The 221424-nt window shown below is 43.0% G+C and overlaps 2 protein-coding genes and 5 long non-coding RNA genes across 14 annotated transcripts in view; 2 read left to right on the top strand and 5 right to left on the bottom strand.

Moving 5' to 3' along the window:
* Positions 1-56250: 56250 nt before the first annotated feature.
* On the bottom strand, positions 56251-57111 carry LOC147238771 (uncharacterized). Its single transcript, XR_015111886.1, has 3 exons — positions 57068-57111; positions 56657-56728; positions 56251-56529 (listed from the first exon to the last, which is right to left on the bottom strand). It is a non-coding gene; the product is annotated as an uncharacterized LOC147238771 (long non-coding RNA).
* A 1580-nt stretch (positions 57112-58691) lies between these two features.
* dthd1 (death domain containing 1) lies at positions 58692-68744 on the bottom strand. The gene is made up of 10 exons (XM_086197089.1): positions 68620-68744; positions 67445-67883; positions 66738-67068; positions 65687-65866; positions 65010-65278; positions 64455-64625; positions 61221-61510; positions 60144-60394; positions 60005-60062; positions 58692-59766 (listed from the first exon to the last, which is right to left on the bottom strand). Exons 1-10 carry the CDS (start codon positions 68672-68674, stop codon positions 59453-59455), a joined length of 2358 nt encoding a protein of 785 aa, XP_086053215.1. The 5' UTR covers positions 68675-68744; the 3' UTR covers positions 58692-59452.
* On the top strand, positions 61171-64369 carry LOC147238770 (uncharacterized). 3 transcript variants are annotated; one of them, XR_015111883.1, is made up of 6 exons: positions 61171-61939; positions 62659-62743; positions 62838-63006; positions 63085-63134; positions 63220-63573; positions 64101-64369. It is a non-coding gene; the product is annotated as an uncharacterized LOC147238770 (long non-coding RNA). The 3 variants fall into 3 exon arrangements; XR_015111884.1 differs by having other exon boundaries at positions 61171-61462; positions 63085-63573; XR_015111882.1 differs by having other exon boundaries at positions 63085-63573.
* An 87-nt stretch (positions 68745-68831) lies between the features above and the next one.
* LOC147238768 (uncharacterized) lies at positions 68832-84181 on the bottom strand. The gene is made up of 4 exons (XR_015111872.1): positions 82789-84181; positions 80697-80837; positions 75834-76515; positions 68832-68980 (listed from the first exon to the last, which is right to left on the bottom strand). It is a non-coding gene; the product is annotated as an uncharacterized LOC147238768 (long non-coding RNA).
* Positions 71196-198387, top strand: arap2 (ArfGAP with RhoGAP domain, ankyrin repeat and PH domain 2). 5 transcript variants are annotated; one of them, XM_086197870.1, is made up of 35 exons: positions 71199-71314; positions 71569-71659; positions 73318-73410; positions 75802-76685; positions 78168-78250; positions 81114-81190; positions 81463-81503; positions 82634-82987; positions 84706-84775; positions 95870-95990; positions 108296-108477; positions 117467-117573; positions 126755-126954; positions 131642-131727; positions 132987-133169; positions 137487-137661; positions 149575-149700; positions 156799-156943; positions 162532-162634; positions 163183-163381; positions 171217-171280; positions 171728-171891; positions 172898-173110; positions 173741-173846; positions 174894-175041; positions 177636-177713; positions 180938-181012; positions 181676-181793; positions 183878-183997; positions 186193-186326; positions 187254-187336; positions 190032-190067; positions 191904-191967; positions 193631-193756; positions 194586-198387. In XM_086197870.1, the coding sequence occupies exons 4-35, from the start codon at positions 75871-75873 to the stop codon at positions 194904-194906; spliced, it is 4917 nt and encodes a 1638-aa protein (XP_086053996.1). In that variant the 5' UTR covers positions 71199-71314; positions 71569-71659; positions 73318-73410; positions 75802-75870; the 3' UTR covers positions 194907-198387. The 5 variants fall into 5 exon arrangements, with proteins under 5 accessions (XP_086053995.1, XP_086053999.1, XP_086053996.1 ...); XM_086197871.1 differs by having other exon boundaries at positions 73310-73410; XM_086197872.1 differs by lacking the exon at positions 71569-71659 and having other exon boundaries at positions 71219-71314.
* LOC147238767 (uncharacterized) lies at positions 98294-169629 on the bottom strand. Its single transcript, XR_015111869.1, has 6 exons — positions 169534-169629; positions 108158-108461; positions 106143-106210; positions 105305-105358; positions 99556-101887; positions 98294-99468 (listed from the first exon to the last, which is right to left on the bottom strand). It is a non-coding gene; the product is annotated as an uncharacterized LOC147238767 (long non-coding RNA).
* Positions 198388-204383: 5996 nt separating the features above from the next.
* Positions 204384-221424, bottom strand: part of LOC147238765 (uncharacterized) — a 303515-nt gene continuing 286474 nt past the window's right edge. For both annotated transcript variants that reach the window (XR_015111870.1, XR_015111871.1), the window contains one exon: positions 204384-204522. This is a non-coding gene — a long non-coding RNA (uncharacterized LOC147238765). The remainder of the gene's footprint in view (positions 204523-221424) is intronic.

Genomic DNA, 221424 nt, shown 5'->3' with positions numbered 1-221424 from the left:
ACCTGCCAGCTAAGATAGCTAAGCAGGTTAGCTAACATTACAAAGGAGGTAGTTTACACTGATATTACTCGTAGTCCAGCTAATATGTATATCATAGCGGAGCAACAGATCTCAGCATCATGATTACTGGGATAGTTACTAATATTGCTCTAAAACCAAGGAAAAACAAAAACTTTGAGTAGCTAGCTGATAGTTTCTCCATTTCTTCATAACTTATATTTAGCACTTTTTACTTTGTACCTGCCTCCTGATAAACATACAAATACATTAGCCTGTTTATCAGTGTTAGCCAGCAAAGACACCTGCCTCCACCAGAAGGCAATGGAAAGACCGAAGGAAGGGAGATTACTTTTTGAGCCTTTGGAAACATTTCTGTCCATTTCCCAGAGGTATTTTTCATTTTTCTACAGTTTATCTATAAGAGACCGAAACACCCCAGGCAACTATACTATTCCCTCCATCTCCTTTCTGGGAGCAGTACCCATACCACATGCCCTTGTCGTCTCAGGGGGGATGTCGTCATTGGGTGTGGGGGGAAAAAAAACCTTGGCTCAGGGTGACCGTGTAGTGACTTGGGAATTGTGGGAATGTGTGTGAAAGATGAAAAGGAGGCATGAATCTAAGTGTGTGTGTGTGTGTGTGCATTTGCAGATGGCTTGCGGATCCTGCTATTGTTGGATTGTGATTTTCATAGCTAACGTTACAAGCACCAACTATGTTCCTCATGGGACGTAGCAATGCAGCAACATAGGTGGTTGACAAATGGCCAGAAATGTCAGTCCCCTAGTTGGGAAAAAACATGGTCTCATAAAAAGTGTCTTTTTATTGACTGAGTTTTATCTAATAACCATTTTCTTTAGCACTATTTTTACACCATATTATGTCACAACTCCTCCTTGTTTAATAGCTTAATTTGCTGCTATTATTTCACCTACCTGTCATCAGAGCTACTGATGTTTTACCTGCCTTCATCCATACAGATGTGGATAATTCCTGATGATGCCCTTAAGAGTTTGTAAATGGACATTTTTGTCAGCAGTCAGTTAAAAGGATTGTTCAATCTAAATATACGAAGAATGCAACGTGGGAGAAAATAGTTTATAAGCTGTAAGTACTGAGTGAAAGGCATATGTCTGCTTTTCAGAATGCATGCTTACTTTGCCATCGTCCAGAGAGCCAGAGAATTAGGTTGGTATCCTTCTTACAACTGTGATGCACAACCCTAGTTGCAGGAATGCACTTCCCTAAAAAGCATAAAGGTCAGAAAAACACTGTTGCAAGTTGGACGGGCTTGTTGGACACAACCTGCCCCCTACTGCAGACTTCCTTTTCGCAGTAATGATCATTGTAGAACCAGGGAATTGTGTGACCACTTAAAACCTACTCTCCATGGTACGATGAATGTAGTGAGGCATGAAGAGGTTGTGGTCATTTTAAATATTTTCTGTGAGTCCAGAAATGCCATGATAGCGCTCCTTTAGGAAGAGAAAAAAAAAAAAAAAAGAAGCAAAGCCTCATTTTGTAAATTATGTTTTTTGAAGCGTACATTACATTACATTACATACATTAAGATGGGGTTCAGCTTAGAAAAGCATTGGATATTTTATAGTCTCCAGGAAAAGAATTCAAGTCAAAGATGTGTGTAGGTGTCAACATATTATTGGTCTTTGTTGCAAGAGAGATTGGAGTGCGCTGTCATGGTGACTTCTGCTGAAACAGGGTGGCAGCGTCCCAGAAGTTCTGTCCTTGCGAATTGTGAACAAGGTGTGAGTGTGCAAGAAAAGTCTTTTAGAAAAGCTCTCAAATGAGAGATGAAAATGATAATCAAAGCTTGCAAGGAAACAAATGTCTCCTGGTAGGGCTATTACAAACCATGCTGAAAATTAATGGGAGGCAATCATGTTTGGCAATGGGCCTAACAACATCCATGACAATAACTAGCCTAATAATCCATGGCCTCTCAATGATCATTACATAATGACATGATATTACATTCTACAACGTGGAATTTCTTGTCAATTTCATTCTCAATTTGCGCAGTCAGATGGAAATGACGAAGCAGGAAATTGCAAGACACGGACGTACTTTTCACTGCAGCCAGCAACACCACGTCTCATATAAAATTAAAATAGAGCTGCGTTAGAATTTCTCCAAGCTAAATGTCAGCGGATTTTCCAGCTGCTGTCAGATATCGTCATTTTGAAAGACTGGCAGGTGCAGTCTGTAAGGCCCCGGCAAACTCCTCTGGTCGTTCCTGCGTATGTGCTTTTGGGAGACTGGACACAACTGCGATTGGAATGAAACTGGCTACAACTGATTCATGAAGATGCTGATGTATTAGGGCTTTGATTTGATTTCATTGTTATGGTTCTTTAGTCATGGGTTGTAGTCTGTTCTGGAGCCCTTGAAAGACATGAAAAACTGGAAAGACATGAATAGACATTTATTTGTGTGTGTGGGCATTGAAAAAAGTTGTGGCCACAAGATGGAACTTCCCTTCTCTTTAGTTACTACCTCTGTTATACACATTTGGAGACTGAAATAGGAAAAAACTGGATCCAGGTCAAGAGCTGGGACGTCGTTCATTCTGATGAAGGTATGCATTTTGGATGAGAAAGAAACGCTATTTGCTCGTTCCGTGGGCCGCACAGGAGAAAAGCGCAAGAGCACTGGAGACTTCTGCTGGCCGACCACGCAGACTTCCAGTCCGACATTCCGTTAACCTGAGTGGGAATAATCTCAAAGCTTTCCTCGACTTTCAGAATGTTACTGGACAACATGGATGAAATAATGAATGATTAGACAAGTCCGTTCGCAGTAGTTGCGGGGCTAAAAAAAAAACAAACAAAAACGTCTTACTTTTTTTTGCCATGAAAGTCTACAGGTAAACGCTTTGGGGCAGCTATGCATAGTGTTACCTATGCCACAGCTGTAATTACACAGTTTGACCAATATGGAAAATTGGCTCTGCATCTCCCATATCTAGGGCTGATTACATACACATGGACTGAACAGGGAGAAGATATTCTCCTAATTGCTGTGTCTTGCTCCAGCCTTGCAGGGACATAAGCAACCATATAGGCTTTGAATATCTGCCTGTGTAGTCCCCAACTCAATTTAAGTCGAGGGACCCTCTTAGGTAATCAACAATCTATAAAAATCCTGCCTTGTCCCTCCCCATACCTCAACACTCCCACCAAATCTGAGATAATTCCCATTTTCCCTAAATAGCCCTCTTTTCAAACGTGCATTGATGCATACAAAATGCTCGGAGAAAAAAAAAAGAATTCTTTGTGCTTATTCTCACAAATATCTTTACACACAGTTATGCTCGCACTCAGTCAGCAAAGTGCAGTCCTGCTGTGAGGCGTCCTGGAAATTGCCAGTGATTACAGCGGTTTCACAAAATTCAGTGAAGGGGAGAGAGGAGGGAAGAAACTGGGGGAGACAGAAGGGGAGAGCAATCAATACACCCTGAGCCAAGTGTCAAAGAAACTGACTTTCTAATCCATTTTTCTTCATCGTCTGTGGTTTGTGGTTTGATTGGGCAGGGCTGTGCCATGCGTGGGCGGAATCAAAGGTGTCTGTTGATGGATGATATTTCTAAGATACCTTTTTCAATTCTTCAGAATATTCCAGAAAGAGGAGATAGAGGGGAAAGTGATCAATAATCATTTAAGAGCCCATTTGCTTCCTCTCAAATGAATTGAACATGAACAGAAAGTATTGATTCTGATTGTTAAGGCGGGGGGTGTGCATTTTGCATGCTTAAGTGTAAGGACTTAAGAGCTCCGTGTTCTTGTCAGCTGGCAGCGCCCACAACCCCATTCCGAGAACTTCTCTTAAGTTCCTTTTTGTAACAAAGTTACAAAAATGTCTTCCAGCACCTAGTGCTTCATCATGAATGTCAAGCCTCGATATTGCCCTTCAGGGAGAAAAGCTAAACCAATGGTAAGAAATCACATCCTTGATTTGGCAGTAACACAGGACATAACCTTCAGGAAGAGTCGCGGTTCATGCCATAAACCGTGAAAACTTAGCCGTTGGGAGAGTATTTTGACCTCAGGCTTTGTTGATAGCTCTTTTCAACTCTGCATTTCAGATTCAGACGACTTAATTCGTCCTAAAAAAGGCAATTCAGTTTCTCGAGTCCACCAGAGCACAGACACAAACACAACACCAGCTTACAACAACAGTATGTTAGAGATAATTGGCCAATAGATGAGGAAAAGGTGCACAAGAGCAATTCAAGTTCAGTGCAGATAAGTAAATAAATACAAGACTACGAAAAAAAAATAGAAGAATCAGACAACAGCTCTCACAGAAGCTTTGTCACAAGAAAATGAACCTGAACAAATCAAGTTAGGATAAACCACACACACACACGTTCATTTAAAAGAAACATCATTTAAAAAACACCTTCTGTCGTTCAGTAGCCCGACATTGACTATCACGTGGATTAGTTTGTGAGCAACAAGTGTCATTCAGTTGATGATGTTTGAAAAATATTGCAACTGAAACTGGAATGGACCAACACACAGATTCAAATGACTGCGGCATGCATGTGCCTCACTTGGCCAAACATGCGTCCAAACATGTTCCACAGTCCTGGTACGGGACTTGACAGTCCCGTCGGAACAATCATGGCAGACAAAACTCAGGTGAAAACTGAACATTTCCAGAGAGCCGAGGACACAAACTCCACAGTGTCTCATCTTATTAAGTTCTTTTATAATCTTTGGATTTAAATTCGCCGTTCCAAAAAGGACACCACGTGAACTTGTTTGGTATGTGACAGAAAATACACGCTGGAAGAAAGTCCGTCTGCAAGGAGCTGTTACGGGACATACCGAACTGTTCTTCAACGAAAAGGAATATGAGCAAAAATTGACTAAGCAAGCTACATCTAAAAAAAAAAAAAAGCTGCATGCTGGGGGTGTTGAGGATGCTGCCAGATCCTGTGTTCCGTACCTAAAATGTATTCCTAATGCCAGAAATAGGTCTGGCGCACAGCAGATCCAGAACAAAATAAATGATCTCCAGAGGCCAAAAGGTTCCTCTTCAACCATTTCTCATGGACTCAAGAAAGGAAAATAGTGAAATCCTGCCAATGGCCCATGACAGTCTTCAGGACTTCCTTGTAATATTTTGCACCAAATTTACGTGTTTTTTTTTTTTTTTTTTTGGGTGATATCCTGCAAACATGTAACAGTTGACAGTGACGTGAGGAAATGAAATGCATACGTGTTTAGTCAAAATCGAATCAATTTTATTTACACCTTGGCAAGATGTGTTGTGCAGAAAGGACACCCAGAAGAACTGCAAACCTTTTCTTCATATCGATATAAAAACGAGACAGAGAGGCTGCCAGGCACAGGGAACTCCGTCAGTTTTAGGGGCTCGTCTCAAGGTTGTGAAGTCAGACTTGGCAAGTCACAGCCGGGCTTTCATAACACATTGTTGTTTATTGCTAAAACGGGAGGAAAAAGACAGCAAAAGACTGATGCTCGAGACAGACAACATGAAAACATAAAGCCTCCGGCCACACCAGCTCTAGGGCATAAAAATGAATCAAAGGCCATCATTCACCAACTTCATGGGGTCTTTATTTTTCCTGCTGTCTGCATATTTCTTCTTCTGCTTGTCCTTGTTGCACTGATTCATTTTTTCCCACTTTGCACCCACTGTCCCTGGTTTTCTCATGGGGTTGTTGTCCACTTCCTGACTTTATCTTTCTGCTCTGTTTGCACCAGATTTAGATATGGACTCGCACGTGGTGGTTAAAAGCTCCGACTCTCCGACTGTGTGTAGGTGTGTGTTCCCTAGAGCCCAGGCCCGGAGACAGGGTGGGGTTGAGCTGTCTGTAACTGACTATTGATCTGACACACACACACACACACACACACACACACACACACACACACACACACACACACACACACGTCCTGCTTTTGCTGAAGGGAGGCTGGCTGACCGCAGATCAGATGAGACACTGATTCAGCCTCCTTCTTAGATGAACACACCTTTGATTTTCTGCGCGCTACGTGCAGAGGGAGGCGTGTGTCGAAGATGATGTTTCAGGGACAGAGAGGGATAATGATGGCTGTTGGCTCTGTGTCCTAGAAGTGTGTGTGATTGTGCGTGTGTGTGTGTGTGTGTGGTGGGGTACCCAAATTAGATGCTCAGCTTGGACAAATATCAATCCGTTGACCTTTCTGTACCAAAAATGAGTCTATACAGCGATTCTGGCCAGACCACAAACCTGTTGTGGCCATGATGACATGGTCGATACACCCCCCCATATGGACAATACAGTCACAGTCAATTACAAAATCTGACGAATGAGAAGAAACTCAACATAAACGTGTATTTTCAAAATCCCGTTAGATAAAATCGCAGAGGTACAGCAAGGACACTGTTTCCTCAGGATAAATTCACAACACTGATCTCTCAAGATCAGGATCTTTCTGCTCGTCACGACTGCATACAGTCGAATCGACAGCGGTGAACGATGAGTTCAGAGCCGTTTGATGAGTGATGGAAACCCAGACAGCCAATTAAGACTCACCCAAATTTACAGGACGTCACTCTCGTTCAAAATGATGTACTAATTGATGATGTGGAGTCTCTCGGTCACTTGACTTGGAAGTTTTTGTAAAAAGAATAAAATGCAACAGAAAGGTGCGTGTCCTATTTTCCCTGTCTCGGACTGAAGACTGGCACTGATTTGAAGTCCATGGGATTACTGATATCAAAGCTATTAAAGAGAAACTGATGTGGCCTACATAAGCGTAGAAACACGAGACAATTATTTTCTCGGAAATGAAATACAATATTATTTTCCTAAATAGTCAAACTAATAAACCCTAAAGGGACTGGCAGAAAAATAGCTGTGTTATGGATGTTGTTAAAATTTACATTGAAACTTGAATCTCATTGGTTAGTTTATCATGTGTTCATTCACTCCAACTCCATTTTTCTTCAAATTAAATATCAAACTTTTTAATTGGCGTGATGTTTTAATCATGACGGGGTTTTTTTTTGTTTTGTTTTTTGCTGCAGTGATGCAATCACGTATCAGGATATTACAATAGAAGTGAGGAAAGAACTTAATTGTTTCCTCCGAGCACAAAATAATTATCTTGTTCTCTCATTAAATTATTCTTTTTTTTTTCCTCATTGAGAAAACATGCTTTTTGTGTTATTTGTTTTGTTGAGTAACGTCAGCTCAGAAGTGATATTAATCACAAGTATAATTCTAATCAACTGCAGGATAAAACACGAAGAGAGAGAAAATGAGAGAGGGCGAGGGAGAGGGGACATTGTCGTGTCATTTTGGAAAAGGCACTTCTCCTTTATCTTATGCTTGTTGTTTCTCTTTCCTCCCTCCTTCCTCCCATCGTGACCTTGGACCACCATCTTTCCACTCGACTTGCCAAATTATCAAACAACCCTCAACTCTTAATTGCACGCCGACGATACGGAGAGTCGAAACAGCAGCTGGCTAATGAATTCCAGCAGATATGCTGCATTAGAGTGAGAAAGAACTTCCCTTTTGTTGTTTTGGAATCTCGGTTTTTTATTTCTTGTTCCTTCCCCCACATAAAAAACAGCCGCGGACGCCGGGGTGATCGCGTTACAGGCTGTATGCACTGATTAGAGTCCAGAAATGAGAGCAAGACGACAAGGAGAGATAGTCCATCATTACATCACGAGTCCAATTGATTTGTGATCATCTTTAATATTTAACTTTGTTTTAAATGTAACAAACAAGTGGAACTGCCCATGTGAAATTTTTGCATTCTTTAAAAATTTCATTTAAGAGAACCGAAGAAAACATTCGTAACACTGGAGTTCACAAAATAGTCAGAATAGTTCATTAATTTTGTATTTCTGTGACGCCCAGAACAACTTTCAATCTATGAGCATGTCGTCTGATTCAGTCACGTGACACGATGCGTGATGGGTAAGAGATGAGAACATTTACATCAAACACCGTATTTCGCAACAGGAGAGGGTTTGCATTTCCGAACCTTGACTACATGTTTTTGCCTCCTAACCCGACTAAACATCAGCTGACTGAAACAAACTAAAACTTCACTTTCCAATTTCAAAAGGCTGTTGTCAGCAAATAAGGATAAAATGCCGTTTTCTAAAGTTCAAAAATGTTGATTGCTTTGTGACAATGTCTTTACAACCTATATATCATGTCAGCAAAACTTTAAAAACTGCACACAGTATAAATACTGCATCACACTGGATGGCCTACAAAAAACTGATTCCACGTGGCACCAACACTCTACTGGTCTCAAACTAAGACCAGCTTATCAGGGGCTTGCCATGACCTAAAACACCAACCGAAATTTTATGACTGCCATTAAAAAAAAACAAAAACACTGCGGTATCAGCCATGTAGCTAAAAAGACGTACCACACGTGCCGGATCTTTGGATGCAAATGTAGGATTTTAGGGCCAGAGACAACGCTTGGAAGGACACAAAAGCAAATGTAGTGAGCCATCACCGTGAAGTGAGAATGGCACGAATGTTGCTTAGAGACTTGATACTTACGAAGTGATGTAATATCATGGGGCTTCGCCGGTGGTAAAGTGGATGTTTGTATGGTAATTGAAGGCACTTCCTTAAGGCACTCCGGAGAAATCGTTTTCATATGACCTTCGACCCTTCACAACCTTTTCAGAGTAGTGGTTTGTGGCAAATCTGGAAATATTCCCTCAAAGTGTTCCTGAGATAGCTCATGAATGTGAGGTTCCAGAAACCTTTGCCCACCAAAACCTTTATGGTTCATCCTTGGGTCCCTGTGGACATTTGGGGTGAATTTGGAGACATTTTGTCAAGGCGTTCCAAAGATGTGTTGTTTTTCTGAGGTGATGGTGATCTTGCCTCTTGATCCTTGACCTTCCGAGATCTTTTTGACTCATCTCCCAGTGGACGTTGGTGGCAAATTTGGAAAAATTCCCTCAAGATGTTCCTGAAGTATTACACTAACAAGAATGGGACAGACTGTGAGGTGACAGATACCTTCACCCGTGCAAAATAATTAGTTAATTCGTTTGTGGAGAATTTAGAAAATTGCCTTAACAACATTGGGATGGTGGCGGCACAGTGGTGCTGTGGTTGGCACTGTCGCTTCACAGCAAGACGGTTCTGGGTTTGAGTCCAAAGACATGCAAATGGGACGAGGCTAATTGGATACTCTAAATTGACCGTAGGCGTGGCTGTGAGTGTGAATGGTGTCCGTCTATATGTGTTGGCCCTGCTGGGATAGGCTCCGGCTCCGGCTCCCCCCCCCCACGACCTTTAACAGGATAAGCAGTAGAACATGGATGGATGGACACTTGGATGGGCAAATGGCTGGACTGCCATAATACCTCAAGCTTTTGAGGCGTAGGAGCCATGGGCGTTTTAGCAGTTATTATATTTACCTGCTGTGAGACTTTGTCAGAGAAGAATTCAAGTTGCTTGATTACTTCCCTACTTGGTATCTCAAGTATTCCATGCATTTTCTTCCACTTATCCTGTTAAGGGTCGCAGGGGGCGAGCTGATAAATATCCCAACTGCTTCGGGCGAGAGGCGGGGTTCACCCTAGACAGGTCACCAGTCCATGGCAGGGCCAACACATAGAGACAGACAACCATTGGCTCTCCCAGCCACGCCTACGGTCAATTTAGAGTCTGGATTAACCTGGTCCCTCTTGATGTCTTTGGACTGTGGAGGAAGCTGGAGTACCAGAGAGAACCCACACAGGAACAGGGAGAACATGCAGACTCACACAGAAAGACCCTGTGATGGAGCCGGGACTCAAACCCAGAACCTTCTTGCTGTGAGGCCACAGTGCTGACCACTGCACCACCGTGCCTTCCCATATCTCAAATATTTTCTGTGCAAATACAATCACAGTACTTCAAGTCGTCATATCCTTTCCTGGGCATTTTCCATATGATTGTATGCTACCTCAGACACTATGGGGACTCAAAAGTATGGCCTGATGCATTTTGTGGCGTGCGGGGGGGGGGGGGTTTGATAGGTTTTGTGTGTGGATGCTAATGGTGAAGAGAGCTTGAAGTGCAGTGGCTGCCTCATACAATGATTTATTCAGATAACAGGGGCACTTGCATGACAGAGCTCCCATGTGACTCCTCATGATGGGCTCGTGTTGTGTATTTCCTACAACTATACCGAGCATATAAGTTCCTTACAGAATATTCCATTGATATTCCTGTTGACATGGAACAAAGTCCAACTAATGGCTGATGACACCTACCTGCAGTACATTCCTATGTTCTACATTTGATTCCTTCAACTGGAACCCTTCCGTGTGTTGGTATATTTTGAGTTATTGTCATTAATGACTGCTTAGCTAAAAGTATCATTTGCTGAGAACTGCGTTTGATTTCTGGGTGTCCCTGCAAAAATTCTGGTAGAAATCCATAATTAAGGTGTGCCAAAGTCTACCACACACCTCAGTAAGGATTTGAACACCCCACACCTTAAACTGATCATGACTTATGACGACCATGAGCTTATTCTTATTTTCAACTGAAAATGCTGTTTGCATGGCAGTCTTTTTCTATGAGTGTAAGAATTCTGCCCTCCCTGTAAATGTAGCCATTGATTGGGTGAAACGTGGATCAGCAAAGCTTTGGAGCCACTGGTGCTAAAAGAAGACATTTCCTGCACGCTTGCAGCTGTTGAAATTGCTCCGTCCTGCAGCTCTTCTGCTCTGCTTGTCTCTGCTGGTGTCTTCCGGGATTTTACTTCCCCTGCCTGCCTCTTGTGCTAGATGTTACTCTATTTTGCTGTAACTGCTCGCTCTCCTTAATTCCTCATCTTACTTCACTCCCTGACCGACAACCTCTCCTCCCTCACACGCACACACACACACACACGCAGTCTCTCGAGGTGAGTAAAGAGGCCGGCTGAGATAAAACACAATGTCAGACCATGCCTCAGCTCTCTCCACTGAGTGGGAAAATTGACTGGGATTGTCTGTGGCAGTCCCCACTCGCAGCAGTCTGTGGCCCGTGATGCTTAAAGTGCTGTGCTAATTAGTTTCCTCCTTCTCTCCATTAAAACACACACACACACACACACACACACACACACACACACACACACACACACACACACAGAGCAATCGTCTGCCTCTTTCTTTTGTGCTGCCTTTGCTATATCTATTATGTAACAGTGTGTGAAAAGTGCGGATGCACCTTCTCGGGGGTATTCTGTGTGTGGCTTTGCATGTCACACAAGCAATGTCTCTTTCTATATTTGCCTAAGCAGCATATAAAATCAGCGGTGTGGGCCGGGGATAACACAGCGGAATGGCTCAATTCCATCCATTTTCTATACCACTTATCCGTTAAAGGTGGCGGGGGTTGGGGCCTATCCCAGCTGACATCATAAGAGGCCGTAAGAGGCAGGGTTCACCCTGGACAGGTCACCAGTCCGTCGCAGAGCCATCAGGAGCAATTAGGGGTTCAGCATCTTGCTCAAAGACACTTGGACATGGTCACCGGGGGAAGTGAGGATCGAACCAGCGACCCTTTGGTTGCTAGACGACCGCTCTACCCCAAGAATGGCTAAATTCTCACCTATTTCATGATTGCTTCCTGTAAGCAGCATGAAGGAGGGAAGTTTTGTTTGACAGAGTTGAAAAGCAGCCAATCTCATATGATGGGGGGGGGGGGGGGGTCAATGTTTGTGCAAAGCCGAGAAATCCCCAAGAACAATCGTTCTCTCATTCTATCGATCCAAACCTCCAGAACGAAGATGTATACGCCAGAAGGTGGTTTAATTTTTCATTTTTTCCGTTTTTGAGTTTTCGCTGGATTGGTATCAAGCTGAAAAAACACCCAAAAAATTCAGCCACTCCTTGAGAACGCAACGTGCCAGAAGGCTCAATCAGAAAGTATCATCCGGAGATCGAGTAGAATGCGATTTTGACCAAAAATTGAACTTTTTTTTGAATGTTTTTCCTTGGTTAATATATTTTCAGTTGTACCTCAGTAACGGAACGTTGGAGAAGCCTACCATTCGGGTTATATCATCCTGACTCAGAGCAGAACCTGTGTGTAGAATTTTAAGCAAGTCCAATTTTGACCAAACACTCACCTAAGGGGATGAAATTCAACTCTCTCCTGCTGGTGCAAACTGAGCCATAACTGAGGACAGGAACCTTAGAGGGGGCAATTACTCGAACCGCATTGTCAACAACGCATATCGCCGTACATCGACTTCTGAGGGTCAGACTTTCTCCAACTTGTCTCAAAATTTAGCAAAGACATTCTTCTTCATCTCAGGACACTGTCCAAATATCACCCTCCTTGTTTCCTGTCCAGAGTTTTAATGTGATAGATGCAAATAGAAAAATTCAAATCGTTCAAGTATCAGAATTCTAGCACTTCTGCAAATGAGTGCAACTCTCCCCCAGATTTAATCACGCGCTTACAGACAGTTAACCAAGTTTAAACTGAGAATAATCCTTTAAGGTTCATAAGTCCTTTATGATTCTGTTATGACAGCACATCTAGTATTAGACAGGAAATAAGAATTTTTACAAGGTCTTGTAGATTATGCTACAGGGTTACAAAAGCAACCTACGATGGCTGGTACTGCTGCGGTTATGCACTGTTAACCCCGGTAAACACACGCCAAAGCATTTTTACTTTTGTAGTCACACCCAAATCTCCAAAGAGCAAGCTGACACATTTTCTTAACACCCCTCCCCCTCACCCCGCCTCCCTGTTTGCTGCACAGACACCAAAGCACTCTGCGTGAACAAGCAGATTGCTGCGAGAGCTAATGAATTGTGCTGTCAGAGAAGTAACAGATTTATTTACATCTAGAAATGGATATCTCTTCCAACCGATCCTGGAAAGCTGCGCTGGGGGAGATTCGCGCTCGATCGCTGCTAATGGGTCAGGAGCAAGGAATTAAAAAAGCAGCAGCTGGGAAATTTAGGAAACAGCAACACTACAAATGAGACAGAAAAAATAACTAGAGGGTGGAGTAGATGTAAGATCAGTTCTTCAGGAAGTGTTGCACCATATGTACACAGGCAGATAGCTAGAAAACATATCTGGCTTATTTAATTTATTTTAAAAATATGCATTGCACAAAACAACACCAATTGTCCACTGGATCTTTCTGGAAAACTGTGAAAGCCTTGACAGAACTGCAGCAGAGAGGAAGAGAGAACCACGGGCTTACATGAGACGCAGACAGATGAAGCGAGGGATGAAGGGGAGACAGGCGGCTGGTATCATCATCGGTTGGCTATGTTCAGCCCTGTCACAAGGGCTCATGTCACGCAAACAAATGCTCACAAACATAAATTCACACACACACACACACACACACACACACACACACACACACACACACACACAGTCCAGCTAGTTTTAAAGGGGGAAAGAAAAGGAATTTTCCACCATGTTAAATGGATCTGCTGCTACATTTTGGTAGCTCTTTCTCCGTCTATGCCACAAATCTCAATGAAAATCGGCCTCGTAGTTTTAAAAATAGTTACCAATAGCTTGCTAGTTCGCTAACAGACTGCTAACACACACGGCACCAAAAACAAAACCTTTTTTGCTTGTGGTAATAAGGACATGGAGTACTCCAATCTTTACGATGTCTAAGCGTTATGTAGATATGTTCCGAATTTAATCGTAATAGCTTCTTCTAGCAGCATGGAAACTTAGCTAGAAACCCACGGTTAGCATACTTAGCCAAATATACTAGAATTCCAACATGATATATATGGTTTCAAGTTTTAATCTAGAGGGAAACTCACTCATAGGTGATGATAGGGGCAAAAACAAACAAACAAACAAAATATTAACACTTCTACATTTGGCATATTGTTTGCAACCCTACAGAGATAGCAGGAGAGCTATTAATAGCCCCTTAGCTCATGTGTAGCCTGTTAGACTGTTGTTTTCTTGCACATGGCCATTCTCACAAAAAAGCCGGGGGAAAAATTAAAAGTACTTGAGGCAAACTGAACCAGAGAACCTCTGCAAAAACTAGTATTACTAGTGTTTTATGCGGAAATACTGTCAAAGTGTTGGTGCTCGGTAGCACCTAAACAGAAATGGCCACATGAGAATTGCTTTTGTATCGACATAATTTCTTATTTAATATTGGGTCGATTGTCACATCCCTGCATTCTGTCTCAGGGTGGTTGATTTCAGAGTTGTTCAGTGCCTAAAACACTTCACACTTTTATTGTTTTGAAGGCGCAACTCACTACTAACTGCCGTGCAATGTAGCGTGGTGAAAAATTAAATCCTTACAACACAGTGAGAACAGTGTCGAGGAGGGCAGGGAAGGACGAGCCCCCGGCAGCATGAGTGTGTGTCTGTGCAAGTGTGCGCTCTTCGATGTTATCAGTCATGTCGGCTGCCGGCCACAGATGAGGTCATTAGGCCCTTTAGCAAGGCAGATTCCGTCCCTCCTGTCCAGTTCTGTTAATGAATCTCCTCGGATGCCTCCGCGTTGTGGTCAGCTCCGTGAGTGTGAGCATGTGAATGCGTGCACGCGCATGTGCTTGTCTGTAATTGTGCGTCTGGGGAATCCCTCTCTTGTCTGTGCGGCTAATGTGTGTGTGTGTGTGTGTGTACTGTAGGGTTGTATTTATGAGGCGAGGACTTTGTCTGGTTGCATTTCCGTGAAGCAGCCTGGGGATTCAGTGCCGCCAACTCTGTCTCAGCATGGTGATTTGTGTTTGTGTAACCAGCGTGGAGTCTTGTATTGTTTGCAAATGGCATAAAACACTCAGTGGGCATCTCTGGAGAAAACATATTAGCATAGATTATTTATTGCTAGCTGCAGAGTTTGCATTCTTAATTTTCTCTTTCCCCGCCAGCCACTTTTTTTTTTTTTTTTTAAGTTTCAAGCATTCTTTACAATTGATCTGTCAACACCCCGAGTATATCCAGTACTATGAATGAGTAAACAGGAAATACATATCAAGAGGAAAATCAGATTCTAGTTTTAGATATTAAAAATCTGTTCAAGATTCAGTGGTTTTTCTCAGCCTTCCAACATTCATCATCATTTTATGAGCAGAAAAAAAAGCACTTTTCGTTATACGGGTTATATTGCAAACATGCGATTGTTTCTTTTTCTTTGCTGTATATCTCTAACCTCTAACTGACAGCATATTTAGCATATAGTGTTTATCTGATATCTTTATTGTCCTTATTTTGACTTTTTGTACCTGTACTTTTTGAACTGCTTTCCCATTCTGCATCTAAATACTGAGTTGTGTGTTCAAGGGAGTAAATGTTGGGATGGGTAAGCTTCCAGTCTCCGTTTCCTTCTGGAGTAGCGTTGACCAAATTATGTTTGAGTGTGCGTTTGTTGAATCCACACCAACAGTCCGTGTCAAGTGCAAAAGTGACAGTGCATCGTCCAAAAAAGCAAAGTTTTAAGTTGGCTGTGGTGTGACGATTAGTCATAGCTGTTGAAGTGGTTTTAAATGGTACTTCTGAAACTATTCGCTCACTTTTGTCATCCTTCAACTCCATGCAAACGTCTCAAGTTGCTATGTGGAGTGTAAACGATGAACGTAACAAGGAAGTCTCGCAGCGGCTAACGTACGCTAACGTTTCGATCCCTCTCTTTGTGACGTTTGTGCAAAGTTCATAAAATGAAGTACAAGATACAAGAAACACGGTACTGGATTGTCATTATACACATGTACAATGAAATGAAGCTGCACAGTTAGGGTACAAACTCATTGATAAAAGAATAAATGAGAATAGAGAGAATTGCATTGATTGACACGGTGGCATAAATATCTTTTTTTTACATTTCAAAACCCCTTTAATTGCCACACCAACACTGTAACAGCAAGTGTGCACAATTGATGACTTGAAAAAGAATTTACTGAAAAAGTAATTGTTTTAGAAATTATTGGTCATGAACTACTTAGTCTTTTACAAGCCACTCTAACTAATACTTAAAAAGAACCCTGTCTTTGGCTTAACAACACACATTTTGGCTAATGGCTAATAGCTGGTGTGGTCTTTTGTAGAGATTTAGAAGCACAATTGTTAATGTAACTCTTATCAAGCCATTGTGCTGACACACTGCAGGACTAACTCGCAGCTCTGGGTTTGGAGAATTAAAGATGAATTACCTCCTCAATAAGGACTAAGTGCTGTATCTGCCAAAGCTGTCGGGGCCCAGTGAATGAATTCCAATGATGAGGCAAGAGCAGAGGAAGAGAAAGAAAAAGGGAGGGATTGCTGATAAGTGGAACTAGATGGAGTGGGGGGTGGGGGTGTATAGAAAGTGACGGTGGAGTAAAACTATAGTTAAAAAAAACAAAAACAAAAGCTCCTTGCTAATATCGCCTCCTCTCACTTTTCTGAACCTTTCATCTTTCACAGCTCTCACACTTCCCCTCCCTCGTCTTCCCTCGGCTCTTCGCCTCCATTAGCACGTCGCTTTGCTCTCATTTCCCCGTTACAACTTGTTTAGACGAGTGAGTTTGTTGTCTGATCTTTTAAGAGTGGACGCAAACCAAAGCCGTCTTTTCCACCCGTACTTTTAAAACAAAACGCTCCTTCACTCTGAAGCAACAGAGGGAGCATTGAGACATCAGAAAGTCGATAAAAAAATGTGAGTGAGAAAAAGACGGGAACAAGAGTGTAGAAAGGAGTTTTATGTATTAAACTTGCCAGGAGGAAAGTGTGTGCGCGTGTGCACGCGTGTCTATCAACTGAATACAACCACAGGACATGTGTTCCTCAAAAGCTGTTTAAGACATTTGAATCTAATTATTCTTGCTGAAAATTAACACTCCATTCAAGTAGGTATACATGACACTTTAACCGTTAGCTTACAGTCATCAAATGTGTCCAGTAATCATTTATTAATGTACAACCAAGATGGATAAAAAAGGTTAATATTGGAATTTTAATACTTCCATTGCTGAATAAGCATAATTAACCATTTATTAAAGTAATAGTTTACCCAAAAAGTGCATTTTTCCTTTTCAAGTACTCACAAAAAGGTGTCTTCAGCTCAGAGGATATGTTTTATCAGCAATACAACACTTCTTTGAGACTCGAGAAAGCAGAAAGAGCCAGCCACGTATATTTAGCTTGAAGCCCAATGCTAACTGACAGCAAAACAAGAAAAACCTGCAACAAAATCGTCCAAAAATATCTAAACTACATTGTCTGTGTCTTCTTTCCTCCACATTTATAACTCTTAATAACTCTAACTCTAACTCTAACTCTTAATAATGTGTCCTTATTGTGATGCTTTTGCGATTATTCCAACTAAAATTGTCACGCAGCTGGAAAAAGAAGGAATTATGTCACAAATTACAGGCCTACTAGCTAGAAACTGAACACCGAAACATCTCCTGATTAACACTTTATTGCAGCGTGGCTGTGGCAGCTCGTCCCCTGGCAGAGGCACTCGAGGAAAACGCTAACCCCAAATGAGACGGTAATCCTTTGACACACAGAGCAGGAGAGCGGGAAATATATTAAGGCCGGGGGAGATGTGTGTGTTTGGGGGGTGTGAGGAGAGCAGCGGCTGACTGGCTGCACGGCGGCTCATTAAGCGTGGAGGGTGGCACATTTTTTTAATGGGGTGATGTTTAAAGCGGCACGCGTTTGGAAGCAAACATTAGCACACAATGACATGCGTGTTCAGATGATGCTTACTGCTCAAGTGTTGTAATGCTGCGTCTAATGAGGTGTACGCCTGTGTCGAATCTGGAGGAGGACGCAGGGAGGGAGGATGTATCCGGAATTACGAGGAGGAGGAGGTGGAGTTTGGACAGTTTGGCAGGAATCTCGTGTCAGGCTGTTGGTTGTTTACAAGCTGACGGCGGTTCAACGCTGGCGACCACCACCACCAGGAGTGGAGTCTCTTTTTATCGTCGCCATTTTTCTGCCTCAATGGATTTTCTGTTGAGCACTTTATGTAATACGTAACAGCTCAAGAGCGATTCTCACCTTCATTTGCAAATGAATGAAAAGTTCAGCGCCATGATTCATGTTTATTTGCGCTCCCTAGTCGGTTCTTGATTTGCAAACATCTTAATATAGCCAAAGGAGTGCTACATGATACAACAACAAATTCAAATTTGAGGATTAAGGATAAAAAAACAACAACTTGAATTTAAAGGGATAAATACACTCGGTGATGTTGCTGCATGTCTGTGTGAAGAAGCAACCTCGCCAGCTGGGATGACTTTATTGACTTCTACAGGTTCTAGTCCTGCTAAGCTTCAAGTGGCAATTAAAAAAAGAAGTTTTTTTCCAGATATATTCCGGCAGTAGATGCCTGTGGTACTACAGACACACAAAGCTGCCGCAAACTCATTGTATTTGTTTGTACTTCTCTTCCTTTGTCATAAAGTAACTACTCCCTCTTGACCTTTCCCGCTTGTCATACCGTTGTGATGAAACTAGCTGAGATTTGTTGACCAATGAAGCCAGAGCCAGTTTTCCTCGACTTCATCCAAGTTTTCTTCTAAAAGCTCCGGACAAACTTCTTTAACACCGAGGATCCATATTGTACTTCTATATCTGTAAATGTATTACATTTTACCATACATTGGTATAGAGCGAGACATCCATCCATCCATCGTCGTCTTCCGCTTATTCCTTACTAGTAAGGGTCGCGGGGGGGCTGGAGCCTATCCCAGCATCTACGGGCGAGAGGCGGGGTTCACCCTGGACAGGTCGAACAACCATTCACACTCACAGTCACACCTACGGTCAATTTAGAGTATCAATCAGCCTCGTCCCCTCTTGATGTCTTTGGACTGTGGGAGGAAGCTGGAGTACCAGAGAGAACCCACGCAGACGCGGGGAGAACATGGAGACTCCACACAGAAAGATCCCGCGCCCGAGCCGGGACTGGAACCTGGAACCTTCTTGCTGTGAGGCCACAGTGCTGACCACCGTGCAGCTCTTAGAGCGAGACAATAAAATACAAAATTTCACCTTTAAACAGCTGCTAGCATAGACAACACTGATACCGTTGTCATGTTTGGTTAAGCTATCAGAGACTTAACCTGCATTTTTTTTTTTTATTGACACGTTCTTTTGCCTTATCAGAGATTTAGAAAAGAAATGCGTGACCAACTGCGGACAATTTAGGGGACTGAACTTCAAAAAAGGATCCTTTATTGAGTGCTATAGGTTAAGAATGATAACCATCTAACCACCAGAGGTACTGATAAAAATGCTTTCTAAAATAAGTTAAATACAGTCAATTGCAAGACACTTACACAAGAAATTGCTTGAAAATAGGATTTACGGTTTAGGGTCAGGATTTGGCATTTAGTTTTCATGGTTAAGGAAAGCAAAGGGGCTAAGGAATGCAAGTGAAGGTCCTCACAAAGACATAAGTACAAGGTTTATCATGTTTTGGGAGGGGGGGGGGGTCATCTTTGTTCCACTAAGATGCACTTCTACTTGTAGTACTGCTTGCACGGTTAGAACTTCTCACACTCGTAGTTTGCACGTTTTTCCAAACACATGGAATTTATTACAGCACCAGTCTTTTTCCAAGTATGTTGGGAATAAAAGACCCCAGCAGCTGCAAAACAACGAGAAGGACGGACAAAGGTGAGCATGTGTGAAGCCCGGGCAGCCACGTCTTTTGTTTCTCTGCCAAATCGTCCCTGGAGGACCCTGAAGGTGACTTCCTGCCTAACCCCCCCCCCCCCCCCCCCCCACCTTTGTACAGGCTCTCTCTGGAGTACTAAACTTCCAAGGCATTCAAAGGTATTCTGTAAGACTTGGTTGACTACTTTTTTGCTGTACGCGGTCAATAAAACCACGCTAGCAAGAATCACCTGGTCCGAGTGCTTATGCATATTCTAACTTGCCGGGGAGCCTATGCAATAACAAGGGTATGTGTGTGTGTGTGTGTGTGTGTGTGTGTGTGTGTGTGGGGGGGGGGGGGGGGGGGCTATTGATTGTGTTTTTCCATTTTGGAGGGAACAAAAACCTGATTAATGACCACTCTTGCTGCTGCCCTATGGACTGAAATCAATCCATCTAAAGTTAATGTAATAGAAGATGATCAAGTTTGACCTCACGTAAGACGGATAAACTACTGACGAGCTCGGCACGATCTTGATGAATGCGCCGCATCGCGCTCTGTAAGCAGTTGTTCATGAAGCCTCGTCTCTGCACCTCAACGCTGATGATAAAAGATTCATTATGCAGATTTTCTGGCGATAAGCGAAAGCAGGGTTTGATGATATCAAGTAATGACTCATGGACCGTGTCCCAGTTCTGTATTCGCGACAGGAAACACGATGAACCATACATTCTTTCACACTTCTATACTGCTTTTGCAATTGAAGGCAACTTTGTGGACGTCAAAACCCCACTTACGCATGAGAAGGGGTCACGGCCATCGCATGTATTTCTGTGAGATTGGGTTGCTTGTCGTAATTTTGACACGTTATAAATCAAATTTGACAGAACTGAATCGTCTAAAGATGAAAAATAAAAGCTACACACATCCATGTGAACTCACTCATTTATCACCCTCTCAATAAACAAAAGCTGAGTCTGTCCCAGATTTTGTTGCATTTTGTTGTTTTCTTCCTTTTCTTTCTAAGGCTTATCGGTTTTATCGGGATTCCCACACAAGAACAAACTCAGCCTCGATGACAATTGACTTCTGACCTCTGCCGAGGAGGTCACGAGACGAGAATCTGATTTTCACCAAAAAAAGACCCCTTTAAAGTCGTTGTCAGGACAAAAATGGCATTGTTCCGCATTGAGTTGGACTGAGGTCTGGAGTTTCTAAGTGCCCATCTGTCAATGAGATTCCAACATCATACGGCTTTGGGGTAGGTAGTCACACTCCTGGCGCCTTCTACTTTTATCCGACTAGAGACAGTCTGGTTGTATACATCATCTTTTAATGTCTTAGGCTTCTAATCGGACCATAGCCAAAAAGTCTCGGTCAGAATATCCAGTACGACAAAGGAAAACCCCCAAAACTTCGCCCGTTGCCTCTGAGGTTTGCCCTAAACCAATGGATATGCTACTGTCAGGCTTCTCTCTCGCAAAAAAAAAAAAAAAAATCCTTTCTGCAGTGTCCGCTAGAAAAAAAAAAGAGAAGCTCATCCACAGGATTAATTTAAAGGTTGCCCGAGTGTTATGCCCGGCGAGATGCTTTGAATCACTCATCATCGACCCTGCCGCCGCTGCAGATTTATTTGAAGTTGCAGCGTGTCCATATTGTTCGAGGCTCGCACAGACAAAAACATGTCATCTTCAATCATGTTTCAATGATGGACTTTCCTGGACTGTGAGAGAGGCTCTTGTCAATATTATTCCCAATCATGGCAGAGCATTTATTTTCAGCGAGCTCTTATCTCTCCCTCCCTGTCAGATAATGACAGCACTGGAAACCAGTGACCTTCATCTAAACCCTTCACATTCAATGGTAGCTCAGTGTTTCCCTCTCTGTTTTATCACCGCTTCTTTACTTCCCACTCCGTGCTTTCCATCTCCAGATTTTTTTTAATTTTTTTTTGGTGACAATTCTCAAAGTCAAGCTTTAGATTAACTGCTTCCATTCATTAACAAATCCAATATTTTAAGCTGAGTGGATTCCCATTATTTTTCTCCCAGAGACTGAACTCTGTCATGCGTTCATTTAATTCCCCCATGTAAGAAATAATATCCTGCAGAGCCCAGCCAAGCCATTAAGGCTAGTTTTGCTGTGGCATGATAAGTGGATGTATAAGGAACAATGATTAAATGATCTCCGAAGCCTTCCTCCCACTTTCTCATTAAGGGTTTCCCCTCCTCCGATCCAATACAATCACACAGAGGACCTTTGGAGTAGAGACCGTGTTTGCTAAGAGAAGCAAGACACTGCAAAATTAATCGAACAAAACTGCCAAGGATTTCAGCGACCCTTCACAAACGGTCACGTTGAGATCTCCCTTTGTTCCCAGCCCCGTTTACTGCTCCAAGAGAGATGGTCGTCTAACTTTCAGGGTGGATTCTGTATTACTTCAGCCTGAAAGCTGGCCTTGGAGATGCTTGTCAAACCAACTGAACGACGTGCGTCAAATTCACTTCGAACCTCAGGACTTGAGATTCACTTGCCGATCTTTCCCGCTTCAAATGCATCAAATTCAAGGAAAAGATTTTCAATTGCTGCCTAAAATATCCCGCGAACTGAGAAGCGCCACTGAAATGAGGCAGTAAATGCTACTGCTTGTGGTCATTATGTTGCCGCTGATCGATGCCAAAGAAAGGATGACGTATCGGCCACGAGAACAGAATAGAATAGAATATCTTCAGTTACATTTGATTTGGGACATCATACACTTTTCTTCATTCCAGAAATTGGGACTGAAGGACAGTCCGAAAAGTGGTACGTGTGTTTATTTGATAATACTTTACGTCAAGACTTGCATTTACTGGGACTATTCAAACCAAGCAGATTGATCCTTATGATCGTGTGACTTACCAAAGGGAAAGACTAACAAAAAGAAATGACCTACCAGAATTAGTTTGGGAGGAAGACTCACTTGACTCAGTGATAATGAAAAGTTCTGTTTCCTTCGTCTGGCATCAATATTTGAGTCTAAAAACGCACATTTAGAAAAAAGTTTTTTTTGTTTGTTTTTTTTTAAATAAACACAACCAGGATATACAGGATATCAATAGCTCCTTCAGTTACTTGCTTTGCATATAAACCTGCAAAACTCAAATAACAAGCCGAAATATTACTCGGAGTACTCAAATACTAGAAATGACTACTTGTATCTCCAGAAAAGCTCAGCTCAGGGCTTCAGCTTTTAAATTATGTTTGGCACGCTATACAATGCTGCTGGTGTCTGCTAATGATTCGCTACGGCTGCCAACTTTAGTTCTGCGTGTCCCCAAGTCCCTCTGCTTCCTTGTGTGGTTATTAATTGTTATTAACCTTTCGCACAATTAAAATGCTCACTCCTACAAAGCTGGGGGCAAAGCCGACCCCGGGACGGGATCTCAGAGATGCTGATTCACTCCTCTAGGATTCAAAGCATCGCAGTCGGGGCTTTGTAACTCATTGATTTTTAAACTGCTATTTATTCCAATGACTCGCTCAATGATTTACATTATCTCCTCAATTAGCAAATGAGAGTGAGATCTGCTGCTTTGTCCCGTCACCCATCCTTTCCTGACTTGTGCAACGTGAGGCTACTGCCTTTTCTTTCTTTTTTTTAAACCCTCCTCATTTCAGTCATTTTGTTTTTTAATCACTTTCGATTAGATTTTTGCCTATTCGCTTGGATTGGATTTCAGAGGATCAGCAGAGTGGATTCTCTCCTCAATGGGATGCTCATACATCAATGTCAGACTGGCAGCCATTTTATCTCTGGCCCAGGAATGAAAAATAAATAATGAGTCGTCTGTTGGGGCCGATCCTGACTGAGGAGGAGAAATGTACTCATCAATAGGTCTTCCCTCACCACCAGGCAATGAAGTCTCAGTGGAGCGTTTCAGAAACATGGTCACCAAAATGAAACTGCTGGTTTTCTTTTTGGTACTCGTTGTCAAATAAATCACAATCCTTCGATCGCGCAACATCAAATTTGTGATCCACTTCTGTCTAAAGTAGCCGTTCGGTGTCTGTCAACTGACAACGTAACCTTGAAACATTTGTTTCACCGCACAAAATTTTGAGGCTTATGAAGACGTACGCTGGTGAAAATAACAGTGAAGGACGTATTTTACATTGCACGTGTGATGGAAAGGTCATCCTCTGAACTGAAGTAGTTGAGTGTATAAAAATGGGAAGCTTTCATTGTCTTTATGTTTGTGTTGTTTCCCAATTATGTTTTTAATTTTTTTTTTTTTTTTTTAGGACTCTTCCTTGGGTGGTGCGCGGTGGTAAGTTTAAAAAAAAAAACAACTTTCCCTTTTGTACCTTTGTAAAAACCTTAAAAAAAATATTCACATGATGTGCCAGCGGTTTGTTTCAGAGAGCCGTCTGAGGAGTGGCTGTGTTTCCATCACTTTTTTCCTTTGCGCGTTTTGAGATATCGCGTCGGGAGGAGAATGGAAATGCCAACATTTGAAAAGAATCCTCTAATTCACAATGAAGGTTTCACGCTCACTTGAGCTGCTGTTTTGACTCATATCAAAACGGAAAAATGCACAAATTGAGAGATGGAATTGGTTCTGCCAAAAAATCTCTGAAGGGGTGAACATAAGATTTGCCTTCCATTTCGATGAAAACATGTCTGGAAGGAAAAAAGGAAATAGGACAGGCATTCATAGAAGAGGCTGAGTCTTAGTGTTTTGACGCCAGGTACCAAGCCCCCACAAGCGGACTGGACCCTGAGTTTGCCACCCTTCAGTTGTGGATGCTGACTCCTCAACGCCGGCACATGCCGGTGCATGGCTCCCTTTCTATGCTCCAAGTGCTTGCACGAAAACCACAATTGGTGTATTTGCAGACCAATCAGAGGAACTTGGATCAGTCCAAAGAACTCTTGACAGTCAGGGAAGCTCCAAAATGTTCCAAGACATGCTTCACTCCTTCAATTCAAGCCGACACCAATGATACAGGTCGGGAAGTGGCACCACACGCCCCATAGTTAGTGGCGTAACCCCAGTGCAAAAACAGGCTGAAATAAAAGAGAGGCAGACGTGTCATCTGATGCAACAGAAGTCACTGTAGCAGTTCTGGGTACAGGATGTTTGCTTTTTAGTAGTAAGCACGAGGCGGTAGGCCAGCACTCACATCGGTGCTGGGTTTTCCACAGTATTCATTGTTAACATTATCAACGTGATTAAACCCAGGTGCATGGACACGACGTGATCATACCACCATTTCAGGAGTAGATAGTCCACAGAAGCTGTTTGATTGTCTATCTCGTGCAATTGATCAGATCAACCGATGGAGGTAGAGGCCGACGCCAGTTGCGAGAAGAGCGAAAACATTTTTTTTCCACAGAGAAAAATGCAGAAATGCTCAGAACGACTGAGTTTCAAACAGCTGACAAGATGGTTGTGTGATACCGTAAAAACCAGATTTCTCGCAAAGAAAGTGGACTATTTTTCTGCTTCAGAATTAAAAAAAAAAGAAAAAAAAGACTCAGTTTGTATCAGGTCAAGAAAATATGTCAAAGAGAAAGCTAATTTTGGATTCCCAGTGGAAGACAGCATTGACATCTAGAGCTAATGCTCATGTGTGCAGCCACCTCCTTACAGCAGGTGAAGCTGAGGTTGAGAACTCCCGCAGGGAGACGGAGACGATGATGCAGACGCTGCAAGCAAAAGTGACCTGAAGTGTTTGGACAACAAGTAGGCGAATGCAAAGACCTCAATGCCCCAAGTCTGGAGGGTGTTCAGTGTTTAGGGGAAGCAAAGTGCTTGTTTGGGCCTCAAATTTCAAAAGTCCGCACCCCTTTCTCAACAAATTTGGTGTGAGGGTGAGAGCCATTTCCCCAAATGCCAGCCACTCCAATTTGTGCTTGGGTTATGGTGGTGTTCTCACTTCTCACTGCATATCACTTTCAGAGTGATGCGAGTTGACGGCTGAGGAGAATGTGAGAGAAGGGGAGAAGACAGGTGTGAGGAGGACGGGGGAAGATGACACAGAGGAGACAGCCGTTTTCTGGATTATTCTCCATTTATGTCAGTTTTTGTGCCTCTGTCCCAGCAAAAGACGCAGGCTGGGGGCATTATCTTTTCAGGTTGTCCATCCACCCGTCCGTCTGTCTGTACATCCCATTTTTTGATTACGGGGATCTCTCTGAAACACCTTGAGGGGATTTGACTCAACTGTCCACTGGGTCTAAAGGATGACCTGAAAAGATTTTAGAGGTTAAAGGTCACCTCACGTGTGTGTGACATCTGTCCCAATGTCAGTAAAACAATGCCTTAGGGGAGTTGCTGGATAATTTGCTATGAAATCCCACCGGGACTCAAGGATGAACTGAAAAGATTTTGGTGGCCGAGGTCATCTCACAGAAAGACGCGCTCTCTAAAATGCCCTGACTTTGCCTTAAACGTCCACTGGGACTCAAGGATGACATGAGAAGATGTTGGACGTTTAAAGGTCAATGAGTGTTACTTGCTGATCAGTTTTACTTTTATCATAAAGAATTCCTCAAACTTTTTTTCTGTACTTTCCTTAAAGCCGGTTCCCACCTGAACCCTAACACACAGGGGAATAATAATCCCATAGTCACAGGGATATTTCTTGAGAATATTCAAAGCTTTGACTGGATCCCACGGCCCTCCGATGTGCCTGACTGCCTGTGAAGAGTCTGCTATCCTGGGGTTGAGGTTACACATCTCGGCCTTGTCATGAAAGATAACTGGACCCGTTCACTAATGAGCTGCTGGGCTCAGCCAACTACAACCGTCTCCTCCGCCGGCGGATGGGACGTCTTCACTCGCCTGCAGCTCGGGCGCTTATTATGCTCGGTTACTTGTAAGAATAGCCCGGCAATCACAAAGAGATGTCAAGCTTGGGCTCGGCAGAACTTTGGATACGTTATTAGCGCTGTTAAAGGCAGCCAGGCAGAATTCAGCTAGAAATCGAAGGTGGCAAAGTTGGATAAGAATTACAAAGCATGCGACTGTCCATCAAGCTAACTTACATTTCTTCGCTCGCAAATGGCCTCATTAGTTGTTGTTGGAGCTGCGAGCAGAAAATTGACTTTCAAGCATTCTCATAGACATTTATTGGCTTTTGTGTTTAGGTTTGAAAGAGGCCCAGAATTGATTATGCTAATGTTCTGAGTCATAGAGGGATTCATGCCTCTTTGGTGTCACTGTTCGTGTGTGTTAAGGATCAATTTACCTGCATGTTTCCATCTGTCTGACTTGTCAGGATTGATCTGTCAGTTTGATCCAAGCACTGCTTTGCGGGACATTAATTGTAATTCATGATTTGAAGACAGAGAAGACATTAATCGATTCTGGCGTGAAAATATTTTTAGCTGTGCCAGAGGCTTGGTTTTAAGGATGTGCAATGTATGTTGGTCCAAACCAAAAATATCTAAACAATTTCGTACGTGGAAAGAATGTTCTCCAAAGAACGGCAGTGCTGATTCAGCTGAGTCTTCATGTAAGGATTGACATTTTTCCAAATCTCGTCATTGGAACGTGTTTGTGGGTAAAATCTTAAATACAATATAAGCTGGTGTAGACTTTTATCTCATTATTGAATAAAATTAGGATCCATGTGTTTTCATAGCGTGAATAAAAGTTTCCAAACCATTTCTGACTCTGACTCCAAAAATGTGTTTGCCAGAGAAAGCTACTTATGATTATTTTTGAATTTTATTTGGTTTCTAGGGGTCCCAACGCTCTTGTGCTAGCATGGCTGCTAGTGTTTCTTCTTCTTTCAAGTACACTGACTGCAAAAACAGTCTACTATGAATATTGGAATAAAGTAAATATGTAATAATTACTTCTAACAGGACAAAATTTGCCCTAACGTGATCTATCTCATGTTTGCTTGTTAGCTGATAAAAAAAAAGGAGCAGCTGATGTTCTCCAGACTAGATGAGGGGATGTAGCGTGCGCCAAGGAGGGACTCATCAAATTTGGGGGTAAATCGGTTTCGCATAATGAAAAATTGCACTTTTTGGCATCGCGTTTGGTTGAGGTACTAATTGCAAAACATCAGGAAAATGCCACGTGACCTTGGCGGATGTATGCTTTGCCCAAGCGCCCTCCGGTCCTAGGATTGTCTCTGATATACAGTATTCAAGTCACTGCTCACACACCATTGGCAAACACACAAACAGGAAAAGGTAAAGGGCGCATATTTGTCCACCCCACTGGGCCGCCACCATCAATGTCATTAGTCATGTCAGTATGTTTCAGGTTGCTGCTGAGCGAATCTGCGAGTGAGTCATTGGCGCTGTCATTTGCCGTCCTTTTTGTCCCCTCGATGTTTGGCATGTATGTCAGGGATGACTCAAATAATTCCACAAGGGATGTCACACAGCATAGGGTACACACACAAACACGCATATGTAGAAAAAAACCATGACATCGCGGAAATTAAAATGCATTTTTCATCAAACTTATTTTTTTTCCCCATTACGTTTTGAAGCAGATTAGTTGTAGCACCACCTACGCAACAGGAAACGGCATGTTGTCGTTGTTGTTTTTTTACATTCTTGTTTTCTGTGTGACCAGATCATCTCAAATGTGGTCAGAGACACGTCAGGAAGTTGGTGATGAGTTACTGTGAAGACTGAGCTTTTTTTGTTTTGTTTTTTTGTTTTTTTTTAAAAAGGTGTTCCTGGGCAAATTTCGCCATGGGACACAAAACTGTCACAACTGGACTCGACATGGGCAGATCTCAGATTCTCGCCTTTCAAGACATGTACAAGCTGAATTTGAGTCATTGCACCACCTAGTGGTTCGAGGAAGTAAGTCTGGTGTAACAAACGTCACTCTGCCCGGCCATGACGGTGATGCGCAGCAACAGTACGCCTTCTCTAATATCAACAGGTTTCTCCACCCTGCCGCTCCAAGGACCGTCTACCCTGTGTAGTAAGACACCGCCGCTGGTCTCATTCATAACTTGGTCATAGATGTGTAAATAAATGTGTGGAGTTTTGTAAAAAAAAAACGTCAAACATGTAGTTACTCTTGTTACTGGACAATCTCATTCTTTTCTTAGACAATATAACCTGGACCTCAGCAGACGGCTGTAGACTTCAACCCTGAATTTGCTGAAACACAATTGCACAATTTGCACAAACAAAATTGCTACATTAGAGGAAGGAATATTCGATTATGGAAATAGGTCCGTCCAACGAATTCCTGAGATTAACGCTTATTAAACACGCATTCAATGCAATCTAACTGTCAGTGTTCCGTTCCTTGATAACAATATTACAAGGGCGATCATGGACCCATATAAAGGAGTTATTAGCTGTTCTCTTCACTCGGGTTGTTGTGTGTGTGTGTGTGTGTGTGTGTGCAAAGAAGCATCATGTTTGGAGCAGGAAAATTCTAATTGTGCTTCAACAAGATTGATTCAATCTGCCCTTTAGTTCGTGACATAACATTTAAATGGAACATTTAACTTCCCCTCTTCATGCACTCTCTATTGAGCGCGCGCACACACACACACACACACACACACACACCCTCCGTACAAACCCCAAGAGCAGCAGCTGGAACTTGTTAATTGCAAGCGCTAAATTCAAAAGTTATCATTATCATGGTTGGCAGAGGCATAAATATTAATACATCATGAAGGGCCATAAAGAAACCCGCTCGGCCTCATTTGGATCCATATATATGCAGCTGTTAGTGGGAGAAAGTGACAATCATTTATGGAAGGTGGGGGGGGGGGGGGGGGCTGCTGTAAAAAAGACAGGAAAAGACTCCCAAAAGAAGCTGAAGGAAGAGAGCTGTGAAGGAGGAGGATGCTGGAAAATGGAGCCAAAAGAATCATCGAGAGGCCAGAAATCAAAATGTCTGGTTCAAACATAAGAGGAGGGCGTTTGAGAGCGCGCGCGCGCACACACACACACACACACACACACACGTGCCTTGTTTCCTTTTTCTGCATAGACACCATCCACCCTCACATATACACCTAAGAACACACTTGACCCGTCCTTGGCACTCAGCTGGCCAGGCTGCGCCAGACGGTGGAAGTGCTGTTACGCTGCACTGCTGTGCTTGCTGTTCCACCCTCCATCCCGCCTGTTGGCTGCCCGCGACTGCTGAGAGCAGAGCGGAGATGGCAGGTGTTGACAGAGTTCCACCTGAAGGGATTTTATCACCGCTGCTCCCCAGCTGCTCAGCGTGCTGCTTAATCAACGCAGAGTCAAAGATAAAAAAAAAAAAAAGAAAAGAAAAGGGCGGCAGGGATGGAAAAATAATCAGCTTGAGTGTGTGTGACAACACCCTTCTTCAGAAAAAAGAACATAAATGGAAATATCAGTAAGCTTGTAAGTTGTCATGGAGAAATTCACAATCAAACATCTCAATAAAACACACTGGGAGGAGGGCAAAACTGCCAAGGAAATCTCAACCAAACTCAATGTGAAAAATGGCCGCTTTTTGTCATGTTGAATAGATCTGGCTTAAAATATTCTAAGTTCTCCCTTGGTCCGTGTTACACCCCTGCACCAAGTTTGGTGAAATCCAGTCTTGTACTCTTTTGTGCAATCCTGCTAACAGAGAGATGGAGGGAACCACACATGACCTCAAAGATGGAGATGAACAAGACTGCGAGGATGAAAACCTCTGCCAGTTACTTCTGCTTTTTCAGCTCTTCCCCAAAATTGAAGGGGTTTGCTCTCGGCCCACGTTACACCTCACCATCCAGTTTGGTGAGATTCAGCCGTGCAATCCTGCTAACAGACGGTCAAACGCACGCCGCTGACAACACTACTCACATTACTGGGGGTGACTAGCTTGCAAGAGCGCAGACCCCTGCTAATACCCGTGTTAAAAGAATGTCGTATTTTGCGATCTTAAACAGATGTGCTCCAGAATTGAGCATGTTCTGCCTTGGCTAACGTTACACCCCAAGGTCTGAGGAAATTCGGCAAAGCAGTTTTTGTGTAAATCGCACAAAAAAAGACAAAGGCGCACCCAAGAAAAATCCTCAGTGGAGGTGACCAGCTTACAAGAGCGCAGGCCTCTGCTGCGACCCATGAAGAAGCAGTTTGTTGCTTTGTCTACCAGACCTGCCTCAAAAATGTAATGAGTACTTCTTTGGCCCACGCTATACCAAGTTCCTCCTTCCCTCCTCCATAATATTTCATGAAAATAACATTTGTTTTTGTGCAGTCCGGCTCACACAGAGTCCAACTGACGCCACAGAACGCACAACGTCCTGTGGCGAGCTGTTCTCTAACAGCGGTCGGCACCTGACGGTAGGTTTTGCAACAACGCTAATTAGCCTGGCTGCAGTCGCTCGCTAAGTTAATAGTCAGCGGTCGAGTGGGAGGGTTGATTATTTTAGGGTTCCAGACAGGAGCCTGCTTCTTTGACATGTGAATAGACTGTGGGAAATGGAGACAAATTATTGCAGTATTATTGATTGACTGACCAAATGAGATGGGAAAGCAGACAGAGAAAAAGGGAGAGTGGGAGGCAGATAAAAAGAAAAAAATAAGAGTGAGAGGTGGAAGAAGGGAGGGGAAAGGAGGGCAGGGCCAGACAGAAAGGATGACTCCAGCTGTCTGAATCAGGGTCTATTTTGTCAGCACAACCTACTCGAAAGAAATATAAATGCTTTCCCATCTTCAACTTGTCACATCCGCTGAATCGATACTGCTCCAACAAACGACGACCAGTGTGCGTTGAATGTTGAGAAGGCAACACAACGAAGGCTGCGTTCCTCATGACAACCAGGGACTCGTGTCCTAGAGATTTACATTTATTTTTTTAATGATGGTAAGCTTGTTTTTTGATATTCTTACGATGACGTCATGTGACTGTTCTGAGGAAGACTGCATGAAGTTGGGCGGTCACAAAATGTTGAGGGTATAAAACCAAGTAACAAGCACGTCAGACTTGACGAGCCTGGTTTAGACTCGCGTATGCATTTGAACTTACGGGGTAAAAACGAGGCAAATCAGAAGACCGAGTTCCTGGTTCCCAGTTCCAATCGGAGCCGAGACTCGACTTCCTACACGAAAAGACGGCGATACCTGACAGAGTTTACAATTAAAAATGGTGGATCAATTGTGTGTAAGTACTTTGTTTTAATTGAATTTTTTTCCACTGTTACTTCATGAAACTAACATAAATACTGTGCAGGGTGTTGTTACTAACAGGTACTTTTTTCCTCTCGTGTACTACAACGAACATCCGTCTTCCAATGTTAAATGGGTCGAGCATTAGCAGGAATTAGCATCTCTGGTGTTTCATTGAAGTTTTCGAATCTTTTTTATGTCAACTTTCAAAAGTTATTTCAAAAGGGTAAAAAAAACAAAAAAAAACCAACACATTTTTCCTTTAAATAATTTTTTTCTTAGGTGTCAAACCAGAGACGGAGCCCTGCGATGAAGCTAATCTGCATGCTAACCTTCTTCATACGGCCATCAGTCTAATTGATTCCCTTGGCACCCTGCGCAGAGTCGCGCTGTTGCTCCTCACAGCGATACTTCTTCATCTTCTTCTCGTGCTTCCCTTTCTCTTCACCGCGGTGATTTATCCGTCCCTGCGTTAGCGGCGTCACCGCTTTCAAAGTCGCACACCCTCTCAATCAGTCACAGCGAGGTCCAAGGCTCTCCGCTGTCTGCCATGTTTTCTCTTCAGAAAGGCCTCGTGTGGGTGTGTATGTGAGAGAAAGTTGGATGAAAATATACGCCGCTACGAGGGCTATACTCTATGAGCGTGTGTGTGTGTGTGTGTGTGTGTGTGTGTGTGTTTGTAATGTCAGTGTGACTTGCTTCATTATTGGAGCAGTTTCTCTTTCCTTCCCTGTGTGGGCAGCTAGTTATAGCTAATGTGTTTAGCACTGCTTCCTACATCACGCAACCCAAATGCATGCTGGGATGTGGGCCCATGCATTCCCATGACAGCTAATTCCAAACACTATTGGAACACACTTAAACACACACTTTTTTTTCTTGAGGAAAAAAAAGTATTAACATGGCATTTATCTCCTAATTAGGCCTCACGGTGTGTGTGTGTGTGTGTGTGTGTGTGTGTGTGTGTGCATGTGTGTGTTCCATGCCGCTTCCGCTGCCAGCAACTCAAAAGGAATGAGCAATGAAAGAGGTGGCATGGGATTTTATAATTGACAAGCTGTCTAATTTATTCAGCCTTCCTGCATCTGCACGCCACCGTCATCACTGACGCATACAGCAAACACGCAAAAAAAATAAAAAAAATAAAAAATTGGATGATGGGAAAACGGCGCTGGAATTCTGCTGTATCATTTTATAAAAAGAGCCTAATGAGTGTGGCCCCGTCAACGCTGGGCTCCTGTCTTCTTTGCTCCTATTCCTAGAACAGATAAATGGGAGTCAAATCATCTGGAAGCGCCGGGGGGGCCAGAAAAAAGAAAAGAGAGAAAGAGAACGGAGCTAATTTAAGTTACCAGATGTGATTGAGTTCTATTGTGAGGGCTGAGGTTGGCTAATGGGCGAGAGCCAAAGGGAAAGCAGGAAGCATAAAAGAGAGGCGGAGGGGAAAGAAAGGAGGGCTTACTGGGGCAGAGCTGCTGAATTGGGCTTGATTACTTGGTAGTGTAGCCAAAATATCAGCTGTTATACACAGAAAAATGACACGCGCACTCTCACAAGGATATGTGTGCACGCTCACATGTGCATCACCCAGATAATCACACGTACTTTATGCCAGGCAACTGCATGGTTTCCCCTTGAAGTTGAATATCAATGCAGGGATACAAAGAGAACGTGTGTGCGCGACTCACCAGGGCTCTAAATTAGCTATCACTGCTCACCGGCACATCATGTGCCGAATGGAAATCCAAATTATTATTATTTTTATCCCCCGCCGATGAAGCTGTATCCTCCCTAATGATTACTCGCGTTGTTTGTTGAGATATTCTTAAGAGTCAAGGCACATTTAGCACTAAACGGATGATTTTATGTTAAATTAGAAAGCTCTCCTCGATGCATCGTCGTCTGTGCTCCACCGCGCTGTGTTGAATCATCCATCAGCAGTTCAGTGCTTTTGCTGACAGACTGTACGACACTTGGAGATTGAAGACCTCAACCAAATCCAATGTAAAAAAAAAAAAAAAAAAAAATTGCTTTTCAGAAAAACAAATGGATCCGTTTGAAAATATAATGGGTTCTTTGTTGGCCTGTGTCACATCTGCTCATCAAGTCTGGCCAAAATCGGCTTCATAATTTTTTGCGTAACCCTTGCGTAACAAAAACTCAAGCAACAAACAGCATGATGATGTAACCTCACTGATGGAGGGAACTCAAAAGCACTCGGAGGGTGCGTTTCTCCACTGCATGGACACCAATGTAGAGAACGTAGCGTTACAAAGGGGGTTTCAGATCCAGATTACAATCCACACTATCTTCACTATTAAAACGCACAGATTCCATTCAAATAAGCTCAAATTCTTCTGACATACCATCCATCCATCCATTTTCTACCTCTTATCCTGTTAACGGTGACGGGGGGGGTGGAGCCTATCCCAGCTGACTTAAGGTGAGAGGCGGCGTTCACCCTGGACAGGTCGCCAGTCCATGGCAGGGCCAACACGTAACGACAGACAACCATTGGCTCTCCCAGCCACGCCTACGGTCAATTTAGAGTCTGGATTAACCTGGTCCGAGCCGGGGCTCAAACCCACCACTGCACCACCGTGCTGCCCCGACATACCAACCAAGATATCAAAAAAGATATATATCAAGGTGATTTCTGGAAGCGGTGGCTCAAACATCGCTGAGGGAATTGGATGGAACTTCGTCCGTGACAAGTCCAGAAATACTGCTTCTCCAATATCCTACCAGACACTTACAACAGTCTTCAGGATCCAGAATCTACAGATTGATCCAGATTGCCTCTAAAAAAAATAACAGCATGTTCCTGATAACATTACCAACCTTTCCACCAAATTTCAGCAAAATCGGAATTAATTCCATCGAATGGGGGGACTTGGACTTTTTTTGTTGCTCGACTCTGAAACGTTTCATGATTCACACGGCTGCATTCAAGGTGAAAAGCTAAAAAAAAAAAAAAAAAAGTTTAAAAAATTCTCAATCTTGTTACACATTCTGGGTGCCAGAAAGCAGATCCAAAAAAAAAAGGGAGGCCTTGGAGGAAAAGTTCAAACCCTGTTGATCATATTTATATTCCTTTCTTGCATCTGACAGGTTTACATTTGATAGGACTTTGAGCAGAAATGAAAATCGTACGACTCAGGATAAAACATGAACATGACAGGCTTCCGGGGTGGAAGAGGTGTAATTTAGCTCAGCTGTCTTGATGGCGATGCTTTAACATGCACTGGCTGCATCGCCTTGATGACTGTAGGAATCAATCAGCAGTTCCCTGACATGGGAGCTTCAAACAGGAACCCAAACAGGCTGCTGCTAAATGAGGGACACGAGGAGCTCTAAAGGCTGCGTGTTGTTGATGAGCAGTTTGTGTGTGTGTGTGTGTGCGTGGGGGGGGGGGGGGGGGGTCACTCTCTCCGTCTTTTATGTGTCCAACAAAGCATCCTTTAATCACTTGGACTTTGAAGACTAGCCCCTAATGGCTCCCAAGTGTTCGTTGTGGCAGCCATCTTGACAATTTCCCTGTGTCTGGAATGAAAAGGGATACAATTTTAATAGGAATCCTGTGACTGAGACATCGCACATGCAGTGATGATGAAAAGATGCTTCGTGAAAGGGGAACAAAAAGGATGAGAGGAGCGGGTGGCATCTCTGGAGACAGACATCTTTGGCCTATTGCCTATACGTTCATTAGGGTTTCGTGTTGACGGTTGGCCTTTCCACACACCGTGTAAATTATAGATAATTAATATATTCATGAGCATGGTAGTTTCTTCTTCAAGCATGTGTCCTTGGCCACAGGCCTGGGTATTTAAGGGTTTCTATGCAGAAGTGAGGCGGTTCATGGACGGACTTCTTCTGGAATTTTTGGGATTATAGTCCCAAAAGCTTCTCTCTGGTACTCCAGCTTCCTCCCACAGTCCAAAAACATGCAATTGGGGACGAGGCTGATTGATACTCTAAATTGACCGTAGGTGTGACTGTGAGAGCCAATGGTTGTCTGTCTCTATGTGTTGGCCCTGGGATGGACTGGTGACCCGTCCAGGGTGAACCCCGCCTTTCACCTGAAAGCTGCTGGGATAGGCTCCACCCCCCATGACCCTTAACAGTAATAAGTGGAAGAAAATGGATGGAGTCCCAAATGCTCTTATTACTGCTGGGGCTGCAGTGCATTTCACATGCGATCAAGTTGGTACTTCAGACCTTGGCATTGTTTCATGCTTTTTGTGCTGTTTGACTTCAATGGCAATGTTGAGTGACTTGACATGGACTTAGGACTTAAAATAAAACACTGAACTACAGTAACAATGCTCAGTGCATGCGTCCGCCAAGGCAACATAAGCTCCGGGAACGACTCCTGATCCATACGCAAATCTAATCGATTGTTCCACAATCAAAAGTTCTTACCAAATCAACTTTTTAAACTAATCTGATGCCAAACCAGCACCGGTAATCACTTCACCTCCTTGGTGGCGGTCAATTTGGTCAACTATCTATCAGTGAGCTTTAAATATCTGACACCATATTGCATTTGTTTAAAAAACATGCAAAATGATATTTCTAGAACTTAAAATCCCAAATTTCAGACTTGCTTGAGACGTGCCAGTGTTGACTGTAAAGCCCTGGTCCCCTCTGTTCTTCCCGTTGACGCTCAGGGTCGCTACATCACTCACTACTGCCCTCTTCTGGTCCTCCTCAACCACCTGGTCAGATCAACATGTCCACGGTTAATCTATGGAGTGGCGTCCATGATACCTCCTATTCTTCTGCTGCCTGAGGTCATCACTTAGCAGCTGGTCCCGGGGGCCTCTCGGATGCACTATCCTGGATAGTGGTTGTGACACTCACTAACCTTTGACCTTTGCTGACTGTGCAGTTTTAGGTTGCGGAACCTCTGTGGATATCCGGATATCTACGGCTCCAATCTCCTCAGTTGGAGACTTTAGTCTTTCCACTGGTATCTGACCTGATTAGTTTATTTTGAACGTTGGTGCCAAAGAAGAAAACAGAAAAGTGTGGTTTTAGATGCTGACGTCCACAGAGGATGCAGATGACTTCATCTTCATCCAGCACACTGACATGAACTTTGTGACTAATGCAATTATTGTTGGATTCGTTCCATCAATGCCAGTTTGATTTCAACGCTGGCCTTCCAGCTGTGACGTCAAAGGTCTCCACTCCAGTAAAATGACTGAGGGTGCTGTCATACTGTCCTGGCTGTTACTTCCTGTTGGTGGAGCAGCTGGAGGGATTTGTCGCTGGATGACATCATCATGACATTCGGTTCGTCTGCTGTGGCGCAGAAGAACTGAGCTGTGCACATAAAAACAGTAAACTAATGGGAACAATTTTTATGGTGCAAGATGTCTTCCCTTAAAATTGGTAGTAGTCAACGCCTGTACTCTCTAGCGCCTCTATGCTTTACCCTTTGGTGTACTGTTCTTCATTTTCTTCATCATTTTAGGTCTTTACAAACTGCATTACCCATGAGCCCTACTACATCAATCAAAGCGGCATACTGCATGGTATCGTTGGACTTTTGGACAGGAAGAAAAGTTCAAGTGATCATCTTTTCTAGCGTTGTTCGCAGTAGGCCTTTTTGGCCAATGCTGCATCAACAAGCTCTCCTCTGCTGGTCGTGGTGCTCACGTTAGCTTCCTACTCCCAGTTTGGATTTAGTACTGGTTCTGGATGAGGCTTTGTTGCATCATTATCTGACTCACATAATGTTGTGGACTTAAAGGGCCGAACCAATGTTATTAGCATTAATGTCACATATTATGATACATACTTGAAAAAGAGACGGGAACTAAAAGTACCAAAGCACATTATAACCAGATATACTGTAGTATTACACCATTATATGTATAACAGTAGATTTAATCATTTATTGGTACATTTTAGTAAATTGTTGTCCATCTGAGTAAGTACATTTATTTTGTGGTAGTGAGCGATGTCTCTTCGTATCTTTTATTCATAATAAGCAGGTCGAGGCAGATGGCCGCCGATCCTGGTTTTGTTCATGGTTTCCTCCTGTTAAAGGGTGTTCTTCCTCACTGTTGTCTTTCAGGGAAATTGGATCTTAGTAAAGTTACTAAGAGCACGAAGAGCACGGGAAAAGTTCTCTAATTTGTATGGCCTCCAAATACGCGGGTTGGTGATATTTGCCAGGGCAGCATCTTTTCATTGCACTCCCTCTGTAGGAGGAGACCTTTATTTGAATGGAAGAACTCTCAGTTTGTGAATATGCATACATGCAAATGGCCACAAATACACACAGTGTACTGATCCATTTTTACCCCCCACCCCTCACCGGGCCAGCCTTCTCCCCTCCTTTGATAAACGTCACACTGCAGGGTGCGGCCTCTGACATGTGCCAGTCTGACTTGTTTACACTGGTTAATTGCTTAAAGGCACTTCCCCAAGATGCAGCGCCCCCATCGTGGCAGCAGGAGACTATGATTAGATGCTGCAGGAAAAAAACACACAGTTCAGAAGGGAAAACAAGACACTGCCGAGCTCACTAATTATGACTGTTTGTGAATTCAACCAGTGGACGTTCGCCCCTAAACCCCAGGCGTGCATGTGAGAGACATGCATCAACAGCTGGCATGCCCATGCACTTCTGTCATGCCAAACAAAGCTGAAAAAAAAACAAAAAAACCTTGTCCCATTTTTCAGAATAATCAAACCAATTGTTTCATGACTATCCTAGCAAGGGGAACAATATATTCTGGGGAGAATCCATCACTCAGTCGTGGTCTTGCTTGTTAGCATTCCCATTTTGCTAGCAACCTCTGGGGAATTACTTCCACTGTGAGCCTTGAGGCCGAGCTGTCATGACAAATAAAGCCTGACAAGGCCCCTGGGCTTAGTTAAAGTCACATTATTCACCCCAAATCATGCTCTGACGACGTTAAATGTCATTCATAACCCGGTGAGGAAAGGTAACAGTGCATCATAGCTTAAATGATTAATAAACAGCCACGGACGTAACCACAGCAGTGTTTGTTCGCGTGCATTGGATAAAAAGTCATGACAGATGCAAAAGGAGGGAATCTGAAAAACCAGGTTGCGATGTTAACGAAGGTCAGTGCTTGTGTTTTTCTGGCTGTAATATTTCACCGCACTGACTCTTATTGAATGTCTGACAAACTCAATTTCTACTCAGCTAATTTACAAAAGAATTGCTGCCCAGTACTTGTAATTACTTCTAAAACTGCTCCCCAGTCAATTTAATGTTTTCCAATCATGCAACTCGCAGCACAATGCTGTAGCAAATAGTGCAACGCCTCATTGACTCGTTGCTAATCTGCTCATATACCCTGCGATGCTACTGGCTGGACCATTTGTTCAACTGGAAGAATTAAGTTCCATAAGTGTGTGGGAGCTCATTTTTTCAGGGTTCTGCAATGTTAATTAGCATCCTGGGCTATTTGTGCTTGTGGCTAAAAGCTAGAGTAGTAGCCAAAAAAGGGTAGAAGTGTGACTAATTTTACCTGTGCTTAACAAATTTGTACCTTTCAATCACTCACAAAGAGACTTTTTCCCCTCCTGCATCACATCTTTGTGACTCCATAATGCATAAAGAGGCAGTCAAGTCTATTTAGCTTGAAGCTAATGCTGGCAGATGGCTAACAAAAGCAACACTGTCCAAAAACCTTTTGTCTGGAGCTCAAATAAAAAGCTTTGTGGGTGCCCGAGCATACATTTGGATAGAAGAAGATGTAAATTTTGCTGGATGATGCGTTTAAGAGTTTGTCAATGAACATCTTTGCTGCCATTAGCCTTTAGCTTCAGGGCTCCATAGAAGTGGCTCGCTTTTTCTGCATTCAGAGTCAAAAAAATGTTATAAAGAGATGAAAAAGGATCTCTATGAGATCAAGGTACCCATTGACGAGTACTTGAAATGAAACACTTCTTAGGCAAAGTATTACTTGAAGAATGTGAAACAAATAAGCTGATTAATTTCAGAGTAGGCTACACGATGAAGGAACAATGCAGCATTCTACATCCAATACTTTAGCTCGGTTTAATTTCTCCTTTGCTGTAGCACGATATTCTGGATGAATATGCAATATTTTTCACCACAAATATGCTTATGACTCCAAAGAAACTCCACGTTCACAGTATTATCTTTTTTCATGTGGACCCACTCGACACCGCCCCCCCCCCTCCCCAAATAGTCTCGTCTTTTTTTTTTTTTTTTTTTTAAAGTGTGGTTGTCATTAAAAATCCTAAATGATGTGCTAATCTGAGGGCTGCTGTGTGCAGGGATCGTCCACATTGAGATGCAAAGCTGTGATGGAAAGCGCCTATTTGCCTCTGTGGATGACGCCGGAGCTTTCCTGTTTGACACCGGCTTAACAACAACAATACCAAGATTTATTTTCTTGAGTAAAGCTTGAGGTCTCTCTTGCACTTGTTCTCTCTCTCTCTCTCTCTCTCTCTGTGTCTCTCTCTTGGTCACTCTCTCTCTCTCTGGCTGTGGTTTTAATATTTGACTAATTCCTGCACACTGGGAAGATAGGAAGAATTGCATGTTTTTGAAGTCCATCCCCCCCCCCCCCCAGTCCTTTTGATGCTACTGCGTTGTGTGTAAATTGGCCTTCATTTCAGCTGCACGGAAGAAAAAAAAAAATCTGCCACACATATGAAGTAAACGTCACCACGACGGCGGGTGAAATCTCATTGAAATGCATCCTTGTGGACTCATAAAACAGCACTTGGTGAGGAGGCAGTGCGGGCTTTCTCCAAGCTTTTAAGAATGGGCCGCCATCTCCTCTGTTTTGCCTGTGCAGAACTTAATCGAATTTGTCGAAGAAAACAACAGATGAAAGGTTGTCGGAGGCATTTCCTATCTGTGTGTGTGTCCTCTCTCTCTCTATATGTGTGTGAGCGTGCATCCCTATCAATCCGTCCAATCTGCTCGCCGACCGGTCTCTTGAGAATTGCTGTGGTAGCTCAATTAGCGAAGCAGACAGAAAATTACTGGGCTTCTTTCCTTCTTCGCACGTCCATTTGGTGTTGTTTTGCTCTCAGCGGGAGCCAAAAGCGTATCAAAGAAAAATCGCACATGTGTATCAGTCTCACATGTATAGAAAACACCCTCTTCTCTTTCATTCGCACCGACGTAACAAGACACACAGGCACAGAGCAGACCGTATCACCTTTTGGCCTCGGCCATCCACCCTACTATCCTCCATGTCTGCACAGGCTCAGCGACCTGTGAAGGTGAAAGCCAGAGGAGCCAATTAGACCACACAAAACCGTCTAAAGCTCCTTTTTTTTCCCCTTCTTCACATCTATCAAGTGTCTTCACAAAGCAACACATCCATAAGACCTCATCAATGAAACATTCAGGTGTATTTCAGGCAACTGCGTCCATGCAGGAATCGCCTTGTTTTCATGGTAACAACTCCTCCAGCTAACTTGACAACATTTCAACCCTGTAAACAGTGCGGGCTGGTGGTGTCAGTCCTGTGGAGACATGGGTGTAATTAGTCTGGGAACGTTAACACCTGCTCCACAGTTATTGCGTAACACGCTTCTGTTGTACTGACGAGTGTCAAAGTTGATCCAGGTCGTGTTTTTTCAATTAACCTTCCAGTTTGTTGAAAGTAGGACCTGAAATGTCTCCATTCTGTGGGAGAGCGGGGATAGACCAGGAGTTATTTATGGCCCCGAGTCAGTTTCATGATGTGGTGTACATGACACACACCCTGTATAACTCCCTCAAGCAACAGGCTAGCAGTACTGTGAAGTATTACTTTAAGAATACTTCAGATTTTTGATTTCTTGCATCATGCCAGAGAAGGAAATTGAAACTCGTGTCTGTATGGTAAATTGGCACCACCACCAGTAGCTGTTAGCTTAGCATAAAGGCAAGTCAGCTGTACAGCAGTCAGAGGTCAGCGCTAGCTCGTTTGTACAGGCTAGCTTAACTTTCAACTCGTCTTTCCTCAATGCCACAGTCTTGGGGAGTAACACACTTAGGCTCCAGGTACTTAACTAGCTTGTTGAATCCTTCAACCGCTTTCACAATGCTAGCAGATGATGAAAAGCCTACCAGTGTACGCTAACCAACGACCTTTAATCTAACATCTGAAAAACACGGGACTCGAGCAAATTCAGCCTCTATCATCTGTTTTGGGAAAAGGTAAGGAAAAGAGAAAAAAAAAAACCTAATTTGGATGAGTTGAGAATGGGAAGATGCGGGTACTAAAAATTCTACCGACTGTAGAGGCACTGTAGTTGGAGGCAGAATATTATGAATCAGGTTATGCTGGGCTAGGCTATGTAGGCTAATGCTAGGCGCAACAGATGCACTGTAGCAGTCGAGATAATAAGAACGCAGGCGAGTGGCATCTTATCTTCCTTTTCCTCTGCTGTCATTGACTGTTGATGGTATGCATTCACATCTGTGTGTATTTCCAGCTCTTCGCACATCAAACACATTTTATCTTATTTAATCAATGACTTTACAACTCCAGGCTGCCTGGTGTGTAAGGCGTGTTTGACTTGCAACTGCAGGGACACAAACACAGAATATATCCTTATTTAGTCCAAAATGTAAATAATTCTCTTTTGTCCTTGGGATATTGTGTTCCTCTGTTTAATGAATGCATGTATTCCACCTATTCAAAACATGGAATCATGGAAACATCTGACTCTTTTTTTTTTTTTTTAAAAAGGGAAAAAAAGAAGAGAAAAGAAAAGGTCACAGTTATTGCAAGAATATTGGGGAAAGGTCACTGGAGCATGTTAAATTTTGATTCCTATTTACGTTCATTCAATTCACATCATGTATAGATAGAGAAATGTTTATTTTGGTGTTGCTTCCTAATCATCAAATGCTTTAATCAGATTTGCATAGCAACCGTGCCTTGAGTGTATCCAAGCAATCACAAGTGGATAAAAACGAGGGGTAGTAGAAGAAGAAACACAACTTGACACGGGTGTGACGGCGACGCTGGGCCTGTTTTCTCTCGGTCAGTGCATTCCTCGCTCTGGGTCAGCCTATCTCTTACATGCTCACAGTTTAATGCCTGCTTGCATGAGCCTGCAGGCAGCTGCAAGCTGTGCGTTTGTGTGTTTGTGCTGGGTCTGAAGTTGAGATGTGGGGCGCATGATTTGCTGTTAACTGATTTAATCACGGGCGTAGCACTCCCGTATCTGCTCGCTCTCTCTCTCTCTCTCTCTCTCTCTCTCTCTCTCTCTCTCTCTCTCTCTCTCTCTCTCTCTCTAACAAACAAAAGAGATACCGTCCCCCTCACTCGCCCACTGCATCCAGCGATCAGAATAGGCGTAAATGTGCAGCTGTCACAAATAAGACAATCGGCTGGCATCCTTATGAAGTATCAGGTCAATCAAGCCCACTGTAGGCGAGGCGTGCGGCGGCCCCAAGGCTAAACGATGTAGTAATGAGCTCAATAAGCGCCTGTTAGCCTCAGGGACAGCTTACTAAATGAAAGAGGATATTGGGGAGATTGTTTAGTATTACCATCGTTTATCATCATCATCGCTTCCCGGTTAGCCGTAACAATATGGTGGTAGGTTATTGCGCTATCCCCACGGAAGCTCACCACTGATAAAGATATATGAGCTGATTGGAGGCGGAGAAAAAAACGTTATCAGTTATAGAAGTGACAGGATTTGGGAAAGAATCCAAGGGGGATCAGGAACAAAACAACAGTAGGGGGCCATGGAAGGGACAGGAAATGAGTGTCTGTTGTGGTTCTTTGCTGTGTGATGGCGGCGAGGGAGGCAGCAGTGTATCGATAAAGTATCTCACGAGGAAGCGTCATCAATATTTTCCGTCGCGCCCCTTTTTGTGATGTTTTGCTGGAGAACATCCCAGCTCAGTCACAGAAAATGGCCTCATGGTGACATCATTATGACTCTGAGTGATGTCACGGGAATGAGGGCACATGCTCGTTCTTCTGTGCTTTAAATAGTCCACTGTCTTCCTTATCTCCCCCCCACCCCTCCCCTCCCCTCTCCCTCTTTCCTCACCACCTCCCGTCATTCCCTCCTCTGCTCATTTGTCCCCTTTGCCTTCTATCCTCCACATTTTTCTTCCACTCGCTGGACAATACGGCTGCAGCTTATCTCCCTCCCACCCTCACCCCCATTTGCCTCCCTCTTCTCCTTTTCCTCCCACTCGTCTCCCTTCCTCCTGTCTTTTAATGGGGGGGGGGTGTGAGCTGTAAAGCGGGGGGTTCAGCGCGGCCACATCCCAAGCTCTTTGCTAGATTAATTTGCGGTGGCCTGCGCTGCACTGCTTACTGTATGCAGTGAAAGTCACTCAGGGATTAACAGCGAGCAGGAAGGAGCAGCCCCCACCCACTTGCTGCCTCGGCAGAAAAAGACCCCCCCCCCCCCCCACATCCCTCCCTCAAAAACCTAACCTCCATCTCCCTTTCCTCTCTCCCTCAAAACCACTTTCTCTGTCTGTTGTGCCTCCTTTCTCTCCATCCTGACCCCTCTGTCTTTCTCTCCTTCCTTCTCTCCATCCCATCAACCCCCTCTCTAGTTAATTACTGTAATGGGCTGGCCGTCCTTGGGGGGTAGTTGGAGGGCAGGGGGGGTGGGACCAGAGGAGTTGCTGTACCATACAGCTCTGTCATGCTTCTTGCCTCCAGTACATTCACAAATGCGCACATTGCAAAACGACTCAAATCATACGTAGCGCACACACACACACACACACACACACACACACTAGAGCGCAGCATTGGCGGGTGCATTTTCCCATCCAAAACCTGAATTGGGTCCAACAGATTAGTGACCAAGACCTACTCGGAACTGGCCGGTATTCAAATATTCACTAATATTCTTATGTGGTTTTAGGAGTTTTTATGCTTAGATGCTGACACACACACACACACACACACACACACACACACACACACACACACACATCATTTTGCAGGGCTATGGGATTTTTACATGTACTGCACTCAGGGGGTGTCAGAAATGAGAAAGCCTTATTTAACTCGCCCCAAACTGAACAGGATGTCTGATTATTTGTCTGAAACTGACCCAACCCTTACGATCATTTGTCCTACACTAACTCGGCGCGAAGAGGCACGAGCCAAAAGTTCATTTATCCAAACCAGACATGAGCCTGAGGATCATTTGTCTGTAAAAGAACTTAGAAACCGAATTCCTGCAAAATTGGTGTAGTTGCCTAGGGCGGACCAAGGAAGAACCCATTCAGTTTTGGGACAGATTGATTTAGCATAGTGAAAATTGGAATTTTTTTTTTTTTTTTTTTACATTGGGTTTGGTCGAGAGCAGCATTGTTGCCTCACAACAAGAAGGTTCTGGGTTTGAATCCACCGCTTCCTCCCACACACCAAGAAGATGCTTGTTAGGTTAGTTGGGAGGCTCCAAAATTGCTTGTAGGTGTGAATGTGAGTACTTGTCTGTCTCCATATGTGGCCCTGCGAATGACTGGCTACCTGTCCACAACGTACCCTGCCTCCCGCTGACGACGGCACCCCCTCCCCCCGAACTTGAAACAGAATAAGCGGTTTACAATGGATGTGCCGAAACCATCAGGTAGTCGGGGTCCAACACACTCACAGGAAATCTAATTCAAACAGTATCTCGCTGACGCACAAGACGGGGTGTCTAGCAAGAGTGATGAGCGGTACGATGTTACAGATACAGCAATGTACCCTAAGTGTCCATGTTTTGGGAACGCGGGGTTTTGTGTGGGAACTTATAGGCCCTGTTTTAAGGAGCCGTCAGCTGGAACACTTGAGCGGAAGCTGACAGCTGTTTGAGTGTTTGAATGCCACATGGTGCTGGCAGAACACACACAGACACACGCAAAAACTAGATATTTGCTGTACTGGTCCAATATGCACAAATGTAGGCCTACGCAGTCTTTCTGTGGTAACAGTATCTGCAAGTATATTGTTCAGTTATCAAACAAGATGAGGCACACACATTCGGAAGAGTAACTTCCAGTTTACCGATGAGCGAGCATACAGTATGTTTGGGCTTACAGGAGACACTAAGCAGACGTGACTTTCCTCAATCAAGCCAGTTAACTTGATCATCCGTCTGGTTGATTTCAGGAAGGAATCCCTTTAACCCTTTCACCGTCTGGGCTATTTATGGCTCTGCGGCTGGAAAACAGACTTAACAGTTACAGTATCTCCAATGTTATCGCCATCAGTTTGCTTGTTCACTCAAACAAATTATAGGGAGTTTTTTTTTTTTTTTTGGGTTATTGTTTCTTGGACTGACTCCAGCTGAGAGATACTTGGACAGCGACAGGGTATTTAAATGCAATATTCTGGGGTTATCGGGTGCAGTCACAAACCAAAGTGGGAACCTTTCCAAAGAAGGTCTCTTTGGAAAATCAGGAACTTGAAGCTCACAAAAAAGGATATGTCCTTAATTGCTCCTCGGTGGAAGCAAAGTTTTTTTTTACTCTGGTTCATGCCATGAAAAAGAAAAAGCAATGTAATGCCAAGCAGTAGAAGAACGCCAAAGAGAGCAAACTAATAGGAAACCGCTGAATTTTGTTTACTGTGTTAGCTGATAGCCGTGGCTAGCAGGAGAACCATCTCAGACTTTTGAGGGCATTCACACCAACTAGGAATTGGTCTGAGCACACGGAAGTGGGTTTATCTCCACTCAACTTGGCAGCATTTGCGGTGAAAAATCTGAAAGGCACTTGCTCCGAGAATCAAGATCTTTTTTTGTTGTGTTCGGTCGCATACTTTCATGTACAGTTCTCTTTTTTTTTTTTTTTCAATGTTAAATCAGCCCTAAAAAAAATATAAGCAGGTAACCACAACGACTCATGCCAGTTTCCTGTGAAAGTCTTTTGAAATCACCGCCCTGTAATATCAAGGCCACTGTCCTGACATGTCCCGTGTGCAAACGTGAGGTTAAATATGAACTAAACCTGCGGTTATGTCAAGAATTGATGGACAGCAAATGAATTGGCAACTACTTGAAAGGAAAGGACACAAAGGCCGGTTCTGTTGTCTTACAAGCTGCTTTGAGTTGCTATTCATGTCACAGTAAATTGCTCTGACTGTTGATCGGCAACAAATTGAAAACAAAGCGTTGGGAGACACCTTTCCGGACATTCAACAAGACTGCATAAATAACTGTTGATGTTTTGAGAAATGCGTCGTTACTAAATTATCGCACAGACACCCCAATTGCTGTCGAGCCGGATCCAGAAATAATCATTGATAATTGGTCTAATGTGGTTCAGTAACACCTGGCCCTTTATTTGCATACAAATGTGTTTATTTGCATATGATTTACATACAAATCCAATCACCCACAAAACCACACAGACTGTAAATAAGCCAGCAGTTTAGCGAGACGGCCGAGCCCTTGATTTACAGAATGGATCTGAACGTCAGCATTGACGAAACGTCGGCGGTGATGCTTTGATGTATAGGAAAAAAATTCGGATGGTCTGCGAAAAAAAAGTGTCACAGGTTGTTGTTTTTCTTTGCCGTTCACTTGCGTGTTTTCAACACCATCGTAGAATCAGAGATGCTTTAAGGAGCCGAGGCAGCCGTCAACAAAGTGCAAACCTTCATCAACGGCAGCCTGAACATTCGCGGGGACGAGCAACAACAATCTGCGGATGAAGACAAAACCGCGACAGGAACTCCAGGACACACCAGCGTCCAACGTCACCAGACGATCCTCGTCTCAGGACCGTCAAGGAAAGGGCAACAGACGCCGTCCAGAGAGCATTGACTAATCATCGACGAATCTCCTAGCAAATGTCAAGAGGCTGAGAAAAATCTGGCATCAGATGGAAAAAGACTTCAAAAGACCGAGAAACTCAGGAGGTCCTTTCTCAACCACCTTTACTCTCGAAGGGGTGTCAGTTTAAGTACGTCAATGAATAAATAATGTTTGTCTGTCCGTAAACAGGGTTTTTGACAGGGCGAAGGCACGAACCCTACGCCAGCCCTCTTCATCAGTCTTGCGGCCTTCGGACGGCCGATGGCGGCGATTTAGGAATCCCTTGAAACTTCAGGACCAACCACCCTTCTTTCCACCAAGAACTCTGGAGGAGCCTCGTGGACGGCCGATACCCCAGCAGTAGCCTGCCACCATCTATGTTTGCCGACCAACAAATTATGACCCCTCAATCAAAACTCGTAACGAGCCTGTTTTTAAAATGACAGCGGCACAAAGTACAGAGATTTGGGTTCAAATGTGAGATGTTTAAAAAAAGAAATAATGACGTGAAAAAAATATTTAAAAACACAATTCAACAGCAGAATATGGACTTTGTTACTTCCCATCTCTTGTATCATTTAGCGAAACCGTTGTTTGCGCGAGACACGCATTTGGTCTCACAAACGCACGCACACACACACACACACAGAAGCCAAATAAAAGCAGTGTCATGTTTTACAAATGAGCGTCAATTGTATTAAATTTTCACATCCTACCTCGTTCTTGCGTGGTTTTACAAGAGGGGTGTTTCTTTTGAGGGGAATTGAAGTTGAAGTTTGCATGATGCAAAACCAAATCCCAGCCTGTAACTGCTCTTCCCTGCAGGATTACTGGTGATGACTCAGGAAGTCCACGGTGATATGATTAGTTTCTTCTTAATTTCAAGCATCGCTGGGGGTGGGGTGGGGTGGGGTTGGGGGGGGGGGGGTCACATGATCTGCAGTCTCTGTATGTAAACAAATGCAGTCAAGATTCAATAACATGGCAAAACGGTAGCTTTGACCTTGAGATAACATACGCTTCCATACTGGTTTAAATGGACGGACACACACACACACACACACACACACACACACACAGACAAACCTAACCAGACAGGAGAGACCATGCAGCACTTTGGTGCCACAGCTCCTTTAGATGATTACGATGTGGATATTTACTGTTGTTCTCCTCGAATATGATTGCTGTGTGATCGCCCGCAGCTAGTAAGGTCTCAACTGTGGTATTTAGTTTCACAGACACGCACGCACGCACACACACACACACACACACACACACACACACACACACACTCTTCATGTCAGTTTAAAAGCATCAGACTGCATCAATTACCCCCAATGAAGGGAGCGTAGCCAACTACAACCAACATTAACATTACAGTTGAGCAAAAAGGGAAATGAGGCCCAACAATGACGGATAATTTTACCTCAGAAACATCTTTTTTAACTCTTGAACCATCATGGCTACATTTACAGACATCAATGTCAGGTTGCTCTATGAAAATAGAGGTGTAAATATTAATTTTGGACGATTTAGATGCTGCACATTTATGGCCAACAGGCTGAAGAGGAAGAAACTCGATACTCAACATATTTAAACCAGCAGTAGTTTAAAACAACTACCTCTCTACAGTTAAAAGAAATTAACTTACTGTTAGTTTTAATAAAATTACCAAGGTGTCAGCAGGGGTGGAAGTGAGCCGGAACAGGCCGGAATGCAGTTCCGGTAAAATATTCACGGCCGGAACAGAGTTCCGTTAAAAAAAAAGGAGGAGAAGGGAGCTGTCAAAATCCCATATTAAATAAAGAAAACGACATCTGAAGGCGGCTTCACACTGAACGTGGCAGACGCGGCGCACTGCGCGGGGTGGGGCGCAAGCACGCGCAGCGCTACCCAGTTGCTGGGCTTGGTTTGCGCTCATGTGACGTCACAGCGTTTTCAAAGCATTTCCAGCGGGGAGCGCGGGAAGGGTGGGGCTATGGGGGCTGCAGTTGTGTGGGGAATGGACACCCGAAAACTGTAATAAAAAAAATCACCCAAAGCCGATTAAAAACTGTAAAACTTTGGCAGCGGCGCGTGCGCTTTGTTTTGTAACGGCAAGACCTTTAAGCCACTTTCACCCCTGGGTGTCGGTGAAATATTTAATGGGCTTTACAGTTGCTAATGGTTGGGTTTTTGCTCGCCGCCTCCAGTTTCATGCTAAGCTAACGTACTGTGAAATTATGCCGTCCGTATTGACATTTAACATTGACTTAAGATAATCTACCTATAATTGTCTTATTTTTCTGTGGCCTATTTGTATCGCGATGCTTTCATCATGACTTCTATTATTCCTCGTTTATTTTTCCCTCCAACTCTTAACTGAAAGCAGAAAAAGTTTGAAATGTTTCCCTCCTACACACTGAAGTTTGAATCCATAGCGTCGACCTCCACAAAAGCCGATAACAAGCTCCACTATGGTCAAAATACTGCCTCGCCGTGAGTCTTTGCGGGTTGTTTCATCTCTCTTTGCAGCTGCTGTGCTGGCCAGCGAGAGGTCAGCCAGCCAGACAGGCTGTTGGCTTTCAGAAGACAGACTAACAAGATACTCATGTAATGTAAATGGATACATGAAACCGGTGCGCTCGACAGACTGGGCCCAGGATTTCAAATCGACCACTGCATGGTGTGAAAATATCATAAGCTGCGTAACATGCGAGTCAGCCAGAAAACCAAAGGCTCAAACCCATCAGATACAGACACTTCTGGTATGAATCCAAACATCCCAGCGTGGTATGAAACATATGGCCAGTACTGATTTTCTGATACACTGTTTCGATAAAGAGAAAGTCACATCCTCAGCCTCATTCTGTTCTTGCATTCAAAATAATGCATCATTGTCTTCATCTTTTAAGATTTTCACTCTCTTCTATATCGTAGTACTATCCTCACCTACTCAGTGGTAAAAATATTCGCAAATAGATTCAAAGTAAGTGTGGATATCTATACTGGATGTAAGGATGACCAAAAAAATCATAGCTAAAATTCAACAGAAGTATACATTTTCTATGTTAAATTGCACTTATATAATCCTAGTGTAAATATGATTTCTGGAAACCAAGAGTTTGTCCGTGTCATCCCTCTGCAGGCCAAGTGCGCAAAGGCTATTTACTGCCTGTTACCCACTGCTAGTGGTCTACTAGCTGCTAGGGTTTGTACTGGATGCTAGCTCTCTGCAAGTTGCTAGCTTTTTTACCTCAGCCACTTGTCTATTAGCCCCCAGCTCTGTACTGCATGCTAGCTCGCTACTCGACTCAGTCTCGCTGTCTCCTAAAAACTCTCCACAAGTTAGTAGGTGTTTACTTGCAGCTATCTGTCTACAAGCCACTAGCTCGGAACTGGATGCTACTTCTCTACAAGCTGTCTGCTAATAACTAGTTCTCTGAAAGTTGCGAGCTGTTTACTTACACTAGCTGTCTACTAGCGGCTAGCTCTGTACTGGATGCTACCTCTTAACAAGCAGTTAGCTGCCCACTGCTACTTCCTGCTAGCCCTCAATCGGCAAATGTGCGCCGTCTACTTGGGTTAAGCCGTGCACAAGCCGTTAGCGTTCAACTAGCCATTGTATACAAGAGGCTAGCTGTCATTAGCAGCTGTCTCCCAGCCATTAGCTCTTTATTGGATGCTAGATTTCTCTGCTAGCTGTCTGCACCAGAGCCCCAAATAGCACTAATTAGCTAGTAAGCTCTCGTTATATCGCTGTCTGCCCGTGTGCTCATGAGGCAATGTTCATCTTCCGCATTGCCAATGACTAGCACTCTAGCATAAAGTATAAAAACAAAGAAAATATTTCATGATAAACTCTTGTTCTATTTAATCGGTGACTCGCCCAACTAAAGAGTATTTAGTTGGCAAACTTTTTGATCCCCTTGATCACATCGACAAATATACCACAAATCCAATGATCAAGGAGATTATTTTTTTAATTTATCAAGGAGATTATTTTTTTAATAAATAAAAAAAAAAAATTTAAAAAAAGCACGGATTAGATAATGTGACCCAGCAGGTGGTGTTTGTGCGGAATAATGTCAGACCCAAACTCACGTGGCTGGCAGGCAAATTATTTCAAAGAAGAAAAAAAACAACAACAACAAAAAAGGTTGGAAAATCAAACTTTAGACTTTTAACTTTTAAGTCACGGTTTACTTCTGTGGAGGAAAAAACAACAACAAACCTGCCGTAATCATAAACACACACAAGTACAGAGATTAAAAAAAACAAAAAAACCTCAGTTATCAAATTGATGTGAAGTTAAATGTGGAAATACATAAGAAGAGAAATAGAAAAATCAAGGTGCTGCAGTGCCTGTTTTTTTGCTGTCAAGAGTGGGATACAGACGCTCGCAGGCAGTGTGTAGTGTTAGATTTGTGGTTTCCAGGCCATGTGAGTGTTATGTGTGTTTTGATGGCTACATATTGCTCTTGATGTGTGAAACCCAGATACCGCGGTAGACCGAGCAATTTTTAACCCTCTAACCCCGAAAGTGTTTGTGTTGTTTCTCTCCATGACTGTCCGCCGCATCGCAATCACAAACCCACACTCCACCGTTATCTCACCCTCTGCCTCCTCACGTTTCACCCGCCCTGTCACACTTTCTCATCCCCTCCATCTTGTTTATTCACCCCCCACCCCGTCACTCCTCCGACACCTTCTCACTCCCCCGCGGAGACCGACCTCCATTTCACACCGCCATCTCCACCTTTTTGCACCTTTGTTCTACCGTTCCGTCGCGAGGCATCTCACACAATCTTGGAGGATTTCTAAAGTAAACAAGTTATTATACCTGCTGGTCTCAGAGTTACCAAAGACACAACACAAAGAGTGACATTACTTGTTTGGGAAATGGTCAACAAGGACAAATAGATTTTGCTGGGAATTCATTTGTGTCCACTTTAAAATCATGGACCAAAATAAAAAGAATGTAAATTTAGACCTTTCATGCAGAAAAAAAAAAAAAAAAAAAGAAAAAGCACAAGGACACATCAGACAGAAATCTACACACTGTTGTAGCGTTTTCAAACACACAATCCTCTGCATCCTCACCCCAGTCTGGAATGGTAAGCAGAACTTCTTTTTTTCTGGCTCTCTTCCGAATAAAGACAAATTTTCTCTTGGTGTCCTGTCATGGCGTCTTTCTGCTACGGGACAATTAGCATCTTTTATTCTTTTGCTCCTAATGTCAAAATATGGAAGAATACTGCTTTTAATTAGGGTTTAAAAAAAAAAAAGAATCTGTTTTGAATGAATGAAATGTTTTTATGCAGAAACTCATTCTTCCACACACTACAGGGCGGTGCACCTCAAGGAACAAGGGTTTGACTTTAGCCATCAGGCGCTGCTTCCTTTCTGTAAGTCTAAACTGAGGGCTAAAACAGTCCAAACGCACGTTAAGAACACGTTTTGTGTCAGAACATTTCATGAATGAGGCTCATTTATGTCTTTTAAGTAGATCAGGACAGTCTGTTAGCATTAGCATCCATCTGAGCCCGCTACCATGTGTCCTTTTAGCTCTAGTTTTGTTTCTTCAACTTCAAGGAGGGAGATATTTGGCATTTTAATTACGAATCCCTTAAAAAGGTAACCTTGGTAGCATCGCCACAACCGTGAACTGTTTCGATGGGATCTGTTGGAGTGGACAGGAAGATTTCAGGCTTGAGAAAACAACGAAATCAGCTAAAAGATCCTGAAATGCGACTGAGGGCACCCCGAGAGATGGGAGATCATTCTCTGTGGCCTTGTCAGTGACACTGTGTTAATTCCCATCCGACCGTTTGGAGAAAATAATTCACGATGTTAAGCAGATTTAACCGTTTCTGAAATATGTATCCCTTGGTGTGTGTGTGTGTGTGTGTGTGTGTGCGTGCGCGCGGGGGGGCATGACTCTAAGACCACAGGTCCCAGTGCAGCTGTCCTGTTTGCCTCTGAAATAAAGGACAAATGAAGAGTTTGTCATGGACCGCTGAGCAGTCGACCTGCGAGATTTCCCTCTATTTCCCCCTTCTCTCCCTCTCTCACACACACACACACACACACAATAAAAGGGCTGGACTCAGGGCCTGGGATGTGAGTCAGAGAAGTACCCCAGAGAGTCGGTCCATCCTTGTTTTTGTATGAATGGCACACAGGAGCATGCTGTCTCCATTTTTCACTCATCACACAGAGTTCACCACCACACAGTGACCCCAGTCACTCACAGGACCTCAGGGTGCTCCAACACGAGAACGTTCTGGGGTACATTCTGCTACAGATCTGTCCATACGTGCAGCTTTTACTAAAGTCTCCGTAACTCATGTTCTTCTTTCGAGCTGCACTTCCTTTAAAATAAAAAGCCTCCATTGCACATTTGCAGTGCAAGAAAAATCATTTGAGGAATTGATTCATGAGGTAAAACGCACGCAACTGAGAGCGAATCCTCCCTAAAGCCTCAAGTAAAACCAAATTGTGCCAAATTTACATTTACTTTTTCCTTTGTACATATCAAAACACATGTAAAATGTTGGTTAATGAGCTTGAGGGGTGCTGTTGGGCCAGAGAGAAGAAACACAGAGGGAGATTCAACCAACTCACTCAAAGGCCGGTCCGGTGCTCTCAGCGAGAAGCGATTCCGTGGAGGAAAACGTCAGAAATGGGTCCAAAGTAGCTGCCACACACGCACGCGCTGACACAAGGTAAGAAACATAATTAAGGACAGTCATTTCAAGGGCCTCGTTAAGGAGCTGATCCACCGCAGGCTGGAGAAACGGGGTGTGGGTGTGGCAGGGATATCTGGTAAGTTAGGAGAGATTAATGTACCGTATTTATTATTTATAACACCCATAATTAAATGTGACAAAACTGCTAAATATTCAATGTAAAGAATTACATACAGTATATATCAAAACAAAAAGTGTCTTGTCCACAACTCTCCTATGGTTACAAACAAATTGGGATGGAAAGAATAAAGGGAGGGCTGGACACGAGCTAATTTAAATATAGCTATAAACACTGTTACCACTGCTGAGCTAGGCTAACACTCTGGAACGTTAGCTTCATCCTGAGGAGCAATAAGTCGCAGCTTTTGCGTTTTATATCAATATCAGCTTCTATTTTGAATGACTTTGGATTGATATCATTGTATTTCGCTGTTGAATACACATTTACATTTACAGGTTTAATTGTTTTTACTGGCAACACACGGTTCAAAAGTAAGAGAGAAGGTAAAAACTGCAAACATTTCAACTTTCTGTTTGACTAAATACGTCTGTTACTGTCTTTGTGTTCATATGTAACTGCAAATTTTGTTTTTTAATGTAAATAAACTTAATAAAGGTGCGTCTTTGGGTCAAAGGGCCTTTTTCTGGGTGTTTGTGTTGCAAGCCGTTAGCCGGGAGGCTAACATTAAATTAGCAACACAAACACTAGCTACACGACAAAAACAGCCTCCTAAATGTAAACTGTCAGGTATCATCTGACGTCGCAGTGACCTGAACTCGTGAGAACAACCTACTTGTAGAATGAAGAGACTCATTTAGGCTCAAAGGAAGAACTTTTCTCCTCCTTCACCACAGACGCCGAGTCACGTCAAACCTGCTTCAAACGGCGTCTCCTGACAGTTTCGACCTGACACGCTTCTCCTCTGAGAAACTTTGACATGACAAAAATTTGAAAGAACATCTTTTTGATCAGAAAGATGTTTTCTTTACGTGTTTATATATCTGTTCTGTTAACTTGTGCATGGTGAGCAAATAAGACTGATTTAGCTCAGATTCTCCCCAATATAATTCTCCTTTTAGAGAGACAAGATGTTTTCTGTGTATAAAATATGAGATGTGAGGCGAAAGTTTTCTCAAAACTCACTGAAGAACATCAAACACAATCTGCTTTTCTCCGCGGCATCTCAACATTCATTTTCATTTAAATTACCTTGATGCGATAGGCGTACAAGTGTGCACTAAATTAATGAAACCAGCCTTGAATCAAAAACATTCCAACTCAAAAACTTGCATAACTAATTTCTCCTTCCAATTTTTGTTTTGATTTGAAGGCTGCAAAAATGGAAGTGAAGCAGTTCTTGTCCAAGATGTTAGTGCGCTACGCTCCGCCAACTCTCGGGAGCAGCTGCGACAGAGCTTGTGTTCATCCGTGACCGCTCCTGCATCTCAATCACGTCTAAACTGCTTGTACCTTGACGTTTAAAAGTCTAGAAAAGCGGCGACTGCCTTAACAATACGGCGAGGACCCCTGTCAAGCAGAAAAGGTTAGAGTGCTCCAAAAACCCCAAAAAGAAAAGCAAAGAAAAAGGTGAGTGATGAAATGAATGACGAGGTTTTAATCAGAATCTTTTTTATGGCGGCGCTCTGGGAATTCTTCACTTCATCAACCCCATCAAAACACACACCCACACACACACTGGACGATGCGCAACCTCCCAGAGTGCCTTGCGGTGTGGCCTTTTCAATAATGTAGAGCGGGAGAAAGGGGTGATAATAGGAGAGAGGAAACGATCTCCTGGCACTGTGGGAGACCCCTCTGTGACATTTACCTCCACCGAAACCCTCAATATGTGTGTGTGTGTTTGATGGCCTGCTGCCAGACTAATGATACCCCCCCCTCTGGCGTGCGTGCGCACACACACACACACACACACACACACACACACACACACACACACACACACGGTACAAAACTGTCCTCGCTAGCAGCGTCGTTTGAAATCAAACCAAAGAGGAAGAAGAGGAGTGGTGGTTTCAAGATGGCCACATAAAAATGATCCACATCAGTAAAAGGAAGAGAAAGAGGTGATCAAATAAACGCTCCACCAGCCGATGACAGAAGAGCCATCATCCTGTTTAATCCATCACCTCCACCTGTTAGCATTTCATACTTCATTAAGCGTACCCACATTTGCAACACTGGGCGGTCTCCACGGGGAGTCCCCTACCCCCCACTTGGACACATGGCATCTATCATTACCCCCCTCCTGAATCAGCTCAGGGCCGGCAGAATGTCACACAGTCGGAGTTTGAGGCTCTGAAGGCAGATGAAGAAGAAAACCTCGGTGAATGTCATAGAGGAGACGGTACGCACAGCTGCCGGGATGATGGTAGCGCCGTGTGAACTTGAACTGGGAAGTAGACCGTTACGGGGATCCACTTACCAACAGCTCAACTGGTATTTCTCGGTAGAAGCTCTCATTTCAGCTTTTCGGGAATCAAAGGAGCTGGAATTCCTTGGAAAAAAAAGAGAGTTTCAAAGTGGAATTGAAAAAAAGTAATCGAAATGACTGCACAGAGAAACAGTCGGACACAAGCTGGTTTGTTTTTAGCCGTTAGAGACCCCTCATAGATCCTTGTGTACGGTATGAGTTGTAGGTCCGGAATAGACACATCTGTGGGCACGGAAGTGCTGTGCTATTTTATAACCTGCAGACTGATTTTACAGATTTGAGATTTGATAAGGATGGGTTAAAAAGAGTCAAAAATCGAAGCGAAACCTCTCGACCTATCGGTCAGTCTTGGTTCCTACTCTCACCTCAGGTCATAAACCAGAAGAACAAGATCGTACATACAAGCAGCAGAATAAGGTTTCCTCTGAAGGGGGGCTGGTGTCTTCGGATAGGATAAGGTGAGAAGTTTTGGTCATTCGTGAGCGAGTTGGAGTAGATTTGCTGCTCCTTGGCGTTAAAAGGATCAAGTTGAAGTGGTTCGGGCATCTGGTCAGAGTGCCACCTGGGCGGCTCCCTAGGGAGGATGTCAAGCTGCGAGGAGCCAGCAGGGCAGATTCAGGACCAGGTGGAGGGATAATACAGAGATACTTGCCTGGGAACACCTTGGGGTCCCCCAGCCAGAGCTCGTCCATGGGACTGGGCAAAGGGAAGTTCGAGATTCTCTGCTCGGGGTTCTTCCCCCCCAACCCAATCTCGGTGGTTGAAAATGGACGGTTGGATCAAAGTGACATGGGATTTGATATCAAAAACATTTGGAGATTTCATCTGGAGACCACAAAAATGTACCCTGAAAATACTCTGCAAGTACTGGAAATTGCCTTCAGAATCCTTGCTGTTTGGTTTTTGTTTTGCACTTTTGAAGACTTTTCATCTGACAATCGTAAACATTGAATTACAAAAGAAATATCTTCTGAGAGATGGAAAAAAAAAAAGTAACGAGGCTCCGACTATCTGTAACTTATCGTAGCTTTGCACAGAACTGGAAATAGCAACAGCAAATAACACAATCTGCCCACCAGCCACAGGTAAATAATTATAAATTTATCCCCCACACAGGATATATGTGAGATTTAATGCCTCAGGATTTGAAGCTCTTTTCCAAGGTTCCTATATCTTTTCAGCCCACAACCCACGAGCACTACTTGGGGACACCCTTGGAAATTATACACAGAAGGCCTTTAAGTTGGACTCTTTCCTGAACATAAAAACTTCTCAGTAACCCACAACCATTCTGGCCTTGAAGAACCCTGACAAGAAGGGTGACCAAATTTGCTGCTTTACTCACTTCCGTCAAGCTGACAGCCCCCATCCTCAGGCTCATTCTGCAGGGAAAACCACCGATAAGAGCGGACCGGGGCTACCTCGAGGGCCATGCCACAAAGACTACGGTCAAAGATGCTAACTCATAGCCACTGACTAACAGCCTGGAGCGTCAGAGACCTCAAGCCTCACAATTGCAATTAAATGGTTCTTGCGGTGGCAGGGGTCTTTCTCAGTACCTGGTGCCATGGTCAAGGATGAACTTAGAACCTCAGGAATCTATTCTCACTTGAATTTCACATTATGCTGGCATAATGTGTGATGGGGTTCCCCCAAGGAGAAACAGCTGTATTGATGAGGTGAAAACAAACAACAGACGGTTGAGTCACTAATGCCATCTAGTGGTCATACTAATTACGACAACTAGGGGGAAAAAAAAGGACAAGGGAGCTGGTTTTTTTCTCCATTTTTTTGGCCACCTCTGGTTTGAGACTGCTTTCCGACTGTGGCCAGGCTCCAGTCCAAACAGTTAAGCGTTCTCCATTAACATGAACTAAAGTGCTTACTTGAACCCAACCGCTGATATTTTCATAACCTGAACCAGACCATTTGACTTGAACCAGACCTCCGGGCCTGAAACGTCACTCATTTCCGACAATGACTTTCCGAGGTGGCGCAAACAAAATCTGCTTCTGTTGCTATCGTGTTGCCTTTTATTGAAAATACCATACAAAATGAATTAACAGAGAGTGTAAGACATGAGAATATGAGTTCAGTTTGTTCTGAGTTAATGCTGAAAGTGTACCCCAGCGTGCTGGGAAACTCCAGTCATGAACGGATGCTGCCTTGAAGACGAATCGGTGTCGAGGAGCTGAGAGGAGGTCACCGTTCGGTGTCAGTGAGCGTTTATGCAGAGACGAGACGGTTGACTGGTCATGTGTACCCGTCTTTGGAGACGGACTGTGACATCGAGTAAGAGAGTAAAGGCTCTGTCTGAGATCGACAGTGAAAAAAATAAGAGGTGAAAATAACCTGAAGGTGTGGTTTAAAACAATTCATGCACTTTCTGTGATTCAAATCAAGGTTGGCCTGTATATGCTGATGACTCTGTGCTTCTTCATTGACCCAGAATCTTAAGACCTACCGCAGATTACACAAAATGTGAGGTAATGGGTCAATTTCAAAGGGTTATGTGCGTTCACATCATTTCTTTTAGGTGTCTAAGTGTCTCACTGTGTCTTAATTACAAATGTGCACCTTTTTTATCAACCTTCAGACTCGCGGAAACAAATATTTCAAATAATTTCCAACTGGAAGGAATCCATGTTTGAACGAAAGCACAGACTGGAGTTGTACAACGCTGCTCCCTTGTGGGTGAAGCACAGCATTGTCAGAAACTCCTCAGAGATACTTTGACTGTCAGCACCAGTTAACAAAAAAACAAAAAACAGCGAGAGTTCGACTTCTTCATTGACATATCACTAAATCTGGTCTGGAGGTTGCAGCCTGACGCAGCAGCAGTTCTCTAGCCAGATCCGGCCTACCGATCTTGGCCAAGCAGTGGGCCAGCTGAGAGGCCTTAGGCTGGTGTTGAGAAGCAGGCAGCTCCCTCCTCCACATGGCCAGGATGTGGAAAGCCTGGGCAGAGGGACTGTCCCCAGCCCGGAGCTTCACCAGCTGGGTAGAGCTACGACGAAGACGCAGGGAGAGAGCCAGCAGGGCTATTTCCTCCTCCAAAAGCTCCCCAGCCAGCCAGAGAAGAAGAGAGTCGGACAGAGAATCTGATGCGGCGGTGAGAGAACAAAGGAAAGCTCATTTTCAAGTGTAAAATCATCTGATGGAGTTCGCTTTTTTTAATATCTAACAAGAGGTGGGTAAAAAAAAAAAAAAGCAGTAAAAATAACAAGACACAGAGAAAAGTATGTCATCAGAGTGAAAAAGAAGGTTGTTTTTTTTTTTTTGCAGTTTGCTCCGGTGTATTTCACCAAAGTTTGACGTCGAGGTCAGAGTAGAACTCACCTGTCTCCTCACATAACTTCACCCTCGCCATGATGGGTCGTTTAATGGTTCTCACCTTCTAAAACCAAAGTGAAATCATTGTAAACGGGAAATTTAAGGATGTAGAACTCTGTGAGAGACCTGGAAGTTTTCGCGGTACCTTGGGTAAAGTCAGAGACAGCTTACAGACAGGATCTCCCAGGCGCTTCGAGTCCGTCAGCACGGCTGCATCACCTCGCCACTCCACCTCATCCCGTGCGACCTTATAAAACACGGCCGTTCCCTTGTAGTGAGGCGAGCTGTAGTTGCCAAATGGGTCGACCTCAGTCAGTTGGACCAGGAGGTGATTCTTGCGCTGACTGTGGAAGGTGATGCGCTCCTGTAGGATGTCATGTTGGTTGTTTTGAGTTCCTGGTGCAAAAAAAAAGAAAAAGAATGTTTTATTTGTTGAACCTGATATTTAAGGGATGTTTTTATTTCCTGTGCGTTGACAAACGTACTTCAGAGTTTTTCCACAAAAGCACAAATCAAAAAACAAGCAAAAATGACAAGCAGAAGGAGAAGCAGAAGAAAACCCTGCTTTTCTACCTGGCAGGTGCTGCTGTTTGTGTTGCCGTGGTGAGCCAGCCAGCGCAGGCAGACGAACCCAATTAAGCTCATTTTTGGCAGTCGAAGAAATAAATACATTCATTTCGGTAAGTTGAGTTCCCTTTTGAAATGCATTCTCTCGGGAAAATAATACCACAGATTCTCTACTTCTGAAACCATGGCAACAATTTTATGTGTTTTACTGCTGTTGTTTGCAGGCTTCAACAGGAACCTGCTCGTCTTTGGCGCTGATACAACAGTCCTTTAGCCTCTTTCCCGCGTTATGAGGAGTTCACATTTAGCAGCAGCTTGTGCTCTTTCACATGGATGACGTGACCTGAATTATGGAATAGCACAATTGCACGGAAGGTATTTTGCCTTTAAGGCGACTGAAAGGTGAATATTTCCGCCTGCGTTGCAGCTCCAGAGAGTGAAAAGGTGATGGTAACACTCAAATAGACGAGACACGCTTGGGGTTCCTCGTGGATCAGCAGTCAAGATGCACATTTTCACCTTGTTTCCATCTACCTTTTCTTCCCGTCGCTTCTTGTTTTCACGCCTTTTCTTCAAATTTTGTATCCGGGACCTCTTGCAACAAATTTCTGCCTGCTTTTGTGCCTTGACATAGAACTTTTCTCCTCCCACCCACCCACGGAAGTGATGTTTCCAAAAAGTCGTAAGAGGAGCTGGTCTCCTTCCCTCACGGAGAACTCCGGCGATGTCTCTGCAGGTCCGTCGTAGCCTTGCGCCTGTAGTTTGGAGAGTTCCCAGCTGAGGTCCCTGCTGGGCAGCGCCGCCACCAGGACGACGTGAGGTTCGTTTCGTTTGCGCCGCAGGACGATGGTGACCGTGTGGCGGCAGACGGACTCCTCCAGCTCCTCCGCCAGGGAGGTGAGATAGCAGGGTTGCAGGGGGGAGAGGAGACGGAACACCAGCAGTCTGAGGAGAGATTAGAGGGGATAGAAGAGATGCTATCTTGACTCAGACATTATATACTCAAGACAGAATATCTGCATATATTATTCACCAGTGGAGCTCCTTTAGATAAGACATGAAGATGGAAATAATCCGCCCTTATTACCAGAGCATCATTCCTCATTCTTCAACAGGCGGTTAGATTAGAAAGTAAATCAAAGCAACAAGGTACTTATTTCATATATTATGCGGTGCTTGTGTTCTGACTCGGACTGGAATTCAAAGCATGTGGACCTCCTTCTTTATCCACGCCGCCTATGTCCTAAACCCTTTATGTAAAGAAAAGCTGGCTTTCAGCTTCCCCGTGTCATTTCATGTCCTGCTGGACACTGAACATGTTCAAATGAGGGCACGCCATCACAACTCTGGAGCGGAGGAGCGTCTGTGTACGAGGTGAGTAAACGGAACATGTTTCCTTGAACTCATTTGGGATGATCTTTGTTTTTAACTAAAATGAATGTCAAAAAGACACCGTTGCTAAGTACACTTGTGCTTTTCTACGCTGGCAGAAAAAAATACCCATGTTTCTGTAAAGCCCTTGTTACCTCTGTCAAGGAGGCTGAGTAGGTCTTTTGTTGTGAGCAGGATTATGCAAAAAAAAAAAAAAAAAGGAGCCGAGTCCACCGCCGTTGGTGTAGCAGCCTAGTTTGGACCAAGGAAGAACCTCTGACATTTTGAGGCTGATTGATTTTTAACATTGGGTTTGGTTGAGGGGCGGCACGGCGGTGCGGTGGTCAGCGCTGTTGCCTCACAGCAAGAAGGTTCTGGATTTGAATCCACTAGCCAATGACAGCTGGGATAAGCTCCGAGACCCCCCCCCCCCCCCCCCACACTGACCCTGAAACAGGATAAAACAGCTGACTTTGGATGGATGGATGAGTCTCCTTGGCAGAGTTATAAGTTCTCTGATTTCCTTCCAGTTGAGATTACTTCACTCTGAAGTTCAAATAATATACGTCAGCGAAACTGACTAGAATTAAGGTTTCATTGCCCCTTTATCTCATCGCAACGGTACTTAAGAGGAGCGACTCCGCCTCGGATTGCGTCACGATTTTCAACTGTAAATTAGAGATATTTACGAGATATACTTTTGTCTTTCCTTTCCATCGTAGCGTTTCCGAAGCTACAGTTGGTCCCGCAGCTTCTCACATCAAACATCTCCATGTTGAGATTTCCTCCAGATTTACCCGTCCAAAAGTAAGAGAACCGTTAAAAAAAACAAGTGCTGTTTTCTTAAAAATGCAAATCCTCATTTCCCACTCTTCTTTCTCTCCCGCCTCTTTGCAACCAGAGGGATTATTTCCCAGCTTCTGTATCTGGTGGGTGGGCTACTCATGACAGTCGCCGCTGGTAGTCAGTGCCTGGATGTAGCAGTGAGGGGGTGCCAGGACCCTGTAAACCTGCTATACCTGTCGCACACGCTGGTCAGGCTCCTGGGCCTCAGATACCATACACACATTGTGAGGAAAAATCAGAAAACACTGTTTAATTACACCAAAAACACGAGTGTGGGAATAACTGTTTTCGGATTCTTGCAGGTGAAGTCCGAGGCCAAACTAAAACGGAGAAGGCTCTACTTCACTTAGAGGTACGACAAAGAATCTGAATGCTTTCATGTTCACTTCCACCTCTCTGCATATCTGGTTTTGCTCACTGGGTTTTGTGTTTTTCAGCCTCTATGATTTAACAACATCTGTGCATGGATTTCACGATTTTCTGAGTTTGTTGTGGTTTTCCAAAGCCGCTGAGAGGCAAACGAGCCGGGTTTCCTCTCACTGCATTTCAGCGAAAAGGTGCACAATCAAATCAATTGTTTTGCCTCCATCCATCTGGGATGATCTGAGAGTATTTTCTCTCCTGCATTCACATGCAGGATTCATTACATCTTCCTTTGTGCTGAGAGCCGCCAGCCTGTTCTGATGTTGTGCGTAAGAGGCAGCGGCAACAAGCTGAAAGTCTACAATCCTTCAAATCCTCTTCAGTGGCTGGTCAACTTCAGCAGCAGGGCCCAGGGGCGAGGAGATGTGGTAGGAGAGAACTACATATGCTCCCCTAGAGTTAAAGTGCTTAGGATCTACCGCCATCTAGTGGTGAAATTGGAGATTGCACCCTTTCCACTTCCAAAAGAGAAACTATGGTAGATAGTGGGATCATTCACGACGCACAATCTCCCAAACTTGGCTTTTCAGACTTTTACAGAAAAACGTATTTATCGACCACTTGTTCAGAATCTGGAAAGAATAACTGACTCCCTTAATTGAGTTAATTGTATCCAACCACATCATGATGCTGATGAACCAGGGTTCAATTTATGCTCTGTCACATATATGTACAGATATTTAAGCTCTCAGCGCGTGGAACAAGTCCAAGCGCTGAAATGGAGCATGGTACTCTCCACGAGCTCGGAGAACGCACATCTAATAGGTTACTGCTTGTATAAATTCGAGCCCGACCTGAACTGAAAACCTCATTGAAAATCTTTAGCTTGACATGTACGGCACATCTAAAGTCTTCTCTGGATGCAAACCTGAACCTTTGCTTGTTTTCTCTTCAGATTCTGCTGCTAGCGAGAGGACAAACAAGGCAAATTAGCCGTGGATCGGAAAAAAGCGACTCAACAAATGGTAAACGGGAGCGTAAGCCGATTACGTGTTTGACCCTGGCGTTATCTACACTGTCTGTTGTCCTGCTTTGGATGTTTTTGCCTCATATTTCAGTTTGTGCTGTAATCTGTTTGGGATGGAAGCTGCAACAATACACACACCGAGTCCTGCGAGTACAAAAACATGACTCACGGGACTCTTTAAGCTTTCTGGGTGACAAATAAACCTCTCCTTCTCAGTTGTTGTCTCTTCCTCACATCGGCTACCACTTAGTACAAAAGAACAAAAATGGTTTGCTGGCAAACCTGTCAAAGTTCTCCATCAGCTCAAAAGACACCAGTCCATTCTGCTGGTTTCTGATGAGAACTTTCTCCAGGACACTCCACTCTTTGTCTCTTGAGCCCAAAACAATCAGCAGCTCACTGGACTTTTCTTTAGAGGGTTGCACTGAGGAGCCGAGCAACCTGACAGACACACTGCAAGACAAAAGAATCAGAAAATCACGTTTGTCAAGTTATACATGGCACTGATTCTTTCTCCTACGTGAGAGTTATGATAAAAAAACAATGAAGAAATCCATAAAAAGTATTTGATATGCAGTGTACCCACAGGGAGTGTTGGATTCTGGCATTACCACTTGTGCATAAATGTGTGAGAAGCATCTCTGCGATCGTCACTTGCAAAAAGTGAAAAAAAGACATTTGAATTTACTCAATAGGCTGAAACAGTCCTTATTTTTTGGGGGGGTTTTTGAACAAGAAAATACTGTAAACAAGTTTGGACTCTTTTCTGCAAACTGAAATGTGTTTTGTGACATGCTGTTGTGTATTTGACCGTCAGGGCCACCGTACTTTTCTCACCCCATTCGCTGGTAGGTAGATTGATCCCACGCTGGAAAGGCGCTGGCAGGAGGCCGTGTTTGGTGACGCTCTATCTCCTCTCCGTGTCCTCTTGCGTCCCTCCTCTTGTCAGGGTTCGGAGGGCATGGAAGGGTGATGGTTAGGGGTCTTCTTAGGGGTTGAGATGATGGATGCGTTAGGTAGAGCATCGGGCTTGTGGACACCACCCAGTGATATGCGTCGCTTTTGGACTTGATGGTGGCCAGTAGGACGGCGTCTAGCGGCTGGATCTGGTGCAGATGTGGAAGTCAGCAATGGTTAGGCGGCATTGTGGAGAGTTGATGTGAAGAAGCACTTTTAAATACTTTGGTTTTGCACACATGAAAGAGCAGTTGGCGTTTGACTTGTGATCAAGCAACAAACTGTTGTGGTGAAGCCAGTTTACAGAAAACCCGACTCAGAAATCAATTCCAGCATCGACTGCAGCTGCCGATGCTGCTCCCAAACATCTGGGAAAATGCAAGTCTGAATTTTAAGCAGCCCGTTTCTCTTCTTCTCTCTGTTTGCTTCTCTCTAGGCTTTTTCTTAGTTGTTGGAAACATTTTCCTTTTTTTGAAAATGCTCATCTCCAATTTACAGTGTTTCATCCCAAAACCTGCAATCGAAGGAATTTCAAACAACAAAATGAGATCTCTCACCATTGACTGTGCCATCACGGGAGCAGTGAAGGATCCTGGGAGGTAGTTAAGGCAGATGCGAGTGTCCATGGGGAGTTTGTGTGACACACCTCGTCTAGGAACGGTGTAATTTTCTCTTTTGAGACAGGAAACCACAGCAAACAAACCCAAGGAGTAGACCTTCGCCTCCGCAAATGTGCCCTGAGGCCAAAGAAAACGATTATGTGGACAATCATATCAGTCTCAGTCCCCAATCTCCATTACTATTGCCTTGATTGACATGTACAACACCCCAAAGATCACAAAAGGTGTACCACAAGGCACGATATTAATACTTGATCTGAGTTCATAAAGATATAAGAACATCCAGCTCGCATAAGATTTATTCATAAGCAGCTGACACAGTTAACCACCTACTGTGAAAAACCAAGTGATGACCTCCAAAAGGGCTGTTATTATTGTTCCAAAATTGATTTACAGACATCTTCAGAAATGATTCCCATGATGGCCAAGCTAGGTTTTCCTATCATTTTCAAGAATTACTTTCTTTTCCATCCATCCATCCATTTTATCCTGTTGAGGGTCGACCGGGGGTGTGTGTGTGTGGGGAGGGGGGGGCTGGAGCCTATCCCAGCAGCCTTCAGGCGAGGGGCGGGGTTCCACCCCCACCACCATGTCTTTGGACTGTGGAGGAAGCTGGAGTACCAGAGAGAACCCACACAGGAACAGGGAGAACATGCAGACTCACACAGAAAGATCCTGTGATGGAGCCAGGACTGGAACCCGGAACCTTCTTGCTGTGCGGCGACAGTGCTGACCACTGCACCACCGTGCCGCCCCATTTTTTTTTTGCAGTAAGAAAAAAGTGGACTCGTGGATATCAAGAAAATTTGAGGAAGATGTTTCTTTTTTCCTTCAACCCCTAAATACAGATCATCCTCATTTTGTCGTCAACTTGGTGGTTGTAACTGTAACTGCTCTCTCACTGAGACCACTGGAGCTCATAGGGTCGTAAAAGATGCTCATTTATAAATGGATACAACTTCTAATGACTTAAAGTTTTTGTCTTTACCCTCTGGCCCCCATAAGCGCCCTCTGTTGTCACAGGACTGATGTAGTTTGCCTTCCTCTCCCCATCCACTATCTTGACAGCAATGTTCCTGTAGTTGCCACGGTAACGTGCACAGTAAGGCACAACCACAGTCACGGGGAAGTGGATGCTGGCGCTGTCTTGAACCTTGACCCTGATTACTCTACTGACCAGCTCCTCAGAGCCGGTCACCATCAGGCAGCTCAAGCCGTCAGCCAGCTCGCACCTCAGGACTTCGGCAACACCCGCGGGTGCTCTGATGAAGCAGGCATCCGGTACGTCTGAGAGGTTTTCTTGCAGTTGACCAGCAAGCCTGGAGTGCATTTAAAACCAGACACAAAGTCAACAACAGCTTCAAATTTGCACGTCTGCATCATGACAATGTTCCTACAGCTTTATTCCTCTCCATTCTTCTTCCATGGGAACTGCTACAGCTCAGAAGCTCTTACTTGTCTGAAAATGCGTAGTACATCTGGTTACTGATACCCTGGTGGTCGGGTCAGAACAAAGTTGTTGGACCATGACCTCATCAAAAATTAACCAACCGCATCTTTGGATGCGCACCTAGACCGACTCCTCAACAAGGTTTTCACCTGAGCCAGAGGCATAGCGTAACTCCAAAAGCTCGGAGAGAAAACTGCGCTGTCTGAGGTTTGGTAACAGGAGATCGATCACTGGGGGAAACATACCCGACTGTGATCCAGTCGTCCCGTCTGTCCTTCTTCCTTTCTTCCAAAACAGCAAATTTCTCGGGGGAAACGCATCCTTTGTCATTCCCTTGACCTTCAATCTCTTGTCCTTGCACCGTCTCTGCTCCATCAGCGCAAACTAAACAGTCAGAGTCGGAGTCCGTCGCGTGGCTTCGACTATGTCCGTCTTCACCGTCCTCTTCAAGTGCTGGCTCAGGAGGATCACGGGAGTTCAGGTGACTGGTGACATCTCCTTCTTCTTGCACTGAGGTTTCTGGGTCTCCACTGGTTTTCTGAAGCGCCAGATTCTCTTCTGCGCTCAACTGGAGGATTTCAGCATCCAGCTTAGTTACGACCACGTTGAGTTTGCCCAAAATGTTCTCGATGTCCTCCTTAACGCTCAGAAACGTATTGACGAAACCAGAACTCTGGGATTGGTCTGAAAGGACATCGGTAGTTCTATTCCATATCACCACAATAAAAAAAATAACAATCTTATGCACTTAAAATACAGTTTTTGCTTATTTTTGAAATTTTACATATCAATGAACAACTTTATACGCTCATGCAGAGATATTTGCCTGAACAGACTTTAAAAAGAGAAAAGACGGGAATATTTTGGGAAAATGTACACATTCACTTGTTTACAGTTAGAACTTCAGCTCAACACCAGAACCGCTCATATGACACGATGGCAGTTAGCTTAGCATACAGACCGAACCCAGGTAAAGCGGCTAGCAGTCAATAAATCTTCCACCAAGCTATTTTTGTTTTTTTTAGGTCAACAAATAATCAGAGGAACTGGACGTTGCTCTTTTTTATCCCTCCAAATAACTAGAAAATGTAGAAGGCCAAGTCTGTCGCCTTCTGCTACCTTGTCGTGCAAAGAATTAACGAGACACACTTCAAAATACCTCTTGATGTCAATGTTTGTGTCCAGAAATGTCCTTTCACAGGACATGGTTTTAATTTTGTTGCCGATTTCCCACCTCAAATGACACTGCATTGAACTGCATCTCCATACATTTGAACCGATCTTACCACTCCAGTTTGGTCGCTCCTCTCATAAGAAGACAATTCAAGACAAAAAGGTGAACTTTTTAAATTTCAAATTAAAAACAGACACTTCAAATTCGAAAGAGAACACGCATGCAGTCTGACGTTGACCCCCCTACCTGTCGCTGATGGATGTTGCTGATGGTCGCCCCCTGGTGGAGTTTTGAGAAGCATGCAGGCACACTCTGCGAGAGCTTCTCTCCATGCAGAAACTCTGGCAGAATAAGAAACGCTCGTCTCCCTCAACACCCCCAGAGCTTTCTGCTCCCACTCTCCCTCCTCCCGTTCCTCATCATCCCTTCCTCCTCCTCCTCCTCCATCGCTACCTGGCTCCTCTCTTCTCTCACTCGCTCCTGCATCACGATGGTCTCTGCCGCGTCTCACAGCATCAAGCCCTCGAATAGCCCCCCTCAACATGTCGAGGAGACGGTCCTCCCTACTTTCTCGGTCATCCATCCCTTTACTCAGTTTATTGTCCTGCTGGAAAAAAAAAAGCAGCCAGATCAGGGTCAGACGAGTTGGTTTTCCACTAACTTTCAGTCCGTCTTGCACATGGTGAAAGAATTTCACTCCCCCATCAAAAAGTTGGTGAATAATGTCAGATATTCTCTACAAGCACATCGCGTCCCCTTCTCCACTGCGTCCTTGGCTTTGACCCTGTCCGTGTTCAGACTATCTTAGTTTACAGGAGCCAATGCTGTATTTATAAGGCTGCCAGCAGTAAAACATGTTGCCAAGGCGACCCCCCGGAGGCGTGGCTGGGAGGGACAAAAGAGTAGCCACAGAGAAAAAAGGAAATAAAAGATTCACGGAAGACAAAGTACTGTCCTGATGCCGTCCTGTCCCTGTCCTCTGGTCCCTGTCCTACTGCTCCCCAAGCCTGAATCCCTCAAGTACAAGAGGTGCTTGTTGATGAATGAAAAGGTATTGCCTTTAGAAATATGAAAGAAAGCAGTGATGTTACTTTGAAATGTTCCAATCCTGATGGCATGTAGCTACATGAACGCATTCAGGAACACACGAACCATGACATGGAAGCTCTGGCACGAAGGTAAAGTTACTGCGTTTTGCAGCTTATGAAAAACAACTAACTCCTCAGTACAATGTGCCTGTCAAATACAGGGGGCAAGAAAACTGAGGCGACGTTCATAGAAAATATCCAGGGCCACTTGATAGAGAAGCAGGTGAAAGGAGACGACACCGCCATGTTTTGCAGCGTATAAAAAAAAAATTAATTGGGCCCTGAAGAATGAACATGAAATATTGGCTCATGTTTCCTTTGCAGGACGACTGCTGGTACTGAGTTGGGATCTGGATGACTTGACGTGGAAGCTTTTGGAACAAACAAACAAGAAATTTTTTTACAGAATGTAAAAAAATGAAATGATTTTGTACCAGAATATTCATAACAAATAAGGGAGACAATAAAATATAATAAAAAGAGGTGTGGCCTGAATTTTAGACTAATGGCTGGTGCTGATTTTTTTGAGTCCCTTGGTGCCTTAACGTGGAAGGTATGATGTAATTATTTATCATAAAAGTAATACAAGACGTTTGTCCCATATTTGCCTCTGTCACCATCGTGTGGCTGACCCTTGGTACTGCAGCTGAGGTGATGTCTTTATTTCGGTGAGAAAGTGGACGAGTTTGTGGGAGAAGGAACACATAAATGATAGTGGGATATTTACAAAATATTGTTCTATCTTTTCATTGTGAGACTGACCAATCACAGCACGCCGCCATGCTGGTTAAGGTTTTACGTTTTGCTGTATGTCGTATCTGATTATTTTACTTAATTATTTGGAGAAAACATTTTATTTTTAATGTTTTTTTAATGATTAAAATATAACATGCAGTTGATTTTGACTTAAGTGGTGGTTTAAAAAAACCACGGTACTGTGTGTTTATGATGAATCGATATTTTTCCCTTCCTCACAATTACAATTGTTACATGATGATTAAAAAAGCACAAACAAAAAAAGAAAAGCAATTATTAACTGAACTAACGCGTGAATAAGTATGGAGGTTAAAAATGGACAAAAAATTGAAACAAACACTTGATATATTTGTATAATAGGAACATTTAAAAAGAAATTTACTTCAACGGGAAGATTGAATTGTGTCAGAAAAAAATATGTTTAATATTTGAAATGCTGGGATAAAAACAATCTTGAAATAACAGGTTGTTTGTTAGAAAAAGGGATGAATCAACCTCAAATAATTAAAAAGAAATAAAGTTATTACAAGGCCGTCCTCAACTTCTGCATCTTAATGTTTCGGTTTCTCCTGTGAATCCTGACAAATAACTGAGGAACCGGGTGTGTGCCAGGCTGCATTCCTGTCCCGAGGCCTCAGACTCAAGCTGGGACGTGCAAACTTTTCCAGGCAGAACAACTCACATCACCTCCACCCGTGCTGCTGCTCTCCTGTGGTTCTATCAGCTGCTTTTACTGTGTGTGTGTGTGTGTGTGTGTGTGTGTGTGTGTGTGTGTGTGTGTTGGATGATGGGGGGGACAAACTCCCACCAGCTTCAGACAATTGATCTGCTTGTTAATGCACCAACAACAAACAGCCTGCAGTATTCATGGGGGGGGCAACATTAGACTGGATGGTACTTGTACTTGGCAATGTGCTTGAATGGGCGTGGAGTTTCACCGACAGAATGAACACACACACACACACACACACACACACACGGAACCAGACTAAAGGCACGCTGAGCACTTCTGCGCGGAGCCTCAGCGGTCAAACTCAACCCCGCAAACGCGCGGCGGTGTGCGGATGATGCCCGCGATCCCTCCTCTGTCTTTACCGGTGAGTCCCGCAGCGTCACCGGCGCGTGAAACTGAAGGAGTCGGGGTTCCAGGTTGAAACCAAAGTGTTTTCTTGGTGTCGGGAGCGGAACGGTCCTCCACAGCGAGTCATTGAGACAAGTTTGAAAATGAAAGGCAGCCTCACACTGGTGGATCTTTTTTTCCACCACAAGAGTAAAAAAAAAAAAACACGTGGTACTTGTAGTAGTACAATGTACGTGGTATATTTGTGTATTTTCTCTCTAATTATTGAAGGTTGAAGTCAGCAAAGCCTGCATAAGTGCTCAGGTGTTTCTAACCAGGAAGGGGACTCGGACTTTGAACGAAATGTGATAGATGTGGAGAGGTATGTGGCTAGTGTGTGTGTGTGTGTGTGTGTGTGTGTGTGTGTGTGTGTGTAAGGGTGTGCATGCTATGACTCACCTCCTCTGCCCTAGTCTCCATGTGGTTTCACAGAAGCACAAACACTTGTCCTGAGCTGCCACTTTCAGTTTTGTAGTTTGTCAAAAATGAAACATTGACCAGGCAAATGTTTTATCGCTGCGTTCAGTCTTGTTACTTAAAGCGATTGTTCACCCCAAAATGATTGTCTTCATTCGTTACGCTCAATTAGATGTCTTTTATTCATGAAGTTTTCATTTTTTTTAAATTATATTTTTAAAATTTTTTTTAATATTCTGGGCTACTTTTAGGTGAATTCAGAACATGCTAGCTGCAGGCCTGTTGCTGGGAGCTAACGGAGACCGAAGATTAACAACAGCAAAAACCACAAAATCTGTTTATAAACTCTCCAACTCTCATCTAGTAGAATCCAAATTTTCTGCCTCCAGTTCTATGCTCAACACTTCAAAAAAATACTTTGATTTGAAGTACAAATATTGAATTAAAACAGTTCTGCTCTCCACTGTATGCAAAGTTAGCGTTGAGTTCTGATCTGCTACCCGGTGAGTGAAGCCAATATCCGTCATGTATTTTACAAAATGAATCATCCCATAAACTAATAATGTCAATGGAATTATGCTTCCTCTTTTTTTCTGAAGTAACTCATAAAAACAAAGCAATGAACAGCCTTTGCTTGGGAAAAAAAAAGAAGAAGTTTGATAACAGCTTCCCTGCTGTAGAGAGAAAAAAAATGACCCTCAGGGAACTTTTTCACCTTGTTGTTGGTCCAACTCATCAAAAAGACGCAGTACCAAGCTGTCTTAGTGTCATTGCACGGTAAAAAAAAACTTGGTTTACGATACACAGACTTTTTTCCAACATAAAGTTGTGGTTTAATGTATCAGACGGCAGCGCACGGCTCTGTACCTTTACAAAATATTTACTTTCAGGGTTTACTTGGCTGAGAAATCTATTTAAAGGGTGGTACATCATTGGAAATAATGTTTGGGAGTCTCTGTCCAATTGTCAGTAAATTGTGTGTATGCAGTATGCATTAGTTTGCCTGCAGTTGTGTCTTTGTCCGCGGACAGGCTCGTATATCTTCATGCCTGTACGGCCTGCAAAAGCTATTCATCTTCTGAAGTTCACCTTTTTTGCTTGCTGGTGTTGCTAAAGGCACTTCGTGGGCTGGTTGTAGCTGCGCATCTTAACCCCTCAAACTAGGCCTCCAATGTTTGCAGTGTGTGTGTGTGTGCGCATTCTAGTGTCTGAATAGATGTGTGTCAGTGGGTGGGTGCAGGCCAGGTCAGACATACTTGCAAGGTTTGGCTTGTGCCCATACTAGCTGGGAGCTTTTACAGGCCCCTGCATGCCAGCAGTAGCACACACCTGGGCTCATCTGGTATCCAGTCAGTTTTGTCAATGCACGCTCAATAAGGAAAGCAGCGTGTCTGCTTAAAAGAATAATTCAACCTTAATTTTTTTAAGGGCAAAAGTATATGTAAGGCCCAAACCAAAAGTAGTAGGAAAATGCTATTTGCTCTTCAAACACACACATGCTGCAAGAATGTGCTGTCATGAAAGCAGAAGTAAGACTTTTTTTGTGTCCTCTGAGTTCTGTAGGTGTGCCTCTCAAAAGCAGACGTGATGCGGGCTGAGTTGAAGTGTGGGTGTGAAAATAGGTTTTACTTTGAAGAGTCGGTGTGAGAGCATCAGGTAAGCTGGCCATCGACACCATTATTACTCGCTGCTTTGCATTTAGATGTAAAATGCAGATTTTTTAAACTCAGAAGTGCTACGTACCGGACCTGGTTGCACACCGATTGTGTGGTTTTTTTTTTCTTCCCTCAAATTATTTTTGCTATTTTATTGAAATTTCAAAACACTCAAGTCACCAAATGCCGCTGTGTGATTGTGGTTTTGTGTGTCCTCATAAGCGATTGCTGTTTCCTGGTGTTGCCTCCAGAAGTATTGCAAGTGAAGGTCTGATTATGCTGTTTGGCAAGTTTGTTCACTTGTTATTTTATGGAGTGGTGACATGCATCTTGATTTTTATTTATTTATTTTTTTCTAATGTAGCGTTTAAAAAAAAAAAAAGGTTCCGAGATGCATTTGTTTTCTCACAGATATTTTTGATAAGAGCAGTGACACCGCTCGTGTTTTTATGATGAGTATGAAGATACAGCAAGGGAGCGGTTTCTAAGATGTAAAAAAAAAGAAAAGAAAAAAAAGCGTCAACTGAAATACACCAGCAGTGCTAAACTCTAACAGCTAACGTAACTCGGTGGTTTTTAATGGTGAAATAACGAAATGTAAACGTGATGTGAGAATGTGCTCTGATGACTTCCTGGAGTGTGCCCAACTCACGGCGTGTTTTTTCCAAGGGTTGTGCAACGTACGTCACATTCATTTACCAGCTGTAGTACTACTGTTAGTTATGTAAACTGCTAATTTTGGAGGCGGGTTGCAAAGAAAGTACCCTGGCACTAAAGTATTTATTACTCTTTTAGTATCAGTTGCAGTGACTCTTACGTAATGAAAAAATAAGGTGTTTGCGGTCGAACAAATCTCTGATTAAAACGTCAAACCATTTTTTTTAATGCAAGTGTGAATAAAAAAAAAAGACATTTCTATCAATATCTCAGATAAGGAAATGTTCACAGTATCTTAAAGGTCACCGAGAATGAAAATCATCGTTTTGGTGTTTTTGGGGTTTCTTCAACGTCCCCCAGTTGTGGGGAACACACACGAAGTGTGAGGCAGTGTCATAACCTCTGTTTGAAGTATCTCCCCTTTTTTGAATCGCTGCGGGAAAATGGACCAATGCGATTTTGGCTGAAGTGTTACGTTACAGTTCAGTCAGTGCCCCCCCCCCCACGCTGAACCCACCCCTTTCACACACGTCCCTTCGACATATTTCGGGAGGGGGCGATTATGCGAACGAGCCGAGTGAGTGCAGCTCTCTCGTGTTGCTCGCTCGCGTGACACAAACTGGAGCCTGCAGCAGCAGCACTGATTGAACAGATTGATTGAATGAATGGCCTCGATAGAATTGAGACCTTTGCTTTATCTGCGCTGTCTGTCGCTAGCTGGCCTGGCCTGGCTTGAGGGGGAAGGAATCTCGCTACCAAGCTACCAAGGGGCCAGGCCACCAGGAAAACTCCCGGTTGTCCTGATGGCCACCCCACCACTGCATGTACGGCTGGATCCGCGAATGGGCCGTGGCTACTTGGTATCTTATCTTACCAATGTTGTTGTATGATATGGAATGTTGTCAATTGACGGTAGCAGTCACACTTAGCACCGGCGACAGTTAGCCGAGAAAGTGGGAGTACGTTCTTTTCAGTGACAGTGAGGGCAGCCAATCACCGAGTAGTCGTTAAATGAGGTTGCCAGATAAACCACGGCAACCGATCGCCGTCAACTCGTGCACTTGCATAAATAATGAGGTTGCCAGATAAGGTCAGAAACGACCCCAATAAGGACAAACGACACATTCTAAACCCAACATGGTAACATAGCGGTTTCAGAGAGCCTTTAGGAAGCTTCTGAGCCATCACAGACCCAACCATTTTTTGTGGGGTTACATATCACACCACAGAACAAGAATGAATACCCCGTTCAACCTCTCTATGGCACCTTTAAGTGTCTGTACTGATATACAGTCGTTGTGCACTGTAGTAAAATGATGGCTATAACACTGCACACTACTCATTTATTGCAGTGAATTCTCCCACACATAAAAATCTCTTTCATATCAGTTAAAGTTGAATGAAAAAAAGTGTTGAAATCCAAAATGCTTGAATTTCCATTGTTACTGTTGTTAAAAGCATAATAGCATTGTAATTCTGTTGTCACTGTGAACATATCGTACTTTTACCTCTCCAAATCAACAAACTTAGCGTACTGTTTTTTTTCCACTTCCGATCTGAATGCTAAGCTAGGAATAATGCTAACTAGTACTAAATACTCCCCTCTTTCATTTGCCTGAAGTGTTTCCATCTCAGATGAAATCAGCATCTACCTGTGCAGATTCTAAGCAAGAAAAAAACTGAACAATACCTATGGTTGTTTTAATTTCTGTCAAATCTGATTTTGTGTCAACAGTTAAAATCTGGATCAAATCTGCAGTTCCTTACATTCATCGTCGTCCTCCAGATGCGGCACTAGAGCATCATGTTGGAACCTCCAGACAGGAGCCAGGAGATCCAGGGTTGGCTGGACACCCTCCGCCTGTCCCAGTATACGTCGTGTTTCCAACAGAGGGGCTACCAAACTCTGGATGACTGCAAAGACCTCACGGATGAGCACCTCCTGGAGCTCCAAGTGTTACCAACAGGCCATCGCAGACGCATCCTCCGCAGTTTAGAAGCACTCGGGTTGAATAAACAGCAAGAGGAAGATGGAGAGGCAGGGGATAAAAGTGGGAGAGGCCAAAGGAGACCTGCGCTGTATCCAAGACATATTTTCCTGAAGGATAGAAAGAGGGGAACATCATGTCAACAGCCTCAACCAAAAGAAAGCACCGAGTATGATTTCACAGGGAGTCAGACTCTGCCTCCAGGAGCAGGCCTGGCAACTGAAACTCAGGACATAAGCCCACCACAACCGGCCGTGCGTACTTCCCTGAAAGTCCAAACATCAGTGGTTGAACATCCTTGCATCCCTGCCTCCATGTCTTCCTACAGCAGCAGAAGTAGCAGCAGCAGCGAGTCCTTCTCCATTTCTGAAATGCCCTCAGACTGGGAGATTTCCTTCGATGAGCCCTCGTTGTCCAGCACTGACTCTGTCCCCTGTTCTTCTGAAGATCCTCAACCAACCCTGAGTGAAGACCAAGGAGGTTTTCAGTGTGAGATGGTAGAAAACAGCATCTATGGAATACAAACAAGTGTTAAAGCACCTAAAGGTCCGCGACTAACGCGCTCCTACAGGCTTCGGCACCGGCCTGTTCCTGAAATACCAAATCAGACCCTGCTGCCACTCCAAGACAGGTACAACTGTTGTTGACTTTGTCAAGTGTCTGAATTTTCGTTCAAGATTAGTGTGGAAGACGTGGTGAGCACGATAATTTAAAGCACAAGGCAATTCACAGTAGTTCACACGTATTTACGCACAATGAAAAAATTCTTTCACATTAGGTTCATGTATTGGAAGCAGGAAGTGAAGGAAGTGAACTGAAAACGGTCAATGGTCTGTGGATTAGGTCCACAGGGAATTGAAATGGCCTGTGGTCACGTTGTGATACTGTTACGTAGAATTGTGTGACACTGAAATACACGTAAGACAACATAAAAACACACATAATGTACCATCATCTGTACAAGAGGGAGCTTGCAGACGGATAAGAGTGGCCCGAGAGTTGATCCCTGAGGAACTCCTCGTGTGATTTTTGTTTGTTCAGATGCATAATTGACCTAAAATAGTCCCTACACTGCAAAACCTCTGTCGCATAATATATTTGTCTAATTTCTGATCAAGTTGTCTCTTCACATTCTCATTTCTTTTGTGAAAAACAAACAAACAAGAAATGTAAATTTTGCTGATGTCAGATTATTTCATGAATTACAAGCAAAACGAACCCTGTTAAACTTGTTTGCCAGTTATAAGTGAGCTTGTGCGTCAGTTATTACACATCAATATTTCTTGATTAAATATTAGGTTGCCTTTATCAAGACCCTTTTTCTCACAAAGGTGGGAGGTGATTCTGTCTTTTACGAAGCATAATGAGATAACTAGAGATTAAACCAATATACTTTGTGAGATTTGACTTTTTGTGATGTGTCTTGGAAGAAGGGGAAACAGCTAACTTAGCCATTAGTAACAATTTTCACTTTTATAAAACTCAACAATTAGCATGTTCGATCTTGTTTATATGAACCGTACAGGTACGGTTATACATAACATCTATAAGTAAAGGCCCAAAACCCAATTTGTTTGCCACAACTGCTAGTAAGCCAACCGGGAAGTTGTGTTTTGAACAAGCAGGAAAGAACACGGGTTCTAAAAGGTACCCCTTTCCAATGCTCCTCCCCTGTGCTAAATAGCTTGTTATTTACCTCAGCTAAATTAAAGTAAATCTTCTTTCATGTCTTTCAGCAGTAAAGCTAATGCGCATATTCCACAAAATGTTCAGCATTCTTTGGAGGTAATGTTGTTGTTTGCTAGCATTAGCGCTATATTTCTGGTACCGACATGAATTAGTTTCAAAGTTCTCATAAAACATTCCAGTACTTTCTCTTTTTTTTTTTGTATTCAGGTATACACTGATAGAGACCCTGAGGCCTTTAATTTCATATTCAATATAACATTCCATGCGCTGAAATAACTTTGTTCATTTTTGAAACTTTTGAACAGTGAAACTAACTTTCCACTTCTCTATTCTGAAGACCCTTTTTGTACATGTGGTGTGTCACCTAGTTTTTCTACGTGCTGCGTTGGTGGCTCTAATCCACTGATTTCTCCTCCCTTCTCAGGAGTGCACCACCAGTGCAAACAACCAGCCCTGAACACCTAACCAGTTCCGAAGGTCCCACAGGTGCAAACGGCATACAGAAAGGTACACACAGTCTTTCAGCTGCATCTGCTTCATGTCTGCCATGAATATTTCATTTGGCAGTAGAGTCAGCGGTGCTGTTGTTTGCCCGGATGAAAGGCGGGAGAAGAGATGAGGGTGGTGCGTGGGTGGGGTAGGGGGTGTTCGGCGGCTGGGAAACGACGTTGCCCTCGTTTCAAGTGCACATCTCAGGGAATATGGTCTCTCACATCTTGTCCCTTAGCGAGACCCTGGTGTGTATTCCTGTTGCTCGGCTTTTACAGAAGTTTTTACGAGTTGTTTAACTTTGCTATCAACACGCAGTACAACCAATGCAGTCGTGTTGGAATTCATCCTTGTCCGTGCTGTATTTGTTGCACTTGCCCCACCTTCATGTCTCATTTGGACGATCTGACCTGAGCTGCTTTCTTTCTGTCTGCTCTCTTCAGTGTGTGCATGAGCACCTGTGGACAGTTTTTACTTCAACCGATTTTTGTCCGTTTGTCACGCATGAAATCCCCTCACTCTCCTTTTTTTTTTTTTAATTTTTTTGGCTTCCTTCCTCTTTTCTGCAGCTGTCTCTTGGTAGAACCTTGTTTTGCCAATGTTCCCTCTGTATGGAACAAGACAGGGACTAGAGAGAGGAAGGGAGGAAGGCGAGACAGTGAAGTAAGTTTGAAGGAAAGAACTGGAGATGGATGCAAAGACGGAGGAAGAGAGGGAGCCAAGCTGGTCCCTGAGCAGGGACCGAAGGAAGTCAGCTCGCAGGCTGAGTCTCCCCTCACAGCGAGCTCTAGTGAGGCCTGATTTGACACATCATTTTACCCTTTAAACTGTTTATTCTGAAATGAGATCCAAAACTTATGTGAGTCACAGAATCTCATTCAATCAAAACTTGCTGTGCAGAGCTGACAGAATTTTAATTTAACACTTTTGCTTCGGAAAAAAAAGCCTTTTTTTTTTTCTTTCCCCCTCGTGTCTGCCGATTTCTTTTTTTAGCAGCTCTGTGCCCACGCAGCAGAATTGGCATATTGTTAAAAAAAAAAAAAAAAATTAAAAAATCAGTCAAATATTCTAGGCAGTAACAGAGCTGTTTTCCTGTAACCCAATTTACTTCGTGTCATTTTTGAATTTGTTTCTGTGACCCTGCTGTGATAATGAGGTTAACGCAACTTCCCCCCCCCCTTTTTTTTTTTTTTTACTTTACACAAGAGATCGTTGGAGGGGAGACGAGTGGACTGACGATGATGATGTGATTTCACTTACGTCATACGTATCTCGTAACTTCACCCATGGGCTGACAAGACACAAACAAATCATGTCCACGAAACCAAAAGCGTATGCAGTTATGTTCCGCGGTGCAATAAAAGAAGGGGAAAACAGGTTTGACGGATTCAATTTTTTTCAGGGTCGATACCAATATAGATTTAGTAAGCTGGGAAGGCCGATAGTTCCGAGTTTCTTACCTTTGAAATTAATTTTCAGGGAATTTTTTTTTTTTTAAAGACTGCAGTCGATGTCAACTTCGAACAAACTGGTAAAAACAACAAACAACAGCAACCAAACCTGTGCATGATTAAGTCCGAAACTTTAGTCAGAACAACGTTTAACTGGTGTTTTGTTGTTTGTGGTTCTGGGTTGGAAAGAAAGAAAAAAAAATCAGCCGCTGCACAAAAAGAATGCAGATTCCGTCGAACTGATAACCAGACGCTGTCAACACGTAACTCGTGGGGTTTCAACACATTCGGTGCCGAAGCCATCAGAAGTGACAGCGGCAGTCAAATGAAGCTCACTCTTACTGGGTTTTTCTACAGGTCACAGTTCATCACCGCAGTCTCGTTGTGCTTTCGCTGAAGTCAATTCTTGACTGAATGACAGCTAAACTCAAACGTCTCTCAGCCGCTTTTCATTAATCAGCGTCGGAGAGACTCAGTAGAGTAATAACCACAAACTGACCTCCCGCACTTTAAAGAGGTGCAGGCTTCATTCAGAGGAAAATCAATCCCCACTACCTCAGAGCCCGTGGCTACATGGAGGTCTCCTCCCGGTCTGCTTGGGAGTAGATAAAGAAGTGGTGGAGAGTGGAGTGAGAGAAACAAAGGCAGAATGCAGCCGGGGGAGGGAACAATAGCGAGAATCAGACAGGAATTTAGTACAGTAGCGGCCTGAAGGTCAGCTGATGGATGATGATTGATGGTGGCCGCAACGATTGGCCAGCTCTTCAAGCCGAGCCGGCCGCTGCGTTGGAGTCTAGTCCATCATCAACTTACATGACCCCTCCACGAAGCTTACCAAGCCCAGAACATGCCCCTTCGTGCCCTCCTGTAATGAGAACGCTCGCGCATTCACGTCTTTATAGATCACATCTCGTCTGTCCTTTTATATTTGTCTGAAGGCACATTTATGCGTCGGGGTGTTTCAATCTTTCAGCGCTATTTTCTGTGTGTTTCTCTTTGAGTGTCTATATCACCCGGGGCGGCATCTTCTGGCCCTCACAATCCTCGGGAGAAGGCGGTGTCATTTTTCAATGTGACAGGCCTCGGCCCACGCTCGGTGGCCCCGGGTCTGCAGACAGATAGCGTCTTCTTCTTCTCTTCTTCTTCTTCTCCCTCTGCAGGAGAGAAAGGCAGAGGCAGAGAGAGAGAGAGAGAGAGAGAGAGAGCTGGATGAGGACGAAGCCAAAACTAAATCTAATTTGTTTGCTGTGCATGGATCAAGGGTTTGAGGCGTTGGTTCAGATCAATGCGTTGGTTTAATCAAAGTGCACTATAACATCTGAGTGACTACAAATATGAACTGGAACAATCTTATTAAGCCTCTTTCACTCGGCACATGTGGACAACTTTCAAAACCATGACAAAACCTGCCATTGTGTTGTCCCTTTTAGCTTCACTTCAAAGAACCCTGACGCCTATTGCTCCCTACGGAGAAATGTTCCTGTACAACAACCCTCAGAGCATTCCGGTAAGACAGCGTACAGTCCTGCTGGTGGACGGTGAGTAGCAGCTCAGCGAAGAGGAACAGACATTTGTCAGATCTTAAATGTGGTGTTGCAGACCAAACTTCCCTCTTGGTGTTAATGCGGTCGCCGTGGAGACACAGCAGAGCTGTTTCAGTTTGGCCCTGGAGGTTAATAGAAGTGTCGGCTGGGCCACCAGAGCTAACAGCTTAGTGCACGATAACAGCATCTGACAGAAATATGGACACGTTCATTTTGATGCTCGTCTCTTCCACAGAACCAAGAGGCGTTGGGGAAGGAAACGAAAAAACAGAAGAGGTATGTCATGGCGTTGTGGTTCACTTCTGGATGCTTCAACTCGACATGTTCAGAAGGAGAACTGGTTACTGCGGTAGAAAGGTGTCAAATGAGTTGGAGGAAGAGGACGAGGAAGTAAACAGCAGAGAGCACTTTCAGGCCTTTTAGCGCCCCAAACACCCATAACTCACCGTATCTTTACATTGCAATTTGTGATCGTTAACTCTACTTTTTGTGTCATTTCCAGCAGTTTGGTGACGATGATAGCAAAGTTCGACTCACACACGTCCCAAAAGTTAACGGAACCAGGGTGAAAATGTGTTATTGATGATAAAATGGTATCACATTTATTTAATAACCACAATCTTTCATGGTCATTTTTTTAAGGATTCCCAGAAATAGTTATGACCCCCCCACACACACACACACACACACACACACACAACTATTTTGTCAAATGCCTCCTCTGGCAGTAGTTGTACTTTGCTCGGTCCCGGTCTCTTGAACATGACATCTCACTAAAACCTCAAGACACTTTGTTTGGACTCAACGATGAAGCTTTAGATTCCTCTATACACCCTAATTATGACAAAAAGTCATTGGATAAAAGGTCTAATGATGACAGGGTGAGGTTCCATATCAAAAAGGTCAACGAAAGTCCCCCATATGACCACTTTTAATAAGACGTTGAAGAAAAAAACCCTTTCATTCAAACCCTGAGAATTCTGTACAATTCCCAGTATTTGTTGAGTCTTTACAAAAATGCATGTAGAAACCAGACCTGTCCTGGTTCTAGACTACACGGTCTCAACAAAAATGGTCTTTAACAAAAAATTGAGATGGAAATCCATTTTTTGGGGGTGGGTTCTTATTATAACATATTATTTTTGCAATATGTTGGAAGGGCTTTCGTTAAAAGGGCAGCTGTCTGTAAAGACAGAGGCGGGTTAACCAGCTGAGATTATTTGGTTTTCCTCCAGCTTTGTTCTTGTCAGTACAATTGTGACATCACCACTAGGTGTGGCGACAGGTGCGACAAGGCTCCGCCATGCAGTCATGCTGTCGGCATTTACATGAAAATGCAGTGAATCTGTACAATCTGGTATAAAGTTACTGTAAAGATTGAGACAATGTGATATGTATCCCCTCAGAAAAAAGACTCCCAAACAAAACAAAGCCAAGGAAAAAGACTCCCCCCCTGCCCCACCGGTCCCGGACCCCTACCAGGATGAGTACTCAACAGTGGACGACTGCGCTAGCATTTTGTTGAGACCGAGCTTCGACCAAAGTCTCCCACCTGACATACCTGCCGTCGGCGCTGGGGCCTCCGGTCCGGCCCCTCAGGACAGTTCCTTGATCATGGTGGAGTGTGACCTCTACTCGGTGGCTCTGGACCCTCAGGGTGGAAACGCGCTGCCTGACATTTCTCCATATGCCTGCTTTTATGGAGCTCCCAACACCATAGTCCTGAAAGTGGGTTGGCTGGACAAGCTGTCGCCTCAAGGGTAGGTTACTGGTCCCGTGTTTGTCCAATGTCTTGTCAAAAAAATAGAATTGCATTGAATATGAGACAGCAACACTTCGCAAGCATCTCAATGGAAGCTTGTTGCCAATTGTATTTTCTACACTATGTTGTTATTACAAATATAAAAGGTATTTGAGGTTTCTTTTCTTATCGTTCAAATATTCTCCAAGTGCTTTAAGAAATATGTACTTGGAATCAGAACTCAATTCAGTGTTTCTGTCTTATATTACGTATAATGACTAGGAATTAAGACACTTGGAAAGAGGCTGTTTTCCTTTCCAGTGGAGTCACAAACAGTAACTCACAAATCTCTGATGCTCAATCAGGAGATGAACGCCACCTCTTGGGCAAATGTTAACGTGAACTTTCATTGTTTCTTGTGGAAAAAACTAATCTAATACAAGTGTTGGTACTACCAACTGCACAAACGATTGGGTCGGAGCACAGTCTGCCGGACAAACTGTGGTATCGCGCCGTTCCAAAATGATCTTCTTAACGTAGGCACACGTTAGCCACATCCGTCTGGCTGCACTTTCATTTTCAGGTGTCACAGTTGTAAATCGTATTCATGACTCTGTCACAGCGCACTCTGCTGGAAGAACTACGTTACCACCGTTTAGAAATGATCCCAAGTATCTCCCAACATGGTTGAACATCCGCCTCATCACTACGGCAACACGCCAGATTTCTCAATTGTAGATTTGCGAATACCAACAGTCCTGCGAACAATCCTGGGAGTACCGTAAACAGTTGTTGACAGCCGGACAAACTAAGTTATGGCACCATTTTGAAATCACCCCAACAACAGCCTTCACGTCGGCAGGAAACCTCAGCAGGCTACTGCTTGACACTGCATAGAAGTTTTTGTGCTGCATGATACAATTAACAGTGATATATTTGGATATTTCTTTCATGGTACTCTATTAACTTATCGCACTGACCCATGTATCAAGATACTACCATGGTATTTTATATAGTGAGGTCCTTGCCAGTACCGCAAGAAACAATCAGCCATGAATAATTACCGGCTATGTAGATCAGGACAAGCTCCCTATCAATCTTTACCTCAACGCACCCAGTGTTCCACATACTGCTGCCTGTCACGTGGCAGGGAACCCAGCAGTCAACCACGACTTCTTTGCAAGCCCCTCGCATTCATTTCATCTTCTGTGTACCCCCCGCCGCCCCGTATGTCTTATATCTTTGATGATTATTTAAAACTGATAAACGGTATTAGATTCAGAAGCCTGGAGCAGATCTATTCATAATGCAAGGCGCCGTCTAAAAGAGAGGGAAGGATGTTCGGGGATAACCTTGCTGAGATGCACTGCGAGGAGATTGGCTTTCACTTAGTTTGGCTTTTCATGGCAAACCTGGCTTTCCTTTCCACCAACGCCGGGGCTATCAATCACTTACTTCCTTTATTCTCCTTCACTCGCTCAGGTTTGGAAACCTGCCCTTGGGCTGTTGAATATTCAAACTGAAAGTGGCCACATTTGTTTTGATTACGCTAACTGACAGCTGTTGATACGTCTCTTAGCGTTAATGAAAGAACGTCACTCTTGATGAAGTAAACCTGTTCTCAGCTTATTCAGTTAATGGCCTCAGTGGCTTATTTCAGTCAAACCTGACTTAGTTTGGTTAAACCAGCCAGATGGACTTACTTTTAAACTTTTTTTTTTTGTTTTTTTTTTGCAGAAATTGTGTCTTTCAAAGGCGTTGGGTGAGATTCGATGGCGAGAGTTTGGCCTACTACAACAACGACAAGGTAACCGACGCTCTTTGTGGTCAACACCCGTCTTCCCCTCCTGCTGACTGCCTCCACATGCGCGCCAGCAAAGTCATTCCTGTTATAGAAATGTGTAGCATTTGCAGCTGAGTCAAGTTTGCCCCTTTGCCCCCACCCCCCTTATTGTTATTGTTATCATCGTGATCATTAGCTCAGTGGGGTAAAAAATGAGGGCAAGGACAGAGTGACATTACGCCATGCGTGGCGTGCCAGCACTCTCTGTGCCCACCCAGGCGTACACTAAAGTACATTGATGTTGGCACCTGATCAGTTCCAGGAGAAAGAAGGGTTGGGGGGTGGAGGGGGTGGGGGAGTAAAGTAGCTCGTCTCTTTTTGCCTCCCTCAGCATTTCTCCCTCTCTTTGCCTTCCCTGTACCTTTCTTCCGTCTCCTTCTGTCTGACAGTTTGAAATTTCCCCTGCCTCATCATCAGAGCGAGGGATGGATGGAAGGGGGGTGGTTAAAGGAGGAGAAACTGATGAGGAGGCAAATAAAGATGCACTTGTGTAGTCTAGACGCTTGTGGAAGTTTTCACCCCTTTTGGGCAGAACATTTAAATAAATCTCCTGTGGAACTGCCACCTAAAGGTCACCTGAGGGATCAGAGAGGAAGATGAAATGACGGATACACGTCCTGATTGACTGCCACACCTGCCGCCTTTCAATCTGTTGTTCCGTCCCACACCCTTTTAACATCACTTTCATTTTCTCTTGCAACCTCAGCTGTCTCTTGAAAGTGGCTTTATCATAATCAGTCATGTCATAGTGAACAAACTGCTTATCATTCCAATTTTTTCCTTGACATCTGGTCTCTAGGTCACTTTTTGAAGTTCTCTGGCTTGTCCTGAATCGACTGCATTCTTACACGGTATGGGACCAAGTGGGCCAACCAAAAACTTGACCAGTTACTTCTGAACACTTTAGCACATCTGCTAATTTGTCCGGACTTATGCTTGGCTTCGCAAACCCTAAAGATTTCCTTTGCAAACAAACCTTTTATTTTGTTTTGTTTTTGTTTTTGTTTTTTAAAGTGCCTCGCAGTCTGAAAATACTTAAACGGGATATTTCTGAGACCATCTCCTAGCACCGGTCTTGGCTCAGTCTCACCTTGCCTTAGTCTGGGTCTTGGCTCGGTCTCGCCTTGCCTTAGTCTGGGTCTTGGCTCGGTCTCGCCTTGCCTTAGTCTGGGTCTTGGCTCGGTCTCGCCTTGCCTTAGTCTGGGTCTTGGCTCAGTCTCGCCTTGCCTTAGTCTGGGTCTTGGCTCGGTCTCGCCTTGCCTTAGTCTGGGTCTTGGCTCGGTCTCGCCCTGCCTTAGTCTGGGTCTTGGCTCGGTCTTTCCCTGCCTTAGTCTGGGTCTTAGCTCAGTCTCACCTTGCCTTAGTCTGGGTCTTAGCTCGGTCTCGCCCTGCCTTAGTCTGGGTCTTGGCTCAGTCTTTCCCTGCCTTCGTCTGGGTCTTGGCTCTGTCTCACCCTGCCTTCGTCTGGGTCTTGGCTCGGTCTTGCCCTGCCTTAGTCTGGGTCTTGCCCTGCTTTAGTCTGGGTCTTGGCTTGGTCTCGCCCTGCCTTAGTCTGGGTCTCGGCTTGGCCTCACCCTGCCTTGGTATGGGTCTTGGCTTGGTCTCGCCCTGCCTTAGTCTGGGTCTTGGCTCGGTCTTGCCCTGCCTTAGTCTGGGTCTCGGCTGCCTCACCCTGCCTTGGTCTGGGTCTTGGCTCAATCTTGCCCTGATGTTTGCACGTTCTGCTGCAAGCCACTACAATTAGCAACATGAAAAAAGCAGAAAATAAAGCAGCCTTTGAGTACAAGACATTGGTATACACACGTTTCAAAAACTACATAAACATTAATTCATGGTCAGATAAAATACGACAGAATGCTGTTATAAATGTATTGCATTTATCCGTCCAGCCCAAAGTGGAGGTGTAATTGTATTAAACAAACTCTGGGTTGCAGCAGACTGCAGGTTGACAACCACTGGTCTATAGGAAGTGGATTTATTTTCAACAATTATTCTAATTAAGAATATTGAGGTCTGAAATTAGTCAAAGTCAACATTAAAATCAAAGCACCAAATAAAACCATCAATTCTCTTCAAAGTGATTACCGACTGATTTTCTCCTAATTTTTCACGATATGTTCAATGACTCTAATTTTTTTGGGACGCGCTCGCAAACTTTGTGGGTTTTCGCTCTCAGCCCTCCAGGCGGATCACTGCGCGCTTCAGCTGTGTTCTCACGCTACGAAGAGGTGACATTGAGAAGAATCAATACACGCTTGATGATGACTGTGATGGATTCTTAACTTCTGAAAGTTTCATTCATTCCGTAGCAAATGAAAAGAACCAACTGTACGTTGGCAGAGTTTGCAAACACGCTCGTGCAACTCCAGCCTCCTGGGTTATAACCTCTCCTATACTTTCATGTTCTTGCTAATGACCGTTGGATAAATGCCGTAGTGAGAACAAATACACTTCTTTCTGTGTGTGTGTGCGTGTGCGTGTGTGTGTGTGTGTGTGTGTGTGTGCGTGTGTGTGTGTGTCTGAGCGGTGACCTCAGCACCCCCTCTCAGGGCCGGCTCAATTTCGCTGCAGCAGCATCGCACAACATCACAATCAATGATGTGCGACCTGTCTGATGCCTGCTCGTTAATCACATACTAATTACAGCCCGCCATGCCCGTTCATCTCCCTCTCCCTCTCTCTCTCTCTCTCCCTCCGTTTTCTCTTTCCATCGCCTTTTGTTGCTTTATTTATCAGGACACGCTCTGATGCCGGCGGTGCTGGAATCGGCAGGGAGGCCGGCGAGTCAGCGCTTTACACTCCGTGTCACTGTTGAACGTCAGATTTTGGAAAGATGAAAGTTTTCGAGGGAGAGAGAGAGAGGGAGAGAGAGGATTGTTGTTTACACTTTTTTCCTGCCAATGTGACTCTCTCTCCTCTGAGAAAAGCAGAGGGGGCTTCATCATGTTTCGGGTGAACGGAGAGGCCGAGTCCAATCTCTCTGTCATCCCTTGCCTTGTGCAGCCAGCTGAGGCTCGCCACCACCCTGCGTGCCACCCAGCGCCACCTCCACGGGGTGAACGCCAGGGTAGGAGAAGATTGTATGGGTAGACAGGAAGTCTCTCAGCGCTGCTTGATGTCAGAAATTGAAATATGAGTCGGAGGTTTGCTTCCTCTCACAGTGTGGAGGTGCACTTTTAAAGCTACAGACGACGAAAAATGACCCTACGACTCACGCAGCAAGACTTTCCCTCCTTTATAGTTCTGACATCAGACGCCCTAAAGGACCAGTGGCTTTTGATCAACTGAGTCAGGATTTGATCCATAAATTGTCAGAAATGAATAAAATGGCATGAAAAGTTTTGGTTCGACCAACTGTCTAAAGGCACGTACGCCGAGGGCAGCGTTCTTTAGAGGAACCTTTCTAACGCCGTTACCGTGAGAGCACCCCTTTGTTTTTGTGCTACAGCAAGAAAATGAAGCGTTGGTTTCTCTGGTAAACTGTTATCCCTAGAAAACAGGTGAAGTTACCTCAAGATAACTCAATAATGACCTCTCTATCTTGGTATAACTGCATTAAAAAAGCAGTTGTGACAAGCATGGCCATTCTTTGGTTCCGTATAAAACGCAGATGTTAAGTTTAAAGGTGATATTACAGGTCATTTTCACTTTTGAGTCATCGGTAACTAACGATTTACTCCATAGCAGTCATTTCTTTTTTCTGAATGGAAAAATTTGGGTGTTTTTGTTTGAATTTTGATCAAATACACCAGATTAAGATGATTCATTTCTTCGTATGTACTTAACTTTAGGCGTGGAAAAATTCTCTTTGGATGTCGGTCGCTGGTAGAGCGGTGAAAACAGCAAAATCAATGAATAATCTATAAATATAACAATTTATAGAACGTAAAAAACATAACTAGAATAAAAACTGAATTGTCCAAATATTGTCTGACAGCTGGATACTTAAACACTTGTACATACAACTGCACATCACTCTACGCAAATCAGGGTATATTTGAGGTTGTTTGTTTGATGGTTATTTAAAATTTAATAACCAAATGTTATGAAGTTGCATTTGTACTAACATATGTTAGAAAGTACGGCTCGGAGGTTGAGTGACCGTCTAGCAACCGAAGGGTCGCTGGTTTAATCCTCACTTCCCCCAGTGACCATGGCCCAGTGCCCTTGAGCAAGATACAGAACCCCTAGTTGCTCCTGATGGCCCTGTGACGGACTGGCGACCCGTCCAGGGTGAACCCCACCTCTCACCCGATGTCAGCTGGGATAGGCTCCACCCCCCACCACCACCACCCTGAACAGATAATCAGTATAGAAAATGGATGGATGGATGTTAGAATACAGTCAGAATCACTTGCCATCAAAACATCTTGACATTGCAAAGCAACGGATGTGCATATTTTTAGTTTTTGCATGAAAAAGACTCAAATAACTATCAAAATAGTTACAAATGACAGCAGATCCATGCAATATTCAAAGAAAATGCTCTGGGATTAATTAGTGGACAGGCAACGGGTGGTAAAAGTTGTGTAACGTGCACAACTTGGGCGTAAAGTAGAATGAAGGTAGTTTTCGCTGTCTGTCATGGTGTGGTCCTTCTTTTCTCCTCGTACACTAAAGTAAAAATACTTAGACACTGAAAGATTCCCATGCTTGTTCTCTTTCTCAAACTTTCAACATCCCAAAAACTCTTTTGTAGTTCGAAATCCTCTGGGATCTGTCAGCCCCAGACAGAACTAATCGCACTTAATCACAGTCGCAGCTTGAAGGTCTCTGGTGATGTCATCACCAGGGGTAGCGGAGGTGGCGTGGGAGAGTAGCGAGATCCTCGGTCTCACTTCTTCTCCCGCTGCCGCGTTGCATCCAATCCGTCTCATCAATCACCCCCTTTCGCCTGATTTCGTCAACACGGGGATTGGCTCAGGAGGACGATTCGGGCCTGAGATGTAGTCCTCCTGGTGCTGGTGCGGTGTCGTGTGTGTGTGTGTGTGTGTGTGTGTGTATATATATATATATATATATATATATATATATATATATACATATGTGTGTGTGTGTGCAAAAACAGTCCAAAGCCTTGCTTCAGGGTAGAGAGGCGAGGAAGTGAGGAGGATGGCAGGGAGGGATGAAGGGATGAGAGGACACGGGGAGGGTGGAGGCTGGATCGGGGGCCAAAGGGTAGATGAGGTTTTAGGATTGGGGATCAGTCTTTCAGTGTGTCAGCCTGATTGTCTGTCTGATGCCGCAAAGCTCTCGCTTGCCGAGCTTGAAAGCCCCTCCGCTCGCTCCCTCCTGTGTTCCCAAGACGCCTGTGCTGACACTTACTGTAACACCCCGGCTGTTTTTGATGTATAGCCTTTCATTTCTCCGATTCATGTTCGATGTTGTTATCTTAATACTTTTGATGCTTTCACACGTTTCAAATGTTTGTTTTCATTTGCGTGTCATACTTCTGACAAATATCTCGATTTTTCTTTTTTCTTTTTCTCCTTTCTTATTTTTTACCCCCCCCCCCTTCCAAAAGAAGCTATTCAAACAGAAAATAAATCTCTTGTGATTAAGCAGATTGGGTGTTCTCAGACTAATCCAAAGACCATCTCAGAGAGAGACATTTGAGAAAACACACACTTAAAATTCACCTCAGGGCCAATGCTCTGCTACATTCACGGTTTCTGCCAAAAAAAAAAAAAAAAGGAGGAGGAGCAGCTTGTCACTAAAATGAGAGGAGCTGGTCCGCCGTAAATGTCAGTTAAACTTAAAGTGGCAAAGGACTTTTATGTGTCATTATTAAATATATGTTGATGACACAGTGTAATGGCTTTGGAATGATAACACCAGTGGCGTTTTGGTTGGATCGAAGCCTGGCTTTTCACTTCTGTCTGCCACCACGCATCTGATTCTAATGTCTCAGTTTCTGTGCCGCGCCACAACCAAAACAATGAGGATTGAGTTTTCACCCATTAGCAACCACACACTTCTCAGGGTGAACACGCAGGAACTGGCCGGCGGTGAAACCTGAGTCATTCCGCCCGGCAAAAGAAAGTAACTTTGTCAGAGGGGGTAAAGAGACAGACTGAGAGAAGTCAAGCTCTTTCGGTTTCTAAACCGACTCTCTGGCGGTACGTGGCGACTGGTGCGGTTCCACTTGACTGGAGTCTCAAAAAGGTGTGGATAGATTTTGATTAAATTTGGTGAATGGTTGGACATCCAATTCTATTTTGGAATCGATTGGTATCCCTTCCCAGAAGCATGTGGGCAAGAATCTCTCTCCCTTATAAACCCTCTTTAGGTGGATGAATCAACTTTTTGTCTTGGTTTGCTCCGCCTCAACGCCAGCAAGTGAAGTTCTTGCACGTAAAATAACAACAGTCTCACTTGAACGCGCTTGCCTGGTGTTTCTGAAGGTTTTGTGTCCGGTGTTTTGCTGAAGAGCTCAGACGGAGACTGAAAGGGATTCGGTTGGTCTTTGCAAACACAACTGACACATCACTTTGAGTCAAGTTGTCCATCGCCACTTCAAGTGAGTCTGATCTGAAGTTGCCACATTCCAGTACCTTTCCTCACAGGCGCCAAACAAGCTGGGAACTTCCTGGGATGATTTTGAAAAGTTTTTGTTCACTCCTAAAATCCAAACTTCTCCGACTGCATTGCTGTGTTTGCAGTGATAATGTTACTCTACCCGATTTGCTGACAAAACTCCCCAATGCTTTGGCCAAATGGGCCGTGAGGCTATTTTACTTTAAAATAACAGCCCGACAAGTATTTTGATGGTACACTGGCTCGTGACAGGAGCAAAGACTGGCACCTCTTCGAATCCTGTGCTGCAACCTAGCAACTGCTGCTGCTTGGATTGATTGGGTTCAAACTCCCGGAAGATGCGCTTTACAGTAGGACGTCACTCACCGCTAAGCAAGGGCTCGAGATGAACTCAGAGAATAATCGGCCGACTCTGGAGTTCCTCTACAGAATCATCTGGGATAACCCATCGCCACATTTACTGTTAGGGTTGTCACTCATAAGTGGGTAAAGTCCCTAAACACCACACGCAAAACTTTTGCAGCAAACTCGAGACCGTAGTCAACAGTGGAGATTTCCCCGTGGAGTTGGTTTATAGTACAAACTTACAGCCAAAGGGGAGTGAAAATTGGATCGTCATAAGCACAAGCTATGCAAACAAGTACAATTTAACGACCTCATCAAGTGACGGCGAGTCAGTAGTGCATCTATTGCAGACATAAAGAATAAGTCCAGTTTTAGCTCGACTTAAGTCCAAAGGGATCAGGCTTCAGGCTTGAGTCCCTAAAGACTTGAGCCCTTGAAAGTAGAAGTCTCTCTGTAATATCATGAATTCATAAAAAAGGGAGACTCTTTAAACTTATTTAATTTGTTGGACCGATGAGTCATATATATATATATATGTATATATACACATATACATATATATATATATATATATTTAAAAAAACCCTTTTTCAAAAAAGGTCTCAGTTTTAGTCCTTCAGGTGAAACTAACAGTGTTCCATCTCATTGTTGCCCAGGAGCATTTTTCCAGGTGAGATTTCCACTCCAACCAGTTGGTGTCCTCATGCCTCCACAGAAAAAAATCTGATGCAATACAGGCACCTCAACTCCTCGCTGGTGCTCAAGACCCCCCCCCCCCCCCCCCCCACTTACCTGCCTCCCTTCCTTCTCCACATGGTGCCTCCATTATTGTATGCTTTAGCTCTGTTGCTTTGCCTTAATTGTTTCCTGAAGTTTACTGGCTTGTTTTTGAAAAGAAAAGAGACAACCGAGCGTTTTAGGGAACTCTAGAGAAACTGGGGGGGGGCGCCTTGTGAAAGATTGAAAGGGGATAACATGGGAGGTAGACTGGGGGGGTCAGGAGGACATCTTAGAAAGAGATAGTTAGGCCTCATTGCTTCCTTGGCAGTCTGTCCTCTAGAGATTTGTCCACAAATGTTGTGTGTGTGTGTTCGTGGCAGCGGTGTCTGCATCCACTGTCTTCCAGCTTGACCTCTTCTTTTCATCATCTGCTCGCCGCCCGTGTATTTACAGATGCACAACTCGTAATTAAAACAACTTCATGACCCCCAAACTAGAATTCAAACAATTAATTACTGTTACCGGGGTGTAATTATTACAGCCTCCAAGCTAATTCATCCACAGTTTCTCCTTTCCTCACCTTTCCTGTAACTTCTATCTAAATTTAGAGGGAGAAAAGAGGCAGATATTGGTGTGAAACTCCCGGGGAGAGAAATGTACCGGGTGGCCGTCTGTAATTAGGCTGAGCCACTCCTTGCCATTGTTAACATCCTGCTTTAATATGAGAAGGACCCCTCCGTGACCCTCTTAGGCATCTTCATTTCTACATGATGTCTCCTTTTCCCTCATGCACCTCCTCGTCTTTTCTTTCCTGCTCGTCGTCCTGCTCTGCTTCAGTCTTTTTCCGTTGTATCTCCCCTTTTCCATTTCCTCTCTCTCGGTCCTCTCCTTGGCCTTTCACACGAACCTAATTTCTTTTTCTTTTCTATTTCACGCTCCCTCCTTCCTTCCATCCATCCATCCATCCATCCATCCACCCCCCCCACCCCCCGTTCTCTCCCTGCTGACTGTGCCGGCTGGTATTTTTGGCTGTACGGTCTCCAGAAATATTCTTTTTGTGGATGGCAAGGTCACCGGCTTAATTAAGAATGGCGAGAGGGAGTCAGAAGTTCACCGTTTTTTTTTTTTTTTTTGTGTTTTACTCCACTCCTCCGTTCATCCCTCCTCTACTTTCATCCTCATTTCTTTCGCTCTTTGCAGGATGTGATTTGCAAAACAATCCATTGCGCACAGGACTGTAGAATACTCAGCCTATGGAGAGCTGGTTTCTCTCCATACTTTCAAAGATAATGACATTATCAGCATGAATAATGCAGTGTCTGCCAGCTCTTTTTTGGGGGGGTGGGGGGTTACAACCCAGTGATTTTCGTGCCACTACAGAATCATTATGTACTGTCCCTCAGTTCTCAGTTTTGCAAGAGCATTACAATGCGGGATGGTTTTTTTTTCTACTTTAAGGATGTTTGATTTGCTTCTCCAGAGGTGATAACATTAAGGTTTCTTCATCGTGCACCCTCTTTCTTTCTTTCTTTCTTTCTTTCTTTCACATTGACAATGACCCAGTACTTTAATTGCCATTGTCAAGGGAAACTCCAAAGAGGGTCACAAAGCCTCCAGTGCAACATCCTCCTTATTTGGATGCCTTCTCGAGAGCTGCCGTGGGAAAACAAGGGGGTAATAAAACAATGTGTACCGCCAAATCCCAATTTACCCAACAATCACTTCCTGTGCTTCATCCAAATTCCCAGTAAAGCATCTGTTTTTGAATATTTGAGAAGTTTGTTTATAGCTTGTAGATTTGTTTTACGGGGTTCTCCTTATACCCAGATGATTGCTTTTGTCATGGTCGTCGTCTTTCAAGGCGACGTGGGTTCACGTTCTGGACCATTTCCTCTCCTGTGAGAGTCACACACTGGAGTATCAAGCTCTGTGGGTCCCTTCCCTTCACTATTACCTGTTTAAAGTGGCAGAAGTCCGCATGATCCATGACTTTGATTCATCCAACTCCCGATTCATTTATAGTCTAAAATTGATCCCGTTGGCCTAATTAAAACAAGTGTTTCCAAACAAATGAATAAAGAGTAAAGAAATCACCTCACGTTTAGAATTTCTGTCTAAATTGCAGTGCAATTAATTCCCTGAACTGTTTTCTTCATTCATGGATTGTTTTTGCTGTTTCATTACCTGCCTGTAGTATTTAAAAAAAACAAAAACTAAACTAAAAAAAAAAAAAAAAAACCCCAAACATATCTGTCCTACTTTTTTGTGCCTGCTTGGCTCGGTTCACAAGTAAACAACACTGAAATTGAAATAGAGCTCAGAGTGGAATATTAATCCCGTGCACCTGTAGTAAGACGAGATGGGGGGTTTCTGGCTGGAAGGTTGGGTAGTAGCAGTACGATAACCGTGTCAGAAAGGATCACCGTTGAGCGGCAAGAAGTTGGTCGTTTTTGGATGAAGACAAGTATGCGTGAAAAGTTTGTACCTCCACATTTTCACATAATCGTCAAGTTGATTCCATTCCTTTGTATTACCCTCCTAACTGTAATGTCTCCAAAAACTGTAAGTTGTTGAGTTACTTAAATATAGTATATCCAAACCTTAGTTGCCAGTACTACACAGTAAGAAGTAGAAAGTTACTGTCTAATTTTTACATCAGTGCCTTTCAGCTTGAATTCTTCGTCATTTGCCACCAATCCTCAGATCCCTGATGCTTCACAGGACTGAAGTCACACCGTCACATGTTTCTTTTGTGGAGTTTTTCCCTGAGAAGATACCGGAGTGGTACGAGTATTGGCATTTTTGCATCACAGCAACAAACTCGAAAGCACAACTGCGCTTCACTCCAATAGTAATTATCTTTGCAGGGTAGAGCCATTCCACCTTTGTACAGTTGTTACGACTGAAATCTGATGCTGTTTTGTTTTTTTGGCCAAATTCTTCTGATTAAACCCCCTGAATTGTTTTGGAAGTACTCCAAAAGGTAGCGGCTAAAAAAAGGCAGGGAAAAAAAAAAAGCGCCTGGGTAATATACTCATCTTTATCCTGCAGCAGGTTTTGATTCAAATGCTTCTTGTCCGAGAGCTCTGTGCCATTTATCAAAGTTATTGCTTGAAAGGGAACAGGGAAGCAATTTCTGAAAATAAATTTGACACAGTATCGATGGGTTATGGCTCTAGTTTGATGAGGATGTCTGTCAGTGGTGTTTCAAATTGAATGCTATCCCAGCCAACGGAAATACAGCTCGGAATTACACGTCTATTGATCCAAACAATGCGCTGAAAAACAGTAATTGTGGCCCTACAGATGCAGATAATAGGAAAAGCAACAGCTCAATAACATTATTATAATATTGTGTGTCTGTCTGGCTGCATTTATATTGTTTAGAGTGTGTGTGTGTGTGTGTGTGTGTGTGTGTGTGTCAGCGCTCTTATCTGTCTGCTTTTCTTTGTTTAGGAGATGTACTCCAAAGGTATGATTCTGGTCAGCGCCATCAGACAGGTGCGAAGTTTGGGTGACAACAAGTTTGAAGTGGTCACCTCCCTTCGGACTTTCATATTCAGGGCTGAAAAAGAAGGTACAGTGCATCTGTTTCTGTTTTCTGTTTGTATCTCTACCTCATTCTGTCTTCTTTTCCTCCACCCCACCCTTTCTGTTTGTCTCTCTGCACTCTCTTGAAATGCCTCTGAGGTAATCTTTTGTCTCCCTTCTCTCTCTCTCTCTCTCTCTCTCATTGTTTCACAGACATTTCTGTCTCCACTGCTACTCCTAAAATGTGGTTTTTATTTTTAAATTATCTTCCCTTTTAATGGTATTATTACCTCTGCAGAGGGGATTAGTGGCATTTGTTTGTTTGACTTTCAGCATGATTGCACAAAAAATTTCGAGGTGGATAATCACCAAACTTGGCTGAGTGGTGCAGCATAATGACGTCGTACAGCAACAGAAGTTAAACCATTTGGGAAGCAACTGTATTGACTCGTTCCTTAAATTAGATGAGAAGTTTGACACCACAATCATGTCTGTACAGTTAATAAGAAGCTACTGCAGGTGAGACTCTTGCACGTAATCTCTGTTCGATCCAAGCTTTGTGCATTACGTACAGAGCTGGAAGGTGGCTTGGTCAGTATCAAGGTAATAACGTGTTTTTTTGAAAGGTATACTAGAATCTTTAGAAAGATATATTAGAATCTTTAGAAAGGTACACTGACATTAGAAAAAGGTATACAAGGAGCTATAGAAGGGTATACTAGAATCTGTAGAAAGGCATATTAGAATCTTTAGAAAGGTACACTGACATTAGAAAAAGCTATACAAGGAGCTATAGAAGGGTATACTAGAATCTGTAGAAAGGCATATTAGAATCTTTAGAAAGGTACACTGACATTAGAAAAAGCTATACAAGGAGCTATAGAAGGGTATACTAGAATCTGTAGAAAGGCATATTAGAATCTTTAGAAAGGTACACTGACATTAGAAAAAGCTATACAAGGAGCTATAGAAGGGTATACTAGAATCTGTAGAAAGGCATATTAGAATCTTTAGAAAGGTACACTGACATTAGAAAAAGGTATACAAGGAGCTATAGAAGGGTATACTAGAATCTTTAGAAAGATATTAGAATCTTTAGAAAGGTACACTGACATTAGAAAAAGGTATACAAGGAGCTATAGAAGGGTATACTGGAGTATTCCCAAAGGTATACTAGAATCTTTAGAAAGGTACACTGACATTAGAAAAAGGTATACAAGGAGCTATAGAAAGTTATACTGGAGTATTCCCAAAGGTATACTAGAATCTTTAGAAAGGTACACTGACATTAGAAAAAGGTATACAAGGAGCTATGGAAGGGTATACTGGAGTATTCCCAAAGGTATACTAGAATCTTTAGAAAGGTACACTGACATTAGAAAAAGGTATACAAGGAGCTATGGAAGGGTATACTGGAGTATTCCCAAAGGTATACTAGAATCTTTAGAAAGGTACACTGACATTAGAAAAAGGTATACAAGGAGCTATGGAAAGTTATACTGGAGTATTCCCAAAGGTATACTAGAATCTTTAGAAAGGTACACTGACATTAGAAAAAGGTATACAAGGAGCTATGGAAAGGTATACTGGAGTATTCCAAAGGTATACTAGAATCTTTAGAAAGGTGTAACAGGGTATTAAGGTAGGTAACAGAATGTATGATTTTCAATACCATCCAAAAATTCCATAAGGGGCAGCTAAGCGCTGAGAAGGGATGTATCCTGGGGGGCGGGGCTATGCGTGAGGTTTTTGACATGAATTGGACATAAGTGCACCAATCCAAACTGCTGGACTGAGCACAACCAATGTCCCCACTCACTGTGAGTCATATCAGTCACTTCTGCCTGGGAAGTGCTGTAATGTCCAGCGTTTTCCGAGCCAGAGACTGAGAGCAAGAATTGTTAATTTATCACGAATTTAGAGGGCGTATGCTCACTATGTTCAATGTTAGCATGAAGTCCTGTGAATGAGCCTCACTGCTCCGACAGGGCTATTGAGAGAGAGAAGCAGTTGGGTGTTCTGTCTGTAGTTCTGTCCAGTTCCTCGCTCTCACTCTCTCTCGACTATTAAATACGATTATACATGTAATCAGAAATATTTCCACATTTAACCTTACATTAAGATGACTTCTTCCAACTATCAAAGCAGTTTATTAGCCACGTGACGGCATTCAACTGCCAGCCTTCCACTACCCGCACATCATCTCCCTTCAGCCCACTGAAGTGATGGAATCCGCCACAGCAAGAGTCATCGGGTCACTGTTAAACCCAGCAAGACTTGTCTAAGTAGGCTAATTACATATTAGACACACAGCTTTATAGGCTAGAGAATGTCATACACGCTGCTCAGTTTTTATTATTTTTGCTCAAATATCATCTTGTACCATACACGCTGGTAAATTGTCAGGAAGATATTAAAAATCATACCACCAGAGCCCAACAGGAAGACAAACTTGCTCCATCTAAATCCGAAAAAATATAAAAACCCGAATATGACTTGTTTTTGTTGAGCATGTGTGGTTTCATTTTTTTTTTTTCGGGAATCTGTTTCTTGCTGAATATTTAACATTTTGTACCAACCTGCCTGTATTTTAACTAAACTCTCTGTTTACTCGTGACCCGTGCATTAGCCGCGGATGAAACTGGACAGAAGATTAAGAGCTGTGGGTCAAAAAGTGGCTTTGATTCATAAATCTACCTCTTTTTATATCGGCCTACAGTGATGCAATACATAAAAAATGAACCGACCTCAAATCTCCCAGGAACCATCCTTTTAATAGTCTTGTTCTCGCTTCCTCCAGCGTCTCTTCATCCCTCTGTCAGACAAAGTGGAGTAAGAGTTGTCTCTGCTTATCGTCTTTCCACTGGAAGCTTTGTCTGTGTCGGCCTTAATGAGAGGGGAAAGAGACACTTTCCGCTCGTTACCTCCTGCCTGCTTGATGGCAGTCTATTCAGCAGCTAAGGTCAAAACTGCTCATTCACTAATCGAGGGTTCACTTGTGAGGTCAGACGCAGGGCCGCCCTTTGATTCATTTGAATGACTGTGATCAGAGAAATTGAGTTTTGCTTGGTTATGGCGTTGAGGACCTTTGACTCACTGTACGATGCGGACATTTAGGAACATTAGGGAACAGAGAGATATTATCAACCAGATCATTGAGACCTCACGTTATTGACATCTTTTGAGCTAGGAGTAGAATTATCAATTTGTGACTTCATTTTCCCTGCTTGGCATGGCCGTCTAGCAACCGAAGGGTCGCTGGTTCGATCCTCGCTTCCCCCGGTGACCATGTCCAGGTGACCTTGAACAAGATACTGAACCCCTAATTGCTCCTGATGGCCCTGCGACGGACTGGCGACCCGTCCAGGGTGAACCCCGCCTCTCACCCAATGTCAGCAGGGATAGGCTCCACCCCCCAACAGATAAGTGGTATAGAAAATGGATGGACGGATTTCCTTGCTATTGGCTTCTTGTTTTCAAAGGTCCCTCTGGTGCTCAGCTGGACACATCTGACCAAGACATGCCTGTATGGAAAAATACTCTGTTATACATTACTCAGGTTTGATCAAAGTAAACACAAACAAGGCTTATACACATAAGTGTTAACTTACTTTTACTTAATCCTCTTCCGGCTGTACGCCTCAGCCAAGGAATGCCAATGCTGCCAGTTTGCTGCCCAGATTTTAGCAGCGACTTCGTTTTTTCATGACAGGGCTGCTGACTCTGCACAACCCTCCGTGTTTGGGAGGTGTTTTTGAGTTGATTTGCTCGTCCTCTCCCTCCAAACCTGAAGTCTTCCAGGTAATGGATGACTGACTCATACCGCATGAGACCAGACATGTTTTAGGTCGTGTACAAGCTGCCCTGGCGCGTCCAGCCCAACCTACTCCTGATAACATGTATGTGGTATTTTGCTACAAGGTTTCGGTGCAAAATTCCCAGTACTGGTAACACAGAGCAGGAACAGTGCAATTCAAATTAAAATAAACACTGAAGCTTCAAATAAACAAAAGCACAGGTGCAACTCCGGTTTGAGTAAACATTGAAGCGTCAAAGAACATGGAGTTTGAGTTTAAAGTCAACATTGAACGTTCAAATAAACAAAAGCACAGGTGCAACTTAGATTTAAGAAAACACTGAAGCTTCAGAGACACTTAGAACCTCATCCCCTGAATATACTGCAAATATTTTGTTTTTCAGTTGTTTATGTTTAGCCTCAGTTTTTGGGGGGGCTATTTTTGTTTTTTGCTTCTCAAATTTTGAAGTGTTTTCCAGATTAATTTCAATTTATTTTTACATTAGCTTCACAATTGGCGTCTTGAATAACAGATGCACCTTGGAAATCAACGTGGCTAGTGTTAGCCGCTCCCTTAGCATTAGCCAAAATATTCTGATCCTGCTGGAGTGATTTTGGTTGGGCTGAGGGGTTCAACCAAACCAGGTGAAGTCTGTAGCACCACAATGTTTCTGGAAAACAAAGTGAGCCAATTAAACAGAATGGATTTGTATCGCACTTTTCATACAGCAATGATGTAGCACAAAGTGCTTCACGTGGTTCAAGCTGAAAGATAAATCCCACCAAACCAAGAATAGACACACACAATGGAAATCAAAGCAAAAAGAAGGAATGTCAGTCCACCCGCATGGACAGAAGTCATCATTGAAATGCTAGAGGTGGGATTAAAATAGCCTGATATAACGATAATAATAATCAATGAAAGCACAGTAAACAACCACATCTACAAGTCAGTGCATAGTGCCGCATTTTACCTTCAGCAAAAAATTTCAGTTCTTGTAATCTGGCCATTTTGCATTTTCAATAAAAATTTCAATTAATTGTTAAAGCCCTAGTGCCAGTAGAGAGCTGAGAAGAAATGAGGGAGAAAGATGTGCAACAAAGGTAAACAGCCTGAAATTAACTTTGGAAGTTGGCGTTCCCGGTTTTAACACCTGTGCTCACATAACAGCGACAAGGCTGATTTACACCCAAATCAAAGGCCACAGCTCGTGTACTTTTCTGACTGTCTACTGCTCCAGAACTACCGCATATTGCGTGGTATTTTAAGTTTTTATTATGAAAAAAATAATAATGATTTGAATAAGGTTTCATGCATTTTCCGGTGAAATCTGGTTTATATGAAAGCCAACAACGCAAGCATGTGTGAACCCTCCTCTCCCTGTTGATTCAGTGCATCATCATATTGATGGCTGCCAGATTTTTTTTTCTTTTTTTCTTCCTGTCTGTTTATGAGTCGCGGGTCCTCAGCGGAATCATTTATCACGCTGCCTGCTAGCTGATCGTCATACGTCACACTCAGCCATCCTGACAAGAGCCTTTTGGAGATAGCCCCTGATCGCTTGGTTTTTTTTTTTGGTGGGGAGCCTCTCGCTGAGGTGGCTCTGCTGTCAGAAGAAAGGGTTGGGTGCTGAGATGGAGAGGGGAAAAGAGAAGGAGAAAACTTGGCCTCATCACCTCATGCATCTTTAAACAGCCCCACTCGCCTTGTAGCAGAGAGTCATCAATCTTTTGGGGAAACACATGAGAAGGAGGGAGACATGAGGAGACGGAGGGAAAGAGAAGGAGTAGGTTAGTGAAGTGGAGATAAGGAGCTGCTGGGCTGATGCGGTAGGGTGAGAGTGGGGAGAAATTGATGGTCAGAGGAGTGTGCAAGGGTGTTCAAGACATCTAGGAGGGTCATGTGAAGGGGGGCAACAAGGAGGAAATGAGAGAATAATAGGAATGGATAGAACGCGCGAGGCAACAGAGAGGTAAGGGCAGAGACAGCAGGGGGAGATGAAAAGGGCAGAACGAGGATGGAGTGAGGGGAAAAGAGGGGGGAGAAGTGAGTGAATAATTGAAGGCCACCGGAGAGAGTGTGCACACAGCTGTCGGTTGATTCTCCACTTGGTCCGCAGGTGGCCTCTTCCCTCAGGTACTGTCAGCTTGAGAGAGGAGAGATGGAAGGCAGGTAGGTGGGGAGGTAGAGAAGGAGGGAGGGAAGGAGGGCGAGAAGAAGAGTGAGCTCAGGGAGGGAATGATGGGAAGAGAAAAGTCACATGGCAACCTCGAGTCCGTCTGCCCCTATCAGCTTGGTCATTGCAACATTGAGCAACCAGGATATGGAAATAGAAATGATTGTTCAAACGCTACACAAAAGAAGTTGAGACGGAGGTGGATCAGGTGGGCATTCAGGGGCGAATGTAGGAATGCATTTTTTTGGTGAAATTCTACTGAATATACACCTACAAACACAAAATGATGCGTACAAACAGACTGAAACTACGTTCTGCCGGCAGAAGCACGGGTTGGTGCATTTCCTCCTCTAGCCTTCGTTGGGGGTGTGTAGGCGGATTTGTGAAAAACATAGGAGGAGCTGCAGGAGTACTAATTGAGTACAGAAACTTTTGGGGTGGAGGTGCTTGTTTGTTTCGCTGTGAAATTTCAATGCCTCAAAAAAAAAAAAAAGAAAGAAAGAAAAAAGAGGAAGAAAGGTGTAGATTATGAATCCCGAAACAGTAACAGTATTCAGCGCATGTAGTACCAGGTTAAAAGCTGTCAAAAAAGTGTAAAATATAATGTGGTTTGGGAGACTGGGAGATTCTGTTTGAATTGACTTAGAACTGAACATGATCTCAAACTGTGTTGGCCAAAATCAATCTGGTAGGTTGTGCGCGGAAGGTCTCGTTGGACTTGGGGTTGGGTATCCACGGATTCAAAATGTGTTCGTTTTGATTTAAATTTTGAAATATAATATTTTTTAAATACAAAGGACTTTGCAAAATTGGTCTCGGTCAGGTGCGGCACGGTGGTGCAGTGGTCAGCACTGCCGCGTCACAGCAAGGAGGTTCTGGGTTCAAGTCCCAGCTGGAGCACGAGGTCTTTCTGTGTGGAGTCTCCATGTTCTCCCTGTTCCTGCGTGGGTTCTCTCTGGTACTCTGGCTTCCTCCTACAGTCCAAAGACATCAAGAGGGGACGAGGCTGATTGATACTCTAAATTGACCGTAGGCGTGGCTGTGAGAGCCAGTGGTTGTCTGTCTCTATGTGTTGGCCCCCGCCCTTCCAGGGTGAACCCCGCCTCATGCCCGAAGGCTGCTGGGATAGGCTCCACCCCACCCGCGACCCTTAACAGGATAAGCAGTAAGAAATGAATGGTCCTGATCAAAGTTTAATAAGACACTTAGTTATAAGAGCTGTGATTGAGCAATACAAATAAATAATAGAAAAAATAATAATTTTGTCCTTTCTACGTGTTGCAACGATGTGCTTTGAAATAAGTCAAAGAACACGGCTACAGCCGGTACTTCTTCTTTTATTCCTGCGGTTGGAGACTGTGTGGGCGTGCTTTAAGATCCCGCTCGGGCAAAGAGTGGACCTGGCTCTCATCTCATCCACTTTCAATGTGGATAACCTGCCTTTCTCCCAGTCCCTCTCCCGATGTAAAGTGGAATCATCTTTCAAACACATGGCTACACTTATACATCCCTTAACAAGCCATGTGGCTGCTGGGCTTCACTGGCTGCCAGTAGCTGTATATTCTTTTTATATGCATGAAAAGGTGAGGGCATGATGGCACGCTGAGTAAAAAATACTTTTGGCAGGGCTGCTAGAGGATGCGGTGTGTGCAAACATTTACTCCAAACATATGCAAGACACATTCCGATGCACACATGCAGGCGTACTCTCTCAATCCACCCACTTCCTTCCCCGCTCCATCCTTCCCTGCTCAGAGTGACAGCTTGGGCAAAGACGGGAGCAGCAGTCGAAAGGAAGGCCCTGAATAAATGAACAGGCAAATAAGTGAGAGCAGGACAGGTAATGGAACTCAGAAACCAGGATGGGAACAGAACAGTAAAGCCCAGTGATGTAAAGAAGAGTCAATAATTGAGTAGGCCATTCATTATGGATGCCATCTCTTCGTGAATTCATAAGAATTTGGGATGTAGCCATGCCAGGAGGGCTTGAATTCCGGACCAAGCTCTGGATGTAGAATATCGGACTATGTAGCGATACTGAGAGATGTTAGTAGATACAAGGTTAAAGAGAGGCACGCATCTTCGTGTGATGCCGGAGGGTCAGGAGGTCAGTCAGGCAGCTAATTAAGGTCAGTTAAAGACAACGTCAGGTCGTCGGTGGCTGCAGAATGACTGACACTTCAAAGAGAACACCACACTCCCCCTCTGTCACTCAGCAGACGGCTGAGGACACAGCGGCAGGTCACTCTGACAGTAATGCAAGCTCAGCCGCCTCAGTCAAGCCAGGAAAAAGAGTTGGTCTTAAAATAGCACAGGTGCCATCATATCAGCAGTTTCACATAAATGTGAACAGATACTTCTACTTGCGTTCATGACAAGTTGGGAAATTTTCTCCAGTGATGACGAAGATACTTAGAGAGTTTCCTTTGAGCAAAGAGGTCCAATGGCAATATGACGGGATCTACCCCACCTGCTGCGATGTGGTGTCTTTTACTGTGCGTCGAACTGAAATTGTACTTTTCAAAGTTGGACTAACATACCTAGATCGGTATTAAGATTAAGATTAAACTTTGACCAAGACCATCCATCCATTTTCTACTCCTTATCCTGTTCGGGGTAGTGAGGGGTGGAGCCTATCAGTGACAAAATTCATGTTGCTGGGACGAGAGGCTGTCGAAGACACTGTGAAACTTGTGTGACCACTGCACCACCGTGCCTCCCCGGTTTTCTCCAGTTCATTTCAAATCGGCCCGGGTGTTCAACACATGCTCCGTAGTTCCCGCTGTAGTGTTTGTGTACCTCAACAGTACACAGTGAAGCTGGTACTACCATGGTCAGCAAAACTCATCATAAATATAACCTATTTTCTGTAAGCATCCTTCACGCCTGAAGATACACGCGCTAGCAAAGATGCCGTAGCCAAAGGGGCACTGGCGTCAGTCGCCAGCGCTTCTTTTGGGGTGTACTCACTGTACAGCTGTACCGCTAGCCACTCTCACCGAAGCGTTTTAGTCATGTTTTTCTGTTGTAATATTCCAATTTAAGTCTCCATTCGACAAGGACACTGCTTGGCAACTTTTTCAGTTATTTGACCCCCAAAATAGTTTGAGCTGCTTTGATTCACCAAAAGCAAAAGAGTGCGTAAACTTGCACATACGTACATGCAAAACTTGGTAGCCAAAAACTCGAGCAAATTTATCTCCTTTCTCTAAACCAATCAACTGTTGGTAAAATCAACGGTCTTTACTTTGAATGAAGGAGCAGGTAAACTTGCCGTTCTTCCTCGAAACAAATCTCACTGCAGGAATCCTCACTCCCATACTTTCATTAATTGATATTCACTAGCATGTAACTGTCAATATCGTAACAAATGATCAAACATGGTACCTTTGTATCCGTGTAAGACAGCGCTCAGCCCTGGCTGCGGTTCAGACCCTGGAACTGTGGAGAAGAGGAAGATTAGATTATGATGACACTTCAGCGAAACATTTCCTTGTAAAATGAGTGTGAGTTAACTAAACAAGTGCCACCCCCCCCCCCCCAAAAAAAACCCATTATATATTACTGCAGTAGATGTGTGTAACGTTGTGACTGTAGCTTTATTGTGATTTATAGTGGAGCGTGACTCTTTTTTTTTTTGCGAGCGTATTACTGAGTGTCGTCTTTACGGTGATGAATCCATTTGTGCGGAACAAACTTTCTTTTGCTTTTCTGAACCTGCAGTTTCATTCTCGCCAAAAAAAACCCCACAAAAAAACAACAAAAAAAAACAACCCTTTTTTTTCCCCCTCTAAGCTCAGTAATGATGTTTCAGTCATTTTATCCTTGATGCACTTCTGTGTTTGTAAGATAAGGTTTAAAGGGGGGAGGGACGGGGGGGGGGGGGGGAATCGGTAACACAAAAACCTGCAGATGGATAGAACATGATGACACTTATTCCATTTCTTAACCAGGCGAGTAATCATAACAAACATCTCTCTGGATAGTTAGAAATTCTTTTCATGTTGTGTGATTTCCCAAGGCCATCACCGTCTTCCGGCCTTCATTCGGAGTACGCCTGTATGGAGGGCTCTTTTCAGGATGTGAGGCTAATATCCACCATGGAAAACAAACAATGATGAGGAGCACGCCGTGGCGGCGGCGACTGTGTGATTGATGCCGGGGCGCAAGAGCGCGGTAAAGTTCTGCATACCTGACGTGCGTTTACATTTGTTAAGTTATTCACCATTCTATAGGTTTTGTTGGGTCGTATTCTCTCCGAGGCGTGTTAAAGCCAGACGTAGCTCCGGGAAGCTGAAAAAGAAGAAGAAAAAAAAAGAATCCATCAAGATCAGTAGAAAACCAGAAGAGTAAATTACTAGGAATTGGCATAATTTCCTCATGATTTCTCTCAGCCTGGATTATTTGTTTAAGAGGAAGATTGTGACCATGTGGACATACAGATGTCACGTTAAGTGCTGGGGGAGTATTCGTAAGACTCTCCATCTGTCCGCTACACTCACTAGTATCCGAAAATACATTTCCTGAGAAGGGACATGTCTTTTTTTCCAGGTTTTGTTCTGGCTCCATCGATGTGTCATATTCTATATTTCAGTAAGGCGTCTGCCATCCTGCCAGTTTTTGGAATAATGAGTTGAATCTTAATCCAAGTGCGTCTTCTCCTCCGAAACTTTTGTTCCTTTTCTTTTTGGATTTAAAAAAAAAAAAGGCAGTTTTTTTATGCTTCCTCTCATATTTGCAGCTCCCATCTCCTCTATTTGCTCTTTTTCTGCATCTATTATGTGTGTGTGTGTGTGTGTGTATAAAACACATATTGTGGTGGCATAAATCTGTTTACACATTCACATTATGGGGGCTCATCTTTCGTTTGGGGACAAAAAGCAAATCTCCACTACATAAATCATTTTAGCCTGGGTTTGAAATTAGCATGAGGCAAGCTGGGGTTAGCATAACTCTCCAGGTAAATGAAACGTCCTCTCAAGTGACGGAGGCTGTGTGTGCTTGTGTTTCCACTCTGCTAACTTTGATAGCACAATATCTTGGGCAGTGAGGGAATGGGAGGTTGACAACATGTATTCTTTTATATCGGCTTGAAAAAAAGTGGTTCTCAGGAGCCTTTTGAAGTTGTACTCAAACATAAACCTGGTAAGAATATGTTGCAAGCGCTACATTTGGACAAATTTATCTCTGCAGTTATGATTGGCTCATATATTATAAGTTATAAACCGACGCACGAATACATTTTAAAATGGTATTTTTCATCATTTGTAACTTCTACAAATTTTTGTAGGGGTCATGGGCTAATGCTAACGTTAGCTAACGCCAGCCTCAGTCTTCAAGTTGCTAAAGCTTCAGCTTGTACCGTTTCAATACATTTTCCCAAAGACTTATCATTGCTTTTGTATTGTGTTTTAGTTGTGTAAACTGAAACATGACAAATACACAACAAAAAGCATATCAGGTCGCCATTCTAACGTGCAGCATATTAAATTAATTCTGTTTTACCATTTTTGTCAGACCTGAATAACTGAAATGCCAGTAGGATATAGGCTACTGTTTTAACCAACTGATACAGCTAATGTTAGCAAGCTAGCTGTAAAATATGCTCGTCACAAAAACAAGTGGTCACTGGCTGAAAATCAAAGCTGGAAAAAAAAAAAGGCTGAATTTTGCATTAAAATGATTAATAAAAAATACAGTAAGTTAGCAAAACAACAAAAAGAGGTGTGTCCTTTACGTCTAATACAGCAGAGGTCACGACATGGGAACTGAAAAATGAATATTATTACTGACGGCTTTTAGGGCTTGTCGAGCATTTCGAAAATTCACATTTTGTGAAATATTTATCACATCAAATACCCAAACAGAAATAGACTGCTATGTGAAATGAACCAACACCTTTTTTGTGACTTCGCTGAGACCAATTAGCTGATTCACAGATTGGCTGCTGCTCCTAAGAAGTCATATTTTCTTTAAATATATATTTTAATGAAGTCTCGTCTATAACCCGAGTCACTCCATATTTTCTTTGAGGAGAAGCAGCTGTCTTTACTTTTTGGTTCTGGACTTTTTCAGCTTTGGAGAATTTTTACTTTTCCAGGGGCCAAGATAGTTTTCGCCAGTTGTGCGTCATCCTGCTCCAATACTTTTACTTCAATCCACCTGCACGTAGCGGAAGGTTAGCGGCCAATGACTCAGTCAAGACCAGTAAAGCGATGCAAAAATGATGAATCAACACACCATGTGATCTTCCTTTGTCTCTTTCCTCTTCATTATTTCCATCCCCCTTCCTTCCTCTCCTCCTCCTCACACTTCTCTTGTATCCACATGCACCATCTCTTCTCAGTTTCTGTTTCTCACTCATGCACATGTCCACAGGGGAGCGCCAGGAGTGGATGGAAACTCTTCAGACAGCCGCCTGCGGCTCCCAGAAGCTCTCCGGCAGCCTCCTCAACCGCTGCTCCACAAACAAGCGTGGCTTGCTTGAGCTCCGCGGTTACAAAGGCAGAGTGCTGGTGTCCCTGGCGGGGAGTAAAGTCAGGCTCTGCAAAACAGAACAGGTACTTTCAACACCGCCGGGACTTCCTCTCTACAGGATGACAGCTTCCTGTTTGAAAAAGGAAGATAATAATCACAGCCTGTTTGAAGCAGATGAGACAAAGACGGAGATGTTTGTGGAATGAGACGGAAGTGTTCATGAATATATAATGCATACGTATGGAAATGCTGCAAGATTAACTAAGATATATTGAGCTCCATGTTCGGTTGCTCGTAGGACGCAGCTTCGTTGACCAAAGTCCTGAGGCACTGAATATGTAGCTGATAGTGGCAGGAGGTGTAGATTTCACCTTTGTAACCACGCCGCAGCATCGACTCACTCGCCGTTTGTGTCTGCGCTGTAACTGAGCAACAGTTTGGAGCACACCATGTTTTCAAAAATGGTGTAAGCTGGATCCCTGTAGAGCCCTGCAGGGATAGCTTAATTTTGCAGTCTGCGCCAGAGGTTTGGTAGCTCCACCGGAAGGAAATGGGATTTTTCCATTGGATTACTGCTTAAAATAGGCTCTGTAGAAAACAACGAAATAATCCTAACAAATGAAAACCACCTTTGTGATTTTTGATGTGTAAACACATAATTAGAAGCCGGGAGCTAATGTTACGCTATGACGTCTCCGTATTAGCTTTGCACTCGCTTCCTTCGTTTTGTAGTCTTGTTAAGCCACTTATCAGCACCTGCTGTTTTTAAGACATATAACAACTTCAAAAATACAAGTGCAGATGTTTCTTCCTGTAGAAATAACATTAAGATATAACAAGCTCGTACGACTGACTGTATTTCAGGCAATTGACCGCAAAACCCATTAAAAAAAAATCAAACATTTAGTTTTGAAGTCTTTATTTAATTTTAAGACTCTTAAAAGCTTCGATATTTATGAGCATGTTAAAAAAATGATGCTGCTGTGAGCCACTGACTGTATTATTGACATGTAGAGAGGAAGGGGATTTTCAACAAGGTTCGCTTGCTCCTAATTTTAGCGTTCACCGCTACGCTGCTCTACTTGAGCTATCAGAACATGCTACATTATGCCAGCATGCATGCATCTGCACCTCATCCAAAGGGAGCGTCATGGAAACAGCATGCAACAGCGAGGCAGATGGGAAGGAGTAGCAAACAATGAGTCTATTCAACGGCAGCAGTTGCACCGAGTCCGTGAGGTTTCACAATATTCGCGAGACAAACAAATATTGTAGCATATTTCTCTGACAGAACGGCGGGGCAGCAGGGAGGCGTCGAGTTTCCTGACCTTTTTCTTTTACATTTGTTTCATTGCCAAAACTCACTTCTATCTTTGTATTTGTGCTATGCTGCTTTTTGCTTTCGGGTTGAACTCTTGGAGCTTCTCAGTTGCTGCTCCGGACTGCCTTTAAAACTGTAGTATCTAAAACTATATACTAAAAATATATGGCTTTATTCCAGTTTCCTCAGACATCAGCACTTCATGGTGTCATATTTATTGCCTTTTAAACTGGCACGATGTATACTTTTCGCAGTTAACAGGCATCTGATGTCTTTTAAAAGTTAGCCTGTGTTTGAGTTGCCAGGGTGATGGGTGATTGCACAGCTCTGCGTCTGAGGATCCTTTATGAAACTATAAAGGGTTCCTCCAGTGTTGTGGACTTTCGAGAGACTGTTTAAAAAAAGAAGTGCCCAAATCAAAGTAAGCAGAAAGAGATATTATGACGTTTAGCCTTGAGTATGAAGTCAGCCCGCGGCGATTAGCTTACCTTCCTACACAAACAGAAATGGAAAATCAACAAGTTGTCATTTTACAGGGATTCATTTTAATTCTTTAAATTTCTATTTGTGTAAATAGGTGTTTAAAAAAAAAAAAACACCAAACAACTCAGTTTATCTCCGCTGACTTTAGTTAAGCTCCGCTGTTTCTTCCTGTTATCAGACTCTATGTTAAGAGTAAAATGACAGTTTCTTGAAAAGTAACATCCTGAGAACCACAGTTGTGCTATTTCAGAATTGCTAAGTGAAGAGAAAAAAAAATGAAATCCAACTGCTTCATGAATTAATAAATTAGTAATGTGTATTTTTTCACCTTTTTAATCTGATCAGGGATGAAACAGCTGTTTCCTCTGCTATGCTAGCCCTATGCTAAACTAGAAAAGCTAAACTACGTCAAAAGCCTTCTGGGTGACGCACAAATAGGCATCTCCTGTTTTTTTCCAGGTATTTTAACAGTGTCGACTTGCATTTATGTACATGTTGTAAAATCTATGCCACAAGGAAAACAGGCTATTATGCTAACTGCTTTTCTTTTTGAGCCATGTGGTTCAATTAACAAGTTAGAAGGGAAAACCGGTGTTTTTTAAAGCAAACAAAGATTAGTTTAAATCAAGTGTTTTTTTATTTTAAATATGAATAAAAATGCCGGTCTCGTCCGTCCCAGAAATTTTCTGACTTTCAGCAAATTGAATTTGACACCCCTGACTTAGTGTGTACCCCCACAAGTGAGCTTATATCTCCACTTAGCTGTGAAATAAAGACGAGATAAGTTCTTTGCTGTGAAATAAAGAGGAGATAAGTTTTCACTTACACAGAGTTTCTCTTGAGTCTCTTATTTGATGTCAGTCTAATTAAGCTCTGATAGTCTCTCCTCACGTAGAGAGACTGTTCCTCCGCCTACTCCTGTCCCGGCAGCAAGATATCCTATCTGAGATGGAGAGATACCAGTGATACTATTTCTTAAAGTCCCTCACTCATATTTATGTGCATATTTGATAATCCTACAGGCATTCGATTCATTTCCATCCCTCCTCGTCTCTCATTTCGTTTTGCTCACTCTTGTAGTTTTGCTGTTTGCCTTTCATTATTTTCTTCATTAGCGTGAACAAACATCATTGCTGGAATTCTCTTTTGGGTATCACTCCATGTCAGCATATTTCCACTTCCTTGATCTGAGACGGCGGGAAGAAACGGAGGGAATGAGAGAATCAACGAGAGAACAAACTCATTGTATTATTTCAGCTTACATGCTAAATCCCTGGCATAAATGCAGCGGCGGCAGAGGCGTCAAAAAGGCAGGGAGACGGCAAGTGAAAGACAGAAGTGACAGAGGGAAAGAGAGAGAAGATGAGGTGAAAGGGATGGAGGGAGTGCTTTAGTAACAACGGTTGCATGTGAGGCGGTTTTGCAAGGAATAGAGAGAGTGATGAAGAGCTGGAGCGCAGGGAGGGAAGTAGACCGTCGCCCCGTTCGAGTTCAGCGGAGTGGAGTATTTAATCTAACATGATGAACGAGCTATTGGAAGCATCATCCTCCCAGCTCCTCCTTCACCTCCCTTACTCTACTCCATTTCTCATGGAGTGTAAGCCTGGTGATGGAGCTATGTTTAAGGTCATTTAAACACCAAGGTAAAGAAAGCCAGACGACGCACAAAGTATGTCACCCGCTGACTTCCTCCTGTGGGTTTCGCAGGCAGAAGGGTAGAAAAAGGGGTCTTATCTCATTCATTACAGATCAAGCCCTCTCATGTTTTCACTCAGGCAGCGTGATGGATCAAAATTTGTTGTGCCATCTTTTATGTTATCCAGGTGTCCGTTAGCTTAGCTGGCACCCGACAAGTCCAGGAATTCATTTAACGTCTGTCAAACCAAGAGGGGAGGTTTTGGGGTTTTCTCAGAAGTTGTAATAATGAGCCTAGATGACTCAGCAGTTTTTCTATACCGTTTATAAAAAAGTTAGATTTCATATGGGTATGTGAACGTTAGCTTGCTGGATAGCTGCCAAAACTCCTGTGAAATATCTACCTACGTAAAGTGATACTTCACCAAAAAAGGTATATATTATGCATTTCAAGTACTTACAAATATGTTTTTTTTTCCTCTCCTGCATTCCTTCAATATGATGCCAGAATACAGAAAGAACTAATTGTGTATATTGCTCTACAAGCTAACGGTGGCTAACAACCGCACCACAGCAAAAAACAACTGCAAAACTGTTTTTTTTTTTTTTTTAAATGGTTCCTCTAAAGTTTAGCCCATGCATGAAACAGATCCCTTTCTATCTTTTGGCCACTGTGAATATGTTGACTAAATTTGATAGTCAGTTTTCCTCTCTCATCTCAGGATACTTGATACTTGCTACACAAGTAAAAACTAATGGAATACTACCAATGCAAGGCAAAATGCATGTCAAAATAACATTTTAAATTAAATATTGCGGCTGCAGAAATGCTTACACATCATATTATTAGGATGAGAGACACCCCGCCCCCCCCCCCCAAATCACTCCACTATCATTGAAATTGGTTCAAAAATTCAATGAAATTAAGAATAATGATGTAAAAAATAACATTCCTCTCTCTCTGTCCATATATGTATATCTAAATAAGTCGAAATAATTGAATATTTTATTCAAAATCACATTCAATTCTTTAGAATGTAAACCTAAACAGTTAAAGGCCAAACAGTATTAACTTGAACTTCTGGTTCAGGCTGAGTACATTTACTCTGCTTCATTCTGTTTTTCATATTTCTGCATTTAACAGAGTCATTTGCCTTTTCCAGTCTGTGGCTCGTGGCTTTCCTCGTTCTCTCCATCTCAGAGTTTGATGATTAAAATAATCAAAAGTCTATTGTCTCCATTGAGTGCGTGTTCTTTTTAACGTACCTGCCTCGATGTGAGATGTTCTGAGGCTGCATGCTTTTAGAGCGGCTTAAGTGGCTGAGTGGACACAGAATTGGAGACAGAAGTAGAGGCGGCCTCTACTTGTCTGGCTTCTTTCAGAGAGGCACGGTGGTGTGGAGTGACTGACTCACACAATAAGAGCTTTGAAAGCTTTGAAAGAAATTATAATTGGATGCATGACTGGAATTTTTAGAGTAGTTCGCATTTACCAGGTTAAGGTTATGCGTTTCAGATGTGGGATTCATCTTTGTCGCTGTACCTTCTTGGTTAGAGCGTACAGTTTCTTTACTTTCAATTCTGGTAAACACGATGCGTCGTTGCTTCATGCGGAGACATAAAATCACGTGTGAATACACTGGCGTAAGGGTCTTCTCCCCTCTCTGTCTCTAAGCACCATTATGGCCACCTACCCCCTTGGTTGTTGTAATTGGGTGAGTTATTTTTACCTCTAATGCCTTCCCTTCCTGCATGCCTACATCTCTCCATCCACTCCTTGCCTCCATCCTTGGTGAATTAATTCAAGAGTGCAGGAGGCCACGGCACATATTGGGTAGGTAACGAGTGGTGAGGGCTGACCGGCCGCGAACACCCAGCGCTCTAATTGGCTGCCTGAGAGGGATGAGGGTCATTAGGTATAGGTGACTGCGTTGCCCTCTCGGCATGGTATTCACATACATTCAGACAGACGAGAACACTCGTGCATGTATTTGCACCTACAGATCCTCTTGTATCAACCTGTGTGAAGCAGAGCAAATTTTCAGGAATATGTGTCAACCATCTGTACCTCTGTGTCGGAATTAGCTGGCTGAACTGAAGAATTAGGCAGCGATGGATGAGGTTGGTTGAAACCTTGTAGCTCTCTCATTATATTCAGACTTGTACTGAATTTAAAAGAGCAGTTACTTTTATAATTGGCAGAGGCCTCGCATCAAAACTCAGATCTCTATCAAGACCTGGCCAATCAGCAAATCCACTAGTCCTGCTTCTTTAGCTTTGCCAACCCCTCGTCCTCTTCTGTCTCAAAACTGCTCAAAACCTAGAATTCAATCAAGTCCCAGCTCATCGATACTTTTAGCGCTTGCCTCTAATGCAGGGACGCGAAAGCAAAGACGATAGAGGACTAATGGAAAAAAAAAAAAAAAACAGGTAAGGAGACCATGTCATAATAATGTAACAGTAGTAGAAACAGGAAAGGAGCAAGAAGAAGTCTAAAAATACAGCCCACTCAAGAGACAGAGTGATGTTAGCTTAGCTGCTAACAACAAGCTAGCACACGAGTCGCTCGATTTCCGGTCAGAATTTTCCAAAGTCAAACTCTCCAAGCACAAATTGACAGCTTTTATTTTGGAGGCACGATCACTACGCCGTATTTCACGAGATAAATTCGGATCCTGATTTCGTTGACGACTCGTGTCAAAAGTTGGTCGACAAATCATCACGTCCGTACTCATAAGAATTCACGAGAGTGTCGCTCTACTTTTTTTTTTTTTTTTAAATCACAATTGTTCTTGGTTCTTGCCACTTTTTACAGTGTTGGTGGAGGGGAATAACTGCTTTTTCACCACTAAATTAGTCTGAAGTGGTGTAATTGGGGCTAATGTTGAAGATTTTGACCCCCATTTGAACCAGCCCACACAACACTGAAAGATCAGGTTGCAAATATGCAAATATTTAAGTGACCACCTCCTTGTGCTGCAATTTACTACACTGAGGACTTTCTTGCTAATTAGCTGATGAATTCTACGAGACACTCACACAGACACACACTTTCCACGCACAGAGGCACACACACTTGTTGCGCTACTAAGACACAAATTTCCAAAAAAAGGCAGCTCATCAACTAAGATGGTGTCGATTAATTCCCTTGCCTTTGTTTGTGTAATCAGTGTAAATTGTTTTGCGCTGAAGCACACATGCTTCATCGCGGGCACAGCATGGCAGCGTTTAGCGCTGGCTAAGGCAGTGTTTTGTCATTCTTTGGTGAGGCGGATTGGCCCACATCCTGTTTTATTCTGGCTTCATCTACACACACAAGCACATTTCTGTCAACTGACCTCCTCACCCGTCTCACCCACACTCAGTGAGGATTACCAAGACCTTCTTTCACCCTTTCCTCCCTCTTCCTTTGTATTTTTTCTCCCCCATCTTTTGACTCACGTTTTCTAGCTTTGTCTCCTCCTGATGGACTAAAGTGTGTGTTTTTCTACTGTAGCGCCTGTGTTGTTTCGCCTGATTTTGATGTTGTGCCTGTATGTGTGTGGGTGTAGGTGCACTTCTTCTGTCTTCCTGTCTGTTTTTCTGTCTCAGCTCAGAGCTCTAGGCTATAGAAAATGGTCTAAACGGCTGTGAGAGTTGAGGATGATGTGGGGGGTGGGGGGAGGGTGCAGAGTTACGGCGGAGCTTATGAAAACTGCGCCTTTGCACCTAACCCCTATTTCGGGAATGGGGCTCTGAAAACATTGAGGCTGAAAGCTTGGGTTGGTTTGGATTCCCCAGATGCACCTTTGCCTTTTTGCAGAGCGTTGCTGTTACACACAGGTACACACATACACACATTAACTATCCGCCCATCTCTCTTGAACACTTAGACACACATCATGAACAGACCCAGTTTGTGCGTCATTGGCGGGGAGAAAAAGCCAATGACGTATACGTTATTGGTCTGTCACAAACTATTTTCAGCAGGCCTTTCTACTTTTGCTTCCTTGTTTTAGGAAAGAATGTCTCCATCGTAAATGTAGGTCTCCTTTAGTGTTTGTTAGCTTTTATTAGACAAAATGACATTCAAACCCAGTGTGAGGAACAAGTAGGGACTTAATGAGGCACCCTAGTGATCCCATCTCAGCTTTATTGGCCAAGTTTAGACGCACTAAAACAAGGACAACTGGCCGGGAAATGGTAAACAAACGTATAAAACCACTATGGACAAATAAACACTAAATACATATTTATACAAGTTAGGGCTGGGAATTCCAGAGCAACTCATGGTTTCTTTAAAAAAAAAAAAAAAATGCCATTGTTTTTGACTGATACTTTGATATGATTCACAATATTTCAAGGAGTTACTGTGCTCATGACTCACATTTTATGAGAAAGGAATTTTGACATACATTTTGCCTTTAGCAAATGTTGCACCACCTACATATTAGATAAGTGGTTCCCAGGCAATCTTGGGCCCCAGTCTTGGGTCTGAGCCCCAACCCTGTAACCCTACATTTTAGGCATTAGGCGTCGGCACTGCATTAGGTCTTGCTGATATTTCAGTATTATTCTGATATGTTTCTCAGCCCTTATATCATACTGTCCACATTCACCGTGGTACCATGACACACTTGTTCTGCAAAAATACAGGGGCATCTCCAATACACCCCAATATTTGTACAACTGAAGATAAAATCAACAACAACAACCTACAAGTGCACTCCAAGTGCGTGTACCTTTGCCAAAGAGCCAGTGTGGGCACAGAAAATGAACGCGGTATCACTCACATTTACCGAGTCACAGAAAACAAGTCCAAAGTTGTTGTTTTTTCACGAATATTTATCACAAGAGCATGAGTACAGATCATAGTACTGTACATCATGCATACAGATGTGCCATAGGGCGGTGAACATTCAGCTGCTGACTAAAATATATGAAGGCAGTGCCCGAGCAAAAACACCATCTTTCATCTAAGTCATCCATTAGTTGTTGTTTTTTAGATATCCTGCAAACAACCTAGTTGGACAGTCAAATGATGTCTACTTCATTTGCAGCAGTGACACAGATTGAACTTAGCTTTTGTTATACGTCTACTGCGAATCATCGGGGTCCAGCACGTTAGCAACCCAGACGCCCTTCTCCGTATCTGCTTCTTCCAGCTCTTCCAGGGGGATCTCAGTGTTTCCAATCCAGTTGGGATATTTAATCCCACTTCTACCCTACGTCTCTTTTCAGTTGGCCAGGATACTCCCACAGGAAGAGGTTCAGGGGGTCTTTTAACTGGCTGAGTTTAATATAAAGAGGAGGTACTTTTTAATTGATTGGCTCTGTTAGCTTGCTGCAAATAATCCAGTCCAGATATCATGTAAAGAAAAATGCTGTTTGTGTGTCATTCTTTCATGCAGTAACTACAGGTAATGGATGTTGAGTAGGGAAGGTAAGATAGTTTTATTTGAGATGAATCTACTGTTTTTCTCTGTATAAGTGGCACTGGAATATCAGAACGAGAATATTAGCTCTTCAACTTGTTTCAGTCAAACAACATTCCGCACACTCAAAGACATTCTATTAATAATCCAGAGAAAAAGCTTGATAGCGCAACATTTTTCTCTGAAAAGAGGTTGTGAACATTATTTGTGTTTTTCCAGGACTATAAAGCGGGTCTGGCTATTTCTGAGGTGGAACTGACCGCTGCCAATATTAGAGACATGGACCGGCGGGGCTTTGAAGTCAGCACGCCCTTCAAGAACTTCTGGTACGTGTCACTCCAGTATAAACAGTATGTGAAAGCTTAGGATGCTGAGTTAACTGTGAAAGCAATCGAATTAAATTCACTTATAATTCTGCCTTCTTGTTGATATGTTTTGGTTGAATTGAAAAAATGGCGTTAACATAACACAGATAAGCAGAAGTCATTTTCCCACAACCATCAAGGTTGTTCGCCCAATGTTGCAGGCTCACCCGCACATCATTAGTCAACCTGCCCTCCCCACTCGCCAGCGAAACCCTAAAATGTCATCGCAACCCACAATTCATCAAGGCAGGTAAATGATACAGGAGTTCAATCCATCCATACATCCACTTTTCTACACCGCTTAGCTGTTAAGGGTCGCAGGGGGGGGAGGGGGGGGGGGGAGGGGGGGGGGGGCTGGAGCCTATCCCAGCTGACATTGGGCGAGAGTCAGGGTTTGCCCTGGACGGGTCTCCAGTCTGTCACAGGGCCATCAGGAGTAATTAGGGGCTCAGTACTTTGCTCGAGGAGACTTTAAAGTTAGGATCGAACCTTACGGTTGGCAGACGACCACACGACCCCCAAGCCATGCCGCTCCTTGATACTTGAGATTTTGTAAAAAAAAAAAAGAAAAAAGAAAAAGATGAATTCATAATCAAAACAGAGAGTGAAAAATTCATAGCTCCAATTAGCAACACCATCCACCAATATTGATCGAGCTTAGATGAAACATTTCTTGATTTGCAAGGCACAAGGGTCCAGCTTTGTCTTGGTTAGAGGGATAGGTTCCGTCAAGAGAGACGCACAGGTGTGAAATTAACAATGACCATGCAGTATAAAACTTGCGTTACCCAATTTCCGAGGTTGGGTGGCCCCTTGGGGACAGTGAAGGCCTGATACAACCTAGCAATATGGGTTTTCTCATGACCAAGCCCTTCGGAAAACAGTGGAGGTATGGCTTTCACCATAGAATACGGGATGGCTCGTTTTGGTACATCATAGCATCGCATGTCGAAAGGAGCCTGCTCCATTTCTTGCCCCGCCCATTGCGTCAACAGTATGCCCCGTAGGGTAGAAAATCCAGCAGCTGCCACAACTTCCAAGTTTTGTGAAAAAAAAAAATCCCTTTTGTGGTCACATTATTCAAACCAAATTGTCAGAATTTTATCTAATGAGACAAAAAAAAAAAAAAAAGACATTGTCTTTTCGCTTGCTAGCTCTTCATTTTCTTTCAAATCTCTTGCAGCATGCTGCTGTACATGTGAACACAGGCCTGTGGCCCCCCCCCCACCCCCAAAAAAATCATTAATTATCGATTATGTTTTTAATGAAATCTCCGCCTTCCAGTTTTGTCCAGGTATCTTCTCTTCTGTAAGCCTGTCAGGTGACTCCGGGTCCCTGAGGGCCTCCAATCAATGAGCGCGCTGCTTGTTTGTGCTGTAATGGCCCATTTAGAATACAACCGTCACAGCTGCTTGGACAAAGCACGGCTTGTTTGTTTGTTTGTGCGTTCATTCTCTCATCTCACTTTTTTTTTTACCCTCTTCCTTTTTTTCCTGGTGTAAAGAACCCGCCCCCCCCTTCAGTCTTCTACCTGTCTGTTATACGTCTGATCGATCTGTTTGTGTCAGCTCCCTTAATGGTCCCATCGTTTGGCAGTTTCGTTAATACGCTGGACATAATTGCCATTTTGTGTGGAACAAAAAAAAAAAAAGACAAAAAAAAAAGACGTGGAATTAAAATGAGCTGAGGTCTCCTGAATTGTTTTGATGAGGTGATTGCTGAAAGGGTTTCATTCTGTGCGTCTCTGTGTGGATCAAATCGATTGGTAGCCCTGGGAGTGTTCTCCTACCTGCTCAAGGTGGGGATTAGTGCGAAACTCATCTAATCACTTTAAGCTGTGGAGACTCACTTTGGCTTTTCCATTGTTTTGCTGCCATTAAATAGACAGGGTGTTCAGTCCGCTGTGGTAGATACAATAGCTGACTTTTATGAGTAGCGAGAATGACAATTAGGTAGAGGAGAGAGGAGATGGAGGCTGGCAAAGACACTCAAGTTTGGAGAAAACTTTGTGCTCTTGATCGGAAAGCACTCCTACCAAAGTAAATCTGTGGATAAATGCGTAGCTCAAGGGCATATCAGAGAAAATCTCTGTGTGGTTTAGTGCACGTTTGCGTGTTTTGTGTTCTCTGTGTTTACACCTTAGACTGAAATGATTCCCTAACGAAACCTGGATTAGCACAGGGGGCATTTTTGTGGAAGGACAGGTTGCTCTTAAGTTTTTCCTTTTTTTTTTTTTTTTTTATCCTGCAGTGCTTTGAGCTGTAAAAACATCACCATTACCTTCAAATCCATTGAGCTGCGGTGGCCACAAAAATCAAATTAAAAGTGTATGCGATACAACTAATAACAGCTTTTTTGAGAAAAATACCTTGACACTTTCCTTTAGACCTCTGAACAGCTTTAATTCAAACTGACCTTCCAAGAGAACCTCAGTATTTACTTCCAATACACTGTGTTGCATTTCACAAGGCTTACGTTAATGCTTAAATCAACTTTGTTTTGTACTTGGAGGACAATTTAACACATCCATTACATATCTTATCCCGTTTTAACCTAAAAGATGGCGTCAATATTAAGTCACTCTTTTGCTTTGAATTGGTCTCCTAAGGGAATAAATGGCATTTTTGCTAAATGCTACATTAGAATCATGCTTATTTTACACATTATTGGGGGGGATGTTAGCGCTGCATCTGGTCTGTTGAAAATGTCTTGCTGAGAGACCTGACAAATCATCATCGTGATATCGTCCTCTCGACAAAGTTTCTGGTGAAAGCTTTAATAGTCAGTCAGCCAGGCACCTTCTCGGATGACGTTATGGAATCAGATAGACGGCGTTTGTTGGACCACATATTGAGATCTTTAATGTGGTTAGTTCACTCGTGGTTGATGAACGAACAGCGCTAAGAAACAGCGTACTTAAATGGACTAAAACGCAACTTGACGGATGAATAACGACGGGCTGATTGTGATTCTCTCTGTCACAGTGACACGACAGATTCCCTGTATGCCTGAGCTTCTTCGTGATGTCAATAGATCAATGTCACATAAGACTGGAGCATTTTTTTATGATTCTTGGTAAGCAGTTGCTGGTGATGGCATCGTACTTTATGTCGTACGAAGTCACCGAACCTAAAACTTGTGTGCCATCCTTCAAGCTACTGAAAGGTGAGGTTTTGCATTCTCTAACTTCCCCACAAGGTGCCACTAGATAAACGCTGTCCAATCACTCTAAAAGCAAAAAATTCCATCCATCCATCCATTTTCCACCTCTTATCCTGTTAAGGGTCGTTTGGGGGTGGAGCCTATCCCAGCAGCCTTCAGGTGAGAGGCGGGGTTCACCCTGGACAGGTCACCAGTCCATGGCAGGGCCAACACATATAGACAGACAACCATTGGCTCTCCCAGCCACGCCTACAGTCAATTTAGAGTCTGGATTAACCTGGTCCCTCTTGATGTCTTTGGACTGTGGGAGGAAGCTGGAGTACCAGAGAGAACCCACACAGGAACAGGGAGAACATGGAGACTCACACAGAAAGACCCCATGCTGGAGCCGGGGCTCGAACCCAGAACCTTCTTGCTGAGTGCTAACCGCTGCACCACCGTGTCGCAAGCAAAAAGATACGGTAGTCAAATGTTGTTGTTTTTTTCTTTGTGCACCACTGTCTCTGGTAACTCTTTTTCTTTTTTCTTACCTCCCTTGTGCCAAACTGACATCCTGCACACAAAGTCCAATGTTAGGGATCCTAAACAAGAAAAACGCATTTTTTTTTATTTCACAAAACAAGAAAACAGCAGAAACAGAGATTCACTGTATAATTTTAAAACAATTTATTAATTTTGTTGTTAGGCCTATTATTTTTGTTTATTTATTATATCTGGTGGGCCAAATTAAACCTATCAGGCCTCCTTCGGGCAGCCCTGCACTTGATCCTATGCTGGTTCTTAAATACCAATTTATGCAGAATAAATCCTACTTAAGAACTGCATGATTAATTTAAATTTGTAGAGTATCTGGCACAAACCCTTACAAATCTTGCATGATTATGCTTGCGCTTTCACTTTGGCCTGAAGTAACTAATGTATTTTTGTTTGTCTTTTGAATTTAGTTTTTATGGTGATGGTGGTTTGATGACAGCCTTTTAAAACTGCACTTTGATCTGCTGGTTGCACAAACAAAAGCCGGTCTAACGGCCATTTTAATAATCCTCATATCCAACCACTTAGATCAGTAATAAGTGCTTCTAGGAAAAGGCGCTTTGTCAAGTCACCTGCATTTCAAATGTTTATTTTTTTCAATATATCTAATTTAATTGTATCACCACTTTCTATTATACTCACATTATGTATATTAGGTATGCATTCAAAAGAGCTCATTTATCATTCATGACGAAAAAAAATAGATTTCTCACTCGCCAGAACACGGCAGCCTTAAAAATCAAATATACTAAAGGATGCCAGTGGGAGTCAATTTTGGATTTAATGTGCTTGACTATAACTTCAAGCATTTTTTTTTTCCATTGACAAGACTTTGCACATCCAAAATGAAGTACCTGATTTAATTGTCATTTTACATTTATTATAAAATACATTTTCATGAGTGGGGACTGAAAATTGACCCTTGTGTCAGGGAGGAACCTTGAAGCTGATTTCAGGGGTGGAATAGTTGCAAGCCTGGATGGCCAAGGTCGCCGACTTCAATTAACTCTGAATGTTTGGGACACTTTGAGAACAATTCTGCAGAAAAAAAACTCTTCACACCTTGTGGAGTCAAGTGCTGGGAGAGATGATTGAAGGCTTGGGTTTGCAATTCACCTATTTCAACACTATCGGAGCACACATAATAAAGGTACAACAACAACAACACACCAACATAAGACTGCTGAATAAGCATGACTTAGGCATCGTTAGCTATTCATTCATGCTCATTGTCAACCTTATTGAATGTAGCTGTAACCCAAAGCCCATCCTCCCAAGTTGTTCTGCCCGTCTTTGCAGCGAAGTCAACATGAGAGCCATTGGTAAATGATTGGACGTATTACCTAACAGCTAGCGAAGCGTTAATTTGGGCACTCTGAAGGGGTCTCCATTGCCATTGCACTGAAAAGGGTGCATGTTAATAGCTCAGTCAAAATGAATTTTGAAAAAATGACAACTGTTTCTGTGACCCGATGAAGCCTCCTACTTTTTACTGCACTTCTTATGTGTCTGTACAGATTTACGTCTGTTTCGGCATCCTCTGCTTTCGCGACACCTTTTCCTCCAGATGACTTTATTGTTTTGCTCCGTGCTGTTTGTTGTCCTGCAGTTTATTTTGCAACCCAGCTTTCACACCATGTCTAAAGCTTCCCTGGGAACGTCTGCATACTCTGCCAATGCCTCGCTTTGTTCCTCAGTGGTTATGGAAGGTGTGTTTTAGCTTCGCAGACTATGAGAGCAGTCATCTCTTTAGATGGGCCCCGGGCAGACACCAGCGGACACAGAATGACTGAACTCAATCAGCCTATCGATCTCTGCCGGGGTGCTCGGGTGAGGCTAGGCTGGTGCACATCCTTTGCTCTAGGCAAAAGTGACCCCCAACCCCACCACCCCCATCCAAAACTTTCCTTCCCCCTCATCTTCTGTCTTACTTTACACCGGTCGCCAGGTTGCCATGGAGACCAGTGGCCCCATTTCTCCTTTCTAAGTAGTTCTTTCAGTCAAGCCAAGGCTATCTCCTCTTTCTCTTTCCTCTCTGTTATATATCTTTGTCCATCATCTCCGTGTCTGTCCGCCTTAAGCCGATTGCTTTTTTCATAGTGAATGTACATTTACATTTAAGTTACTCAACTCCTTCAAAACACGCACATTCTTGCATTTAAGGTATCTCCATAAGTGCTTGTTAAACAGTAAGAGACACATCCAGTTCCAAAAAAGATCCTTTCACTTAAACGATGAGTGAAACTTGGCTGGATTGAGAGACAGCGGCATGCAATTTGCGATTCGTCTCATACTCACACATACACCGTACTCTGCATGCACATAACTGCAACTGACAGGCACTCACTTTGGTTGAGGCATTTAGAGGCATGAAATATGCATATGTACACATTCTATTTATACTTTAAATTTCTTGAGTATTAATCGTACCATTTCTCTATTGTAAAAAGTTGAAAAAGTTCTACTTCTGCAACCTTGAATCAGTCAAATTAAGGCGTGCGGTGAGAGAAAGCAGATGTAACAGATGAAACATTGAACAAACAAGGACATGCAAGATCAACAGCACCTTCAATGCTTGTACAAAAGGGCAGCTGTCAAAACCCCAAAAGCTCGAAAAGCGAATGCTGAACCAAAACAAAAAAGTTCCTCTGGAAACAAAGCCAAGAATCCCATATGCTAACGCAAACACGTATTCAGAATGCTAAGACATGACCAATGCCAAACAGAAGCGCCAACTGTACGACCTTCGCCCAAAACGTCACAGTCAAAAGACGTCACTGTCACACATCCCATTTCTCACTTTCCTAAACCTAGTTGCACTGAGCTGGATCATCTTGTGCCAGATTCATTTAATTTATCTTCAGGTATACACCAGCTTCTTGCAGCTGCTCCTTCTTTGAGCAATATGAAACAGTCTTTTTCTTTTTTTTTTTCCTGTCAGTAGGGAAAACAGAAGTTTGGAAGAAGACATTCTTTTTCTTGCCGCAACACAGTTCACCCAAGATTAAAATTCAGTCGTTATCTATTCACCTTCATGCAGATGGAAGGTGGTGGAATTTTTTTTTTTTTTAGTCCGCAAAACAAGTTTGAAAGGTGTTGCCGTAATCACCCAAACTTTTGGAAGTGGATTGAAAAACTACATATCAAACAATAAAATGCGAAGAAAAACAAGTGTCCTGAAACCTTGACATGCCAAGTTGTTATGAAAAATTTCACTGACGTAATATGGCTAAAAAGACAGCGTTCTGGCTGGGAGCTACAGCCCACAGTGAACAATGAGGGAGGTTTTTCAAAAGACTCGTTGAGGCTTCAGGCAGTGGATGACTTTGAAATAACAATATTGATGCATTTTACAATTTTATAAGCAATTTTTAAAATTCTTGAATTGGTCTCTGATTGCTTTATTAGTTTGGGAGATTACTGCTCCACCTTTTCCTGTTAAAGTGCTTACTGGATTAAAAAAAAACAAAAAACCCTCCCCTTCCAGAAGCATAAGGACGAGTAAATAATGACTGAATTTGCATTTTAGGTTGAAATTCCCCTCTAAGTTCTGGAACCAATGGCAAAAAAAAAAAAAAAAAACGAACACATGAACAGTCCCCTGGAAACCTAGAACTGACTCACCTCAAAGGAATGCGGCCATTGCCATTAATTGCATTTGCTTTCCAACTTTAAATACGCCCGTAGTGAAAAGGGTCTGTTGATAAAAGCCCATAAACTTAACAGGGGGTGTCTTAACAAAATGGCTACCTTGAATAAGGAATTAAAATCCAAATGACACTTACCTGTTTAAAAGTACCTCTACAAAACTTCAGGCAGCGTTAAGTCCATAAAACCTGCTTCTAGGGAAGGCTAGAAAATTTCCAACAAACATACACCCACACAAGGTATGAAAATGCTCTACCTTAACAAGATAGGCCATCACATAATCCTACAAGAAGCCAGTTTGACAAAAGATTAAAGGACGAGCCCCCAATTTGTCACACCGAAGCTCGATTTAACCTCGCCGAAAAGTTTAGATAAGCCCTCATTTGTCACAACCTGACTCCCTGAATTGGCAGGAAGTCTGTGACAGAAGTTCTGCTCAAAACTGATGTTATGTATCAAAATGTAAATGAGCACAGTCAAACGCGGCGCATATCATCAGCTGTGAAAGCAGAGCATGGACGTTGAAGTAGGAGGTGTCAGAGTATCCTTAAGAAGCCTGATTGCTGAATTTTATGAAAAAGAGGATTCTGGTTTTAATAATTGAAGTTAAGGAACCCCGGCTGGAATCTCTCAAGCAGAAAGTCAATTTTTTTGATCATTAGGATTCTTATCAGCTTTTTACATGACTTCAGACCAGAGAAGGATCAGATCATGTACGGCATCCTGGTGTTTATTAAATCCACACAAGGTAGCCTCTATATTTTCAAAGGTTTCCAACATTCCAATTCTACAAATCCGTATTGTTTCTCTATTTAAGTTACAATAAATATGCAATGCCCCTAATTCAGGGTTAAGGGTTGGGTGGCTTTTTCTTCTTTTATGTAGGAAAATTTGCAGTGATCAAGTAACTACGGCACTGTCTTGTGGTCTAAAGATTTCTACGGTTGCCCTCAATGTTTCGCAATACCTTTGGCCATACAAGCAAATTTTATTCTACAGGCTATCTGCTCAATAAAGTTCACCTTTTTGATTTTTCACAAGTCAAAAGTTGAGGTTTCGAGTGAGCGGGGTAAGATTCTAAAAGATGACATGAAAACACAAGAAAGCACTGATCAGTGGGACAGAATTACGGCTGTGACATCATCGCATGTGACATTGTACCGCAGCTAAATGTCAACCCACGAAATCATGGGGTTTTGGTTGCCAGCGAAAGGTGACAAAGAGCCACATACTGAGAACTAAAAGCACTGTCCCGTCGAATACGCGGTGATATTCTTCTGTCACATTGAATATGACGTCTCAGCAGTTTGACGCAGTACTACTACAAGCCACGCTGAGCAGGTACTCTATGACTGAAGTACTGGCTGTGGAATTAAACATTTTACTGAAACTCAATTTGAATTTGGCAGAGTTCTGATGGAATAAGGCTGTTAGGATTTTTTTTTTTCAAATTCATATTGAAGCTTGTAATCTGAATAGTTCTTTGTTACCAATTCTCAACTTTCCTGAGTCTAATATAAAGATAATAAACTGATAATTGGCCTGCCTCACCACTTTATAGATATTAGTGGTGCAAGGTGAGACAGATTGATTTACCTGCCTGGTCCCCCCTTGCAATTTAACTGAATCTATTGCAATCACATATACACATATACCCAAATTAATCCAAATCCTGCACACCTCCATAACCCTGCCAAGCTGTACTATACTGTTTAATTGCTCCCTCAAATCAAATCAATAGTAGCGAGGCATTTGTTGTGGGGGTGAGGGGGCAAAATAAAAAATCAATTGTTTACAGCTTCACAGCTGAGTCAGAACAGGAGAAGGAGGAGTGGATTGAAGCGGTTCAAGAATCGATCGCCGAGACACTCTCCGACTATGAAGTGGCAGAGAAGATCTGGTTCAACGAGGCCAATAGGAGCTGTGCCGACTGTCGCGCCCCGCAGCCAGAGTGGGCGTCTGTCAATCTGGGTGTGGTCATCTGTAAGAAGTGTGCAGGTAAGGAGCGTACTGCTTCATTTTTGATTGCCTCTGATGAATCACAGACTGTACATTCCATCCATCCATAATTTTCGATACTGCTGATCCATTAAGGGTCACGGGGGGGGGGGGGGGGGGTGTAGCCTATCCCAGCTGACATTGGGTGAGAGGAGAGGCGGGGTTCACCCTGGATGGGTCACTCACCGGGTGAGAATAAGGTTCTGATGGTCAGCCGTGACTCACCACTACAGCCACACGACCAACCTCAACGCTGAGACCAGCAGCACCTCAAACATGAAATGTATACGACACTTCCTCATGCAGGGACCACGTTACAATAAAACCAGGAAACAAGAGATGGAGTTAAGCTAACTTGGTGACACAGAACAACATGACTGTTTGACTTAAGGTCAGAATTTTTCAGAATAAGGTTCTGATAGCCAGCCGTGACTGAACTATAACAATAAAAAGCACTGCTTCTTTTAATTTGAAGGCAAAAATCACTGCACTGTAAATGACCTTGTAGGCAGCTGCCCCAATTTCTTCCTTTACATTCATCATGATAGTGTGTCCTAATTCACTCGTTCAGTTAAGAAATTGCTAGATCCTGAAATAACAGCACACAGGAAAGGCTTTAACTGGCTGCTTCAACTAGCGTACACTAGAGGGCGCAACTCACCGTGTAGGAATGTGTACTACAGTGGATGTGGATGGGTATAAATATATGCAGTACTCATACGCATCGATATTTATGCATTATATCAATGTATCGATTTGTTTACTGTTTGGTTACAGCATCGATACCTATTGATTCACTGTTACAGTGTTGTGCAAAATGTCCAGGATCATTCAGTGACCTGGGTTACTTTTTATTTGTCGCCCGTCTGCGTGTGACCTCTGAATTTGTGGCTCAGTTGTGTCTTTGGACTAAGTCTTTGACTCTTATTCTCATTAATGAGTTGCTACCTTCAGATTTGAGTGTCATCAGTGGTGCTATTCTTAAATCAACACCTCTACAGCACACAACCAGGTACAAACACATTTGGCCTAATTTTGCAGGGAGGAATAGTGCAAGTAGTACCTGTCTTTGAGTCTGTTGGTGCCGATGACAACATTTGACGGCTGAGCTTGGAACGTCTCGTATTGGAAGACTGTATGAACACAGAGACCAGTGACGACCTCCAGTCGTGGAGAAGGTGTAAAATTATATTTATTGAGAGGAAGCTGGATGTGTCGTCAAGTCTGTGTGTGTGGACTCTGACCCAGAGGTTCTTCTGGAATATGATCTCAGGTGATAAGCCACTTATGGTAGTTGGTGTCTGGGCTCTCCTTAATCTATTTGGCAATGGTGGATGACTCGGATGAAATCACAACAAAGATTAGGCCACAGGTGAGAACTCGAGGGATCCCAAACTGCTTCTTGACCCCGTTAACATGATTAGAGGTAAGCAGCAGCCATGCTTGAGGCCAGGGGATGTGGTTGGTGTTTTGCTTTCGCGTGCTGCGATATATCGCCCCTTTATCTCTCTCTCTCTCTCTCTCTCTATTTCTCCAGGCCTTAGAGTCATAAGTTTTAATGTGATTCTTCACCTCACCTCTGCAAAGCCCATGTAATTGGTACGCATCAGATATCCAACATCCCTTTTCAAACACCCTTAAATGATTTCATTTGCTGGGGTGTTTAATATTACATTTTGTCGACACGCTTGGAGAGAGAGGGTGAATATCTTCAACGAGGAAGCTGTCCTCACAGTGTGCTCTCCTTTAAATTAGCTGGTGGTCCATTTGGAATACCAATGACTGCGCACGCTTATAATTAGCACTCTTATGTCATGGACAATAAAGAGAAATGCTGAACAAGAGGAAAAGGAAGGAAGTAATGAGAAGGCTAATGGTGGAAATGATCCCAGATTGGCTTTCCCCTTCTCGTATCAGGACAGGATGAATTTTAATAGTCTGTAGCTTCACTCTCTGATGTAGAGCAAGTGTCATAGCATGAATTTTTTTTTTGTCTTTGCACAGATTTGAAGGACTGCTGAGAGTTCATTATGCTCAACTTTTATTTTAAAAGATCATCGGTGTGTATTTCTACTATTAAAATAGGTAACATTCTCAAGAACAACCAGGGCGAAAATGTCAGGACGAACAATTCGGTTACTCTTCGAAGAAAATCGAGTTCAAATGGCTCAAAATGCCTTTGGATACATTTGAGTCATTGTTGTCTTTGAGGGTTTGCTCTCAATAAAATAGACCAACAGCCGCATCTTTGTTTGTGACTTTGCCATCTGCAACATGGAACCCAAAATACTTCAACAAAGTGCTTTCTCCAGTCAGCACAGCCCCGCTCGCTACGCTCCTCCATTTTCATCAGGAAATAGCACAACACCAGCTTTGTTTACACTTAGGTTAAAAGGTATACAACAGGTTAAGCTGGTCGTGAAGGTTCAGAGCGCCCTCTGCCGGGTAACAAGGCAAACTACTTCAAATTGTCTCCTGAGCCTACACGGACGGCAGCCCACATTTCGATATCAAACTTTTCATCCAACGTTCGAAAGACCATTCAAACTTGGAAATAAAAATCTCAACCCCATACATTTTTTGAAGTGTTGCTAAACTTTGTGGTTTTGCGTTGCCCCACTGTTGGCACGTGCATGACATCTTGACGCAAGTCAAAACCAATTCGTAAGGCAAATGGGCAATGTTTACATACAGGCAGCTGCCCACACGTGGATTTACAACGTAACTAAAACATTCTGATGAAATTTATTACAATTGTGCGCATCCCTTTCTTGTTTTCCTGATGCTTCCATACACCCCCAGCATTTCTGGGATTGATTTTGGGACAGACGACCACATATCGTTCTTTCTAGTGTCTCTTTGTCCTTTCGTCTCCACAGTCCAACACCACCCACCTGAGGATCTCTCCGCACGGATAGTTGCAATAAATTCTTAAAACCTGGATGCAACATGTCAGCTGGTAGCGTTCGTCATGGTAACCCAAGATGCAGTCGGCATTCCTCTGCTCATTTTAACTTGTTACTGAGTAAGGGTAAAAAGCCACACAGGGAAGGAGGGTCGTAGAAGTGTTCCATGAACTGGCGCCGTAGTCACTGGGAAAGTTTTTAATTGGGGCTCACATCCTTGGCAGTTTGGCTTTTTTCAGTGAAAGCTGCTGTGATAGGAATGCCCTTTTTGTTTTGTTTGGGTCGGACAGGAAAGATGAAGACATTTGAACAGGCTATTTATATGTGAAGATTTCACCGTGTTCCTGGCGGCATGGAAACTTTTTTCAGCTTCATTACCTTTACACAAGTGAAAATGGTCCTGGGTTTTCTGTTTGCCTCAGTGGATGGAGTGAGGCCACAGCACTGTAGCAGGCGCCCGCCTTGACGTATTCGTCATGAGAAAAAAATTCCAGAATCTTTGGCCTTGATTTGTCGATCTGGACTTGTTCATGTTCCAGAACAGCATGGGTCAGTGTTGTTTGGGCAGGAAACCAGTGACTGAAGCCTGACCATAGCAGAGATTAGTTTGGTACCTCAGACACAAAATAAGTCCAAGGAAGGGTTCTAAATTTCCAATTGTTTCTTCTTTGCATTGAGGAATCATCTTTTAAGAGATAATTCATCTAAGAATCAAGTTTTTCTCCACTCCTAGGTTGCAAGTTAGGTCGACTGGGGTTGGGCAATATGAATAACATCAAACATCATAACATTTTGGGCCAAATACTTCCAAACCAATATTGTGACAATGTTATAGGGATGGTTTGTGCGCTCACAAAATATCAGATTACGTTTTTGTCTATCATCCGTAATAAAATGACATCACTTTTACTGATAGAGCCTCTAAAACCAGGAAAAGACAACTTCTGTGAGATATTACGGTGCAATAATACCAAACTTCTTCAACAAAATTTACTCTCATATCATGATACCAAAATAATCTCTCTTCTTCAGCTACCATTCCTGGTTTTGGGGATTTCTGTTCTTCCCAGCATAGAAATGATTTCCATAACCAAACCACAATCGCTATTCATCAAAAAATTACTTTTTAGTAAGTTTCTATTTTTTTTTAAATTTCGATCTGTGTCACAACAGAACTCCAACGGCTCCTGGCCCTGCATTTTCCCTCACAGCTGCTCCACTTGCGCGTAGAGGGCCGTAATGAGATCATACCAAATCTAAATCTGAAATTTTTCGCCATTACACACAGGACAATAATTCAAATTCACACACGCAGCGTGTTCCTGTCTAATGTATTATTCATGTATGCTCTGTCTTTGGCCATAAGCAACCCCAGAAGCCTCTCGTTCACCCAAATAAACAGGCCGACCAACAAACACAATGAATTACTCATGATTCATTAGCAATTAATGGCCCTCATTCTGTGCTTTCATTTCCAATTAGGATCGCTGAGGGGACTAAATATGTCTGCTGTGAGTGAGAGAATGAGCTTGCAGTCATGCTCTGGTTCTCCATCTTGTAACTGCCTCTTTATAGTTTATTCCATCACTGACATTAGGGGTGTGTACGTGTACATACTGAGAAGATGTATCGGCATCGATGTACCCTGTGATTCTATTCTATTTTTCATGTTAGCTTTTCAGGAGCTAAAAGCTGCACCGTTCATTTTCATCTAATTCGTTTGTGTATTTGTAGGTGTTTCTCTTCTCTTATGTTGTCCACTGTGTCTTCCTGTGTGTCAGGACAACACCGCTCCCTCGGCCCAAGTATTTCTAAAGTGCGAAGCCTCAAGTTGGACAGCAGTATCTGGAGCAATGAGCTAGTCGAGGTATGTTAAGTCTTACCCACCTCCTCAGGACAATCACTTTTCCATTTTTAGCAAGCACCCAGAAGAAAATGTGACCTCACATAGTTTTTAACAAATCGTATTTTTCAGACATGCAAAATTAAAACCTTCATGTGCACAAGGTCGTGTCTTTTGTTACATGACACTATCATAGTAATTATGAGGACTGGGGTCAGATATATATATATATATATATATATATATATATATATATATATATATATATATATATATATATATATATATACAGTATACATATATTATGGATATTCCTCATCACCTTTTCTGTTTGCATTAGCTATTGAGCCAGGAGCTGAGACAACCTCTACAAATGGTTTACAGGTTGAAGAGTTCTGTTTTTAACAGGGCTGGGTAATATGTCAAAATATTTAATACTGATACCTTTGCGGATACTCTGACTTCCATAAAAGGTTGTTTTATTTTTTGGATAGACAATCAAACGCTATTTTAACAAGATGAAAATGACCTCTTATGTTGCATATTGTTTTCAGGTCCTTGAAATTTTCATGCGCTCTCAGCATACAAATAAAAACCAATTCCCCAAAAAATGTTGGCTGACATAATTTGTCAGTTTGATGTATCCGCATGTTGGTGTTTTTTCCACTGAAAGCAAGTTTTAGAACATTAAAAACTTCAATTTTAATAATTAGATGTTGAAACTTAGTATTTCATGGCAGGGCTTCTTTCGTAACTAAATAGTATTGAAGCAATTGGTTCAGTGTCGTAAAAGTACAATGGGGTGGTACCCAGGACAATCATAAAATAACTTTGTATGCTGATGATGCTCTAGTTATTCTAACAGCTCAGGCTCTCATCAGGGTTATTGATTGAAATGTTGTATTCATTATTTGCTTCAGAGATTGATTCAAACAAAAGCTCCTGAACAGTTGAGAGACTGCTGACATGCACTTCCTGTGTCTTGGTTAGGATGAGAAGTCCTGACAACATGAAGGTTTACTCAGATTACGATACACAAACGAAATGATTCCCATGTTGTTTTGGACTAGAGAGCTACTGCAGCTACCAGGTGCTCTTGTTGGCTCAGTGAAAAATGTCTTGGTTCTCCGTTTGGCTGAACAATGAATCATATTTCTCTAAATATAGATGGCATGATTCACAGTTGTTGTAAGTGTACAGAACATGAAATATCATTGCACCAAGCTGATCGCCATCAATGACCGATAGGAATATTTGTTCTCTATTGTTCCTTCATCCCTCAGCTCTTCCTGGAGGTAGGAAATAAGAACGTTAACAGTTTCTGGGTTGCGAATCTTCCCTTGGATGAAGAGCTCTACAGCGGGGCTTCAGCAGAGCAGCGGGCTACATTCGTTCGCAGAAAGTACAGGGAGAGGAAGTACCAGAAGGTCCTAGAGGGATTTAATCACTTGGAGCAGCTCAACCAGGTATGGATTTAATCACAAAAAGATGTTTGAGATGTGGAGGGGTTCCCCTTCAACAAACTTAGAATAAGGTGATTTAAATTCCTCGTATTTAAGTTGGAATATTATAACTAAAAGCAGTTTTAAAACATAACAATTTGTTGAATTTTATCCTTGGGAAATAAAAGGCAGGGCATCTTTTGATACTAGATAGTACTGAAGTGATTTTGTTCATTGCCATAAATGTATCAAGTTTTGATACCCAGGCCTAATCATGATATAAATTTGTATGCTGATGATGTGCTAGTGATGTTATCTAACAGCTCCAGTTCTTGATAGTATTGAGGTTATTTATATTTTTACTTTACACTTTGAAGACTTACCCCGTTTAGGATCTTTGACTTGTGCGTTTTCATTAAATGGTTGTTTGTTTATTTACGTGCTTTATCTACAATGGCTTCATCTAAATCTCAGAGACACATTCGATAAATACAGCAAGCCTGAAAGAACTCTGTAACCTTTGAAACGCTAAAACAGTGCTTTATGTCCAAAGACGGTTAAGGAGGCGTCTAATCAATCTCAAGCAGATTGGCGTTTAGTCAGTTTGTGGTATAGGGTAAATTGCTGCAGCAAACAAGTTCCTGGTTTTTTGGCTTCCTCTAAAAAGAAAGCCGCCAAACAACAAAGTTTCCACCTGAGTCAGCTTTTACACAGATCAGGCCCTTTGTATTGTTTTTTTTTTTTTTACTAGAAAAGGGGGGAGAGGGAGGTGGTGTGGGGGAGGGGGGAATGGAGTGAGAGAGGAAAGTAAGAAAGAGATATAGTGGCTAGCTAAGTGGAAAAATGGATTAGGATCCACAACAGAAACGCTTGGGTTGGTTTTATTGCGGCTTTGCTGGCTTTTGCGTGTGTGTGTGTGTGTGTGTGTGTGTGTATGAACATGTGTGCTGCTCTACTAGAGATGTGTGAATTTGCTGTTATAGCATCGGTTTTTGGCAGGGCGATGTAGAAAGGTGGTGTAACGGACATTGAGATGCACACAAAGTGCCTAAAAGGGTCTGACCGGTGAATCGGCCCGCATGAGACCAAGTGAGACGGAAGGAGAGAGAGTGGGAGGTGGATTTAGCTTCCTCTCTGTCTAGTCTGCCTTTAAAAATGGGCTCAACCAGGATCAATGTGTCACTGAGCTATTGTACAAAGTATGACTCGACATATTGTGAGCCAGAATAACACTCTTCTAAAGACTGCAATCATAAACACTGTAAAAATACACCAAAAAAAAATAATTCTAAACATTAAGTAAGCCTAAATTAATCAGACAAGTTGCTGAACTCACGCGTCGTATTTACTTACAGTAACAAAGCTCTGTAAAACCAATTCCCGTGGGGAAACTTCTCGAGAACAAAGACACTTTCTTCATTGACATTCATGCATTTTTGAAATGACATTTGAGCAGGTTTTTATGGATCCAGGGGTCGACACGTACGGTAAACAAGCGTTTAAAGTGCCAGCTGAAGTTAGGAAACAAAGATAAACATGTTGTGAAGGGAGTTTGTCTCCTAAATCAGAATTTCAGCTCTCGTTTCTTTCATTTCCCATGTCCCCCATTAGGAGAGCTCATATCCCAGTGACCTCCACAGAGTCTCCATAGGCCGTGTGACCTAGAGTGTGTCAAAGGACCTTCTTATATCATTACACACACATATGTGCACGCATACACACACATACACACACGAGCCCCTGGTGGCTACGGTAATTGCTATGACAGGGAAGGTCATTTCCAGAGATGATACGGAATAAGGCCAGGTTGTACGAGACGCTGTAATCTGACCCCGGGAAAGAAGAAAAGACATTGACTAAACAAATCTGCGCATTCCTCATAGTATCGCGGTGTATGCACAGGTCCTTTGGGTGGGCCAGTGTTTTAGTAGGACTTACTTTGCCTGAGTGTATATGCGCAGCCTCACTTTTCAGACAGATCTGGCATGTTTGTGGCCGATCGATGCGGTTTACTGACTCGGTCCAAGTCTGGATGAAAGGAAAGGTTGCTCGTTGAGATTCCGCTCTTTGCCACTCGACTCCTCTGTTGATCCACTTTGTTGCGGGTCATCGTGTACAATGTCACATCAATTGACTGGACTGATAGGAAGAGACAAGAGGGACGGGAGGAAATATTTTCCCCTGGTCAGACTCCATTGTTCTGTTTCTTTTATCTTTCTACTCAGGTGAAAACTTTTAAGAAATCACGTGTTCAGGGTCAGACACAATAAATGTGTGTGTGTGTGTGTGTGTGTGTGTGTGTGTGTGTGTGTGTGTGTGAGAAAAGTGTTCTGCTGCTGTTAAGGGAGAGATCAATATGGATTTACAGAAGGATGAAAGGCAAAGACGATAAAAGGCATCGCAAAGTCAGAAATTAAGGTCTTGGTGAAGATGACCGACATTTTTCTGCTTCAGAACGATTTCGCCTCATTACAAAAGCACAAGTTACTACAAAGTTACAAATAACAGATGTGAATGCAACCCTAATGCTACCAGCAGAGGGCGCTGATGCTCAGCAAAACTACGCAAGGCTACTTTGACACTGAGCAGATGTGACGCTGTGCAATCAAAGAGCAAGTTTGAAAACCGTCCATCCATCCATCCATCCATTTTCTACCTCTTATCCTGTTAAGGGTGGTGGGGGGTGGAGCCTATCCCAGCTGCCTTCGGGTGAGAGGCGGGGTTCACCTTGGACAGGTCACCAGTCCATGGCAGGACCAACACATAGAGACAGACAACCATTGGCTCTCCCAGCCACGCCTACGGTCAATTTAGAGTATCAATCAGCCTCGTCCCCTCTTGATGTCTTTGGACTGTGGGAGGAAGCTGGAGTACCAGAGAGAACCCACACAGGAACAGGGAGAACATGCAGACTCACACAGAAAGATCCTGTGATGGAGCCAGGACTCAAACCACAACCTTCTTGCCGGTAGGCCACAGTGCTGACCACTGCACCACCGCGCTGGCTCAAGTTTGAAATACGCACAAAGAAATAAAGCAGGACATCTCAAAAACTGACAGATGGATGTTGCCGGATGTTGATAGAAAGATGAATCAAGATTCCAAAGATAAACTGATTATCTTTTGGAAGCAAACTGGATCAAACGATAGAACCACGATCTTAAAGACTATTCGATGCCACTGGTAGGAAATGGCTCCAAGTGGGATTTTTTTCTGGATGTGTACAAGAAATTTTTTGATAAAAAGCCATGAAATGGTTGCAAAAACCAAAAACAAAACCCTTAAAACTCATTTTGATCTCATTCTGGATCCGTGACCCAGAAGACCTGATTTTGAAAGGAAGTTTGACATTCATTTAGAATTAAAAATTGAACTATATCAGTCAACTGTGCGGTCAGTAAAAGCGGTACAGAGCTGATACGTTTCTTTTTTATTTCGCACACTTTTTTTGGGAGTGACCTATGTATGAAAACTGCAGTCTTACGGTAACTGCTCTTGTTGTTATTCCCGTTTTGTGAGTAATTCTGTAGTTATAATTTTTGGAATTCAAATATATAAACATAACACAGACACACAACTGAGTATTTTCTAATAAAAACGTAGAACATTGAAACTCAAGCTTCTTCAAACGGGCGACTTGCAGCCTGAGCAGCGTACGGACCTGTTAATGCCTGTCCTTTCTTTAATTTGTCCTATTTGCTGTTGTATTTAGTGTCATTACTTTCCCGTACTGTGTATTTGTGGCACCTTTGGAGTGGAGAGCTCTTCAGCGTTCTCCACTGTTGTTGTTGTTCTCAGCTCATTGTTTTTCATGCCTTTACTCACACACCTCTCTTCTTGGGAATTGCTCGTTTCATTATATTTAATATGGCCCATTTGTCCTCTTCTTATTTGCTATATTCTCTTTTTTTTCCCTCTTCCCTCTCAGGGATTAGAGATTTAATGACTCACACAGGGAGTATTAAAGTTTGATCTTATTTTAACTTCTCTTTTGAGATCAGCAGCCAGAACTCAATTCTAAACTTTATATGTGATGCTGAAGTTTTATAGAGTCTTTGTCCTCTATCAAACTGGAACATAGGAAGGAAACACTGCGACAGGAAGTGAGCCCATACCAAGAGGGGTTTTTTGTCATTGTCTGGAACATTCTAAAGGTATTAATGTTAAAGCTTCTTAGAGGTGCAGTGAACCTATTGGTCTATCACTGAAGGATTTTGTCCACCATTTGCAAAAGAGTATTATCTTAAACATGCATTGTTGAGGAATTTTATAAATGGTGGCCTCCTCCAGAGGAAGGAAGCACTGAGAATCTCTTCATGTGTCTGTTCTCTGCGTGTGCAGGCGCTGTGTGCAGCTGTAGTGTTGCCCGATGTGCTGCAGACCATGGAGCTGGTGTTCAGCGGGGCAGATGTTATGTGTGCCACTGGGGATCCGACCTGCTCTACCCCGTACCTCTTAGCCCAGCGTGCGGGACAGAAGCTACAGATGGAGTTCCTCCACCAGAACAAACTATCTGGTAAATAACTTTTGCTGTACCTGTCAATCACACTCAGTTAACGAGGAGAAGATGGTCAGATTCTTTTTTTTAAACAATGCTTGTCTGCTTTCACACAAACGGGCGTGAGCAGTTTCAGCCGAAGCAAGGAAGAAGCCACAGGTTTGCTAAAAATGGCTGCAAGGACAGCTGAATTTTTAGAAGGAGTACCCTGCTAAACCAGAGGGCTGAGAGCTGAACACATGCTCACAAGAACACACACACACACACACACACGTCAAATATGACGTCAGCAAGGAAAATGCTAAATCTGCCCAATTAATTCAAAACTCCATTCAGAAAACAAGCATTTTAAAGGCCATTTGCCTTTTGTCCTGTGGACACGTCGAGGATGTCATGAAATCCTCATGGGGTCGTTATTTCGGCGTTATTTTTTCGACCTGACTTTTAAGATTCACTCTCATCAAATTTTCGTCGGAAGCTTCAGTCTAATTTGGCGGCAGTTTCTAGAGAAAGCTGCGTAACTGGTGGGGCAGTGTGCGCGTCATGGCCGCTGTTCCTCACAGTGATTCGTGTCAATTTCATGACTTCTACTGCATCTGGATGGCGTGACGCATCCAAACACTTATTAAAAACAAATTTTAAAACTCCTGCATCGTCCTTTAATGTTATCTTTTATCCTGTAATGAAAGAAAAAAAAGCTGGAGTTTTAGAAACTCCCCCGTGGACAGTGTCCACGCCAGGTGGGATGTTTGACCAGGTAGAGCGGCTATGAAACGGATTCGTGTTCTGTTCTCCAGGTCAGACACACCCACACCCACCTTAAAAAAAGGGTGTTTAAACAAGGTGTGCAGTTGGACTGTCACATTCACTGGCGCCACATACGCTCAGTCCTCGTCTTTGTACTTTAACAAGGCAATCATATTTAAAACTCACTCACCGCTGTGCTGCCACATTTATAAAAAGTCCAGTGGGAGGTTTTGCCATGAATAGGAAATGAAAGCAAGGAGGGAAAACAAAAAAACACACACAAATTTTAAGCCAGCAGGTTGAAAGTGAAATTCTCTGTTTATTTTTCTCTTTCTTTGTCTCTCTCTCTCTCTCACATTTCCCCCTTTGTATTACACACCTCGTGTTCCCGGCACTGGAGGCCCAGCGCAGATGTGCTGTGTTGAGCGGCTTCCTCGTGACGGGTGTGTTTTGTTTGTGTGGTTCCACATCGGGTTGATGATAAGAATGTATTAGATTAAAGGAGCGGGAGAGGCCGTTCGCCGGGGCCGGGGGGAGACTTTCTCAGGGACTGCGTTTTACATAATGCATGAGCTGCATCTGTGCACACTTGCTGCTACAGAGCCTGTTAGGGACTCCTAATTGCTAGCATGGGTCACCTGGTCACCATGGTGATGGCCATTACTCAGAGGTGTTCTAGAAGACACACATGCGGACTGACAGGCAGATTCACACGTTCGGTTATTGTCCGGCTGAATTATGTAGCCACAGGCCGTCTCTCCACGCTCGTTATGTGTCTGGAAGTTTTGCGGCTTCATCGTTAACAAATGGACAGGTATGGACATAACTAGACCAGCTCAACGTCCAACTGTACCGGCTAACGACTGCAGAAGGAGCCAAATGCCAGTGTGCAACACAAGTTGGGACAACAGGGCTGAGTGCATTTGTCTGTGGTCGGTTGTAAAAGAGCACAGGGGGTTAGCATAGAGTCAGACGCTGCTGAAACCAACAAACTACACCCTCCTCTGATTTTTCACCCTATGTGGCGAATGCGTGGAAAAAAAAAATCAGACATTCTACAGTGGATTTCTAAGTCACCACATGATAAGCATGCTTGCATAACTCACAAGCTAACATAAACTACCGGTTCAGTTCCTTTCACGTTTTTGTTCCATGCGCAGAGTCCACATGACTGGATAGTGAAAAACATGCAAAACTGGCCTCTCACACAGGGCTAACAGGCTATCCCGTTAGCCCGCAAGCTACCAGGTGGCTTTTCCATCCATCAAGACATGCAGTTCTCTCAGTAAAAGAGCTGGGGACATCTGCACATTACACAGATTGATGGACACCAGACAAAATGATGAAGAGATGAGATATTAGTCTTGACATCCAGAAATACCAGTCCCCTATGTTCCCAGGACTTGCTGTCATATGTGGGTAAGGACCTACCTCAAAATGATCCTTTTTTTAAATCTGAAAATGCCCACAATCTCATTTTCTAAATGCTTTTTCTCAGGTATTTATTGTTGCTAGGTCGCAAAAAACTCCATTGTTCACCAAAATAAAAATTTTGACTAAATAGTTCTTTTAGAAATAAAATACGCCCCTCCTGAGGCTGGCAACTGTAGTGAGGTTTTGGCACCAGTGGTACGTCACAAGCTGTCTTGGTCGTAGCCCCGCCCACTCTCCCAAAGACCAACATGCTTCCTCTGTCATATGCTGCATTGTTGTCTTAACTTTTTCACCTGATCACAAGAAGATTCACCCCCCCCCCCCCATACAGGCGCCCCAACCGACCAGAGGGGGTGCTCGACCCTCATCTGGTTTCCCACCTGCAGATGCGACCGGAGCAAGCTACGGCCACACAAGGAACCAAACCTGACCCGCAGTGTTTGTGGGAAACACAACAAATCACCACACTACTTGAATGGACAAGGCTCTACCTCGGCAATCCGGACCCACCAGTACTCTTCGGTCTGCTGATAATAAACCCAACTGCCACAATTTTCTCATCAAAAATGTAATTTATCTACCTGTCATGCGTGGATGCTGCAGAAATCAGAATCACTGTGTATAATATCAACATTCAATCAGATGATACGGGTTGTGCAGTGTTTGCTGACAGGTGCTAAGCTCTATAAAATAAAATCAGGCCGCAGACGAACAGAGTCTCATTGCCTTCAAGTCAGACTGAACAATGATTTTCATCCTCTGTGAACAGGTAATGTTTTCTTTCACCCTCAAGAAGTCCCATCAACATGCAGAGCCATTAAAGGGCCTTGCTCTGATCTAAAGTGTAGGTTATGCCTCAGAGCGTACTGTGAAATGTACTGGTGTACTGAGGGATAATACGGGTATTCTAATTCAAATCTCCATCCACAACAATACAGGTGACAAAATACAAATATATTCATGAATGCGATGTGATTCTGTGCCAAGGCATCCCACATGATTCACTTTAAACTGACCAAAAAAGGCCAAACAACTTTTCAGCTCCTGCGGTGTCAAAATATATGCGCATATCTGAAAGTGTCATTTATGAGCCTAAACTGAACCAACAGTCTATTATCTTCTGCTGGAAAGATTTCAGGCCTGACCTAAAATTCCCTTTCTGACATTTCCCTGCCGCTGGACAGTTGTGGCAGCATTTGTTTTTTAATTTTTGTACTCCCACGAGTTTGCAGAAATACTGTTTGATTAAAACTGAACTTGTCGTGAACAGCGATGTGTTTGGCAAGAAGCTGAGAAGAATCCAATGCCCGGATGACTCCATCCCTACTGTGTGGTAGACAGAGGCCAGAATAAAAAGGCAGGCACACAGCATCCAACACTGAGTCGTCCCCGAGCTTTGGAGATCTCAGCTGCACTTGGAGTGAAATAATGGTTGCACAAATGCACAGTCAGTTTGTTTCCAGCGGTTCCTGCCTTCATGGTCTTACCTGTGGTGACTGGGTTGTTGTTTTTCCCTTTCTTCCTCTTAATCTTTTTTAAGTATTCAGCCTAAAGCAGGAACTATATTGACAAATTTGTCCCCAAATCCGCAATTCCCACAGTGGAATATTGGTTTACACCAATTGTCGGAACAATTCCGAACAAAAATTGGAGCAGTTCAAAGTGGGCAAGCGTCCCTTCACAGTGTGAATCGCGCTCCCAAAAAACAAAAATAGGAAAACCCTCCCTTGGATACAGTGTATCAAAACAAAGCTGTCACTGCTTCTCCCAAGAACCGCCTCGCTGTCCCTTCCCTCCATGGCGGCTCATTTGTAGCTCCGCTTTAGGACTCTCCGCATGGCAGAGCATCGCCACTTCATTAGCTCTTCCTCTCTGTGTATCAAGCACGCAGGCCTCAATGGACCTTGTTCTTACGCCCACACCTGCTCGCCCCAAAGCACCTTGGGATACTGCAGGAGCATGTACATTTGCATATTCCCATCCCAGATTAAAAAAAAAAAGCCAAGGGCCGCTCATGGAGGCAGTGTCTCTTCGCATTTACGAAACCCTCGAGGGCGGCTTCAATGATGGCTCTATCCCTTATAGTCAAAAGGCTTCCACTGTGGTGGTTTCTTTTTTATTTTTAGGTTCCTCTATCATTTTTATGTGCTGTGCTTTATTCCCACATGTTACACTCAGGAGGCAACCATACAGCATATAAATAAAGATGAACTATCAAAAAATATGAATATAGAACACATTCTTTTCTTCAAGTTCTCTTCTCATCACCGGACTGGAAAAAAAACAAAAACCACCCCCCCCCCCCCCCCCAAAAGTTCCAGAAAAACTTTTTTGGATCACAGAAAAATTAAAAAAAAAACAAAAACAAAATTCTTTCCCCTCGGTTCTGTGTCAACATGCAGCAAACAGGCAATGTCATAGAAAAATATTTTTGGCAGTGTTTGAAGTGTATTTAAAAAAAAAAAGAAGAAAACACAATGCTGCCAAAGTTGATTTTCTTCAAGATGATCTGTTCTGGCACAGCAAATGTGTAATCGTGTCTTGGCTGTCAGCTGCCAGTCACAATATCAGAAATGTGACTATGATGATGGATATGATACCAGACACCAAATACTACGGATATTGTACTTGGATCTGTGTTGACACCACTTGGGAGACTGAACGGCGATTGTAGACATCAGGCTCTTCTCATTCACCCGTCATCCTTTACCAAAAGTGAAGTGCTTTCATTTGTTTATAACACACTTAAATATGAGCCAGGAGTGAGACGTAGGGACATTTTTCAGGCGTCTCTCTAGTGACAAAACTGGGTGATTTGCCGAGGCATTGGGACGTTCGCAACTGGCTTTAGGGCGGTAAAACTTTGTGTTTTTTAGCAAGATGTTGGCACATCACAACCGGCTTTCTGGCAACAAAACCGCTTGTCTTTGGTCGTTAAGACTTCGGGATATTTGCAGCCATCTTCACTGTGGAAAATAAAGGGTTTTTAAGTGAGATAGCCGGACGTTTGCAGCCGTCTCTCTGCCGACAAAACTGGTTGCTTTGAGCAACTTGTCAGGACTTTTAGAGCCAGTTTTCTGACAAAAAAAACAGGTACTTTTAGAAAGATATCGGGACGTTTCGAACCGTTTTTAACTGTGCACGTATTTTTCTTATTATCCCAGACTACGATCTCTTAGTCTCAAGTTCTCAATTTTGTACAGAACCCAATCAGTAAACCCAGCATTGCCACAACTATCTAAATATTGCATTCTCCTCTGATAATAAAACACATGGGCAGAATTGTTCTCAAGTTTCTTGCAGCAGGGGTTTGCACAGCCTCTGATCACCCGTGTTGCTGAACATGCTGTCGGATTAGGCACAAAAGAAATTGTGCCTCACTTCTCACAAGATATCACGCAAATAATTTCCCTGCAGGTTTACATACTGATTAGCACTATGATTAGCGGTTTGTATCCCAACGTACTTGATGATGCTTTGTGGGGTAAGTGGAAGACACAGTGGAGTTTATTATCGCCCAAAAGAATCCTTTCCTCTGGCTGGTGAGTGTGTGTGCTCATGTTTCCGGTCCTTGTCCAAGCAGAAAGACAAGTTGCTAATTGGATCTTAAATGCTGCAGGTGCAGGACATTAGCAGCCGAGTGCTGCTTGTCTCCTGGCCTCTCTGCCAATTTACCGCCACGCTCTTGTTTGGGTGTATCAGTTAAACCAAAGTACACAGCTGACAGTCCGTTCTTCATGTTCCTACGGGCGAATGCAGGGACGCTACTCAGGTTCACCTGGAAACTTGAAGGTGTTCTTGAACATGAAAAAATAAAATGGAGGAAGGTGGTAAATTTTCTTCAGGCACTCTTAAGGCAGAGCAAGGATGGATGTATCAAAAGGCCTTTTTGCACGGGCGCACTGGTTAAAATTCAGACTGGTGTCGACCTCGCGGTGTCTTCATCAGGAGGGAAGTATTGAGGCGATAGACTTGAAGTGTATTTGAAACGGGTAAAATGCTGAGTTGGCGATCTAACACGGCAGTGAGGCATTAAGGACAGTTGGAATCAATCTGCCTCCAGAACGGTCAGTTTTGAAGGCCCCACTGATGTATCCTCAGTGTTGCCTTTTACCTATTAAACTGTGTCACATCTCTCTGAGCCATGGAAGACAAAGACAGCGTACTGAACTCTGAGAACTCAGAATTCGTATACAGATGGCAAGTTTTGTGGGCTTTTGTACTCTTATTTTCAAACGTTACAAAGGAATTTACTTTTTATTAACATATAACCTTGTTCTTTAAACTAGAAGACAGGGAAAAAATTGTGTTTGTCTGCTAGGCCTCATTGGTATCGAGTGAGCGGTAGCTAGCCAATGCTGGCTGTGCGTGCTAACGTGCCAATGCCGGACAGTATCGAAATAATTCACATTAGTGGTATATTTGTGCTCTTCACAGGGGTTTGAACGGAACAGTTGAGCTTGTGTGCTTTTTCTAAATGAATTTTCTCCAAATATGGAGAATAGTGAGGTGGCAAGTGACAAGTAACACAAAGTCGTATGCTAGTGCTAATTACTCCCTTCAACCATATACAAAGACTTCCTTAAATGTTGCATGGTGTCTTCCTGACTTCCTGCTAGCTATTTCCTCTAGTAGCTAACCTGTAAACGGAGCAATGTCAATATGTAATTTGGATTTTTTTTTGGGGGGGGTGGTCTTCTCCATCAAGGAGGCCATTACGCTGTACAAACCAAGCGAAACAGCAAAGCCTCACACTGTTGACATCATTCCGCTTAAGTGACACACCACCGATTTGCAGGCAGAGACGTTTTATTGCTGCCGCAGTAGCATCCATGACGGCTGGAATCTCTGTATCTCCCAGCACATTAAAAATTTATCCAGCAGGCTTTCTGTGTGGATATGAAAAGATGAACAGCACACACACACACAGACACACACACACACACACACACACACACACACACACACACTGTATGTATACACACACATATTTACACAAGCACTGAATCAGAATCCCTGTTTTATCATCTAGTTTCTTCAGTGAATTTTTTGTTTTTAACATTCTGGGTAACGGGTATACAAACATGATGGTCCATTACTTAGTTTTAAATAAATTGTATATAAAAAAAAGAAAGCTAAAATTCCATGATATGCAAGACATCCATTAAGGTGCAGAATTTAGAAAGACTTGTAATAACTTGATGGCTGGAAAAAACAAAAAGGATTTTGATTTTCAACACGTTTGCTGTTTGCTGCGTCTGCTGTTGCTTCGGCCCGGTGGGAACTGTTAGCGAGGGGCTGCTTAAATGCCACCAGGAGCTGCCTTGACCCCGACTTTTCTTTATTTGTACCGATGACACTCACTCTCGCGTGACACCGTCTCAAACAAATATGCGAGTTTGACATCAGCTGATCGAAACGACCGTCCGGTGTTTATTAGCCCACGTCTGATCCGCTCGTCTTTGTTCCCAAAGAGCAGCCTTTAATGATACGAGAGGATCTTCAAGCTTGGCTACACCCCTCGTTTTAACGGTTGGAGGGTCAAGAGGTTACAAAGCTGCTGAGAGTTTGGCTGAATTTAAAGCTTTCTCCCTTGTGGGTCTGTGTGGGGATGTTTACTTTTTGAAGAGCTAGCAGCTAAAAAGGGTGTCTTACGGCTGTGTGAATGTGTGTGTGTGTGTATATATATATATATATATATATATATATATATATATGTGTGTGTGTGTGTGTGTGTGTGTGTGTGTGTGTATATATATTTGTGCAAATGTAGTCTTCTGCCATCTTATTTTTATCATTAGTCGACTAGCCAATGTATCTTTGGTTTGCATATGCTCAAGTAGCCAATTATGGTCGCATTTATAATATGTGGTAGAATTTCCTGTGTGTGTGTGTGTGTGTGTGTGTGTGTGTGTGTGTGTGTGTGTGTGTGTGTGTGTGTGTGCGTGCAAGCGAGCGAGAGCCTCTGATTACCCCACTGTCCACTGCTCGTTGGGTACCACTTTGTGACCATTGCCGTGGGCGACCAGATGGCTAATTGAGCACTCTGTCATGTCACCTCCCTTCACTGGGGACGGAGCCAATCAGCGCAGGCCAGACTTCTCAACTGCCGCCCCCACAGACATCACAGTCCCATCTTAACAGAGTCCAGCTTTAGGAGCCCGGAGGGAGACGGCTCAAAGAGAGAGCCTTGTCACAACTGATACAGCTTCAAGCCACTGGCTTATTTACATTCCCTCGATCTGACTGGCTGGAAAATGGTGTGTGTTTGTGACGCTTCTATTTGGCACTCACGTTCGCCGGTCATAACTAGATAACAGATGCCGCATGCTAACATCACTCAGGCTTTATGATGCCCTCTTCCCGCATCCTTGGGACCAAATCAAAAACACAGCTGAACTTGTGAGAAATCACGACTAGGGTGCACACCAGACACTGTGTTGTAATGTGATTGTAACATGCAACAGGCTAGACAGCTAATGGACCAGCTAATGGGCCACAGGCATTATGTGTTTGGGTTGTCCGTCTTCTTAGTCCGATGTCTCTGGGTTGCCTTCTGGGTGCGTTTTCTTCAAATTTGACAAAAATAACATTCACTGGGACTCAATAATGGACTGAAAAATGTTTTGGGCGTCAAAGGTCAAGGTCATTGTTCTCTCATGTTAAATATTGGTCCCTAAAACACCACCTGAAATCTCAGGACCATACTGGGACAAATTTCTGAAAATTTGGCAGAAATGTCCAATGGGACCCGGGGATGAACTGAAAAGCATTTTGGTGGTCAAAGGTCACTGTGACAAGCGCACATTCCACCATGTTGTGTGTCTTGTTTATGTACATCTTGCCGGTTGAGATCAAATGGTAAATGGACTCAATTTTATATCGCGCTTTTCTACCTTAGCGGCACTCAAAGCGCTTTACAGTGTCATCTCATTCACCCGTTCACACACACACTCACACACTGATGGTGGAGGCTGCCATGCAAGGCGCCAACCAACTCATCAGGAGCAATTATGGGTTCAGTATCTTGCTCAAGGACACTTTGACATGGTCATAGGGGTCGGGGATCGAACCAGCGACCCTTTGGTTGCTAGAAGGCCACTCTACCCCTGAGGAAAAGAGACGCAACTCCTAAGACGTCTCATTCACATCAAACCAAAGATGCACTGGCACGCTGATGGTGGCAGTGCCTTGCTCAACGGCGAGCTTGAAAAAACAAACAAACAAACAATAAAACAAGGATCTGTTGCCAACCTTGGCTTCTGCAGTGGCACAGACAAGGAGCTAATTCATGGAAAGAGCTGGAAGTTGGGGATACACCGACATTGGCGATTTTGTTGTTCGGAGGGCTTGGTGACGCCGCTAACTGGTGCGTCGTTTCCTGATTGGCTGAAGACGGAACTACCTCGTTATTTTTTAAAAGTACACTCAGGGATTTTGATGGGTTCCTTTGAGGTTTCAGGAATCAAACAACTTTCAAAAATCAGCAGCTTTGTCTGCAACAGTCTTTGATTTGAACTGGCCTCCGTAGCCCTGATTTAGTTTTTTGGAAGTTCACCTTAGTCTGACTGATACAAGAGACACCTGAGGAAAAGTCAACATCAGGTAGTTTTAAGACTCAAACTAACACTTATATAATCTGAAAGATTGTCTTATGTACATATGAAAACAACTCCTAAGTAATTATGCACTGGAACAGTGATAATAAGCTGTCTTATTAAATTAACTGATTGTTTCTCTCAGTGGAACGACATGATACGTGGCCTTGTGATGAAGCATCGGTGGTGTCAAGAAAGTCTGGAAATGTGGCTTCAATTAAAACGGGGGTTTCAATTAAATTTATTTTACCTTGCTTGATGAGGGAGCTGGAGTTAGAAGACGATAACATCTCTTAGATATTGCTAAAGCTCCGGGAGAAAATAGAACCCCAGAATTGAAGCTAATTGAATTTGAAAATGATAAGGTTGAACGTGGGGAGCCAGAGAGAAAAGATGAGTCGAGGGAGTTTGGAAGAAAAAGGGGAAAAGGCTTCTAATTTACATGGACAAAGAGGATTTTCAACACATGCAGGACATGGACTTTTGTGCCTTAATATGCTCAAAGAACTTTTTATCTTTGACTTTGCAAGCTAATCATTGTGTGACAGTCAGACCTAAAACTAAAAAATAGCAGTTTGTTTACACTTTTTGATGCCGCAAGTGGAAAACCAGATAAGCCAGCATTGTTTCGTGTAGGGAAATTGTTTCCCGGCGGAGGTCACGTGGAATGCAGGTTGAGTCGGCAGCTGATGGGGCTTCAGTATTGCGCTAAGGGACACTTCAGCAATGTGGAAGCTGGAAGGACATCCTATCTTGTAAGGGATTTTACGAGGTGAAGAAGATCATGATAGAAAGGCAGAATTGTATCCGGGATTAGCATTATCTTAATCTGGAAACAGTTCTACATTCCAAATCCAAGCTATTTAAGTAAAAATACAGGATTTAAGTCATGATTGACATGTGATGGAAGTCACGAGATAACATCTCGATAATATGCTGCAGTAATACAGGCTTAATGCTTTGTCCCGTCGGGTGAATAAGGGCACTGAATACTTGATGTAAAGCTGGTTACAGATTAAGATTCTTAAAAATGATGAGCGGTGCGTAGGATCTGGAATGCGGTTTTGTCCCTGCATGATCCCAAATGTTTCCAACAATGTTTAAACCAAGACAAAGCTGTGATTTAGTCAAGGCAACTGTTTTGTTCCAATGAATATTATTATTTTTGAAGCAATTTCAATCACGATTTCAATTGAAACGATTATTCATAGGTACTTCAGGTTATATTTTGACCAGGAGTGGAAACGCGCTGTAAACACAAAACCATTTCACTTTACCATTTCAGTTGTTATGTCAAAATTGTGAACGAAAATTAGCACCTTACGTCCAGATGATTAGCATCAACATTAGCATTCATTTCTAGCCATGTTTCTGTCCATTATTTAATTTAAATTCATGTTTGTTTTCTCCCCCTTAAATCATGTCAAATATCTGATTCTTGGCCTACAAAGGGCTAAAAGTCATTTGGGGCATTGCCGTACAATAACTTACTTGTTTAAAAAAAAAAGGCTGTCTAAAATAATGATTCGTTCGACTGCATTTAATTTATAAAGGAAAGTTATCTCAGGGTTCTTTTCATATCAAGCAGGCACTTTACAAACTTACAGAGACTCAACAATTCCACTGTGAGCAAACATTTGGTGACAAGGAAAATCTCCTTTAGAAATAAACCTTGAGAACCAGACTGAGGAAGGGCGGCCATCTGCCTCGAGCAGCTGTTCAAATGAGATGGCCTTGAATCAAAGCGGTATGTTTGAGGCCATAAATCCAAAGCTATGAGTGGAAAGTCACTTTAAAGACAAACATAAGAACAATCCCTGCATGAGAACAATGCTGCGTTCCTTTAATTCATAAACAGTGATACCTTTAGTTTGATCACAAAAGACTGAATCATTACCGTACTATTACAACTTTCCAATATAAAAAATATAACTTAGGCCATCAAGAATGCTGTTTTGAAGGTATATAGTTCTGCAATTTAACATAATTTAATTCACTAAAGGTCAAGAACAATGATAATGAAATTGCAAATGGGTGGAAATGAGGTGGTTATAGAGAAAGCTCAGTGAACCAGTAGAATGATGCGCCACTATCATAAAATTCACGTGGGAAAACTTTCCCCTTGCTCAGCGACTGTCTTTACCCCTCACAGATTTCCCCCTTCTAGAGCCGTGGTCGGAGAACACCTCCCCATCTGACGCCTCACTCTTCATGGATGGCTTCCTCTATATCTCCGCCGGACATGCCAAGACGATGCTGGACCGCCGCGGAAGAGACGGTGAGTGTACATGCCATTTTGCAAACACCCGACAAGCCCCATCAATCCATTTCCAAGCAATTTAAACTGCATGTTTGTCAGAGGTCTGCTTCAGTTAAGCACTGATCGATCAATCAGTGTCAGCCTGTCAGCTGTCAAACTGCCAATCGTTTAATCCCTCCTCCAAACACTCCAGCCAAAACGATCAATGGATCTGTCTTTCAAATGCATCGGCCCTCTGGGGAATTTTTGTCAGAGGGAAGTATGTTACCAGCAGTGATGCTCAACGGAAGCGCCGGGAAAATTAGAAGCGGTAGAAGAAAATTAAAATTATTTTGGTACATCTACCTGAGTAATGCCACCTCCAAAACTCGTCTTTTGTCTTTCAAAGCAATAAAACTTTTATCCATACTCAATTTCACAAGCAAACTCCTCAGCTGCTGCTGCTGCACCTCCTTGCTCCGGAGTGGTCCCACCTCTCCAAACAGCTGGAGTGTTGGTGGGGCCCATGGGTAATTAGGAGAAGGAGCTGGCTTTGGATTCTACCCCCAGGGAAGAGGGTTACTGGGAAGGTGGACGAGTTGGATGGGGGATAGGGGAGAAATGGGAGAAAGATTGCAAGAGGGTGGGGGGTGACAGCTTGCAACTACCTGACACTTGAATCAGCCGTGCTTCCTACATCATTACCTCATACATCGCTCTCATTGGTGCTTGTACATGCAGGCTAAAGAAAAGGGCTGAGGTTTGGGAAATCGCCCCTTTAGAGGAGCTGCCAGGGACCGTCTTCACGCCTCAGCGCCGGTGACAGTTGTGGGCCAGAGGCATTGTGTTTCCACGTGTTCGTCCATCCATACATCCGTCCCACCCATTCCAGTAAATGCGATATCTCAGGACTGCCTAGAGGGAATCGTCAAATTTGGCACAGCTGTCCTCTGAGACTCATGGAGGAACTGAAAAGATTTTGCTGGTCAAAGGTCATGGCATGGTCACGATGGCCTCATATGAATGAGATATCTCACCCAATCTTGTTAAAGCTGTATCTCCAGAATTCCTGACGGGAGTTTCCTCAATGAAACACTGAAAAGATTTTGGGAGTCAAAGGGCAAGGTCCTTATCACCTCATATAAATGCGATATTTCTCTCATTCTTGTCAACATATCATTGGAACGCCATGAGGGAACAGACTTGGTAGCACTAGAAACAGGCAGTGTATAAACGGGGAGAGAAAAAAGAGCTGAGAAGTAGAAAGAACAAGACAAAAACAAAGGAGATTTCCTACCATTGCAGTGGCTTGCCTCGTTGAACCTTTTGTAAGGTTTTCTAGTTCACGTTAGTTACGGTTGTGTATTTTAAACCACCAGACCATTCTAAAGCTGTCTCAACACGGATAAGTGTTCATAATATTTCGACCGATGAATACCTTGTTATTTCATCTATTATGCAAAGCTGTACAACTTTGGCACATGTGCTTTAATGGCGCTTTAACTGCAGCTGCAGCTCTTGAAAAATTCAGAGGGGTTGGGTTGAAAACTCAATGCATTCCAACTTCTTCAATCACGAGGAAGCGCTGTCAGGACTTAAGGAGGGGGATGAGGTATTTTTGAATGTACTCCAGGATGCCTTTCGCTCCCAGGCTAATGGTTTGATGGTCTATAGATACACCAGAGCTCTTAATAATTCATAGGCTGTGCTCAGGGCTTAATAAAAGCACTGTGCCACAGCGTCCTAAACTTCTTTTTTCCATGTCTGTAGACAACTCCAATAGGCTTTTGTGTTCCCACTGATGGGAACTGCATTCGGGATACGACATAAATTAATTTGGCAAGCAATTTTGGTAATGGCCTTGACAGAGGTGGCACAGGGGAGCCTCACGCCGGTCCACCGTGATGAAACAAAACACTGTGCTGCTTAGCATTTAGCACCAGTGTGTTCATTCATAATGCCGTAGGGTATACAGATTAGAAAAACAATCTTCCTTGTTGCTTTGTTTGTGCTAAAATCACGCTTGAACTGGTTTATTCTCCTGCAACTTTATTTCCTGTTCGCTGTTCTGCGGGCTGTCCTCCATATCCGCTTTCCACAGTTGATTAAATGAAGCCCCGACACAGAGTGAAGAGTGTGCTTTGTGTGCATTTCTGTGTGGTACCCTTGACGGGAAAAAGAGGCAGTTACTGTCCGAAATGGTGAGTGGCAGCGGGGAAGTGGCAGCCCTGGCTGCCGATTAGTTTGGTCCTTTTCTCATCAGCAGCCTGCAACAGTAACTCATGACCACCACAGAGAGAAGAGGCAGAGAATTATGTATTGAATTTGAACAATTCAATTACTTGCAGCTGCAAAGCCATACTCGATAATAAAGCCTGTAAAATTGCTAATGTTTGGATTTTTTTTTTTTTTTACACAGGCAGTTTTACAGTATTCCATCTTAATCTAGCTTGCCTTTTCCAGTTTCATAGAATAGTGTCTCTTCTTGCCTAAATGTAGTTCTGCAGCCAGAAATACATGACAGATAGTGTTTTTTTTTCTTTATCTATGTCATATCTGTCCATCCGTCCCTGTAATGAAGCACGCTGTAAGTCTGGAACAGGCAGATCGTTCAAATGCCTTCTCGACTTCTATTTCCAGCCCCCCTCCCTGACAGGCTGTCCAGTGGACGTCTTCATCACTGATATTTAGTCTGATGGCAAGATAGGCAGGAGATTGGCAAAGATATGGGAGCACGAGGGAGGAAAAGAGGGTGATTCAGCGGATTTTTAGATGTGAGGTTAGAGGAGACTTTGGGTAAATTAGTACATTTAGTGAAAAGTATAACTACATTCAGTGGATGAACAATTAGAAGGTTTAAACTGACATATTGATGACTTAATCAGTCTAATCATCCTCCTCATCTTGCATACTTAAGCATTTATCGAACTTCACAAATTGCTCAAGTGAGAGAAGAGAGAAATGCAGTGGGAGCAATCTCGCTGTACGAGCTAATTGGCCCCATTTTAGCTGGTGGCTTCCGCTAGCGTTGTCTCTGGTGGCTGGTTGCGGACTCCTGCGGCGAACAGCTGGGCCACGGGGCCATTGCTGCGTGTGGGGAACAGCTGGCAATGGACGCAGCTGCTTGATTGTAAATCAGGCACTATTGTTCCCCCTATTGTCCCACTGTAGAAGCTAGTGGTATCCCACGCGCTACGCAAATGCTAAAGCACCAACAGAGAGATGGAGAGGGATTCTTTTGAATGGGTTTTTGATAAAAGCCTGTTTTCTGCTGGGATAGCTTAAAAGGGATCCAAAGGAATTCACTGACATAGGAAGTAAGTTGTGCCACAGATTCCAGTGTAGCTGAATAATAGTCACAATCTCTTTCGGCTTTTTGCAGATATTTCCTGCCTGGGCTTCAACTTTCAGGCCTTCTTGCAAAATATGAAACGTGTGCAAGTGTGCGCCTCTGTTTTCTACATTATCATCTGTATTCATTTGTACTTCAAACTCAAAGGAGATCACATCTGTCAGAAATTTGTGGTCTTTCTACACTTATTGGCATTTTAATCTATATTCTCCCTTTAACTTTTTTTTTTTGGGGGGGGGGTTTCCTGCACTTGTTAAGCCTCATTTAGAGAAGCGTTTTATCATTAGAATAGTTAGAAACTAATACATCAGGCATTTAACCCATTTATTGCTACTTGATATCTCAAACCAATGCCACAGTGTGGTGCAGAAGTCAGTTGTACACCCCAGAAATACATTAGCATTACCGTTAGTTTTAGCATTAGTCTCAAAATCTTTCGATATTCTGAAAGTCTAGGTATGAAAAGAAAATATATTTTAATGTTTTGTTGTTCATCATAAATTACAAAGTGTTGTGAAATGTTGAGCGTTGCATGTTACATCTAACACCGAAAACAGAAGGAGCGTGAAGCTTAGTAGCCTACCGATAGCTTTGTATTTCTAGCATTTGCACTTCTGCTATTAAAATCATGTAAGTGGTGTTTATATGTGAAGATTATCTTACAAAGAAAAAAAAAACAAGCGTATGTCTATGTAATGTTTGTTAACCACAGATTTAATAAATCAATAAGCCAATGTAAATAATCTATTGGCCTTTCATTGAGGGAAACGATAGCAACGCTAACGTTTGGGTCAGCTGATAAATGCAAATCTTACCTGCGGTCGAGAGTTTGCTTCTCTTTTGTTTTAAAGTTTTTCTCCCCACAATGCTTTCATCAGATCATCGTTAAATGATTGTTACATTCAAACTTCCTCTCAAATGTGAAGCGAATAAGTGGAAGCACGGCTAATGTTGTGTCTTTGTTAGCGTAATAGCGAGTATCGCTGCTCCAAAATACATAATAATTATAAACCATGTGGAAAACTTATTTCAATACAGCTGCTCTGTTCGTTTCATGTATAAATTTCACAAAGACCGACTTGTCGTTTAAGCCACGTGTGTCAAATTTACCGTCGACATCAGCAGTTCCGTCTCAGCCCGATTTGCGCCACGACGCACAGATTGGAAATTATAGCTCGAGACAACACCCATTCATACTTAGCGTTGCACCCATTCATCCATAGCGTCAACCCCTGAAAAGCATTTGCATCAAACGGGAAACATTATTAAGCAAAATGTCCCAATACTGACATGACAGCTGTCTTGCAGCGCATGATAGCAGTTGGGAAGTCAAGTGTACCTCTTAAGATGATGATTGGGTGCAGATATTACAAATGGCTGTTCGGTTATTACTCGATTAGAGGAAAGACAGGAGGGAAGGAGGCACATTTACAGCAAAACAAGCACTTAGCTATCCTGCTGGTGGGAAATGATGGGCATGGCATTTTCTGCCAAACCTTTGCAATCCGGGAACACATTTGCACGGCGGTGAGATGCGTTAAAATCTTTCCCTGTCGCCAAGACAACAGTGCGTCCTGTCAGATAGATTGGACTGGTAATGACTTTAAATACCAGAATTTGTCTCCACACACACTTTGTCTCTTTCTCTCTGACACACACACACACACAAATGTATAAACCACGTTTCCAGGTAGAGATGATGATTCTTCAGCTGCTGGAATAATTTTTTTTTGAAGGGTCAGAAGTACAAAATGTTTTAAATGCCACACGGAGATATTTAGTCATGCTGCAGGTTTAAAGCTCTGCAGAATCGCGTCCAACTTGTTTATTTTGACACAGAAAAGGAAAAAAAAAAGACAAAGTCAGGACGAGCCATGCAAAGAAAGAGAGGGAGAGGGAGAGAGAGAGGCAGTGCAAGGGTGAATAGCTTTCCTGTGCTCCTTTTTTCTTTTAAAAAGCCAGTTGTAGACACTTCCTTTTCTTTATTGGAACTATATCTGTTCCTTCAGAAACATCACACACAGTTGGCAGAGGAATGCACAATTAGCATATTCATGAGATGAATACAGTGGAAACTTTGGAGTCGCAAGTGACAGTTGGGGGGGGGGATTGTGTGTGTGTGTGTGTGTGTGTGTGTGTGTGTTTGTTGCGGAACAAAAAAAGCAGATGGCACAGTGACTTTGAAAAATCCAAAATTAGGTATGTTTTCATGAACTTCATGCTCATTGGCTATGTAAATCGCACAGTCAGACAGTCATGAAAGGCGTGTTTTCCAGCTTTTCCACTGAGAGCATGTTTGTTGATTGAAATCTGTTCGCTACTCTGCGTCTCAGCTCTCATTTCTGTGAGCGTCTTTTCTCGCCCTCACAAACTCAGTATGATGTCCTCCTAACAAGGATGAAAACCCGAGGATGGTCTTTGAAGCCATTCTAGTTCAGGTGTGATCCTCTTCAGATTTACTTTAGGTAAAAAAAAAAAAAAACAACATAGAAGAAGAACCATGAGCCAGAGAGGGCATGTGACACGGCGGCATCTGTACACATCCATCCAAGTGGGAACGTGTGAAGGAAACTTGTGTGTTATCTCCACGTTTTTAAACGATTCTTTAGCAGCGCTGTCTTAGCTTGTTGAGAGTCATTAGCTGTGTTTAATAGAGTTGGAGTGATGCTAATTGTTCACGAACAAATCACTACATTGCAGGCTCTAATTAATCTCTCTTTCTGACTCCACATCAATACACCATTTTGTTGAAGTTTATCAGTAAGAAAGTACTTCTAACAGCATATTTGGGAGTAGTACTTAAATACGGGTTATGCAGATTCCATCAAATACAACTGAAGTGTGAAATTAATTGGCAATTACATGTTTTGGCTTACCAATCTGATTTGTAGTTTCAGCTATTAGCTAATATTAGCTTAGCAAACTTGAGATAAATTTTGCTTTGTGTCTGACTTTGCTGTGCCAATTTGACTACTTGTGCAATGGTTAGCTACGTAGCATGTAGCATGTGCGATGTCAAATACAGGTTATGTCTGTGTAACAATTAGCTTTTGGTATTAGCTAATACTTAGATATTAGTTCACAAATTTACTCGTTAAATTGCACAATCCATCAAAGTAACACGCTAGCAATTACAGGCATGTGATATACTTCATATTTTAAATTGTATAGTGATATTTCTTCTTATATTTTGTGGTAACGATAGAGGTGTTGATACGACGGGAAAAGCCTGACACCATAAACTCAATTCCAATCCAGTTAGCTAAGAAATGCACCAAAAAATTATTCACAAATCAAAATTCTTGTGAAAATACAAACATGAATAAAGACAATTAAAACAACATAACAGTGAGATATTATTAGATGACAATGTCCTTGGGCTTGTATCTAACTTTCCCTTCCATTTGCAGTCTGTATGTTAAGCTAACGGCTGCTATATGAAGCATAGCATTTTAGCCTTGCGATAACTAATAAATTCTTAACTCGCCTTGTCAAAAGAAAGTACATTTTCAATTCCAGGCTAATGTTAACAGGCTGTATTTAAAAAAAAAAAAATGGTCATGTGGTGTACCACCATCCAAAACAGAAACTTTTAGATTTTGTGGAAGACGTGTTAAACAAAGACAATTTAATTAAACTTGTTTTTTTTACAGTGTTTGCTACAGAGTTTTCTTTGAATACTGTTTGTTTTCATTGTACGAATGAAGGAAATAAAAGATACAAAAAATATGCCTCTATGTCAAGTTTTACTAAGCATGAGTATCTAACTCTCCCCCCCCCCCCAGATATTGCACGTCGTTGGTGCACACTGGAGGGCGGCTTCTTGAGCTACTACGAGAGCGAGCGAAGCGCGTCGTCCATCGGCAGGGTGAACGTCACCGAAGTGGTCAGCCTGGCGATAAACAACACGGAGACCATGACTGTTGCAGGGTATGAACACACACAACTGCACATGTGCAACATTTTCCCATCAGTTTCACACCGACGTTACCATTACACGTGTACTCAACAGCATGACAAAGCAAAATATGTGCTGACTCATATGATTATATATATATATATATATATATATATATATATATACACACACACATATATACACACAGACACACACACCGTGTACAGCAGACATTTAACTGATTTATTTGACTACAGTACAATTTACTGCGCATGCAAATCATAATCGACACGCCTTCAAACTCAATTATGCGCAAAAACCACACACGTTTTCACACTTGAACTCAACTTTTGTGTTGCTGCTCATCCTCATCATGTGTCTCGTCAGCATAATCTTAACATTATTCAATTTAACATGACCTATCATGGCTTTACGAGGGCTATATTTCCTGTTTACTTTGGCAGAGATGCAGGCGCCGCTTTAACTGCCCCCCCTGCCTTCGTTCACTTTACTGAGCCTCCACCCCTCCCCCCATCAGATTATGATTCAAATAAAAAGTTGCTCCGACAACAAACTTTTAATTATTTCTCCAGGAAGTGAAACACAAAGAGGAGAGAAATATCTGGATTTGTTCACCCTCTCGTCAACCCCACTGGGTGGCACTGTATGTGTGTGTGTGTGTGTGTGTGTGCGTGTGTGCATCATCCCAAGCGAGCAGTGTACTAATGGTTTATGATTAAAGTGTAAGTCGGGTCCTTAATGACACTAGCAGATGCTATGAAAGGGGAACAGTGCTTTTATTTGTTATTTATAAAGCTATTAGAAACACATCTGGAGTTGGACACAAACTCATGACAGTGATAATCTGTGTGTGTGTGTGTGTGTGTGTTAGCGTGTGTGTGTGTGTGTGTTAGCGTGTGTGTGTGTGTTAGCGTGCGCGTGTGTGCATGCGTGCGTACAAACTCTCTAAAAGTCACATGTGCCATTTCCAGCTAGTTACAGGTCACGGCGTCACCCCCGGAAAGGCTATTATTTCTCTTCCCTTAATACTCCGCCATCATAATGTGGCCATATGCTTCACTACATTAAGCTTAGCCTCACTCCTTCTCACTTAAGCAACTTTCACAGTTCCCAGCATGCCAAGAGAGCAGGGACGTCTCACCTCTTCGCTGTCTGCCGGTCATGAATATTAACGTATGCAGATGACACACTCCCAGCAGCAGCCTATCGGTGCGCTACAGGAGGCCGTAGGTGTCGTTTCCATTAAACACAGCACTTTTTTGGGGGAGTGGGGTGGGCGGGGTGGGTAATTTCACCGTAGCAGAGGACATCCAGAATTGTAAAACCCCGGCACATCGGTAAAGTTGTATGAATATTACACTTCTAAGGAACTGATGCAAAAGGGGAGGATGTTGGCTGGAGATAAAGTTGAGGTCTTCTTCTTCTTCTTTTTTTTCACCCCAGTCTGTTCCAACAAAAGTAATTCAAGTCACTTGTGACCTTCAGACTCGGCTAAAAAATCCTTGGTAACCAACCTTTCTGCTCCCCTCGCTGTTCTTTTTTAGCTGCTTTTTGCACCATTTCACTCTCTTTGTCACTCTCTTTCTCGTTGCCTTTCTCACAGACACCAACAAAAAAAAAAAAAAGAGTTTTACAAGGGCTTACTTCGCTAGCAAGATGCGTTATATATAAATGTATGTGTATTTATATGAGGGTTGGAGAATTAAGGCTTTCTCAGGGCAAAGAAAAAATACGAATAAAAGGCAGATATAGATAACTATATATGCTTCTACAGCAGATTCCTCCACATGAAAACACTTTTAATCTCTGCTAAAGTTGAACCACCAACAAGAACTACTTTTTCTCTAAAAACAAAATGCAAATATGTGTGTGAACTTTTGTACTGTATGTATGAAGTGAAAATCAAATTTAAATATAGTCCTAAAAAAAAACAACCTCATCTGGCACAGTAAATCCCTGCTTGTGATTCAGTTCGTCGCTAATCTGTTGACGTGTTTCAAAAGTATATTCCAATCATTTTAATTAAAAGTGAGTTGTTGTGGTTCTACATGACTAATAAAGTTGTGAAAAATGAGGTGTGTTGACTTAATGTGGAGGTAATGTGCACAGCTAGTTTTGATATGATATGATATGACTCAAAAAGGTCTGGATGGATTTTTAATAAGTTATCAGGAAGCTAACGGTATTTTTATGTTTTGTTTTATGGGTTAAGATGTGTCAGTAAATGTCATATTTCTGAATTTTCTTTTCAACGGTGATTGCTAACAAGTGGCTGGTTGCCGTGAAGAGTAAACATATTCAACACAGCTCAAAAAGCACAAAGCTAGTTGTGGAAACATTCAAATCGTAGCACGTTAGCTTCGTGCTGCTAATGGTTGCGTTTAAGCTAAAAAAAAAAAAAAAAAAGGTTCAAAAAGTTAAAACTTTTCTATGCCATTGATCTTATTTTCTACGACAAGCCAAAGTAAAACTACTGCTGGCTTTTGTTGAGGTAAACCAAGGTGATACATAAAAACAAAACTAGCTTCGCCACTCGATTGTGCCATCCTGAAACGAGGAACAGAAAGTAGGTTTTATTGTACTTTACTTGTTTTAAAGTATTTTGGATGTCCTTAGGAAGTGTGTTTACTTTTGTTTATTGTAATTTAGGGAAATTTTGTACACACCTGCCAAAATTAACCAGGGTGTCTAAACAGGGGCCTCAAGAGGAACGTCTATTATTGTGCACTGTCCTTGTAACTTCACTTCGTTGATTCTTCTTCACCTTTTCCTGCCAAACGAAGGATTTCTAGGTTGTTGTTTTACACGACGATTAACAAGTCAAATGACAGAAAGTCAGTCAAATACAAGCGCTGTCTCTGTTACCAGGCACCCAGCAAGTGTGTGCAATCATTCCTCCCGCGCTTGAAAACATAATAGAAGAGAGAGAAAGTATGTAAGGCTGGACGACAATGTCTATTGATGAGGAGGAGGAGAGAATCTATAGCAAGGGTGGCTGTATGTCTGTCTCTTATCTCACGCTTCTCTGTGCATCATTTTTCCATCACCTCTCTGTCCCGCTCTCTTATTTTTCCGTGACGCATCCCATCCCCCTGTCTTTTCTCATGCTTTACGATACCGTTCGGCCAAAAAACGCCGCTGTATCCCCCTGCTACTTCCACCCTCGCTCTCCCTCTGGGACCCCCTCTAACAAGCACCTGCACACCTGCCGCGGAGGATGAGGAGGGGGTAGGGTCGCGCTGGGTCACGCAAACAACCGTGTCTCGCCTGTTCCCCTGACGCACGTGAGAGGAGAGCGACTCAGCGCTGCCGTGACCCCCCGTGACACACCACCTTAAACACCCATCGCTGGAGCATTTAGAGCCTCCCTCGCTGTAGCGCGCCGATGGAAAGGGAACTACCGCTTGGCAGTTAACCATTAAGATAGTGATACTCTGACCTCTGTACCTTAGCAGCGAGAGAGCGAGGGAGAGAGAAGCAGGGTGGAAGCTCACAAGACAGAATGAGGAAGACCAACAAAGATTAATAGCCGCCTTTTTGCTTGCGACAGCTCTGGGTTTCGTGTGTGTGTGTGCGTGTGTGTGTGTGTGTGTGCGTGTGTGTGCGTGTGCGTGTGTGTTTGAATGAAAGATCCCAGCGTTTTCCTAAATGCACCAGCGACAGTGCACTGCTGCAGAAATGCTGCTCTGACCAGCTTAGGGCCTTGAGTGGAATATCGTTATATTACCTCCACCAGGGAGGTCATGTTTTTGATGGCGTTTGCTCATATTTGTGCAGGATTACGCACAAAACAAAAAGGCTGATTAGTGCCAAACTTGGCAAAGGGGTATAGCATGGGCCACAGAAGAATCCGTTCCATTTTGGGTCAGATTAGTCAGAGCGCCACCCGGTGTCAATGGGAAACTAATGTTTTTGTTTTGTTTTTTCTTCATATTTTGTTCCACTCCTCCCAGCCAGTGAACCAGATCTCTCTCTTTGGTTGGTGATGGTTGACTGCTTGTGACTAACAGTAAAATTCTATTGAAACAAATTTTGTAACCATTTCTGAACATAAACGGTGGGACTATGTAGGACAGTGAATGTGTCATCTTCGCCGCTAGTTAGCGAGCTAATTGGCTACCTAGCCAGCTAGCTTTGAAGTTGTATCCCTTTAGAAATGGACTTGCCAAGGCCCAAGGAACCAGTGTTACTTGCAGGGGCATGAAAGACAAATACATTTACCAGGCAGATCAGCGTCAACCTGAGTTGCCTTATGGGAAATGTTGGATGTCTGAGCTCGTCCCTTACATGGGCCAATCATCTGAATAGATCTTGGTCTGTCAGTTTATATTTTGACATTCTTTCTTAATCTGACTCATGTTGGCCTCTCAGTTTTAATGAAGTTGCGCCCCTTCGAAAGTGATACCGATACTCTTTACTGTGAGTACTGATGTAATACTGTTCAATTCAAAAGTACATTTTGCTTTTGTCGACCTGTCCAGGGTGAACCCCGCCTCTCACCCCAAAGCCGCTGGGATAGGCTTCAGCCCCCCGCGACCCTGAACAGGATAAGCGGGAGAAAATGGATGGATGGATTTTGCTTTTGTTTTGAAAATTGACACAAACATTGGTGCTAGTGACGAACGTAAAATTTTGTTGTGACTGAGGGGAAAACGTTACTATTTCTGAAGAACATGAGACTTTTCGGGGCTTGTAATGTGTAATGTTAGCCAGCAAGTTAGCAGGCTAATTAGCTCGCTTTAATTTAGTTTTATCCAGTAACAAATAATTCCTCTTTACTGTGTTATTCGATTCAACACTGTTCAATTCAGTTTGGACATATGTGAGAACTTATTAAACGGTGTTACCATGGCGAAGCAGCCATATTGAGTTTTTCCAAACATAGAACGCAAAGTTGTCACATCTGGACACCACATGTTCAGATCTTTTTCCTATGTTTCATGAGAGTCCCAGCTCAAAGCTGAATTGAAGTCATAGTCATAGCACCGCCTACTGGTTAGAGAAGGTAAACCTTTTTAATATCGTGAGAAACTGCTTCTTTCTTTTTTTTAAACAGTTTTTTTACATGGCCTTTGTACCACTTCAGTCATAGCATAACGTTAGCTTTGTACGTTAGCAATTGTAAAGATTGCATTTAAAAGAATCGTACACATGGTGTCAAGATTATCTTACAAAACATACAGGGCCTCATAGACAGACTGATCCTTGGGGTTTCCATTCAAATCTGTTTCGGTACAGCGAGGGGGTCCCATCCAGTGGTTTATTCTGAATGGGGTGGACCAGCTCTCTGTCAACATTAATTAATCTGTGCTTTAAAATTTGCTGACTTGACCCCTGAGCTGCAGGGATAAAATTGGATGAGGAAAGTGAAAGAGCAGCACTTAATTAAAAACAAAAACAAAAACAAAAAACAAACAGCAATGCCATCATACTTGCATCTTCCATATTTAAGAGGATACATTCGTGATGACATGCCATTTTTGACGAAGATATGCTGTTTTTTCTTATTCTGTGTGCAAATGTGCATATTTTGCTTGTTTCCTGTGAAGACATTTTTTTTTTTCAAACCAGTCCTACTGAGCTGCGTGTCTCCTAGCAGGGCTGTGTTTACCGTCGAGTTGTACCTGCACACCGAGCGAGTCCTGATTGTCGGCGCTGAGACACAGGAAACGCAGCATGACTGGATCCAGGCGCTAACAAAGGTGACACACTTTGCAAACAAAAAAAAACATTCTTTCTTTTCTTTTTTCTTTTTTTTAATTCTCTCTGAAGGAAAAAAAAAAACTTGAAATTACAAAGCCTGAATTTGCGTGAATATGCCCAGCAGCTGCAGCAGATCCATTCACCACTGTTTGTTACCTTCCACCAGAGACACTGTCCTCAGTGAACCTCACGCTGCCTGCCTCCTGTCAATATGACAAGTGGTCTAGCTGCCTCTCCCCTCACATGTTGACAGGATCCCTTTGTAAATGTGCCCACTTTTCCCTTTTTATCTCCGTAAACTCGGTGAACGCAGTCAGAGCTGGTGGGAGGAACAGCTGCGCTCGTCTATATGTCTCTCCGTCTGTATAGTGCTGGCCTTTACACCTTTTTATTTCAGTTTGAATCACAGATCAATGCAGAGCAGAGAGGGAAATATACTTAAATAATTCAGCCACAAACTGAGCAAAGAGATATTTTGTGTGTGTGTGTGTACTTGGAGGTGATGTACCAAAGTTTGCACATTTAAAAAGCTTTCTTTGACTCGCAGTGCTTCGTCCCCGCCAAAGTGGAGGCGCTAGTGCAGAGGGACAGCGAGCTGATTGGCAGACTCCTGTACAAAGAAGGCCACGACCTGTACCACTGGAGGACAGGCTGGTTCATGCTGGAAGGTTCTGTCCTGCACTTCAGCTCCGGAGAAGAGGAGGGAGAGGAGGAAGTCTTGCACCTCAAACAACTACAGGAGCTCAGTAAGATTGTGATCCAGAGGCAAAATTGGCCTTGTTCTTGGTCTCCATATTTCTCAGCGCCCAGCAGTAAAGCTGTCACTTAAAAGGTATAGTATGTGACTTCTGTTTCTCCCTTCTGGAGTTCAGAGTAATCACAATGACACGGGTGCTGACTGGTGCACACGTTAATTTCCCATGCCACAACTGACACTCTGTTACTGTGCAACCGTGCTAATAAGGGCAAAGAAAGGGGGAAATAAGTCAAACGTGTAGCTATTTTCTCAGTATCCTTTTTAAAAGCACTGGTTTGCTAACTGGCTTGCATTACACATTCATAGACCTGGAAAAACCCATTGTCTGCGTTCAGAAATAGTAAAAAAAAAAAAAAAAAGCATTTCTGTATTTAAAACTTTTTTTTTCTATTTGTTGCTAAGTCCATCCTGAATTGAACATCAACGCACGTGTTAAAGAGGCAACATTTTTTAAGGGGCACAACCTCTTTAAAGCTAGTCAGCTAGCTCTGTAAATAGCCTGCTAACATTTCACATTCACAGCCCTCCAGCACATTTCCACAGTTAAACAAAATGTCACTGTTGGTCACGAGCAACAATTTAAATCTCTCTTTTTTTTCTTCTTTTTTTTTTAAACCAAAAATTTAACGCAAAAGCAGCATTTACTTCACATCCACATCAAGTGCTACCGGAAAAAAAAAAAAAATTGTTTTAAAATTTTGCTGTTTCACTGTAAATTGAAAGTCCGTTAATACACACAGTGAAGAGGCATCAATTTTTAAAGGGGTTGACCTCCATTCAAGCAAGCTAACTTGCTTGCTAACTAGCCAGCTAACTAGCTTGCTAACATTTCACTTAGCCACGGAACGTCACCATGGTTTGCATTTTGAAACAGAGGAAATTTTACGGCGAATTACGAGCATCAATTTGCATGTCAGTTTTGACAAACGCTAAATATTCAATGGAAACATACAGCATGACATCATCACACACAGTGAACGGGGATCATATATGAAATCTGGGAGGCCAACATGAGATTAATTCAGAGAATGATAAACAAATAAAATTAAAAGAGCCAGATCTTCAGTTTCCTGTGTTTGACAAGTTAAGAAACTACATTTCCAAAAATGAAAATCATGTCATTGAACCCCGTCTGCCTGGTCATACCTCTTTCAGCCCCCCCCCTCCCCCCCCCCCCCAGCCAGGAACCCTGCTTCCTAACGCCTTTATAACTCCTTTCACATCATCACGGCTGTTTTCTCTGACTCAACTTATTTTTTGTGTTCATACATTCACTACAGCTTTTTCCCAAATTGCCACCAGTAAGGTTGGCAAATACTCCCTTGCCAAACATCTTAAGTGGAGCTTTTAATAGGCAATAAATTAGATCTTTATAACCCCACAGACCAAAATGACCTAATCCGCTTATGGTTAAAGAGTGTAAGTGGTCAACAGCAGTGACTCTCTGATGACTCTGCTAAAATTTCTGGCTTTTTACAATTTGCTGATGTTTATGAAAACCTGGCTCAGCAGCACATTTAGCCACTCGGGGCTCTCATATCAACATAAAAGTTGTGCTATCTTATTTTAACTTTTGAACCGAGGCCATCAGAACAACATCAGTTCGGTCCCACAGCTGGGAAGAACCTCTTTTGCTGCGCTCTACTTTGGGAACTGCAAGGCCTACGGGTACAACCAGAACTACACTGTTCCACCAAACATTTCATGGTCCCAGTCTAGAATTCCCACTTGCCTCTAGACCTTGTCCATCAACCCAACCAATTCTGTTGCATCAAGTCTTGACCCGCATCAAAAACCCTTTCAGACTCTACCCACGTCAGTTTGCCTACCACCACTAAAGGTCGAGGACCAACCCGAAACAAACCAGCATCAACAATTCCCTTGATACCCTGACCCCAGACTAACCAACAGACCTCCTCTACCCTCAGATCCAGTCCCCCTTAAAGCAAGCGTCTGAGGGCCCTCCCCTGCTCCCTCTTTACCAAACCACCGTCTTGTTGTCATGATACATTTTCTTGATGAAAACAGTTGTCGGAATTTGCGAGAACGGGAGGAAATGGAAACATATTATGATCAGGTAATTGTTGACGGGCTTTGTAGACTGTTCAGGTTCCCCCAAGTGTTCAAATATGGCAGTTGCTTGCTTTGTCATTCCACAACTCTGGATTCTTCACTGTCTGTTGTGTAACCACGGTTCAGCGGCGTAAATCTTGCCTACGTCTCCTTGAAACTGGCAACAAGGAGTTATTTTTCTAGCACAGTCAGCAGAGAGAAGCTGCCATTTGGGTGAGGGGTTTGAAGGCTCATGAGTTCACATATTCTTGGCAGATAATAAAGATTTTCGGATATTTCAATTGATTGAGCCTGTGTGATGTGTGAACAAAAAAAGATGAGCGGAAATCAATTGATCTTTTTAATCCATTTACAGCTCGACATGAATCTAATTGTGCAAAGTGCCGCCCTGACTTCTCACCTGGGGCGGGAGGGGGAACAGCACCGGCGCTCATTTTTATTCCCGGCTTTCTCCAACCATATTTGTCACAGCCAGGGAGCAGTTAGTGCCAGGAGGGACTGTGTTTTGTCGGGGGGATGGTAGATTGTGGCGCATTGAAAGGATCCATTTAGGAATCACAGCCTGTGACATGGGATTAACTGTTATTTTCTCTACAGTGACACCACCTCGTGAAAGATGCCCCTGGGTAGCAGCGAGGGATTAAATAAATACACGTTTCAATTAAAATCACTACATGCTTCAAATATGCAGCACATCAAACTGCGTCACTACAAGTGTGATGCCGTCTGTTCTTGGTTATTTGACCTCGGGCTTTCAGATCATTTTCACTTCTCAAGAGGATTTTCTTACAATAAATTGAAGGCTTTTACTCGTTTTTATCCTTGATTGCTTTGTTAGTCATTTGTCCTTTTTATCCCTACTTTTTTTCCCACTGTCCTCATCCTTCAAAATCAATTTTTATCGCTTTTTCAGTATTTCTCTTTCTAACTTTTTTTTCCTTTTTTAAAGAGCTATTGAGTGTGCTGCTCCTTGAGACTAATGATTCAAAACCTCAGGCGGGAAACCCCCACGTCGACTGAGATTCTTCAATTTGAGCTCAGACCACCCAACATTTACTTGTTTAAGTTTGGCCGAAGAATAAGTTCATGTACAGGATGTTGCACGACTGCTGTTCATGTATACTTTAAGAATCTTTTAGGCAAGAACATATGTGTCTTTGGTGTTTGATGTGGCGACTTTAATCTTCCAACGATTCGATGGCATCATGTGAAACTGCTGTGGACTGTGAAAGCTAGCCTTTCATGGCTGCTGGCGAGTGCCAGGGTATGCCATGATATCTCTGCAGCATCTCATATGTAACTACAACAGAGACACAATCCTACTTGATCGTGGCTTTTCTTGGTGGTGGACCGTGAGCAACGACCACCTGGGTTCAGACATTCGACAGGCAGCAAGGCTCAGCAAGCAAGGGAAGTGCTAGGCATGCTAGCTGCAGTTTGCGCAGCCACGTCACCAAAACACCCAGGAGTTCACCGCCGGTTCAGACATGTGTGTTGTGGATAAACGTGAGCCAATGTGTGGTTTGTTTTCAGGGAAACCAAAAGGGGCAAGCGCTCCCTGCTAGCATGCCACATCTTTGCTGTAACTATGACCATCAATAACAGAATAGTTTCTTTTAATTTCATTATGAACTGCCATTTTCGAAGTGGAAAGTTGGAACCAGAGAAAAGATGCATGATTCATATTAAATGTTATCCTCATTCAGAGGGAGGCAGAGCAGACAGACAGAGGGAGAGAGAGAGAGAGAGAGAGAGAGAGCGCTAAGGGGAAGTCATCTCTGAAAAAGCCCTAAAAATGTATATATTCAAAAAAGCATATCACAGAAGTGTGCTACATCTAAAACCGGCTTCCTGCGGGCTCAGTTGTGTGCTTGAGAGAGGATTGATCTCTTTGTGATGCCTCGTGTCAAGATGTCTGACGCGCCAAAAGTAAAATGAGGCGGAAATGACAGATGCAGTTGGATAATCATTAACCTGTCACAGCGCACAAATCAGCCTTCCCACCCAGAACATTCTGAAATGAAAGGTTTTCAAACAAGATAAGCACAATAACTTTGAACTCTTTCACTGCAATTTCCTCAGTGGAGTTCTCTTAAGGCAGAAGATAAATGGTTGGTGGTGGTGGGGTGTTAATCCCATTGCTCTGCTCAATCATCTAAAAAATGATGATAGGCATCAGCATAAGACTGCAGTCCAGCATATTTAGTAGTCCAACTTCACCGGGTCAATACTGAGGTTCCTTTCAAAAGCAAAATTTGATTTTTTTCTTATTTTAAGATTACAGCAAACGCTTGCTCCGTATTCAGCTGGAATTTAGTATCAACAGTGATCCAATATACACAAATATTTCCCGACTGTAATAGTCTGCAGCTGCACTGTAAATACTTCAAGCAAGAGTGGAGTTCTCAAAAGCCCCGAATCTCTTAGGTTTCTAAAATAACTTCAACTTTGTGTCATTTCCCCTCTCTCTCTGACTGTGGCGAGCACAGCAAATCACGTTGGTTGTGCAGGCTCAGTGGGCCTGTGAAAAAAGGAAATCACAGCACAGCGAGCCAGCAGACGACTTTTACTCAGGTAGAGGCTGAGAGAGAGGGAGAGAGAGAGAGAGGTGGAGGAAACAAGAGGAAACAGGACAAGGAGGAGGAGAGACGATGAGGCGAGTGAGGAACGCAAGAAAGGAGAGAAGAAAAATACAATGAGGAGCAGGAGAAGATGAAATGAGATGTGAAAATGGATCGTGTTGTGAAGAAGGGAGTAAAGAAGCAGATGTAAAAGATAAAAGGTAAAATAAAAAGATCAAATACGATGCATTTAATCTTTTTTTGCATCTCCAGTTAAGTCTTCAGACGGCACCCAGGTAGTGCAGTGGTCTATTGCCTGCCAGCACAGGGGTTCCCTGCGCCACCTTGGGCTTGGCTGTGCGTACAGATGAGGGGACGTGTTCTGGTTGCTCTACTAGGCCTTATATGGTTGGTCAGGATGCCTGATTGGAGGTGAACTGGGGGGAAGAGCTTGATGCTCCCCCACACTACATTTCACCGCTGAAAATACGGGAGCATGTAGCAGACTGCAGTGCTACCCAGAGCGGCATTTTATCCTCAAGTTCTAAAAGAACTTTGCTTGTCCGTTCCAGAGACAGGTTTCATGGAGGTGACACTAAATATGGACTTCAACCACCAAAATCTTTACGGTTCATCCTCAAGTCCCAGTGGACATTCGTGACAACTTTGGTGAACTTCCAAGTTGTTTGCTTTTGGCCAACAAAATGTTTTCACTCCATCCATTTGAACCAAAGTTGAAGAAATTCCTTTGAAGGCATTCCTGAGCAATCAGGTTAATGAGAATGTGTTGTATTGACAACTCAAACACATCGGCCTTTGGCTTCCACCGGTGCAACGGGATGAAAAGAGGACGTGGATCACAGTCTGTCAGTATGTAAGAAAGAAGAAGCAACATTTCTGAAACCTTGCAAGAGTTATTTAGAAACCCAGTTCACCTGTCAGAAGCATGGACAGGTTTATTTTTTGGTTGGTTCAATGTCCAATTCAGTGCGGATCTCTCACAAAGGTTTCTTTGTATTTCATATAATGTGACACACAAATACTGCCTGGATCTTTCATCTAAATGGAACTTTCCGTTGATAGTGTATATATATACACCAGTACAAGACAGAGAAGTATGTGTATTGTGATCAATCAGCCATAACGGCGACTTTGTACAAAGCTCGATTTCCTTCTAAAAGGTGCACTTTAAAACATAAATAACATGAGACATTTGAGCAGATCTTCAGGAAATATTTGGCTTTTAGTGCCACGTTAACTGCAAATTCTTAGTAAATCTACCCCTTAATACCCCCACTGCAAATGTGAACCCTAAATCCCAAATTTTCAGAAGTCAAAAGCAAAGAAATCTTTTCCACAAGGTGCCCCGGCGAAACGAGGCCGTAGGCTTATTTTCTTATCACACAAACATATTAAGTAATACAAATTTCCTGCTGCGATGTAAGATGGACAAAAGAAGATTGCTTCATGCTTGTTCAAACAACAATGACAAGTGTTTTGCATTTACCTGATAACAGCGCTAATAAACCTCTCTCAAGTCAGTATCAATCTCTGAAGTTCCCTCTTTTCTTCTCCTTGTTGTTGGAATCAGAATGAAATACTTGGCCTTGAAAATCTGCCAAAAGGAAATAAAAGCAGAGGCAATTTGTTAGCAGAGACGTGTGGGGATTAATTGTTTTAGCTGTTTTAGTTCAACAAAGGAAATGAGTTGATAGACCAAAAAGCTGTAATATTTTTACCAGAATTATTTCACACTCAAGGTTTGTGCCAACATTGATTTCAATTAAATGGAGAGGATACGCAGTTTGTGGTAGTATCAGATAGAGGAAATATAAATAGTTGTTATTTTGTGTTTATTATGGAATTAGCCATTGACAATATACTGCAAAGGAAATAGAAATCCTGTCCACAAACAGCATTTCTGGGACTTCAATCCAAATTCACTTGTTGTGTGTGTTGATGCACAATCCATGGGAAGTTTTTTGGAGGTACTCATTTGATCAGAATACCGTGGTGAAGGCAACTTCAGACCTCCATCCCTCCATTTTAGCCCACTTATCCCGTTAAGGGCTGCACCCTTGGGTGAGAGGCGGGGTTCACCCTGGACGGGTCACCAGTCCATCACAGGGCCAACACATATAGACAGACAACCATTGGCTCTCCCAGCCACGCCTACGGTCAGTTTAGAGTCTGCATTAACCTGGTCCCCTCTTGATGTCTTTGGACGGTGGGAGGAAGCTGGAGTACCAGAGAGAACCCACACAGGAACAGGGAGAACATGCAGACTCCATACAGAAAGACCCTGTGATGGAGCCGGGGCTCGAACCCTGAACCTTCTTGCTGTGAGGCCACAGTGCTGACCACTGCACCACCGTGCCGCCCAAATTCAGACCTACTCCTGTTAAATAGGTTGACTAGGGACCATCAATTCCTGAAGAAGCAAGTGCTTATTTAGGTTATGTCCATGCCTTTTTGGTTTGTTTGTTTCTGTTATGGTATGATCCAGTATTGGAGCACAACTTGACAACAAAAGTGTCTTGTTGCTAGATTTGTCACTACAGTGTCTTGCATCCTCTTTGTACTTTTTCTGTCGTCTTTGATCGCCGCCGTGATCCAAGCAGCTGTTTGAACCCACGGCAGTTTATTTCTATTTCAAAACATCGATTTATACAGATGAAAAGTGAAGAAAGGCTGATTTTCTTGCAGCATGTGAAATACAAACTATTCGGTCGCATTAGGACTGACTTTGTGTAAAGCTTGATCACCATTGACACCGGCGTTTATGCCCCACTTCCCTTACTTTTCAGTGGGAGAATGACGGAAAAAGAATCTAACATTGCCCATTACAACAAGGAGATGCTATGCAGTTGGCATAAGTGCCTTCTTAGCAAGTTTGAACACATCTCAGGCATGAATGTGTGTTGTGCAATGTAATAAGCACCACGATTGACTTGAAATCTTCATGTCTACATAAAAGAAAGCCTTCCTGCTACGGGTAATGAATGCAATGACTGTTCGTGGCTTCTAGGTGCTTGTATTTTTGACAGACATGGAACAAGTGTACATGCCAAAACTAAATGCAACACTTTGTACAAGCAGGCTGCTCTTTGAATGTTCTCCAAGCTGCATTTTCCAACTATTTTCTACCTTTTACCACCCCCCAACGCCCCCCCCCCCCCCCCCCCCCCAGCTGTCACGACTCATACTGAGGGCGAGGACAAGATCCAAGTCCTGCTGATGGTGGAGAGTGGAAGGTACGTCTGCTATTCTCTGAAAAAAAAAAAAAAAAAAGGTGTGCTAATTGGTAATATATTTGTGGTACAGCAACACCATGCATTATTCAGAGCTGTTAGCTTTGATTCTGCCTTGTTAGTCCGAGTGCACTTTGAACGCACCACTGTAACAATCCAAGGTAATTAAGGCTTCAGTAGACTGCCTGCCTCGGTTAGAGAGCAGAGGTGAGACGGCACCTCACCGCCCCTCACAAACACTTTTAGTTTTTGAGTAAACCAAGAAGACTTTGTGCGTTAGTTTGCATATTTTGAATTAAACCTCCTGGGAAGTTGTTTATAGATGTGTGGAAGTGCCTTTGGATCTTGTTTACTTTATGTCTCAGCTTTGCTTTTTCAAATACTGTCAGCTTATTGGAAATTATATCACACCGTGCTTCATTAATAATTACTCTCTCTTTTTTGATCTAGAACAGTTTACATCCACGGCTTTACCATGACAGACTTCACGCTGTGGCATTCGGCCATCACGCTGGCGGCCGGCACTGATGGGAATGCGCTCAGCGACCAGCAGCTGACTAAAAATGGCGTCCCGATCATAATCGACAGCTGCATTGCTTTTGTCACCCAGTACGGTGAGTAACGATGTATGTAGGTGGAGAAAGTTTTGACAAAATCATTTCAGGATAAACCATTTTCATTTATTTTCCCTTGAGTAGATGATTCATCCAGTGTGCTGTGTCGTGATGAGAATGTCATGCTTTCGAATATTGTCCAGCATAATGTTGTGACTTTATCCCAGAACTCTTTTTGTGTGTGTGTGTGTGTGTGTGTGTGTGTGTGTGTGTGGGGGGGGGGGGTATTATTAAAAACAAAACTAAACTTTTTAGTGCAGATACTGCAGGTTCCCCCAAAGTTTATGTCTTGTTCCCTTTTTCAACAAAAATTGCATGGTACATTCAAACAGTGGTGTGTGCAGGATGTATTTCTAGGAAATGCTCCTTCAGTTAGTGGCTCCCAATGCCACCATCAATAAAGACGGACACAGACTCTACTTGATGAGGGACCAGTCAATGTTCATATGGGTAAAAGTCCCAAAACTGTCAGTCTGCTATGGTAAAACAACTGCAGTGGTAACGATTTGGCCAGTCGCCAGGGATGAAGTTCAGTCCTTGTCCGAGGAATGAGTATTTTAACCCATTGTTCAACATCCCATTCCCTCCTCCCTCAGACTCCTGCATTTCAGAGCCTTTACACGTCTTAAAAAAAGGATGGTGGCTAACGAGGGGCTAAAGGAAACAATAAACGTCATAATGCCAAAAGCAAAACATGCTAGTTGTGGTGATGTTGAAGATATGCCTCGTCATCTTGTAATTTGTTAGCTTGTGTTAACAAAGGTGAACCTATTGTGAGCTTTGTATTTCAATCAATTGCATTCAAACTTAAAATATCACAAAAGAGGTCATTTGTGATGATCATCCTGCTCAACAAAACATTTCGGTTTCGGACGTTAATTCGACAAATATTCTGCAGTAACAAATGAAATGTAAAATCCCACTAGTCTCTGGTCCAGGGAACCCACGATGATGCTAACCTCCAGGTTGGCTTGCAAAAATACATTGTCACTACTATCGCGCCTAGGTTTGTGCCAGGAGGGGGTCTACCAACGGCCTGGCGATCCTTCTCGAGTGTCCCTCCTCTTGGAGGAGTTCACTAACGATGCCCGTAACGTCAAGCTGAGAAAGAAGGAGCACCGCCTGGAAGATGTGACGGGCACCCTGATGAGCTTCTTATCCCAGGCTGAAGATGCACTGCTGACCAAGGAGCTCTACCCATACTGGGTGTCAGTACTGGGTACGTGATGTGACTGGTGGAAGTGCTGCCATGACATAACACTAACAATAAACAGGCTGCAGCATTTTACAATAACAGTGCATTCATTAACATTAATTAATGTGGTAATAATCATTAACTATCTATTGATAAACATTCAACCACCATGACTTTCAATCATTAGTGTTTTTTTTAGTTTTTACCATTGTTCAGCTTACAAAGATCGTACGTTAACTCAGCAACAAGCCATTACGAATGGTTAATTAACACATAATATGCATTAAATACAGCAATTAATGTTGAAATTTACATTTTGATTCTTTTTTTTTTGTTAATGCTGTTTTATGAACCTACTTATGCACAACAGGTAATTGAGCGCGTTATACAAGCGTTACTTTGTTTTAACTCGCCTTTTATTCATTTCTCTATAACCCCTTCTGACACGTATTCCATAAGACACACTTCATAAGTGCATCACAGTGCTAAATAACCATGTAATGATGCATTATGTGACCTTAATTAACAATTAAACCCTCGGTAAACGCTAATAGGAGACACAGTGACAGCTACTCAAGGCTTAATTATGTACTCCAACTTTAAGAACAACAGTACTTTTAGCCTCAAATTCCAGGTATTTCTGTGGTTTCGTAGATGAGAAGGACGAGAGCCAGAGAGTGAAAAAGTATTCCACTTTCATCGAGAGTTTGCCAAAGACAAACAGGTCGACCCTAAATGCTCTCCTCCAACATCTTTTCAGGTACACACACACACACACACACACACACACACACACAGTGCTTGTTCCAGTTCCTGTCATTTCTTGTATCGCTGGCTTTACTTAGTACGTAGTAATTAGTTATTAGCTATCCTGGCATTTGCTTCATTAGCCGGCCATTTTATGTCAGTCTAACAAATACGCAGCAATAACTTTTCTTCACCCTCTTGTTGGAATATGCAGTACATTCCACATGAAGTAATTATTTTAGTAATTAGAAAGAAGTTTCTTCTGTTTATCTCCCAGTTTTGTTATTTTTTTTGCGTCGAAAGTGTGCAAAAAAAATGGGGGCTCAAAATTTAGATTTTTTTGCTTTTATTCTTTAAAATGTATATTTTTTAGTTACTTTTTCTGCGGTGGATCTGAAGAGTACACGGTTTATTTTGAGGTTGCTGGTTGATATAATTGTGTTGGTTTTAATTTGTGCTCTATATTGTGTTACATGAATCAATAAATTTACTGTAAAATGAAAACGTTAGCATCGTTGCGCTAGTTCTGACATACCCCGGGAGTTCTGGGTCTTTTTGTTTTTCCTCCTAGAATATCTCTTAATTCATCTGTTCTATTCTCAATTCTGGATGTTTTACTTTTGATTTGAGAAGTAATTCAGCTCCCGCTGTTTGTAATGATTCAATAACACACACACACGTGCGCACACACACAAAGCCAGAGACTAAAGCTCGTTGTACTGCTCTGATAGCGTCCTCCAGCTACCTCACATTGGAAACCCTTCAGTTTTGTACAAACGCTTTTCCTGTCTTGATGTCACCGATGCTCACAGTCCCTCAAAAGCCTGTGGTGAATAGTTGTGAAATACCTGCATTATGTTAATGATAGGTTGTTTACAGACGCCTTAATTGGACTGAGACCTCGCATTTCTTTGTTTGTATCTGTGTGTGCACAGTAGGCGTCAGAGTGCTATTGATGGGGAGATGGGTACTATTTTGTGTTGTCTGCTTTGAATGCTTTAGATCGTGTGCAGGAACAAATGGCTCTTAACACACGTCTGTCTCTGTTCCTGCACCACAGGATCCAACAGTGTTCCCACCTCAACCAGATGCCAAGTGAGAAACTGGCCTCTGTTTTCTCTTCCTGTCTGTTCCAGACTCAGGGCCAGACCCCGCAGGAGATCAGCGTCGTCCATGACCTCATCAACAACTACATCGCTCTCTTTAACGTGAGTCAAAGTGGTCCGTTTTGCCATTTGCTGGCGTGAATCGTGGAGACAATGAGGGAATAAAGAAAGATGAAATGGTTCTATGATGCGGTTAAAGGTCACCTGGAACTAAAGCTAGAGCTAAAGATGAAAAATCAAGACAATAATACTTCATGACAAAGTTAACTAGTGGAGTGAAACTTCCAAACTAGATTTGTTTGCTCTAGGAATGGAACTGAGGAAGGTTCTTTGGAGAACTGCATATATTGAATGTTTTAATCCATCCATCCATTTTCTACCTCCTATCCTGTTAAGGGTCATGGGGTGGGGTGGGGGGTGGAGCCTATCCCAGCAGCCTTCAGGTGAGAGGCGGGGTTCCTCCTGGACAGGTCACCAGTCCATGGCAGGGCCAACACATAGAGACAGACAACCATTGTCTCTCCCAGCCACGCCTACGGTCAGTTTAGAGTCTGCATTAACCTGGTCCCCTCTTGATGTCTTTGGACTGTGGAGGAAGCTGGAGTACCAGAGAGAACCCAGCAGGAACAGGGAGAACATGGAGACTCCACACAGAAAGATCCCGTGCTCCAGCCGGGGCTCGAACCCTGAACCTTCTTGCTGTGAGGCAACAGTGCTGACCACTGCACCACCGTGCAGCCCGTGCTCTTTTTTAAGCAAGAATGTTCTTAAAATTTTACATGATAATCTTCACAAATGGTCAGAACTTGACACCACATCATTCTTTTTTTTTTTTTGGGCCACTCATTTGTCCTTTTGTCTTTTTTAACGGCAGGTTCCCCCACCGTTCTTAATCTAACATTTTACGCCCGTAGTTTTGTGGCAGCATTTAATCAAAAGTTTTTTTTCAACATTATTAAAGCATTATGTCATTCTTTCAACTCTTTGACTCAACATTTTAAGGCGTCCAGAGCTTGGGCACAGGTGGCCTTTTGGCTAACATTCTTACAACGCTGGCCAATGTTACCTATAAGCGCTTATGATTTCATGAATAAAACATTTCACTCTCAAAGTAGAGTACTTTAAAGATGTTCCATTCCTTCCGTAATGGAGTAGTATTCCTGCAACTGTTTGACTAAGTGTTTTATTTGGCGGGATGTCCAGAGCTGTGACACATGTAGCATTCCGGCTACCATTCCCAGAACATTTGCTAACTTTACATCCAATTTGGAATGACTTCTGAATAGAAAAGTGAAGTTTAAAAAACAAAACAAAAACAAAACAAAACAAAAAAAACACTTCAAAGATTTCAATTCAAATGATGTCCTGATTAGGTTGAATGTTAAATAGGACAAAATGTTTTAAAAGGATACCCTCTTTTCTTTTTATTATTATTGAACCACGTGCCTCGTGGTGGAACAGCCCCACAATGCTGCAGTTTTGTTTGGTCTTATGAAGAATTTTACTGCATAGAAACATCGTTTGAACCAATAAACATTCTTGACACGAGATTAAACCTTTTTCTTAAAAACATTCCCGAGAACGTTTAAAATTTGACGTATGGTGTCGGTTTCACGAATACCAAGATTCTGCAGGATGTCTCGTTGCTTCTCGATCATGCATATTGATATTACAGACTGTATTGACTACATCGTGCTCATTGTACACATTCATATAGATTGCAGTCATTATTCTGCACTTGTCGATGTTTCTTGTCCTTTGGAACATGACTTACTTTCTGTCAGTAAGCCTGCAAATCACTGCTATCGCTGCCAAATTCATGAAGGAAAGTGTAGTAAATGCATTCTCATAGTTAGCCCACTGGCTCAATCATCAGCAAAACATTCAGCTGTTTCCATGTTGCATATCGAAACCACGCTGCAGGCATAACTTTATTTACACTTCAACCATCTGGGAAGGAGAACTATTGTTGCCAAATCGCCACAATAGGCTTGACTTTGCTGATGTGCAGATGAGCAGGGAGACCTACTACCTTTGGAGAGCTGCCTGGCTTACGGGATAGGACTGCTAATTCCCAGCGGAACGCCTGGATCCCTCTTGTTCTGATGTTAAAGGAGGAGCATTCACTCCAAATCGGTTTGGGACGGCGTCATTCGCATGACAAATAGCCATTAAACTCCACCAATCATGAGCCCAGTAGCAGTGAATGCACACACTGTGACACGAAGCGAGTCGCTAATTCAAGTGGCAGCTCTGTGCTGGATGCTGTTGACGGGGCCCATTATCAGGCCTAAACACACACGCAATGAGTTGTTTTTTTCTCTTCCTGCAATCTTCTAAGCCAGTCATACAAAGTAAATTGTTCTCTGAAAATGATAATGATGTATAAAAAAAGGAAGAAAACTGTAATTTCCCACCCGTAACCCAAACACTCACTTTCCTTGGCAACTTTCTTTTTCAAAAATTAGTTGTCGAAGTGTTTTCGCTGAATGACCCAGTTTGCTTATGACACCTTTTTTCTTGGTTTCATCTCATCAGCTGCGGTTTATATTTAAGCAGTGAAATTAATAATATAATTCAGAAGTGTTTCAAGATGACATCAATCATCTTACTTGTGTTTATCACAAGGTGCCGTTTACTTGAAAAGTTTCCCTTGAAGACGCTTGATGTGTGTATTATGTGCGCGTTTCCAACAGGTCAACGAAGACCAGGTGCAACAGATGGAGAGAGAGAATAGTTTCATCACGCGCTGGAACGACAAAAAGGACACCACAGTAAGTCAATCTGCAGAACCCAAATGGAAATCGCCGATGGGGGTGTTGTGTTTGTTTGTGTATCGATTTGCCCGCGCACGTCAGGGTCTCTCGAATCAAGGTTTCATTTGTACAGGTTTTCCTGTTTTTTGTTTTTTTTTCCTGGCAAAAAAATGAGGTAGGGGGAAGTGGATAAGGGGAACATGGAGGAGGCAGGAGCATGAGGAAGAAAGGGCTTTGTTCCTGTTAACCTTTGTGACAGGTACTTTATGCCTGGATGCCTCAGCCGGGGAAAATATTTGGTTCAGATAACTGGGGGGGGGGGGGGGGGGGGGGGAATTAAATCAAATGCCGCTGCTGATGTTGAATTCTGAACTACAGTAGTGCCCCTCCTGCTCTTTGTACTTCACCTGTAGGTTTTAAGAAGGTATGTGCTGCTGTGGGGCATAGGGGTCACTAAGTGGAAAGCCAGTGCTGTCAGGAGTTAAACATTTGGACAGCATTGTGGCTGCGGACATGAACTTTGTGCGTTACTTAGAAATGGAACGGCAGAAAAATCGGATATTTATATCATTAAGGACAAGCATTCAGAGTTATTACGAATCAGCGTGGATATGATCTCTGAAATGCGATGATCATTTCATGGATGATTGAAAGAAAAATTGTGCGCTGCTCTAACACATTAAAATGCGTCATGCATCATTCTCCACTTTTTTTTCTTGTTCAGTCAGGACCACTTCTGTCAAAGAGAAAAGTTTATTGCCGTTGCAGAACAAATAATTTCGAGGCATGGCTCTTGGTGCGCACACAGGGAAGCCAAAGGCTGGGAGAGAAAGGAAGCCAAAGGCTGGAAGGAAAGGAAAACAAATGAAGGGAGAGCAGGAAAGCCGAGGCAGGGAGATTCAGATTCAGATTCAGAAAACTTTACTGCTGTGGGAGGCAATGAGAGCAGAGAGCGGTACAGTTGTTTGGTACAGGAAGAGCAGGAAAGCCAAGGCAGCGAGAGCCTGGAAAGCTATACAAGGGAGACCAGGAAAGCCAAATAAGGGAGAGCAGGAAAGCCAAATAAGGGAGAGCAGGAAAGCCGAGGCAGGAGCCGAGGCAGGGAGAGCAGGAAATTCAAAGCAAAGCAGGGAGAGCCTGGAAAGCCAAAGGCAAAAAAAAAAAAAAAAGGTATGAAAATCAATTTAGGGAGAGCAGGAAATAATCCAAGGCATGGGGAGCCCAGAAAGCCTCAAGCAAAAAGGACAGGAAAACCAAGAAAGGGAGAGCAGGAAAACAAAGTAAGAGATAACGAAAAATCCAAGGCAGGGAGAGCAGCAGCAGCAGCAAAGGATTCCGGAGAGATGAACAAAAATGACAACAGAAGTGTAATTAAAACAGTTACAGCACACAAAGGGAGTTGGGGTGGAGGTAAATACGCCTTTGCAAACAAGTGCATGGAAGGAGAAGCCAGCTTAGATTATCTGCTGATAGGTTGGTTATAGCTGTTAATGGTGATTAAGCCTTGCCTCATAGCTGCCTGAACAAACTCCACCCTCAATTTTTGCCAGTGGAATCTGTCCGTTTTTTTTCTCACTGCAGACGTATACCAGTATGGCTTTTTGCTATAAACAAAATTCAATAAAATTGCATTTTCTTAGAACCTCCCCCGCCGTTCGTTCAATCACACACACAGTTGGATGACTGTGAAAACAAGCCATTAACATTCAGTTTGTAGATTTGTGTCTCTTCAAGATGAGTCACTAGTCAAACACAAGAATGCCAGAGCCATTTCTTCCCAAAAATTATGCCACTGTCACAAGTACGAAAAATGAAACTATTTGATGTCTGGGTTAGCAATTTTATTCATGCTACAGGGGCTTGGTGAAGCTGTGTGTCAGACTGCTAACATGCTGAATTAGCATGCAATGTGCTTGTGTTAGCATATGTTGCATATGTTAATTGGCACTGGTAGAGTGGTAGAGATGAACCACTGCTGCCTTTTTCCTCGATGGGCATAAATCAATGGAGTGAGAAATATTAGATTGAAGCTTGAAAGACAAACATATTGGGGCTGCGAGCTTTTTAAAACAGATTGAGGATAAAGCAGTTGAGATGACATGTTGCAAAATAGAGATTAAAGTGCAGGTAGAAGTTACGGTGTAGCATGCAGCCATGTTGAACAACCAGCTTTGGAAGGACGATGTTTGACACTGACAGAAAGCTTGAGCCTTAAAGGTTTTGATCTTGTGTTACCTTGTAAAGACAGAATGACAAGAGAACCTGCCCGCTGGAAACTCGGAGTACGGTTAGTAAATGGGAGTTTCAGTCAATATCGACTCCATCACATTTCCCCATCAGCTATAAACACATTAAACACAGCCTTCTGTTGCTTTTCCACGGCAACTTGTCAACATTTTTATTTTCCCGGTTGTGATTTCATTGGGAAGATGCAATGTATGTCCAGTGCACTTTGTCTTCCTCCTTTTAACAACAGGGTTAGAAGAAGACAAAGTGTACCGAACAAACCAAGATGGCCCTTTTTCTGTGTGTGACATTTTCGCAATTACAGCTTTCGCTCCATCAGCTTGAATGACTGTAATTTTAGAGCCAGGTACGTCAGAAAGGGCCTCCTCCCCCCACCTATCAGGTGATAGTTCTCCCAGCTCAAACTAATAATGGACCTAAAGTTCACCTGCACTTGAAAATTACAAAGGAAAAGTAACTGCAATTTCAAGATCGCGAGGGGAAAAGAAACCTTCTCCATGCCCACAGAGTTGTTCATTTTCTAAAGATGGATTACCACAACCCTTGTACTGCCAGAAACCTGACTTTGTTCCCTTGAATATGACTCTGCCTTTTATAAAACACCATGCATTCAGTTTCTTAAAACGAAAGCTCCGGCGTTTTCAGAAATGTTATCTCGTGCGTGGACTCAGCGCTTCAACCTGGGTGGTGTTTAGGTGACACCACCCTTCCGTCTTCACCAGGTCCTCTCTTTATTCGGACAGATTTTGCATTCATCAGTGGCTCGGAGGCTTAGTTGACCTCCAGCTGCACAAATGACCTTTGGTTCCCACAAATTCTCAAACAGATTCTCTCACTTTTTTTCTTCCATTTGGATTCATGCCACACTGAATATGGAATTTAGACGAAAAGCCAATTAATCTGGCAGCATTGTTTTGTAATTGAGCTGATATCTCAGTCTTGCTTTATGTGTGCGTGTGTGTTTTCTTTCTCTCTCTCCCTCTCCCCCTAACCAGTTCTCCCCAGCTGGGGACTTGATCTTCGAAGTGTACCTGGAAAAGAGAGAGCCTGAGAACTGCTGTTTAATCAAGGTATATACAGTGTGGGTCTCCTATGTCCTGAGGTGGGAGTGAGAGTTGCCGTGTGGGGGGTGGGGGGTTGAAGGCAGGTGAAGCAGGGAGAAGAATGTGGGTGCATAGAATTAGAGGTGGAGAGGTTGATAGAAGAAGGCCAAGACATTTGTGCCTTAACCTGATGGGATTCGCGCCACTGAAATAAATCAAAAGCCAACTAATCAAAGAAACGTCTGATTTAATAGTGTGAGTAATTGTGTTTTATACTCACACAGGCCGTTACAGGTTACAAACTCCTTTCCCAGGTCGGAGGTAGTGGTAGAACGGGGATGGGGTTAAAGCGGAATGCGCAATTCGACTCTAATACTCCACGTTCTCTGAGGAATGAGGTAGCACATATGCTGCGTTCAATCCTGTCCAGGTGCAGGTAATAACTTGACAAAGAAGCAAGTCTTTGATCAGAGTACATGGCTGGGAGTCAGTTATCTGTACAATACATTTTACATGTTGAATATTGAGCGCCTCTTCAAAGCCAGAAATGGTTGAAAGCAGACGTATTGATCCAGAGCTCAGCTTCTGAGGCGAGCTTTTATATGCAGTATGTGCTTACACCGTTCGATTGTTTCATCTTCATTTGTTTACCGGGGCATTTATTCATCTGTTTGTTGTTGTTTGCGGTAGGTCTCACCCAGCATGAGGTCTACAGAACTTGCAGAAATTGCGCTGAAAATGCGAAACGTGGCCTTAAACTCTGATGACTTCTGGACCACGTTTGAAGTCATAGAGAACGGAGAGCTTGGTAAGCTGGATTTTCCTTTCACTTCCTGATGCTCTTTTGAAATCACGAAATAAATCTTTGTTTCTTTCACAGGCATTCCTGTCAAACTGAATAATTAGTTTTACTTGTTTCTGCCTCTGAAGACTATCAAAATTAATCAATCGGTGTTTGGTTTCACTGCCAGTCGAAGGCTGGCCCCGTGTACTAGCAGATGACCCCAGCCTCGTGTACCCGTGTCCCTGTGCTTGGCTGTATATATATATATATATATATATATATATATATATATATATATATATATATATACTGTACATATATATATATATATCGTACTTTTACATGAATATGCAGTTGCGTGTCCTTAGATGACCATCAGAACAGGCTAATGGCAGTCCTCTGACTATGCTGGGCCAAGCCCAGTTGAAAATGCGCGTTCCTAACCTCATACCTGAGGTGAGATTTTCGGTAGCTTCAGCTCAGGCCCGTAGAGATAAACGCAGAGATTTGCTTAGGAAGGATCGTACGCCAGTTTCCTGTCTTACATTCATTTGATAAATAAAAAACGTTGTCCTGTACGTTTTTTTTTTTTTTTGGAGCCCTCGAGCTAGCTAACATTGCCACTAGCTTGAAAAGCGCTCTTGCTATCTTTTTTTTCTCACATACTGGTTTACCGATGGCCATTCATTTCAGTGAATTTGTAATCCGACACTTCCAGCTGTTTTAGCTGTACGATCGTAACTGAACACAACTGCTTTTTCTACACTGGTTGAAATATTTACTTTTTTTGGGGGGGGGAAGAAATGTGGGCTTTACCATCAGTTTCAACCTTAGGGGTTAACTGAGATGATGTCACACTGTTGTCAGAGCCTCCATTTTCACATCGCTGGCAGTATAGCTAATAAGTGATCACCTTTCATGCAGGGGACATACGGATGACGCCTTATCTCATCTAAGCTTCTGATGATTGGAAGCTAACTGTCTAATGAATCGAAGCCTGTGAACATGGAAACGCTGCTAAATCAGCCGAGCGTCGTCACTTTGATGATATGTACATTAATTAGACTTTTTTCCCCCCAACCTTACACGTCATAAATTACCTTTGTCTTCCTTGCATGCTCGACCTAGGGAGTTGACCCACTTCATCGCGCATTAATATTCATTGATGGCACCTCACCCCCTCATTTGATCATGCCACGGGAAACGGTGAGCCAGTCAAAGTTGTCGCGAAGTTGCTTAGCTGGCGGTCCCCTTGCACTTTTCATCAGTTCACTGAGAGTTTACCGCCGCACTCTTATGTTTGTTTTTCTCCTCACAAAGTTACAGAGGACACATCGCCCTTTTCTAAAAATGAAGGTGTGTTGAATACTGAATATATTTGCTGACGGTTCACTGTGTGTTTTCCATGCCGAGACAATGTGTCTGTGGAGGAGTAAACAGTCAAGCTATTTTGAAGGTGCTAGCGTGACAGGTTTTACTCATAAAACCCTAAAAATAAAAAAAAAAGGGGGGAGGGAAAGTGTGTTAATTAGCCATTTTGGAGGATAGCTACAGATAAACACTGTTATCGAGGACAATGGGCAGAAAAAGGGGAGCTAATATTTGTCGGGAAATGAGGAACTAATTCCGTGGTCTGGGTCTGCAGAGATTCCAGAGAGGAGATAAACCCACTGTTATGAATAAGTTATGCTATTGTGGCTCTTTTTACCTCCTTCGGTTATGAATAACTGGGGAGTGTAGAGATGGAGGCATCAGAGCAGGGTCTGTGGTACACAAATTATCTAGTTTTTGTAGCTGATAGCATGTACCCTGTTCACCAATTAGGAAAAGATAATAGGTCTATTTCGTGCATGAGTGTGTTTTTATAATCATGTCCTGATATGCTGGAGATAATAGAACTACCCTGTGATGAAAACGGGGAGAACAACAGCATAATTTTGTTATGTCCTTAATTAGAATTAGTTATGGATTTTATATGTTGTGAGCGGTTCATGCATTTATAATTCATGGATGACAGGAAGAGAAAATGGCTTTGCTGGTGGCGTCTCTCTCACAGATTGTACCTGCTGATCTCTGATCCTCTGTTGTTGTTTGTTTTTTTCGAACAGAGCGACCGCTGCACCACAGTGAGAAGATTCTGGAGCAGGTGCTGGAGTGGAGCTCGCTGGACTGCCCTAGTTCTGCTTTTCTTGTCATAAAGAAGTTTGCAGAGGCCAAAAGAGAGAAAGGTATAATAAACAAACAGCGGCAGAATTTTAATTATTCCATATTTTTCGACATACTTTTATTTAAACCGCTGACAGTTTGGCTGCAATTTACTTAAATAATCAGCCGCTTTCATTTTCAGTGGTTTATTTTCTGTGCCTAATTAGAGGGCGAGGGGCAATGCGCGATTGGTACATCCAGCCATTCTTGCTAACGTCACAAAGATGAACTCAAAAGATACTGGTGGTCAAAGGTCAAGGTCACTGCCTACTATCCTTCAACAATGCTTTCAGCAAACTGCATTCCATTGGCACAAACATCCGCCGCAAATAAGAACTTCTCTCAGTGAGGATATCAATTATGTTTGGGTGGGGAAATAAGTAACAGCAATGCAGTCAACTTGATGGCCGACTTCAAAAAACAAACAAAAACAAGTTGGAAAACCTGTTCTCAAACTGAATTCCTGGACGAATACAGGTAAGGATATTAACTTCACGTAGCCTGCTTACATAACAGGCTTTTCAGTACATTGTAAATACTTCTCTTTAAATAGTTTATTACTTATTTCATCTATCACATGACAGAAAGTGCCCAGGCTCAACTTGGTAGCGCTTGAAGAGATTTCAAAGGTCTCTCAAACCCCTCCGATGGCACAGGTCAGGAACGGCTGCTGTATATCTTAGCCCACAACTCACAGCTGTGTTGCTAACCACGCTAATTTACTGAGGGACTCCAAGTATTCACTAGTTTCCGTTAATTACTGCTGAATTTATGGGCAATTTCTCCAATTTTATATACTTTTTCTCAATTTTTGTACTTTGTCATTTATCCCTTTATTTCCTGCTGCCCTTCGCCCCCCCGGCAGCCTGAAGTCATCTCACCTCTTCAAAGGTGATAGCTTGCTGACTTGGACATCTTGCAGGCTGCTGTCAGAATCTTGTCTTGTGAGCGTGCTGTAGCTTTGGGCCAGCCAACACTCTTCCTTTCCTCCACTTTCCAAGAGCTTTTTGATGGTGGAGGAAAGGATGAGTCTTCCCTGCACCTTGACTTGCTGGAAAGGAAATATCCACACTTTGAAGGCCGATAATGGTCCGTCTTCTTTGTTAATGGCTTTTTTTATGGACATAATGATATAATATACGACTGCCTGTGGTGATAAATTGTCCAAATAATGTTTCAGAGGGTGTAGTAACAGTCTGTTGGATCCCTGCTTTTAGACAGACTGAAGGCTCGTAAGTCATCTAGAAAAGCGCGCTACAGTTTTCACCAACTTCGACTAACCTGCGATGAAAATACTCCAACGCCCTATAAGATGGATGAGGGATCAAACATTCTCAGACTTCAGTCATTGCCTCAAGTTACGTCACTTAAGGCCCTGTATCTGACTTTGTTCCCACTGAAGCCGTGAAAGGGTTTATTTTCCCACAAAAACAAAATTGATTTTCACACCACACTGGAATAAATGGAGAACAGCAACTAGGAACCTAAAATGCATCCAGTAATATAATCACTGTTTCACACTCTCAGAAGTTGACAGGAAAAACAAAGACTTCATTGTCCTGCATTGCTGTGTCAAAAGTGATCACGTGTCACCAAAACGATTCATATCCTGACAATTTTTGGGTGGGAAAATGATTAACAATCGCAAACCAGCTACAGCTCACTCACTAAAAGTGATTACAAGATTTTAGGAGCAATTTTAAGAAAAACATTGTGCCCATATATTATTTTGGCCCAAAATATAGTGAAATTTTGAGTGAGTGAACGGTAACGTAGCAAATCTTGAACTCGCATTCCTGACTTTCTGTTTCAGCTTCACGGACATTTCCCAATTTTTTTGTCTTCGTCTCGGCACAGCAAGCGGCACAGCCTATGCTAGCGTGCGCGAACCATTTATAGCTTGGCCACTTGGGCGTGGATTGGCAAGACCACTTGTCTTCTTCTACATGGTTGCATAACGTTGCCTACACCGCCGCGCTCTCTTACAGCTTATTTATTCAAAAACGTTTGATTGAAACTCACCTAATTGGTATTTCTTTTATTGCAACATTTCCAAAGTTTGCTTGACAATTAAATAGAAACTTGGCAACTGCACATTTGCTTAGTTAATTAAAAAAAACCCTTGCTAATCAATTTAGCATGTGTAATAGAATTCTGTATCATTTCTTGGGTGGTTGAAGGGGTTGCTTTTAATCAACTTGTTCCTTTTTGACGGCAGACCAAAGGCAGCGTGTAAAAGGTGACTATCTGAAGTTCACTGATGGATGCAGCAAACTGCTGTCAGGGCACAAATTCCACGACAAATATGTTGTACTCAGCGCGGAGAAGCTGCTGCTCTACAGAGATATCAAAGTAAGTACAATTTCATTTTCTGCCTAATCTACAGCCACATCTCCAGTAAACACACGCCATGGTGGGTTTTTCTTTTTTCATTCAAACAAAGTGTTGGATGAGCAGAGTTCTTTGTATCGCCAGGGAGTTTAAAGGATTATGGACCTGCTTCAGAAAACCAGAATGTGTTAGAAATGTGAGGCTGCAACTAACGCCGCCCAAACTCTCATCTCCCTGGGGACATGTCCGTCTCAGGGTTCTTAATTTCAAAATTAAGGAGGAAAATAAAACATGGCAATGGACTTCCCACTGCCTTCCAAAAGAGGAAGAATACTGTGTGTCTCAGTAAGGACCAGCAGGTCCCCGGAGGGCTTTTCTTAGCACATTTCTGCAGTTGAAACATGGGATTTGTAAAGGGGTGCGAAGACGTGTTAATAATTGATGAAGGTGCAGTAATTCTGGCACTGTGGGGGAGGGAAAATGGTGAAGGATGATTGTACGTTGAGCAGCGCTTCCACTGAATTCTTTTTTTTTTTAAATAGCAAGTTGCAAAAGAATGTGGCTAATTGCTGTGTAAATGCATAGGAAATTAGATGTGTTGGTGAAATATAATTGATATCCTTCAGCATCAACAATTACTGCCCTGTCTGTATTTAGCGTAGATTTCAGGGAATGAATCAGAGAGCTGGTGGCGGGTTGTGATGTGTAGGTGTCAGGCAAACTAGAACTCTAGATTTTATTCGCTTTGTACTTCTCTGCTCTTTGTTGCTTGGTGGAAGAGATTTTCTGGTAATGATTCAAAGTGATTGTCATGTTGTGATCCTTTGAAAAGGCACAGGTTGTTGGCATTTTTATTTATTAATCTAGTTTTTTGTTTATTTATGTTTATCTCTTCTATTCATTCATTCATTTTATGATCTAAAACATGCATCTCAATGTGTTTCGCAGAGCACTAAAGCAGAGAAAATGATCCAGCTCAAGTCGGTGAAATGTTATTTGGGCCTGAAGAAAAAGCTCAAGCCTCCAACCAGGTGGAACACACTCACATGCACTCTCTGAAGGACTGTTAATATGCACATGAATTTATATTTGCGATGTTTGCATTGCTGAACGTGTTGAAAATGAAAAGGTATTAAGACCTGATGATCTTTTAGACACATTTGGAGCAAGTTTGTAAGCTACAAAAGAAGCTAAGAAGCTAGATCTTTGAGTTATTGAAGGCTTTTATGTAAAAAAACAACAACAACAACAAAAGCAAACTATTGTATGATCAAAATTCTTTTTCCTCTCAACATTTAACATGGCAATACACAAGTTTTTAGCTTTGATTATAATTTATGGCGCCACTAAAACGGGAGGAGGGTGGCTTTTTTTCTCTCCCTATGAGCAGTACAGCTCCTTAGCTAACTTTCCCAGAGGAATTAGCAGCGATGCGGATGAACTACCACAAAAATTAAGGAGTCATGTTGTTGGAAGGGGACAAGTGAGATAAATGGAAGACAAGGCAAAACAATAATGAATATTGGGCAGAGATTCACTAAAATGAGAGCAGTGCAGAAGTTAGGAGGTTCCGAAATATAAATTCTGTTAGCATAATTTCTGCAAGATCAGGAAGTAACAAAAACCTGCTTATATCTTTATACAACTGGGTTTTTACTGCCTTATTCAGGGTACTGATATCAAGGTTTCATCGAAAACTTGGTTATTTATGGTTTGTTAGCACAGTGAATACGTCTTTTCTGTACATTAAATTTTCCCTTTATATTTCTTGTGCTGTAGGCTGTTTGTTTCCCTATTGCCCTAAAAGTTTTGTGACTTGTGACCTCATTTGATTTTTCATTGCAGTGAAATTTGATTAAATTAATACTTCTTAACAAAAACAAATCAATCCCTGCATGTGGGAAGAGCAAATATAACTGCTGCTGTATTTAATGATCTTCTATTATTAAAATTTATGACACATTCTAGCTGTTCTTGTTGGTCAAAGGAGGAGGACATTTTTAGGGACTCAAAACCTATATTTCACATTACCCAATTAGTGTGTAATTCCTCATAATTTTCCCCATGTCGGAAATTGGAGTCTGGGGAAGCGTGAAAAAGCAGCCAGTGATTGTCTGCATTACGCAGACCTTCAGGGGAGAAGAAACTGGATGAGAGAGAAAGAAAAAGGGACAGAAGGAAGGACTGATTCGGCGTGGTATCATCGCTATACTGTTGAGTGGGCTGTTGGAGAGGTGATGTGGTGAATAAAGAAATAAAGACGGAGTGCCGAGGAGAACAGAGAGCGTCATGGTGAGAGGGTTAGGAGTGGCAGTGCTCCAGTAGCTCATTAGGCAGAGGTCTATCTGTGAGCGGCTGACTGCAGGGTTGGATCAGCTGCCTTAACTCACAGGAGTGGTGCTCCAGGCTGCCGGCTCGCTTTCTCTAGCCCCTCTTTGGCTTTGCCCCACCACCCCCACCCCACTTCTCTGTGCCTGTGCAGCCGCAGCTGTGAAGGGTTTCAGGAAAGGTTTATCCTCCAGAAAGGTGGACTTTTCACCTCATACTGCCTCTGTGCAGGTTAATTCATGCTCATATGCAGCAGCGTAGCGTACCGAACACTTATCTGAAGGTGGGAAGAGGGTCACGTTAGTTGTTCTTTACTGTCATCCAATTAAAGGTGAGTTAGGCAAGATTTAATTATCAAAATAACCTTTGTTGAACAATTTGTGGATTTGCACTATCTCAAATATTCGAAACGATGTTCAAATCCATAAAAACATGCAGCGCTACACATTAATTCAATTCAACGAATAACGTTGGCTACAGTAGCTAACGTTGGCAATAAAGTTAATGTTATATCATTGAACAATGCTTATAAGTCTTCAACAGTTATGACTGAAGTACAGAGCAGAGGTACAAACTGACAGCTGAAGCTGAACCAAAAATAAAGATGTTTCCTTGTAAATTAATTTAATTACCCAAGAGTTTATACAAGTTCAGCTGTTGATCAGTAAAAAGAATGACAGAAAACAACCCTTTTGGTAACGGTGTCATGTAAACACACTTAAGACTTAAGCTTTTCTGGATTGTTTCAATAACTCTCATAATTTCAGTCTATTTTTAATAAGTCTATGGGGGGAGGGGGGCGCGACACATGTTTTGACAGCATCATTTTGTGCTCCAGCTTACATTATTAGGGCCTGAGCCTGAAGGTACTTCAGGCGAAGACCTTATTATTTCTCACGACTTTTTAAAACTTTTAAACACCAAAACTTTAAAAAGTAGACAATCTTGACCTGGATCATCAATACCATTCATGTCTTTATGTGATGTAATCTAATTTACATGATAGAGTTTTACAATTGTTGTTCGTTATTACTTTTATTTAATGTCCTGTAGACCGGGAATGTGTGTGTGTGTGTGTGTGTGTGTGTGGGGGGGGGGGGGGGGGGGTCTCTCTCCATGCATACACATGTGGGCCAGAGCTGCACTGATGACTTAATCAATTCCACTGTTTAGCAGCTGAGAATTCGTACTCCGCTTTTTTCTCTCTCTGCATTTTAATGAAAAGTTTTTAACCTGCCCTGTCTCTTCAGAGTCAGTGTGCCTCACCAGGTTTAAAAACAAACTTTTTTTTTTCATTTTGTGATGTTAAAATACATTAGAAATCTTCCTGTGCTTTTGTTTTAGGCGTTTTGCAGGGTTGTTGAAACTAAATGTAACGGTGTCTTGTTTTGTCAACAGCTGGGGCTTTACAGTCTACAATGATAAACAGCAATGGTGAGTATCATCAATCATCAGTTCTCCTCCTCAGTATCTGATGATTGTAACATTCGCTACGCTAACTACCTTTGACACACTATGAAGTTAAAGCAATAATTCAAATTAAGTGTGGGGAAACAAAATGAGTGGAAAAACCCTAGAGTTTTCAATATGTACCCGGCACACCAACTACCAGATGGATCATTACCAGGAAATATTTGATTTATAGCTACCAAAAAAAGAAAAGAAATTATAACTAAAAAGGAAAATGTCAAAAATGTAAGAAAAAAAGTACATATTTTTCACACTGTAAGCATTACAATTATATTTTTGTCCTAATGCTGAGTAAAAACATTTTTGACTTTGAATTTTATTATTGTTGATGTCAACACACAATATCAAAATATTTGACGTTAGCTAGCTAGATTGTTGTTGTCAACACACAATATCAAAATATTTGACGTTAGCTAGCTAGATTGTTGATGTCAACACACAATATCAGAAATATTTGACGTTAGCTAGCTAGACTGTTGATGTCAACACACAATATCAAAATATTTGACGTTAGCTAGCTAGATTATTGATGTCAACACACAATATCAAAAATATTTGATGTTAGCTAGATGTATCGTTGATGTCAACACACAATATCAAAATATTTGACGTTAGCTAGATGTATCGTTGATGTCAACACACAATATCAAAATATTTGACGTTAGCTAGTTAGATTGTTGACGTCAACACACAATATCAAAATATTTGACATTAGCTAGCTAGACTGTTGATGTCAACACACAATATCAAAATATTTGACGTTAGCTAGCTAGATTATTGATGTCAACACACAATATCAAAATATTTGACGTTAGCTAGCTAGACTGTTGATGTCAACACACAATATCAAAATATTTGACGTTAGCTAGCTAGACTGTTGATGTCAACACACAATATCAAAATATTTGACGTTAGCTAGCTAGATTATTGATGTCAACACACAATATCAAAATATTTGACGTTAGCTAGCTAGATTGTTGATGTCAACACACAATATCAAAATTATTTGTCATTAGCTAGCAAGCTGGTTGAATTTATGTCATCATACGTACAATATCAAAACGAAAGCTTCTCCCTGCTAGAATCAGAAAGCTTCCTCACCGACAGTTACCGGGAAAGCCCGCTGCACACAAAATGTCCAAAAGAGTCAAGGGCAGTTAACATTTTCCTGGTGACAACCTGCTTCTTCAATCAGAGACGTTGCTGATACGCTTCAGGATCCTGGGTAGTGTAGTGCTCCTTCATACAGGTTGAGTTTGGTGTCCGACGAACTTGAGGAGCATCATTTCATAGTCTAGCTAGTGGCAAGTCGTCCTTTGATGGTTCTGACATTATGGCTCAATATTTCAATCCTCTATGGAAAATACATGCAGCTCTCATAGGGGAACTTAACTGCTGCTCACGGACCGCCACTACAACAGCAATCTCATCTTTTGGAAGTATTGCCATGTACTTTATTTCTTTAAGCAGCCAAACCACCACAATGTTTCAGTCTTCATCACCTTTACAAGATGACAGGTGCTTTCAAAGTGCTACATTAATGCAGTACTGTATGTAATCACATTAGTGGAACCTGACAGGTATTATTTAAAGCATCACGCTGGAGTGTTACGGATGACTGCAGCAAACAGATCCAGACTAATCATGTGTAATGGCAGCCAGCCCACCTCCCTACACTGAGCTTACATTGATCCGTCCCCTCAGAGGAAACTGCTGTGACTCAACAGTCACCCGGTTAAAAGTAGTTGGAAAAACACAGAGTTGGAAATGACTCATGTGACCAGGCTTTTCCCTCCACAGGCATTTCTGCTGTGAGGAGAGGGATGTCCAGGTCGGCTGGGTGACAGATATCATCAGGATGAAGGTAAGATGACAGCCATGTTGGAGCAAAAGTGCGAGTATTACTAATGCAAAAGCTCCATATAATTTAATGAATAGAAGAAAATGTCATTTCTCTTTTTACTGCGCTACAAATATTGCATCCCCCCCCCCTTCCGTATTTGGATGAAAAACACACTCGATTATGGTCAGAATATATCATCTTTTACAATCCCAGAACAAGGAGATATGATCATATAAATCATACTTCCTCCAATCATCCATTTCCATTGCACCGTTAGTCAGATGAAATACATAAACAGGGAAAGAAGCGTAAAGTTTTCGAGGTCACTCAGCAATAACATAAATCACTTTATGTGGAAAAGCTGTGAGAATAAGGTCAAGGCGACTGTAACAATCACATTGTGGTACTTAGCCCCCAGATACGGCTAAGTGTTGTCGCTGTCAGCCGCTGACACAGCACATATGACATAAATAATGCAAGGCGAAGAAAAACACAGGCAGAACAGCTACAGATGTGGCATATTTTTGTGTTTTTCTCCACTCGGCTGCTTTCATCCGAGCCAATCTCATTAGATTGAGAACACGCATGTGTCCGTTCAAGCACGTGACGGCGACATTCATCTAAAGGATCCGGGTGAGATCTCTATTGTATGCTCGGCACATTTCATTAGGCCTCTGCTCGGCTTTATGGGAACTCGTCGAACGCGGGGTTGTTTATCACAGGTGCTTTCCTGTAAAAGCCTTTGAGTGCCTTAGTTTGGGTTTGCAAGTAAAAAGGGCAACACTGTCAGGAGGAGACTGATCTAAAGGGGAATCCAATTTTTGTCTGTTTCAAAGTGTTTATTTCAGCAGGCTCTTCGGAGAAGCTCTTAGCCCGGCAACGACTAAATCTATAGCGGCAGAGCGGGAGCCGGCTAAAAATATTAGGATTCTCTTCCCAAATCCGCTAAATATCAGGATTGTCAGCTTCCAAGACAGCGGCTTGTGGGAAGGACGTGAGGCCTGATGGGAAGGGCAGAGAGAAAGTGTGGATGCGAAAGTAGACAGCGAGCACTTCAGTGGTCTTGATTTCCTTTCTCTTTCCTGTTAGTGAGCATTGTGCTCTGACAGTTTCCATAGCAACTGGCCTTGGAGGACCTCATTTTGAAGCAAGGTGGAACGGTTGGGTGGCAGGGTGTTGGGAGGGACTAGGAGTAAAGGTCCAAGGACGGGTCCTATCAGTGATGAAAAAAAGATTTGTTAAAGAGCGAGTACTTTAAAGGTCTGAGGGTCACAGGGATGTAGAAAGTTTAGTCAAGACTGGAAAATAGTCTAAGTGCCTCGATCAATGGCCATCATTCGAACTTCCCTCATTTCTAAAAAAAACCAACAACCACCACAAACCGCAACACAGACCCATCCATACATCGATCCCCTGCATTTATCTCTACAGCCATAATTGATCCATTGAGCACTTGCTTATTTATATATTTGATATTAAGTGCATTTTTTGTAATTATCTGAAGTCATCCCTGCGATACTGTGTTAAAGAGAATGGCATGAACCAATGGATGACCCCAAAAAACATCATGTCCACGCCCCGTGGTTTTTGCCAGTGCAAAAGCATGAAAATAAATGCTACGAGGCAGCGTGAGCTAATTTTGAATGATCTCCTACTTTTTTTGCCGTCTCCTGGGTGTCTCCAGTACGGCTCGGACCTCTGCTCAGTGACTGTGAACCCAAATGAAGCTGCAGTTCAACCCTCCGCCAGACAGGGCGCTGTGACTGAGCGCAGGATTCCTCCATCGCAAAATCACAAAGCCAGCAAACAGGTGAGAAACCAGTGACTGAATGCATTCCAAACAAGCTTCTGTCCCTTGAAAAAAGAACCAATTCTGGGGAGGCTTCCTTTTGAAGGAGCTTTTTTCTTCGCACAGGAACTTAAGCATATATAATGAAACCATGCAAAACTGCATCTTCATATCATGGATATTTTCTCAGTTAACATGTGAGGAGCTTGAAAAAAGAACTTTTTGCAGGCATTTCTTCACCCTTTCATCTCTTTAATTATAGCAACATAAAATGTTCAGGGAAGAAAACACACTTGAGCTCTTTTAGAAGCTGCAACAGTTCTACATCCCCTCCGGAAAAAGTAAGGTCTTTGAGATGCTATTACTTGTTGACCAACTACCTCTCCCGCATGACCCCAAATGTACTTTTGGAGGTTTTTTTGGGGGGAATTACAAGGAAACATCTGTTTCTGTCCGATATTAAATTTGTGCCATTGTGCCACCAACTAATCCTGTGACATTGACACCCAAAGTTGGCTGAATTGGTATAACTGCCCTGAGCCGAACCCAAAAAAGGTTTTGGCTGTAGAAGGTGACACCTAAAATGGATGCAACATTGATTTGGTTGCAATTTTTAAGAGAATTCAACGCCGTTTTTCAGTCCTGAGAATTTCATGTTGCCATCTCATTTACTTGTGTCTTCCTGAGGGCTCAAAAAGGCCAGAAAAATAAAGTGAACTAAAAGCCATGGTAAGACTGTGACTTGAATGCCCCTTATTATAATATGGCCTTTCCCCTTTGGCCCCTCGGTTGGTAGCTGCATTGAAAATCTCTCTCAATACTCATCATCTGTTGCTGTTTTTGCTCTTAGATAATAGACAAAAGGATTTCTCTTGGTCCCCACCACCTCAAGTCCACCACCCTGGCCAATGGCCCGAGGCGCGACAACATGCTCAGGGCTCCAGAAGTCTGCCAAAAAAGAACATCCGTGGACATTTGCCAGCCTCCACGCCTCCTATCTCCATCACCGTCCAGAAAAATGGCCTGGCCTCCTGCTCCTCCTCAGAGTGGCTATAAGACCGCCAGCAGGAGGCCCATCGTATGTGCGGAGAGTAGAATACCTCCCAACCTGCTAAGCGAACTTAACTCAGTGCTGAATAAAACCGGCCGAGCTGCCAACGTTAATGACTGACAGAGGGAGAGGAAGAGGACAGAGTGAGGTAGATGGATGAGTCAATAAAGATTACAGCGCTGAAAGGAGAGGGAAAGACTGACGGAGGCAGCAGTGCAATGCAGACGGAGACAAAGAAAGTAACTTTCATGAGGGGCGATCATAGCCCGTGGACTTCTTTTGAACTCGGATATATAAAGAGACGCTGATGCACAAGGGGATGTGGAAAACAGGTGCGAGAGACATCGAAGGTCATGCAGACCTCAGCTGAACATGGCACCGTACAAAGCACTACAATGCTTGATTTATATGCAGCTCGTCTAAACCCACTGAATCTTCTAAAATACATGGTCAGCTGTCAGAGTTCCCAGAAATGTTTCAAACTGCACACTTTTATGTTTCCAGGTACTTTCAAAAGGTTTGAATTCCAAAGGTAAAGACCCTTTTAGAATTTCCATCCATCCATTTTCTATACCGCTTATCTGTCAAAGGTCGCCGGGGGGGGGGCTGTCTCAGCTGGGCGAGAGGCAGGTTCACCCTGGACGGGTCACCAGTGCAGGGCCATCAGGGGACATAAGGGGCTCAATGTCCTGGTCAAGGATACTTGGACATGGTCACCGGGGGAAGTGAGGAATGAACCAGTGACCCTTCGGTTGCTAGACGACCACTCTACCTCTAAACCATGCTGCCCCTTCCTTTTAAGACTTCAGTGCCTTAATTTGATTTCTAGTGCTGTAACGTGCAGTAGAGCACTCCTTAGATGACAGATTTCTGCCGTCTAACCCGGAAGCTAGCGTACGTTAGCAGTGCCATGGGTTCCCTCAACCAAAACCTGATGATTTTTTTTTAACATTGGATTTTGTTTCATTGCCAAGTCTGAGCTCTGTGGTAAATGAAAGTTAATGAGACTTGACCTTATACAGACCTGCACTCTTATCCACACGATTATCATAAGTGTACATACACTTACTAGCAACAAAAAGCTAACGTTATGCTATGCATGTACTTTTTTTTTCTACCACAATTAGCTTTGGACTTCTCCTGTTTTCAGCATGTTCTATATCCATTTTTGCAACATTAAAGTATTGACCACTGCTGTATTTACTCGGGGATTTTACTCCGTAGCAGAAAAGCGTAAAATATTTTAAGCTATTCTGCCCGACTGACCTTTAGACGATTAACTGAAAACCCATTAAAAAAAAAAAAAAACAACCTCTGAGACGAGGGAACCAGATGCTAACTTACCTCCAGGTTTTAGGACTCATTGCTGCACCTCTTTATTATTCCACATATTAATCGCTCTGATTCTGTCTTTTAATGCTACAGATACTTATGTTTAAAAAAAACAACAACTCAAAAGTTGTTTTACCCTCTAATAGTGACTGGTGGAGGTAGATAATTTCATGTGTGATAATTTATTTGAAATTGTATATATTTTTGATAACCTTTAACTGTAGAGCTTCTTGCATTTTTTTTTTTAAAACCTTATTATTCTGTGGCTTACTTTTGCACTGGCTTTAATTAAATGTACGTGATGTAATTTTTGATTGTTAAATGATATATTTGATATACTGTATGAGGATATCAATTAAAAATACTTCAAGGTGTTTGGTTTAGTGCAAGAGACTATAGTATGTGCTAGATCTAAAAAACAAAACATTCCTGGTATTGCTGTACAAAGTCATTGCACACAGATAAAACTCAAGACATTGAATATGTCAGGACACTTGAAACATGAAAAAGTGGAGGTAGGAGGTTCATGCGTGCTCATCGTTAAAATACACATCGCATATTCTGCTTTTCTCTCATACATACTTGCGGATTTTTTTTTTAAAATGCGGACAGATGAAATTGAGCAGTACCACCAGGGGGCAGTGTGCTAACGTATCCAGACACCTCCTGGCGGAACTTGTGAAAGGGGAGGTTCTACACTTCAAAAATCTCAAAAACAGACTTTAACTCCGAGCTGCCCTCCAGTGGAAGCACTGCATTGTTACGTCGTCTGAAATAGGAACTTCCATTTGTGTCGGTGAGCGTAGCATAAAGCCAGTTTGATTGACGCTTGCTGGGCAAAATTATGCATCAATATTTTAACAATTACCAACTGCAAAAAGAACCCGTGTTCAATACCACAGTTGTATTTTGAAAACAGTTCTATTCATCACAGTCCCCGCCTCCTAAGAGCTGCCTTTATTTGGCTCTGAGCTATGAAACTAACCTGGACAATTAATCCAGTCACATAAACACATCTGCTATGCATTTATTAAGCTGTAATTGAGTTCAGGTCAACACTACTGTAGAAATCAATAATGAAGGCATTATTGAATGAATACCAGAAATGAAAACTCTTGCATGGACATTACATGATAGTTTATTGACAATCACCACCGTCATGCCCTCTTTTATTATGCGTCATGATTGGATTCTTTTTTCGATTGCTGACAGCTCTTTATCTTTTCATTTCTATTTAAATATTACACACAGGCTTATAATATATTTAAATATTATACAATACAGTCCTAAAGGGGTTTCCACCAGGAAAATCTGCTTACTAAATATTGAATCTATTTCCTTAGCTGGAAAAAAAAACAGACCTGGAGACTATTGTAGCAACTACCTTTTCTATATAAAGATATCTTTGTTTTATACGTCTCTCTCATCAAACTTGGCATTATTTCTCAAGTGAAATATAAGAATAAACTCCCAGACTGAAATGACGCGCTCTTGTTGAATAATGTATAGTGGCCTGAAAATGCACACGTCGGCAATTGTCACCAAGGTTCCTGCATGAAAAATTCATATTAACATTTTATTTTCATTATGCCTCATACGCCAGATGCTTGTCCTTTGTCTCGCGTCCTTAAATTCTAATCAGAGAGCTGCCACGTTTGTGCACTCCTGGTCGGCGCATTTCTTATTAGAGCTTTGTTTGCACTCTGCAAGTGTGTTTTTTCTTCTCTGGCGCGTATTAATTATATAACTATGCTTGTGTTGAAATGAAGGCGTTATTGGCCTTTTGAGAGAAAATATCAGTCCAGGGCGCCTTGCTTCAGTTGGCAGCAGATCATACAATATAGTCTCTTGATTGCGCATTAAATGCATATTTCCTATGAAGATGACAATTACATTATGCACAAAACCACCTTTTCATGTCTCACGAGCACAATGTTATACAGCCGCTGTGAGTATTTACCTTTGCTAACCTTGGTGTCTGACTAACCCACCATTTGTTCCATCCCTCTGAGGACTACAGCACCCCAAGGTCACTATATGATGTAAGAGAGTTCGGGGAAAAGGCCCTCCAAAGTCATGAACATTATGTGCTGACATTGAGCGTGCGACTCCGCCGAGTGTCGCAGCCGTCCAGGTATCATATGTCATATTCTGACTCCTCGTCTAGCAATGAATAAATAATTATCCATCGATAAAATAAGGTCATAACTCTCAGGAAGTGGGCACTTCTTCACATTCACACAGAGACTACAAAACCCAGGCATCTAATGACTTGCAATATTATAAATGAAACTGCAAATGCTTCAAGTCCAGGAAGGTGTATCAAGAGTGTCTTAACTGCTGTATTGTTGTAGATTTCCCAGGGAAACAAGATGGAAAGGCGGGAAATAAATTTGGGAAAGAATTTGCCTGAAAAGCTAAAAAGTGGGCCTGTGTAGCGTGTGGTACAACACCTCGGGTGAGGACGAGTACAGGGGTTCTCCTTAGCCCAAGGCCGGTATGTGTTGGCTGCTAGTTGCTAGCTAGCTAGCTAGCTATTTCGTGGGTTGTTGTTTCACATAGGGAGGTGGAATTACAAAATGGCAGCACCCAAAAGCAGAAAGACAGGCAACTCCGACAGTCGTAATCATCAGTTGGCAAGCCAACTACCCGGAGCGTTGTTCTGCTGAGCTCCACGACAAGTTCGCAAGCTAAAATAGGCCTGTGTTAGCCCGCAGACGCACATACCCCAGAAAAGTTGATTATCAGATGAATGTGTTGATATTAGGGCTTGAAAAGGGTTGGTTTTTGCTCAGGTCAGTTAAATTTGCATTGAGTCAGCACTGTACACCACTGGACTCCACACCCCTGGCGGAGGAGGAAACGCTAGCAAGAAGGCTAAAACACATGGCGACTAGCTTTAGCGCATCTCTTGAGATGTCAGGGGAGTCCACACCGAGCAGCACTGAACGCTGGCTTTTGTTTTACAGAAAGACCAAATCATTGGGATCTTGATATGAACTGATTTTTTTTGTGTGACTTTTTTTTTTTTTTTGCACATTTCCTTGTAGAGAACCTGAACTAAAAGGCTTTTTTAAAAAAAAAAAACTTCAACTTGACTTTAACACATTAAAGTCAAGTCTGATCATCTAAACACGACTGAATTCAGTGCAGATTTGACAGTCACTGCAGTGACATAAAAAGAAGTTCTTTATAGACAGACAGATAAAGAGAGAGAGAGAGAGAGAGAATTTTGCAATCAAGAATTGGGAGTATTTTCATTTTGAAGTATCGGTGCTTTTTTTAAGAGTAGGACAAACGTATGTCATGCAGGCAGTGGTGTACAGTGGTGTACCTGAGCTGTAGTATTCACACAGGCGGTGATGACAGTGAGACAAGGGGGGGGGGGGGGGGCAGATTAGAGAGAGAAATGGAGCAAACTGGAGAAAGAAAAAAAAAAAAGGACAAATAATTTCAAAAGAACAGAGTCTTGCAATACGACGTGACGCGCCTCTCAATTAAACCCGGAGATGGAGTTTAAAAAAAAAAAGGCAAAGGATGTTGGATTTCCACGCTGCAGTTTTGAAATGTGGAGGTTATTGATCCAGTCTCGGCCTTGTGGAAGTGTCCACGGAGGCGATCTCTCTCGCCCTCTTTGCTTTGTCTCCATGAATAACATCAGCATCAAGGGCAGGAATGAAAGAGAAGATGAGTGACAGGTCTCAACGTGGCTAACGCCTGGAAGAGTCGGGTCCGCTGAGAAATCTCAAACAGGCGTGCAATTAAAAGATATATATCCCGCGCAGTTGTATTTCTTACCCGTGTTTTGTGTTTGGTTTTTTTTTTTCAGCGAGCAAAAACAATTAAGATACCATATTGACTTAAACACAGCAGATGTCTGTGGGGAAAAAATGAAGCAATCGTCTTCGCTTTATCCCAAAAAGACATGTAAATCACGGGCGCGGTACTGCTAACGCTGACACACTGCAGCTGTATAACATGCACATCCCGCCGTGGCCCTTGTGATTTACATTTCCAGAAAGGGTAAGCCTTATATTAATGGAGCCGTCCATTTTAGTAGCTATAAATAGCTCACTGCACGCAGTCGTCCCACTGCTGGCTGCCTTTTTTTTTTTTTTTTTTAACGCTGATCCGCACATTCTGCCCTCTAATCTAGATTCTATTAATGTCTTGGGTGATATTTACGACACATGGACCCTTTTAGCCTGACACGGCTGTAAAGTATATGTTCAAACCGGCCAAGCTTTATCTAATTAAAAGCCTCTGCAATTGCAATTCAACTGGGATTGAGTCTTTAAAATCTCTATCAGGCCCCCCCACCCCTCCCGCCTTGCTGGCTGAGGGAGGGAGCGAGTCACTGCAGAGCTAATAAAGAAGGGGACCGTTAGACATTCCAATTAAACATGCAGGGAAATACACATGTAGATCATATTTTCCCAGTAATGGAATTACAGCAAGATGCCAGATGGAGAAACCCAGTATTTTTGGGGGGGGTGGGGGGGTCTTAATCTAACAGTCACAAGCATTTGTTTTGATTATGACTGCCGTTATTCAGGTAATTTTCAGCTGACTTAACACTGAATGAATCTGAGTGCAGTGAGGTGGGATTTTTACCCAGCTTCAACAGCTCAGACAGGTCTGGTACGCGGGTGTCCGAGGTTCTCGCGGTCCACAAGCCCAACCAGCCGTTTCCATGGAGATTCTGCTTTTTGAACCGCCTGGGGGACCATGTCGTCCCTGCCTCTTCTCATGTGATGGACACTCAGCTGACAAAAGGTGTCCTGGAAGTTTGTGGCTTCACGGAGAAGGACACTCCAGCTTCTTAATGTCTTCCCTTAAGGACCTTTTGGATCACCAACCGAGTACCGACGTGGTCGATCAGGACGGTCGTCATCTTCGGTGGTAGAGTACGAAGGGGCACCGTCTCCGAAGGATGCGGGTACTTGATGAATACTCATAGCTCAGTTTTCTCAGTAGGGTTACTTTGAAATCAGAAGGAAAAACTTCTTATCTTACCTGCGACAGACGAACGCAGCATCACTTATCATCCAAAACGTTGGTCTGCATGACAGGGAAATGTGGTTCCTTTCTGAGTGAGACCGGAAGCTTCTGGGAGCCACTCGTAGCTGCTCCACTTGACTACGGGCTGTGAGGGTCATTCCTACGCTTGCATTACGCCTGGGTAAACGAGCCCGCCGCGTTTCAGACTTTGAGCGTCCTCGTTGACTTTCTTTGCAGCAAGAGTTTCTTGCTATCTTCCCGGTTCTGGTGCGGGAAGCGCCTTTGAGCTTAGCTTTGACTCACTGGCTACTGTCAACAAATACAGGACCATCCCCTTTGGGTTGATTAGGAAAAATTGGAATTTCAGGCAAAGGTTGGTTCTGGAGCTCATTTTCTGAATTCTGAAACTAACTTTCGTGATGTCATCAGGGTTACCTTGATCATTTGAACCCGAAGAGTCCAAACCTGAACGCATCTTTAATTATTATATCAGAAAAAATTGAAAAAGGGAAAAAAAAATCCCCTCACTTATTTTGCTTCTTTCAAAAAGGGTAAATGCACAAAATGTGAGATAGAAAGGCCTTTTTTTGTAATAAGCTCTGGTGCTGTAAACCTTCAGCAACCCCGACTCCTTCTTTGTCTTCGTCTCCAGACAGCGAGCTGCCATGAAAGAACAATTGCCAACTTGTCCAACTGAAAGTAATTCCTCAAGAACTCTCGCCAGTAGATGGATTCAAACGGCCAAGACGACCTCTTCTTCCTCTACTGTGTTATCGCCATCTTCTGATGGGAGCATACATTGCATAGCCTTCTTTCTTCACTCCAAAACTAAAAAGTTTTTGACACTTTTCTACCAAAGTTCCCTGAAAATAGTTGGACTTGATCATAAGAGGGAGAAGTGAGACTCTATAGAATTGCATTATCGGAAGTGTAGCATCCAGTTTTAATGGATCGTGTCTCAGTTGAGGGACCATCAGTGAGAGTATCTCATGCTGCCGTATTGACCGTCCTTTTTTTTTTTTTTTTAAAACCTTCCTCTTTTGCAAGTCCCCTAACTTTAGAAGTCCAATACTAAACCTCAGGAGTTAAAGAGGGAAATAAAGTTTAATCTCCACACATAGCTGCCTCTCCTCTGCCTGTGTGGTGGGCTGCCGAATATGGGAGAATGATTCTAATATCGATACAACCACAGTTGGCACTTTCAAACAACCAGAGGCTGACAAACTGCATATGAGCTCGTCTGGGGACTCGGCGAGGAGTTCAGGTGATGGTTGGAGTCAGCCATGGAGAGGGGAAGGAGCTGTAAACTGATCAGGGAGGACCTGCGGACCCTGTGGTCATTTCCATTTAGTAATCCACTCCAAAGGTGGAATGAGAAGCGAGGCCCTGAGCCGACCCCTGCATACTGCTGTCCAATGGGCAGCTGCATTTCATTGCCGGGGGAGCGAGCGCAGGAATAGGCAGATGTAAGCAGAAGATGAACAAGGTAGAAGGAAATGAAAATGTGACTAATAGATACAGCAAAACTGCACAGCCTTGCAGTTAGCATCAGTAAAGAAAGTGAATTAGCGAAGAGGATAATGCAGACCAAGCTTTCTTGTATTGGCTGTTTACGTTGGGGACCTTGACCAACCTAGTGAGCTCCAGAGTAACCAGCCACACATCAGGCAGTCAGCAATTTTACCCTGCACCATTATGCCCCACAGCTACTAAAACTACACCTCCCAAGGACACCGCTATGGATTGATTTGAATTGAGGAGACTAGCATCATTTGTTGCCTTATTCTGACTCCATTATTTATTTATCCCTCCCTCTAATCTGGGATTCCAGCCCCTCCACAGTCACCTTCATCTTCAGATTGTTTGGTCTAAATTATGTTATCAACAGCGGTGGGCACCGAAGTGGCAAACTTAAAGGAATTTAAACATTTGCTTGTTAAAGATGCATAGAGCAGCAGAGGCGCCGTCCTCTGAAGTTTAGTTGTCCTTGTGTGTTTGGTATCTTTCGCGTTTGACACTCCAAACCCTCATTCACACGGTAAATACGTCTCATTATATTTTCATAAGTGCTGACGGTGAGTCAACATGAACCCTGCTCGTCATCAAATAGCTGTCGCTGAGCTAGATTTTGTTTCATATTAATTTCTTTATTTCTTTGCAAATTTATGCGTTCAATATCAAAGAGGCCCTTTTGTGCCCCTTTTACAGCTAAATATTTTCTTTTAAGCTTGTTGAATCACAAGACCACACATCAAAATGATTTTCTCATTTAACAGTATGTTAGTAAGTACATCAGAAGTATATGTGTACAAATACTGAAAAAGTGAATCTGGGCTCTTGAATTGTCCTTTAGGTGCATTTGTTACTGTCATTGAATGTTTGATGTTAAATTAGCTTCCACTTTGTGCTCTGCCAAGCACCACACCGGCGCTAGACAAAGTTAAGCTAACACTGTATGCTACATTTAACAAGACAGTCAGTGATATGATATGCGAGGCGTCAGACAGACATTGTTAGCTAACACTTTATGATACACTTAGCGAACGTTTTCTGTCTTGTGCTTAAACCGTATGATATGCTTTATAAGAGAGAGCTAACGTTAGCTAGCACTGTATGATACGCAAAGCACCAGACAGACATGTTGGCCAAAAGCATACACCATGTGTAGTACCAGATAAAGTTGGCTACCACTGTATGCTACACTAAAAACCAGACAAAGTTTGCAATTACTTGACACACTCAGCCCTGGACAAAGTTAAGCTTACACTGTATGCTTTGCTGAGCACCAGGCACCAGGCAAAGTTAGCTAACACTTTAAGTTACACAACACAAGACAAAAAAAAAATGTGATCTAACACAGTATGCTTTGTTTTGCACCAGAAGAGTTAGCTAACATTGTAGCTACAACTAGCACCAGACAGACACCAGACAAACAAAGTTGGATGACGTTAGCTGGTGAACATGGTGGCGCATTTTACAGCTAAAGACGTTAGACTGAGGAAATGGTGACTAGACTCACTGTCTTATGTACACCTTTTCCTGCTAATGCTATAAGTAAATACTTGCATATCATGATTTATCTTTGTCATAATAGTGTCTGCCTCTCGCTACTCTTCTACGCTTCAAATTACAACAACGAATGTGCAGGGAAAAAATGTAGGCAAAGAGTAGGGTTGTTCAGGAGAGCACTGGGAGGGACTCCCAACCCTGTTTCTACTAAGTACCAGTTTTAAAACATGATCACAAAAATTAACTTACCCATGAACTTGACACGCCGAACATGTTTGCATTAGCATTCATTCTGAGTTGTGTGTTAGGCCCCTTGAAATGTAATTATCCAACCCCGTTTAGTTCTGGTCCTGACGATTGGACTCTTTGTAGATGCTTCAAAAGGAAACACGATCTATGAAGAGTGAACCAAAATATTCAACTTTAAAGGTGGGGAAAAAAACAAAACAAAACAGATGTGCTGTTGCATTCCCTGGAAAGAAAGATGGAGAACTCGATAACTCATAACCCCTTTTCAATTTACACTGCATTGATTGTTGGTGGAAAAAAATAGTATTTTTTTGCAAGTTTATGCTTCAGTTTTTATGCAATAATAACCTTAAAAATGATTCGTCTGGCACATTTTTCTTCAGAGAAAAAAAATGGGACAATGTGAATGAACATTAACAGATTTAAAACCAGACCACACCATCTGTTCACTATTGCCTCATTTTTTTTAACATCCCCTTTTTTCATTTAGAATAGCATTTCCTGATATACAACAAGGGGGGAAACTACATTACTTTGTTCTGTTCATTGTTGAGCGAATACAGCTTTGTTTAATACTTTGAACAACTTTGTTTTCACTGTGTTTTTGTAGCGATTTGTTCACGAAGTAGCTCGGCTCAAAGCTATTCTCTGACTAATGTGTCTATAAGTCTGAAGGTGCAATTAGCCGGAGGATGAAACAATCACAGAATCCCATCTCATAATTGATATTAAGCCCGTCTATATGCAAATGATTGAAAAAGATCCAATCTCCCATTTTATTTGATAAGGCTTTGAACTCCATCATAACACACACACACACTCACACTCACACACACACACACACACACACACACCTCTAAGGATCTTCTCTGAGCCCGGCTGGTCTCTTTTTTTCCCCTCCCTGATGGCGAGATAATGACCCCCATTGGTATGTGAGATTTGTGATTAGCAGAGCAACAACAATGACTGCTAATTACCACCTGAAAGACAAAGCTGCGCTGATAGAAGTTTCTTTCAGCCCCACGGTGCTGCACAACAGTGTGCGCAAGCACCTGTGAGTGTGTGTGCATGTGTGTTTGTGTTACTTTGTTTACTTGCATGTGGTTGATTTCCCACTAGAGGATATAAAAGAGATAGACCAAGGGTGAGGGGCAAGTAGTCTAGCGAGACGTAGTTAGAGAGAGAAAGAAGGGACAGGTGGAGAGAAAAGCAGCGTTGATAGACTCGTTCTGGCTTCATAGACGTCAACTTTCTGTTTTTCAGCACACAGCAGACCCATTAAGCGGAAAGACACCTTCCTGGACTTGTCCGACGAGGGGAGATCTCTATTACAGGTCTGTGTTTGGCCAAATAAAGCACACCTGAGTTTACAGCATAACAAGGTAACACTACAGTAAAAGGTGTTGAAGAGTTAATAGGAAGGGTCAGAAAAGGTCTTTGAATTGACCGTCATTTGCACTCCAGCATATCACGTTGTTCCTTCTACGTCCACCTTTGCATCTCATGCGCTGATGAGATTTGTTGGCTACGAAGTATCTTACCCCCCCCCCCCCCAACTAGGGTTGGTCTGTGGCCTCTGGCGAAATGTGTTGCAATGAATATTTGATTCCCCTTGATTACCTATTGGTTTGGTTCAATATGGCATGCATAATGAAGCACAACACAGCTGCATCAAAAATGCAGCTTGACAGCTCGCCTGCTCATGGACCTTCAATTCTTCTTCAAGAATGGCGACAGAGTGAACTCCCTTTCAATGTAACTTTCCATCTTTGCCTCCACCGCTGCACCTTCAGCTCAGTCTCACTTATTTAATCGATTGTCCATTTTCATTTTCAAGGTACAAGCAAGTATCTGATGTTGATGCCTTGGAGGGAAATGGATTAGCAGCTGGAAAATGGCTATGGACAGAGCCACTACCCAACATGTGTCCATGTCATTGGACCACCAAATTGATTCCTTCCTGCTATTGTGCGAGTTTGCTTTTTTGGTTCCTGGTGCTTGTGGCTAAAGCTGATGACACCCCAGCACTTAAGGCAGATCGAGACATGGTAGTAGAGCAGTAGTAGACGTTGCACGCACTGAATGATGTAGCGGGGCAAGGGGGAAGCATTGGGATGGAAGGACTGCTTCCTTTCACCCAAGAAAGAAGAACTCAGCAATTATGTAATCTTCTGTTAAGGGTGACTCAGACAAGGTGTTCCGCGCTGTGTCCAAGCAGGGTTCGGCTAGTGTGATGACAATGTGGCACGGTACGCTTCTTTGGAAGAGGTTACGGGGGCACAGGCACACACCCAACACACCCAGCCGTAAGTACAGTGAGTGAATTCAGGTAGTTGCAGCATACGAGTGATGTTACAGCCCGATTAGGGCATAAGAACACGTTTGATATGCTGCTTGTCTTTTGCCCAACAGGGACGTTTGACAGAGGTCTCTTGGAAGCTGCTTCAACACTTTCTATGAAGAAAACCAACGTAACTAATCAGAAATTCAGACGAAGGAATGGCCTGCAGAGTCATCCATGACCGGCCGGAGCACTGGCAGCTTTGAAGTCTAGACAGGAGGGAGTCAAGTCAAGTGTGACTGTCGCTGTTCCTGCCGGCCATGCACCTGATCATGAAGATGAAAGAGGGCAGTACGCTCCAGGACAATGAAGCTACTCGTCAAGGCAGTCTTAACGGGGAGCTACGAAGACTAAGCAAATGTGCAGACCTTCACGGACGGCTGCCGTGCGCTTAAAATACACTGTCTGCAACGCAGGGTTTTGAGCCGCAACGATGGCTCTGTTTGTTCCACCCGCCTTACATCACAAATGGAGCCAGTTCTATGGAGGTTCCGTTGCTATAAAAGGAGGGTCATTTCGTGGTAGTTTAAGTGGAAAACAAAGACCTCCCGCAAAAGAGATACATCCCAGGTGAAGACATTTGTCTCAAGCAACAAACCTGGTCAGTGTAGCTGTTGTACTGCTCAGGGACCTACAATATTTCTGCCCCCATTTTGATGTCAAAACAAAGTACAAAGCGAGTTGCGGTTACATTGAAGTCATGCAGATGTTGTGTCATTCCTTCGTGGCATACCATTTCCTTGTACTTCTTAAACCTGCATGTGCGCTTCACGAATCAGAAACTCTATCTTCATTAGTCAAGAGTGTCGTCTTATAAACATTTGGTTGTCACACAGCTTATTTTTTGTCAAGATATCAAAACGCCCCCGAAAAAAGCTTTTGGCTGAGGGACCTATTGGCAATGCTAACTTCAATGTTGGCCAACAAGAAATACATCATCCTTGCAGCACACTACTACAATAACAATAATTACTAGCTAAAATGCTACATAAAATCACTCTGACAGATCGCCTGTCGTACTTGTGACTCAGGTCAAGTCATGTGACGGATTTCTGCCCCTGTCCAGCAAGCTAATTAGCATTGGATACTGCACTTATCTGGCTTCCCTCACCTTCGCAACATGAAAGTTTTGCATTGTTTTTCTTATAACGCCTCTAATCGAATGTTTCCTTCCAGCTGTCCTTGGATTAATCCATTTTCTCTCTTCCTCTCTAACAAGCCTCTTTTCTGCTTAATTAACATTAGTCAGGGCTTGTTTGTGCAAGCATGCTATTCAGGTCATGAATAAACTAGGGACTGGAAATGGTTTCTTTTGCATTCTGAAACCTCTCTAGTTCCTCCGTATTCACCCTGGCTTATCGAGCATGTTGTCGGCATGTGTGTGTGTGTGTGGTTTCCTAATGAATAGAGGAATGCTAATGGTGGTAAAACAGTGATTTCTCCAGCTGATTGGGTGTAATAGATGGTACTCAGAGCTCCTTCATAATTGATGAGGATGTCTTGTGGATGTCCCACTGCTGTAGCACAGCGATGGTGCTGTGCGTGCATGTGTATGCCAGTGTGAGTGTGTGTAAGAGTGTGTGCGAGGAAGCGCAGTGTTTTGGGTGGGGCCCGAGACTCCAGAGAAGTGTGCTGGTGTTATTTCTGCAGTAGCTCCTGTCAATTCCTATTAACAGAGGCATGCTCGGCTGTCTCCGTAATGTATGCGGATTGTGGGGAAGAATGGTGTCAGATTCCCTTATTAAATTGAAAGAAAACAAAACCATAATCTAATTGTTTGCAAAAGGAGAATGAGATGATTAAATATAATTGTTTTTCATCTCTCGCAATAGAAGGAACAATAGAAGGAGACAAGATGAAAGGGGGACGGTGGGGCACATCACAGTGCAGGAACCTTTATGAAATTTTTAGGCTTTTCCTTCTAAGTTAGTGAGCCATTAGGAGCAAGGTGACTATGGAGGTAAACAAAAACACAGGCATACTGCAGTATTTATGAAACCTGCATGAGGACATACAGACAAGGGCATTTTATAGGTCTCTCACATTTCTACATACGCTTCATTGCTAGTGCTAGCTAACACAGCTACAGAGAAAAAAGAAGTGCAAGGAGATGTGAGGGGAGAAAAATTTGTTGCTTGTCTTCATTGAACATTTTAAGATGCTAAAATGAGGAGCTGACCGCATCATCTGTTGTGAAAGCCCACCTGTTTCCATGTCTTTGTGAGCTCCTCTGAATGTGAGAGTGGATAAAAAAAGAAGAAGCAACAATTGCCTCATCGCTGCGGCGCACCTGTAAGGTCCTGGAGAGCTAACGCGTGAACCTGCAGATTACCTCGAGGCCCCGCGGGCTCTCCCGTCACTCCTACACAAACTCCTGCTGTTAAACACATCTCACTCACTAGTTCTTTTTTTTTTATTTCCACGCTTTCTGTCCTGTTGTCAGGCTTTCATTTTGCATCATCTGACTCCCAGCGGCAGCTTCCTGCTCTCTTCTCACTCCATCTTTTTTCTGCTACTCTGTTTCCCTCTCGCTGTTTCCCAGGCACCATGCCAACCTGATGCTCCACTCCATCTCCTGGCAGGTAGAAAGATGGATTTGAATGGGCAGATATTGGTTAAAAATAGAGAAAAATACCACACAGATGCACTGTAACAGAGCAATAAATACTTTAAATGTTGACTACTTTTGACATTTGAGTGAAATACTTTTACGGGGAGTTAGCAGAGATGATTGCTACCACTTTTATATGATGCTAGCGAAGCAAAACAAGAGGAAACAGCTATCTTAGTGCTGTGTCAACGTAATACAATCCACCTTCTACCATATCCAAAGCAAATATTAGTTTTCATTTGTTTAATATCAACAAAAATTGGTGGAATTAAAAGGGTTTTATTCTGCTTTTTTTCATGGCTGTATCCATAATGACGTACTGTAGCAACTTGTCACCGTGGGACTAGCTAGCTGGTACTCCTGGAGAACACTGAACCCATTCTTAAAGGCCACTTTTGTTTTTGTAGTGTTCTATTTGAGACAACTACAGTAAGTAAGCCTGGAGCTAACAATGTTAGCATGCTAACATTGTTAGCATGCTAACATTGTTAAAAGCGTCATTGCTGAGTGTAGGGGAAAACACAAGCTGACACTGCTGGCGAACAAAGTCTGTTAAATTTTTCATAAACGCTACGTGTTAAGAATTTAATCATTGTGAATTAAATCAATATGTCATTTTGAGAACAAGTCAAATTGTCAAATATAAATATGGTGTTTCAAGATTAAAACCAAGCACTTCTGTTCGTATTTATGACTGCGTAGACAAAACAGTGGAAGCAAAGTTAGTGAAGTACTTCGGTTCGAATTCGGTTTAGTAATAAAGAAATACTTTCTTTCACAGTGCAAAAACATAAGTATCCAGTAGGACTTGGAAAGGAGTGAACATTATGTGTTCAGAATAGAAACGCACATTTGAAAATAATATTTCTGCTTTAATCTAAAACATGTCATCTTTAATCTCAGCATTTTTCATTTTTTTCTTACTTAATTCTCAATATGCAAAATAAAACAGGGAATCATCACCCCCCTTTCTTTTCGACCTGCCTTGCCATGATCTGCTTCTGTTGATAACAAAGCATTAAAGTATTGCTAAATACATTTATTTTGCAAACCGAGTCCGGCCAAGTGGTATCCCCTCTTTTCTGCCATCATGCTAACTGCTGGCAGTAGCTTTTTATTTAATGGAAAAAGCTGAGTGTGGTATCAATCATCTTTTCCAACTTATTTCCCCAGAATGTCAAACTAGTTCTTTAATATGTGGTTATGTTACTTTTGAGTATTAATTAAAGGCTAAATTGGAGAACACAGCTGTAGCCTCCAGTTAAAAGGAGGAGGTGAATTCATTTATGAAATTCGACCGAAAAAAAAAAAAAAAAAAAAAAAACACGCACTGGAGGAAATACTGTATAAGTTCAATATAAGAACGGGAGGAGATCAGAATGTTACTTCACTGGAAATCTACTAGAGTTGTAATTTGTCAGCGGGATGATATGCTAGTCGAGTCGTGAGGATTTACTGGAAAATGGTGAAAGAGAGGTAAGACTTGCATGAAAAAGAAGTGATAAGATCAAAAAAGGAAAGTTTGAGCAATGATAAGAAATTGGAGTCGGAATAGCAAATAAAGCAACTTTTTACTTTTTCTGACAACACCGTTCTGGGTCCTGACTTCCAGACGGATATCAAATTTGTTCCAGAATGGTGAAATGCCTTCATGATCCACTACCTCTCCTCAAATTGAATCTGGCCTTCGCTCCTTCCTCTGCTGATAATAAGCGAGGAGAAATGTCTCAGGTTTTAAATTATAGAGATATAAATGTACACATTTACATCTGGGACACACACATTGGAATCGCAGACGAAACACATGTTTCATGAAACGCTTGATCTGATCTATGGAGAATAACGTCTCCCTCAGCTTCCATATAATCAGCAAAACTGCAGAGTGAATTCACACCTTCTCCGGCATTCCACATCGCAGTATTTCTCTTACATCCTAATGAGTGTAGTGGGGACTCATTTATAAATGCATTCTGACACAAATTTATGCCTCCCATCAATCCGAGCCAATGCTGTGATCCAAGAAAAATGATCTCGATGCCAGAATCTTTGAATTACACCGATTTTCTCTGATAAATTACCAGTTCTGTCCAAGAGAGGAGAAATGCTATTATACTTTATGTATTCCTTCTTTAAAACAGTTAAATTACAGAATTATTAAATACATGCAGATTAACCGTACCACACAGATAGAAAAGTAGATAAACTCTGCCGTCAGCAGGCCAATAAAGTAATAATAGTCTCTATGTTTCTAACTAGTTCTTTATGATATGTTGACGAAGAGCAAATGCATCAGCATTCAAAACAGTCCAAAAATGAGTCCTCCAACAAACCCTGGTTCCTCCTACTGACAATGACTTTGACAACCAAAATCTTTCCAGTTCATCCATGAGTCCCAGTGGACATTTGTGCCAAATTTGGAGAAATTCCCTCAAGGCATTATAGAGATATCTCATTCCTGTAAGGTGACAGTGACCTTTAACTACCAAAATCCTTGCAGTCCATCCATAAGTTCCAGTGGAATGAGATGGGACAGAGTCTCCGTCCAGAGGACATCTAGACTCCTCCAATAAACCCCAGTCTCTCCCATCCACACTGATCTTGACCTTTGTCCACCACAACACTTTACAGTTCATCCTCGAGTCCTCGTGGACATAAGGACCAAATTTGAAGAAATTCCGTCGAGGCTTTACAGAGATTCCTCATTCATGTGAGGCGATGTAACCTTGGACCACGAAAAGAGTGTGAGTGGACATTAAAAAAGGAAGATCCTGATAGATTGCATGAGCTAAAATGGTACAGATGGATGGACACCCCAGACATCCACTGGGACTTGAGGGTGATTTTGTCAGTCGAAAGTCAAAGGTCAAGCTTATTGTTATTGGGCAAACAAGGTTTCTGGCTAGCAACAGTATGAAAGTGATGACATTATGTCCAAAAGGTCAAAGTCAGGATGAGCGTTGCTACTTCAAAGACATCTCCCAACCCTGAAAAATCCATGATGTCGTCAGAATGACAACTTCAGTACACATTTTGACTTTCTTTGATCTTTATCAATACGAAAACAAACCAACCCGAGGGGAAAATGCTTCAAGTTGTACGAAAGTTGTGAAAACGCCTGGGGACAAAGTGGCAGATGTATTTGTTCATGTGAGGCCCAGTCGGAGTGTGACAGTGTAAGATTCAGTGGGGGATGTGGCCTGTTTCTGTCCGTCCACAGTTGGGCTGTTTGCTGTACAGTGCCGCTACGGCCGATCATGTGGAACCCTGACTGGAGCGACGGACGTGTTGTGTGGACTGTCATCTAAGATGTGGGCAGAACACTGAGGAGTCACAGATCACTACTCCTCTGGAGAGATGGAGTTTGTGTGTGTGGGTGAGGGAAGGGGAGGAAAGTAAAAAGATGGTTCTCACCCACTCTTGTTATAGCAGTTATAACCTTGGACCACAGGGATCGGGTCATAGAAATTCAAGTTCTAATTAATAGTGGAAGGATAGCAGATGGGGACATGAGAACATATTTTAAAAAAAAGGACAAGTATGAAGGCTATATTCTTTATCAGAATAGGAATGGCAAAGTTACGGTGCGCTGTCAGCTTAATGTGAATCTCAGAGTTTGCTCTGATTATGGCCTTCAATCATAGACTTTTCAATAGTGTTGCAGTCCAGACCACCTCAATGGGGACCAAGACAAGACCAAGCCGTTCAGAGGTCGAGATCAAGACAAGACTGAGACCAAAGCAGGGCGAGACCAATTCAAGACTACGACCCAGGCAGGGCAAGACTGAGGCAAGGTCTGAGTCAGGGTCCCTTTGTAGTATTTACAGCCTGTGGAGTGTTTTGTTTCTGTTGGTTTGCATGTGAAATCTTTATGGTTTGTGTAGCCAAATGTAATCAGCTTCTTCCACCGACGATTGGGTGTGAAAGGGGGTGAGGAGGGAGGGTTGTTTTGGGGGGTTGGGCAGCCGTTAAACGCAAAGATTCTAGTCATGTTCAAAAGTATCTTGTCAAGTCCTTGAATGTATTTGAAGCTGGCGTTTTCATATCCTGTCAAGTAATGCAAAGGCAAATTAGCAATATAGCTGCAGCTGACACAATCTCCAGTCTGCTGGCTCAAAGACCATGAAAACTACAAGTATAAACACAGCCAATTCCAAGAAGAGACTCAGACCTGTGAAAAGTGACCAGTCATGACTTTTTAATGTTCATTTCATTATAAACCTTGGTTTGAAAGCAGAGGGTTCGAAGCGAAGTAAAATCTGGTCAACTGGACGTAAGTTTATCTTGAAGACGTTTCACCTCTCATCCGAGAGGCTTCTTCAGTTCTAGTGAAGAGTGTGGAAACTCCAGCTTATAAACCTATGTGGGAGTGGTCAGTGCTATTGTGGTGGAAACGACCCTCCCGAGACTCACCTGGCCTCTCCAAACGACAGTCGTTGTGCGGTGTCAGGGAGTTTCAGGGGTGGTCGTTGGGGGGTTTCACCGACCACTCAGATGCTAATGGGCTGTGCTGGCATCAGCCGTTCCACATGGGTCTTTCAGCTGAACTCTTTGGGGAAGCTTTGAAAGGACTTGGTTGTAAATAGGTGAAAGGAAATGTCGCAGTCCACCTCCTCTGTTCAAAGATGGTTTCTCTATCCTGACGTGGATGGCTTCTTTAACTCCTCTTTCAAACCATCTGTCCTCTCTGTCGAGAATTTGGACATGGTCGTCCTGGAAGGAGTGGCTTTCCTCCTTGAGGTGGAGGAAAACCGCTGAGTCCTGTCCTCCAGAGTTGGCTCTTCTATGTTGGGCCATGCGCTTGTTGAGGGGCTGTTTGGTTTCCCCTATGTAGAGATCCGTGCAGGCCTCACTGCATCTGACAGCGTATACCAGATTGCTTTTCTGGCTGTGAGGGGTGGGATCTTTGGGGTGAACCAGTCTTTGTCTCAGAGTGTTGTCTGGTTTAAAAGACACAGGGATGCGGTGCTTATTATAGATTCTCCTTAATTTCTCAGAAACCCCTGCCACATAGGGGATCACTATGTTTTTTCTCCTGCCTTCTTCATCTTCCCTCCTCCTGGAGCTCTCCTCCTTTCTGGACCTGGAAGAGGATTTTACAAAGGTCCAGTCTGGGAAGCCACAAGTTTTAAGTGCTCTTTTCAGATGCTGCTGTTCTTTTTTCCGGCCTTGGACGCTGGTGGGGATGGTCTCCGCTCGGTGTTGCAGCGTCCTGATGACACCTAACTTGTGTTCCAGAGGATGGTGAGAGTCAAAAAGCAAGTATTGGTCAGTGTGGGTGGGTTTCCTGTACACATCCACCCTCAGGCTCCTGTCCTCTTGAATGTAGACGTCACAGTCCAAAAAGGGCAGATGGTTGTCTTTCACATCCTCTCTGGTGAACTTGATGTTGACGTCTACCGAGTTGATGTGTGCTGTAAACGGTTGTACCTCCTGAATCTTGATCTTCACCCAGGTGTCATCAACGTATCGGAACCAGTGGGTGGGGGAGGGTCCACTGAAGGAAGTCAGGGCCCTCTGTTCCACCTCTTCCATGTATAGGTTGGCCACGATAGGAGATACGGGAGAACCCATGGCACAGCCGTGTTTTTGCCTGAAAAACTTCCCTCTGTACTGGAAGTAGGTTGTGTTCAGGCAAAGGTCCAGAAGTTGGCAGATTTGGTCCGGATTGAGGTTGGTCCTGTTGCTGAGGGTGTTGTCCAGCTGTAGGCGTTTCTTCACTGTTTCTACAGCCTCCACGGTAGGGACGCAGGTGAACAAGGAGGTCACATCGTAGGACACCATGGTCTCATCTGGGTCCAGCTTGAGTTCTCTAACCTTGTTCACGAAGTCCATGGAATTCTGGACGTGGTGGGGGGTTTTCCCTACCAAGGGGGCTAAGATGGTGGCGACGTGTTTGGCGATGTTGTACGTCACGGAGTTTATGCTGCTGACAATGGGTCGGAGCGGGGCACCTTCCTTGTGGATTTTGGGGAGGCCGTAAATCCGTGGAACTGCGTCTCCGGGGTACAGGCGGTGATACTCCAAGCGGTTGATGATTTCCCCCTTTTTGCAGCTTCTGTAGGTGTTCCACCACTTTCTTCTTGTAGCTGCTGGTGGGGTCGCGTTTTAAGGTCTCATATGTGTGAATGTCACTGAGAAGAGAACTGATCTTGTTCTGGTAGTCAGTTGTGTCAAGGACCACCGTGCATCTTCCTTTGTCAGCCGGAAGGATGGTGATGTTCTCATCTTTGCTCAGTGCATTCAAGGCCTTCCTTTCCTGGACCGAGAGGTTGGCAGAGGGGACCTTCGCTTCGGAGAGGGCCGCTGTGACCTTGAGTCGTAGTTCATCTGCTTCTGTGGTGGAGAGGTTGTTCTTCTTGATGGCGGATTCTGTGGCAGTGATGAGGTCCACAGTCGGGAGATGTTTCGGGGTGACAGCAAAGTTCATTCCTTTGGCAAGGACGCGTTTCTCAGGACTGGTGAGCTCCCTGTTGGATAAGTTCCTTATCCACCTGTCCTGTGAGTCCGCTGGGGTTGGGCCTTCTGCTTCTCGTTCCCGGTCGAGGCGAGACTGGAGGCGAGCGAATTTCCTTTTTTGCCTCTCCTTGCTCTTCTGATGTTGAGATAGTTGGGCTGTCCCAACGAAGGAGGTGACTTTGTCCAAGATGGCGGGTGGCAAAAAAGGCGTTAACTCTTGATTAAGGTGATCTAGCTTGCTCTTTAGTCCCTCGATGGTGAAATGGACCTGTCTCACTCTCTCGTTGAGAAGCTGATTTTGGGCCCGTTCCAAAATCTTGCTGGCCCTGTGGCCCCTCACGGTGGATCCTAGTAGTAGGCTAGTGGGAATGAGGTTGTGTTGGCGGCATCGGAGGTTGAAACGTAGATGGTTCCTGTAGTCTGCGATTTTCCTTGCAGTCCTTTCGCATTCCCGCACCACACTAAGGATGTCCTTCCCATAGTGTTCGGCAAGATGTCTGTGTAGGTTCTCATTCATCCAGGTCATCGTAGATCGAAGCGAAGTAAAATCTGGTCAACTGGACGTAAGTTTATCTTGAAGACGTTTCACCTCTCATCCGAGAGGCTTCTTCAGTTCTAGTGAAGAGTGTGGAAACTCCAGCTTATAAACCTATGTGGGAGTGGTCAGTGCTATTGTGGTGGAAACGACCCTCCCGAGACTCACCTGGCCTCTCCAAACGACAGTCGTTGTGCGGTGTCAGGGAGTTTCAGGGGTGGTCGTTGGGGGGTTTCACCGACCACCACACACTTCTCGACAGAGAGGACAGATGGTTTGAAAGAGGAGTTAAAGAAGCCATCCACGTCAGGATAGAGAAACCATCTTTGAACAGAGGAGGTGGACTGCGACATTTCCTTTCACCTATTTACAACCAAGTCCTTTCAAAGCTTCCCCAAAGAGTTCAGCTGAAAGACCCATGTGGAACGGCTGATGCCAGCACAGCCCATTAGCATCTGAGTGGTCGGTGAAACCCCCCAACGACCACCCCTGAAACTCCCTGACACCGCACAACGACTGTCGTTTGGAGAGGCCAGGTGAGTCTCGGGAGGGTCGTTTCCACCACAATAGCACTGACCACTCCCACATAGGTTTATAAGCTGGAGTTTCCACACTCTTCACTAGAACTGAAGAAGCCTCTCGGATGAGAGGTGAAACGTCTTCAAGATAAACTTACGTCCAGTTGACCAGATTTTACTTCGCTTCGATCTACGATGACCTGGATGAATGAGAACCTACACAGACAAGCAGAGGGTTGTAATGAGAGACAGATGGATATCTTTACTCAACCTGCTCAAAGAGAGAGAGAGAGGGGGGGGGGGGACAGGAGGCCCTGTTCTTATGACATGAACAATGAAACTACCAAAATATGTACCATATTTTCCGGAGTATAAGTCGCACTTTTTTACATAGGTTGGCTGGTCCTGCGACTTATACTCCAGAGTGACCTAAATATGGGTGAAAAAATAAAATAAAATCACAGACAGCCATGAGGGGGCGCTCTAGAGTTACGCGCCGATATCTCCTACTCTGTAACAATTTAAAATTAAAACAAATAAAATAAACATTAGCTTACCGATCGCCACTAAACAAAAATGCCGCCAAAAAGAAACTCATATTCCGCGGACTTCAAGCTGCAAGTTGTGAGATTTGCAGCTGAAAACAGCAATCGAGCAGCAGACAGGAAGTTCGGAGTAAGTGAGAAGCTTGTTAGGGACTGGAGAAGTTCAACGGCTTTAGCGATGTGGAGTGATTGCGAGCTCTTATCAATGTAAAAGCACAGTAGTTGTTTTGTTCTTTATGCTCTACCTGTTTATTACCGTATGTTCGTGCGGACACTTTTTCCGTTCATGTTTATTTTTCGTTTCGCTGAATGTTGTTTATGTTGGCATATCTTACAGCCATTCAGCCTGTTCTCTGTTATTTTATTAATGTTAACCTCCCTTCCAAGGTGAAATGTCTATTTTTGATGTATTTTGTAAAATAAATAACCCGCAAAAAATGCGACTTAAACTCCAGTGCGACTTATGTGTGTTTTTGTGACTTGTAGTCCGGAAAATACGGTAACTTGTTTGGCTGATTGGTTGAGAACAAGGGGAAGTTGTTCCGGTATGGTCTTGGAAGTTACAGAAATCAGTTCATAAAGGGAAAGCCACTGGGTTACTTCAGGTACCAGCTCACACAGAGTCATGGATAGAGTTTGCTTTTAATTTTGTCAAGGCATGTCAATAAAGAGGAACTGGTTTCAACCCAGACATGGGTATTCCTCAGGGCATGGTACGGGAAATAAAAAGATTAGTCTGACCACTGCCAATCCTGACCTTCCCTGGGTTCCAGCCTCAGAGCGGGTTTGTGCATCAGTATCACCTACCGACCTTTGTCGTCTTCCTTCACAATGTGACCTGGTCCACTAAAGTCACATGACTGGCCTCGTGGATTCTGAAAATACCCCCATTTTACAGAATCTCTCCCATCTTTTGAGCATATTCGACAATTTTTGCTCAATGTTTTGGTTTTCTGGCCTGCAAACCTTCATTTCTAACCACAGTTATCACCGTCACCACCTCGAAGAATCATATGTAGAAAGAAGTTAGCAAGTCCTGAAGCACTTGGAGTATTTAGCAGCTCAATTATAAATGTGAAATTGCCTTTTACCTCATTTTTAGGGGCATTGTTTTTAATTTTTATACTATCTGTCAGCCTCCGTGACAGGATATGTCATAGATTTACAATCTGACTGCTGCCAGGCAAATCACCTGAGTTACGGGTTAAGATTAATGATTGGTTTCCATTCAGCCTGCCAATCTACATTTGCAGGTCTGACTGTGTGGATTTCTGTGCTGCTCCGGGCCAGTTTCTATTGTATTTTATTTACTAATTTTTCCTACTTTCATTCAACAGGACCCAGAATGAAAAACCAGTACATTTAAGTGGTGTTTTTTGGATCTAAATAATTATCACTTTACCCGTCTGGCTGATAATTTATGTTTTTTTTTCTTTCTTTTTTTAGCATCAACAAGTCACCATTAGCAGTGCGCAGCATATCATCTGCAACTGGAGGCATGAAAAGGATTTTTCCAACCGTCTCAAATGTCCATCAGTATGTCACGCACGCAAATGGAAACACGCACGTTGACAATAAAGACCAGCCGGTGATGGGTTTTACATCACTGAGAACACGAGATATGACTAATCACAATTATACGCAAGTAGTCTATTCCAGACCGAGCGGGCCTGCATATCGCCGCATAATCAGGGAGGAAGGAGAGAGCGGGAGAAACTCCTGTCACCAGATATTCGGGTGGAACCTAATATTTGCATAACTGTGTGTCAGATAAGGGGGGGGGCATTATAGCGTGGCACAGCCATAACCAGAGGGCATACAGACAGCAAGGCATTCTGGGGGTTTGACGGGGAATAGTGTATGCGGTGATTCCATTAAAGATGGAGAGGAGATGCAGAGGATTGAGAAGTTGTAGCGAGGGAAAGTGTGTCAAGACTTTTCATGCAGAAACATTGAAAGTATCTGGTTTTACATACAGTGAATAATGAGTACTTTATGACATCAGTTCTGCCTGGCGTGGTGGAAAACACCCAACGACGACACAGTGGAGTATGCATACAGTTGATAGCATTGTATAAAACTTTCCCAGCCTTTTAATCATAATCCCCTTAACTCATTGCCATTATGTTTGTCGAGTCTTTTAATGCTGAAAAGCTGATCTGCACTTTAAATCCCACATTTTCTTCTTTTTTTGTCAAGTTCTGCAGCAACTCGTAGGTCTCTGTCACACCAAATGCGCGTCCCAGAGAATTATCAACACAGGCAGCTTTGGGCATGTCACCTCCTCTCTCAGTATGCAGCCACATGACTCTGTCTAGACAATGGCAGACAGGCAGCTGCCTCCGAGCGCACATATGCAGACTCCCACTGCAAAGGGATTCTGTCCCTTTCATCTAGACAAGTTGCTATGGAGGGAGGGAAGCTAATAGATGGATGTGCCCGGCTTATCAATCAAAACTTGAGGTTATGGGAAATCAATGAGCGCTGGCAAAATAAAAGAGGAGGAATGTGACACATAAATCTAAGCAGATTCGGACTTCGCTCTCACTCAGGGGGACGACTGCATGTTGACCTAAATTTTCTTTGACAAGCATTAGCAGCTGCCATTTACACGCTCGTCTTGTCACCCTTAAAGCAGCATTAAGTCGTTTTCTGAGCAGCAGCAGCAGCAGCGCCCTTGGGAGAGACCGGTGGTAATAAAAAAAAAAAAAATGCTTTCAAAATTGTTAATTTGAGAATTGGGCTTCACAAAGTCCTCCAAACCACACATTAAAAAGAAAAAGTTAGGCCAAATTTTTTCTATGTAAGCTTCGGCCCAAAAACACTTGGTTAGGGTTAAAAGGAGCACTGCTTGGACGACGACAGTAGGCCAGCATTCACCTGTGAAAGAAAATCTAATGTCCAAATATTTTTTCAAAACAGCTGTAAACAACATAAACACTTTCCTTCAGTCTGTGGAACCTATTTAAGCGATCCACGGCACCAGGCAGTTGGCAGATGACGCTATGTACCATGCCCACTATGTACCATGCCCACTATGTACCATGCCCACTATGTACCATGCCCACTATGTACCATGCCCACTATGTACCATGCCCACTATGTACCATGTCCACTATGTACTATGTACTAAGTACTTTGTCCATTTGGGGCTTGTTCTGCCTAGTTTTGGTACTTAGAGGCCGCGTAATCGGAGCGCAAACCATGGGCACAAAGAGGCACCCCTTACACACCTAATTACTCCACAGGTGTGTTTTGATCATGACATCAATCTAACCAGTCAGAGAGCTTCATGTCATCCCCTTTAAAGCCCAGACTTGGCGTGTATACAGTTTCAATGGCGGACGCATTTGAATGGATCACTCCACATCTGGAGGCAGACCTCCATGTGTGCCAAGTGAAGATGCGCAAACACGTCATATACGGGAGCAGTAGAAATCCACCGATCCCCTCAGAGGTGACGCAAGCCTGGGAAGAGGTGGCGGCCGGTGTTGGCAATGACCAAGAACCAGCCTTTTTTTGGTGTATGGAATGTTTTCTGGCGTCCGAAAATGGCACTGCAGCATGGTTGGGCCAGGTTTGTGCCCGAGGGCGCTTGGTGCAAATACATCATTTGCTTTTCTCTTTTCCTCTTCTTAGCTTCAGCACTGAGAATTCCAAGCTGGCATCTCGCACCTGAAAACAGTGCAAAAATCGAGCAAGAGTTTTGTGTACGGATCAAACTGCAGAGTTTCAACACTAAGACGAATTAAAAGCAGCAGTGTAGCATCAAATGGTCTTGAAATTGTTAGTTTAAACTAGAAAATCATGCAAAATCCTCTTTAACCAACTGCTTCATTCTTAATTCTTTCTCTCTCTCTCTTTGTTGTCTTCCCTTTAATGCTAAACTCCCCTGCAGCTCAGACAAATGCACAACACAGCCCCTATTATGGCCACTGAACGTGGCATTTGAGACACATCAGCACAAAGAGGAAGCACGAGCAATAATTAATGAGACAGAACTTTTGCTGTTTTGTTGACAATAAAGCAAAGGGTACGACA

The sequence above is a fragment of the Aulostomus chinensis genome, chromosome 24 (genome assembly GCF_037954235.1).
Source record: "Aulostomus chinensis isolate RoL2024-O1b breed Wild chromosome 24, RoL_Achi_v1.0, whole genome shotgun sequence".
Classification (NCBI taxonomy): Eukaryota; Metazoa; Chordata; class Actinopteri; order Syngnathiformes; family Aulostomidae; genus Aulostomus; species Aulostomus chinensis.
This window is presented reverse-complemented; position numbering and strand designations above follow the sequence as displayed.

Bases quoted from the DNA above. Each gene is read 5' to 3' on its own strand.
- dthd1 (XM_086197089.1), bottom strand. From the start codon at position 68,674: ATGCTTCTCAAAACTCCACCAGGGGGCGACCATCAGCAACATCCATCA. The intron at 60,395-61,220 runs GTGGGTGGGAGG...TTTTTGCACCAG, and splicing joins TGGAAACATCACTTCCGTGG to GAACTCAAAACAACCAACAT. The intron at 60,063-60,143 runs GTACCGCGAAAA...CTTTGGTTTTAG, and splicing joins TGTCTCTGACTTTACCCAAG to AAGGTGAGAACCATTAAACG.
- arap2 (XM_086197869.1), top strand. From the start codon at position 75,871: ATGTTGGAACCTCCAGACAGGAGCCAGGAGATCCAGGGTTGGCTGGAC. The intron at 162,635-163,182 runs GTGACACACTTT...TTTGACTCGCAG, and splicing joins GGATCCAGGCGCTAACAAAG to TGCTTCGTCCCCGCCAAAGT. The intron at 171,281-171,727 runs GTACGTCTGCTA...TTTTTGATCTAG, and splicing joins CTGATGGTGGAGAGTGGAAG to AACAGTTTACATCCACGGCT.